Raw genomic sequence first — 288,358 nt, 5'->3', positions numbered from 1 at the left:
GGACAGTAGAGCCCTTAAAAAGAATTAATCAGAAAACAGACAAGGAGTGACATAGATAAAACTTTTGCCCTTCATTTCCCTTACTACATGTGTGCAGTTTATTTTCAGAAACAGTGCTTTTCAGAAATCACTTCCTCAGTACCCCTCTGTGTTATACATCATCTGTTTACCTTCATCAGCCAAACAAAATAGGAGTTTCAGTCTGAGTGAACAAGTAACTGTGCCACCTGACCATAAAAAGACTGTCTGGAGAATCCTTCTTATACCTGTAGCACACCAGTCAGGCCAAATCACATGAACAGAACAAGAGCAAAACTCCTCTCCATCAGACTGCATATGGTGAATTCAGCTGAGAATTTGTTGCAAATTTATCAAATCTTCCCCTAGAAAAATCAGACACTTGTATATATGCCAAGTTTCTACTTTTAAATATGTTCTGAGTTTCATCAATTCCACAAGCATTTGCTAAGCCCCTCTGTGCCTGGGAAAACCAAGATGAATAAAAGAATGTTGATCATTGTCAGATTCTCCAGGAGGATACCCTGAGACAGGATTCCCGCGCATATGATTCTTAAGGAAATGTTCCTAGGAAAAAAACACTAAAGTCAGTAGAAGAAACAGAAAAGGGAAGGAAGGAAGTCAAGCAAGGATGTGATTTCAGGCAAAGTCCCAGAGAAGATGGCTACACCCTGATACTGCAGAGCCCTGGAATATAATTTAAAAGCTGGTCCCAATTCAGGGCAAGGGAGTTGGTGTTTCATACTCTTCAACAAGTCAGTCATTGACAAGGGACTGTATACTCCCAGCGACTTCAGTCTCTCTGTGCTGCATACAAACCAGCTCCAATAACCTAGGGTCTCAGTGTAGGTCCTTAGAAGCAAAGACAAATAAGCTGGGGCAGAGAAACAGAGAGAGTAAAAATGGTCTGAGCAGATCTGGGCAGAGTAGCAACAGGGTCTTCTAGCACCATCAAAGAACTCATAGTCTAGACAGACATGATCAGAGAGGTGTAATTATGAGTTTTGGAAACTGTGAATAAAAATGAGTTTCCTATACAACTGGAGCAAAGAATGAAGTGATCAGTTTTCCTTGGGGGTTTGAGGAAAGCATTCGTTGTGGTGGAGACGTTTGTTTGCTCTCTGTTCCACTACATTTTATCTTTCCATGTTTCTGCTCTATGAAACTTAATTACTTTATTAACTACTTCTTCTAGTTTACAATCACTCATACTACAAAGGAACTCCTGGCATTTGGGTGATCTGTGATGAATGTGACGATCAGGTATTAGTTATCTGACACCTTTCTTCACGTGGTAGAGCCTTCCTGTCACCAAAAACCTTCAGATGCTGCAAATAGCAAATGGTCATAAGCATCCAGGTCTATCTACAAAGCTACTTTGAGTAGCGCAACTACAAATAAAAAAATCATAATTTGCAGTAGGACTAGGGTCTTTTCTTTATCTTTGTTTCATATGTTTATTGATGCCAAATTCAATTTACTGATCAGAACTAAAATAAATCCTTATCGACTCTCACCAGTTTATGGGTCTGCTTTCAGCCTATCTAGAATTTCTTACCATCACAGTATAGCACATGGCTAAGAATAAAACACTAGTTTACATGTTTAGTAAGAACAACAGTAATGCTATTTTCTTTCCCAATCAATTGATTCTATCCCAAATGGAACAAGAGGAGATTAAATGACTCTCCATAAAATTGTACCTATTGTAATTGTCCATTTTTTGACTTAAAAATCATCTCATCCCTGAAAGACATAAAATTGTATCAAATTTACTTATCACATATCTAAGAACACAAGAAATTGCAGTCCTTTAGAATCTTTAGAAAATTTGAGTGAAAAATTTAGACTAATATTTGTTCCAATGAATATTTAATGTATCTTCAGAAAATATCATTCCTTCACATGATGGCTTCTCACGGACCAAAATAAACATTAGTTTTGTGCTTATCTCTATGCCCACAAATCTCCAGAACTGTTTTTTGGCAACTTATAAGATAGTTTAAGAGTTGACAGTATTGCAAACATTAAAGGTAGAGATAAAGAAAGTTGGCAAACAAGGGCAGGGACAAAGTGAAGCTGGTAAAAGCACAACATAGCATATTATAATGTTCTACATATCTATTGGGGTAAAACTAACCATAAACCATATTAGCTTGTGTGAGTTAGAATATTTTTTCAGGAAAATACAGACTGATCAGAGGAAAACACGGTTTCTGCAAAAGCAATAAAAGAAAAAAAATGGTGTCTATAAGAGAAAATTAACATCTGATTATATATTTTTTATCGTACAAGTATAATATTACTTGCACACACTTGGAAGAAAATCAAATTCTATTAAAGTCAATGCTGAGTAAGGATTAACTGACAACTCCAAAGTACTTATCTTAAAAAGACATGGAATTATTTTTTTTTAAGGATGAAATAGGCAGTTTTGTGGAACCCTGCGAAGGTGGCATAAACCACCCCAAGGAAAGCTGAGAGGAGCTAAAAGAGGGACCAAAAAAAAAAAGAAAAACTTGTTTAGGATTGGAAACTAATACACTTATTTTAGCATGAGTGATTGAAATCTTTGGTGGCACTGTCCTGCTTCTCTCATGGCCCCTAGGTAGGTCAGAGTGTCAAAGAATTACATTATTGAAAACACCCACACAAGGATGGGCTTTATAATGAGTAAGCTTTGTTGAACGGGAAAAGATGGAGCCTCATGTTCCTGAAACTTTGGAAGAATTTCCTCCATAAGTAAAACCTACTGTGGATGAATTAGAAATTTAGCTTGAAGTTTTTTGGCAAGCAACACAAAAATAGAAAACTTATCTATACGAGATTCGAAGTATTCATGAAATTAAAAAAAAAAAAAAGAAAGAAAGGAAGGAAAAAAATCTTGTGATATGATGAATACAGTGACCTGTACAACTTCCTTACTATATATCCCACTAAGGTGTCAGAAGGTTATTTCTTATAATATCAAAATAGTCTGAACAGATATTATAGCAAGATCAAGTTCAGTTAAAAAAAAATTATCCTTCTAGGCAAGATCTTGGAAAAAGTTCTTCAATTATTCTATGTGATCCAGGTATATATTTAAGGATAGCTGAAAGAGAGGACAGACTAATGTATCTCAATCCTCCCTGGATACCATTCTTCTCGGCTCATCTTTGTGCAAACGTGGAGTAGCAATCAGCTTGGTACAGTTTCTTCCTGTGAGATGCCTTGAGTTCAACTTGCCCATGTTTTCTGTAGCATACAGAACCCTGTGCCTGAAAGACCAGCAGATCAAAGGAAGGGAAATAAGCACTTATGAGAATTGAGGAGACATATTAGAACAAGTGTCTGAATGCAAGCCTGCCCCATTTCCAACCAGAAGAGAGGTGAGGAAGAATTAGCCTGGAGGCGGCATTCTCACTGAAGATTATTTCCAGTCTGCTCATGAAGACCACATGACTAGCTAAGTAAGGCCCTGCATTGCTGAAAAAAGACAGCCTAAGTAGATACCCACCTAACACAAAAACAAACATATTTTTTTTCAAACATATTTAAAAAAATTTTTTTATATTATTTATTTATTTTTGGCTGTGTTGGGTCTTCATCACTGCACGTGGGCTTTCTCTAGTTGCGGTGAGCCGGGGCTACTGTTCCTTGCGGTGCGTGGGCTTCTCATTGTGGTGAGAAGAGCACGCGTTCTAGGCATGCGGGCTTCAGTAGTTGCAGCACGCAGGCTCAGTAGCTGTGGCTCATGGGCGTAGTTGCTCCGCGACATGTGGGATCTTACCGGACCAGGGCTCTAACCTGTGTCCCTTGCAGTGGCAGGTGGATTCTTTACCACTGCACCACCAACGAATCCCCTAAATTGTATTTTTATACAATTTTTAAAGCTTACTTTCCCTTAAAGTTATTACAAAATATTGACTATATTTCTCATGTTATACAATACATCCTTGAGCCTTACACCCAATAGTTTGTACCTCCTGCTCCCCCACCCCTATATTACCCCTGTACTCCAAGTGGCAACCACTAGTGTATTCTCTATATCTGTGATTCTATTTATTTTATGTTATATTCACTAGTTTGTTGTCTTTTTGCATTCCACATATAAACAATATCATACTGTATTTATCTTTCTCCATCTGACTTACTTCACTTAACATAACATCTATCCATGTTGCTGCAAAAGGCAAAATTTTGTTCTTTTTTATGGCTGAGTAATATTCCATTGTATATATATATATATATATATATATATATATATATATATATACCACATCTTCTTTATCCTTTCATCTGTTGATGGACTCTTAGATTATTTCTATGTCTTGGAAATCAAACAAACAAATTTTTAAAACACTTTAAGCACAAGTTAGATATATTTCGGTTATCCTAATTTCTAAAGGACTGTCCAAAATAGACTATTTAGGAGAAATACAAACAGGTAACTCCATAAAGCAATTTGTTGAAGAGAATTATAATGTATAAGCAATGTAAAATGACTATCCTGCATCTCCACACTAATTTACATTCCCACCAGCAGTGAGTGATAGTGTCTAATTAGTCCACACCCTTGCCAGTACTTCTAGGATAATTGTGCCATACCTTCTGAAAATAAAATGGATTTTTCTGTTTACTCAATAATGCCATTTCTAGGAATTTACATATATACATGCAAACGTGATGAAATGTACCAACTGAAATATCTGCTTCTGCAGAAAGGTGGAAATAATTCTGTCCACTGAAGACTGACTAAAGTTTATTCATACAGTGAATTCTACACTACTATCAGAGGGGATACATTTATATGGACTGATGGGGAAATATTTATTAGATAAGGTGCACAAGTGTGAATGGTATAACAATTGGTTGTATGTGTACCTGTCTGTGTGTGTACGTGTTGAAAACCTACCATAGCAAACTATAAATAGACTGAGAGTATGGGTAAATGAAAAACCAGACTCAGCCCACCAGGCCTCTCACCACTAATATCTGTGCTCTTTCGACCACATGAGAGAGTAGATATGTTTGGCTTCCATTTCAAACCACTCAGCTAGTAAATGGTACAAAGACACTTGTCAAATGGCAAACCCCATGGTCTTTTTTCCCACACATTGTTTCCTGTACAATCATTGCTGTATCTTAGAGGTTTGTTTGTTTGTTTTTTAATTGCCATAGAATCAAATCTCCTAAGGGGTAGGATCTTCATTTCAAAGAGACATTGTCCCAACCTCTTTTAAGTCATGCTTTTCTGGCAAAGAGCCTCATTTGTTGTTATTATTGCCTTAGTTCAAGATTTATCACCACACTCAGGGAAAGCACAACTGTTCAGTAAGAGTGCCCTCCTGTTGGATGGATGGTCTGGCCTTTGATCTTAACTTGACCATCCCACTGCTGCCCTGGTCCATCTTCAGCAACGCCCCCATTTTCTCACAGCATCATTTGCAAACCCAGACAAATGTTCTCACAAACACCCAGTAAGCCTGATTATTCACATTGGGTTTGCATTCAATAAGGCTTTCACTCACTGATATCAAGCTTGTCCATTTTGTAGCACTGCCTTATGAGGCTATTAACTTATCATATAATACTTGTGTTTTTGTAGGGATTATGTAGTAAAAATCACTGAATAAGGAAGTTCCTTAAAAAACTAAAAATAGAACTACCATATGATCTAGCAATCTCACTCCTGGGCATATACCCTGAGAAAACCATAAATCAAAAATACTCATGTACCCCAGTGTTCATTGCAACACTATTTACAATAGCCAGGACATGGAAGCAATGTAAATGTCCAATGACAGATAAATGGATAAAGAAGATGTGGTACATATACACAATGGAATATTACTCAGACATGAAAGGAACAAAACTGGGTCATTTGTAGAAATGTGGATGGACCTAGAGACTGTCATACAGAGTGAAGTCAGAAAGAGAAAAACAAATATATATTAACTCATAGATGTGGAATCTAGAAAAATGGTATAGATGAACCTACTTGCAGGCAGCGATAGAGACACAGATACAGAGAATGAACTGGTGGACACAGGAGAAGAAGGGGAGGGTGGGATGAATTGGGAGATTAGGATTAACATATATACACTACCATGTGTAAAATAGGTAGCTAGTGGGAACCTGCTGTATAGCACAGGAAGCTCAGCTTGATAACCTAGATAGGTGGGATGGGGGGCAGGTGGGAGGGAGGTCCAAGAGGGAGGGGATATATGTATACATATAGCTGATTCACTTCATTGTACAGCAGAAACTAACACAACATTGTACAGAAATTATACTCCAATAAAGGAAAAAGAAGAAAATCAAAGATGGTTCCAATGACCCTGAACAAGTACCCAAGCACAAGGTAAGGTAGTAGCCAACTTTAAGGTATGTTTTTACAAAATGATAATAAGAAGAATATCTTAGAATTATACTTATTATAGTGAATTAGTCACACTGTAAGAGGAATGAGGGAAACTACTGACTGAAGGATGAGCAAATTCACTTAGGTGGATTTTCAATTGTTCTTCAAAAGCCCGAACATTTCTAAAATTCAATTGAGCAGCAAAGAGCAACACTCTTTCCACTTTGATGCTAAAGTCTCTTTTATACTCAACATCCACTTGTCCCCCAAACAAGGCTGTAGTCTATTTACTCTAAATGTAGTATTTATTTTTATATAAATTTTAATAATCAGAACTTCTATCTGATAAGTAGATGTCTGCGTCAGACTGACTGAAATAACAAAGTGCAATAAAATGGGTAGCTTATGAACAACAGAAATTTATTCTTCACAGTTCTGGAGGCTGGAAGTTCCAGATCAGAGTGCCAGCACCAGGTCAAGTTCTGGTCAGGGCCCTCTTCTGGGTTTCGGATGGCCATTTTCTCACTGTATCTTCCCATGTTGGAATGAAGCTGAGACAGCTCTCTGAGGTCCCTTTTATAAGGGCGTTAATCCCTTTCATGATGGTTCTACCATCATGAATTAATCACCTCCAAAAGATCCCATTTCCTAGTAACATCACATTTAGGATGTATCAACATGTGAATTTTGGGAGAACACAACATTACATCAATTGCAGTAGAATATTTAAACTTGTTTGGGTGCAATTATGATTATATGTGCCCAATGAGAGCTCTATACTTATAGTCACTCCATAGATTTCTTTTTCCTTTTTTTCTTCTTCCAGTTTTATTGAAATATAATTGACATACAGCACTGAATAAGCTTAAGGTGTACAGCATAATAATTTGACTTACATACATCATGAAATGATTATCATGATTATCTTTTAGTGAATATCCATCATCTCATATAGATACAAAATTAAAGAGATTAAAAATTATTTTTCTTGTGATGAGAACTTAAGATTTACTCTCTTAACAAGTTTCATATATAACATACAGCAGAGTTCATTATATTTATCATGTTGCACATTACATCTTTAGTGTTTATATCTTATAACTGGAAGTTTGTTTTGACTTTTGACTGCCTTCATCCAATTTCCCATCTCCCTAGCCTCACCTCTGATAACCACAAATATGATCTCTTTTTCTTTGAGTTTTGTTTGATTGTTTGTTTTTGATAACTAATTGACCAGCAACACTACGTTAGTTCCTATGTTAGTTACACAACATAATGATTCAATACTTCTATACATTTTAAAATTATCACTGTGATAAGTCTAGTTATGATATGTCACCATACAAAGATATTACTTAGTTATTGAATATACACTCCTCATACTGTACATTACATACCCGTGACTCATTTATTTTGCAACTGAAAGTTTGTACCTCTTAATCTCCCCCTCACTTGTTTCTCTTCCCCCTGACCACCATCTCTTCTGGCAACCACATGTTTGTTCTCTGTATCGATGATTCCGTTTCTGTTTTGTTATATTTGTTCATTTGTTTTGTTTTTAGATTCTGCATATAAGTGAAGTCATACAATATTCATCTTTCTCTGTCTGACTTAATTCACTAAGCAAAATACCCTCTAGGTCCATCCATGTTGTCACAAATGGCAAGATTTCATCATTTTTTATGGCTGATCCATACAGAGATTTCTTAATCCACCAAGAATATCACATACGCATGATGATATGTTCCATCAATATTTATATTCATATTATTACCACAAATATAATTTTTCTTTTAACTGTATTTTCAGTAGCACTTATATTAATGTCAGATGTGTCATATTTGACAGAATGAAATTCCCAAAGCTTCACCCTCACTGAATAAAAAATCAATTGACCAATTTTGGGGATGATCTTAACTGACTTTTGGTTTACTTGAAAGATCAGATAATATCATTTAACTGTTGGCAAAGACTTTTTTTGTCTTCTAATGTAGCCAACATATTAGCAGCTATGCTTTTTTTGGTACATACAAAAAAAAAAAACAAAGAAAATAAATTTAGAAAAATACTCTGTTGATCTAAACAAAAAGCCATGTTTCACACCATCTGTGCTTGGAAGTGTTAATTTGTCACATCTATGCAGAATCTGCAGTCAGTGATATCACTATGTCCTTCTTGGTGGATGGTTAAATATCAACAAATATTTTGAGCAAGTTTCACAATTATTATTAACTTTCCAAAGAAATTTAAATCTACTGCTTAATTTCTCATCAAACATGTACTTTTGCTTTTTGAGGTCATTGCTGGCAAAAAAATAAAAAAGTGTATTGCAAAACAAACAAAAAGAAAATTTCAAACAATAAAATAAATAAGGTTAAAGATTTACACCACAAAACACACGACAAAGCCACTGTAACAAGGGAGTGAAACTACTCTCTACGTGTTCTGCCTTTGTGCTGTTCAGTAGCTACAACCTGAAGGTATTGAAGGAACACATAGCCTATAATTTCCCATGTTCCCCACTGATGACTGCTGGCTGGCAAACCAAGTGGCTGGCAAGAGAGCAACAAATACTTCTCTCACCTCCACTGGAGAGCAGAACAAATTAGCCGTCTTTACTAGTATTCACATTCAAACATTTCATTTCACTATAAAGTGCCCTGCATGCTCTCCTTGAAAAGCAGGTGTTATTTTGAAACTGGAGAGGATCTAGAGAAAGGAGACAGGTTATCACTGGTTGTTCTTCAAATTTAACCACATGTTAAGGAGAGAACTCTGTTTACTGCATGTAGTATTAGACGTCATGGCAGAAAATGTATTTTTTTACATAAACCCAGCATAATTACCTGGAGGTTCACAGAGTGCCTGATATACTGACATATGACCTTTTTTTTGGACCAATAAACCCCTTTTTAATGGGATGTATCTGTGGGCACAAGATCCTTTGGTCCTTTCACAGAAGATGCTAACCTGATGGAATGATGGTATAGCTTCTTAAAGATGGAGCTAATGTACCAGCTTAGAGATGATACCCTGAAAAGATGTATCATGTACCTTAAATCAACAGTATATGATGTAATGTTCTCCAATAGGTAGAATATGCAGGTCTAGGAACCTAGGTGTGGAAGGAGTGGTCTTATTATCAGCATTCCCCATGACACGCTTGGGAAATTTACTCTTCCTCTCCTCATTAATCTTGGCTCTATGAGTGTAGTGTTTCTTGTCCCAGAAGGGGAAGACTTTCAAGGGACACACAGGAAATATCCTACAACTTAAAGTTTCTAGTTACCTTGGGTTCCTCATGCCTGTACATAGCAGGCAAAGAGAGGAATTTCCATTCTGGTAGATGTAATGGACCCTGATAGTCCTAAGTAGGTAGAATTGCTGCTACATAGAAGAATAAGGAGAAAAAATTAGGTGACTCACTGGTATCCCCATGCCCAGTTTTATTATAACTGGGAAAATAGACAATCAGGACTAAAAACTCAGAGCAAGGGCAGGGAAGGAATGAATAATTGTGAACTAATAATACCATCTATCACAGCAAATTAAACCAAAAATAATTTTGATTTGATCTGGCTTGGAACGAATTTCCTCCAGGTTCTACTTTGGGCTATTAATTACTTTCCATTATCATTAATATTTGCCTTACCAGAAGCATTAATTTCCAATTTATCCTCTTATAATACTAGGACAATGCCACATAATGCTGCCCAGGCTCAACATAACATTGTAGAAGGAGATTAGAATGCTGCATAGATTATTTTTTTTTACAGAATTACTTTCAAGACAAATTGAATTTCATTGCCTAAGATGAATTTTTATGCTTTTGCAGAGAGGGGACAAATAGGTGTCAGCCATTACAAAGTACATGGTAATGACATAATTGAAAGAAATCAAACAGATTTTTATACATGAGATTTAATGCTGTCTTTGAATGAGCTTAAGGAGGTTTCTGTCAAGTTCCAAACACATGATTCATCACTGCAGAATACAAGTGACAAAATTAAGATTACTGTATTTCAATGGAGAGATAAAGAGGCTAATTCTCATCATCACAGCTATTTTTCAAACTCAAATACCAAGACAGCCTTGGAGTGAAGGGAATTGAGACTTCTCCAACAATTATTCCTCCCTAAAATCTATATGGTTCCAACATTTTTTTATTACCAATATTAAACAGAGTTTCATTTAAAAGTGCAACAGAATTGATGAAGAAATACGTCATAGAACACAGGAGGTGTCTTTTCACTATAGAACAAGTCCTATTATGCTGGATTAGTCCTCTCTGGGATGTAACCTTCTACAACCTGAGGGCCACCAAGAATGGTTGGATGCTTCTCATTAGGACAATCCGACTCTCTCAGTGTTGAATTGGAGGAGGATTCATTGTGGATGATGAAGAAAAAAGAATTGAGAATTTCTCCCAGGTTTTTGGCGTGAGCTACTGAATGGATATGATACCATTTGCTGAGATAAAAGGGGCTAGGGAAGAAAAGAAACCATAAATCCATTGTAAATATACCTTCCTACTTCTTAAGCTATTGAGAGCTAGAAGTTTTGCTTTATTCATGAGGTTTTGATGATGGACTGTTTGAAAAGGAATTACTTGTCTTTCTCTTCTGCAATTCCTTTGATAGGACTCTCCATCTGAAACACTCCAGACAATGATTCTGAAGCTTGTTCTCCCTCTTCTCTGCATTCACCAGTATCACTCAGACTATTTTCGTGGGGTTTTAATTCTTTTTTTTTTCCTTCGAAGAAGTTTGTAGTGATATTGTTGTCTCATTCAATTTCAACTACCTCCTCAAGCTGAAATGTGTGCATAAATTTGCAAGATGGTATTTCAAAGGCCAGACTCACTGATGGAAAACAGCACAAAACAGAAGGTTTCTTTTTATACAAGAGAAGTTATATGACTAGAGATAACATATTTAGACATATCTAGGATCAGAAGTAACCTTATTTATGGTCAAGAAAAGATAATGTAATTTGAAAAAAATTACAACATCTGATTTCTGGAGTTTTTAATTTTTTTTTTGTTGAAGTATAGTTTATTTAGAATGTTGTGTTAGTTTCAGATGTACAGAGACAAATATCATGTGACATTGCTTACTTGTGGAATCTAAAAAAAAAAATTAAATGATACAAATGAACTTATATACAAAACAGCAATAGACTCACAGACATAGGAAACAAACTTATGGTTACCAAAGGGGAAATGGGGGGAGATATAAATTAGGAGTTTGGGATTAACACAACATCTGATTTTTGTTCCCAAATATCAATTCTATTGCCTGCCCTTCATTCATTTCAGTTTTTTTTTTTTTTTCCTTTAGATCTTGAAAGCTGCTCTTCAGTTAATAGTATTTTCCCTTGCTTGGTAACCTCTAATCTCTTCAAAGACTATGGTCCAGGAAACTAAATGTACTGTCTTTGAGCATAAAGTCAGACCAGAGTTAGGATCTAACCTTTCCTTCTTATTACCTAAAACAGTGCCAGGAAATTGAACCACTCAGAGTGAAGGCAAGAAGCAAGATCAAGCAAACAAGTGCTGTGACCTGACCATGAAGATATTATTGACATTGGCCTTAAGAGACTTCACTCTTCTCAGGAATTGGCAGCCCTTCATATTCTTCTAACTATTGGCAGCACTTCAAGAATAAAAAAGAGAGAAGAAAGAAATATTACAATATTCTAACAATGCAACTGAAGGCTACTGTGGTTCATGAATTTATATATGTTAACTTGTTTAAACTTGGCAACAACCCTTTGAGTAAGGTGTTCAGGAGAGTTAGAGGAGATTGCAGAGGCTATAAAAGTTACACACTTAGTAGTCAGGTAGGTAAGATTAAGACCCAGATCTGTATATCATGTTCCTATCACTCTCTCAAGAGGAGAGATAAATGAGCTGTATGCCTTGGTCTTAAATGTTTTAAAGAGTATTGAACTACAACTATTTTCAGAGGAGGAGGTAAATTTACCACAAATTTAAGAACTACCAAAAAGTTGAGAGTGTATTAATCAGGAATTTTCCAAAGAAATAGAACCAATAGGAGATAGATAGATAGATAGATAGATAGATAGATAGATGATAGATAGATACATTGATTTATGATAAGAAATTAGCTGACAGTATTATGGAGACTAGCAAGTCCAAAATCTACAGTGGGGGCCAGGCTCAAGACCCAGGAGATCCAGTGGTACAGATAAAGTCTGAAAGCCATCTGTTGGAGAATTCTATCTCGCTCAGGGAGGTTGTATTTTTGTTGTTGTTGCTGTTGTTCTTCTATTCATGCCTTCAACTGATTGGATAAGGCCCACCCACATTATGGAAGGCAGTCTGCTTTATTCAAGTCCACTGATTTAAATTTTAATTTCATCCAAAAATACTCTCGTAGAAAAGCCCAGAATAATAACTGGTCAACTATCTGTGAGTCCTGGGAAAGTAGTAGTGGTACAGGAAAGTTGGCATATAGAATTAACCATCACAGGTGATTACAATAAAAACTGGCTCAATAAAAACTAGCTAAGGGAACCCTCTTGCACTGTTGGTGGGAGTGTAAATTGATACAGCCACTATGGAGAACAGTATGGACATTCCTTAAAAAACTAAAAATAGAACTACCATAAGACCCAGCAATCCCACTACCTGGCTTATACTCTGAGAAAACCATAATTCAAAAAGAGTCATGTATGACAATGTTCACTGCAGCTCTATTTACAATAGCCAGGACATGGAAGCAACCTAAGGTCCATCGAAAGATGAATGGAATATGCAATGGAATATTACTCAGCCATAAAAAGAAACAAATTGAGTTATTTGTAGTGAGGTGAATGGACCTCCAGTTTGTCATACAGAGTGAAGTAAGTCAGAAAGAGAAAAACAAATACCGTATGCTAACACACATATATATATATATGGAATCTAAAAAACAAACAAACAAAAATGGTCATGAAGAACCTAGTTGCAGGACGGGAATAAAGATACAGACCTATTAGAGAATGGACTTGAGGACACGGGGAGGGGGAAGGGGAAGCTGGGATAAAGTGAGAGCATGTCATGTACATACATACACTACCAAATGTAAAACTGATAGCTAGTGGGAAGCAGCCGTATAGCACAGGGAGATCAGCTCGGTGCTTCATGACCACCTAAAGGGGTGGGATAGGGAGGATGGGAGGGAGGGAGATGCAAGAGGGAAGAGATATGGGGATATATGTATATGTATAGCTGATTCCCTTTGTTATAAAGCAGAAACTAATACATCATTGTAAAGCAATTACACTCCAATAAAGATGTTTAAAAAAATAACAACAGTGTGCTACTAGTATAAAGACAGACATATAGACCAATGGGATAGACTACAGTGTCCAGAAATAAAACCTTGAATATATGGTCAAATTATTTTCAACAAGGGAGGCCAAGACTGTTCAATGAGGAAAAGACAGTCTTTTCAGGAAATGATGCTGGGAAAACTGGATATCACATAAAAAAGAATGAGTTTGGACCCTTTTCTAATACCATGTCCAAAAACTACTCCAAAATTGACCAATGACCTAAATATAAGACATGAAATTATAGTACTTTTAGAAGAAAACAAATCAAAATCTTCATGACATTGGATTTGATTTTTTGAACATGACAACAAAATACAAGCAATAAAATTAAAAAATAGACAAATTGGACTTCATGAAAATTAAAAGATTTTGTTCATCAGAAGATACTATAAACAGAGTATAAAGGCAACCCATAGAATGGGAGAAGATATTTGCAAATCATATATCTGATAAGAAATTAATATCTGGAAGATACAGAGAACTCCTAAAACTAAAAATAATAATAATAATAACAAACAACCTGATTTTAAAATGGACAAATGATTTGAAGTGACATTTTTCCAAGGAAGATATACAAATGTCCAATAAGCATATGAAATGAAGTTCAGCATCACTAATCATTAGTAAATGCAGATCAAAGTTATAGAGAAATACCACCTCACATCCACTAGGGTGGCTACTATCCAAAAAAGAAAATAACAAGTATTGGTGAGGAGTGGAGAAATTGAAGCCCTTGTGCACTGTTGATGGGAATGTAGAAAGGTATAGCCAACGTGGGAAATAATATGGAAGTTCCTCAAACAATTAAAAATAGAATTACCATATGACAGTAATTCTACTTCTGGGTATATACTCAAAAGAATTGAAAGCAGGGACTCAAAAAATATTTTTACACCCATATTCATAGCAGCATTTTTCACAATAACTAAAATGTAGAAACAACTCAAGTGTCCATTGACAGATAAATGAATAAAAATTATATATTTGTATATATATATATATATATGTGTGTGTGTGTGTGTGTGTGTGTGTGTGTGTGTACATAGATATATTCACACACACACGATGGAATATTATTTATAATATTCCTTATAAAGAAAGGAATGTCTGATACATGCTACAACATGGATAAACCTTGAGGACATTATGTTAAATGAAACAGGCAGTCATCAAAAGACAAATACTGTACGATTCCACTTTTATGAAGTACTTAGAGTACTCAGAATCAAGAAAGAAAGTAGAAGGGTGGTAACCAAGGGCTGAGGGAGGAGAAGAATGAGGTGCTATTATATATTGGGTAGAGAGTTTCAGTTTTGCAAAATGAAAAGAGTTTTGGATGTGAATGATGATGATGGCTGCACAAAAATGTGAATTCACACTATATTGCTGAACTATGCACTTAAAAACATTCTTTAAAAAACAAAATTTAATAGTGTATATATATCAATCCCAATGTCCCAATTTACACACTACTTTATATAAAATAGATAACTAATAAGGACCTACTGTATGGCACAAGGAACTCTACTCAGTACTCTGTAATGACCTATATGAAAAAAGAATCAAAAAAGAGTGGATATATGTATATATATATAACTGATTCACTTTGCTATACAGCAGAAACTAACACAACATTGTAAATCAGCTATACTCCAATAAAAATTAATTAATTTATTTTTTTTAAAGCACTGAAGTTTGCAGACCTGAGGGCTGTTATGAATAGCTAAAGTAAATTTCCCAGTTGAATCATCCAAAATGACTCTTACTCAGTTGTTCGTAAAATACTTATTGAGGTTCTGGAACAACACTGGAGATGCAAAGAAGAGATACCTTCAGGGGTCTCATGGCCCTGTGGGTAAACCCAGAAATCACAGAATAAAGAAAACAAAAATAGAAGTATGTACAGAGTACAAACAGAGCAAGACATGAGGGAAAATTCTGATTTAAAGATGAGTAAATGGGTTCAAGAAAGCCCTCATGGAAGACTGCAATAGCTGGAGCTGGTCCAAAATGAACCTAGGGACTTCTCTGTTGGTCCAGTGGTAAAAAATCCTCCTTCCTATGCAGGCAACCTGGGTTCAATCCCTGGTTGGGGAATTAAAATCCCACATGCTGCGGGACAACTAAGCCCATGTGGCACAGCTACTGAGATCGTGCTCCTCAACAAGAGGGCTCGAGTGCCACAAACTACAGAGCCCATGCACTCTGGAGTCTGTGCACCACAACTAGAGAGAGAAAACCCACACACCACAACTAGAGAGAAGCCCTCCACAATGAAGACCGACGCAGCCAAAAACAAAAAAGAAAATAAATTTAAGAAAAATAAAATTAACCTATAATTTAATGAAGAGGAATAAGTAAAAGGAGCACTCCAGGCAGAGAGAAGATTCAAGGCTAAGGACTAAAACATCAAAGGACAATTTTAGCTATGCACCACATAGGGAGAAGTCTAGTGTGGGAAAAACCCAAGTAATTCCACCTTGAGTGTTGACTGTGTATTGTAGGGTGAGCCACTAAATCTTTCTAAAATTCACCCTCCCCATCAGTAAAATAAGGATAACAGTACCTACCTTATAAGGATATTGTGATAATTAAATGTGCTTAGGGGTGTTTATAGTGAGGTACAGATGCTGTCACGTGGGAAATGCCCACTCAATTATAGCTTATGACTATATATTCCTCAGAGAATACATGCCAGACAAGCCTCCTGACTGAGCTTCACAACCTGTCCATTTGGACCTTAGGACTGCAGCTGACATGGAAAATGCTGAAATGTCCTGTCAAAGAAGCTGATCCCTGAGCTTTCCAGGTGAAAGTCTAGTGAAGGCTGCAGAAGGCCAGCAATCTGTGAAGGAGAGACTCACTCTCTGTGCAGACTCCTTCAGAGATATAAATCAACTCCCTCAGAGCTATAAATCAACTCCTTCCACTCCAACCTTGATAACTTTATATTTAGGAGCCTGGGCTGCTTTTCTTTCTCCAAACCAGGACATGGCAATAAGTTACTGATTCCAACTGGTGCAGGGCCAGGTCAGATGACCTTTCACACAGCATAGGGCACTGACCTAGAGGAGAATGTGCATTCATTTGAGAAATTCTTAAACATGACACAGAAAGTGAGCTTAAAAAAAACAAAACCAAAAACAAGATCTCCAGAGTCCATGTTTCTCCTTCGGGATGGAAATTCCTCCCAATACCAGCAACGTTAGCCTAGTCTTGATCTAAACCTTGTAATCTTCCTGACCCCATCCCCTACTTCTCTCACACCAACCTTTTGAAACTACTTCCAGGTCCTCATATATTAACTTCTATTTCAATTCTCCAAACATTTGCAGGCGAGAATCCCTTGGCCTGAAGCACTTCTCCACCCTCTTTCAGCTAGTTAATTTGTATGTACCCTTCCAAAAACACTCAGTTCAAGCTGAATCTCTCTTCTAAGAAGTTTTCTTGGTCATCTCCTTCCCACTCAGATTCTGAGGTCCCACCTCTGAGCTGCATCACCCATCAACTGACAATCCCAACATTTTCATGGTATTCTGTGCATGTTAACTGTCAAATAATATCATGTTGTTTTATAATAATTTATTTCCCTTCCTTTCCCATTTGAAGAAGTTTTCCTTAATGACAGGAACCAAGTTTCATTCATCTCAGTTTCCTCAGTGCCTAGTATAATGCATTCAATATGTATATGTTTTCCTTCAAGTTTTATTGATATTTAATTGACATACATCTCTGTATAAGTTTAAGGTATACAGCATAATGATATGACTTACATGCATCATTAAATGATTATCACAATAAGTTTAGTGAACATTTATCACCTCATATAGATATAAAACTAAAGAAATAGAAAACAATTTTTGTGATGATAATTCTTAGGATTTACTCTTAACAACTTTCATCTATACATACAGCAGTGTTCATTATATTTGTTATGTGTACCTTACAACCCTAGTAAGTATTTATCTATCTTATAACCAATAGTTTTTACCTTTTGATTGCTTTTATCCAATCCCCCCCAACAGACACATACCTCTGGTAACCACAGATCTGATCTCTTTTTCTATGAGTTTGTTTGTATGTTTGCTTGTTTGTTTTTGAAGTATAATTGACCTACAACACATGTTAGTTCATGTTACACAACATAGTGATTTTTTCCTATACATTTCAAAATGATCACCATGATTAATCTAGTTATAATATGTCACCATGCAAAGATATTACTTTCAAAGGAAACAAAAACACTAATTAGAAAATATATATGCACCCCTATGGTCATTGCAGCATTACTTACAATAAGTGCCCAGCAACAGATGAATGGATAAAGAAGATGTGGTATACATATGCAATGGAATACTACTTAGCCATAAAAAGAATGAAATCTTGCCATTTGTGCCAATGTGGATGGACCTTGAGGGTATTATGCTAAGTGAAATAAATCAGAGAAAGACAAATATTGTATTTCACTTATATGTGGAATCTAAAAAACTAATGAACATACATTAAAGAAAAAAGTTATAGATACAGATGACAACCAAGTGGTTACCAGAGGAGAGGAGGATGGAGGGAAAGAAATAGGTAAGGAAGATTAAGAGGTACAAACTTCCAGTTGCAAAATAAATGAGTCGTTCTGAGCTTGAACCCACAGAGATGAAGTAAGGCCCCAGAGCTTCCCTCTGAGGGGAGGTGTCAGGGACGGGCAGCCGGGGGTGACCTACCAGGGCTGAGGGGTGGGAGAGGCAGGGAGACTAGAAAATTAGTCCCCCAGTTTTGCTCTCCTTTACCTCAGGCCAGGCCGCGCTTACTTGAGCGCTTTTCCGCTCCCTGTGCAGCCCTTTAACTAAAGTTAAGCTGATCAACGAGCTGAATGAGTGTGAGGTCCGGCTGGCGGTAGCGGAAAAGGTGTCTTGGCACTCCGAGTACAAGGACAGCACCTGGATCTTCTTGGGAGGGCTTCCTTATGAGCTGACTGAAGGGGACATCATCTGTGTGTTCTCACATTGGATCTGAGGGATGCTCGTCAACACCACTAAAAGTAAAAGGCCCAACTCAAACTTCACTGCTTTTGAGAATTCTTCCTTGAATGCGCCAGCTTATGCCACCCCCTCCATTCTTGGGATTCTTCTGAAAGTGCCACCCGGTTGAGCATTTAGGTTCAGATGTCGAGCCACTTGCTCCAGGTTCTAACCAGCATTATCTAGAGAAGTTTGATGTACTGATGAAGAATGTCCGATAATGTGACTAGAAGCCATGTGAAGTATTTTTAATACAGCATCTACAATATCTTGAGCTACCGTATGGATTTCTGACACAGAGAACATCTGGTCCATCCATTCTTGATGTGACAGATCTTGTGGTTTTCCTGAGATGATTTTGACGGTGCCACTGTTTGCCCTATTGGCTTGTCAGCTGCCTCTGCACAGGGCTCTGCCTGAACCATCTTAATTGTTTAATACAGAAATGTTTCATGGCATGTGCTACAGCAACTCTCACTATCAGAAGAGAGGGTAGAGTCATCAGGCATTGGAGCTGACTTTAGGCTGGAGGTGGCAGCCTCAGCCTCAATCCCATTCCTGGACACTGAGATATGGCCCTAAGAGTTCCTGCAAGGCGGCAGACGTGGCTGTTGGCCAACTGGATCATGGAGTAGAAGTTGCTGGCGCTGCAACGGTTCACCTCTCCTCACTCAATCCAGCCATGAGATTGAATGAGCTCATCAACGGTATGAGTACAGAGAAGAGGTCCAAGGATTGAGTCATGGGGCTCTCCAATGGTAAGAAGTCAGCAAGAACAGAAGGTTATCAGCAAAGGAGACAGAAGGAATGACCAGTGTGAGAAGGAAAACCAATAGTGTGGCATCCTGAAAGCCAAGTGAAAAAGTATATCAGTGAATAAGGAGTAATCAACTGTGTCATACATGGCTGTTAGGTCAGTTACGAAGAGAAGTGAGAATTGACCACTGGATTTAGTACTGTGAGGTCATTAGTGTTCTTTTTTTAAAAAAAAAAAAAGTATGAGAAAGTTTATAGCAACTAGTAACATAAAATAAATACATATTATAATGTGGTATCATAAAATACATAAATAAATAAATGAGTCATGGGTAAGAAATGAACAGTGTGTGGAATATAGTCAATAACTAAGTAATATCTCTGTATGGTTGTATATTGCATTCAATATATTTTTAATGCATGGATGAAGGGATAGACGAATAGAAGGAGGGAGGAACAAAAAGAGGAAAGAAGGTAAAGAGGAAGTATGAGTCTCTCAAATCTCCCCTCCTTCCCACTACCTACCACCACAGTGGACAGACCTATGTTCCCAGCCAGTTTCCTCTTATTGAAGTGATCTACACCTTGCTTATTGGTGCCATTCCACTGAAAATTTTCTCAAGCCTATAATTTGCTCTAAACAATCACCTCTTTGGACATCTTTTGATATGATATTGCAGAAAAAGCATGTGTTTTGGACTCCTTCAGACATCTGTTTAATCCCTCTCTGCTACTTAAAATCTCTCTGATGTTAGGAAAGTTATTTCACATTTTTGTCTCATTTTCCTCATGTGTAAAAACATTATTTATTACACCCGCCTTGAAAATAAGAGTAAAAGGACATGAGGAATGTTTGAGTTGTGGGGACTTTTATAAGGACCTAAAGCAATCAGCAGGGGATCTCTCAGCCCTTGGAGTTATTATGAGGTTTTCCTGTGTCATTCAGTTTTTGAAACCCCAAGGAAGTTTTGTAAGTAAACATTGTAAAAACGTCTTCTGCTTCTTGGAATCACACACCTAGTGAACTAATAAAATTAGACCTCCTCTTGGCTTAACTCATGACTCCCTTAGCTTAAATATTTCCTGCTAAATGGATCTTTTAAAAGTCCTTGGGGAAAAATATTTGCATTAAATATGCCAAGAAAATAAATACATACCAACATAAAATTCAAATTAGTGAGAAAAAAAATCAAGTTCACAATAAATAAATAGGCATTGCATATGCATACCTGCTAGAGGCAAGTAATCGGCAGTGAGGTCCAACAGAGCAAAGTTCCAAATTTGGTTCCATCATCACATACTCTGACTTACACAAAGTTAGTTAATTTCTCTCAGCCTCAGTTATCCCATCCATAAAATAGAATCAAAACAATATCTTTGTAAGAAAGGTAAGGTGAAGATTAAATGAAAATTCCCTCATATTTAAAGATAGGTAAATTTAAATACTAATGAGATGCAATTTATACCTACTATATTAACAAAATTTTTTAAAGTGGTAATACCCACTGCTGGCAGTGTAGTTGGGAAACTAATCTGTTTGTACTTTTCTGGAAGCAAGGCAAAGAATTTCAATGCTTTAAAAAAATACACAGGGGAGAGTCGTATAGTGATTTCATGAAATATTTACAGATTTTCAAAAATTCTATCCCTGGTTATTTATTCTAAAATAGGAATTTTCAGCTGTTTTGAAGAACCCTGGGACTACCTCTCAGAGCTAGGGGAGGGTGGCAAGTAAGCTTTTTTTTTGCTTATTATATATATTGCAAGTCTGCAATATTTGAGAGAGGGGAAACATTTTTACTTAAAAAAAATTTATCCTTTGGAAACAGTTGTTCAAAGGCAATAATCCAAAAGGTAAAACTTTATAAACACAATAAATTTAATTAAGCAATAACTTATATAAGATTGAAAATAATGTGAGTTGACTAAATATCCAACAGAGTGTAATTTTTTTAAATGATTGTTCACTTCATAAAATGCTTTGCAATTTAAAAAAGTAATCACTATGAAGAATATATTCTAACACAATAATAGGAATAGATGCAGGAGGAGGAGTGGAAGGAAAGCTAACATTTTAACAGTTATTACTGATTATATGCCAGACACGGAGCTAAGCACATGTACAGAATGTGGGGAAAGCCTATGGTATCCATTATGTGAAAACAACAGAATTCAATACACTATATATCCATCATCATTATAACTTAACCAAGTATTTATTTGAAGTTCTCTTATAGTTCCCGACCTCTATGCTCTTGGTCGGGAACTATAAGAGAAATTAAAATAAGTACTTGATTTTCTAAGATGGAGAGGTGAATTGTTTTCTTTCTTCTGTTTCCCTTCTGTTTCTTTAATATTGGTTTTGTAATAAAAGAAAATTATACTCTAATCTGAGAAGAAATTTAAAATGAAAAGCCATAATTTCCAGTTTGAAAGAGAACAACTGAAAGGTTTTCCAGTTTTCCAAAAATGCCTGATAAACAGATTGTTGAAAATAAACCCTTTATAATAAAAAATATTTTGTTGTTGTTATTTTTTTTAATTAATAGAAGCACACCAATTCCGAGACTCCAAATAGAAACTGAGAATTACAATAGCCTCCCAGCTTCCATATCTGTCCTCCTCCACTCAATTCCACTCAGCAACCAGAGTGATCTTTTTAAAATCAGATTGTACCACTCCCCTGATAAAAATTTCCAAAAGCTTCCCCTTGCACTTATAAAATAATCTAACCTCCTTACCATGACCCATGGGGCCCTACCTGACTTAGTCCTCATCTCTCTCTTTAGATTTCTCCTTCCCATCCTGCCTTGTGTTCTCCATATTCTAGCCACATTGATCCTCATTCTTCTTTCTCAAGATGAATCTACCTCAGGGCCTTTGCATTTGCTCTTCCATTGTCTTGAAAATTTTTCCTCCTAAGATTTTCTCCAGATGAGGTCCTTTTCATTTCTTAGATCTCCTATCAATAATCACTGAACTGTTGGACTCTTACAATGTACCAGGCTCTGTATTCAGTGCTAGTGGTCAGCAGCTTACAGGACCAGACCCAGCACTTAAGGAGATCAGGACTTTGTGGAGCACCCAGGAGGTAAACTTGCAAGCACAATTCACTGTGATATATGCAGTGGGTGCTGAGAAAACAGAGGAGACAAGGCAGGGAGTTGGAGTTGCAGAACTAAGGCTTGCAGGATCAGGAAAACAAATTCCAAAAGAAGTTATATCTAAGCTGAAGGATGAGCAAGAGAAAGCAAGAGAAGTAGTAAATAAATTGTCCCAGCCACAGGGACCAAGGGAAAGGGTGTCTCATTCAGGAACTGTGAGTACTTTGCTTGAGACTCTAGAGCCTAGTGGGTTCACCCAGAACTCTGCATACACAGGTAGAGGAGTTCTTAGTCATCTTACTTATGAGGTAGGAATTTTTGGATCTCAATCAATTCACCCAAGGGTCAATTGCCAAAAAAATAGAAATGATGTGCTGCTGTCCTCATAGCTCTACAAATTCCCAGTGCTGACCTGACTTTCCTCCCATTCAGGAGTGGTGGTTGATCCTAAGTTTTCTGGATGGGATCCTAACAGCCTCCTTTCTCCTTCTAGATTAATCAAGGGTATCTGGGTCAGTCTGCTCACCCAAACTGTCTCAGACATAAGAAAGCCCAGAAGCCCCAAGGAGATTAGATTTTATGCTTAACACCCAGGACGCCGCCAAGGGAAAAGAGCACAAAGGCTTGACCATGGACTTTGAAAGGCACTTCATCCCACCATGCTCAGCTGCATCTTCTGAGCTGTGTGTGGATGGGAACTATAAAGAAGGACTGAATGTGTTTTTTCTTGTTTTCTCACCAGTATAGACTAAATACTAAAATAAGGGGCAGATTGGGGTGAAGTGGAGAACAGAAATAACCCATATCCCAACAATAAACAACCCTTGGGAAGAGTCTGAAATGCCAATAACGTGGTTCCTACCCTTCTATTATATCTGAAACTGCTATAACAAAATACCGTAGACTGGAAGTCTTAAAACAACAGACATTTATTTCTCACAGCTTTGGAGGCTGGAAAGTCTGTGATCAGGGTGTCAGCGTGGTCAGGCCCTGATGAGAGCTCTCTTCTTAGCTTGCAGACAGCTGCCTTCTTGCTTTATCTTCACATGACTTAGAGAGGGGGAGTACACTCTTTGGTCTCTTCTTTTAGGGCACTAATCCCATCCTATGGACCCCATCCTCATGATCTCATCTAAACCTGTGTATCTCCTAATGGTCCCATCTCAAAATACATCACCTTGGGGGATTAGACCTGCAACATATGAATTTTGGGGACACACAATTCAGTCCATAGCACCTACTGACTCTGACTTTCTTGAGAGTTCTCTGTTTCTTCCCTTTTCTGTTCTTTCCATCCCCTCCCCCTGTCAAATAAACAGTACAACACAAAGAACAGCTACTTATAGTTATAAAACACAGTATGCCAGATACCATTCTAGAAGCTTGATGTGTATTAACTCTTTTAATCCATGCATAAGCCAAAGAGGTCAGAACCACTATTATCCTAGTTTTACAGATTATAAAACTGAGAGAGAGGTTAAGAAACTCCAACAAGGTCAACCAAACAACCCTAACACAGAAGGAATCCTAAAGATGTAAGGGACAGCTGGATTTGAGAGATCCAGACTGAAATGAGGAGGGTGTTGCAGGCACGGGGAGAGGTGGTGAGCGGGGGTGTGGCCATAGGGAGTCACAAAGCGGGTTCAGAGGAGCATGAGGATGCACTAAGCACTCTGGACCACACCTCCTCTGACTGTGCATCCCTTCACAGTGCTTTGCATGGGCTCAGCCCACAGCACTCAAATGATTAGGACATCCGTTATGGAATCCAAACTCTACATTTTCAGAGCTCCTTCAGGAGGTCCATATTTCCATGTCCTGAAAATAATTTTTGATTCCTGTCACTTTTAAAGAATCTGAAAAGAGAAACCTATTAATAAAATAGATAAGGAGGAAGCCAGGTCAACTTGAAGCTAATATCTAAGGAAGTTTATTCATTCAGCTTTTGGAGAGGGTATATCCATATTTGTGGAAAGGAAATATGATGGCAGCAGTCCTGGGAATTGTTTTCTAAAACATAATTGACAAAGGAGCATTTTGTGAATGCTGCTCTACACAGAATTGTCAGGGGAGGATCCCCTACAATTATGGCCACTGTAGATGAAGGATCTATATTCAAAGGCATCATTGTGAAGATGCAGGCGAAGGGGTAGAATTAGTGAAATAATAGAAGTTAATTTCTATTTTCCTCTATCTGAGTGAATGAGGCATATAATTAACTCAAATCACCTTCACCCACTTACACGTATGCTGAGCACGTGTGCACATGCACACACACCCACACAGAGCCTCTTGTGTCTATATTCACAGCCACTCACACAAGAGGAGCATCAACACAAAAATAATCAGTTTTCTGTAAAAAGAACCACACCTTTTTTTCATACCACACTCACTGCCATTTTGTGGCTTGACCTGTTCCTTTATTAGGAACCCATTCATTGTTACCTTGTGGTAACAATGATGATTGTTAAATCACTCCTGATGATTTAGATAGCAGATGTTGATTTCAGTCCCCACTACATCAAAAGGAACTGTATAAGCTTATCCTGGTCCTCAATTCCCTCACCATACACCTGCAATGATAATATGGAAAGGGGCAGTGTTTTGGGTTTTTTTTTACCTAAAAGATGCAGATTTTCCTGATAAAGAACCTGAGAGCTAATGTAAATGAAGACACCATATGTCCTTGCTGCAGAATTGCCTAGATTAAAACACCTTCCCCATGGGAAAAATTTCTTTCTTGTCTGCACATTTGTCCAGCTGGACATTCAGTCCCTGCACATTCCTGAACCAAAACATCTGGCAAAGCTTCCAGATACCAAGCCCCAAGTGGTTGATGAAGATCATGAGCTCTGCCAAGGGCAACTCAAGCTCCTGTCCTTCCCAGGTCTGGCACTAGAGTGAGGCAAGTGAGGCACGTTGGGGGGCAACATTTAAGGAGATGCCTGCCTACTGTCAGGTCATCCAAGTGCCAGGTCCTTACATTTTGTACGCCAGGTACCTCACTTACCTTACCCTTGTCTCAGTCCTGGTCTTTCTCCAGGTTTTGAAACTTCCAAGCCTTGAGTCATACTTCTCACTGTGACATCCCTAGTGCTTTGGGAGAGCATGCTACTAGTTCACCATTTCCCTCTACAATGTCCCTCATCCTTCCCAAAAGATTTGACTAACTTCCAGCAAATTAATCCACATCTTAGACAGGTCCTTCTTCTCTTAAAAGACACTGTTTGTTGGATATAAGCACCTTCCTTTCTCTTTTTTGCTGACCTCACATCTTTCTGGGGAAAGAACCAAACTGCACACTTGTGGTCCCTGGAGGACACACATCTTACTCAAGATTAGTATTAGGACAGTGTTTATCAGCCTTTTAAAATTATTACCATCATCTTCTGGGCCAGCTCCCTAACACACACATTTTCAATAGGGGAAATACAACTTCCCCCAGGAGCTTTTTAGACATTTTTTTGTCCTGCTTGATCCTCCCCTCATAGAATTTTAATAGTACAGGTATACTAAATACCTGTTTATATTGTCAAGTAGAGTTCAGCTTTGGAGGGCAACAAACTCTTGTGTTACTTAAGATTTTTTCACCCTCATCACCCTAAGGATGGCCCTTAGGGGTGATATTGTGCCCATTGAGAGTGAAAGTATTTGGGAGTTGGCCCAGGAAGATGGTAGCCAGATTCTCCTTATGTGCTATTCATCTCTTACAAGGGATCACAGTGTAACCCTTATTCTCACAGTGTAATCCCTGGTTGATTACAGACTTAGTGGTTAAGCTCCATAGGTTAAGAGAACTAAATTTTCAGGAAAGTTTTAGGCAATGGGGGCCTTCACTTTTCCATATTTTCTCCCAATCTTGTGGTTTCATGTGGGTGTTTCCCTGGTTTTTCTCCCCAGCTGGTAGAGAAGATCAGGAGGGTTTAGTAGCCACTGGTCCACATATATTTCTTGGTGTAGCTAATCTATTAAGAATCTACGAGCTTCTCTGGTGGCGCAGTGGTTGAGAGTCCGCCTGCCGATGCAGTGGACACGGGTTCGTGCCCTGGTCCGGGAAAATCCCACATGCCGCGGAGCAGCTGGACCCGTGAGCCATGGCCACTGAGCCTGAGCGTCCGGAGCCTGTGTTCCGCAATGGGAGAGGCCACAACAGTGAGAGGCCCACGTACCCCCCCAAAAAAAAGAATCTACAAGTCTTGGGGGTTCATTCTCCCATTTTCTTTCTACCCAGATCTGGCATAAGGTGATGATCCTGCATAGCTGTGTCTGTCTGGCGGACCTAAACTTTCCTTCGAGAAATCGTCCTAAAGTCTAGACTTGAGGTAGAGTAAATGAGCATGCTCATTTGGCCACAGTTCTAAAGCCACATTCTCCAATTATTCACTGGTAGTAAAGCTAATCATTTGACCTCCATCTTTTCCATGCCTTATTGTCTTAATGCTCATTAGGTTCTAAATTCAGGAAGGAAAAAAAAAGAGGTGTTATTTGTATGTTTCCTAACACCCTAACACATAACTTCCTCATGTAGGCTGTAGGATTTCAAGAGTACAAATCATGAGTTATATTCCATCCACTGTCCTGGTATCTAATATAATATATTGAAGATAGTATGTTTCATTAAATATGTTTGGATAATTGACCATTTGATGAATAAAGTATTTCTTTGAACTTTGAACTGGTGCTCAGAAATATTTGTTTCAGTCTTGATTCTGAGATAAATAGGCTGTGTGCTCCTGAATAAGTCACTTTTGTGGTCCTCAGTTTCTCCACATGAGAAATGAAGATCAGTGCTCTGTGTATCTTCAGCTCTGCTTTTCTAGGCTGCTGTGGCACAAATGCATAGATATGACATAAGCTAAAAATTTAAGGGGATGGGATATCAGGCAAGGAATGAAATCCCATGGGATGTCCATAGTCCTAAACTATAATTGTTTAGTAGGACTATATTGCTTCTTCTCAATTTCTCAAGACCTGGGTAAGAGCTACTCAATCTTTCCCAGGAATCCTGGAGCAACTAGGAAAGGAGAACAAGGTGGGAGGAAAGGGATGAATGAGAGAGGGAAGGAAGGAGAGAGAATGAGGTAGAGACCAGATAGATGGTCAGAGAGACAGAGCCAGAGGGGGAACCACAGAGAGGCAGAGAGAAAGAAACATAGAGGGAAATGGAGACAGAATCAGAATCAAAGGAAGAGAGAGAATCAGAGAATCTGAGAGATAAATATTGATAAACAAAGACACATACAGAAACAGGCAGGGGAGAGAAAAAAGCAAGAAAGAGACCAAAAGACAGCCTCAGAAAGAGATAGAAGCACAGAGAGAGTCACAGAAAGAAGCAGGGAAAGAGACAGAGGAAGAGATTGAGATAGAGACAGAAAGAGAGAGCGAGCTCAGGACCTGCTGGTGAGACATAGCCACTGAGAGATTTCCAGGGACAAAAAGGAAAAAAAGAAAAAAGCCATTTTATAAACTTTTCAAATGATCACCATTACTGAGATTTTTCCTTGCAGGTACCCTGGGAGGGGGTGGGAGCCTTGGCTCTCTCTTTCTCCAATGCTTTGCTTATGCACAAAAGACAAAGTTACTTGAGTCCTGGGTGCTGTTAAATGCTCTCTTGCCTTCATTTACAATGTGCGAGAACATGATGTTCCTCGGGAGATCTCATGTAGGAGAAAAGTCCCCATAGCCAAGAAAAGCAGGGGCCTCCAGCCTTCCTCCCCAACCACGGCACCGCCAAGAGCGGGAGCGTGTTCACACTTCAACTTCATGAGTTTGCAACCTCAGTTTAATAGGCCCAGCAGTACCAACACCAAACAAATCCCTCCCTGGCCCAGAAGCAGCCCCATTCCCAGGCTGAGCACCTAAGAAAGCACTTGCTTAAAGTAGGAAGCTGCAATTCTGGTAAGGAGTCCACTTGCTGCTGGGACTTGTTGATTCATGTGTTCCCTCCAAGGAACCTGTGAATTCTTGATTCATCTCTGCTTTTCTGGACTTAAGGGGCTGTCAGCTTTAATGGTACCTTCAGTCATTTGTCTCAATTTGTGTTCAAGCATCAATAGCAGTCCACACATGACTCCGCTCTTCTGTTTGCCTTTTTAGCCCCATCTTACTTGTCAATCTTTCCTTTCTCTTCTGGATCCATTCTGCGGATTAGTGGAGATTAGGAAAAACCAAAAACAAACTGAAAAACCACCCTCCGTGCATTGACTTTTATCCATGTGCCCCCATGAGCACAGACTGTATTATTCTGCAGGGGCTGTCACATTTCTACTTAAGTGATACTGTGCTATACATTGTGCTCATTGCATGTCTATAGTAAAAGAACCTAGCATGGTGCCTGCCATTTAGTAGGTGCTCCAAAAATATTTTGAATAAAGTAATGAGCTTTGATAACCATTTTATCATTCTTCCTTACAATAACACATGGTCAATGAGTGAGGTTCACACTGAAGCAGGGCTTCAGTGGGCTTCCTACAGGAAGTAGGAGGGTTTTAATTCCCTTCTGACTTCCTGGATGTGTCAAAGAGGAGTTGAATCATCTGGGACCACCAGGGTACAATGTAAAGGCCATGGGAATTGGAATATGGAGAGGTGGGATATCCTCCTTGTGCTACACATTTTTTACTTGATGGATATCAATTCCTTTATTTCTAAAATATGGGTAACAAAACCTACCTTGCTTACCTTTCATGAGGGTCTAAGGTTTGTGTAAATGGTAAGAACTTAATCTCCTGCCCTTGTGTTAGGTTGTCTCCAGTGTCATTAACTCAAGGCCAATAAAAATGCGTTCATTTTAAGTTCCATAGAGAATAGTGCCTGGCTACGTAGTAGGCACTTAATCAGTATGTATTGAATAGGTCCCCAATACATACTTAATCAGTATGTATTGAATAGGTCCCCTCCCTCAACTCTCTTAGTCCCCTCCCTCAACTCTCTTTCAGTCTGTCCATTCTATACCTACCTGACTTCTGGATGTACAGCTTTCTCTTCCTTTTCAATCCAGACCCTTGTGTCCTTGGACTAAAGGGTAAAAGAATTTCCTCACTTCTCATGATCTTCAATGTTCCACTGGACATGGACAATATTTACCCTCTGATCTCATCAACACCACTATCTCTAGAACTCATGTTCTTTGGGGGATTTTGACCATATTATCTTCCTCACTTCAAACTCACATTTCATATCAAATCAATAGCCAATAAAAATAACCTCTCTCTGTGTGAAACAGACCATGAGAGAGGAAGGAATTTCTAACCCACATTGGTATCAGAGATTTAAAGGGAAACACTCTGCCCCTGGAGTCTTAGAGAAGTGGGAGGAAAAGGAGTTAGAGGGCTGGCCCCAAAAGGAAGGGGTAGAATTGAAGTTACTTGATCAATCACCCATTCTACTTAATAGTATCCCTCTCAGTCCTTTTAAACTCAGATCTGGGTCTCAGAGGTCAGTCTCTTATACTCTCCAAGGAGAACAGCAATGCCCCACCTGTGAGGATGAAGAGGCTTTCTAAATATCTGGAAAATTTCTAAGGAGAAGCAGCACTGCTTTTGTGCTCTCTGACCACTTCCCCAGGCATAACCCGCTAATAAAAACAGCCTCAAAATTCAGGCTACATCTGAGTCCAAATTTTCAAGCCTTCACTGTTAATCCTTTTTTAATTGACATGGAATGTATCCCCAACTATTAATGGAAAATGTACTTTCTGGAGTCTAATTAAATGCTCTAATCACATTTCTACCATTAAAAATGGTTTTAGGTTTTGTTGGCTTTTTTTTTTTTTTTCTGATGAGCTGTTTACTCTGCTGATAACTACAGTGTGGATGAAAGGGGAAGATTCAAAAACAGCTCCAAAAACTCAAAAAGAAATAGCTTTGCTATTGATAAAATTAATAATGTCCTGGAAAGCAGGGGGTGGTAAGAAATCCTAAATTTATTGCTGCTGTATTGAATGTACAAATGTCACTTCCTTAAAGAGAGAAAATTAGTTTTTAAGCCTGGTTTAGCAGCCAGAATCTCGGGCTGTCTGCATAATATTGGATTTTCCAAGGTTTCTATGATGCCCCAACATGGGGTGTTTTGCATGCAAATTCCACATTATATAATGCTAAAGATGTTATATAAGGAAAAAATGAAGACTGTTTTCATTCCTTTTTTTTTTCAGTCTCCTCTTCAACCTTTCTTGTCCTTTGACTCCAGCTGACATTTATTGAGCACTTACTGTGTCTTAGGTGCTCTTACATCATTTAAAACTTGTGACAATTATTTGAAAGAGTTAGAATTATTCCTTTTTGGTGGATGAAAAAACTGAGGCTCAGAGAGTTTAAATGATTAAGCCATCCCCTAAGGAAGAGGTATTGCTCATTCTCTACACTAGAGCTTTTCAAATTTGGGCATGTATGAAAATCCTCCAAAAACACAGTTTCCTGGACCCCAACCCCTGAGCTTATGATTCAGTAAGTCTGGAGTGGAGCCCAAAATGTGCATTTCCAACAAGTTCCCAGGTGATGCTGATGCTTCTGGTCAGGGGATCCACTTTGAAAAGCACTGCTCTCCAACATGCTACCTCTTCCTCAGGTACATTGACCTTGTAGCAAGAAGGGATTCCAAGAGGTCATTCAATCCATGTCTCTGCTTTAGATAGGTAAAATATTAATTAGACCTGTTTTATAAATGTGTCATTAGAGAATTGTTGAGAGCAGAAAAGAATGTCCTATGCAGAGTCAGCCAGGTAGTAAGAACCAAGTTACTAACATTTATCATTAGGTTAACATTTAGCAGATAGGACATTTTTAAAGTAGGCAGTCATCTAATAAACTAATTCCCCATTCTACCCCTTATCCTGTGAGTCAAACCCCAGTGAGAAGTCAGTAGGCTGGTTAGAACCAGTTCCTTCCAGACACCGTGATCCAAGCCTATCACCCATGATGGGGGCGTGGGGAGTGAATGAGGCTAGGGGTGGTAGGCAAGAAGGGTCCCTTAGTCCAGGCCTGGACCTCAACTTCTCCAAGGCCTTCATCCATTCCAGAAGGTGCTGTTCAAGTCCCTCACACAGTCCCAGTGATAGACTGGGAGGTTGAAGGAAAACATTCATCATTTTATCTTAAACTTGTATATGCCCCCTGTAATACACTATGAACTAGTTTTTTAGTAATGTCTTAACTATTTTCTCTTAAGCTGTTTGTACTCTTGCACTTGCAAAAAGTTTAATTGAAAAAAGGGCTTAAATGTTTCAATATAAACATTTAAATAAGGTACAATTTTTGTAACCCTATTATATTTCTTCAAAAAAGAGTGAGCTGGGCCTCTCTCTCATTGTTGAAGAGATTCCAATCACGGTACCTGTGGGTGTACAGCAATCACACTTCACAAAGCAGCATTTATCAATGTCTAAAGGAGAGAAGAATTGCAGAAAAATCCTGGGTATGTGTGCAAGCCCACAACTCTCAGGACAGCCCCCGCCTGCCCTGGTGAAGTAGGAGGAGCATGGCCTCGTACGTTGCCTGGCTATGAGATCAGGGAAATCTCTGTCTGCAGAGCCTCCAATGTCTCCCCCCATCCTCCCGAAACCTATGCTCCACACTGCACCAGGGTTGCTGCAGTAAAAATCGGGTCTGAGCACTGCATTCCCCTTTGGCACCCTCGATGCGGACATTGGTGTAGGACAAAGCCCTCATCCCTGAGCACAGGTTTCTCCTCTAATCATCAGTGATTGAGAGTGACAGCTTTGTTTGCAAGCCATCTCAAGGTTTTCATGAAAATAATTAGTGTATAAAATCACAGTCAAGAAAAACAGATATTACCATTTAGGGTTTCACTTCTGTTTGGATATAACTGCAATGAAGAAGGGAAAGTTCAAATTTAATCACTATATAAACATAAATACCTTTGCCTCTCCATATCCCTGGGTTCTAAATTTGCAGATTCAACTAGCAGTGGACCAAACATATTTGAAATAAAAATTCTAGAAAGTTCCCAAAAGGAAAACTTGGATTTGCCCCATACTTACATAGCATTGGAATAGTACTAGGTATTATATGCAATTTAGAAATGATTTAAAGTACATGGAGGTTGTGTATAGGTTATATGCAAATACACACCATTTTCTTTTCTTTTTTTAAAAATAAATCTTTATTGGAGTATAATTGCTTTACAATGGTGTGTTAGTTTCTGCTTTATAACAAAGTGAATCAGCTATATATATACATATATCCCCATATCTCCTCCTTCTTGCATCTCCCTCCCTCCCACCCTCCCTATCCCACCTCTCTAGGTGGTCACAAAGCCCCAAGCTGATCTCCCTGTGCTATGCAGCTGCTTCCCACTAGCTATCTATTTTACATTTAGTAGTGTATATATGTCCATGCCACTCTCTCACTTTGTGCCAGCTTACCCTTTCCCCTCCCGATATCCTCAAGTCCATTCTCTAACAGCTACTATGGAGAACAGTACGGAGGTTCCTTAAAAAACTAAAAATAGAACTACCATAAGACCCAGCAATCCCACTACTGGGCATATACCCTAAGAAAACCATAATTCAAAAGGAGTCATGTACCACAATGTTCATTTCAGCTCTATTTACAATAGCCAGGACATGGAAGCAACCTAAGTGTCCATCAACAGATGAATGGATAAAGAAGATGTGGCACACATATACAATGGATTATTACTCATCCATAAAAATAAATGAAATTGAGTTATCTGTAGTGAGGTGGACGGACCTAGAGTCTGTCATACAGAGTGAAGTAAGTCGAAAGAGAAAAACAAATACCGTATGCTAACACATACATATGGAATCTAAAAAATAAACAAACAAAAAATAGTCATGAAGAAACTAGGGACAAGATGGAAATAAAGAAGCAGACCTACTAGAGAATGGACCTGAGCACACCATTTTCTATAAAGGACTTGAGCATCCATGGATTTGGGTATGGAAGAGTTGGTCCTAGAACCAATTCCCCATGGATACTGAGTAATGACTATAATTTTTTCTTCATCTTACTTTTTAAATACAGTCCCAGTACTCCTCCCTTTGTGTTCATTGAATTTGAACTGGTACCTTTAAATGTCAGTATCTCTAGGACTGTTAATGCTGAATCCAGAGATGTGAGTGATCCAGAAAATGGGGGAGTAGAGGCACTTACCGGAAGACATTCATGTGGAAAGGTACAGAATTGAGACCTGCCCCCATCCCTTTCATTTCAGCTTGTGCTCTTGATTCCCATGCCACATGTCTGCACCAGGCGGGACAAGGAAAAGTTATATCAAGGCAGATCCTGGGACAAGGCCCCCACTATTCACAAATCCAGTGTGTTAAGCTCACTGCACAAACCTGGTCAATCTCTTTGTCCATTTTGGGGCCTCAAACTCTTTATCCCTTAGTTTCCTTCCAGCTCTGAAATTCTGAATCAATAAAAAAAACATTTGTCTTTCTTCATCCTTACAGATTTCATAGTCAAGAGGTAAAGAAAATGAATGTTTTTTTTAAATTCTTGCAGATCTAAAATACAACTTAATTTCTTTAATGTCATAGCTGTTCCCTCCCATTCTCTTTTTCTGTCCTTTCTTATTTCTCTTTTCTCCATTCTTGTCCCCTCTGCTTTCCATTTTCTCCCCTTTGCCTTCTGTGGGTGGCTAGCATCTTCCACCCCTCATTGCCCCTCAGGTTGCAAAGTGGACAAAACTACTCGGTCAAATCTCACAAGTTTGCTGGGTGATCTAGGACAAGCTATGTACCTTTCTGGGAATCCCCATCTATAAACTGGGAGGTTTGGACCAAATAATCTTTTTGATTCTTTTGTCTATATAATAAGTTTAGAATATTTCTCCCTCCATATGAGGATAGAAGAATTGATGGCACTCTTGTGCTCCTTCCCACCTTCTCCAATGTCACTATCTCTTTTACCTTCCATCTTGCTCTGTAGATGTGAGATTTCCCAGGAATGCTGAGTGCCCCAACTCTACCTGGAAGGAGAGTACATGAAGGTCTCAGACACTTCTTGGCAAGTGAGCAGAGCAGCTAAATGGTGCCACCGGTGACTGATGAGCAAGTTGCAATTCAGCAACCAGAGGAGTTTAAGGACACCTCAATAGACCTCAGACAACAGACTCAAGAGAAATGAGCAGTATGAATCTGTTAATGACAAACCTTGTCGTGGAAAATGGATGAGCCTTGGGATGAGCTTTATAAATGAGGGCATGAAAGGGACAGAGTGGCTTTGATGTTGTATAACTGAGGGACCCTTCTGGCCAAGACTAATGAAATCATGGGATTGGCAGGCAACAGCTTAAAGGAGAACACAGTTCAGATAAAGACATAGTTGTGAAAAGAATACAAATTAACCATAAGCTCAGAAGCACTGCAGGCTATAGTCTATATTACTGCTTTAATATTGAATGATTTTTGGTAACCATGTTCCCTATCCTCAGAGTCTTGGTAAGTTCTTTGCTCAACAACAACTCCATTCATGGTGCAAAGAGTAGGCAGTGGTTGTTCTGATTCAGCCTGGGTATGCTATGAGATGCAAAGCCTCAGATCACAACATGAACCCCTCTTTGTCTGGTCTTTGCTTTCTCCTCAGACCTAATCTCTATACAGGGCAAATATTAAGCTGATATGCACTGATTCATACATTCCAGTTGGAAGAAAATTGAAATGTTTCCTACTATTTGCTAGTCATGGCCTGAGCTCCCAGAATGTCTCTAACACTTGCCTGGTCTTCCCCTTAGTAGTCCCCAGAATTTTCCAAGATCCATTAACTAGAGTGATTGCCTGATTCTGCTGTGTATCTCCTGTTCCTGTGTTATGTCTGCCTTCTGCTCCAATTGGTTGGAGTTTGTGGCAGACAGAGATGGACTGCCCAAATCCTCTTTCAGTGAAGCACTTACTATTTCTTTGCAAGAAATCTCTCCAGGACTTGCTTTGGCTGCCGAGAACAGGGGCCATGCTCTTCCATATCAAATAAATAAGCAAGATGTGGTTTAAGGGCCTGGACATTTCAGCTCAGTGGGGAGCCTTCTGATACACAACATTTTCTCTAGACCTCCCTGTGGGATTGGCCAAATTTTTGTTGGACTTGGATCTTGGTGCAACATCTCTCCCTGTCCAATCTCCCTTCTTCCTTCTTCCTGTCACAATGAACACATAATAAACATTTGGCACAACTAATTTTGTTTCAGTATCTGCTTCCAGAGAACCCAGTCAACCACAACATAGGGTTTTATGGGTTTTTGAATATTTTTACTACCAGCCCTGTTAATGTAAACTAAGTTGTTTTTGGTTCCTAAGCCACTTCATAGTCTCTCTTGCTTCTAAACCTTAGCATTTGCTATTCCTTCATTTTAATATATGCTTCCTGCCATCATTCCTCACCTGAATTATTCTACTCATTCTTTCAGAACTCATTCTCATAGTTGGAAGGTACCAGTCCTGGGAAGACCCTCAAGACGGTATTAGAGTTCACTTGCTTTGTAACAAACTATTACACACATAGCAGTGTAAATGAATAACTTGACTGTATGAGTTGCTTATGGGCATCAGTTAGCTGGGTAGTCTGCTCATAATCTCACAGAGCTGAAATCAAGGTGCTGACCATGACTGAAATCTCATCCAAGGCTTAAGGTTCTCTTCTAAGCTCATTCAAGTTCTGTGGTAGAATTCAGCTCCTTATGATTAAGTGATCAATGTCTTCATTAGCTGTTTGCTTTCTTTCAGGCCAGCAGGGAAGTGCCTCTCTAAGGCTTTACCTTCTTTGAAAGAGCTCACCTGATTAGGCCAGACCCACCCAGGATAAACTCTCTTTTGATTAACTCAAAGTAGACTGATTAGTAATGTAATCAAAGGAGATGTAAGGCTTTACCTTCTTTGAAAGAGCTCACCTCTCTAAGGCTTTACCTTCTTTGAAAGAGCTCACCTGATTTACCTCTCTAAGGCTTTACCTTCTTTGAAAGAGCTCACCTGATTAGGCCAGACCCACCCAGGATAAACTCTCTTTTGATTAACTCAAAGTAGACTGATTAGTAATGTAATCAAAGGAGTCATATCCCATTATATTCACAGGTTTTATTCACACTCAAGGGGAGCAGACTACATCCAGCAGAGCCAGCCACTGTGGCAGCGGAAATATATAAAGCTTTGTACTAATAATGAAATGTTCTCACATGGAGTGATACAAGCACTTTTGTTCACAACTCATGGCCAGAACTAGCCACATGACTAACCCAACCACACAGCAGCCAGGAAGTGCCCAGAAGGGGGACAACTGGAAAAGTTTTAACAGTCAGTCACTAAAAACTATCACAGAGGGTAAAGATGTTGTCTTCTATTTCTGGATCCCTAGTAACTACCCAGTGAATGAAACATGCCAGCAAATATGGATGTCAAGACAGAATTTTACCAAGATATCTTTATGGACGTTCTTTCCTTCTCTTCTTCTACCATCTTTAAACTCAGAAAATGACAATTCATTCAACTGTGTTTTCATGACTGTTTTGTATTTATTATTGTCTTGATAAAAGTTTTACTATTGAAATTAAGACAAACAAAATCCATATTTTAGACATAGAAGGACATAAAAACACTTCAAGGTTTTTTTTGTTTTGTTTTGTTTGTTTGTTTTTGTGGTACACAGGACTCTCACTGTTGTGGCCTCTCCCATTGCGGAGCACAGGCTCCAGATGCGCAGGTTCAGCGGCCATGGCTCACGGGCCCAGCCGCTACGCGGCATGTGTGATCTTCCCAGACCGGGGCACGAACCCCGTCCCCTGCATCGGCAGGTGGACTCTCAACCACTGCATCACCAGGGAAGCCCCAAAGGTATTATTTTTAAGTGAAATATGGATCTTTAATAAGTATATGATCCTTATCAAATTTTGGTCCTTAGGAGTCTTCAAGGGACTGCTTCCTTGCCCATGTGTCAAGGGTAGCTATTCCCTCTACAATCCTGAAAAACAGATGTTAAAATATGGTTGGAAATTAGGTGTGGTGTGAGTTAAATATTCATAGCCAGCATTTTCATTATCCTTATAAGAAAATGTCCTTGAAGAAGCAAATTCAGAACATTCCCTACATTGTGGTATTTTTTAATCTTGTTATCAGTATGATACAGATAAACCTCAGAGCAGTGATGCACAAAGGTTCATTCACAGAGCCAGGGCATTGGAATGATGCATTTAGAAGGAACAATGAGCAGACTGAGGATCAATCAGCCTTCCCCCAAACCACTGGTTTAAAATAGAACACTGCAGTTAGTACAACGTTTTGTCTGCATAAAATATGTCTAAAGAATCATCATCACTTTGATTCTTCTTGTACAGTTGAAGATTTTAGACATAATTATCAAGTTAATGCATTTTAACATCCTGTACAATGGACAAAATAGAGTAGCAGATAAGTAGATATGGAAAAGGTGGTCCTTCTGATATTAATATCCAAGAGTCCCAGTCTGTCAACACACAAGTCCAATTCTTGTCCTGTAAAAGGAATACCAGTCATGGGGATGAGAGCAAGAGTTAGGAGGTCTGTCAAAAAACCTGTCTGCCTAGTGCCCATCCCTTGGTATTGAGTCAACAGAAAGAGATGTTATTACCCAAAGTTCCAGTCACGGGAGTAAAAGATCCTTAAGTATTCAGATTCTAAAAGTTAGACATCTCAGATCCAGTCTGAGGAGGTCAGGGAGAGATGAGTCAAGCCAGTCAGCACAGAACGTCTGAGTGAATAACACAAACCCAGGCTTGTAGGAGCTACACTCCATGTAGTAAGACCAAACCATGTGCAGGCAGGCTAAAGCAACAGAGCTGGACAGATGTGGGCAAATAAAACAGACCATAGGGACAAGAATACACCAGTTTGGGGCCAGGGCTCAGTGACTATTCCAGGAAAGAGAAGCTTATCAAAAATTAAGTGGAAAGAAGAGAAAAGAGAAAGAAGAGAAATATAAATGGTGTAAAAGACACAGGATTAATGCTAAAAGGAATGATAAACAGGTATGCCAGGTATGCCATAGGACCTAGGATTCAGGTGGAAATCATGTCAGTTTCCTGCAAAAGCACATTTTTCTCTGGTTCCCTTTTTGAAGATTCAGGGATTATTTGCCCTTTTTTTGCCTTAAAGCTAAAGATCATTTCCAAATTTTATGCAGGAAGCAATGAACAGGTATAATAATCACCATAGAGTCTGAGGTTAGACCACTGTAATTACATGGGAACAAGTGAGCATGGTGTCAATAATAACAAGTTGGAAGAGTGAGGACACCTGAGTAGGGCAGGCCCTCCTTGCATGCTGTTAACAATATTTTTGAGCATCACTTTTGGGTCATGCTCTGTGTGACAAAAAGATAGATTTAAGGCAAACAGTAAGCATGTGCTCAATGAATACTTTTTTAATGAAAACAAAGCCTATCTTTGCCCTCAAGGAACTCAAAAACCAATAGAACAGAAAATTGAGCATAACTATGTAGCATTTCATTGGGGTTCTCTCAGCTTCCTTGGTGAGTGGCAGTAGCCTCTTGACAATTGTCCACAAGATCCGTAACCCTGTTGTAATGATGGGAAGATTTCTGACAGAAGTATAGAAGTTTCTATGTATTGTCGGTGTGACACTGAGGAAGCTTTAGGGAGGTACCTGAGATTGCACATCGTAAAGAGTGTCACCGCATCTGCAGCCCCAATAAATTTCACAAGGGGAAACCCCCAGAGCAGTAGCAACCACCTGATTCAACAGAATGATGGAGGCACTGTGGTCCACCCAGCAAAAATTTGAGCAAATAGTCAAATGGGCTGTACATATCTGGTGGGCTGTTTAACAGAAGCTTATTTTAAGAAAAGGAGATCCCTGAACTTGAGAAGAAAGGCCCTCCTTCCACTCCTCTTCCTTTGAAAAGAAATCCAGTTATTACTCCAAACAGGCTACACAAGGCTTCCTTTGTCCCCAGTTTTCAAACGATCCAAGGGGCTTTATGGGGACTTGTTAATCATCAACACTAACAGAAGATTTCACAGCTTCATCTGATACTGTCCATTTGATCCCAAATTCAAGTCACCTTCACTTTGCTGATTGTTAATATAGAAGCAAAACCCAACCATTACCAAAGACCCCCTGAAGTCAAGACTCTATTCTTGGGGCCCCAGACCATATAACGTGAACTGTGGTGCATGCTGGGAGCTCTGGAATAAGATGAAGAGGGAATAAGATGAAATCCAGGATGAGAGAATCTGAGTGGTAGGAAAGTCAATCATTCAAATCATCAGGTCCTAGAGAGGTAAAGCAGCCTCAGGTCCCATCTGAACCAGGGTTTGGTACCTTAGGGGAATTATCTAAGAGTGAGGTCTGGGGTGAAGGAGAATTACTTTTCATAATAGTGGCTCTCAACATTAAGATGAGGGTGGAGGACCAGACACCACGCAGTGGTCAGTAAACAGCCAAACTCATAACTCCAAGAGTTGATGCAAGTGGAAAACACAGAAGCTCAAGGAGTTAGGAAAACAACAGTGTTGTCTTTAATACCCATAATAGGCTGTTTGCAGTTAAAATCTGGAACAGTAAAATACCTTTCCCAAAGCTGGTGCTATAGGTAAGTAGAAAAGCAATGTTGGCTATAATCCCTTTGTAGTCTGATTCTTGTCTAAGGAGACCAAATCTAAGGAATATTGGGCCACAGGTGTCCCTTGTATGGTGATGCACTTGACCTATATTTCTTGCCTCTTCCCCAGGCACTCTGTACCTGACTTAGGCTTTGGCCAAAAGGAACTTACCTGATGAATAAACAATTCTCTTGCTCCCAGGTTCCTTTGCTTATGCTGCCCTTGATTTTTTTGAATGCCTGTACCTGGATTACTCCTGATTATCCTTCAAAATTCAGCCTGAAAGTTTTCTCCTCTATTTACACTTCCCCAATCCTCCAGAATGTTAGCATATCCCTTCTCTGTTTTCCAGAGCATCTTGGGCTTACTCTGCATACATTTCTATTCCTTTGTTACTGATATATGCTTGTCTGTGCCACTAAGCTGTGAGCTCCTCAAGTCTGAACTGTGACCTCTATCTTAAAGCCACAGCATTAAGATTAATGCCTGAAACATTAGTAGCTGCTGAATAAATATTTGTTGTGTAAATAAATAATAAATAAATAAATAAAAGAATAAATGAAAAATTACAGGGGCTGAGATCTTTGAAACATTATGAAATTTTTTTAACATCTTTATTGGAGTATAATTGCTTTACAATGTTGTGTTAGTTTCTGCTGTATAACAAACTGAATCAGCTATACATATACATATATCCCCATAGTTCCTCCTTCTTGCATCTCCCTCACACCCTCCCTATCCCACCACTCTAGGTGGTCACAAAGCATCAAACAGATCTACCTGTGCTATGCAGCTGCTTCCACTAGCTATTTTATATTTGGTGGTATATATAAGTCCATGCCACTCTTCCACTTCGTCCCAGCTTACCCTTCCCCCTCCCCATGTCCTCAAGTCCGTTCTCTACGTCTGTGTCTTTATTCCTGTCCTGCCCCTAGGTTCTTCAGAACCATTTTTATTTATTTTTTAGATTCCATATATATGTGTTAGAATAAGGTATTTCATTTACTCTTTCTGACTTACTTCACTCTGTATGACCATCTCTAACTCCATCCACCTCACTACAAATAACACAATTTCACTTGTTTTTATGGCTGAGTAATATTCCATTGTATATATGTGCCACATCTTATTTATCCATTCATCTGTCGATGGACACAGGTTGCTTCCATGTCCTGGCTATCATGAATACTGCTGCAATGAACATCGTGGTACATGACTCCTTTTGATTTATGGTTTTCTCAACATATATGCCCAGTAGTGGGATTGCTGGGTCGTATGGCAGTTCTATTTTTAGTTTTCTAAGGAATCTCCATACTTTTCTCCATAGCAGCTGTATCAATTTACATTCCCAACTCAGTGCAAGAGGATTCCTTTTTCTCCACACCTTATCCAGCATTTATTGTTTGTAAATTTTTGATGATGGCCATTCTGACCAGGATGAGGTGATACCTCACTGTAGTTTTGATTTGCATTTCTCTAGTGATTAGTGATGGTGAGCATCCTTTCATGTGCTTGTTGGCAATCTGTATATCTTGTTTGTAGAAATATCTATTGAGGCCTTCTACACATTTTTGGATTGGGTTGTGTGTTTTTTTGATATTGAGCTGCATGAGCTCTTTGTAAATTTTGGAGATTAATCATTTGCCAGTTCTTCATTTTCAAATATTTTCTCCCATTCTGAGGATTGTCTCTTTCATCTTGTTTAAGGTTTCCTTTGCTGTGCAAAAGCTTTTAAGTTTCATTAGGTCCCATTTGTTTATTTTTGGTTTTATTTCTATTTCTCTAGGAGGTGGGTCAAAAAGGATCTGGCTGTGATTTATGTCATAGAGTGTTCTACCTATGTTTTCCTCTAAGAGTTTTATAGTGTCTGGCCTTACATTGAGATCTTTAATCCATTTTGAGTTTATTTTTGTGTATGGGGTTAAGGAGTGTTCTAATTTCATTCTTTTACATGTAGCTGTCCAGTTTTCACAGTACCACTTATTGAAGAGGTTGTCTTTTCCCCACTGTATATTCTTGCCTCTTATATCAAAAATAAGGTGACAATATGTTTGTCAGTTTATCTATAGTCTTTTGACCCTGTTCCATTGATCTATATTTCTGTTTTTGTGCCAATACCATGCTGTCGTGATTACTGTAGCTTTGTAGTATAATCTGAAGACAGAAAGCCTGATTCCTCCAGCTCTGTTTTTCTTTCTAAAGATTGCTTTGGCTATTAGTGGTCTTTTGTGTTTCCATACAAATTGTGAAATTTTTTGTTCTAATTCTGTGAAAAATTCCATTGGTAGTTTGATGGGGATTGCATTGAATCTGTAGTTTGCTATGTGTAGTATAATCATTTTCACAATGATGATTCTTCCAATCCAAGAACATTGTATATCTTTCCATCTATTTGTATCATCTTTAATTTCTTTCATCTGTGTCATATAGTTTTTTGCATACAGGTCATTTGTCTCCTTAGGTAGGTTTATTCCTAGGTATTTTATTCTTTTTGTTGCAGTGGTAAATGGGAGTGTTTCCTTAATTTCTCTTTCAGATTTTTCATCATTAATGTATAGGAATGCAAGACATTTCTGTGCATTAATTTTGTATCCTGCTACTTTACCAAATTAATTAACTCATACTAATTTGTTGATTAGTAGTGTTTTGGTAGCCTCTTTAGCATTCTCTATGTATAGCAACATGTCATCTGCAAAGAGTGACAGTTTTACTTCTTCTTTTCTGATTTGAATTTGTTTTATTTATTTTTCTACTCTGATTGCTGTGGCTAAAACTTCCAAAATAATGTTGAATAATAGTGGTGAAAGTGGACAACCTTGTCTTTTTCCTGATCTTAGAGGGAATGGTTTCAGTTTTTCGCCATTGAGAACAATGTTGGCTGTGGGTTTTTCATATATGGCCTTTATTATGTAGAGGTAGGTTCCCTCTATAAATATTTTCTGGAGGGTTTTTATCATAAATTGGTGTTAAATTTTGACAAAAGTTTTTCTGAATCTATTGAGATGATCATATGTTTTTTTTTCCTTCAATTTGTTATTATGGTTTATCACACTGATTTGCATATATTGAAGAATCCTTGCACTCCTGGGATAAGCCCCACTTGATCATGGTGTACGATCCTTTTAATATGCTGTTGGATTCTGTTTACTAGTATCTTGAGGATTTTTGCGTCTCTGTTCATCAGTGATATTGACCTTAAGTTTCTTTTTTTGTGACATCTCTGATGTTGGTATCAGGGTGATAGTGGCCTCATAGAAGGAGTTTGGGAGTGTTCCTCCCTCTGCTATATTTCGGAAGAGTTTGAGAAGGATACGTGTTAGCTCTTCTGTAAATGTTGGATAGAATTCACCTGTGAATCCATCTGGTCCTGGGTTTTTGTTTGTTTGAATATTTTTAGTCACAGTTTCAATTCCAGTGCTTATGATTGGTCTGTTTATATTTTCTGTTTCTTCCTGGTTCAGTCTCAGAAGGTTGTGCTTTTCTAAGAATTTGTCCATTTCCTCCAGGATGTCCATTTTCCTGGCATATAGTTGCCTGTAGTAAACTCTCATGATCTTTTGTTTTTCTGCAGTGTCAGTTGTTACTTCTCCCTTTTCATTTCTAATTCTATTGATTTGAGTCTTCTCCCTTTTTTCTTGTTGAGGCTGGCTAATGGTTTATCAATTTTATCTTCTCAATGAACCAGCTTTTAGTTTTATTGATCTTTGCTTTTGTTTCCTTCATTTCTTTTTCATTTATTTCTGATCTTATCTTTATGATTTCTTTCTTTCTGCTAACTTTGAGGGTTTTTTGTTTTCCTTTCTCTACTTGCTTTAGGTGTATGTTTAGGTTGTTTATTTGAGATGTTTCTTGTTTCTTGAGGTAGGATTGTATTGCTATAAACTTCCCTCTTAGAACTGCTTTTGCTGCATCCCATAGGTTTTGGGACATTGTGTTTTCATTGCCATTGTTTCTAGGTATTTTTTAATTTCCTCATTGATTTCTTCAGTGATGTCTTGGTAATTTAGTAGTGTATTGTTTAGCCTCCATGGGTTTTTTATTACTTACAGATTTGTTTCCTGTAATTGATATCTAGTCTCATAGCATTGTGGCTGGAAAAATACTTGATACAATTTCAATTTTCTTAAATTTACCAAGGCTTGTTTTGTGACCCAAGATATGACCTATCCTGGAGAATGTTCCATGAGCACTTGAGAAGAAAGTGTATTCTGTGTTTTAGATGAAATATCCTATAAATGCCAATTAAGTCCATCTTGTTTTATGTATCATTTAAAGCTTGTGTTTCCTTATTTAATTTCATTTTGGATGATCTGTCCATTGGTCAAAGTGGGTGTTAAAGTCCTTTACTGTGATTGTGTTACTGTTAATCTCCCCTTTTATGGCTGTTAGCATTTGCCTTATGTATTGAGATGCTCTTATTTTGGGTGCATCAATATTAACAATTGTTATATCTTCCTCTTGGATTGATCCCTTGATCAATATGTAGTGTCCTTCTTTGTCTCTTGTAATAATCTTTTTTTAAAGTGTATTTAGTCTGATATGAAAATTGCTACTTCAGCTTTCTTTTGATATCCATTTGCATGGAATATCTTTTTTCATACCCTCTGTTTCAGTCTCTATGTGTCCCTAGGTCTGAAGTGGGTCTCTTGTAGACAGCATATATACAGGTCTTGTTTTTGTATCCATTCAGCCAGACTATGTCTTTTGGTTGGAGCATTTAATCCATTTACATTTAAGGTAATTATTGGTATGTATGTTCCTATTACCATTTTCTTAATTATTTTGGGTTTGTTATTGTATTTGTATTTGTTATTTGTTATTTTTCTCTTGTTTTTCCTGCCTAAAGAAGTTCCTTTAGCATTTGTTGTAAAGCTGGTTTGGTGGTGCTGAACTCTCTCAGCTTTTGCTTGTCTGTAAAGGTTTTAATTTATCCATCAAATCTGAATGAGATCCTTGCTGGGTAGAGTAATCTTGGTTGTAGGTTTTTCCCTTTCATCACTGTAAATATGTCTTGCCGCTCCCTTCTGGCTTGCAGAGTTTCTGCTGAAAGAACAGCTGTTAACCTTATGGGGATTCCCTTGTATGTTATTTGTTGCTTTTCCCTTGCTGTTTTAAATATTTTTTTCTTTTTACTTAATTTTTGATTGTTTGATTAATATGTGTCTTGGCATGTTTCTCCTTGGATTTATCCTTTATGGGACTCTCTGCAGTTTCTGGATTTGATTGACTATTTCCTTTCCCATATTAGGGAAGTTTTCAACTATTATCTCTTCAAATATTTTCTCAGTCTTTTTTTTATTCTCTTCTTCTTCTGGCACCCCTATAATTCGCATGATTTTTGCATTCAATGTTGTACCAGAGGTCTCTGAGACTGTCCTCAATTCTTTTCATCCTTTTTTCTTTACTCTGCTCTGCAGTAGTTATTTCCACTATTTTATCTTTCCAGGTCATTTATTCGTTCTTCTGCCTCAGTTAGTCTACTATTGCTTCCATCTAGATTTTTAATTTTTAATTTCTAAATTTTTAATTTTTAATTTCATTTATTGTGTTGTCCATCATTGTTTTTTGCTCTTATATCTTCTAGGTCCTTGTTAATCATATCTTATATTTGCTCCATTCTATTTCCAAGATTTTGGATCATCTTTACTATCATTACTCTGAATTCTTTTTCAGGTAGACTGCCTATTTCCTCTTCTTTTGTTTGGTCTGGTGGGTTTTTACCTTGCTCCTTCCTCTGTTGTGTATTTCTTTGTCTTCTCATCTTGCTTAACTTACTTTGTGTGGGGTCTCCTTTTTGCAGGCTGCAGGTTCTTAGTTGCCTTTGTTTTTGGTATCTGCCCCCAGTGGGTAAGTTTGGTTCAGTTGGTTGTGTAGGCTTCCTGCTGGAGGGGACTGGTGCCTGTGTTCTGGTGGATGAGGCTAGATCTTGTCTTTCTGGTGGGCAAGACTACATCTGGTGGTGTGTTTTGGGGTGTCTGTGAAGTTATTATGATTTTAAGCAGCCTGTCTGCTAATGTGTAGGGTTGTGTTCCTGTCTTGCTAGTTGTTTGTCATAGGGTATCCAGCACTGTACCTTGCTGGTCATTGAGTGGAGCTGAGTCTTATCATTGAGATGGAGATCTCTGGAAGAGCTACTGCCCTTTGATATTACATGCGGTCGGGAGGTCTCTGGTTGACCAGTGTCCTGAACTTGGCTCTCCCACCTCTGAGGCTCAGGCCTGGCACCTGGCCAGAGCACCAAACCCTGTCAGCCACATGGCTCAGAAGAAAAGGGAGGGGAAAAAAAGAAAGAAAGAAAAAATAAAATAATATAAATAAATTTATTAAAATAAAAAATATATTAATAAAAATCAAAAATTTTAAAGTAACAAAGATTTAAAGAAAGAAGAGAGCAACCAAACCAATAAACAAATCTACCAATGATAACAAGGGCTAAAAAGTATACAAAAATTAAAAATCAAAACAAACAAACAAAAAAAATGGACAGACAGAAATCTAGTTAAATGGTAAAAGCAAAGCTATACAGACAAAATCACACAAAGAACTATACACCAATACACTCACAAAAAGAGAAAAAGAAGGGGCTTCCCTAGTGGCGCAGTGGTTGAGAATCTGCCTGCTAATGCAGGGAACACGGGTTCGAGCCCTGGTCTGGGAGGATCCCACATGCCGCGGAGCAACTAGGCCCATGAGCCACAACTGCTGAGCCTGCACATCTGGAGTCTGTGCTCTGCAACAAGAGAGGCCGCGATAGTGAGAGGCCCACGCACCACGATGAAGAGTGGCCCCCGCTTGCTACAACTAGAGAAAGCCCTCGCACAGAAATGAAGATGCAACACAGCAAAAATAAATTAATTAATTAATAAACTCCTACCCCCAACATCTTCTTTCAAAAAAAAAAAAAAAAGAGAAAAAGAAAAAAATATATATATATATAAAAGGAAGAGAGCAACCAAATCAATGAAGAAATCTACCAGTGATAATAAGCTCTAAATACTAAACTAAGATCAACGTAAAGCCAGAAACAAGTTAGATACAGAAAGCAAACCCCAAGTCTATAGTTGCTCCCAATGTCCACATCCTTAATTTTGGGATGATTCATTGTCTATTCAGGTATTCCACAGACTCAGGGTACATCAAGTTGACTGTGGAGATATAATCCCCTGCTCCTGAGGCTGCTGGGAGAAATTTCCCTTTCTCTTCTTTGTTCACACAGCTCCTGAGGTTCAGCTTTGGATTTTGCCCCACCTCTGCATGTAGGTCTCCTGAGGGAATCTCTTCCCCACCCAGTCAGGACGGGGTTAAAGTAGCAGCTGATTAGGGAGCTCTGGCTCACTCAGGCCAGACACAATATGAAATTTTGAATCAGAAAAAAATTTTTAAATTCTTCATTTTACAGCTGTGGGACAAGTTTCTGATAATCTTAAGAAATTTTTTTATAATCCGTGTATTTCAGATGTGAATGCAGTTCATCCAAGTTGTTTTCACTGATGTAAGACCTGTTTCTCAGCAGCAACCACTTGGAAAACTACATTGATTTGGATGCTATGTTTGCTGAAACCAGGTTCTTTATTTAGACACTTTCTTCTCTGTGAGTTTTTTTAGTTTCAACTACTATACAAGTAGTGAATAAACTGTGTGATCTCCAAAATTATATAACCACAGGTCTATTGGTGGTTTTGTTGGACCCTGATAAGAAGAGGAAGGGACTTCTTTTCCTACAGCCAAGGATATAGACCTAAGAGATAGATGTATCTCATCATTATTTTTGTGTTGTTATTTACTTTTAACTTTCTAAAGTGATGTATAAGCAACATAGAGGAGAAAAAATGGTGTGGATACCATGCTCTATATAACTTCTATAAATCTCTTTCAACCATTTCCTCATCAAGAGTCCATTACATTTTGGGTCTAGCCAATCTTGCAGACTCCCCAGGAGACATAAGTTTCATCATGGAAAGGGTCAGCAATATGTCCCAAGGTTCAGAACCTCAATTTTTACCCAAGGTCCCAGGAACAATTTTTTGTGACTCCCATGACTTCCATTTACTTGTGACTTGGGAATCAGAGAACCAAGTTCAAGCTCTTTCTAGACTTATCCTGTCAGAATATTTTCCTGACAGATGCAGATCTGAAGTCCAAAATCTTTCTTTAAAATAATTTATTCCTTCTAACGTTAAATTTCAAAACTTGAAAAACTATTTCCTAATTAGCCATGTTATTAGAAGGATACAATTAAGAAAATAATATAAAAGAGCAGAAAACTCCAAAACAACTTTATTTTTCTTCATCCCTAGCAACCAATCTTCATGTTTTTGTTTGACTAACACTTATAGGATAGGGAGCTTGTATTTAGTGACTGCATGCTACCCTGGGGCAGGAGAGTAGGAAAGAGGTTCTAAAATATATTCATAAAGATAATGATGATGCAGTATGTTTAAGTAGATTTCAGAATTCATAACATGTTTTCATTTTCTTTAACTTTCACAACTGCCCTGTAAGGTTTGGCGAGGTGGATAAGCAAGACTTTTTTCCTGCTTATAAAAGTTATAAAATTAGAAAATCTAGCCTCCAATTCCAGCAGTACCATTCATTAGCTCTGTGATCTTCATCTGGTGGCTTGTTCTATCCCAGCATATTTCTTTATAGCTAAGATAATGATACCAATCTCACACCTACATCATTTACTCAAATAAGCACTTACTGAATGTCTATCTATCATGTTCCAGGTGTCTGTATAAGTTTGGGGATGCAATGATGAAAGGTTACATTCATAAAAATTTTTAAAGAGGAGTAACTTAACTAACCAACATGAAGTGCCTTGCATATGACAGATGCTTGTTAAATATGGTGTTCCCCTACAATTCTATTTTATAGGTAAAGATATTAAGTTCAGAATAGTTACATGATTTGTCCTTGGTTACACTTGGTAAGTGACCAAAAGCAGCTCTTAAGACAACATATAATTCAAGGTTCTGGCAGGAAACCAAACCTTCAACTGGGAATTTGGAAGAGATTTTATAAGGCTGTAAGTTTTCACAGAATTTTTTGTCAGATAAGGTCCCAAAAGCAACATTGAGCCCCCCAGAGACTAACATCAGCTGGAGGTCCTTAATAGCCCCTAGTACTAAATGGGAAGGGGAGAGGGGTGTAAAACAGAATGTCCACCTGTAGAGCTGTAGCTATGGAAGAACACTGACACCACCAAAACCATTGTGCAGTAGGGAGGGAGCAGAAAGAATAAAGCCTTAGTGTTGCTCACCTCCTGCTCTCTGGTCTCATAGTGGCACCTCCCACTGGCCAAACTTAAGGAAAATCATAGGACAAAGAATCCCTTGTACTGCTGCCTGCAGAGCTCAGCCTTGTGATGCACAGAGAAGTACAGAGAAAGGAAGCATTTGCCCTTTTGCCCCACTGATTCAAACCCCCTAACATACAAACTACACCTATCCTCTCTCAAGGACAGCCCCCAAATCCCATCAGTCCATGATCTCATGCTCTGTCTTAAGTACTGATGTGGATGAGGATACCTGGGGCCAGACCCTTGTGTGAAGGTCCTCTTGAACTAGAGATCTATAAACTAAAATAGCAAGTTACCTTTTCCCCAAACACCCAACATGCAAAAGTGAGACAGTGTCTTAGTCCATTTGGGCTTCTATAACCAAAATATTGGGTTGGCCAAAAAGTTTGTTTGGGTTTTTCCTTAAAATGTTACAGAAAAAAAACCCTAATGAACTTTTTAACCAATGCAATATTATAAACTGGGTGGCTTACTAACAACATCAATTTATTTCTCACAGTTCTGGAGGCTGTAAAGTCCAAGATCAAGGCACTAGCAGATTTCAGTGTCTGGTGATAGCCCACTTTCTAGATGTCTGTTTTTTTGCTGTAACCTGACATGATGGAATGGACAAAGAATCTCTCCAGGGTCTCTTATATAAAGGTGCTAATGCCATTTATGAGGACTCTGCCCTCATGACCTAATCTCCTCCCAAAAGTTCCACCTCAAAGTAACTCTCACATTGGAGATTAGGTTGCAATGTATAAATTTTGGGTTAAACACAAATATTCAGTCTACAGCAAATAAGAACAAAATAATAGCAATATACAGATTAAAAGGGAGGAACAGGAGATTTATAGCAGTTTTTGGTCCATAGCAATTCTGAAATTCAGCTAGGAACATGTCAAGCCCTCTGTTCCAAGGCCAGGGAATTTTCTTTAATTAGAAGATCAGCTTTGTAACCTGAGAGTGATTCCCTAGGTCATTGTTCTTTTCAACTCTTGGCTCCACCCTTTTCAATAAATGAAAATGAGAGTGGTTTATCTCACTATAACTTTCAAAGAGCCAGTAAAAATTGTGTCCTCCTGTGCCACCATCTTGAGCTCAGCTGTTCTTAGTTCTCTATGGATAATGCTTCTATCGGGGAATACAACTATAATACCATTAAACAAGAAGAAGAAAAACTATTGCCTGGCCATTTGGGGTTCCTCATACCATTAAAACTATAGGCAAAAGGGAAAGAATACTGAACAGACTGAGGTTACTGATTCTAACTATCAAAGAGATAATAATTCGTAGTAACCCAGGAGTCAGGGAGGAGTATGTCTGGAATACAGGAACTCCTCTGGGGTACTTTTGGTACTCCTGTGTGTTGTGATAAAAGTTAATGGAAAACTACAACAACCCAATATAGACAGAACAGCAAATAGTACAAATCCTCCTGAATGAAGGTTTGAAGAAAGAACACAAGGAGTCACGATCACTTGAGGTGATTACTGAGAGCAAAAGGAATGAGAAATGAGTAATGGAAAAAGTTGTAAATACCAGGTATGATCATGTCACCATTTGCAGATCTGAGGACTGTGCAGTTTCTTCCTTGTTTTGGTATATTTATTAATATTTTATGTATAATAAGTAATTATTTTGCCCTTTTTCTTTTTCCCTATCATTACCCTACTATCTGATATAAAGTGTTTTTATAGTAGTTAACTTTATATCTCATTATTTAACATACTAGAGACTAAAGGGAGAGTGTGATTCAGCTAAGAAGAATGAGCACCACAAAAAGGAGAATAAAGTGACATAGAAGAATTTTGCATCTTATTTTGGGGCTAGACAACATATTTTTAGTTATAAAAGGGATAGATGTTACTATGTAAAATTGGAATATGATTTTGCTATTACTTAATTTAAAAGTTCATTATTACAAAAAAAAAGAAAAGAAAAGAAAAAGAGGGTTGTATGCACTATTTCATAGTTTACATGTAGTCATGCCAAAAGGCAGAAGGATGATATGACATTTAGAGACATCTTTTCTGAGCTATGTCTAGTCCTCATACAAGTTTCTCATATGTGTGCTAAGTAGCATACACTAGTTAAGGTTTGTTAAAGCAACTAATTTGATAAACCATACATGTAACACTGGCAGAATAATATATTGTTAAAATAGCAAGTGTGATTTTTTGACTTTCTAAATGATTTACGACAGTTTGCTATACATGTATAAACAAATTTGACTGTACATTGTGATCATTTGCTTAATATGCTATGTTTTAATAAAAATGGGAAATTTTTTTAGAAAAAGAAAGAAAAGAAAAAGAGAGTTGTATGGATGTCGCACTGACAAGGGGTGGACTCTGCTACCTTTTGCTGCTCCATCAGCTAAGCTAGGAACTGTATTTCCTTAAATCACCTTCCCGTTGTGGTACTATGTTAGAATTGGCTAAAAGAGGAGCTTGTATGGGATTTGGGAGGCCTCTGCTTTTTAAATTCTTTGTGACCAGACACAGTGACAAACAAATGCAGAGAAAGTTGGTGGATTCCATGTTGTCCTCACCCTCTGCTCCTCCACATCTCGCTCCTCTTCCTGTTTGTTGGCCTAAGTAAGAGTCAACACTAACTGCCAGATATCCCAGGCCATCGCAGATCATCCAGCACAAATCAAGCATCCAGATGACCGCTACCTCATGAGGGCCCCAGATGAGACCAGCAGAAGAACCATCCATATAAGCCCAAACAGAATTGCAGACCCACCAGGTTTGTAAGTAAATAAAATGCTTGTTTTTGTTTTAATGTTTAAACCACTAAGCTTTGGCGGGAGTGTTGTTATATAGCAATAGATAAATAATACATTTGGTATTCATAATGGCAGATGTCATTAAATAGATATTTTAAGCAGATAAAAGAAATATTTAAATACAGGTTTGAAATGTGCTTCTGAGCCAGTGATGTAAGTAACTAAATTTATTAATGGACACTATAAAACCCAAAAGGATCTTTTTTCCACCAGCTCAGTGAAAATGTTCTTTACATGACCCTGCAAATGTTTATTTCTCTTCTTTCCTTTTCCCTTTCCCAGAGGTTTGAGACTTAACCAAAGCAGAGACTTGCATGCTGCTGAAGAGAAAGTGGGGCTCTCTCCAAAACATCCATTTCTAGGGCAAATGGCTAGTTTAAATACTTGGCCTGTGCCTCAGTGTGCTCATCTGCAGAGTGAGGGTTCTAGAAGACCTAGAGCATCAGATGGTTCTGGATGAATTTGATTGGGAGGAACACCACAGAACTAGAGATGCAGCAGAATAATGCAGAAACCGAGCTCTGGTCACGTCACTCCTCTGTTCCAAACTCCTCAGGGTCCCCTCATTGGGGAAGGGCAGAGGACAAATTCCTTAAAGCCTGCCTTCTAATGACTTCTGCAATCTAGAAAAGACACATGGTCAGCCCAAGCTCGTCCCAAACACTACATTCTTCCTCAGTACCAGAATACCTACTATTTTCTCAGTGTGCTCTGGACTTCCAATTTTTCAGGTCTTAGCGAATGTCTTACTTTACTCCTGAAGACTTTTCCCTGAGATTTTTCTCCTGTGGGAAATCTCATATTGAAGTCTTCATGATACCCCAGTTAAAAGGTTGTGAGTCCCTCCTATTTATTCCCATTATACCTAGTTTGTGCCACCATACTAATACTAATTAAATTCTATCAGGGATTAAAGTACAAAGGAAGCTTCTCCTCTACTTGCCCATTTATTTTTTGAGAGGGGGTGATATCTTACTCATTTATTTTTTCTTACTCATTTTTGACATTCCTTATTGCAGTTAGTGTTATTGCCTTGCACATATTATATGTTAAATAAATATTTCTCTCTGAAAAGATAAATAAATCAATGGGTTTGAAGAGAGATCTCACATATAAGGAATAGTTGTGTTTGGGAAGAAAAATGTTGTCATAAGCAATTTCAAAACTTGCTTTAAAAGGGTTAAAGTCTAGAACTTAATCCAGTTACAGAAAAATGGATACAATAGAAAATGATAAAACAAGGGCTTTAATTTTGTTTTCAGATTGTCTGGTTACAACTTGACCATTATGGACAAATAAACAATTACTGTCAGGCTTGGTAAATTGTAAATGCTAACTAAACAGTAATTTGAATGGGATTGCACTATGTAAATAATATTGATTTTTTTGTGTGTTTGTATTAGAGTAAATCACTGTTAGAAAATAGCTTTCCTAGTCGATCATTCTAATTTAAACCTAATTATTTTAAGGATTCCCCAGAGCAATCACATTATATTCTATCCACATATTCCAGGAGAGTATACTGAGCATATGTACATATACACACACACTGGAATTCAGACAGTTTGCAATTCATCCTCTTTCATTGTATAAACTCTTCTTAGGTCAAACCCCACCCCTTCTTTAAAACCCCACTGTTCATGCCCACTCAAGTTCTCTTGTAGAACACTTCCTGTCACTACCACAGGTTGGACCCAGTATCTGTATTTGCATCATCATTTGATTCCTGTGAACTAATCCCTGGTTCAAGTAAAGGTGAGAAAATGTGATGGTGATGGGCCTGGGAAACTTGTTCTATGTACTGGGGCAGGGGGGTCTAACTTGAGGACAGATGGCATATATATATGTATATATACAAATATACATATATATATATACACATATATATGTAGAAGGGACTGCACACATATATATGGATGGATGGATATATACGTATATGTGTGTGTGTGTGTGTGTATATATATATATATATATATATATATATATATATATATACACACACACACACACACACAAAAGAGTGGGACAACAAAAAGCAACCCCTATGAACAAAACTAGGAAAATATTTTTGCATATGCATTTGGGGGGTGGTTCAAGAACAGGAGGGAATGCTCTTTTCAGTTATTCAGCCACCAGCCCCATGGATTTGTGGCAGCCCTGAAGAGAGAGGCTGTTTTCACTTAGCCTTGAGATGCAGGGACACAGCATCACTGCTTCAGTGTCTAGTGGAAATGATGTTGGGGAGTGAGGCTTCCACAAGGAGCTCAAAGTGCTCTGATGTTCTGAGGTGAGAGCAAATGCCCCATGGACCCCACAATGCTGACAGCTTCTGGAGAAGCAGCAGCCTTGGCAGAGACTTCAATGTTCTATACCCAGCTGTGGCAGAAGAAAGTGCAGCCCTCAGTGCTTTCTCCACAGTGGATACTGACAAAGGAGAACTAGAGCAGATGAATAACCAAAGGAAGAGCTGGAGAACTCATGTGACACAAAATATTTTTAAAATTATTTTTATTGAAGTATAGTTGATTTACAAAGTTATGTTAGTTCCAAGTGTATGGCAAAGTGACTCATATATATATATATATATATATATATATATATATATATATATATATTCTTTTTCAGATTATTTTCCATTATACGTTATTGCAAGTTATTGAGTATAGTCCATTGTGCTATACAGTAAGTAGGTCCTTTTTGTTTATGTATTTTATATATAACCGTGTGTATCTGTTAATCCCAAACTCCTAATTTATCCCTCCCCTTTCCTTCCCCCTTGGTAACCATAGGATTATTTTCTATGTCTGTGAGTCTATTTCTATTTTGTAAATAAGTTCATTTGTATCTTTTTGTTTTAGATTCCACATATAAGTGATGTCATATGATATTTGTCTTTGTCTGGCTTACTATACTTAGTAAGATAATCTCTAGGCCAATCCATGTTGCTGCAAATGGCATTATTTCATTATTTTTTATGGCTGAGTAGTATTCCATTGTGTACATATACCACATCTTCTTTATCCATTCTTCTGTCAATGGACACTTAGGTTGCTCTATACTTGGCTATTGTAAATAGTGCTGCTATGAACATTGTGGTGCAGCAATCCTTTCTAATTAGAGTTTTCATCTAATTTTGTCAAAAATTCTTAAGGTCTCCAAGAATGCAGGCATAGGGTTAAACAAGAGAAACTGTCATTACATGGCTTTATTTGGACAGGCCAAATGATAAATCCTGGAGAAATTCTTCACATAAGAAACAGTTGAAAGAACCATTGACCTCGGGAAAAGAATAATGATTTTATTACTTTATTTATTTTATTATATTTTATTATCTTAATGCCCATTTGCAGAAGGGGAATTGGAATTTTAAGCAACTCTAGGGAAGTCACTGGTGCAAGTACAAGGAAAGGCCAGTCAGTTTGGCTGCAGCATTGACCGACATCAGCATTGACCAACAATCAGAAAAACTGCCTCAGGAAGTAGTGAGCTCACTCCCATTGGAAGTTTGTAAGCAAGGAGAAAAATCCCATGAACAATGTAGAGTTAATTCTTTTTTTTTTTAACATCTTTATTGGAGTATAATTGCTTTACAATTGTGTGTTAGTTTCTGCTTTATAACAAAGTGAATCAGCTATATATATATATATATATATATATATATATACCCAGATCTCCTCCCTCTTGCATCTCCCTCCCACTCTCCCTATCCCACCCCTCTAGGTGGTCACAAAGCACTGAGCTGATCTCCCTGTGCTATGCAGCCACTTCCCACTAGCTATCTATTTTACATTTGTTAGTATATATAAGTCCATGCCACTCTTCCACTTCGTCCCAGCTTACCCTTCCCCCTACCCATGTCCTCAAGTCCATTCTTATAGAGCTAATTCTTGAGCCATGTGGAAGAGTAGCTGTCATATGGAAGTAAAAGAGACTCATTCAGCATGATTCGAGAGAGGAGGGAAAGGGCTGGTCAGTTGAAGCTACAAGGAAATAGATTTTAGCTCATTAGCAAGAGCTTATTACCAACAAACAGGCAGCCTTACAAGTTGGTGCAATAGCTCTTTATCACCAGGCATGTTCAAGCAGAGTTTAGCTGACTACATAACAAGGTTGCTTTGTTCTGGATAAAATTAGAAAAATACCAGAGTATCTTTGTAAAGTATTTTCTTAACAGCTAACCCCTCTCATCAGATGAAGTGATGTGTAGATGATGATGTGATGTAGACATTATTAATAATAACAGAAAAGACTTCATAGCCCTTATCATATGCCTTCCACCATTCTAAGCATTTTAAATGTACTCACACATTCAATTCTCACACAATTCTATGAAGTAAGCATTTTTTTAATTATTATTTCTGCCTTACAGATGAGTACTTGAGGCACACAGAGGTTAAGTAACTTGTTCGAGGTCTCATAGCTAATAACCAGGATCACACCTAGAAAACCCAGCTCTACTATCCACCCTCTTAACTAACATGCTATGTTAGCTAAAGTGGGATTGGAAGACTAAGAGACCCACCAATCAGCCTCAGCAACCCTGAGGTACCTCCAATAATCTAGTTCACTTTAGAGCACAATTTGGACAATCACTGAACTAAAAAGACTATTAGTGCTCTTCTGATTCTAATTTCTATATGAAGGGATTCACAAATGCAAAGCTCAGAAGACTTGGACTCTGTAGAGCAAAATGAAGTTTTTTCCCTCTTTACCTGGACCAAGTTCCCCAGAAGGGGTCATCCCTCAGCAGAGAGAAGACTCTGAGCCAGCTACAGAGAAAACTACATTGCCTGTGACCTCTGTTTTTTCCAAGTTTCCGGTAGATAGAACATGTCTCATAGAAAAAATTTATCTTCATCTTGGGGTCACAGGTTAGCAAAAAGGAGAGGGAAGGAAGGAAGGAAGGAAGGAAGGGAAGGGAAGAAGGGAGGAAGGGAGGAAGGGAGGGAGGGAAGGAAGGAAAGAAGGGAAGGAGTGATGGAAGGAGGGAGGGAGGACACAAAGGAGGAAGGCTCAAGAAAGATACAATGACAGAGAGATACAAAGAACAGGAAGTGAAGCATGATTCTGAATGCTAAATGTCAACATCCTCAGAGGGTGGAGAAAAGCAGACTTCACTTATGTAATACCCCTAACTAGAATAGTCTCCTAATTCTACTCTCTCTTGTGTTATTTGCTAGAACTGGGAAGGCACATGAGCCAAGGAACTTAACAAGAATCCACACTTTATTTCAAAGCTACCATATGCTAGGCTTGAAACCAAACTCTCTAGCATATGTGCCCAAGTGCAACTGAATGCTAACAATTACACTGAAACATCAAGCACAGAATGGCTTTATGCATTTGTCTTCAGGAATTCCCAGAGCCTTTCTGAGCATTGTAAATCCTGCCAGCTTACTTTGGTCCTCTTTGGGGCACTACTCAATTCATAGACCCTGGGGCTATAAATGCTTTAAACTCTCTAGGAATTCCTCATAAATTAATACAACCCACCAGCTTTACCAACATTAAGCAAACACATGAGAGAGAATAGGGTAGGATATGAGAGCTGAAAGGGATGAATTTAAGAGATCATTAAATATAACTATCATTTTTCAGATGAGCCTTAAGGATAAAAAGATACTAGGGCAGAAACTTGAATTTCTGGTCTCTATTCTAGCATTTAGGTTTGAGGTTTTTTTCCCCTGTCATTATTCCACATGATATATGTCTTTCCAGAGCATTGCATGCTTCCTTTTACTTTAATCCTTCCCTAATCTACAGGCTTACAGAGGATATTCAGTCAATGTTGCTGATCAGTCCTATGTTCCATCTATTTTGAAATAAGACAAAATCTACAAGAGGTCTATTTGGCCAGAGATAAATTTCATCACAGAGGAATCCTCAATTCTTGCTCATTTTTTTGTATGTTATAAGTTTGCTGAAAGTCTAAGAATGATTTCTCAGGATAACAGGTATTGACTCCAGAATAGCATAGATGGTCTCTGGTGCCTACTTCTATTCAGTAAGTAGTTCTAGACAAAGCTGACCCTGTTCTCTCTCCTTCCTAGTTCCATGTGGCCTCTTAATACTCTCATTCTCTCTCTCTCTTCCTCCCTCCCAACCTCCCTCCTTCATGTTCTTATCCTCTGTGCTTTATCTCAGTATCCACAAGCTGACCTGAATATGCTGATACAAGTATTTTGATATAGTGGAGGACAAGACTCAGCTTAGACCTTGAGCTTAAATTGTCCCTCCAGTCATCTTTCCCCATTCTCTTTCTAATGCAGTCAGGGCAACTGTGAAGAAAGTGCTGCTTATACAGATAAATAATGGTATTACTGGATTTTTACCCATAGAAATGTAAAAGTATCTATGAATTTTACTGATATAATAATGTCAAGTATTAAATAAATACATAGATAAATAAATGCATACATACATACATAAATGGATAGCTCTTTCTCACAGTACAATTCCAATTAATAAGTGTAGAAGGGAAGGTGGAAATCTAGACTCACCAGTAAGCAAGCAGTAAAAAGTATTACAGACAAGATCCACGAGTTAGAGGGTGAGAGTTTGAGGAGAAATAGGATTTGCATAATCTCAAATATCTCAACTAAGATGTTTTTCAACAACAAAAGAAAATATAATAATTTTTACAGTGGGAAAACTTGGCAGATGCTACGTTAACCAAGTGATCAAGGTAATCATCACCCATGATAAGATATATCAACATCATGAACCCCTCGATATGGTGCATGGAGGACACCACAACATTTTTGTGGCATTCTTGGCAAAAATACATAACCATTCCAATGTCAAGAAAACATTGCACAAATTCACAGTGAGGGACATTCTACAAAATAATTCATCAGTACTCTTTAGAAGTGCCAAGGTCATGAAAAACAACGAAAGAATGAGGAACTGCTACAGATTGGATGGGGCTAAGGAGATATAACAACTAATTTCAATGTGATCTTGAATTGGATCTTAAAGGGGAAGAATGATATTGGAAAATTTGGTGAATTTTGAAAAAGCTCTGTAATTTAGTTAATAATATTGTACCCGTGTTAACACTCTGGTTTTGATAATTGTCCTATAGTTATATAAGATGTTAACATTGTTAACATTTATAAGGAAACTCTTGTTTTGTTTTTTTTGCAACTTTCCTCTAAGTCTAAAATTAGGTCAAATTAAAATGTTTTAAAAAAAAAGAGCATGCTACTTTGATTTTCATTCTGCTCTTGTACCTTGCATGTGTCTTCCAGAAGTATGACTGTCCCTGGTCATGATACTAACAAAATAGCAATCAATCCCAACATTGATTCCTTGGAGAGCTCATAAGAAAATTGACGGGAAGGTTTGATTCTAATTCTTCAACCCAAACTACTATTTATAGATGCCATGAAGGGAGATGAAACAAGTAATGGGATTTATACTTGCCTCCTTAAGGCTCAGTTTTTTATGACTGTGGTAACAGCAACGTTTACAAAGGGAAGAGAAAGAATTTAATCTTGACAAATCAGTTGTTCTTTGGAGTTAGATGTCCTCTATAACATTTATTTGCTTTTAAAATACATGTAATGTTATTTTATTGTTTATCCCTTAAACCCATAGTTTTTGTTATATCTTGATTTCACTAGCAACAATCTTTACCAACAATAACATTTTCCAGGAATGTAATCCCTATGATTGGCAAGAGTTATTATTTCTAGAAAGATGGACCAACACGTGCAGATGAGCTGTTTCTACAATAAGCTACCTTTAGGATCATATTGTAAAATAGAGGTTTTATGTATGCATAATGGGAACTCAACTGCCATTTCTTAGAAAAAAATACAATAATGTCCTACAAGGACAGACAAACTTATGATAAGTACTGTTCATTGAGTGTCTTCTGGATCCCAGAGACATGCTTGATACTTGACCTACATTATCATAGTTAATCTCATCTTGGACTTTCAAGATAGCTATTATTATACCCATTTTAAAAAGTGAGAAAATTTCACCAAGAGGGGAAAGTGGGGGTGGGGTGGGGGAGAGGTGGTGTGATGAATTGGGAGATTGGGATTGACATATATACACCAATATGTATAAAATAGATAACTAATAAGAAACTCCTGTATAAAAAAATAATAAAATAAAATTCAGAAAATGAGAAAATTGAGATTCAGTTTTCACACAGCTAATAGGTAGTGGAAACCAAGAGCCAAATCCTGATTCCTCTGCCTCCAAACCACACAAGTCTCTTCCTCATAACAGGAAGTCTAAGACATCAAAAGTCTATAATCTTTAGCAGTAGGGTCAAGATGATTTAGCCAAGTGAATGCCTTAAAAATATACAGTGACTTTTTGTCTGAGAGTATTGATGACGCTGTTTGTGCTGGCTGTGTCAGAATTATCTGAGCACTTGCTGTTCCCTAGCTGATGTCACAGGGAACAGTTCTGCATCCTGTCCAAGGAATCCTGAGAGCATCAAGAAGGGAAACTTAACCAGTGCTCCACTGGCACCTTCCAGAGAAGGTGACATTTAAGCTTAGTCTTGAGAAATGAGTCATACAGCCAGACAAGTGTGGGAACTGGATTCCAAGCAGAGAAAACCACACTCACAAATGTACAAAGGCATAAACTGGGAAGAACTGCACATAGACAGGTGTAGATAGAGTAGAGGGACTTCACATGGTGCCTATGTGCATGTAAGAAACACAGAGAGAGTTCAATCACTATTGGTACCTTTATAAAACTTGCAATCTCGCCAGGGAAACCCAATTTCTATACAAGAAGCTGGTGAATTTTCAAATGAGCAGTAAAAACTCATCTCTTAATACCCTGCAAAATGTCTCTCAAACATCTGACCTTCTCCTCACTCTTTTCTACCTCTACCTGTACAGTACAGCTTAATTTGAAAAACAGAAAGCTGTCTACTTCTCAACATTTATTAGGTCAAAAACTTAATGGTATATTTTATTTATTTATTTATTTATTTAGTGAAGATAGCATATAAAGCTGTTATTCTTGCCAATCAACTTCCTTGATATAGGAGCCTGATTCAGGTGAATGGATTTGCCAATTTGCTCTGAAAACACTACTAGGGCACCTTACTCATGTGTTATGCCACCTTAAGCAATGACAGAACAAATACCAAGCAGTGGGAAACAGGATTGCTATTTATCATCAGCTGCTGTGTCTTAAGCATTGAACATAGTCAGTGAACATTTATTGAATGCTCACTCTGTGTCAGAGTTTACTGCTTCACAGGGATCTTCTTGTTTAATCTTCACAATCACTCCAAGAGGAAGGTTCTAGATTTATTGTCCTCAGTTTAGAAAAAGAAAGTGAGGCAATAAATGGTTAAGAAAACTGTCCAAGAGCACCAATAAGTAAGTAGCAGAACCAAGAATTTACGTGAACTGTTTGTGACAACATAGAGCCTCACGTGATCTATCTGAAAGTGGTACAATTTACTGAATGATTATCCTGGGGCAGAGGTGTGACCCTGCACTCCCCAGACCTCGCTAGTTATAGGTAAAGTTGAGGATGACTGTTATAAATCTACTATGCTCTAGACCCCATCCAATTTTTATTATGGGTACTCTAACTTCCTTTATGAAGAAATGTGACCAGTCAGAAGCAGCCATGGGTACTTGAAGCTTTCATAAAAAGAGAACTAGGTACTCTAATGGCACATCTTCCCAACATAAAGAGGCCATCTGGCTGGTTGCACAAATCCTCTAGGACTCAGGCATCTCTACATGCTGGGAAAGAAAGCTAGATCTCATGTCTCCCAAGGATATCACAGGAGGAACACTGTGTTCCTCACAGGAGGAACAAACTGAATGTAGGGCAAACAAAACATTTCAAGTGAAATGCATTAATTCTATTTGTCTTCTACTGAGTGTCCAACTTTATACTCCTGCACTCCAGTTGTGCTATCTAAGACTTAAAGAGTTTGAATAACTTGCCCAGGATACACATAGTTGATAAGTAGCAGAACAAATGCTCCGAAAAGCCTTCTATTTCCCTGTCTGTTGTTCTAATGTCAGAATTGTGCTGCTTTTCATTTGATGCTTGCAACCTTACGAGAAAAATGAGAGGGATGGTCAGAAGTCACCCTGCCGTGAGAAAGTTCTATCATGCTCCAAACCTCATTTTCTCTCCTCTTTTCCCTCTCATGATAGGGGCATATTCTCTCCTTCTAAAGGGTTTGAGGAGATTAAATGAGGTGATATATCTATTAGCATGACAAACAACACAGGGCAAGTTCAGGGCAAAAGAGGCTCAAACTGATGTTTAGATTCTAATAGAGCCTCATTTGTCTTCATCTTGGAAAAAGGACAAGAGTGTTAATAAAAAGATAAGGAAGAAGAAGAGGATAGAAGGTAAGGAAAATAACAAGGAAAGAAGGAAGGAGAAAAAGTAAGTGCATTGACCAAGGAACTTCCAACCAGCTGAAGCTCTCCCAAGACCTGTGATTCTCCTTCTTCATATCTTTACACCCTCTTCTTCTCTCTGAGGTGAATCTAAAACCAGTTCTCTAGAGAGTTTCAAGCCATCTTTAAAGCCATCTTTAAAGCCAGTTTAAAGCCATCTTTACTAATTGCATGAAATAGTTAAATAAAGCATTGTTGAGATAATGGTTTAGCAAAAGTTTGGAAAGTATGGGTTATACTTTGACAATCTATGGTTTTTAAAAAGGAGAATGGGCCAGAACTAAGGTTACTTGAAGCCAGACTATGTAGTAACACTGTGAAGCTACTTGCAGCTGACACTGGTGAAATACTATGATGATCAGAGTTCTCACGTACAAAGAGCAGAACCCGACTCTGGTCAATTAAAGTAGAAAATGAACTTATTAAAAAGCTATTGGGGGAGATCAGCTCGGTGCTTTGTGACCACCTAGAGGGGTGGGGTAGGGAGGGTGGGAGGGAGGGAGACGTAAGAGGGAACTGATATGGTGATATATGTATAGCTGATTCACTTTGTTATAAAGCAGAAACTAACACACCATTGTAAAGCAATTATACTCCAATAAAGATGTTAAATAAACAAACAAACAAATAAATAATTGGGAAGATCACAGACTCGTCAGGAGTCTGGACAACCAAGGTTTGAAAATGGACAAGAACAAAAGATTGTAACTCTCATCACTGCCATCGGAAGTCTGGTGAGTGAGAATCTTGCTGCCTAAGAAGCCAAGTGGGCTTGGCAAGAGATTTAAAGATCAGCAAAAGTAGAATATCAAATTCAGACCATTCTCATCTCCTTTGGCATAGGTTGGAACCAAAAATGGCAGCTCCCACTAGTGTGACCTCTTTCATGTTCTAAAGGACAGATCACAAAGCTCCAGCTGTGGAATCAGAAACCCTAAGTTTCAGCTGCATTGTGGCCACTAACCAGATGGGTGGTGACCTTTGGAATCACATAACTTTCCTCCAGTCCAAGTTCTGCATTTTCCAGGTGGTGATAGTAACCCCCAACTTGTTCCTGCACAGGGCTGCTGTGAGAAGTAAATGGGAAGGGAGATATAAATGGTCCTGAAAACTCTTAAGTCCCTGCAAAATGCTAAGAATCTTCCTCTTGATCATTAATTTTTAATTATTCCTAGAAGGTGATATAGCACATGTCAAAAGCAGTCCCCAGGGACAGTCACCCCAGGGTCAAACTCTGGCTCCACCTCTTACCACCTTAGTGGCCTTAGAAAAGTCTAGTTGACTTTCTGAGCCTCAGTTTCCTCATTTAGAAATGGGAATAAGATTGACTATTTCACAGAATTAGTGTAAAGATCAAAAGAGATATTACATGTGATGCAGAGTGCCTGGGGCTCAAAAAAAGTGGTAGATAGTAACATTAGTAATAGTAATAGGAATAGATCAAGCCTCATTTTCCCCTGATTGCTACTAACCCTCTCATCACCTATAGCAATTAATCATGTATGATTTTATAACATCTTTGAATTACTGTTTGGAACTAATAAATAAATTTTTATTTATATTTTGTTGCTGTTGTTGTCACTAACTTTCCATCTATTAGAGGTCTGTTTGATTGGACTGATTTTCTCCCCAACCAAGAAAGATAAAAAGCCTTCAAGAATCCCTGCCTTTCTTCTGTATCAATCACAGCAAATAAGGGGTTACTGGGGATTTGGAGCACTTGCTAAAACATAAGGCATCTAACCTTGTCAGGAACCCTCGGGCTTTTGCCAGTACTTCTGCTCTTCTCTGCACACAGCCCTCTGTGGAAAAGTACTGCCCAGACTCTGTGAATTATTAATCTCATCATGACATCAAATACCCACTAGATAAAAGGAACCAGTGGCCTCTACAATGAGAATCTCAGAGAAAACCAAGAGTCAGTGATACCCTTTTGACCACAATCAAGATTTTTTTCTTCTCCCCTCTGGGGTGGAGGACAACCTCACTTATTCTCAGCTCCTTCATACACATAGGTTGAGGGTGTTATAAAATACAACTGATTCCTTTTGGGGGCTGATCTGGAGGAAAAGGCTTTAAGTGACCCTCCCTTCAGTTGATGATGCCACACTAACCTTAAATGTTTCAGTTTTGAGTTCATGAGAACTGGAGAATAAGTAGGGACTTGACGTCTTTTCAATTGTCTGTTTTCCCTTCAAGGACCAGTTGCTGGATCTAACCAGATAAAAATCACCAGAGAATAGAAACTTATTGACACATGGAAAATTCCAGTAGTAAAAGGTAATACATCTGTCATATTCCACATTACTTGACAAGGCTTTGAGCCAAGTTCTTAGTACGGCTAACCTTTGAAAGAATGCATTTATTTTTAAGTCAGAGAGAGAAAATGTCAGGACAGAAAGATCACGGCTCAAGAGATTTGGACTCTGTAGCTTTGAGCTTTCTTTCAAAAGCATTTACTGAGCACAGGTACTCTGGAGTATACAGACATGTCCATCAGTGAAAACTATCTACCACTTATACAACACCAAGTGTATTTCAGACTCTACCAGGTGGTTTAGTCATAGCATCTAATTTACCCTCACGACAACCAAAGGATATAGGGTTTGTGACCCTTTTGCTTAAGAAATTGATGCTTAATAAGACATGCACTGACTAGGGTCAGCTGAAATTTAAGCCTAGATTCATCTGGATCTAGAAATCCTTAATAAACATAATTTAGCAGGAGAGCCTGATGAGTAAACAGCTAGTGCCAGAGAAATACATAATTAGCAAGACAGAATTAAATCTGTAACAGCTAGAGAGGATCAAAAGCTGTAGGGAGGTGGTAGAATGAACAACTACCCTGGTTTGTCCAGGACTGAGGGGTTTCACAGGATGCAAACTTTCAGTGCTAAAGCTGGGGCCATCTTGGATAAACTAATACAGTTAATCACCTCAGAGGTAGGGGGCCAGGTACTAAAGGACAATTTGTACCCAGCTGAGGAGTTTGACCTTTGTCCTATAAAGAACAAGATGACTGATACGGGTACGTGACTGTTTTAAAAGAGGAGGGGACAGAGAGAACTCTGGCTGCTGGGTGTATAATGAATTAGAGATGGTGAGGCTTGTAGAGCTTGAATAAAGAGGGAAGACTGGGAGAGGGGCATAAGGAGGAAGGAAGTGAAATAAATGACATATTTCCTTTTTGCTTGAACACTGTAATTCTAAGATTAGATTTCTCAAATGATGAAATTTAATCTAATCAAAACAGAAGTCTATATGATATACTGACTAAATAGACTAGAATATTTTTAGCATATAATTCACTACTTATTGTTATGGGTTGTATTGTGTTCTCCACCATCCCCCTCCCATACAAATATATATTGAAGTCCTAACCCCTAGTACGTCAGTATGTGACCTTATTTGGAAATAGGATCAATTCATTGCACATATAATTAGTTAAGATAAGGTCAAAGAAGCATAGAGTGGACCCCTAATCCAATATGACTAGGGTCTTTATAATAAGACTGCTATGTGAGGACAGAGAGACACAGGGAAAGTGTCATGTGATGACAAAGTAAACATTGGAATTATGCAGCTGAAAGCCAAGGAAAGCCAAAGACTGTCAACAAACCACCAAAAGCTAAGAAGAGGCAAGGAAGGATTCCCTTACAGGTTCCAAAGGGAACAAGGCCCTGCTGACACCTTGATTTAGAACTTCTGGCCTCTAGAACTGTGAGACAATACATTTCTGTTCTTTTAAGGCACCCATTTTGTGGTAATTTGGTATGGCTGCCCTAGGAAACTAATACACTAGCCCAAATATGTACAAACTTTGTTTTACCAAAAAGGGATAGAATGGAGATAGGGCAGAATATCAATAATCTAATAAGAAGCGTATAGGAAGCAGGCACCAAGCTGAATGCTTTCTTGGGACTTTTTCAGTGAATCATGTTAACAGTCCTATAAAAATCCAGACACAGGTGGAAAACAGACTCAGAAAGAGGTTGCAGCTCATCCACAAGTACATAGCTAGGAAGCGGCAGACCCAGGGTTTGAACTCATCTATCTGACTTCAAATTCCTTCCTTGAATTTCCTAAAAGGAGTGACAGGGAAGCCAAGGCAGTGAGCCAGATGGCTCTGAGAATCTGGCAGAGCTCTAAGCAATTTACAAAACATGAGAAAACACAGTTTTGAGGGTACTGGGATTGGGGTTGGGGGAGGGAAAGCAGGAGTAGGACTTCTTGCCCCACAGCTCTGGAACACCAAAACATGACGACATCCTTATCATCAGGACTTGCCTTTCATCTTCCCATTGGGCTCTGGAGCACAGAGGGAGGCAAAGACAAAGCATGTTAAGAGAGAGTTGAGAATAAAGAAGTCTTTTTAGAAGCCCTGGGCCTTACAAGGAAAACACTTTCTTAATTACTTTCTGGATGAACATCTGATTAGAAATATCATTTGCAAGCCCCACCTGCCGTGATGTCTCCTGTTTTTAAAGTTGATGTTCAGAGAATGTTAAAATCCTAATATATAACTTCACTTCCCATGGAAAACAGAACAGTGATTATTTTGGGCCTTGGGAAGTTAGGATCCAGTCACGGAATTCATCATTACCCTTATATAATCTAGGAGAGCAGTGAACAGAGCCGATGAGAAATCTCAAAGGAAAACATGCCGCCTGCAGAATTAGCCTGAGTCATTGCTCAAAGTAAGAAGCTGTGTTTAAATCAGGAATTATTTTTAAATTTCAACCAATGACCCCTTCACCCTGACAATGAGGCTGTCATCTTTGGAAATGAGCCAGTATATTTTTGTCTGTGTGTTAAAGATGTTCTTGCTACAATATTCATAATATAGAGGAAAGGCCCAGGGCCCAAGGCCAGGAAACAGAATTCCAGTCCCCCCTGTGCAACTTAGTACATCATGTTCCTCTCTGTGTCTCAGTTTCCTCATCTATAAAAGTTTTGATTCCAACATGTTTCTCTCTCTCCTGGTTCCACTTCCCTGTCACACCCTCCTTCATCTCATCTCCTTTCCTTCTCAACCTACACTTTACCATTGCCATGATGAAGAGAGAATGTAAGTTGAAGGTTTAGTGACAAGACACAGGAAGGGCCCATATAATTAATTAATTCATTCATTCATTTCACTGACCACCCACTACATGTCTCAGTCAAGTACTAGGCTTGGGACTAAGAGAATAGAACATCATCCCTGGCCACTAGGATCTTACAGTCCTGTTGAGGAGAGAGAGAGAGAAATAAATAGTTAATTATAAATGAGTGATATAGGTAAGAAAACACTCTAATGCTATGGAAGCAGGTATTACAGGGCTTTAGCCAGTCCATTTGGGGCATGGAAAACTTTCCAGAGGAAGAAAATCTGGGGGAGAGAGTGAGAAAGATAATATTCTAGAAATAAGGAGCACTGAGAATAAGAAAAAAATCAGGAAGTTCAGTATATCTGCAGTTTTAGGGCATGTGGCTAAAGCAGAGAATAAATGGTCAAATGACAAAATGCCTTATGGGCCTTGTTAAGGAAAACAATTGACTTACCACATAATCACTTTGCTGGTGCTGGCATTTCCAGCAGTGAGTCCAGAACTGTCAGATCCCTGAGCATGAAGGACGTCGCTTAGAAGAGTGATAAGAACTATTGTGTAATGTTCCAAAGGACTAGAAATGAAGAATAGAAACTAAAGAAAAGCAGGAGTTTTAAACAATCAATGCTATTACATTGGAAAAGGATGCCTAGCAAAACAATAAATTCTCCTTCAATGACTGGTCTATCACTCACTAGAAATGTATCATAGTTGGACAACATAAGCTTTAAAATCTCTTCCAAACCAGTGAAGCTTATTTTGTGTCCATTTTTCCTCCCAGTGGACATCCACTGAATCATTTATAAAAGAGAACACAGACCAAATTGGTTATATTTCTGAGAGTTTTCACCAACAAATTTTTAAATAAATTCTTTCTTCCTCACTTCCCCAATATGGCCCCAATCTTCAGAAGCTTTCTATCTATTAGACAAATTGTATTTATCAAGCAGTTAATTAACTTTATGTTTCAGTAGTACAAACCCAACAACAGTATCGTGATTTAACTAGAGATTTCTGAGTATTGAAACTAGCTTGAAGTCTAACCAACTGGGGACTCAAGATTGGAAAACTCCAAGGTTCCCTCCAGCAATGACAGTATATGACTCTAGAGATTAGAGTGAGAGAGGAGTGAGAAATTGGATCCCCTCGAGGTTTTGGAGACATGTTCTGAGAAGAGAAAGGAAAAGTGAGTATGTATGTACCTCAGTGAGGAGGGAAAGCCATTGGTAGGGAAGATGTCAAGAACAGTCTAGAGTAGCAGGGAATCATGGAATACTGTGGATAGAGCATGGGGTGAATGGATTTGCAGATCTGGCTATGGGTTGGCTACTTATTGACTCATTAGAGGCAAGTATTTCACCACTCTGTCATTTCCTCTTTTGTGTATCGGGCCAATGATTCTTAGCTTGAAAGTGTCATTTCAAAGATTAAACAAAATACTGTATGTAAAACAACTAACTATCCTCAGCACACAGTAGGTTTTGAAAGGACAGTAGTCATCATAAGACAATGATTCTTTAATCAAGAAGTTTAGACACCAAGGAGCAGCTTAATTTGTTTACTGTGCAGAAAGATGAGAATCTTTATTGCTCTAATGACAGTTAGATGCCTTTAGAAGCTGCCTAGGGATACTGTGCAGTTGTCATTCTGATAATAAAAGCAGAAATGAGAGGAGAATTAATGAGGAAACCAGACAAATCCAAAATGCTGGGCCATCATCTGTCTGGATCGCATCAATGCAGGGGAGGGAAGGGATGACGTAAGTGTTTATTTCTAACTCTCCCTCTCTGAGAATGCTGAGTGTTTTCAGTCTGGCTTCTGCATTTAGAGCTCCCAACACACCTTGACTCCAAACTGCATTCCTTTTTGAATCTTTTGCTGCTGTTTTTGTTGGCCTGGATCCCTAAAGCACCTGTGTGCATGATTATATTCCTGGTACGTGGGTAGGAAGGTAATAAAGATATGCTCCCCAAGAACTAGGAAATATGGCAAAGAGATTTTCCCCCTAAGAGTTAAACCAAAAGGTCAGTACTGTTAAAATGAGATATGCAAAATCATATCCCAAAGACGAGCCAGCAGGATGGCGGATAAACTCAATGAATATATTAAGGTGTCTACAGAAAAATTATTTGGTCAGAAGGAAACTGACTAGCATGGAAACAGAGAACCACAGAAGCAATGGGTGCAGTGTGATCCTCTCCCTGTCCGAGGTCTTGCCACTTATCAAATGTATTGGAATCTCATGGACGCCAATCACCTTGAGGACAAACCCCCAAATTCCTTACATGGCTCATGAGATCCTATATCATTTAGTCCCAACACATCTCCCCCGTCTCACTTGTCTTCACTCAGTTCACTCTCTCCCTGGCCTTCTTGTTGCTTATGCAATGTATGTTCTCTTGCCAGGGGATTCTTTTATTCCCAAACTTTGCATGGCTCCCCTGACCCCTCACTTCATTCCTCAAATTTAACTCCACCTATACTTCCTGACCACCTATCTAAAATCCAGCCCACAAAGAGCCGGGGTCCCACAACATGTCTGTAGCTGGTGAAATGGCCAGACATTGTCCTGAGACCTATGAAAGCAGTGCAAAGAGAAAAAAATTCAAGTGCAAACGCCAACAGATATCATGCCAGGAAGAGCTGGTTTAAAAGTTGAAAGAGAGGTTCACTCTGCACAACAGAAAGCTGGTGAAATATTCAGTCTCACAGATTGTGAAACTGCAGCAATATTTCCTGAACAGGGAAGACAGTCATCCAGAAGAAGCTTATTTATTGGAGCAGGGTTTCATAGTTATGAATATGGCTCCCTAAAGCAAGTGAATGTCTTCTAGAATACTTATTCACTGTGTCATTTAAATATATTTAGTAAGTTTTTAAAATTGTTTTTCCCCAATCCCTCATTTTCTGAGACTTTAATTTTACCAAATGAGGTCTGTGAAATCATGGGTCTTTAAGAAATGGAAAGTGATAACTCAGTTTCATTCCAATTTGTCAAAAGCATCCCAAATGGGAGTTGGAGATATCAGACGATCCTATGACTTTCAAATCCAATAAATGCCCTTTGTTCTGATTGTATTCTCACTAAGAAATGTTCTGATTATGACTTGGCTGTTCCCATGGCTCTGCTAGGGAAAGAAAGATCTAGTAATTTGGACCTGAACTTTCTATCTTCCTATGTCAATTGTGTTTCTCACTGTTAATCAATATATATCCCAAATGCCCTACTGAGTAGTTAACTTGTGCTTTTGTATTTGTTTGTTTGTGTCTGTAATATTGTAGCAAGAAGTTTACTTGAGCACTCTGATGGGGATGAAAAGGATAAGCCTGTGGACCTTTACATCTGGGAAAAATTGAAGGAGAGGGGAAGACAAGGACTTTTTGGTTACCAGCTTCTGAGCTCCTCCTAATTACCATCTAGTTCTATGTGGACCATCTGCGGAAACATAAAGAATGTGGGATGTGTGTGTGTGTGTGTGTGTGTGTGTGTGTGTGTGTATTACTGTTCCAAAATATTATTTGGGAAGCCAGAGGTAGGAGGAAACTATGGTTGGAATTCTGGTGGATCCCATTAGACTTAGAGAAGAAAAAGAGCAGTCCATATTCCAGTATGGTTCCTCTGAGGAACTGAGGTTTGGAGAAGAATGGTTCTGAGAACCAGACTTCTGGGATCCAAAGTCCAGGGCACCCATGGTCAAGCTTGGTACAGGGGGAATAAAGACATCCTCCTCTAAAGGACCCTGAGAGACTGAACAGGAACCTGGACAAGTGAAACAATCCAGTAGGAGAAGCTTGAGTCAATTCTAATAATTCAAAGGTCAAAAATGAATGGTGATGTGAATATCTGAGAATATAAAAATCTTTACATTTGTTACAAATGAATCGGCATCTCACATGCCCTTCTCTGCTCTCACTCAGCATGCAGACCAATGAGGATTCTGACTCTGCACACTGAATGTCACATAATGCTACTTTCCCTTGCCAAAAAACACAGTGACCTGGGAAAATTATAATGGTGGAGTCATTTTTGTTTCTTCAGTATTAGGACCCTGCCCTCCTTTCTTTCAACCCATATTTATTGAGCATGTACTATATGCAAGGATATTTCAGGAATTTTATAGAAATAAAAATAAGAGACTCCTGCTGTAAAGTGAATTCACATAAGTAGAAGGAATGCATCATGACTGGATGATGATAAGAATTCAGTCTATGTTCAAAAGCAATCTCCTAACAGAACTATAATGTTATGCACCCCAACCCTCCCAGTTGTGGTGTGCACACGAGTGCATGCATGCACACACACACACACACACACACACACACACACACTTTCCCCTTCCTTTACAGATCAGGCAAGAGTATAAAGATACACAGAAGAGAATTTTGTTGGCTGATAGATAGATGGAAGATGCTGTCTCTAAAAATGACCTTCAGGGAAGCAGAAGAAAAAAGATCCAGACTGATATTTGTAAGGAGGATACATTTGCATAATAGCGAAATGGTATAGATACCTTCTTAATCTTACGGAATGCAATATCCTTGGTGTTTGGCTATCTTGTCTTTCATCATGTTTTGGTTTGGCAGAGGCCATGGGCTTCAGAACATACTAGTAAGCTTGTTAAAATGCAGATCCCTGGGCCCCAGACCAGACCTCCACTGAATTAGAACAGCTACAGTGCCCAGGATTCTTTCATTTCAGCCAGACTTTCCAGGGGATTCTCATCCAGGTCATAATTTGAGAACCACTATTGGAACTTTTGTTTTGGTAGATTGGTCAGAGCTAATAACATACCAGGAACTTTGTTCTGATTCTCTGTTCATGGGTAAGAGTGTTTATTTTACTAAAATAAAATGAATTATTAAAAAAAATAAAAGAATTCAGTCCATGTTTAATTCTATATAGAAGAGTTTTATAAGGGGGGAAAAGCATAAGGGCAAGTTTCAGGAGGAAGAGGTAAGAGAAGATGATGTACAACTTCAGGAATAAAAACAGAATGTCGAGTCCTTGGGACTTCTGGCAACATCCCAGAATAAGGACAGGATCTAAAGTCAACAACCAAACTCTAAGAAATCTAAAATTCTCAAACTTCAGTTGCTTCTCTAATGTTGGGAGTCTCAATATTTCCACCAGTTTCCTTGTAGGAAGTGAAATTAAAATCCTTAATTCAAAAGAGATCCTGTGGGCTCATCCTTAGCAGCACAAAAATGGGGAGCTGAATAGATTTTTTTAACTGATTCAGAGAACAAACTGGTACATGGCAGTGAACATTTTGAAGAAGATCAAAAAGAAACTGTCTCTTGGACCTGTGATAAGACACCAACATGAGCACAGGAAGTAGCACTGGCTTGAGAGGAAGCCCTGGGGACGAACAGTGGATAAGTCCAGGGGCTCCTGGATAAATAAAAATAACTCCTACTGAGTCCACTCCTAGGGCCACTATAGAGCCCCAAAGAAATACTAGGAGTGAAATGACTACCCCTGTGTTCTGATGATGTTCTCTGCTAGGCTCTGGACCAAGCACTTGGGAATCCTGCCGTGAAACCCCTACCTCTGAACGTTCATGCTTTGTTTTCTCCAACATTTTTAAAGAATTTCATCTGTATTTCTGGACTCAACTTATGGGCCGTAGCAGAGCCTCGTTGGCTGTTTAATGACAGTCTAATGAGGTCTCCGAGTGTCCGAAAGGAATAATTCTGTCCTGCAGCTTTCCCTTTAAGGAGGGGCTTTTGAATCTAGGTCTGCATTAAGTGTGAATCAAGCTTTCTGTCTGTGTCTGGTGCACATACGAGTGAAATCCACCTCCATATCACTTGTTCCTGGAGGGGATTTTCTCTCTGCATTACACCTGCAGAATGCTATCCTCTTTTCTCTGGCAAGCTTGGATACATGATTAATATTTTAAGCCTCCCAGGTCCCACTTTCCCTAGTTTCAAAAGTGCCTGAATGTTGGGCTTTTAAAAAATATATTTATCTCCTTATCCAGACTGTTGAGGAGGAATTGCAAAGAGAAGGCACAGCCACAGGGGCCAAAGCAAATCCGGGCAAATCTTTAAATTGCTTCTGCAGTCATCTGGGTTTTCTTTCATTACCATCGCAGATGCTACTTCTCTCCCCTGCTGACCTTCATTTTGGAAAGGAAGAGAGAACAGTTTTAAGAAGGCATTAGATCTTTTCCTTCCAAACAGACTTGAAATATATGGTGAGTGTTGTCAGTTCAGAGAGAACTCTGTCTGGCTTCCCCTCCTGACCTGGGCACCACCATCCTCCCCAGCTCAGCTCCCAGGAGATACCTCTAATTTATCCCTCCTTCTCTCCAGGAAGCACTGCTGAAATTTCCCCCACAAGGCTTCTTGCATTCACCTCACGGATGGCTGCAGGCACCTGGTTATCTCCCAATCCGCAGTCTCCTTACAGCATGGCTCTTTTTGCTCAAGAAGCAGAAAAAAACCTTAGATACAGAGGCAGGAAGGGCTGGCCACACACCACAGAATCCAGGATATGAGTGTTTATGTTCATATTCAGCTCGGACCCTTACTCCTAAACTGGGGCACATAGGCTGATCATGTTACGTTTCAATTTATTTACCTGTAAGATTGAAGGTGGCAATAAAGGAAATAAATAATAAAGAGTAAATAAATAATAAATGACGATACAGGCAAGACTCAAATGTTACAAAATTTGTACAATCTACTACACAGATCCATTGTTTGTATCTGCAGTACAGGTGAATGGAGTTTGGGAAACTGGTCTGGAAAGATGCTTGCTAAACTCCCCTCCCTCTCTAAATTTGTAAGGGTTGACCCACATAATAGGTAACTATTTCTTGAGGTACCATGTCTTTGTTGGATAGTAGAGATACAAAGGAAAATGAGGGACAGTGTTTGCTTTTGTGATGTTCATAGTCTAGTGAGTCAGACAAAGCTACAAACAGCTACAGGAGAAGCTCTGGCCGCTGCCCTCCACTTAGCCAAGTAGCCAGGACAATGGAAAGTGTCCCTTCACTAGGCAAAGTATACTGACTCATTCCCAGAACATGCTGAATGTTTGCAAACAATAGAGTCCTCTCTATTACACAGTTACACTGTGTGCTTCTGCCCCCACCAGCTTTTGATTGAACACCACTTGTCCTGATTGCACCAAATCAAAGATCTCTATGTATTGACAATATATTATGATAAGCTGGAATGAAAACAGGTGCAAAGTAGCAGAGGCACCTGCCTTCAAAGAGCAGTGCTGCAGAGCAAGGCAATGACAGGACTTGAAGCTAAGGACACAGCACCAGCTGTGGCTCTCCCTGGTACTGTGACTTTGGGCAATGCACTTGACCATTTGAGCCTGTGTCCCCACTTGTAAGATGGAGATGAGTCTACCTGCCTGTCAACAGTGTTGTGAGAAATAAATGAGGTAATACATGTGAAAATATTTTTTAGATTGTCAACCTTCTTACAGTGTTATTTTCAGAACCTGGCATAAAGAAGAAGCTAAAGAAAATTCATGGAAGGAATAATGGAAAGACGTGAGGGAGGAAGGGAAGGAGGAAATAGATAAGATACACAAATGGCATTTTTAAAAACTATAAAATAGAGAAACACGTGCCAAGGACTGATAGGTTATAGGAATTCAGAGCAGGAAGAGATGACAGAAGAGTAATAGGATCATGTTTGCATTTTAGTATTAATTTAAAATTATTTTAGTAACATTAAATACGATAGATTTGTGAGGAGCAATACCAGAGATAAGGAGACCAGTTGAAAAACAGCTGGAATAGTCACTAATAATAAATTGAGGCAGTGTCAACTGGGGTGAACTCAATATATTGAAGCCAGTCTAAGGCAGAAGACATTTCAAGATGCAGCGAGGAAGGTGTTAGAAATAATTTCCAGATTTCTCACTGGGGTAGGTGGCTGGATGAGTGTTTCATTTAACTGGGACAGGGAATATCTGAGAGAAAGAAGGTTTGGGCAGGAAATGGTGAATTCAGTTATAGACATGTTGAATTGAAGTTGCTATAGGACAGCCATCCTAAGACAGCAGATAGCTGGATATAGAGAGCTGAAGCTTATATTCACAGATGTGGGACTGATGCAAAGAAAATGACTGAGATCATCCCCTGATAACTGTGTAGGGTGAGAATAACAAAAGTGGGCTCAAGAGAGTACCCTGAGAGCTCCATATTTATAAGGTTTAAAAATTTGTTGTCAAGGTTAGACAATTTGTATGCAATGGTCGATGATAGTTTAAAAGCACCGAATCTGGAGTCAGACTAAATGGTCTCCAATCCCAGCTCCATCACTTACTGACCTGGGTAAGTCAGTTCAACTCTCTGAACTTTGGTTTTCCTGTAAGCAAAATGGGAATACAAGTGGAATCACCTGTTGGGAGAACTAAACAAGATAATGTGGGTAAAGTGTTTATCTCAGCACCTAATTCATAAATACATACATATATTTAAAATGTTAGATGTTTTAAGGGACTTTGGAGAAAATAATTTTATTTGTTTGTGTTTTTAGATTTTTTTCTAGTTTCTGAATGAGAGTTGTTTTCCATGCCACCAGTGTAGGCAAAGACCTGAAAGATCTGTCATTTTTTTCTCAATTGGCCATTGAGCAGCCTCCAGCATCCCTGATTCCCTTTCCCTCCCCTCGGCAACCTTAAACCCCACCTCAGGCATCAACACTTTTTCTCCTTGCTCTCAGAATGCATGACCTCTGTGCATGTTGGTCTTGAAGGCCCATGGCTGTGCCACTGGGGGCCCCAGGCTGGAGTATCTGCAGCCCACCATGCAGCCCACCAGTTGCCAAAACCCCCATCATCACAGACTCCGGTCCCAGAGAGCCATACTCTTCACCCACCCTGTCCAGGCTACTCTGCCACTTCCTGCTGCTGTTGCTTCATCTCTGCCCCAGATGCTACTTCTTGCAAGCAGTTGCCTTGTTACCATTGCCTCTGTCTCCCAACACCCCTGGGATTTGGGGATTCATTCATTCATTCATTTATTCATTCAAGAAATAATTATTGAGTTCCCACTATGATCCAGACACTGAGCTAGGCATTGGAAATACTGAGGTAAATAATACCTGTCCTCTTGGAGGTTATCACCTGGGAAAAATATAATAATCAATCAAACACATAAATCAAACAATAAGATAATTTCAAATAGTGATGAATGTGATAAAGAAAATAAACAGAGAGATATGATAGGAATAGGGTAGGTTTGAGATGGATTTTGGTAGCGACATTTAATTGAAACCTGGACCCTAAAAATATTGTGAATATGAATGTGAGTGGACGCATGGAGGGGAGAGCTTAGAGACTAGATTTTCTTATTTGAGAAATTATTAAAGCCAGGCACGTTGCTGAATATCTTCTTAAATTTGCATTTGCAACTTTCTTTCTCCTTCTCGAAGCAAGCCCAACAAAAGAAATGCTCTCCACATGCTTTCCAATGAGCTACAGAGAGGAGGATGCTTTGAATTAGGTGGTAGATTTTTCTGTTCCTGCCACTCTAGGTGCCTCCATATTTTAAGGTGTTTGATGAGTGAGAACATGAGGTTCAAAGATGTTACCACATAGAACATGTACTAGAAGAATTTCTTTCCACCAACTAAAATCTACAGGAGATCCAACCAGTTGGAAATAACCACCTCTCAAACCTGTGCAGGGCTTAATAGTTTGCAAAGTACTTTTATAGACTTGATTATATTTAAGATCTACAGCCAGCATGTGAAATAGTATTTTTTTTCTAATTTACAGATGAGGAAACTGAGGCGTGGAGAAACCATGTGACTCTAAAAATATGCCACTTGTAAGTGATGAAGCTGAGATTTAAAGCTGTCACCCAAGGGTCTGTGGGTATATTTTCTACCACTGTTATTCCAGGGCCTCTGAAATAGTCTTAGGTCAATTTATGACATTGGGTCTGTCCAATTTGGCTTGTATTCAGCCATAATGTACGTTGTCCATGTTTCCTGAGGTTTTTCTGTTGTGAGGGTGAAAATAGACACCACTGTTTTTCTGGCTCATTTAAAGCTCCCATGGACACTTTATTCTTGCTTCCCATACCCAAAAGCTAGCTCCATCTGACTCTTCCCCTGCTGGTCCAAAGAATGCAGCAGCTGGGAGGTGAGGGCACCGCCACCTCTATTGGCACCATCTATCAGACCCTCCCCTCCTTGTCCACCTCAGATCCCAAAGCATCAATGCAAGTTACCCTGGGGTGAATCGGATTCTGCTCCTCCTTACATCACTTCATTTAGGCCTTTCAGCTGCAATCTGGTGTGGTGTTACTCTGAGCGTCTCTCTGTTACAGGTGAGGAAGCCAAAACACAGCAAGGTTGAGCCATTTGTTCAAATCCACATGGGTAGTAAGTGGTAGAAGGGGTATTAACCCCTATTCTCCCCTTTCTCCCTAAGAGAAAGCACTCAGCCTCAGAGAACAGATGCAATCACACAAGCTTTGTCTAGCAACAGTGCCTCTGCCATCTAATAAGGTACATCACTCAGAGTTGCCCCTTATCCGTCCTCATGGACTCAGGTCAAAATGCCTGAGATAAAGATGTTGCAGATTAAAAAATCAAAAGAAGCAAGCAAACAGTGCTTGGTCATCAAAATACGATGAATCTCTCTTCACACACACACCAGTGGGTTGTTTGGAGCATTTTACCTGTCTGCCCCAGCTGCCCAATAATTTGATAGTGTGTCTAAGGAGCCAGCATCTCTCCAGCTCCTAGCTCAGTGTATGGTACATAGTAGTCACTCAAAACTTTTTTTTGGTGAATGAACAGAACATGGAGTGTCTAGATATTAGTGATTTCTTATTGAAGCTTTTGAACTAATTATTTTAGATCACATATATTTTAATAAAGGAGCAAAGTTACAAAGGCAAGAGCCAAGTTTAGCATAGACCTGGGTTTAATTGTGACCTTTTATAAACTATTTTGTTTTCTGAATAGCAGCATACCAAACTGCAGTAAAGGGCTGGTAATGTGATGAGGATTATGAATGTATTGATAGCTAAGTCCCTCAGCACAGTGCTCCCTGGGCACAGCGGACACTGGGTAAATGCTCGTTCCCTTCCTTCAATTTCTTTATTGGTAAGTTCAACCCTCAGTGACTGCTTCTTATCTGACCCTTAAAGGTGTGAACAAAGAGAAATGGTCTTAGGAATCAGGATAGCTAATCATCATTCTGAATCTCTGGAAGTCAAACTATTCAGACCTGCCTCATCTCACATTCCTAATCAAAGAATAGGTATCTTAACATGTATTTGTGAGGAGGAAATTGGACAACACCTTGAAAAGGAGGTACAACAAATCACTTTTATCAACCTCAGCACTATTGACATTTTGGGCTGAACAGTTCTTTGTTTTGGGGGCTGACCTGTGTGTTGCAGGATGTTTAGCAGAAACCCTGGCCTTTACCCACTGGATACCAGTAGCACTTCCCCTCGCAGTTGTACCAACCAAAAATGTCCCTAGATATTGCTACATGTCCCAAGGGGGAGGGGAAGTAGACAGATGGTGGGTGTTATTATTGGTATTTTTCCAGAATAGAATTAGAATAAGAGGTGTGTGACTGTCAGTGTGGAAATAAGTAAAACTCCTGCTTGGACACGCTTTCTCTTCAAGCTGCTCACCCCATTACAGGTGGGGTTTAAGACAGGAATGCTTTACTTATTTTTTTTTCTCTATTTTTTTAATTGAAGTATAGTTGATTTAAAATGTTGTGCTAATTTCTGCTGGACAAAACTATAATTCAAAGAGATACATGCATCCCTATGTTCATAGCAGCAATATTCACAATAGCTAAGACATGGAAACAACCTAAATGTCCATCAACAGATGAATGGTTAAAGAAGATGTGGTACAAATATACAACGGAATGCCTTACTTCTAATATGTGTGTGATAGACTCTTGTTTTCAGTGAACCATATATGTCTTGGCTCTTCCCCTCTTTGTGTTAAACAAAAGATCTTCTATCAATACATCTTTAACCTTACCTTTCACATACAAGCAAATGTACACTCCATTTAGAATAAAAATTAAAAGCAAAGCACACTCCTGGGTACAAATTGAGTCCTCACTACCTTTGATTCCCTTTCCATCTGAGAATAGGTAAGAATCTTCTCCCTCCTACTCTTACACCCACCCAAAGCTCCAGGCTCATTCCATAGTCTCTGGCAGCTCTTCAGTGATGTGAATCTCATTGCCTCCCGTATAACTTTGTTTGTCACAGTTCAAAAGCTCAGTCCTGTCTCTCACCCTCTGGAAAGGCAGCTTTTCAATCCTACCCGCCCCAGAAGACATCCTTACTCTGCAGACCTGTAGATTTCTGATCTCTGACTTCTGTTTAATTTCCTTAACAATATCAGGATTTCCTTTGTCAAAACTAAGAAGTCCTGATCCAGCATTTCCACTTCTGGATATATACCCAAAAGAACTGAAAGAAAGGTCTCCAAAAGACATTTGCACACCCATGTTTATAGCAGCGTTATTCACAACAGCCAAAAGATGGAAGCAACCCAAATGCTCATTGTCAGGTAAATTAATAAACAATGGAATGTTATTCAGCCTTAAAAAGGAAGAGAATTCTGACACATGCTATAACATGTATAAACTCTGAGGACATTATGCTAAGCAAAATAAGCCAGTTAGATATAGGTATAGATATAGACATAGACATAGATATAGATGAGAGAGAGAATGATTCTGCTTATATGAGGTGCCTAGAGTAATCAAATTCACAGAGGCAGAAAGTAGAATGGTGGTTGTCAGGATCTGAGGAAAGGGGGAATGGGAATTTAGTATTTAATGGGTACAGAATTTCAGCTTTGCAAGATAAAAATTTTCTAGAGATTAGCTGCACAACAGTGGGACTATACGGGACAGTAGTGAATTCTGCACTTAAAAAATGTTTAAGATGGTAAATTGCATGTTTTGTGTACTTTGTGACAATTAAAAATAAAATTAGAACAAGCAAAAAAACCTGAGGGACCTATGTCCCTTCCTCATCTCTGCAGCATGGATTCCATTACCTCAATGGTTTCATGTGTCTATATCTTTTCTTCCTCTTTTCATGATCCTTCCTTGGCCCTTTAGGAGAGTTCATCCTCTCCATGTCCTTCTATCCAGTTCTTACCAGGAAGCAAGACTGACTTACTAGAGAGTTAAGGCAATGAGTCTCTCCTCCTCTTCTCCCTCTCTTTTCTGACACCTCATGCTCTATTTCCGTCTTCATTGGGATCACACTTGCTCTATTTCCTACATCTTGCCTCATGGAATATGATTTTTCCAGGCCCCACATTGGGTAGTTTAGCTCATTTCAGCCACTGGAGTTAAGCTCCATTGTCCAATTCAAGTTTTACCTGCAATGAATCTGACTTCTTTTTAATCAGCTATTTTTCCATTGGTTCAGAGCCCACAGAGGAGGGGCTGTGATTAATTAGTGCCCTCAACTTGATCTAAATGTCCATAGACTCCTAGAGAAATATTTTTTTTTGTTTTGTGTCAACCTTGAACTACATGAAATGGACCAAACTTGATCCCCAAATTATATAATATATTCCACTATATAAGGCCCTTACTCAACAATTTTGCAGGTGGTTGCCCATTTTCTTAGCATCATTTGAAGTTAGTACCTCACTGAGAACATTGTAGGCCCCCTTCACAGCTCTGAACTCTGTGTCAGGTGCTGAGTGGAGCTCCTGCCTGTTTGCTGATTGGCTGAGTGTTGTTACAACACAAGAGAGAAATGACTCTAAACACTGACTGTTTGGGTCATTCTTGACTTGGACAGATATTATTCTCAGTAGTTTGCAGCATGATAGGGCAAAAAGAATGGGTGACTGAGGATAAAAAATGTCTTATCTTACTGATTTAGATAAAACGTCTAAATTTGATGAATTTAGGCAACAAATATCTTGCCCTTTTGAGTCTCCATTCCCTTGTCTATAAAATTAGGGCCTTTTCATTGATTTCTAAGCTCTCTTCTATTTCAAACACACTCTTAACTCTATAGTTCAATTGTAGATTTAGCCCAGTATTAACATATTAAGGCAGAAATGCTCCACCCTTCGCTCCCCACTGACTCTGGCCTGCAGAAGCGTCCAGCAAGCATTTTTTTTTCCCTGCGGGCACTGCAGGATCCAGCAGGCTGTTGAACCATACTATCAAACTCCAGTCAGATGATCCCCCACTGGGTTTTTAAATCCACATGGAGTGGTTCTGGCCCAGTGTGAGGGTGGCTGAAATTAACAATCCAAAGGTGGGTGTGGGAGATGTCCCAAGGAGCACTCTTGATAATCAAAACGAACAAAGCTGTTACTTTCATCAAGGTATTAAAAATAAATCTAAACCATAGGTTGTTTTTGTAGGAACACCATCCAACGCTAATATTATTCATCCCTACATTCCACTCTTCTTCCCACCCTGGCTTGGAAGCTTGCCATAGGGGGGAAGTGAGCTGTTAGACTCTGCATTTAAATATTACACACCCAGCTCAGTTCAATGTACAGGTCAGCCCATAGGATTAAGTTAAGTACACTGGGAAATACATTATCTTTTGGGTCACTGGGATCTAATTCAGTGAACAGCAACAGGATTTCCTGGTTGATATATGATTTCACAAGAGGTATAGCTTGTCTGCCCTATAAATAATAGTAAAAATCCCCTACATTCATATTCCACTATGGAGTTTGTGAAGGATTTTTTACATCCATTACTGACTAGGACATTCTCGGTAGAGTCAGCCCAGCCCAGGAGAGAGTTAGATACAGGCTCAAGTGCCTGTTTCCCACTTTCCAAGATGTGTTACCTTGAGTTAGTCACATCATCTCTCAGAGCCTCAATTCTCTTACTATAATTAGGAAATGCCAATAATATCTGCCTTGTAGGGGAATCAAGGAGATCGAATGAGGTGATGTTTGTGCATAGCATATGTTTCTTTTAATTATGTCACAGAAAAGAACCTGTTAGATATGCTCCTTAGAAGCAAAATTAATAATCATGAAAATAGGTCCCAATTTACCTTCTAAAGCCTTAAAAACATAAACACAGTAGACCTAAAATAGTTTTTAAATGGTCTTCTCTATTTTTCTTTTGATTGTCATTCATTCATTAGGTACATTAGCACAATAGTTGTAAAACTCAATCTCTGCCTTCCAGGCACTTGTAAAATTAAGACATATACAGATATAGCTACTGCTATGACTTTAGGTAGAGAACAGAAATGGAGAAGTGAGGTCAGTCTAGCAAAGGCTAGAAGTCAATGACTGCAAGTGATATGATGCCATTAATGGATTCCCAAGGAAAGAGATTACACTGGGTCATGGTATTGATATAAAAGCATTATCAACTGTCTTATTTTTAAATAAGAAAAATAATTTAAAAATCCATCTTCTATGTGACTAGACATCACAGCATGTGAGTAATTAGGCTTTTTTTTAACCTACAAATGTAAAGTCAATGTGTCGGAAGTAAACTGTCAAATTTAAATTACATATGAAATTTGGAAGAACTTTAATAGAAAGTACCTAAAAAATGAGGAAAGTGCTGGTCCTGCTTTTCCCTGTGCTGGCCAGACTTTACTTCAACTTAGTACAACATTTAGTTAAGCATATGCTACATGTCAAATCCTTGGAGTAATGTACACAGATTTTAAAAGAGATCCAGCACACAATATCCTGGAATAGAAAAAAGATTATGAATGGGTTTGAAAAACATGACATATGGGAAATTGTTAAAAGGATGGGGTCATCTGGACTGAATTCACAGAATTAGGTACATATAATTGTATGCAACTCTTGTTGAGGCAGAGCCCTCCTCCGGAAAAGGAGAGAAAATTTCCAGCAAATATATTGTAGCTTTTGGAAGAGAAGTCTTTGAGACCAGGACAACAGAGTGACTTGGGCACAGCTAGTTTTGCCATTAGCTAGAACATCAACTGTGCTGTATCTTTCACAAAAGAACCACAAGGAACCTTGTCTTTGGAATGGGAAGATTAAAAACTCTTGCCTAATATCTCCACCATTTTCCAAGGAGTGAGTTTTCTTCTAAACTAGAACGAGAAGAGAGAATATAAAGGACGAATGTGGACAAAACACATACTCAAGCCTCTCCATGTGGTCTGGGCTTCCTCACAGCATCGCAGCTCGGTCCATAGGCAAGAGTCCCAAGAGACAGCCAGGTGGAACTACATAGCCTTTTATGATCTAATATTGGAAGACATGGAGGGTCACTGCTTCCACGTTGTATTCATTGGAATGGAGTCACTAAGGCCAGCCCATATCCAAGGAAAGAGGAATCAGAATCCACCCCTCAATGAGAAAAATGTCAAAGAATTTGCACACTGTTGGGAAGAAAAACACCACAGTACAGCCTCTAACTGCAAGTGTTTAAATTCCTCACATATGAAAATTACCTTCATCCTCTCCTCAGACATCTCCCACTTCAAGCAGTTTCATTTATCATTGCATTAGGCTGAAGCTCCAGGCCTGGAATCTAATCACCAAATTTCTATGTAATGGAAATTATACCCTCTCCAACAACATAACATGACTATAATAAGGATCACATTAAAAATATGTGTACAAACACACATGTACACACACACCATTCATACACGCACATAAAATCATATTTTTCAAAATAAAAACTTAATTATACAGAAATCACCTCCATTCATGCAACTTTTATGACTTCCTCCAGGTAATTAATTTTATGTAAATTTATAATCCTTGTCCTCCTGCTTGCACCCCTCCCCACACACACAGAACCCCTAGTACTTTTGGGAATATTGGGCAACCACTCTCACTAAGATATTATATTAAGAAGTCAAATTACCATTAAACATTGTATGACTCATGCATCAAACAGGATATTGTTTTAGACACTGAGATTTTCTAGGCAACCTCCAAATGCTAATATGTTTTACCTCAACCATTGATTTCTTGTTCTGAGATGGCACTTAAGACACTGAGATATACCTCCTTCTGAATTCACCCTTCCAGCACTTATGGAATTTCACTGTTTTTTTGCTGAGTTTGGGCAGTAGCCAGAAAAATGTCTCCTATGAGACAAAGATGGCTTGTTATTTCTCCAGTATCTATTCTGCTCTTCTCCTGAATAATAAACATTTTAGCTGGGCACGTGGTCATCTAGATAAAGAGTTCATTTCCCAATTTCCCTTGAAGGTAGCTATAGCCACGTGACTATATTCTGGTCAACATTATGTGGGTTCAAGTGCTGAGTTGTAACTTCTGGGTCAGGCCCTTAACATATAATGAGCATAGTCTTCCTTTCTCTTTTCTATTTCTGTTGACTGGAATGTACATGTGATAGCAGAGCTACAGCAGCCATCTTAGACCACAAGGTGAAAGCTACATGTTGAGGTTGGCAGGGTAATAAAAAAGTCCACATCAGCTTAACCTGATACGGCTGACTGCTTATACTCAGACAGGTACCTAAGAGAGAAAGAGCTTTTATCTTGCTTGACAACATTATAGCAGGAAAAGAGAATGTTAACTGGTAGACGCACTCAGACTACAATCATTTTCCAGATATGACCAGCATTGGCCCTACCCCATTCTTTACATTATGATGTCCTATCTTCCTGCCCTCCAGGAAGTCATAGGCCACCCAGTGACTGTTTCCTGCCTGACCTACACTCTACCTGACCCACATTTGCCACTAAAACTCTCTCAGAATCCCCAGAGGGAAGGAGCTTAGAAACTCTGCTGATCAACACTTTGCTTGTAGTCTTTTCATGTGTCTAACAGGTCCTCCAAAGTACTGTTGACAGACATAAGAGTGAAAATACAACTAGAAAGTTGCAGGCAATGAGCAATTAGAATGGACACCACTCACAAGCAATCACTTAGGCCACTGCCCTGGGCAGTAGCATGGCCATCAAATACATGCCTGCTGATTTCTACAAGATGATCTCTCCTGCCTCCAGGCCTGCTCAGTTCTTCAGCATCCATCCCTCTGCATAGTATAACACTGTTGTAGAGACTTGTTACAAACAACAACAAAAAAAGACATTTCAATTAGAAGATAGATGTCATCCATGATTAAAAATTAAAAGGCGTGTGACCTTAAAATGGGCTACAAGACAGAATATATCTTCTGGGTTTTCATTTATACCTATGGAGTCCCCAGACAAGTATTAACATTCGCATAAACTCAGACTTGCCCCAGCCCACAAACTATAGCCCTTGCACTCTTGGTTTTAAATTGTTACTGGCATATCAAGAAACAGCACACTGACCACAAGTAATCCTGCAATTAGCAAAATATTTCAACATTCAAGTGGGAGTACAGTGTTTGCACAAATGAGGCACATTGATATTCCAAGCAGCAACTGTCACAGCAAAACAAGAGACCAGCATCATAAGGAATGGGTATTTCAGTCTTAATTACATGATAGCTGTTTTGAGTACCTCAATTTAATCCAACTAAATATTCACCAAGTGCTTCTCTGTACCAGGCGCTGATTCCATCAGGTGTTGAGGAAACAAGGTGATGAAGACAGGGTCCCAACTCTCAAATGAACAAATTGATAAACAAAAATCCTGTAATTTTCTGTAGGTATCATAATAGGTAATGTGTAGAAAATGTTATGGGAACACAGATGAGACAGCAATCACCTCTACCTGGCATCAGGCTGCCTAGAAATGTTCAGAAAGGTCACACTTGAGTCAGGCTATAAGGAGTGAATTGGTACTCAGAAAGACAAAGAAAGAAGAACATAGCTGCTAGTGGGAATGAGAGAGGCAAATGCTGTGCAGACAGGAAAAGGTACAATGTGATGGAGAGGGCACCAGCAGAGTAGGTGATGAAGCTGCGAGATGTAGTTCTCAAATATTGGTGCAATTAGAACCCCAGGAAGCTTATAGGAACCACCATGCCAGCATCAATCAAGACTATTAAATCAGCATTTCCATCCCTAGGCATCAGGATTTTGTAAAAGCTCCCCAAGGGATGCAAGCACACAGTCAAAGTTAAAAACCATTGCCCTGGTTCTGACCAAGAAGGTCAGAATGTCGTCCTGAATAACTACCCTGCCCTCCAGGCTATGGGAATCCTAAGTACTCCTGTCTACAGCATCTTCAGATTTTAGATGACCCATATAAGGTTGTGCACTCTCATATCACTAGGTGAGGGGCAGCTGATAGGTGGCCAAAGAATTCATTTCCTGGAGGAAATCCAAGTATCTCAGTTATAGACAGAGTCAAGTTCCCCTAAGAGAGATGAATGCTCCATCCCAGTCCTGTGAAACTGTCCTACTTCTATCAGAGTAGAGTCTACATCCCTTAGATTGACCTAAAACACACATATCTTTCCTGTATCTTAGTCAATTACTTACCTTCTCCTAAAAAGATGGAGAATTCTTTGTGGAACCATTAAAATAAATAGCTAGCTCTTTGATGGTGTTTACTCTGTACTGGAAGGAGCTGAAGGAAAAAGTAACTCTAATTCTCATAACCTCAGGAGGTAGATACTAGAGTTAATTCCATATTCTAGATAAGGCATTTGAAATAAAGACAGGTCTGGAACTAGAGTGCCTCACTCACCTCACCTTAGTCCCAGCCCTACTGAGGGAAGGACTGAGAGCAGGAAGGAGGAGGAAGCAAGAGTCAAGCCAGGGAACTGAACTCAGAACTTCCACTCATAACAACCCACCATTAGTCTTTCTTGTGGACCCTCATCCTAGAGTTGCAGAGAGGAACTGTGAGCACCTGGGAGTTCAGTGTCCCAAGACCACCCTCAGGTTCAATAATTCACTGGAAGGATTTACAGAACCCAACAAAGCTGTTGTACACAGGTTATGGTTTATTACAACAGAAGGACAGAGATTAAAATCAGGAACAGAAAGAAGCACATAGAGCCGGGTCCAGGAGAGTTCCAGACACAAACCTCCAGCTGTCCTCTCCTAGTGGAGTCGCGGCCAGAGCTACTTCTCCTAGCAACAATATGAGGCAACACACGTGGAGTATTACCAACCAGGGAAGCTTCCCCGAGCCTTAGTGTCTAAGAATTTTACTGGGAGTTTGTCACATAGACATGGCTGGCTGCCCCCATGGCTGAACTTAGTCTTCAGCCTCTCCAAAAGGTCAAGCTGAAACTGCCTGGCCCAAGACCCCCATGATAAATCACACCATTATCATAGACTACGTGGTGTGGCCCAAGACCTCAGGTAAACAGAGAGGGTATTCCAAGGGCTTAGAGGTTACATCCCAGGAGCAATCAAGGGTCAAACTTTTCTACGGGCAAGGTTAATCCTTTACTGCCCAGAACCAGTCCCATCTTGGAGTTCCATAAAGAGGATTTACATCCAACTGCTATCACTTCCTGGCTGAGTGGCCCGTGGAAGATTCCTCAAGCTCTCTGAGCCTTTTATGTTTCACTTGTAAAGTGACTATAACATCTCAGGTGACTGTTGAAAGGCTAATATGAGGTTAAGTATAACCAGGATGTTAGAAACTATAAAAGTAATGAAAATTAATTATATCCTGCCTTAACCTAAAGTGAACCAGAGGTTATTCTTGGGAGAAAGTCCTAGAAGTTGCAATACTTGGGACATGGGCCTCAACTAAGAGAAATTCCATTTCTACAGGAATATAATCATCATTTCATTCAACAGGCATTTCTGGGGTATCTATGGGCCAAGTCCTGGAGATGCAAGGATGAGGAGGCTACATTTCTAAGCAAGCTGTTGTGATTTGGAAAGTAATGAATGGAAGGGAGTTAGTTAGCATGTAGATTAGCCCAGGTCCAAGGAGATAAGAAGCAACACGCCTCCCTGAACTTCTCAAACTCCCACAGTCAGCTCTTCTCACCAGCACACCATACTGTTGGGCCCAGTGTGCTGGAACAATCTATGAGATATTAATACTTTTTTCTCCTTAACTGTAGCTTTTTAAAAAATACCCTAAATAAGATACTAGCAGCACATACACACCCTCTTTTCTGATACACTGAGGACTCAGCTGTCAGTATACTGCAACACTTGGCATCAGGCAACTCGGAGGAGGTGTTTTAAATACCTTATGCTCCCTTGCAGATGTTTTGAAAGCTGCTGGATTCTAAAATTTTAAAGAAGCATAGTTTTCTTTGATGTTTTATATTTTATTGAACTTAAAATTTTCTAGTCCTCAAGACTTAAAGCCTATAGAGTTCAGCAGTATTAACTCACCGATCCAACCAATTTTTATCAAGCACCTACTATGTGTCATCAGTGTTGTAGGCACATAGGAAAGAAATCAATGAGAAAACAAGGCTTTTTTTTTTTTTTTTTAATATCTCTGCCTCTGTGGAACTTACATCCTTGTAGACTCTGACAGAATATCAGCTTTGGAAAGTTATGAACTGAGCACAAATCACTTATCTGCTGAGGGACCCTGGACACCTGACCAAACCCACCTGAGTCTGTTTCATCATCTTGAAATGGAACTAATCAATACCAACTTTCTAGGGTTGTTGTGAAAATAAATTAAACAACCACGGCAAAGCACCTAGGACAATTTTGTCTCATAGAAGCTATGTATATATGTTAGGTCTCCTTTCCTTTCTACTTTTTTTTTTTCCCAGGACCCCATACAATCTCAGTTATAAAACCAAGGGAAGAGAAGGCACTATTAGGTAATAGGTTAACTAGAAGCACTAAATGATCATCACTGGAAAAACTCAGAAATAAAATCCAAGTCTGGTATTTTAATCAGATTGCCTGCTACTTCACCCTTCCCTGTACAAATTTAAAGAAGACAGTATGAGGTAGGGGGAAATACTCCAGGCCAGCTTAAGAGACCTGGTTTTAATTCTAGCTTCTCCAACAATAGCTGTGTGTCTTTGGACAACTCACTTTCCCTCTCTGAGTCTCCATTCCCTGAGTTGCAAAATGAGGTGCTGCACTAGATCCGTGCTCTCTATCCAAGCTACACTTCAGAATCCCCTGGGGAGCTTTTACAACATCCATGTGCCCAGAAAATTAAGCCAGAATACCTGAAGGGATTTTTTTTAACTTCCCTGTTATGAAGCCAGGACTGAGAACTTCTGGGCTCCTCTTTCAGCTCTGACACCCAAGACAGAGCTTTCAAACTCAAATACCTGCAGAGACCAAGCAGGTAATGTAAGTGCATGAAACCAGGCAGGCACACCTGCCACATATAAGAATAGTGGGGCTGTGTTGACAGGTAGACACACTGTGGTAAGGGCAGCAGGTGATCCCTGCCAGACCATTGTTTCCCTGTGGGTGCTGGAGGTGGTGATCAGGCTAGAGGTCCAGGGCTGCCAAATATTCTATTTTGCAAGAGAAGCTGGCTATCTTGTGTGTGTGTGTGTGTGTGTGTGTGTGTGTGTGTGTGTGTACACATGCATGCACACATGCAAAATCTCCAAAATTTAAAATGGTGACTCAGCTTGGACTGTTTTCAATTCCTTCTTAATGTTGTTTAAGCAAAAACAAAACAAACAAACAAAATCAAAAAGTCATTGTGTATCCTGATAGTGCTAAGGTCTACCAGTTGCTGACTCATTCTCTAAGACTTTGGACAGACTCAATTCTTGGAATATGGAGGCCATGATGAAAATTTGGGGCTTAGAGATTCCTTTTCTTCCTTTCTTTATATTCTCTCATACCATTTTTTTCATTATTTCTCTGCCTCCAGAAGCCATATTTGACATTTTTCTCCCTAATCACACTTCCCATTAAATTTCAATACTTATGTACTTCAGTACTTATGCTCTGCTTATGTACTCCATGTGCTTATATATAAAAAGAGTATGATTTCTTCACCGCTGCTTCCAAGAATCAATTTTTGCAAGGTGCCCCCATTGAGAATGCATGCTTTTTATAAGTGAATTGAGACATCTTGACCTGTCTGCAGGTAACTAAAGTCTGGGTTTGGTCTTGTGTTCTCTATTGTGTCCACCCTCCCCCCACATATCGCACCCCTTACCCTTCTAAGAGAGAGACTGACTAAAACAGGAGAGCTGAGATGTGGGTTTGCAAGCACAGGGGATCAGTTAGGTGTTCAGCCTTCAGTAAGCTTCTTACCTTCTGCAAGACACTTCTCACACCCACACTGATGTCACAGAATTGTTTTAAGTGTGAAGTGAAACCAAGGCTGGGGCGGAGACTGGGGGTTGCTGAACACTGTGCTCTGCCATCCAGACTCTCCTTCTGTGTACACATTGTTGCTGGGAGTGGACAGCCTTCAGCTGTCTGCCCCTTGAGGGATGGCTTCAGGTTGCCCACCTCCAGTGATCAATGAGGGAGTATAAAGGCCTGATCATCTCAGCCCAACAGTGAACAACCCTGAAATGCCACTCTAGCTAGATCCAGGGTGTCGCTTGGGTCAGGCCAAAGTTGTTCCTGGGCCATCATCTCAACTCATCTCCCTCTGCCTACTCCTGCTTTATTCTGCCTCTTCTACAAATCTGGGGTCCAAGGATGCACCTATACAAATATCCTACACACAAGACTCCATTTCAGAATCTGCTTACCAGGGAAATTAAACTGCCACAAGTGGTAATATAAAGGCAATGCAATAATGCTACTGTTGACATTGCTCATGAATATAACTTCTGAAGCTTCAAGTATTTGCACACAAAACTGTCAACTGAATTTGCAGCTGGAATTTTGCAGTCCAATCTGGACATGCTTAACACCGGGCTTCCTGGCATCAGAGATGCTGTGAAACATGAAAATGACCACAGCAAAAAGCTCACAATTCTGAGCTAACCAGAGACTTGAACTCAGTAGAGTAGAGGGCCTTGTTTAGTGTACTTTCTTCATTTATTATTTTTATTTTTTGGTGATCTATCCAGCCCTTTTTATTCCTGTTCCGGGAGACCTGCATAACTTCCATCTAAGTGATGTGTCTCTCCCTTGACAGGCAAGTAAATAAATTCATCTTCATTTTGGATCACTGTTTGATATCTTTGTTCTTGCTATTGAACATCACAAGTCACTGGGGGAGGGAGGGCTCACTGGCTTCACATCCCATTACCTCATGCCAGGAGGCCAGCATCCTGAGGAAGATGCTGAGATGGACAATCACACAAAGGGCAGTGCATGCTGAGATGGGGGTGCTGAGTCATCAGACTGAAGTCACTCTTGGTCCAGAACTGAGGGGAAATGCCCAGTCCAGGGAGAGGACTAGGCCTACAGTTCTGAATTTGGGATGATTTTATGTCTCCATCTCAGAATCCAGCAGTTCTCAGCTAAGGGGGCCCTGGGTCCTGTGCAAGAGACTGTCCCTCTGCCCTGGCCAGCCCCACATTGGAACTGGAGCCTCCTATCCAGGGCTGGTGGGGAGGAAATCCACCCCATTCTCAGAGGAACCCCATTAGAGTGAGGCACTGAACATGAGTCACTTTCCTTTAATATTTAGTGTTCCTCAATGCCAAACCCACTACTTTTTGACTGAAGTTTCTCAGACTTGAACTTTTCATTTTTAAGACACCCAGTATGTCAACATTCATTATTTTATTCCAACTGTGCCTACCAAGGGCTTTTTAAAAAGCCAGCATGAAGGACCAAATAATAGGTTTAACTTTGCAAAGTGTTATGTAAGTGGCCCATTGACACATCTCCGGAGCCTGGCAAAGCTGGTGGCCAAGCTCCAGCAGAGCCTGAAAATGAATGTCCCTGTACTCTGGTTCCAGGGCTGCAAGACTCAATTTCCCCCCCTTGGCAGTCAAATGACTCCCTAAGCCTACCCCCTTTCTTTCTACACCAATTCCCTCATCTGGAGGATAAGGAAGGAAAGGTAACATTTCAACCTTTGGCTTTCTCCAGGTGTGATTATGGATAGGATTCTTGTCCTAGATTTACTAACACGGACAGCCCATTTGTCACTTGCTCACTATACGTAAGCTCTTACGGCATGCAGTAACTGAAAGTGAGAATGAACTTTGTGATCACACAGATCTCTCATTTTCACTTTTGCTGGGTGTCCTTAGCAAATTTCTTGACTTCTCAAGATGTTCATTTTTCCTCTATATGTTGAAATATTAAGAAAAACTGCTTTTTGTGTGTATCATTGAAAAGATTAAATAAGTTAACATGTGAGAAGTGTCTAGAAGCTTCACATGGACTGATAGCTGCTGGGAGAGGAGGTGCTGGTGCTGGTATTAAAATAACAATGGAGGGACTTCCTTGGCAGTCCAGTGGTAAGGCTCCGTGATTCCACTGCAAGGGGCATGAGTTCGATCCCTAGTCAGGGAACTAAGATCCTGCATTCCGTGCAGCATGGCCAAAAAATAAAAATTAAAAAAATTTAATTAAAAAAATAAAATAACAATGGACACAATCATGTGTGGGAGTTCATTTCTCCCTTAGACAGAGAGTCTACCCTAAATCTCTGATCTTTTCTGACCCTGGGAGCTAGGTTAGCCTAAAAGGAAACATTTGTTTGCTAGTTCTCCCTCTTGAGATTAGAGTTTTCCTTTTGACTCAGTCTTGAGCACCTGGTTCCCTGTTCCCTCTTGCCTGAGAGGTCCCTATAAAATTACAGGAAGTTCCCAAGAAGCAAGTACTCCAAACAGCATGCAGAGATTTAACCCAAAAGCCTGCCACAATGAACCTGAAACTACCTTCCAAAATGTGTCACACACACAAAAAAAATCAACAAAAAATAAACTCCACTTCTTTCTGGCTCCGGGGGAGAGTTCTGCCTCTGCTTTGGGGGGTGGGAGTGGAGGTGGCCCCTCTATCTCCTCTGAATACCATCAACATTGCTTTGAACTTGTCTGAAAGCAAGAAATAAAACATTAATTGAGAACTTGTCACTTACTTCTTGTTTAATCCACATGAACAGCATATGAGCTGAGGATCATTATTCTCATCCTAATTTCCATACTGAAAAAACTAAAGCTCGGAGCAACAAAGTAAGTACCCCCAAAGCGGTGTCAAAATGTGTATTCCAATCCCCACCCCTAATTTAAATTTCAGTACTCTTTCTGTGATGTCACATTGCCTTTCAATGGTGTTTCTCTCAAGTCTATTTAACACTGATTTAACAGGGCTTGAAAGTGGAGAGGCTTGCCTTGTGCAAGAGGCTGGATTTTGTCATGGACTGGATGGGGAATTTCATGTTAGGTATTGTGACACCTGCCTGAAAATACCTAGGGGTTTTGTTTTTGTCTTTGTTTTTAAGACACTGCAGGCCCAAAGTTCACAAAGGAAAAACTAAAACATGTCAATGAAAAGGCAGATGAGTTTTAGTCCCTCACCAGAATACAGCTTAACCTCCTCCCAGTCCATCGGCCTCACATCTTTGGCCAACACTTGATTTCCTACTTCATTCCTTTCATTGTACATCTCTCTTCTCCTCCCTCTCTGAGCCTTAATTGGCTTTGAATTGCAAGTGTCAGATACCCAACTCAGAGTAGTTGAAGTGAAAAGGGAATTCCTTGGCTCACATGACTAGGAAGTCCATGGATAGGTCCTGGGATCTGTCTTTCACTCCATGTATCTACCTTGGTTGGCTTTGCTGAAAGGTTCTCATATGCTTACTCCCATCTCTAAACCCACATCTTCTTAGTTTGGCAATGCCAATGGAAAAAGAACTCAACTCCCAAATCCCACATATCAATCCTGGGAAAGATGCTGGCTGACCCTGCTTGGGCCATGCATACCTAGATGTAGGCAGTCATTCTACCCAGGGGGGATGGGGTGCTCTGCCTAGTCAGGGTCAAATGTCCCCTCTTTAACCTGGGGTAGAGCAGAATGATTTCCACACACTAACAAGACCACACAGATTGAGGGAGGGGTTTTCCAAAGGGATCAAAAGAAAAGAGATTGGAAACAAACAAACAAACAAAAAATGTGACTACAACTATCTGATATAGCAATAAAGAGAACAATTTTAAGATCTTTACAACTTAGATACCTGCACCCCAATGTTCATTGCCACACTGTTTACAATAGCCAAGTCCTTCCTGCCCTGCAGCCTCCCTGCTATCTATGAACATTTGGAAACCTGGGAACAGTCCAATTCCTTCTTCCCACAGTCCCCTGAGCCAGGTGCTACCAGGTATTATTCCTTATTGTGTCTGCCTCATCCTGTGGCCCAATGTCAAGCTATAAGGTATGGGTTTTATATGATGTTGCTGCTTACTCATGAAGCTTCTATTGAGGGCTTTCTGGTTGGTGATAAACAATAAAGCATTTCTGCTATGCCCCTATTTCATTTTCTGCTCTAAAATAATCACAAAATGTAGATCTGCAATCTTTTGCCCAAAATAAGTTGAGTTGATGCTGAATGATAAAGTGTAAAAATCAGCGTGGCGTTACTGTATAAAACCCACTCCTTTAGAGTTGCTTCTGGTGAGAATTATTTTAATATGAGTCATGATGAGCAGGATGCGAGAAATGAAGTGAGGTGATGAAGAAAGTCCAATTACTGTGAAGAGTACTGAGGGAAGAGTCAGTCCTATTATTCCAAGAAGGCAGTGATTAATGAAACTGTACAAAAGAAGCATCCAGCCCACTGCTATTGTAATAGAAAGAACAACATTTCAACCCAAGCTTCTCAGGGACTTCATATTTGTTATCATAAAATATGATGCCCAGGTAACATGAAAGATAACATGAATGCAGATTCAGTTACACTGTTATACTTGATCTGTCAAACTTAGTTTTTCAAATACATATTGAAAGTCCCAGTGAAAGCACCATTCCTCAATAGATGGTGCTAACACTAAAGAGTCCCAGAACTAGTCAAGGAAAACTGAATTTTTCATTGTCTCCTTCTTTGCTTTGGCTACCAGGGGCCAAAATTTTGCCCTCAATTTTTCAAACTTTACATGCAACTGCTTTTACATTCATCATGTCAATCTTCATCACAGATATAAGGTGTCTGTTCTTATCCAGAATGTATAGATGTAGAACTGAGAGACTCAGAGGGATGAAGATCCTTTGGTAGCAGATCCACAGCTAGACTCCAGTCTGGTAAAGTCCAATTTCAGTGCCCTTTTCCTGAAACCTCTATTCTGAGCCCAATGTGAGTTGGCCTCTGCCCTGGCCTCCCCCAGATTGGTAGACATGCTACATACAGTAGGCTACAACATGGATGAATACCAATGGGTCACCACATTAAGTCCATATTTTTAGAGGTTTTTAACAACACTGATGTACTTAGTTGTTTAAGTATTAAGCATGTCTTCTAATGTTATAAAGGCTCTATGCTTCAATTCTATTCAACCTTCCAAACATTTATTGCATCTGGGTAAATAAGCCAAACTTATGTTTTTCTGGAACATGAGTTTTACGTTACTAATATTGGAGGCTCAGAGGCAGCTCCGATTTTAATGCTGAGGGTACATCAAAGAAATAACTCTTTGGACACTGTGCCAGTTGCATGCTCATTATCATACTAAGGTTGCCCCTGCAAATCTTTCAGTGACATCCTCAGATATATGTAAATATGCATTGGGAAAAATGGAAATGTATGTAAATGACACAGAGGTTATACTGGACTATTAACATCACAAATCCCCTTTACAGCCCACTTTTAATTTAAATGATCTTTCTATTAGGAGGACCACTTATAAAGTTAATCTGGAACGGAATCGCAGCATGTCAATTAAAATGGTGTGACAGTGAGACTACCATCAATTGGTAACTCTTAGCAGATGTCTTAATTAAGCTTCTCAGTGGCAGGTTGACCGAAGACACTCTGTGAAAGTCATTTTCAAATTTGCATCCGAGGTCTCTCTTCTCCTTCAAACTTTTCCTCTTTTTCTTCTTTCTGTTTAAATCTTAGCTATTATGAAGTTATCCCTTAGTGCATTTTTTCCCAAAGACGTGATTATTTTTCTCATTTCTTCTTACTGTGAGTAAGAATATTCCAGAGAGAATATTTCACCCCCAGGGGCTGAGGCACTACAAGCTTTATTTTATTTGAAGTATTTTGTTTTATCTTAAATTTTCATATGACATTTGCATTTTCTTTCTTAAAATATCCAGGCTTATTTTAATATAAAAATTTGCTTCAAATCGTATACTGTCTAGTAAAATTAAAGCCATGTAACTCTGTATTTCTGTATATTCTTGCCTCATACTAATGCTACTTGGGGAGTATTAAGGGTAGGACTGCACATCTCTCAATTTGGAAAGCACAAGTTTCATGTAAAGGGAGTTTTGGAACCATTCAGATTTGAGTTTAAAACCTGGCACTGCTATTTATTAAGTGTATGACTTGGGAAATGTTATTCAATCCAGACTGACCTCTCCCAGGCTAGGAATTCTTTTATTTTTTTCTTCCTCAGCTTTACTGAAATATAATTGATGTATAACATTATGTGGTTATCAGGTGTATGATGTGTTGAATTGCTGCACTTATATATTGCAAAATGATTATCACCATGTCTTTAGCTAACAGCTGCATCAGGTCAATTTAAGATCTACTCTCTTAGAAGTTTTCAAGTATATAATACAGTATTGTTAACTATAATCACCATGCTGTACATTTGACTCTCAGAACTTATTCATCGTATAACTAGAAGTTTATACCCTTTGATCAATATCTCATTCTCCCCAATCCTTAGTCCCTGGTAAACATCATTCTACTCTGTTTTTATGAGTTCAAATTTTTCAGATTCCACTTATAAATGAGATCATACAGTATTTATCTTTCTCTGTCTGACTAATTTATCATGCTCTGAAGTTTTATCCGTGTTGTCACAAATGGCAGGATGTCCTTCTTTCTCATGGTTGAATAACATTCCATTATATATACATCATTTTTATCCATTCATCAGCTGACAGACACTTAGGTTGTTTCTGTATCTTGGCTATTCTGAATAATGCTGCAATGAACATGGGAGTGCAGAGATCTCTGAGATCCTGATTTCATTTCCTTTGGATATATAACCAGAAGTGGGATTGCTGGATCATATGGTAGTACTATTTTTCATTTTTTGAGGAATCTCCATACTGGCTGCACCAATTTACATCCCCACCAACAGTGCACAAATATCTCTTTTCTCCACATCCTTGCCAACACTTGTTATTTCTCGTCTTTTTGATGATAGCCATTCTAACAAGTGAGAGGTGATATCTCATTGTGGTTTTGGTTTGTATTTCCCTGATGTTTAGAAGTGTTGAGCATCTTTTCATGAACCCATTGACCATTTGTATGTCTTCTTTGGAAAAATGACTGTTCAGTTCCTCTGCTCATTTTTAACTTGAATTGTTTGGGTTTTTTTGTTTTTGTTTTTTTGTGTGTGCGCTGTTAAGTCATATGAGTTCTTCATGTATTTTAGATATTAACCCCTTTTGGATATATGATTTACAAATATTTTCTCTCATCCTGTAGGTTGACTTTTCTTTTTGTTGATTTTTTTTTGCTGTACAAAAGCTTTTCAGTTTGATATAGTCCCACTGATTAATGTTTTTCTTCTGTTGCTTGTCCTTTGTGGGTCATATCCAAAAAAATATTGCCAAGACAAATGTCAAGGAGATTTTTCCCCTATGTTTTCTTCTGGGAGTTTTACTGTTTTAGGTCTTACATTTAAGTTTTTAATCCATTTCAGGTCTTTTTGAAAGTTGTGTAAGATAGAGCTACAATTTCATTCTTCTGCATGTAGTTGCCCACTTTTCCCAGCACAATTTATTGAAGAGACTGTTCTTTCCCAGTGAGTATTCTTGGCTCCCTTATCAAATATCAGTTGACCATATATGCAAGTGTTTATTTCCGGGTTCTCAATTTTGTTCCATTGGTCTGTGTGTCTATTTTTATGCCAGTACAATGTTGTTTTGATTACTTTAGGGAGTCTGTCTCCCCTGCTTCCCTTCCATCCCTAACACCTAGCTGAGGACCTGATATCATAACAGGCACCCAGATTTTTTTTTGGAAAAATGAATGCTGTCTCTATGCCTAAATATGTTTTCTTTCTAAAATGGAGAAAAGAACTACATCACAGTGTTTTGGTGAGCACTTTAAAGAAATGTTCCCCTTCTTAAAAAAAATAATTTCCCTGTAGAAGTAAATAAGTATTTTGTGATGAGGAAATGCCTAAGCAAATTAAGATACTATCAGATAAGACAAATGTTTTGTGGTTTCTCTTGAGAAAGACAGGATGAAATGGCATATGTAGGACCTAATTAGAAAGGTAAGATTGAAGTAGCTCCTGTTGTCATAGACCAGGAGTCAGCAAACATTTACTGAAAAGGATCAGGTAGTAAATATTTTTAGCTTTGCAGGCCATACTGTCTTTGCTGCAACTACCCAACTCTGCCATATATTGCAAAAACAGCCAGAGGAACTATTAAAATAATAGGTGTGGGTAGCTATGTTTCAAGAAAATGTTATTTACAAAGATAGGTGGTGATTTGGTTTTGGCCTCAAACCCTATAGACTGCATAGACCCCTGTATAGATTATGCAAATATTTTGACCTTGAAATTGTATTAGACATGTATAAATTGTTGTTTGTAATTTTAAAAATAAAGATAGCAGATAAGTTTTAAAATGAATGTAAAACATAAAATACAATTCAGAACACATGATAGGTTATCTGTAATACTACTGACCATATTTTTCATCTATAAGACATGGTATATTCATCCTTCCTTCTTTAAATAAACTTGATCCTAGAACATTTTGCATTGACTTTAGCAATGTCTAGTGTGAAGTTGCAGTACTGTTTCTACACAGATTTGAAGCCCTAATCAAAAATGGTTTCAGGGTTTGGGATTGTTGTCTAATGGTGAGGAGAGACAGCCAGATCAGGCAAAGGCTTGGCCCTTTGGTGACCTTGTTTAAGTCACTAATCCATTGCCCCAAAGATGGTAACAAAGATGGAATAAAAAATGTTTCTCTTGGGCATTCAGAAAGCCAGGGTAGAAAGTGTTTTGTCAAGAGAAAAAGCAATGGCCTTAATTTCCCTGCAGTGATGTAGTGTTTCAACATAAACCACAGGTAGCAATTTAGTGGAATAGAAAAAACATGGGCTTTGCAGACAAAGATCCAATTTCAGATCTTACTTTTGTCTCTTAGCTTGTGATGAGGACAAAGTTCTTTAATCTCTCTAAGCCTCAGTTTCTTCATGTACAAAGTACAGATGATAAAACCTGTCCTTAAATGGTGTGGTTTGTTGGGAGATTTCAATGAGCTGGATGTATGAGCTAATATTTGTTCTTCACACAGTTGATGTTGTATAGTGTAAGCTCCATAAAAGTTCATTTCTTTGCGTTCCCACCTCCTTTCCCCAACAACGCATAATATAAGACCTTTCCACTGCTCTCAACCAGACCATCTATTTCCCCTCCTAATAAATGAGTTTTATCACTCTTTCCCAGATGTGGAATTATACTATTGATATCATTCCTACTGTATCTTAATCCCTTTGCTAATGTACCATTTTACCTTGAACTGTTACACAGTGCTTTGCCCCTCCTACTCCTCTCCTAGCTTACTACAAAGTCATGAGTCAATTCTTTTCAAATATTATTGTTCTAATAATAGCACTCTCACAAACCGTATCAATTATCCTCATCTCATCATATTGTACAATTCTTAAATCATGTAGTTATCTGCTTCTAATTGTTCATTTTCCTTATATAGTTGTAGCAATCCATGTAAAATCCTCAGTTCAGTGTGTGTGTGCATACACACACAGGTATACCTTTATATATATATATATCTTCTTATATATATATATATCTTCTTTATACATATCCATATATTTCTTTCCTCTACTCTTTTGAGTCTTTGTTTTGGCAAATAAATTATTAGCAAATGAGATTTGAGAGAAATGCTTTAATATATGTAAGAAATTACTAGCTTTTAAGGCATTGTTAAAATTGTGCTTTAGCTGCAACATCTGCATCCTCTTGATGCTTTAAATTCCAATTGTTTCTTATCTATTCATTAAAGCAGATCACATAAGACTTGATTTTAACAAATTCTAACTTTCCTACTTCCTTTACAGCATACAATAAAAGCTTAATATCTAAGGATTTCACCTTCAATGTTGGTATCACATACAAGCATAAATTTGAAACAATTGGGCTAAAGGTCTGATATGCAAAAGAGAATCCTTCAGCTGGAATATGAGATTAGTTGAGTGAAAATTCAATTTTGAATATATTTAAGTACTCACACAAGTGGACAGAAATATCTGGAGTGTGTGTCAAGAGTCCACTGAATTCTTAGAAATGGTAATTATCCCAAGAATGACTAAATGAGTTTGGAGATGAGCAGACCTCAACAAAATGTTTATCTCGGAAAAAAACAATTTTCATTTAGCTTCTACTTTTCACATTACAATTGAATGAGATTAGAGGCAATCTAGGATGAGAGATTTCTTGTTTAACAGTGAGGTCCAATGTGGACAGCTTAGGGAACATTTCTACACTCAAATTGCTTAAATGCAGCAAAATGGATGCAAAAACATGTATGTCTTGCAATATCTCCTCCTCCTGGAAACATCAGCTTGGAGAATGGCAGAATCATTGACCTGGTCATTCAAACCAGAAATGGGGAAGAGGGGCAGGGGCATTCTGAAGTCCCTCTTCTCTCTCACCTCCCTCATTCAACCTCTTCTCAATCTTTGCCAAGTGATGTTAGTGCCATCTCTCCATCTCTCTACTGCTGCTTAAATCAGGTGCCCATCTGGTCCTGCTGCTTCTGGTTCTGTTCTTCTGTCATACAGTATTCTCACTGTGACCAGAATTAGCTTTACAAATTTCAAACCCTATCTTGTTTCCTTGCATAACATATTTCAATGGTTCTCTATTACATGCAGCAAGACATTCAGATTTTTAAAGATGATTTATAAAATTTTACAGCCCCTGCCTATATTTATAACCCCATTTCCTAATATTCCTTATGCATAGGTTTGCCAGACATAGCAAAAAGGGGGAAAAATTTGTATATGTATGCCCCATGAAATATTTGGATGTACTTACACTAGAAAATTATTGTTTATCTGAAATTCAAATTTGACTAGTTGCTCTGCATTTCATCTGGCAACCTCATGTACATAGATACCAAAATCAACCGAACTGAAATACTTTTGCATTTTTTTAAACGTACTCTTCTTTCTCACTCAACTCTAAGTTTTGTGAGGGCAGGATCATGCACTCAATCCCACATGCTTGACATATGATTGATATAGACACTCAAATGTGTGTTAAAGGAAGGAAGACAAGGAAGGAAAGAAGGAAAGAAAGAGATAAAGGGAGAGAGAGAAGGGTAGGGTGAGAAAAAAATATCTTTAATATGACAGACATATTCTCTTTAAAGTAAAAACCTTGTACTTCTAAGTTCCTCTGGAAATCCTTTCCTAACTCCTCTTGATGGAGGTAAATGTCTCTTCTTCTGAGCTTCTGTAGCATCATGGACATACAGCTGTAAAAGCATTCACTATAACCCTGCTATTATTATTTAGGCATCAAGGATTCTGAGTAGACCATGAGTTCATAAAGTAGCAGAGAGTACATTTTCCTTATTATTTACTCATCCCATGGTGCTTAGAACATTGTAGGCATTCAACATGCTTGGTTAAATGCCTGGTTAAATGAAAAGTATGTAAAAATAACTAGCAAAACCTGTGATTTAAAAGAAAAATAGGTTCAGAAAAATCTCAGGCCATTTTTGAAAAGAATCCAGGAACAATTGAGAGAGTTTTCTTAGTTCTTCAAAGATCCTTCAAAGTCAAAAGAGAGCATTGATAAAGCCTTCCTGGTCCTACTCCATGGGAAAACAAGTACTCTAGGAGATTCAGGGCAAGGAGCCTGCCAAGGGTGGCACTACTTTGAGTGTTTCTCCATAATGGATCAATTCAAGGCCACCAGACACCATTAGTGGCTGATGCCTTCTTGTCAACAGCATCCAGGTGTGCTGCATGGAATGAAGCCAAGATGACATGGAGACTGCCCTCTGGAAATACAAGTACCTCTCATAGATTTTCCCATGACAGATTTCCTCTGCGGGCAAAAACCTCTTCTTGAGGTGTTGTGAGTGATCCAATTCCTGAGGCTTTTTCTCCTTTGGACTACTCTGCACATCTAGTTTATGGACATCTAGAGTCCCAAGTCCAGTGTCATTGGCCCTGGCCTGAAGCTGAGGATTGCCTGTATCTATATGCGCAAGAGAGATTGCACCAACAAGTCCTAAATAAGCATCTGCCAGACTGGTCCTATTAACATGTGATTCTGATATTATCACTCTTTTGCTCAACACCATTTGTGGATCTCCATCTTACTGTTACCAAGCTCAGATCCAGCTGCTTGTTGCTCAAAAGCCAATATTCAAGAGGCAAGTGTTGGTAGAAAGGAAAGGTTGCTTTATTCAGAAGGTCTGCAACCAGGGGAGAAGGTGGACTTATGTTCAAAGGCCATCTCCCCACTGTTGATCAGTGGGCAAGAGCTTTTAAAGGAGAATGTCAGGGGTGTATTGGTGAAGGGAGGGGGCTACATACAGAACAGCACAGTTAGCTCTGACAATTACCTTGAAATTAGTCATGCAGTGGTCTGATCAGTGTCATCTTGATTGTTTTAAGTGCAGTCAATCTTTAGTTCCAGGGTTGATTTGTTCCCATTTCCTTGAGGTCAGTTCTCGGAATTGTGGCAGCTTATGTCATGGCTACAATCTGGTCATTGTGTAGTTAACTTCTTCCACTTTGTGGGGGTTTCTGTATCTACAAGACAGCTCAAACAATGTGGATCATAATATTATCTATAGCTCTTGAAGAGGAACAGAAAGTCCTTGACTTTGTTTAATGTGTCAACTATTATTATTTTGTCTTGTTTGACTGCTTTCCTTTGCTTCTGCATTTTCTCACTTACTTGATTAAATTTAATTTTTGTCTAAAGTTTTTCTACAGACAAAATGCAGGAAGAGGACATGGGGAGTGGGTGTGTCTGTCCTGGGAAGGATCCATCAGGTCTTGCTTCATTTCACTACCCAGAATAAAACCAAAGTACCAAAAGGACATACATGACTGACACTTTGCCACCTCTCCACATCCTGCTCTCACACTGTTCCAACCACAGTGGCTTCCTACTCTTCCTGAAACTCTGCAGCACCGCCAGCACATGTCCCTCTCAGGGCTCTTGAACTGGCTGTCCCCTGGGCCTAAGACATTCCTTCCCAAGAAATCCACATGGTTGGCTCCCTTACCTCTGTCAGGTCTTTCCTCAGTGTCACCTTCTCAGCCAAGCCCCTCCCTGTACTCCAAACCTCTTCATAGACATTACCACTTCCTATCTTACTATATTATATTATAATATATTTTGTGCGTTGTCTTCTTTTAGAATGTAAGCTCTATGAGGGTGAGATTTTTGTCAGCTATATTTATATTCCCAGAGCCTAGAAAAATTCCTGGTCATAAGCTCACTTAATATTTGTTGAATGAAAAAGCACCTGCATTTATTTTGCCTATTGGTTTTAACCAACAACAGCAAAAGTATGGAAAAGTAAAAAAGGTTGATAGGTATCAAAATTCAGAGAAAGATCAGGTCAGCTTGGCTTTTCCTCTCGTGTTGGGTGCCCAGAGCCTTTGTGAGTCTCAATTTCTTCCTCAGTGAAATGGAAACATTTCCTGATTTACCTAACTTAATTGTAGTTCTGCCTTCCCAGCCCATCAAAGCTGTAGGTTATAGATGGTTCTCCAATCTAGATTCTGAAGCAGCTCTGAATCTTGGAGTGGGGTCTTCCCTGCAGTGGAGTCTACACTTTGTCTGGCAGCTGTCAGCACAGTGACTAATGTGGCTGAGGTGAGTTGCTGGAAACCACCAGGCTGAAGAATCTCAGTGGCCCTTTTGAACACACTCAGTTTGTAGGATTTGGCATTAGTCACAGTGAATAGATCTGAAACCCATCCCAGCTCAAGTCCTAAAATCCTGCTCAGATATGTCAAGTTCTTCTCTCTAGAAACTAAACCCTAACCCTAAAAATATATATACTGGACAAACTCAATCACAAAGAGACCAGGATGCCTTTCTACTCCTGGGAAGGGGTGAAACATGAGGTAGAGTCAGCCACACTTCAGCTCAAGCCTTTCCCTCTTCATCTGCCATCAGGATCATCCTGAGCAAGTCACCCCCCTAGGTCTTTGTTTCCTCAGTTGTTAATGGAAGTATTATCCAGATCTCAGGGGGATTACAAGGATTAACTAAGGTACTACAAGAAAATTTCTCAACACAGTGTGAGCATGGAGCAGGCATTCAGCAAATATGAGGTCTTTTCTCCTACTTGTAGGAAAGGCAAGCTATTCTTCCCTGTCCCTCCTCCTCTACCACCTCCTGGTTTACCCTTGGTCATCAATCCCAGCCTTCTTGCTCTGTACAAAGTTCAACATGCCTCACTCAAACCTCAGACTGAGCCTGCTGGTTGCCCCTCTTGAGAACACAATTTGTGTCCTACTGAGCTGTCATTTGATCTTCGTGAGACCTCCTTACATGCTCCCGATACCTGAAACATTTTGTGAGAAATATAGGGTACATGAGATTGAGTTGAAAACTGAAGTACTGCACCAAATATGATGGACAATCATTTTTTTATGCAAACTTTTAACCTTGCAGATAAAGACAAAAAGAGGAGAAATATCCATGTATCAGGAACCTCTACAAAGTTATTGTGATATGCACTTTCTCACACTATCCTTGATTCACAATGACTTAGCCAGTTCAATACTAATCTCCACATTTTAAAAATGGGACAACTGAGACGTGGATAATTTAATGCCTGGGTTTATATGGCAAACCTGGAGTAAAGAAGGATTCAAACCTAAATAGGTCTGACTTTGGGAATTCCCAAAGTATATATATATATACACACACACATATATATATACTTACTTAACATAAAAAAGTATTTTCTTTTATATTTAATCAAATTATATAAAGTTTTTTACATTGTTTGCAACATAAAAAAGTATTTTCTTTTATATTTAATCAAAATATATAAAGTTGTTTACTTTGTTTGCTTTTCTACCTGATTCCTTTATCATGTAACAAAAGAAGTATTAACTTTATATCATAATATTTAAGTATTGTTAATTTTACATCATAGTACTTAAGTTATGAGATATCAAGGAAAAGAGTAAACATTACTCAAGGACTTTACTTCTTTTTTGGAAAAGTTAGTACATTTTTGGTTGTACTCAGGATAGTTGTTTCATGCTGGGCAGAATTATGACCTTGCTATTGTCTTTATTTGGAAATTAAGTATGGTTTAAGGAGATGCATGTGGGTGCCAAGTTGATAAGGGTTGGATTTGTCATGGTTAATCTTATGTGCCAAATTGACTGGACCATGGAGTGCACAGATTAAACACTATCTCTGGGTTTATCTGTGATGGTATTCCACATGAGATTGTACTTGAATGAGTAAACTGAGTAAAGCAAATTGTCCTCCCCAATGTAGGTGGGTATTGTCCAAAGTGTTGAGGACCTGAATAGGAAAAAAAAAAAGACAGAGGAATGGGGAACTGGCTCTCTCTGTCTGATTCTTTGAGCTGGGACGTGGGTCTTGTCCAGTCCTTGATTGGGACATAAACATTTAGACCTCCAGTTTTCAGCACAACATACTGGACACCATGGGCTTCCCTGGATCTCCTGTTGCACATAGCAGATCAAGGGAATTCTCAGCCTCCATATCATGTTAGACAATCCTTATAATAAATCATATATATATATATATATATATATATATATATATATATATATATATATATATATCCTATTGGTTCTGTTTGTCTGGAGAATCCTATTATAGTGCACAGTATCTTTTTCCACTTAAAAATGTGCAGATGAAATTCTATTAAAAGATACTTTGGGGGGGGGACCTTCATGATGGTGGAGGAGTAAGATGTTGAGATCAACTTCCTCCCCACAGATACATCAAAAATACATCTACATGTGGAACAACTCCTACAGAACACCTACTGAATGCTGGCAGAAGACCTCAGACTTCCCAAAAGGCAAGAAAATCCCCATGTGCCTGGGTAGGGCAAAAGAAAAAAGGAAAAACAGAGACAAAAAAATAGTGATGGGACTAGCACCTCAGGGAGTGAGCAGTGAAGAAGGAAAAGTTGCCACACCATAGGAAGCCCCGTCACTGGTGCACACGGTGGGTGGGCGGGGAGGGAGCTTCAGAGCCACGAGGAGAGTGCAGCAACAGGGATGCAGAGGGCAAAGTGGAGAGATTCCCGCACAGAGGATCAGTGCTGACCAGCACTCACCAGCCTAAGAGGCTTGTCTGCTCACCTGCCGGGGCAGGTCGGGGCTGAGAGCTGAGGCTCAGGCTTCGAAGTTCAGATCCCAGGGAGAGGACTGGGGTCGGCTGCATGAAAAGAGTCTGAAGGGGGATAGTGTGCCACAAATAGCTGGGAGGGAGTCTGGTAAAAAGTCTGGAACTGCCTAAGAGGCAAGAGACCATTGTTTTGGGGTGTGTGAGGAGAGGGAATACAGAATACCACCTAAACGAGCTCCAGAGATGGGCATGAGCCACGGCTATCAGCACAGACCCCAGAGACGGGCATGAGATGCTAAGGCTGCTACTGCAGGAACAAAGAAGCCTGTGTGCAAGCACAAGTCACTATCTACACCTCCCATACTGGGAGCATATCCAGCTCACCACTGCCAGTGTCCCATGATCCAGGGACATATTCCCTGGGAGAACAAATGGCACACCTCAGGCTGATGTAATATCATGCCAGCCTCTGTCACCGCAGGCTTGCCCCACATTCTGTACCCCTGCCTCCCCCTGGCCTGAGTGAGCCAAAGCCCCCTAATCAGCTGCTACTTTAACCCCATCCTGTTAAGGTGAGCAACAGATGCCCTCAGGTGACCTATCAGCAGAGGCAGAGCCAAATACAAAGGTAAATTCCAGGAGCTGTGCCAACAAAGAAGAGAAAGGGAAATTTCTCCCAGCAACATCAGGAGCAGTGGATTAAACCTTCAAAATCATCTTGATGTACCCTGCATGTCTGGAATACCTGAATAAACAATGAATCATCCCAAAATTAAGGCAGTGAACTTTCAGAGCAAATGTAGGCTTGAGGTTGGCTTTCTGCATCTAATTTGTTTCTGATTTTATGTATATCTTAGTTTAGTATTTAGAGCTTATTATCATTGGTAGATCTGTTTATTGATTTGGTTGCTCTTTTCCTTTTTTTATGTATATATTTTTTTTCCTTTTTCTCTTTTTGTGAGTGTGTATGTTTATGCTTTTTTTGCGTGATTTTGTCTCTATAGCTTCGCTTTTACCATTTGTCTTAGTGTTCTGTCTGTCCTTTTTCTTTTTTTTAGTATCATTTTTAGCATTTATTATAATTGGCGGATTTTTTCTTTGATGTGGTCTCTTCTTTCTTTCTTTTTTTTTACTTTTTTATTTTTCTATTTTTAATAATTTATTTTTATTTGTTATTTAATAACTATTTTATTTATTTTTTTCCTTTCTTTCTTTTTCTCCCTTTTCTTCTGAGCTGTGTGCCTCACAGGGTCATGGTGTCCCGGCCAGGTGTCAAGACTGAGCCTCTGATGTGGGAGAGCCGAGTTTAGGACATTGGTCCACCATACACCTCCCAGCCACACATAATATCAAACAGCGAAAGCTGTCCCAGAGATCTTCATCTCAACGCTAAGACCCAGCTCCACTCAAAGAACAGCAAGCTACAGTGCTGGATACCCTATGCCAAACAACTAGCATGACAGGAATACAACTTCACACATTAGCAGAGAGTCTGCCTAAAATCATAATGAGGTCACAGACACCCCAAAACACACGACTGGATACAGTCCTGCCCACCAGAAAGACAAGATCCAGCCTCATCCACCATACCACAGGCACCAGTCCCCTCCCCCAAGAAGCCAACACAACCCACTGAACCAACCTTAGCCACTGGGGGGAGACAATAAAAACAATGGGAACTATGAATCTGCAGCCTGCAAAAAGGAGACCCCAAAAACATTAAGTTAAGCAAAATGAGGAGACAGAGAAACACACAGCAGATGAAGGATCAAGGTAAAAACCCAAGACACCAAAAAACAAAGAGGAAATAGGATGTCTACTTGAAAAAAAATTCAGAGTAATGATAGTAAAGATGATACAAAATCGTAGAAATAGAATGGAGAAAATACAAGAAACATTTAACAAAGACCTAGAAGAATTAAAGAGCAAACAAACAATGATGAACAGCACAATAAATGAAATTAAAAATTCTCTAGAAGGAATCAATAGCAGAATAACTGAGGCAGAAGAACGGATAAGTGACCTGGAAGATAAAATAGTGGAAATAGGGCTTCCCTGGTGGCGCAGTGGTTGAGAGTCTGCCTGCCGACGCAGGGGACGTGGGTTCATGCCCCGGTCCAGGAAGATCCCACATGCCGCGGAGTGGCTGGGCCCGTGAGCCATGGCCGCTGAGCCTGCGCATCCGGAGCCTGTGCTCTGCAATGGGAGAGGCCACAACAGTGAGAGGCCCGCGTACCACAAAAAAAAAAAAAAAAATATATATATATAGTGGAAATAATGACCACAGAGCTGAATAAAGAAAAAAATGAAAAGAATTGAGGACAGTCTCAGACACCTCTGGGACAACATTAAATGCACCAACATTTGAATTATAGGGATCGCAGAAGAAGAAGAGAAAAGAAAAAAAAAAAAAGGAACTGAGAAAATATTTGAACAAATTATAGTTGAAAATCTCCCTAATATGGGAAAGGAAATAATCAAGTGCACAAAGTGCAGAATCTCATACAGGATAAATCCAAGGAGAAACATGTTAAGACACATATTAATCAAACTATCCAAAACTAAATACAAAGAAAAAATATTAAAAGCAGTAAGGGGAAAACAACAAATAACATTCAAGGGAATCCCCATAAGGTTAATAGCTGATCTTTCAGCAGAAACTCTGCAAGCCAGAAGGGAATGGCAGGACATATTTAAAGTGATGAAAGGGAAAAACCTACAACCAAGATTACTCTACACAGAAAGGATCTCATTCAGATTTGAGGGATAAATTAAAACCTTTACAGACAAGCAAAAGCTAAGAGAATTTAGCACCACTAAACCAGCTTTACAATAAACACTAAAGGAACTTCTCTAGGCAGGAAACACAAGAGAAGGAAAAGACATAGAGTAACAAACTAAAACAAGAAAATGGTAATATGAACATACATATTGATAATCACCTTTAATGTAAATAGATTAAATGCTCTAACCAAAAGACATAGACTGGCTGAATAGATACAAAAACAAGACCTGTATATATGCTGTCTACAAGAGACCCACTTCAGGCCTAGGGACACTTACGGACTGAAAATGAGGGGAATGAAAAAGATATTCCATGCAAATGGAAATCAAAAGAAAGTTGCAGTAACAATTTTCATATTGGACAAAATAGACTTTAAAATGAAGACTATTACAAGAGACAAAGCAAGACACTACACAATGAACAAGGGATCAATTCAAGAAGAAGATATAAAAACTGTAAATATATATGCACCCAACATAGGAGCATCTCAATACAGAAGGCAAATTCTAACAGCCATAAAAGGGGAAATTGACAGCAACACAATCATAGTAGGGGACTTTAACACCTCACTTTCACCAACAGACAGATCATCCAAAATGAAAATAAATAAGGAAACACAAGCTTTAAATGACATATTAAACAAGATGTACTTAATTGATATTTATAAGACATTCTATCCAAAAACAGCAGAATACATTTTCTTCTGAAGTGCTCATGGAACATTCTCCAGGATAGATCATATCTTGGGTCACAAATCAAGCCTTGGTAAATTTAAGTAAATTGAAATCATATCAAGCACATTTTCTGACACAATGCTATGATACTACATATCAATTACAGAAAAAAAAAAACTTTGAAAAATACAAACACATGGAGGCTAAACAATATACTACAAAGTAACCAAGACATCACTGAAGAAATCAAAGAGGAAATCAAAAAATACTTAGAAACAAATGACAATGGAAACACGATGACCCAAAACCTATGGAAAGCAGCAAAAGCAGTTCTAAGAGGGAAGTTTATAGCAATGCAATCCTACCTCAAGAAACAAGAAATAACTCAAACTTACACCTAAATGAATTAGAGAAAGAAGAACAAAAAATCCTCACAGTTAACAGATGAAAGAAATCATAAAGATCAGATCAGTAATAAATGAAAAAGAAATGAAGGAAATAATAACAAAGATCAATAAAACTAAAAGATGGTTCTTTGAGAAGATAAACAAAATTGTTAAACCATTAGACAGACTCATCAAGAAAAAAAGGGAAAAGATTCAAATCAATAAAATTAGAAATGAAAAAGGAGTAGTAACAACTGCAGAAATACAAAGGATCATGAGACATTACTACAAGCGACTATACGCCAATAAAATGGACAACCTGGAAGAAATGGACAAATCCTTAGAAAAGCACAACTTCTGAGACTGAACCAGGAAGAAATAGAAAATATAAACAGACCAATCACAAGCACTGAAATAGAAACAGTGACTTAAAATTTTCCAACAAACAAAAGCCCAGGACCAGATGGTTTCACTGGTGAATTCTATCAAACATTTAGAAAAGAGCTAACACCTATTCTTCTCAAACTCTTCCAAAATATGGCAGAGAGAGGAACACTCTCAAATTTATTCTATGAGGCCACCATCATCCTGATACCAAAACCAGACAAAGAAGTCACAAAAAAAGAAAACTACAGACCAATATCACTGATGAACAGACATTCAAAAATCCTCAGCAAAATACTAGTAAACAGAATCCAACAGCACATTAAAAGGATCATACACCATGATCAAGTTGGGTTTATCCCAGGAATGCAAGGATTCTTCAATATATGCAAATCAATCAATGTGATAAACCATATTAGCAAACGGAATTGTAAAAATCATATGATAATCTCAATGGTTGCAGAAAAAGCTTTCAACAAAATTCAACATCCATTTTTGATACCAAAAAACTCTCCAGAAAGTGGGAATAGGGCACCTACCTCAACACAATAAAGGCCTCATATGACAAACCCACAGCCAGCATCATTCTCAACGCTGCAAAATTGAAACCATTTCCCCTACGATCAGGAACAAGAAAAGGTTGCTCACTCTCACCATTATTATTCAACATAGTTTTGGAAGTTTTAGCCACAGCAATCAGAGAAGAAAAATAAATAATAGGAATCCAAATTGGAAAAGAAAAAGTAAAGCTATCACTGTTTGCAGATGACATACTATACATAGAGAATGCTAAAGATGCTTCCAGAAAACTACTAGAGCTAATCAATGAATTTAGTAAAGTGCAGGATACAAAATTAATGCACAGAAATCGCTTCTATACCTATACAATAATGATGAAAAATCTGAAAGAGAAATTAAGGAAACACTGCCATTTACCATTGCAACAAAAAGAATAAAATATCTAGGTATAAATCTACCTAAGGAGACAAAAGGCCTATATGCAGAAAACAATGACACTGATGAAAAAATTAAAGATGATACAAACAGATGTAGTGATATACCATGTTCTTGGATTGGAAGAATCAGCATTGTGAAAATGACTATACTACCCAAAGCAATCTACAGATTCAGTTCAATCTGTATCAAAATACCAATGACATTTTTCACAGAACTAGAACAAAAAATTTCACAATCGTATGGAAACACAAAAGAACCCGAATAGCCAAAGCAATCTTGAGAACAAAAAATAGGGCTAGAAGAATCAGGCTCCTGGACTTCAGACTATACAACAAAGCTACAGTAATCAAGACAGTATGGTACTTGCACAAAAACAGAAATATAGATCAATGGAACAGGATAGAAATCCCAGAGATAAACCCACAAACATATGGTCACCGAATCTATGACAAACTAGGCAAGAATATACAGGAGAAAAGATAGCCTCTTCAATAAGTGGTGCTGGTAAAACTGGACAGCTACATGTAAAAGAATGAAAATAGAACACTCCCTAACACCATACACAAAAATAAATTCATAATGGATTAAAGACATAAATGTAAGGTCAGACAGTATAAAACTCAGAGGAAAACATAGGCCGAACACTCTATGACATAAATCACAGCAAGGTCCTTTTTGACCCAACTCCTAGAGAAATGGAAATAAGAACAAAAATAATCAAATGGGACCTAATGAAACTTAAAAGCTTTTGCACAGCAAAGGAAACCATAAACAAGATGAAAAGACAACACTCAGAATGGGAGAAATAATTGCAAATGAAGCAACTGACAAAGAATTAATCTCCAAAATATACAAGCAGCTCATGCAGCTCAATATCAGAAAATCAAACAACCCATTCCAAAACTGGGCTGAAGATCTAAATGGACATTTCTCCAAAGAATATATACAGATTGCCAACAGACACATGGAAGGATGCTCAACATCACTAATCATTAGAGAAATGTAAATCACAACTACAATGAGGTATCAACTCACACCAGTCTGAATGCATCATCAAAAAATCTACAAACAATAAATGCTGGAGAGGGTGTGGAGAAAAGGGAACACTCTTGCACTGTTGGTGGGAATGTAAATTGATACAGCCACTATGGAGAACAGCATGGAGGTTCCTTAAAAAACTAAAAATAGAACTACCATATGACCCAGCAATCCTACTACCGAGCATATACCCTGAGAAAACCATAATTCAAATGTAGTCATGTGCCACAATGTTTACTGCAGCTCTGTTTACAATAGCCAAGACATGGAAGCAACCTAAGTGTCCATTGACAGATGAATGGATAGAGAAGATGTGGCACATATATACAATGGAATATTACTCAGCCATAAAAGAAACACAATTGAATTATTTGTAGTGAGGTGGATAGACCTAGACTCTGTCACACAGAGTGAAGTAAGTTAGAAAGAGAAAAACAAATACCATATGCTAACACATATATATGGAATCTAAAAAAAAAAAAATGGTTCTGAAGAACCTAGGGGCAGGACGGGAATAAAGATGCTGACGCAGAGAATAGACTTGAGGACACGGAGAGGGGGGAGATTAAGTTGGGACAAAGTGAGAGAGTCGATGGACATATATACACTACCAAATGTAAAATAAATAGGTAGTGGGAAGCAGCTGCATAGCACAGGGAGATCAGCTTGGTGCTTTATGTCCACCTAGAGTGGTGGGATCGGGAGAGTGGGAGGGAGATGCAAGAGGGAGGAGATATGGGGATATATATATATACATATAGCTGATTCACTTTGTTATACAGCAGAAATTAACACACAATTGTAAAGCAACTGTACTCCAATAAAGTTGTTAAAAAAAAAAGATGGACTTAACTGGTATTTATAGGGCATTCCATCCAAAAAAAATAAGACACTTTGATATTCAATACTCCAGAATTTCTAAATTTTGTCTCTCATAACACAATATAATTTTCTGTAACCTCAGTTACGTTTTTAACTGCTTCTTAATGCTCACTGTACCTCTACAGTTGACTTTTAGTTTCCTAGAATTTCTTCCTCATCTCATCCAGCTCCTTTTCTATGTCATTTTGTTTTCTTTATGATATCTGCCCTATTTTTACGAAGTGATCATTTCTTGCATCTCATCTAATGTTGCCAAAAAGTCTCCTAAAAAAAGAAATTCCATTTCCTGCAGTAGATCTTTGTCAAAGGTTGTTTTTCCTTTGTGTTTTCATGATAATCTTTGATAATCATTGTTCAAAGTTCCTGCACTATGATTGTTGTCATTGTTGGGGTTCATATTCTTTGTTTTGTGGTTTTTTCATCTTGAAATAAAAGAAGATATATCAAAGCCCACTATTTACCAGAAGACCTCAAGGATGAATGCTTCCTGACCTCACTTCCTTCTGGTCAATTCTTCTTTTCCAAAGTACAGCTACCCATTAGTTGAATGGTCACTTCCAAGATAAATTCCACCTTCCAGCAGGCTTTATTAACTGTGGCTCCATGAGGCTGAAATGGAATTCTGTTCACATTCCTTCTGGATTCCTGGTAAATCCAACAGTTATTGAATATGTAAATAATCATCAGCTCCCCCGCCACATGTACTGCTATTAAGGTCTTCCTAGTTCTCCTCCCCACCAAAGGGGAAGGAATTATATTCTTCCACCTCAGGTGGCTCTGTGTCACTGCCATTCAAGCTCTCCTTTTCTTCTATCTTTGGAGATTGGCAATCTGTGAAGTAGTAAAATGAATAATTGGAGAGGAGAGAGACCAGAATTTGCTTCAAAAAAACTGGAAGAGCCACACAGGAAAAGGATAGTTACCAAGAACAGACAGGAGGCAGCAAACCAGCCGCCCATGGGAGAAATCTGACACTCAGACACATTAAAAAGGGTTAGCACCATTTTTAAAGTAAATATTGGTGCAATACGAAAAATAAATAAATAAGAGCATACAAATAAAATCTAGATTTCCAGCTTCTCTTGAACTATGGGAAGATGTGGCAAATTTGTTTCTGTGTTCTTGCAAGACAACAGTTGGTTGTCTTTACATAAAGCATATCTTCTCCAGTTTGCCAGTCTTTACCCCGGTCAACTCATTCATTTTTGTTACCTTAGGTGTTTGAATTTTCAGCTACTGATATAAAGTGAGTTTTCCAGTATGTATTAGTTTCCCAGGACTGCCTTAACAGATTACCACAAATTTGGAGGCTTAAAATAACAGAAATTTATTCTCTCACAGTTGTGGAGGTCAGAAGTCCACATCAAGATGTCAGCAGGGCCAAGCTGCCTCTAGGGGCTCCAGAGGAGAAAGCTTTCTTGCTTCCTCCAGTTTATGATGCCTTCTGGCATTCTTGGCTTGTCACCATATCACCCCAATCTCTGCCTTAGTCTTCACATAGCCAACTTCTCTCTGTATGGCTCTGTGTGTCCTTTTCTGTACCCATAAGAGCACTTTAATTGGGTTTAGAACCTACCTGAATCCAGATGATCTCATCTGGATCCTTATCTTAATTATATCTGCAGAGACCCTATTTCCAAATAAGGTCACATTCTAAGATTATAGGTAGACATAAATTTTCACCTGGGAATCCATTCAGGGATATATAAAATGGGGGATACACAACAGAGAAGGATAATCATCCTATCCACCCTTTTTTCTATAGAGTAACCACCCAAAAGTATACCCAAGCCATGGACTGTGCTCTTCTCTCCAGTTCCATTGACCTTAAAGGTGGCAAAAAAAAAAAAAAAAAAATCCTCCTGGATCCAACTTTTAGTTAATTTTCAGTCCAAGTTTATGGCTGTGTTTTGAGTTTACATTTTCTTCTAAACCTTATTGCACATTACAGAGAAACTCTGCCAGGAGCTGTTGGCAGATACCATTTTAAACCAGCCGTCTGTGAATCAACTTTATAAGCTGCAATTTAGAAAATAAGAAAAGGATGAAGCATTTTTCCCCTCCAAGTAGTCTTCATTTTCTCCACACTCTCGCACCTCCTAATTCTTCTCCTCAAATGCATCAATCACATGGGTGACTTTCAAGTAATATAGGAAGAGGGATACATTAATTGCCATCTGAGTATACAGTAAAAGACTAGATGAGACTGAGTGAGACATTGTGACACAACTTCTAAGATCTTTAAATTCTGAGCTCTGAAGCTTTCATTTGTTAATGTTGATTAAATAATGCACACAATTCCAGGTTAGGAAAATGTTAGTAATCAGCTCTGCACAATAGCTATTTTCACTAATTTGTATATTTAATGAAAAAACTAAGTACTGTATATTCATTTTTTTTATTTTGGTTAATATACCATAGCAAATGTGGAAAAATGAAAGCCTTTAAGAACAAGAAAAATGTCTTACTCTTAGGAAGACTAAAGGAAAAAAAAAACATTAAAAAAAAAGAACAAGTACCTTTCCTGTTCTATAGCTCAGCTCTATAAACTGAGGTCTAGAGTGGTAAAAAGACTTGCCCTAAGTCACCCAGCTAATTGGCAATGAAGCTGGAACCATAGTCCAGGCCTCCTGCCATCCAGGTTACTGTTCTCTACAGAAATAGTACAGTTAAATCATTTAAAGCAATCTAAGAATATATCATTTTCTATACTAATTCCATTCATTCATATATTACTTTGCAGTTTCCAAATGCTTTTACAAAGGACATTGTGGATATAAGAACAGTAAGTATTACCATTCTAGTCTATAGGTAAGGGGATTTATATTTCTTCTCTTACCCACTTGGTGAACAAAGAGTAGATGTTCACCAAGTGGATAAGAGAAGAAATCCATTCCAGTTGGAATGAGAGAATTACAGTGGGTGAGAGACATGGGTGTACAACACGGTACATCCTTTTAGATGGCTTCTGGGAAGGGCATGTTTTAGGAAAGAGATCCCCAGAAAGATTGAGATCAGGTTATGAAGACCTTTCAATGCTAGTGTGAAGAGTTTGAACTTAATATGCCAGATAAGCAGGCTGGTGAAGGTTTTGAAAGCAAGAGTGTGACGTGATCAGAATTGTGTTTTAGAAAAGTACATATGTAAAGTAATAACTTAAAATTCAAATACTCCCCCCACCACCACCCCAGGTTCAGGCAGGTAACAAAAGAGTAGAGTATAAAATAATAGTAAGGCAGAAAGATTATGACAAACTGGAGAGAAATATGATGCTCGAGCTAAAAGGAACGGCCACTATTCAGCTTCACCCAGCTGCCGCTCTATGTGGACCAGTGAGGTAAGATCGTGTGAGTCTTCAAGAGACACTGGAAATGTGGATGTTTATATAAAATCATCTGATTTTTCAATTTTGACCTCTTATTCCAAAAAGTGTTTTGGACAAAAGAGAAAAATAAAATGCATCGGTGAGCTGCCTTTATCCAGCAAGTCATCATTTTGTAACTTGACCTGTGTACCGTATGGGAGAGTGGTTTGAAATCTATTTCAAAAGTATAAACCTAAGGCAGGTCCAGTGTGGAATGAAAAGAAAGGGAACGGCTGACTGTCAGAATATAGAATCCAGAAGAAAGCTACTAGGTGATAGATGAAGCAATCTGACCAGTTGTTTGGACTCTGTGATTTTAGTTCTTGGTGTCATTGCTGTGATTGCAGATACAGGTTTTACTTCTCTGTTGTTACTGTTAACACAGAAGGGAGTAGCCAAGAATGGGTTCTGTAAAACAAGCCTCCAGTACTACCCAAAACTGACTTCCCCTGAGCCCTCCAAGTTCAAAATGGTGCACAGCGGTTCCAGTTTGGATTCAGAGCCAAGTTGAGAAGGAAGACAATTGTTCTCTCTGTTTCTTTGCTTCAGCCTCTGAGGCATTCAGTTAATCTTCTCTGCCATAAAAAAATAAATGGTTGGTCTCCTTTCCCTAACAGCTCTCTCTGATTTAAGTACTTTTCACCTGTGAATGTCCTTGGTTACTTCTGAACTGTATTCTGTCCTATAAAAGGCACTAAATTAAAGACTGCTTTGGCTCTATGTTTTAGTGAAGTGATTTTTGGAAAGTGCTATAACACTGCTCCTCCCTTCAGGAAGCCAGTGCAATTCACCTTAAATGCCACCTTCTTTCTGCAACTTGACCCAAAACCCCACCCCTTTAATACTCAGCTCAGATGACTTCTACCCCACAAAGCCTTTTCTCACCACACCAGCACCACCTTGCAACCCCCAATAGGCTCAGTGCACCTAGACTGCATAAATCACCATCATATGTCACCATCTAATTCACTTCCACTCTTGAAAACCTATACACCATGCTCCATGCAGCAACTAAAGCAGTCTTCTTAAAATATGAGCTCAGATCATATCACTGCCCAACTTAATTCTCCACTGGCTTTCCTTTGAAGTTAGAATAAAATCTAAACAACTCTTTAAAATGATTGGAAAAATCCTGGATTAACATCCTGTCTACAACTTCAGCCCCTCTTCTCTTTCTGATAACATTCCAGTCACACTGGCCTTCGAGGACCCTTGGATACCACCATAGGGCCTTTGCACAACTGTTTCTCTATTTAAATGCTTTCCCCAGACTTTTCACATAGCTGGATCTTTCTTATTCTTCTGGTCTTAGGTTAAATATCATCTCCCCAGAGAGACCATCCATCTCTGATCATCTAAATGCTCACTTTCCCAGGTTATTGTCTCTCAGCATCTGGATGGCTTACTTCATTGTTGTGACAGCTATAATAATCGCCTTACAGACCTCCAAATGCTGGAGTACAATTGTCCAAGGGCCCCCACTGTTGCTTTCTGAAATCCACCCATACACATTCTCTGATGCCACACTTCCCATGGGCTGCTCTCAGCCAACAGCTGAGCAGGACAGGGCCACTAAGGCAGTGTGTTTCTGGGAGACATGGGACTCCTCTGACCAGTGACTTTGGTTTGGGGACTCCCATTGGTTTGCTGAAACTTTCTTAGACTCCATGGCAGTCTGAGGCTTTCCCTACCTGACCAAATTTTCTTCCTTATTTCCTTCCTTTTTCTTTCTTTCTTCCTTTCTTCCTGTCTTTTTTTCCCCTTCCTTCCTTCCTTCCTTCCTTCCTTCCTTCCTTCCTTCCTTCCTTCCTTCCTTCCTTCCTTCCTTCCTTCCTTCCTTTCTTTCTTTCTTTCTTTCTTTCTTTCTTTCTTTCTTTCTTTCTTTCTTTCTTTCTTTCTTTCTTTCTTTCTTTCCTTTCTTTCATCTTTCCTTATTGAGTTTCTCCAATAAAACACTATCTCCTTGAAGGAAAGGCTCTCAGTGGACTCACTCACTACCATGTCTGCAGTACTAACACCACCCTGGCATAGAATAGGTGATGTTCAAAATTTGTCCAGTTTTGTACATAGGTCTTTCAACACATTGACACTTACATTGAAATTATCTATGTGCCCACCTTCATCGCTCACTAGATTGTAGAATTTCTTGAAACTATTCTACGATGGGGGTTTGTTCCCAGCAGATAGCCCAGAGTCTAAGGCACAGTAGCAGCTCAATGTTTGTTGAATTGATTCAACATTTCCTCCTTCCTCACTCACTCCCTCCTGCCTAACGCTCCTCACACACCCCAGGCAACACACTCTGAATCCCTATCTGTCTTCCATAATGCAGTCTACTTTACCCCAAGCAGTTCCTCCTACTCTGTCCTATATCTCTTTGAATGTCCCCACTGTTATGTCAGGTTTCCATGAATTCTTCTGCATCGCTGGCCTTCTACCTCCCCCCAGCATCTCAGGTTATCCAAACAATTACTAAGTCCCATCTTTTTACCTCCTAAGTAATTTCTCATTTAATGACCTTCCCTCCATTTCTACTGCAACCACCTGTGTCCATCATCTCTTCCCTTGACCAATACAAACACTGCCTTAATAGGCTCCTCTTCCTCCACATTTGCATCCTTACTATACAACCCTTATCCACCATGAAAGAATGTTCTTCCTAAAAGGTAAATTTGACCAGGCCACACCCTGCTTAGAGTCCTTCAAGTTGTACCAGTATGTTGAAGAGGCCTCTCAGGGCCTGCTGTACAGTTCACTCATCCCTGCCTCGCCTTTACCCTCACCCTACACATGTCTCACCCAGTCCCCCAGTCACACAGAGCACTTTGCTATGCCCCAAGCCTGTCTCCCTCCTTCTTGGAGAGCTGTCTTCCTCTAATGCATCCCCACCTTCATTGTGTTAATTTTGCTCATGTCACTTTTTCTAAGAAGTCTTCAGTAGACAGGTTCAGTCTGGATAAAGCAGTTTTCCTTTAAATTCCTATAGGAACCCAACTACTACTCCATCACAGTACTTGTCTTAGTCAAATTGGGCTGCTATAACAAAAATACCATAAACTGGATGTCTATAACAACAAATATTTACTTCTCACAGATCTAGAGATCATAAAGTCCAAGATCAAGATGCAGGCAGATTGGATGTCTGGTGAGGGTCCTCTTCCTGCTTCATAGATGGTGTCTTCTTGCTGTGTCCTCATGTGGCAGAGAGAGAGAAAGAAGGTCCTCTGGGGTCCTAATTGTATAAGGACACTAATCTCACCTATTCATGAGAGCTCTACCCTCATGACCTAATTAATGATACTTCCCAAAGGCTCCACTTCCTAACACTATCACATTGGGGTTAGGATTTCAACATAGTAATTTGGAAGAGGACACAAAGATTCAGTTCATAAGAGTACTTATTACATGGGCTTGTTTAATTATCTGTGCCCCAATGAAACCATGTGAACCTTGTTTCTAAAACAAATATTTGACGAAGTCATCCCGTTTCATCAAATCCTTGAAAGATTTCCTCATATCCTCCAGGTGTGAGCATGACCAGCTACCTCTCTAGCCTCACCTCTTTTCATTCCCCAAATCTCTCACCATTCCCAGTTAATAACAGAGCCTCACCCATGCAGCACTAGCTCACAAATCTTTGCATATATTGCTTCTTTTGCCTGGTCTACCTTTCCTCATCTTCCTTCTGGTCAATTAGTCTCCATCCTCCAATGCCCATCTTGAATATTCTCTCTTCCATGAAGTCTTTCAGACCACTCTGTCCTCTAGGTAGGTTTGACCACTTCTTCAACCATTGCCTCATGTTATTCATACAAATTTCTATTACTTATCTCCTGGAATTTCTTGGGTTATAATTCAAAATCTGTGTCTGCACTTGACTACAAACTTTTCAAGGGTACTGACAAGGTCTTATTCAGCTTTCTTTCCTCAGTGCCTGCTACATATAAAGAAGGTGTTCAATACATATTTATTGAATGAACAATGAAAGACTCCATGCATTCTTCAGGGTTCTACAACTGTCGCCTCTCCAAGTTATTCTGTCTCCCATGAACTACAATCGATCAGATTGACCTATTTTCTGAGCTTTGTACATGCATAGCCATACGATCTTTTTTAGTAGATTCTGAGTATCTAAAGAGCAGGGACAAAGCTTTAGTCTCTTTGTCTCTACCTCTAAGCCTTGCAGATAGAATAACTCAATATTCTTTCGCTAATTGATTGTTATTGTTCAATCCACTGTGTGTTTTTGATTCAGCAACTTACTGAAAAAATTTTAAAAGAGAGCCTTCTCAGAAATCAAACAACTAAAATCACAAAATGTTCTTTTCTAAAAATAACATATCCCCAAAACACTCAAGGCAGAAACTCTTTCTCCTCTCCCATTAATGAGAGAAAGATGCAACTTCCTCCATTTTTATTTTATCTGTGTCATATCTGTGTTGCCTGGAGATTTGTGGCTGTTGTTTCAAAAAAGATCAAATGACAACAGGAGAAGGATCATCTTCTTGATTAAAAAGTGGCACTCGGAAACATCATCTTACTCAAATTCAATGAGGAGAGAGTTATTTCACAGCTAGTGCCTCCTTCAGAGACAAGAATCCTCGGGAGCACCTGAGGCTGGCCGCAGCCCATTCAGATCTGCTCACACAAATCTCAAGGGCTTAGAATTTACCAGTGATTAACTAAAGATCATCTTTTGAGAGATGAAACAATTGGTATTGCATAGTCAGAACAACCTGCTTTCAAATCCGTCTCTGACAGTTACTTGTAGCCTTGCTAAGCTTTGATTTTATCATGTGGAGAATGGGGGTGATAATAACTTACCAGTGGAGGTGATGGTGTGGTTGAATGAGATAACACAAAGTGTTTATTCGGTTCCTTAGTGATCATTAATGGTAACCACTATCATTAAGTAGCCAGAAGTCCATCGGTCATGATAGCTACCAATGTTGAACGCTTACTGGGTGCTATATACTATGCTAGTTGTTTTTATATTGATTTTTTTTAATTATAAATCTCATAACAGCTCTTTAAGTAGATATCCTCATTTTTTAGTTAGAGAAGCTAAATTTTTAGGAGGCTAACTAACTTATCCAATATCACCCAACTATTGAGGTGGTCTTTTTAGCAAAATAATTTGTCCCTTTTTCCATTGTCCCATGCCTCTGTTTTCTATCCTAAAGAGGGTAAGATGTGGTCAGAACCTCAAATCCCATCCATATCCCACAACTTCCAGAGGGATTTGTGACAAAGGGGCAGGCTTGCCCAGTGAATTCTCATTAATACCACTAATTTAGGTTTTAACCCCTAATTTCTCTTACTCTGGACCCACATAGGAGCTTCAATAGCCCCTCTAATCACTTTAGCTCAAGAGCACTGTTCCTCAGATCTTCCTACTCCAATAGAGGAAAAAGAACAGAACTGAAAATCCCCCCACAACATCACCACCAACCTAGAAGAGAACTCAGCTGTCCCCTCCTCACCCCTTTTCCCATGTACAGCATCCTGCTCATAGGTTTCCAAGGACAAAACTGTCTGCCAAGTAGGAAAGATCCCTAGGTCCTGTCTTGTCCCCATTGGACTCATAGATAAAGAGTGAACCACTAGCCTTTATCCCCTCAACAAAACCTAAGTCCTCCTTTTTTCTTCCCACTAAATATTCCCATCCACCTAGCACTGTGGCTTTTTGTTTTCATCATTTAATCCTTACTCCATCAGGCAAACGTTGTGGGAGATGGAAACAGGTTTTGAGCTCCCTCTAGAGGTTTCAATGCAACCAATATACAGGACACTGCAAGGGAAATGGCCAGGGGCAATGTCACATTCATCTGTGTGTGCCAAGAGCCCAAAAGGAGTGTATTCAAACCGGCATACTCTCCCCTGGAAAAGTGAACTGGGGCCAAAGTAGAAAACCCAACAATCCCCTCCAAGTGAGCAGATACAGAGACAATTGCCCTCTCCAATGAGAAGACAGATGACTTCAGCCCCTGGAGCCTCCTGCATCACAGCAGAAAGAAAAATGGGAAGCAATAGATGGGCTAGCCAGGCCCCAGGTCTGAGCTCTGAGGCCCTACCTGGCCTCCAGAGACAGGAAAGGAGAGAGAGCTCCTTCCTCCTGGCACCAAAGGCTGACTAGTGAGATGTACCCAAGGGAACAGCTTGCCCAGAGCCAAGCCCTGGAGGTGGACTGAGGCTGCCTGCCTGAGATTAAAAAAACAAACCAACAAAAACAACAAAAAAACAGCTACAGAATAAAGCAAGCTGGTATCTTGAGAATCACTGGCTGCATTTCCTGCCCCTGTGCTCAGTCCATGCATGGAAAACATTTTGTGCTTGGTAAATTCATTTTGGAATAATGCTGAATGAATACACACCTAACATCTGTCTAGGGTCTGCCTAACTAGGGGCTGCTCTCTCTATCTAGCATTTGTTGTGGTTAGAAACATATACCCCAAGAGAGATATATTCCATTCTTAACTCCTAGTACCTATGAATGTGACCTCATTTGGAAATAGGGTCTTTGTAGATATAACCAAGTTAAGAGGAGGTCATACTGGATTAAGGTGGACATTAATCCAAAGACAGGTATCCTTCTAAGAAAAGGAAAATTTAGACACAAATACACAGAGACACATGGGAGAACACCCATTTGTGACTACAGGAGCAAAGATTGGAGTGATGTGTCTAAAAGCCTAGGCACACCAAGAATTTCTGGCAACCATCAGAAGAGGGGAGAAAGGCAAGAAAGGAGCCTTCCCTAGAGTCTTTGGAGGGACATGGCCCTGCAGACATCTTAGATGCAGACTTCTAGCTTCCGTTACTGTGAGAGAATAAATTCCTGTTCATTTAAATCATCCAGCTTATGATAATTTGATATGGCAGCCCTAGCAAACTAATACAACACTTCACTCTTTTTTTAGCACAGTGAAATAAAAATTTCAGGGCACTAAGAGAGAGGAATTTTTACCCATTTTTTTTCCCAAAAAGCCAAATGACACCCAGTTATTTCACAGCTTCCAGTCCTCTGCCCGAAGATAAAACTTTTCAAGCATGTAATGGTTCTGGGACTCAGAATTCAAGAGCACACCATGGAGGGGCTGCTGGTAACTTCTGCTAAGCTCTGCAGGCCCCACAGGGTTTCTGTTCTAAGCAGTAGGTGAGAGGGAAGAAAGCAGACATTATGGGCAAACCTCAATTGCTTCATGTAGGACACTGAGCAGTGTTTTCTCTCTAATCTTTTTGTAAAAGTGTATTTTGAAAAAGCAGGCATATTTTCCAACACCATGACACCATGACACCAGTATAGGTCACTTTAGACATTACATGCTCTCTTACCTAGTTGTGAAATAGCTTATCCTGTGCTTGAGGACAATAAAAATCATCAAGATTAATCTCATCTGCATCCCAGGAGAAGGGAAAGTCATCACATGGAAGTGACAGAGGGTCTCAACACACCCCCCAAAGGGATTATCCTTAAGGGCTTCCCTACAAAGGACCCTGGAGCTTCAAGAGAGAGGAACAGTCTGTTTTTGTCTTTAAATCCATGATATCCAGCAGCAGGCCAGCATCTTGCAGGTTCTCTGAGAAAGTCTGGGGATGGGAGGGATGGAGATGGAAAGTGTCCTCTCAGTTGGCAGGATCTGAACCCTGAAAAGTCTCCTGTTCCATGCCCTTCTTACCAAAGTCTGTAAAGAGAACCTTTCATCTGAATTTTCTTTATCAGTCAGCATTAATTCAGGGTTAAATCCTCTATAAAACCCCATTCATACAATGACTGGGCTTCAGTCAAGCCAGCTGTACAGCCCAAGACCACATGTTTGAAAAATTCTTTCTGTTTAAGGGGACAAGGTAAGGTGAACACAGCATTCTTAAATCTACCCAGATCCAGGAAAGTCACTGCTAATCAGCTGACTCCTAGCAATCTCTTCTGTCAGCACTGACCTTGGGTCTCTGCATCTGCTGACTCTCTAGACTGCCTGATATGTTTTCTTCCCAACAGGGCTCCTGGAAAGCCCCCATTTGGTCCAAGTTCCAAATTCCCTCTGATCAGCTCTCTCAGCACTCAACCTTCTGAGTATAACATCTGCTGAGTGGGATGGCTACCCCACTCCCCACCCTGATTCTGGAAACTGAAGTCTCTACTTTGACTCAGGAGGGAAGGAGTCCCAGGAGAACAGCTCTCCCTAACTTATGGCTTCTCCAAAGGTCCTCCTTGGATGGAGTCTTTGACCAGCAAAACAAGCAGTGACACTCAGGTAACTCTCCAGAAATGTTCTTCTTTCATTGCATCATTTAGGTTTTCAAAGGAATATGAGCCTTTAGGAGACCTAACTGGGCCAGACTACAACAGAAATGTTTTATATGATCTTGGATAAACTTGGTGATGGCTAGAAGAAGACAATCAGAATGAAAAAAGAAAAAAGAGGGAAAACAGGTGGGAATGTAGGATTAACTGCTTTTGCAAATCAGCCTGTGGAAAGAGTGAAGAATTGCATTTTCTATCTGTTGGGGAGATGGATTTCTGATTACAGTGGGGAGAGGGGTAGGTGGTAGCAGGTCCAAGTATCCTGAAGTGCTCTCATGGAGCGTGAATAAAGATCTACATGCACACATAAATGCACACACACACATGCACACACACATTCCCTAGCTTAAGCATCCAGGTTCTTTGGATCTCTGGGTTCTAGAAGATAGAAGCCAGCCTAACAACCTGGAAAGGAGGCAGACCTGAGGTTACTGGTAGGAGCACAGTGGAGCAATCGAAGATGGAATTGGTGAAGACAGTTTGTGAGGGCAAGTGAGAGGGTCACCAGAATTCATCAACAGTGTACATCAATCATCCTATTACCATGATGATGACATCGAGGTCCCAGGAGGATCCAGGAGGAGGCTGTTTCTGAACCTAATGCAATTCACTTGCAAAACGAGTTGATAATGACAGCTTTCTGTCTACTGAGAGGCACTTGGCAGGATTACATAAGACAATGCTTGTTAGGAAGCTTTGAAAAGTACTAATTCCAAAGAAGTAGAGAAGCTTATAAAATTCTCATGACAAATTCCTCCTCACCGGCTGAAGGCATAAAGCTTGCTTATGGGGGGAAATGGAGCATTACAAATTTGAGGTGTGGTCTGGGTTAACCAAGGTGCTTACAGAGTGAAACACCTCACAATCAGATAACCTCGTTATACACTTTCAGGTGAAACTGTATTTGGTGACATCAGTAGAATGTCCCTTGAATCATGGGACTGTCAGCAAGAAAAGCACACAGTGAAAGCTCAGTTAGAGTGCAATCAGGTGAAGAGCCATCAACGGAGAGTCAGGAGAAATGAATTATCATACCAGGTGTGGCAAAGCATGGGCCTGTGTGGACCGTCACTGTGCCTGTTTGCTCCCCTGAGATAAAAGTGGCATCTCTTAGTCTCCTCCACTTGTGGCATTTCGTGTGTGCATGTGGGTATGTGTTATAATGTTTATGGGAGAGGCAGGGCCTAACTCGTGCTACACCCTAGATTTTGTTTTACTCTTTCCCAACAGCAACACGTTTTCATGAAATTCTTAGTGTGTTGTCTTCACTTTTGAGTTTACAAGAGCAGGCTCCAGCCAAATGAAGAGCAACTCTACAAGCCTTCATTCAAGTGCTCATGTATTCATTGAACATGTGCTGATTGATTATTCCTCTGACCTTATCCAAGTCCACTTGCAGTTGTACATTCTCTGACCAATCAGAAGAGAATGTATATTTGAAGTTCAAGGACTTGCATTGGGGGAAAAGTGTGGGTCTCCATTTAGTTTCCAGCAACCTGTACATGGCTAAGGAGAGACCAATGCTGAGAGCTGTAGGAATGGGCCTGTTCTCTCCCTGGAGGATGTGTATTAGGCAGGGGTGGGGGGGATGTCACGTGGAGGGAAGGCCATGAAGACGCAGAAGTTATTAAGAAAACATTTAGGCTTAGGGTCTTTACTAGTTCAAAAATAAGCCCATAGTGGATTGGGAGGGAAATGGATTCAAGTAGACATGATGGGATAACTCAAAACACTTTTAGAACACAAACTTGCTTATTTCTTTACAGAAAATTTTTTCCAGAAAACTTTTGTAGTCAGATTCCTCAGCAAAGGCAACAAGAAATAAGATAAACCATAGAGGGCCTTTGTGTGTGTGTGTGTGTGTGTGCGCGTGTGTGTGTATGTGTGTGTGTGTACAAGGTCCTGCGAACGTCAGTGTGACAACCTGGAAAAGACTAATTTTCCTTCCACAGCATATACTCTGACCCTCATTCAACTCACCAATCTCTGCAGTTCATGCAAAGGGATGTGAAGTATGGAGATATCATCCTGATTGCCCAAGGAAATGCATCTCTTCCGCCATACTCCCCACCAGTATGGACTGTGTAAACTTGGCTAAGTTACCTACCCTCTCTGGGCCTCAGTTTCTTCATTTGTAAAACAAAGATGGCAATTGTATGTAGTCTACAGGAGTAGGATGAGAATTCAATAAGATACTTCATGTAAATCATTTAGTACAGTGCCTGAATTTTAGAAAAGGTGAAAACAATGTTATCTCAGCAATAAATAGTATCACTATTATTATTTTTGCTATTAAAACTTTTATAGTGTTTTATACCCCCCACATCAATACACATCCCACCAAATTATTTACAGTTTGTATATACTTGTGAATTTCTTGTGTATTTACTTGTTGGGAATCTCCCACTAAATGGAGAACTCCATGAAGGCAAGGACCGGGCCTGTCTCCTTCATCACCCTATTCCCAGTTCTTTGCTGAGTACCTGGCTTACAACAGGTGACTGGTACACATCCTACTGGATGAATGAAGGGTTTGAAGCAGTGGTTCTCAACCCTATTTCCCACCAGAGTCATCTGGATAGCTTTAAAAATCATGACCTCCAGCCCCAGCTCCTGAAATTCTGATTTAATTGATCAAGATTGAGGTCCTGACATGAACAGTTTTTAAAAGCTCCCAGGGATTCTCCTAGGCGGCTTGAGTTGAGGCCACTTCAGTCTCAAAGATCATCCAGGCCAGTGATTTCCAAACTTTCAATTTCATTTTACAGTAAAAATATTTTTTTTCACTATAACCCCTTAGGTTGAAACCTAATGCATAAAAGAGAATGAAGCAGGGTGCCCCGGTAGAGCTGGGGAAGGTGGACCCTGAGGCTCTCCCTCTAGCCACTTGGCTCTGAGGTGGTTCACAAAGCCAGCAAGCACCTAGGGACACAACTTGCTGGCATTCAAAGCATCCTGCTCTGAATTCTACACGGTATCTTCCCACCACACAGCACTGCTGGCCGCACTGCAGCCCCGTGGAACATAAGGCAGTCGTCACCCTAAAACTTGTCCTAAGACAAACTGCAACTGTTTTCCTCTTATAGCCAAATCCAGGCACTCTCAGCCCTACATGAAAATCATATGCAGGCCTTGCAGAATAGGAGAGGGAAAATAACACCTAAAATATGTAAATAATTCAAGGCTGAGTTTATTCATGATGTTGTGTTTTCTCCAGGCAGTGGTTTGTATAATCTCTCTTACACTACCAGTCGGGCTGCCTCCATAGCATTTATTACTGCAGACAACCCGTTAGAAGCTGTTTTGATGCACCTACATTCTATTATGGAGGTAAGTTTTTGTAGCACACAGCGGTTTCTGCTGTTGACATCATAGGAGGAGGGTGGGGGAAAAAGACAGTTGAGAAAAGAATTGGGAACAGTCAGTCTGCCAGTCTAAGGAGGGCAAGAGAAATGCACCTATATACCTGTATAAAACATTCAGTTAGTTATCTGATAAACATACACACTCACACACATGCCTGCATAAGACAGAAAATGTTTATGGAACATCTACTAAGTTCCAGCTTACTCTTCTTGGTGATGGGGACATATTGGTGAATTAACTAAACAGAATCCCTGCCCTTATATAACATATTCTTGTTCCTGCCAACATGCTCCTGGTGAAATGATGTTACCACCACCTTTGTCTCCCCAAACAATGTTTAGCACAGTGTTGACAGAAGGTAGATACTCCTTATCTATTGAATGAATGAGTGAATCCAAAGTGAGGAATAAAATGAATTTATGTTGCAAGGTCACTTTTCAGTTACCTCTCTTCACAGTAATGCTACATAAGAAAAACTACACAAAGCCTCATACAATCATAAGTATTTATTGCTCATGTCTCTAGGATGTTAGGCTGGATGGCTCTGTTCATCTTTGCTTGGCTCACTTAAAGAGTTTGGCGATGGCTGGCTATCCACTAACCAGGTCAACCTCTTCTGGGACAAATGGGGTGATTCAGCTCTGCTCCATGGTCTCTCTTCAACCAGTAATCTACAGGATGTCCTTATGGGCATGTCAGGAAAAACAGAGAGTAAGTAGAAACTCACAGGCCTCTTGAAGTCTAGGCTTGAACCTGGGGAACCATTACTTCTAACGGATTTTATTGGCAAAAACAAGTCACAAGGCCAGCACAAATTCAAGGTGTAAACAATTCCATCTCTAGTGAGAGGATCTGCAAAATGACATTGTAAAGGACAAGGCTAAAAGGGTGAAGAATTGAAATCACCATTTCAACCTGCCATAGGCACCCAACAAATTAGCAAAAGCTATGCCTGAAACCAACCTCCTAAGAAAAGTCTACTGTCCTTTCCAGTAGTGCCCAGATACATTCTGACCCAGGCCCTGAACCAGGCTCCCTGGTAAGTTTAGGAAGAAAGTATGTATGCGTCGGAAAACAGTCCAATGTGTCCTGAGTATCCCCCCACCTTTGTCACTAGTCTCTTCACCTGGGCCCCACCTAGGTTTGGCACCAGCCTCTGATGCCCTCTCCTTAACCCCACTTATTCTTCTTGCACCCTTCTTAACCCATCACCTGAGGAGATAGGATGTGCTTATAGTAAAATAATGAGACAGAATTTTAGCTACAATGTATTGAGGGCTTACCAAGTCCCAGGTAAGAACTTTGCACATATTAGCTCATTTAATCCTTACAAAGACTCTATGAATTAGTTATAATTATCCCTTGTTTTACCATTAAAAAAAAGAAAAAATACTAAGAGAGATAAAGTCATTGTCCAAGGTTTTACAGCTAGTAAATAATCAAGTAAGATTTCAAATCTAGTTTGTCTGAATCAGAGCTCATGTTTCTAACCACTAGTATGCACCCCGTTCCTTAAACCCAGAGGGTCTCCATCACTAAACCATGATACCCTGGCAATAATAACTACTTTCTTAAAACAAAAAAACATTATCTTCTGTCCTGCATCTTCTCATCAGACACTGGAAAGGAAGGATCCAAGTTCATATAGCTTCTTGGGTTATTTTCCTCTGGGGACAAGGGGTTTAGGGATGTGGGGACAGGTTGTTGAACTTTCCATCCTGTATAATTTCCACCAGCCCCCACTGGAATATCCCAGGCTTTGTTAGAGTGACTCTAAATGAGACCATAGATTTCATTCTTTGGGCCAGTTAGATTCCATGTAATGCATGGTGTAATTTGCTCGCTCACACTGGCACCAATAAGTCTTTGTGTAATTCCCTATAGCTGGTCAGAAAAAAAGGCTGGTTGTGAACCAGAGAGAAGGTATGAGAATCCCATCTATATTACTACAAAAGTATTGAGTTCCTACAGAAGTACCTTGATGTGGATCAATGGGTGTGTGTGGCCAGGGGCATGAATGGCAGCTCATTCCAAAGTCGAGCTATGGAAAGACACTGAGTTCCCCTAAATAGACTTTCTGTCCAATATCTACCTTCTTTAGGGTGTGTCCGGCAGCCTCCCTTCTCACCTCAATTTGACATTTACACACAAAGGGCAATGGACAAATGGAAACCTACCTCTGGAGCCATAGGTCTCCAGGTTTGTGATTGTTCTAATGCAGAACTCAAGTGAAAGCTGGATTCAAGATCATGGCTTAGATTGGAAGCCCTGAGAGGAGCATGCTCAGGGATGCTAGAGAAGAAAGGAATATATACAACTGGTCAACAAAAAGACTTGATGCATTTAGCCAGCCGACAGTGTAGGTGAGAAAAACAGGCCTGCCTCACTCCACTGCTCAAAGAAGAGAATTCAGTGGGCACAGCTTGCATTGGGGAGGAAAGATAATCCTTAATAGGGGTTGCTTACTACATTAGAGAAAAATGTGGACGAGGGCATATTATGCCCCAGCACAAGGAAGAGTGGAGATTGAAACCCTGTCTTTAAGGCACAGTGACCTCGTCCACTAGTAAACATGCTTAGACAAGTCACACTGGCCATTTCTCTACCTGTGGGATAAAGTGAGTGAGGGATTAGGGAGAGGATTAGGGAAAGGATTAGGGAGAGAGGCATATTCCCACTTCTTAGTGTTCCTCACATGGGAAAATGGACAGAAGTCACTTAACCTTTGAAAAAGTATAAAGAAATGGGCATCAGCATACCTTCTCTCTGTGGCCGAGTAGAGAGAGGCTAACTTTGAGGACTGGTCAAGAAAACAGCAGGGAATGTGAGAACATGGTCAGAGAGAAGCTAGAAAGATTGAGGGACAGCCAGTTCATTGTGGCCTTTGCCTCCTGGGAAGTCAACCTGTCTCTTAGGCACAGCTGTGGTGTGTGGATCAGAGTTGGGTCCATGAGAGAATACAGAGGTATTACCAGAGGAGCAGATGCTAAGTGGTTCTTAGAATGAGTCAGGAGCTGAGGTGTGAGCCAAGTGGGAGGCAGGGGACCATAAAAAGGAGGGAGGAGACCACCAGAGAGGACAAAAAGAAGGTGGTGGGAACTCACTCTGGACATGACCGCCTTCCCTTGCAGGCAGACTACTACCTCCCCCAGAGGGCTCAGACTAGGGTAGGATGGACAGTGTCCAAGGGAGGCTTAATGACATCTTCATTTTGGTTTCTTTGTTCTATAAAGGCTTGTACAACTGCATTAGTATGCTCAGGAAATGGCCTCCTTTTGTTGTGGCAGGTGCTGTAGGAATTCAGAGCAGCTGATGTTTTATCAAATCATGAGCCTGCAGGGAGCCCCGGGAGGTCAGAAAGCCCAGGCCCCTGCCCCTCACATCTGCTTCATCAGTTGAACGGTGCTGCAGCTCAGAAATATTTTTAAAATCCTGTTTACTGTATTTCATCTTCTTATTTCAAGAGTGATATAACTTCACTGGAGAAAATGGGGAGCATGGCAGTAAAGCACAGAGGGGAAAAACAATATAATTATCTCTAATCTGACCACCACCCAGTGGGAGCTGCTGTTAACATTTTGGTGGAGAACTTACTGCTCTCTTGCTCACTCTGTCTTGATCTCTCACCTGTGGGGTACAGGTATCCATGTATGTCTGTATGTGTGTTGTAAATATATAAAAAGTAAGTGGGACTTTTCTTATTACTCCAGAATTAGCAAATAAAAATGTGAACAGAGAAATAGTAAGTGCCACATAGTCTAAATAGAGCCAAACACCTCTCTCAAGACTTACCAAGAAGTGGCTAAATTGGCATTGCTCCCATTAGCCATCACCTAACACCATCAGCACCTCCCTTCCCATCAATAAAGGAAGCCTGAAGAGAAAGGGGCAATATGACTGCTGAGTGGAAATGTTGGGCTCTAGCATATTCAAGAGCTAAATGGGGAGTCTGCGAGATATAGAAGGGACTTTCTAAGGAAATAACTCATAAATATTGAGAACACTTGCAAGAAGGGTCTACTAACACCACATTCCTTGGTTGGCCAACTCATGAGACAGCAGCTTTGTTGATTTGTTCTGTTCCTGTCTAAGTAGAAAAACAGAATAGTGAGAGAGCAGGGCAGAGAGAGGACATCTGTGGAGCAGCCCATTCCTCCAGTTGTCACAGCAAAGATGCATCAACTTTCTGAAGGTCAAATGGACACTATAAAATATAGCTTTGACTCAACTTTCTAGCCCTCCACCCAGAAGAATGGGTTGCCAAGAAAGAGGACCTGAGAAGCAGGAGGCTGAGGGTGGACCTCCAAGGGGGGCATCTAAGAGAGAGTCGGAAGTTGTCAACTGGCATTAGGTTCTCAGAGGAACCTGAGAACATTGACAATGCACCCACCAGTAGTGAGCCATGAAGAGGGGACTCTGCCATGGAGAGGGCCCCTAGGTCCCATTAGTGTGAACCAAAGAAACCATAATAACCAACAGAGTGAACTGCAATAGCAGACAGCTCAGTACTCAGTGTTTGTCCTTGCCCTCTTTTTCCACCACTCCCTCCATACCAGCTGACCTGTTCCCTATCTGAAGGAGCAAAGAGAACTCTTCTCAGGGAAATGAAGGAGGAAGAGTAAAGAGAAATCAGACAAGAAAAAGAAAAAAGGATCCAAACTGGAAAGGAAGAAGGAAAACTATCACTGATTGCAGATGACATGATACTGTATATAGAAAACCTAAAGACTCCACCAAAAAACTATTAGAACTAATAAATGAATTCAATAAAGTTGCAGGATACAAAATTAATGTGTTGAATTTCTATACACTAATAACTATCAGAAAGAAAAATTTGAAAACCAGTCCCCTTTACAATTACATCAAAAAGAAAGAAAAAAAATACACAGGAATAAACCTAACCAAGAAGGTGAAAGACCTGTACTCTGAAAACTATAAGAAATTGATGAAACAAATTGAAGATTACACAGATTGAAAGATATATTGTCCTTGTGGATCGAAATAATTAATATTGTTAAAATGTCCATACTATCCAAGGCAATCTACAGATTCAACACCATTTCTATGAAAATACCAATGGCCTTTTTCACAGAACAAGTAATCCTAAAATTTCTATGGAACCACAAAAGAGTCCAAATAGCCAAAGCAATCTTAAGAAAGAAAAAGTAATCTGGTGGTAACATGCGTCCTGATTTCAAACTATATTACAAAGCTACAGTTATCAAAAGAGTATGGTTCTGGCACTAAAAGAGACACATATATAAATGGAACAAAGTAGAAAGTCCAGAAGTAAACCCATATTTATATGGTCAGTTAATCTATAACAAAGGAAGCAAGAATATACAATGGGGGGAAAAATCCTCTTTAATAAATGGTGTTGGGAAAACAGGACAGCTACATGCAAAATAATGAACTAGACCAGTTTCTCATACCATATACAAAAAATAAACTCAGAATGGATAAAGTCTTAAATGTAAGACGTGAAACCATAAATTTCTGGAAGGAAATATAGGCAGTATGTTTTTTGATGTTGATCTTAGCGATATTTTTTGGATCTGTCTTCTCTGTCAAGGGCAACAAAAGCAAAAATAAACAAATGGGACTACATCAAACTAAAAAGCTTTTGCACAGTGAAGGAAACCATCAACAAAATGAAAAGGCAGTCGAATGAATAAGAGAATATATTTGCAATTGACATGTCCAATAAGGCATTAATACCCAAAATATATAAAGAACTTATATACTTTTGACATAAATTGCAGCAATTTTTGATCCATCTCCTAAAGCAAAGGAAACAAAAGTAAAAATAAACAAATGAGATATAATTAAGCTTAAAAACTTTTGCACAGCAAAGGAAACCATCAACAAAATGAAAAGACAACCTACTGCATGGGAGAAGATATTTGCAAGTGATATGACCAATAGGGGTTAATATACATACATAACATACATACATAAATAACTTATACAACTCAGCATCAAAAATGAAATAAAAGCAACCTTATTAAAAAGAACTGAATAGCTATTTTTTCCAAAGAGGAAATACAGATAGTCAACAGGCGCATGAAAAATGCTTAACTTTGTTAATCATCAGGGAAATGCAAATCAAAACTACAATGAAATATCACCTCACATCTGTCAGAATGGCTATCATTGGAAAGATAAGAAATAACAAGTGTTGGTGAAGATGTGGAGGAAAGGGAACTCTCATACACTGTTGACGGGATTGTAAATTGATACAGCCGCTATGGAAAACAGTACGGAGGCTCCTCAAAAAATTAAAAATAGAACTACCATATGATCCAGCAATTTCAACTCTGGGTACTTACCTGAGGAAAACAAAAACACTAATTTGAAAAAATATATGCACTCTTATGTTCATTGCAGCATTGTTTACAATAGCCAAGGTATGGAAACAACCTAAGTGTCGATGGCTGAATGGATAAAGAAGATGTGGTATATGTATACAAAGAATACTACTCAGCCATTAAAAAAAGAAGGAAATTTTGCCATTTATAAAAACATGCATGGAACTTGAGGGCATTATGCTAAGTAAAATAAGTCAGACCGAGAAAGACAAATACTATATGTTATCACTTACATGTGGAATCTAAAAATTTAAACAAACAAATAAATATAACAAAACAGAAACAGACTCACGGATACAGAGAACAAACTAGTGGTTATCAGTGAGGAAAGGGAAAAGGGGAGGGGCAAGATATGGGTAGAGGATTAAGAGGTACAAAATACTATGAATAAAATAAATAAAATAAGGATACACTACAGGGATATTGACAGGGGATAGAGTCAATATTTTATAATAACTTTAGAGCATAATCTATAAAAATATTGAATCATGATGTTGTACACCTGAAACTAATATAACATTGTAAGTCAACTATACAACTCTCTCTCTTAAATTAATTAATTTTAAAAAAGAGCAGGCTAGGTCCTTCCACTCACACTGCCCCAAGTCTCAAGCCTGGATAGCACTGAAGGAAGAAGAGAAGATGAGGATGATTCTTTAAACTAGAAAAACTCATTATAACAAAAGGGAATAGGAAATTATGGAATCTGCTACCCATTGGATAAGAGAGATTTGACACACATCATTGGGAAGCATAACTGAGGGCACAGTGGCTAGAGGGAAAATCCTTTGATGTTTGTAACGCAGCAAGTTGGTATGCTTCCATAAACCTAAAACACAGGCACATACACATGTATATCTATATATATATAGTATATATAATATATATATTATATATATGAAATATATATATCGTATATATAATATATATTATATATATGAAATATATATAGTATATATAATATATATATTATATATATGAAATATATATATAATGGATATATATATGAAATATATATATAATATATATAATGGATATATATATATATATATATATATATATATATACACACACACATACATAATCTGGACAAAGCAAAATACAGCAAAAAGCAACTTAATTTTTTCAACACCCCCTACCATTTTTCCCTGATCTTGTGACCCTCCCTTCCCAACACCTGTGAAATCTCATGCAGTTTTCATCATTTCTCTACTCACTTTCACATGTAACAAAATTCAGTCTAGCCTCATACAATGTTTCATGTAATTTAAAGTTTCTCTCCTCCCTGCAGCTCACACCTGCCTCCAGCTGGGAAACCTGGATGAGGAAGGACATAGTGGTTACAAGGTCAGTTTCTTCACTCTGACTTGCTACCTTGATCTCATTCTCTCTCACTTTCTAACTGCTGTTTAGGACCCTATAAAGAGATTAGAGGGTTGGTGGCTTTATTTGTCAACTTAGCTAAGTGGAAAGCCAATTTCCAAAATTCGTGTGAGGTTGGAGAGCTATAAGAGAAACGTACATGAGATATATTGGTTTGGCCAAAAGTTCATTCAGGTTTTTCCATAACATCATAAGGAAAACCCAGACAAACTTTTTGGCCAACCCAATAAAAGGCTGCAGTGAAGCATCGACCAATTTTGTTCCTTGAAGTTTGGGCACAGAGGACTATGGGAGCTTGCACACATTGTCACTGCAGCTCACCTTGTTGGTGTGAAGCAGAACCAGGGCCTGCAGCTCCTCTAGCTCCCTGGATTTCTTCCTTCAGCTTGTCTAAGTCCTGAATAAGAAGAATTCACAACTCCATGGCAAATTTTCTCCAAATGTTCTATGTCCCTATCTTTGTCTTTGGTTTTCTCCAAACATGCTGAGTTCTTCAGGTTGAAGGGTGTCTACATGAAAACACAATGCTATTCTCAAAGGATTTTTTAAACCTACGTATAATTGGCCATAAAGCATCCCAGAGCCCTCCGGAATAAATGTTAATAAGCATAATGTAAATAGAATTGATGGCCTCGAGTGTGTACCTTTCTACACTAATCTTTAGGAATGATAGTGGGGAAGCACAAACCTCCTTCAACAGTTACCACACAATCATGATTAATGTTAACAATAACAGCTATCAATGATTGATCAATTATTCAAGCTAGACATGGTTTTACCATTTAACTCTTACTACCAACAGCATTCTGTGAGAGGTGCTTTTAATATCTGCACCCTACAGATGAAGAAACAGGATCAGGACAGTTTAATGACTTTCCCAAGAGTCCCCAGATGGTAAATGATGGATCCTGCTCTTGCCCTGACTCCAGAATCCACACTCTTATCTGCATTTTATGCCTCAAACCCCATCTCGCTGGCAGACAAGAGTAAAAACAGTATTGGCTATCATTCATTAAATCCTGCTGATTACGCCTTATCATCCTTGGTGCTTATAGATGTGTGCAATGATAATTTATATCACACTAGCATACAAGAAATACCATATCATTTTGTTTGTCTAAATCAAGTGAAGCCTACCTGGGAGCCCCCAATGGACAGAGTGGCAGGAAGCTCAACAGCAGTTATTATTGGGGAGCCCTCCTCTTCTCTAATGCTGTACATGTGCCTTATCATACTTCTTGGTCTAGAACATTTGGGGATGGGCCCTCTAGTCTTCACTCTGTCTGTGTCATCCCTAAACTGTGCTGACCTCCCTAGGGGCCATTTCCAAGCCTCTGCCATTTCCAGAAGCCCCAAAATCCTTTTCTTCTCCAAGTCAGAGAAATACCCAGTGCCAGTGTATAAGCCAGTGTTTAGAATCATCCTTCTGGGGCTAGTGCTTAAGAACAATAACTTTCCACTTTAAGGATCTCTGAGAGAAGCTTTAGGAGGTTGGACACACCAAGGGACTCTTCAGTCAACCATGGATAGAGAAAGGAAAAAAATATGTGTTGAGCAGCTACACTGTGCCAGACACTTTGCCATATCTTGGTCTATTTCCCCTACAACTGCAAGGTAGAAATTATTATAATTGGTTTTTAAGATGAAAAAACAAATGATCAGAGAAAAGTCCCCAAATCATACAGCTATTTCATTCTTGGGAGATGGCCTGGGGAAATCCTGTAGCTCGTCTTAATAATAATTACCATTTCTTGAGCTCTCACTCTGTACCAAGGCATTGCACCAAGCACTTTATATCCACCGGTTCCCATAACAACTCTATAACTTATTTCTTTATCTCAACCTAAGTTATAAGAATCACTGGAGCTGAGAGAGGCCAAGTTGTTTGCCCAAGGTTGTCACACATCTGGGGCATGTTGGAGCCTGGATGTGAAGTTGCTGTATTAAATCCAAAGTCTGAGTTTCCCCAGTGCACATCACAGCTTTCCTGAGGCCTTTAACATGGAGGTGCAGCCCCAGTGGGGCTGGGGCATTGTGGGAAGGGTGAATGGATAAAGTAAGCAGGGAGGAAGAGCAAGGAGAACTGACTGGTGTCCTGATGCTCGCTCGGCCTTCCCACTGAGTATCTCACAGGAGTGAATCACAGAGCAAAAGGGCAGAGGTGTTGCTTACATGTTTCACAAACCACACACTACAGAAGGAGAAAAATTATTAGTCATCTGTGAGCTTTGTGATGCTGGTGGCTTAGTCATTCAATAAGTATTCTAGATCACATATTCCTAATCCTCTAAGTAGAGCCTCAAGCCACCTATAGAATCCTTAAACAAGCACCAACTTCTCAGATTCCCCTGGGGCAGGGGGTGGCTGCAGACACACTCTGCAGAAGCTGTGAATTCTTCTTATTAAAAGATGAAAACATTTTGGTCAATAACATTGTGAGAAGTTGCTCAGCAGAATGCACAGGATTTCCTTCCCTGTTTTCAACAAAGTTCCTTTCCAGCAAGACAGATACTCCAATCAGTTTTAAGTCTCCCTTAGGGCACAGTGATTTCAATCTCAGCTATGTTTACTTGAGATTTATGAGAGATCCTATATATGTGAAAGAGATAGGAAAAGAAAATACAACAGGCATATAAATGGGTAAGGATACCCAAAAAAGCACTGGAGTTGATGTGAGACAGAAAAGCACATATAGCCTTTAATCTGGTAGCACCACTCCTGGAAATTCATCCTATAGATATCATTTAAACTGTATGAAAAACTTTAAGCACATAGATACTAATCAAAATGTTACTTATCAACATCAAAACCTGCATATGAAACTCCAACACCTGCATATGAAACTCCAAGGTCTTGTTTAGGTAAAGTGTGCTATGTCCAATCAGTGGGTTATAGCCTTTAAAGGGTATGTTTTTAAAGGCCTTATAAAATGTAAAAAAAAAAAAAAAAAAAAAAGTTACTGAACAACCCCATCTTTTGAAGGGAAGGAAAAAAAGACTGAAAGGAAATAGACCCAATGTGCACAGTAGTTGCTTTGGAAAGTGACTCAAAGGTCAACTCTTTTTCTTTCTATTTTTGGGCATTTTCCAAAATGTTTATAAAGAGCACATAGTGCTCTTACAATGGAGAAAAACAATGAAAAAAACACTGATGTATTATTTGATTATTCTTATTAACTCAGTTCTACCTATAATTAATCCATATTACAGTTGGTGACAGCAATAATGCAAGTGTTTAAGAATGAACCCTGTTGGCATAGCTTGGTATTCCAAGCCTCACTTCATCTTATCAAGTCTACCTACCAATCCAAACTTCTCTCTTGTTATGCACAATGACACAGTAGTCTTTGCAGAACCTGACCTGGCCTTTCTGTCTCCCTGTTTTGGTTGTACCAATTCCTCTTCCCAATGTGCCTCGCCTCCTTTACTCCATCTCTCTCTCTGGCAGCTAATATCAAAGAGCTCAGCCCAAACATCATGCCTTCATGAGTGACCTAAAGCATCTAATTGTGCCAGCTAGCTCAGTGCCTGGCACATAGAAATCACTTGGTTATTGGATTAAAACAGGTACTATTTGGGATGATAGCAGACTATGACAGATAAGAACCCATTGCTATATGATTTTAGATAACTTGTCTCCATAAGAAAACACAAATTAAGAAGGTAGTCAAAAAAAGAAAACATTCTTCCTACATAGGAGAAGAGCTTTATCAACTTTGATCAGAAAGAGGCTTTGGAAAACCACCTGCAGGCAACACTGGAAATCTTCCCATACAGAGCAAAGAATAGCAGAAAATAATATGGACATTTTCCTCATCCTCTCCCTCCCCTATTTCAAAAGGAGGATTTGGCTGTGTTTTTAAATAGGCTTTTGCAGTTTTTCAAGAATCAGCTAGATACCAGTGCATCTCCACAGCTGAATAAGCACAATTACGATGAAAGATATATCCTGGGGGCAGCATAAACTGTGATCCAGCTGCCCCTCAAGTTGTGTAACTTCTCTTGTTTGCTGACAACAGAGGAGGGAGCAGAATGCCCCTGTATCCTACATCATGCAGGGTTAGCAGCCTCAAAGTTCATTTTAAAAGGAGAGCCACGATGCCTAGGAACCTTCCTGAATTTCATCTGGATCTTGTTTACTCAGAAAATCCATGATTCTAATGATAGCAAAGATTCTTTGGCTCAGCTTTTATAGAGAAACCAGCCTGATCCACAGGCAAACAAAGAAATCCTTTTCTTTCAATCTGCAAAACTAGATGCAACTCTTTAGCATAAAGTAGTCACTCAGACAAACAAAATAAAATATTATACCTGCTGTATCATCTTATTGTTAGATGGTTCTAAGGGAAGGGTGCTTAATGGAATAATGTTTCGAGGAGAGACCCAGGAGAAGGTTGAGCATAGCATTTGCAGAATATCTTTTGGTTCAGTGAAAAGCAGGATGCTTGACAAATTTTCTTCCAAATCTATTAAATTATACATTCATTTAGCAAACACTCAACAGTAAACTACTTTTCATTTGCTTTTTCATTTATTCATTCAATAAACATTCACTGAGCACAGAATGGATACCATGTATTGTCCTGTGTGTTATGAAGAATATAAATAGTAAATGGGAACATTTGTTGAGTGATTACAATATGCCAGGAAGAGCTAAGATCACACAGCTGGTCAGTAGAAACTCTCAGTTTGTATCTAGGATCCTGACCTACAACCCATACCCCCTGACCATATGCTATATTGCCTTCCAAAGATGTTAGATATCCAGATGTTAAGATGCAAGTCTTGACCTCAAGAAGCTTAGATTTTAGGAAAGCTGAGTCCTATAAGTACTTTAAGAGAGACTCAGGAACAACTACCAAGAACATGTGGAGAAAGAAGAAACTACTTCTTTACTGGAGAAAGAGAGAAGTCTCCTTAGAAATAGTGGAATTTGAGGTTACTCTTAATGGACAAGTAGAATTTGAATAAGCAACACTGGGAAAAGGTATTCTAAGCTAAGGGAACATCAGCAAATTACAAAGGAAGGAAAACAGGAGATGTGGAAGAGGGCTCGTTGCTCAGTTTGCTTGGAGCATCAATGTCTGTGAAGAGCAATATGTGGGGAAAGAACAGGAGGTTAAGGCAAGTGTGTATGTGAAATTTGCCTTTTCTGGGTATCTTCCCAGATAACATTCATTCTGCTAAAATATATTCTGCAAGCAGTTATTGACCCCTACTGACGGTATTTGCTTCTTTAGGATGAGTAATAAGGTATTACTCTAAAAATTCCATGAGAAAGTTTTCCATTTTAAAAGTTAGCTAACAGACTCAAGCAAGACAGTTATGCTGGAGTTTCTAAGTCCTTCTGTCCATCCTGGGAACCTGTTAATATGATAACAGTTCTGCAAGTCTGGACAAGAAATTTGAAGAAAGGCTCCTTTTTCACTGAAAAATTTGCCTACAGGGTCTGACCTAGTGGAAGTAACTGTTGGGTTCCTTCTCAGAACAGAGAAGGAAAATTGTGCTGTCCACGCCTAATATCCAGCCTACTGCCTCTTGCTTTGTGCTCATCAAGCAACGTTCAGAGACCAATTTGACCCTCCTGGAACATCTGTGTTGGACAGGGGAAACATGCTCAGAGAATCAGTGTTTTATTTATCAATACACATGAGAGAATTGTCCTTTGAGTTTGTTCAGCATGGGTCAGTCCCCTCCTGGCACCATTCTATCCAATCTTTGCTCCAACTTAAAGGGAGGGAAGCAGACTTTATATGGGGAAAGAATGCACATCGAGTTATATGATCAATAATTATGTTCACTCTGTATAAGAGAAGACTAAAGAGGGGAGGGGGCAAGAGGTAACTTCAAATGTTTAAAATATGATGATATGTAAAGAAGGAGTCCATGTGACTCTAAGAGACAGAACTTCAGATAATAGGTGGACTGAAATTTGGATGGTTATGTACTAGGCATTGATAAATAATTATATATGCAATCTTATCTAATTATTACAAAAACTCTACACTATTATGGGTATTAATATTCTCATTTTTTTCAACTAAAACTTCACATTATTCAGGAGTCTCAGAAAGATTGAGAAACTCACTTGAAGTCCCACAGATAACAAGTGATGGAGTTGGAACTCAAACCCATATCAGCCTAACTCTGTCCTCCAGCTCCCCAGGTTGTGCCCTCACTATAACATGCCTTAAGGCTTTTTTCTGTAAATAACAATAGGGAATAAACAGGAAGGAACTACAGAGAGGAAAATTTTAGATCAACATAAGTAACTCTGTCACACTTAACTGAATGCCTTTGGGCAGGAATATGTCCGCTCTCTAGATCTCAGATTCCCCTTCCAATAACCAGAGTAGTACACATGAGCCCATTACATCGTTTCTTGCAGTAGCTCTTCATAATCTATAATATGCTCTTGAATAGAGACCTACCTTCCTAGTAGTTCTCCATGATCTATAAACATACCCTACTGGATAAATAGAGAAGACTTGAGTAGCTCTCCATATCTGCAAGACCCTACTGGGATAAACAGAATCCTCTCTACAAGGCATTCAAACATCTTCATGATCCAGCTCCTACCCATCTCTCCTCACTCACCTTCCACCCATTCTGGACACTTGTCTTCTCTTCCAGCTCCCCCAGATCACTCACTAGTCTCTAAATGCAGGGCCACACCTCTCAGGCTTCAGACATCTTACTCCTTCCACTTGGATAAAACTAGGCAGTTGGCCTTCCTACAAGCTGATATTCCTTTTTTTTTTTTCCTTTAAATATTTTCAGGTGAAGTTTTATTTTTTCTTAATTTATTTATTTTTGGCTGTGTTGGGTCTTCGTTGCTGCGCGGGCTTTCTCTAGTTGTGGTGAGCAGGGACTACTCTTTGTTGCAGTGCGCGGGCTTCTCATTGTGGTGGCTTCTCTTGTTACAGAGCACAGGCTTTAGGCGCATGGGCTTCAGTAGTTGTGGCATGCGGGCTCGGTAGTTGTTGCACAGGGGCTTAGCTTCTCCGCAGCATGTGGGATCTTCCCAGACAAGGGTCTGAACCCATGTCCCCTGCATTGGCAGGCAGATTCTTAACTACTGCACCACCAGGGAAGCCCCAAGCTGATATTCTTAAACATTTTTCAATATTTATTGGCATCGGTGGAGAGAAAATACTTTTCTATCAGTTAAGATGTAAAGTACATTCTTCTTTAGGTCAGTTAATAATGTATCATTTACCATTTCACCTTCTTCTTTAAACTCCTTTAAAACAAAATGCCACTCTTGTAAGTATATGAGTGAGTGACCAAGGTGAATCTACTCAATATTTCATAGAGAAGAGGGAGGAGGGCATTTATATCGCACAGAACATAGCATGTTATGGGAAACAGCACCATGCTACAAGTCTTGGCTTAGAGGCATCTTTTCTTAGCCACAGTAGGACTGGGTCTTCTCCCAGCTCTTCCCCGTCCCCATTCCCAATACAACAGCTCCCCAAATCACGTACCCCCTCTACAACAATGATGAAAATTATGTTTATAAGTAGCAAAGAGGAACTCTAAATTTTTTATAATATATTAAATTCAAAATAAGGGTTTTATTATAAAGAGGGAGACCAAGTTACTTTCCTCCAAACACAGCAGGAACCACATGTAGAAATATAAGTCAATCGGCACCTTATTCCAATTTCTTCTACATAGAGTAGGACCCTGCTTAGTTGCCCTGTATCTTTATCCAGATCCGTGCTAGCAAACTCCTGCACACTACAAGATTTAGCTGAATGAAGCATTGCCTCTCTGTGAAGCCTGGCCTGACTCTACCCATCCTTAACCACCCTCCAGTCTCCGTTTGATGTTCTCCCAATTTCATGGAGGTTTCAGTACCACAGTCATTTATAGCACTTACCAATATTGAGGCATTTATCAATTTATTGGTCTGTCTGCCTCAGCTAGACTGTGAAATCCTAGGACAAAGATTTTGTCTAATTCAGCTATGATTCTGCATAGTCCTAAAATAGAGAATAAAATAGGGTTTGTTTTAAAAAAATGTTTCTTATATTAAATTGAACAATTAACTCTCTGCCAACTGCTATTTACATAGATGTATACATACATACATGCACAAATATATACATGTATATATACATACATATATGTGTATACACACACACACACACACACACACACACACAATCTTGATTCTAGGCCAAGTTGACAGCAAATTGACTTTGACGGCAAAGCCTGACCAGTATTTCCCTCTTTTAACCCAGGAAAAAAGAAGCAGTTTTGACCCAGTCCCAAGAAAAGAATTCTCTGTAGGTGGGAGAAATATGATGGCGAGAAAACAGGAGGTGATTTGTAAGGGAAAATGAAGCACACGGCAAGTTAGATTCCCCAAGGTTCCTAAACTGGTAGTTAATTGAATCCAGTGTTCCAAGACCTTAATTTCAAACAAGGTCTTTGGGAAAAACAGTCAGTTGTTCTCCCTCAGGCAAAATGAAAGAGCTTTTCCTTAACTCTGAGACCTAACAAAGCTCCCAACTCCTGCCTTAGTCCTTGTGCACCCGGCATAAGGCTGCACCTTCGGGAACTTTCGAAGGCAAGCCCTGAGCTTCACTTCCTCTTGCTGCTCCTGCACCCCAGCTTATCTGAAAACCCCTATAAGTATTATTTAATTCAAAGCTCTCTGCATAAAAACAACAAACTTCCAGGTTGCGAGTCCTTGCCAACCTGGCCCAGGCCATATGTAGCTCTGAGATCTTGATCTGGAGCCAAGGTCCAGACTGAATCTCTCCATCTCTATAGCAATTTGCTTTGTCCTTTATTATCATTCCCTTGTTCCCTCTTGCATTAGACTGACCTCATTCATTCATTCGTTCCTTTGAAAGTAAATATTTATTGAATGTTTACTATGTGTTAGGGCTGAAGAGACACAGAATAATAATAACAGCTGACATGTATTGAATTTATTATGCCCTGTAACAAAAAATAGGTAAAAAGAAAACACGATCACTATTATTCTCCATCTCATTTAATTCTCACAAAAATCCTGTGGGGTAGGGACTAGTAGCCTTGCTACTTTAGAAATGAGGAAACAAGGAACAGAGAGAGTGAATGACTTGCTAAATCAGTTTAGAATAATTTTATCTGAAAGTAACAGAAAAATCAACTCGGTGTATTTTAAACAATGAGGGAACCATATTATCTAACACAACAGGAAAAACAGAATGGAGCAACTCCAAGACTGGTGAATTCTGTAACTTCATACCTGGGTTATTTGTAACCTTTCACTGTGCCAGCCCCTTAATCATCAGGTAGGGTCTCCTCAGAGCTGCAGCGAAGTTTCAATGATTCATCCAGACACAATAATCCAGTGATGATACTGAGAGCACATCTTTTCTTAGCTTCTGTTAGTTTCCTGGAGCTGCTATAACTAAGTACCACATACCAGGTAACTTAAAACAACAGAAATATATTTTCTCACTGTTCTGGAACCAAGAGTCTGAAATCAAGGTGTCAGCAGGGCCATGCTTTCTCAGAAGGCTCTAGAAAAGGATATTTTCTTGCCTCTTCCTGACTTCTGGTGGTTGCCAGCAATCCTTGGTTCTCATTGGCTTGTAGACACATCACTCTAATCTTTGCCTCTGAGAGACCGTTTTCCCTGTGTGTGTGTTCCTCTGTCTCTTTTCCCCTTCTTATAAGGATGCTAGTCATGTTGGATTTAGGGTCCATCCCACTCAGTATGACCTCTTCTTAACTTGATTATATCTGCAAAAACCCTATTTCCAAATAAGGTCACATTCTCAGGTATGGGGGCTAGTAGGACAAAATCCAACCCACAACAGCGTCTTATTTTAAGAGCTAGAAAAACTTTCTGAAAGCCCATTTGTCAACTTCTTATATCTCATTGCTCAGAATTGCTTCATATGCCCAAGCCTAAGCCAATCACTACCAAAGGGAGTGGGCACCACCATGATCAGCTTAGACCCATCAGGACCTACCCTAGAGTATGGGAAAGGGACCAATCTCCCCCAAGGCAGCATGTGGCTAGAAGAGGAGAGTGAATACCTGAACATCACTGAGGAAGAAACAAGTGAAAATTGAGGAAGTTGATGTCTCTAGGAAAAACAACCAGCAGTGTCTGCTATACTTGCCCATGGCTCCACATGAATATCTGATCCCAGAACCTAAAGTCTATGAGCTTTCAAACCTCCATTTGAACACCTGCTATAGCACCATTCCTTACATTCTGCAAGGCTCTGTGCTGTGGGGTTTATAGATATCTTCTCCTTTAACCCATATCATTATCCAATGAGGTATACACCATCATTATCCCTATTTTAGAGATGATAAACTGAGTCATCAAGCCCAAGGATGCACAGCCCTTGGTAGTAGATGTTTATGAAATGCAGCAGTCCATGAGAAATTCAAAGCCCAAAACCACATTTAATTCATTTTTGTAAACCCCTCACCCAGTACCATGCCTGATATAGAAAAAAATGTTTGGTAAATGTTTGTTGCATGAAGATCTGGCCGTTCCCTCCCAGAAAATCCTTTGTTAATTTTGAAGAGGATATTTGAATTTTAATTTCTGCAAAGCATTCATTTCTCATTCATCTGGTCCACCATGATACCTAAGAAACTCTTATTTGCACACCTAAATGGAACGTTGTTCTTTTGATCAGTGGAAATTAATGTTTGAGTTGAGGTCCTTTGCTCCTCCTGACTTGTTTGAGCCTTTAAAAATGTCCCCTGCCTCATAGATGTGCAGTCAGTTGTTTTTCTTGGGGAAGGAATGGCCACTGTGTAATTCATCTCCGAAATTCCTTATGATGAGTGCTGTAACTGGAAAGCCATGTATTCCATGATCAGGGATGAGGCAGGAAACCATAGAGGGTAAAACCTGAAAGGAAAGCTTCAGATGATTCTTTTGTCAAGGAAGTTGAGAGAATGGGCACTGGTCTTAGACAGACTGGATCATTTCATAGTTCAGCAGCTAATTAGCCTGACTCGTGACCTTGGGAAAGTCACTTTCTTCTTCAGGACTCAGTTCCCTCATTCTACAAAATGAAGGGGTTAAACTAGATTATGTTTAAGTTCTATTTAGCCATGACATTCAAAGCTTGGAAATCATATCTCCCTAGGTTTACTGTGAGCATTTCAAATCTGCTTCTCCCTCTGCCTTTCTTCCTAGGTCTATTTGTTGATTCATGGATCTGTATGGTGGCAATGATGTGAAGGATAATAAGTTAAAATTATGTTTCCACCGAACAGCTTGGTTTAAAATTGCTTTCATGTTCACTATCTTGATTCTTTGTTATGATAGTCCTGTGAAGGTACTGATTTTCCCATTTTTAAAAATCAATAAACTGGAAAATAATAGGGCTTGCCAAAAGTTACTCAGCTAATAAGTAACAAACCCAGACCTGCAGTCATGTGTTTAGCTACCAGTTAGTACCCTAGAGTATGACTCCTCAGCACACAGAATCTCACTGCACACGGGACACCCCTGCCTCACCAATGCTGGGAAAACCCTGACTCAACATTTATCCTGAGGAGATAAAACAGTGCACATAAAATCACTAACTTAGATCACAAATACTTTTGCTATTTTAGAATTAAGCTGTAACTCATACACAAGGAATCCAGTACAAGGAAAAACTGTCTAAAAGCAAAGTTGTCTAAAAGACAATGAGTTGCTTTGTGAGATAGTAAGCTGCCTATCACAGACAATATTTAAGCATAGGATAAATAAACTCCTGATGGGACTATAGGAATCAGACTTTGGTTAAAAAATTGTATTCAATCTTCTGTGAGATGTCATTTGTACTGAGATGATTTGGAGACTTGTTCTGAGCCTGTCTGGAGATTTTTTTCTGATAAAAGTAAATAAATCTATATACAAGCAATGAACAGTTGGAATTTGAAACTGAAAGCACAACACCATTTACATTAACACCAAAAATATATTGAATTCTTAAGTACACATCCAACAAAGTATGTATAAGATCTATATGAGGAAAACCACAAAACTCTGATAAAAGAAATCATGAGAATCTAAATAGATGGAGAGATATTTTATATTCATGGATAGGAGGACTCAATATTGTCAATATGTCAGTTCTTCCCAACTTGATCTACAGATTCAACAAAATCCAATCAAACTCTCAACAAGTTATTTTATGGGTATCAACAAACTGATTCTAAAATTTATGTGGAAAGGTAGAAGATTCAGAATAGCCACCTTTGTTCTTCTTCAATAAGAAATTTTAGAGCAGTGAAACTACTCTATATATGACACTAAAATAGTGGATACATGACAATAAGTATTTATCAAAACCCATAGAATGTACAACATCAAGAATAAATCCTAATGTAAACTCTGGACTTGAGTTAATAATAAATTATCAATATTGGTTCCTTAATTTTAACAAATGCACCACGCTAATGCAAGATAATTCTAGGGGAAACTGAATAGAGCCAGGAGAGGGAGAAGGTACTTCATGTATGCTGGGATGTTCTAGCTGAAACTGCATGCAAACATGTTGTGAAATCTTGACAGTTAGAAACATGTCTCTGACATTTGAAAACTGCCAGTAATTCTTCTGCTTCTTTGGAAATGGAGGCTCAAATTCTCCATGAGGGAAGATAATGTCTTTGTTTAGGGAAAAATACAGGGCATTTTAATCAGACAAAGGTAAAGTAAGATCCTCTTCTGAAATAAAAATGAGAAAACAGTTACATCTGTGAAACATGTTTTGGGGCCAAAGTTTTAGAAGGAGGCTTGGTGATTCTCCCTCAAGGCCTCCAGATGGTTGAGGGTGGGGCTCAGGTTAGGAGAAATCCATCTATTCAGGGTTCTCCCTTTCAAGGCTCAGGAGAGCACAGCAGTGCAGGGCTCCTCTACGGAGAAACCCGGGCTTAGGTCGTACCTCATAATATTCACCTGTATTGTAATTTCTTTCTTATTTCACAAGCTTTCAGTTAATATTCTATAACTTGCACTCTAGAGAATGAAAAGACAGACCTAAATTGTGTTTACAGAAAAGCAATATTGAGGGAGTCTCAGCTTCAAGGAAAGGCAGACTTGTGTAAATCAGAGGCAACCTGAAAATATTCACAATCCCAGGAAGACAGGGCAGTTTGTGTTTGATTAAAGGCACAGACAATAAGGGTTTTGAGGGTCCTGAAAAGGAAGAGAATGCTGCATGATGGAAGGATCAAGGAAGACAGACTGGTTGCACACTGAAATATGTACGATTGGGAAGCTGGGGGTAGAGAAGGCTTTCCTGGCAGAGGCCCCATGTGAGCAAAAGTGTCACAGTGACCCATTTCATAAAAAGTAACTTCCTTCTGAAAACATCATTTGATACATTTTTCCTGCCAATTTGGTAGCAAAGATACTGCCTCCTTGTGAAAATTTTGGAACCAGTTTGTCAGCCAGATGACCACTCCCACACCACACACACACACACACACACACACACACACACACACACACACACGCATGCTGAGTAGTCACTCAAGGAGTCACGGAGTATGTCCACCTCACTCTGAAGTTATTTTTTCTTCACAGGCTTGAACGCAAAATTGTGCTTTCATATTTCTTTCAATCCAGGTCCTGTGGATCTGCTTAATAAGGTTCAGATTTTCATTTTTTCCATCTTGGAAACTGAAGAAAGCGAAGTCTCCAGGGGTTGGCCCTGCTTGAATTCTCAGCAGACTTGACAATGGAAAAGTTCAAACTTTATTGCCTCCAGTCATTTTCTAAAACAAACACAACCAAAGCAAGCCTCCTAGGTTCTTTCTTGACTTACATGACTAAAATCCTCTCCCTCTCATTTTCCCTGGTTTAATTTTTCTTTTCCTCCCTCCTCCACATATTCTTCAAAAACATGTGATTCATGCAAACACTTGGAACTCGACTGACAATTCCCCATTTATCAGTGTGAAATGTCAGTAAGCAAATTAAGCAAAAGTTCTGGCTGGAGAGATAACTGGAGGTGACGAGCTGCAGGAGCTGCTTTTTCAGATCTAGTTTCTCAGGGGAGAGAGGACAGGAAGGAGACTGAGACCAGAGAGAGAGGCAATTGTCAAGGACAAAACTCATGGCTAAGGCTGGCCAGAAGACAACATGAGGAGAGGCAGGAAGTTACAGCAAAGCCAAAGCTGTCAGCACTCCCATGAGGCATGCAAGACCTTGGTGGTGGAAGGAAGAGAGTGGATGAGATGAGACAGGCAGCCACCCTGGGGACTGATCCAGAAAAGGTGTTGCCCTGTGCAGTCTTTGCAATGCAGTTAACCAACCTCTACACACCTACAACCTCTTCCCCAAGCACCCCCGTCACTTCCTTGCCTTAACTGAGAACCAGCTTTCCCCAGGTAACATGATTTCCTTGCAGTCATCTCAGATGGAACCTGCCCATTCTTAACATGTCCCTACACATTCCTCAGAGTTGTGGTCAGCATGCTGGCTCCCAGTGCTACCACCAGCTGCATAAGCACTTATGCCAAAGTCCCCCCTCCTCTTGAAGCTCAGGTCTTCCAGCTACCTCAGCCTCTGCTCCCACCGTGCTGTCCCTAACCACCACTCATTCGCCAGTGCTCTAAATGATGTTCTGATGGTGATGGTGGTATCCAGCCTATAGACTCCCCTTCATCCCACATCATCCCAGGACACTTCCACATTCACAATGATCAGCCTGTATGATCACCAGACTTCTCAGGTCCATGGCTCCCTCATCTCAAAGTCTCTCCTCCCCTCTCCATGCAGCACTCACTTCCATTCATCATTCCACAAACAATAACCAGCATCTACCATTCACTGTGCACTGGGCATAGTGTTGAGAATACCGAAATGAATACAGTCCCTGCCTTCAAGGAGCTTATGAGGAGAGAATCACATAGGAGAAGGACACATAGGAACTCAATCTGGTAGGAGGGATGCAGCAACAGGGCCCCTCTCCATGGAAGGGCAGGACTTACGGTGTTGAGATGGAAGATAACTCACCTGGGCTCTAGCAAGAACCCATCAGTGGACCCCATCAGAGGAGTCCAACTCCAGTAGAAGTTGGGGGAGATTAGCATTAGCTACAGAGAGTCTCACAAACACTGTTCAGGTTAAGTTTTCAAATAAGGATAAAAGCTGAAATCAATGCAGAAGCCCAATCATAAGCACAGGATCTTATTTATCTGTATAATCTGGTATCAAATACCATGCTAGCTCATGGCAGGTGTTCAATAAATGTTTTTGAGACAGAACTCATCTATGATGAACATTATAAGCATGATAAGAGCTTAAGAGGAAAGCTACAGGACAATCTACAGAGCACCAAGCAGACAGACTAGATACCTAAGCAAGACCAGTTCTAGATACTACTTACCTTTGTGTATGGGACTCCTAAAGTATTCCAGAACTTGGTTTTCATCCTGGTTGAGACTACAGGTGGGAAGTGGTCAGCATCAGAAGCTGAATGGGCTCAGGACCATAAGGTCTAACTCAGAGTCACCCTAGCTCAGAAGCAGTATGTGGCACCAAGAGGAACCCAAAACAGAAGCAAATCCACCTTCTGACTGAAGCCTCTTCTATGCTTTTTGTTGTAGTGGGAACGAGCCAGCTGGAATATGGACCACCAGACTCTAGAGCAGGAACTCCCAACCTGGGTCCCCAGCAGAGTCCCCTGACCCACAGGAGTCTTCAAAGTGACCAGGGGATTCACAGGGCATTTCTATTATCCTTAGAATCTTAATAGAATTTAAAGCTGTACAGGTTAATCAAAGTATCCTTGTTTTTCACTGAACTTAGCACCAACTCAGTGTGCCAATACGAGGTATGTAGATCAGAAACTATGATTAGAGGTTATATATGCATTGGATTAAATTTAAATGGGGAAGTGAATTAAATATTTATTATTAAGTGCAGTTTGCTTCACAAAATCTTTCTAAACATGTTATATTTTGCAGGGAGTTAATAAAAGAGACCTCTTTGGTATAGAAAGTTTGAAAATCATTTGATAAGAAACAAGAAAAAGTTGTATATTTCATCAGCTCATTACATGGAGCCAGAGCATCTCATTCCCTGTGTGAGGAGATGCTGAAAATATGTGTTAAATCCTGGGCTCTTCTTCAGAGAACTGCATGGATTTAGACAGGGGGAGACTGGTTTACAAATCAAGCATATATCCTGCCTTTTCTGTACAAAGCATATCTGAGGGTAATCAAAGAATCAATGAGGGTGTCCTCTTCATAGAAGTATTCAGCTGTATTCCTTGCTCATGGTTATACACATCACTTCATAAGAGACCACAAGCATCTAGATATTAACAAATCTGGATTTGAAACCCAGCTCTCCCACTTATTACATACATGACTTTATACAAACGCATCATGGAAGACATGCAGCTGAAAATACAGAAAATGCCAATAAATACTGGCTAAAAAAACTGGGGATTACCCTCAGAATGGGAGAAAAATATTTGCAAATGAAGCAACTGACAAAGGATTAATCTCCAAAATTTACAAGCAGCTCATGCAGCTCAATAACAAAAAAACCAAACAACTCAATACAAAAATGGGCAGAAGACCTAAATAGACATTTCTCCAAAGAAGATATACAGATTGCCAACAAACACATGAAAGAATGCTCAACATTATTAATCATTAGAGAAATGCAAATCAAAAGTACAATGAGATATCATCTCACAACAGTCAGAATGGCCATCATCAAAAAATCTAGAAACAATAAACGCTGGAGAGGGTGTGGAGAAAAGAGAACACTCTTGCACTGTTGGTGGGAATGCAAATTGGTTCAGACACTATGGAGAACAGTATGGAGGTTCCTTAAAAAACTGAAAATAGAATTGCCATATGACCCAGCAATCCCACTACTGGGCATATACCCTGAGAAAACCATAATTCAGAAAGAGTCATGCACCACAATGTTCATTGCAGCTCTATTTACAATAGCCAGGACATGGAAGCAACCTAAGTGTCCACTGACAGATGAATGGATAAAGAAGATGTGGCACATATATACAATGGAATATTACTCAGCCATAAAAAGAAACAAAATTGAGTTATTTGTAGTGAGGTGGATGGACCTAGAGTCTGTCATACAGAGTGAAGTAAGTCAGAAAGAGAAAAAACAAATACTGTATGCTAACACATATATACGGAATCTAAAAAAAAAGGTCATGAAGAACCTAGGGGTAAGACAGGAATAAAAACAGAGACCTACTAGAGAATGGACTTGAGGATATGGGGAGGGGAAAGGGTAAGCTGTGACAAAGTGAGAGAATGGCATGGACATATATACACTACCAAATGTAAAATAGATAGCTCGTGGGAAGCAGCTGCATAGCACAGGGAGATTAGCTCGGTGGTTTGTGATCACCTAGAGGGGTGGAATAGGGAGGGTGGGAGGGAGGGAGACACAAGAGGGAAGAGATATGGGAACATATATATATGTATAACTGATTCACTTTGTTATAAAGCAGAAAGTAACACACCATTGTAAAGCAATTATACTTCAATAAAGATGTTAAAAAAGAAAAAAACTGGAGATTGTTTTCCTCGTTTAAAAATGAGTCAGGGGCTTCCCTGGTGGCACAGTGGTTGAGAGTTCGTCTGCCAATGCAGGGGACACAGGTTCGTGCCCCAGTCTGGGAAGATCCCACATGCCTCGGAGCGGCTGGGCCCGTGAGACATGGATGCTGAGCCTGTGCGTCCGGAGACTGTGCTCCACAACAGGAGAGGCCACAACAGTGAGAGGCCCACGTATCGCCAAAAGATAAATAAATAAATAAAAAAGGAGTCAGGAACAATAATCTCAGAATGGAGCAATTCTGTGAGAAAATCATCAAGGTAACTGGGTACCAATTCTTTTTTTGCTTCTACCTGAGTATGTATGTAAATGTTCATCCTCTCTGTGGCATGATCACTGCTACCCCTCCAGTCATTGCATCCACATCCCAGGTCAGAAGAAGAGGGAAGGGAGAAAGGCAGAAATTATACACTAACTAAATCTGTCTATTTTATCAGGAAAATATTAGCTTATTTGGAAGCCTCATTTAGCGGATTTCTGCTTATGTATCTTCATTGGCGTACTGCAGGGGGAGTGGAGATAATAACCAAATGACAAAGAATTGACATTTAAAGAAAATACATAAATATAGTGATTTCCTTCAAATAGAAATAAAGCCTCTAAAAAGTAACAAATCCCATTGAAACCTATCAAATGTGCTAAAGTTAGTTAAGGTGTTTTAGTTATAAAATAGTTAAAAATATGTTTAAAAGAGTTAATAATGGGCAAGAAGGGAGGAAGGAAAAGGAGGGTGAAGAAGGAATAAAAGAATGAATGGGATTAAAAAACTAAAAATAAAACTACCATACGACCCAGCAATCCCACTCCTGGGCATGTACCCTGAGAAAACCATAATTCAAAAAGAGTCATGTACCACAATGTTCAGTGCAGCTCTATTTACAATAGCCAGAACATGGAAGCAACCTAAATGTTCATCGACAGATGAGTGGATAAAGAAGATGTGGCACATATATACAATGAAATATTACTCAACCATATAAAGAAACAAAATTGAGTTATTTGTAGTGAGGTGAATAGACCTAGAGTCTGTCATACAGAGTGAAGTAAGTCAGAAAGAGAAAAACAAATACCATATGCTAACACATGTATATGGAATCTAAAAAAAAAAAAAGGTTATGAAGAACCTAGGGGCAGGACAGGAATAAAGACGCAGACGTAGAGAATGGACTTGAGGCCATGGGGAGGGGGAAGGGTAAGCTGGGACGAAGTGGGAGAGTGACATGGACTTATATATACTACCAAATGTAAAATAGATAGCTAGTGGGAAGCAGCCACATAGCACAGGGAGATCAGCTTGGTGCTTTATGAACACCTAGAGGGGTGGGATAGGGAGTGGGGAGGGTGGGAGGGAGAAGCAAGAGGGAGGATATATGGGGATATATGTATATATATAGCTGATTCACTTTGTTATAAAGCAGAAACTAACACACCATTGTAAAGCAATTAAACTCCAATAAAGATTAAAAAAAAAAGAATGAAGGGGAAAATCTCATTGATCACTTGTTGTTTGGAAAATTTGGTAAGTAGAAGTAAAAGTAACCAAGACTTTTCTGTACAAACATATCTGAGAGTATTCAAAGTCTTAATGAAAGGATTCTCTTTAAAGCAGTATTCCAGCTTAAAATAAAAATGAAAAATAGTAAAATTAGAAACCCGCATATTGTGAACCCTAAAGAAATAATGGATCTAGAAAGTGATCTGAATGGCTGCTAACACCACAAAGAGAGAATCCATTAGACACGATGGAAAAATATACCATCATCTAAAGATAGTAGTGTTCTTGCCAAAAACTCCAATCTGAATCTATCAAGCTTCAAGATCTAACTACCAATTTACAGGAAATAGAGGGGCAGAGGAACATGTGAAATGAAGTTACAGGGATTCAATCAGCAAAATCCAGAAAACAAGAAAGGTTACAGATCAAACAGGTAGCTTTTCAACAAATAAATTACAAGGGGGAAAAAAGACTACAGGGAGAGAAAAGAGATTTAAAAAGACTCGAGGCATATCTAACAATTGCAATGTATGAAACTGATTTGACTACTGATAGAAAAACTATAAAAATAATAGAAAATAATTAGAAACATTTGAACACTGAGTCAATATTTCATTACTCAAAGTAATTGTTTTTAATTACTCAGAGTAAAAATAGTATTGGCATCATGTTTCTTTAAAGAGTACTTACCTATTGAATACATGCTAAAATCTGTGTATTTTAAATTATATAATGTCTGGGATTCACTCCAAAATAATTCAGGGGGAAGGGGGAAGTAGTTAGAGGGACAGACAAAATAATATTGGCCATGAGTTGATAATTGCTAAGTTGCATTATGGGTACATGGGGTTAATTTATTATACTATGCTCTCTACTCTTTCATGTGTTTGAAATTTCTATAATAATTTTAAAATACTAACCAACCTCAGAATGAATAGCATTAGATAAAAATACCATTGGACTTCACCCAAAGTGAAGAAGAAACCATTCTGAGTCAATCATTTCCCTCATGGAACAGGCAGAGTTCTCCCCAGTGCCCTAGTGAGATGAGCCTGAAGTTGATATCAGAACCAGAGGGTCCTTATGCAGAAAGTAACAGTCTAACAGAGTGTATGATTTCCACGAAAGCATTTTCCTTGTATCATCTTCACAAAGTTCTGAGTTAAAAAGATCTCTTCAGATTTTACTATAAATAGCTACACAGTATGATCCCACGTTACCACAAAAATCAATGTATGACTGTCCCAAATGATCAAAAGCAGGTAAATAGCCCCTTGGTAGAGTATTTTGACCTAGCAAAGATTCTTTTTTTTTTTCCTCTCCCCAGGTATGTTTCAAGTTACACATTCACATATATTTTCACATAATTAGAGATTTTAAGGAAAATAAAATGTGACCATAGAGAAATAAGATAATCTTCAAGATATCCCAAATTAAATTTGTCCGTTCACTTAGTCAACAATTATTGAGTGTCTCTTCTCCATTGGACATTGTCCTGGGTTCTAAGAGAGAGTGTCAAGGGAAAACAAAAGGTGCGTTTTTACCTGGTGCAGCTCACAGCATGGGGAGACCTGAGGAGACAGAGCACACACCAAACACATCCACGAATACCTGTAAATGAAAAATGAAGTTCATAGCAGAATTATTCTCAGATGCTGAAAAGTGGAAGCAACCCAAGTGTCTGATAGAAGAATGTATAAACAAAATGTGATAAATACATACAATGGAATATTACTCAACCTTAAAAAGGAAGAACAAGAACATTCTGACACATGCTACAACATGGTTGAACCTTTTGGATATTATGCTAAGGGAAATAAACCAGTCACAAAAGGACAACTACTGTATGAGTCCACTTATATGAAGAATCTAGAATAGTCAAGTTCATAAAGACAGAAAGTAGTACGGTGATTGTGAGGTGCTGGAGAAGGGAGAAATGGGGACTTACTGTTTAACATACACAGAGTTTCAATTTTGTAAGATGCAAAGAGTTCTGTGGATGGATGTTGGTGGTGATGATAGCACAACAATATGAATGTACCCAATGCCACCCACACGTGCACTTAAAAATAGTTAAGATAAAAAAGAGTAAGATGTAAATTTTATGTTATGTGTATTTTGCCACAATTAGAAAAAAATGTTTTAAATTACAAACTAGGGTAAATACTAACAAGGAGAGTTATACAGTTTAAGTGGACACAGTTAGCTGCCACTCAGTATCTATTCCCCACTCTCTCCTTCATAATATAACCCATATTTGTTTAGGGGTCCATTTCTCCCCCACATAGTCAGATGACTCAGGAGATACTAATAACTTTTCTACTTTTATCTGTGGATCCTGATTAGTCCAAGACAATCACATCATGATAGCACTCTGACAACTATTATTGGTCTGAGGAGTGCTTTTGTACATGAACTGTTTTGGGTCAGTCACATTGAACTAAAGCTTTTATATTACATGGTTGGAAGAAATGGAAAAAAGGAGAAGGCTGGCTCCATTGCTGCTGGCAGCCATTTTGTGAACATGAGGAGAACCTCATGTTTTAAACTGAAAGCAATGCAGGGAACAAATCATGGAAAAACTCAAAGAACGTGGTCACAGAGAGGTCATTGCTATTGCTGAGCTACCAAAAACAACCAACTCTGTAGGCTTTTCTACCTCTGGACTTATTGTTATATGAGATAATGCATATCCTTATAATATAAGGCATTTTAAAGTGTCTTTCTGATAGTTCAGCCCAAGTCATCCTATCTGAAGTAATAATACCAAAGAAGCAATTGATAGGAGTAACTGTCCTAGTTGTAGCATTCCTGACAAGTAGCATCCAGGCTGAGGCAACAGCAAAGGTCTGTGGCAAAGGGAATAGAGTTCTCATCCAGGAAGCGAAAGAAATCCTGTCCAGCAGATGCTCAGAAAGGGGAAAAGTGACCTATGTTACAAGATAAGGTTGAGAGATAGGAGGAGCCAATCCTATATATAGGTCCTACTAAGACTTAGGTTTTAGTCTTAATGTCAGAAACCATTGGAATGTTTTATAATATCATGAGGACATGATCAGATTTGATTTCCAGTAGATACTACAATGCAGAGAGCTGATTGGAGGGAAGTCAAAATGGAGGCAGAGAAATGAGCATTTTAGGCAAAAGATGATGGTAACTTAGACTAAGGCTGTGGTTGTGGAGATGGAGAATAGATATGTGAGGTTTTAAAAAGCAATATCAGGGCTTCCCTGGTGGGTCAGTGGTTAAGAATCCGTCTGCCAATGCAGGGGACATGGGTTCCAACCCTGGTCTGGGAAGACCTAACATGCCGCGGAGCAACTAAGCCCTTGAGTCACAACTACTGAGCCTGCGTGCCACAACTACTGAAGCCCACAAGCCTAGAGCATGTGCTCCTCAACAAGAGAAGCCACTACAATGAGAAGCCTGCACACCACAATGAAGAGTAGCCCCCACTCACTGCAACAAGAGAAAGTCTGCATGCAGCAACAAAGACCCAACACAGCCAAAAATAAATAAATAAAAATTAAAAATAGCCATATCAATGGAACTTGGTGTTAAGTCAAATATATGTTGTGGAAGAAGAGGGAGGTGTCAGGGATGATTTCTAAGTGTCTGGATGTTACAGGATGAACAATGAGCCTTTATACTCAAAGACACTGAAAGAAAACCAGATTTCAGGAGAAAGATCTTGAACTGTAAGCAAGGATAGAACTCATACCTAACTTAAGCTTGATTTAGATAGCATTCAATTATAATTAATAGAATAGTAATAGTTACCATTTACTAAGTTTTTATTATGTTACAGAATCTATGCAACGCACTGCAGTTTATATTCACCATTGCTGCAGACTTTATTTTCCCAAGAGCTTCATAACATCTCATACTCTTTTACAATGCCACCTCACCACCTCTCCCATCAAGAAATTGTGTCAACTATTAGTGGGAATGCAAAGTGGTGAAGCCACTATGGAAAACAGTATGGAGGTTCCTGAAAAAACTAAAAATAAAGTTACATATGATCCAGCAATCTCACTCCTGGACATATATCCAGAAGAGATGAAAACTCTAATTTGAAAAGATACATGTACCCCAATGTCCACAGCAGCACTATATACAATAGCCAAGGTATGGAAGCAACTTAAATGTCCATCAACAGATGAATCAGAAGGGAGTCAAGGTCAAGATGGTGGAATAGGATGACCTGTGTTCACCTATCCCACAAGTACATCAAGAATACATCTACAAGTGGAAAAATTCACAGCTGAGCTCCACACTCCTGTCCCTTCAGGCTGTCTCCATGCAGCCTACAGCAGCCTTCTCCCTGGGTTTGTTCTCTTAACACCATGCTTTAGCACCCAGACCCAGCCCACATCAGCAGACACCAGTCTCAGGCTGGGGCATGCAGGGCTGTGGTACAGACAGTCTATGCAAGTCTCACTCTGTCCTGCTTGCCGTGGACCGGCCTCTGTACTTTCTTCTGCTAGCCCCCAAAGCCCACCCTCTATTTGAGCATATCTCGCTGCCAGTGAGGGGGTGTCTCCAGCTGTGGTAACCTCTCCTTCCTTCAGCTACCCTCAGGGGTATGGATCCCATCCCATTTCCTATTTTCTTCCCTTTCTCTCTTTCATCCTACTTGGTTACACTGGGATCTTTTCTTGCCCTTTTAGGTGTCTGAGGTCCTCGGCTAATGTTCAGCAGGTGCTCAGTGGGAGAAACTATGACCCTGCAGCCTGCAGAAAGGAGACCACAAACACAGTAAGTTAGACAAAATGAGATGACAGAGAAATATGTTACAGATGAAGGAGAAAGGTAAAAACCCACAAGATCATATAAATTAAGAGGAAATAGGCAATCTACCTCAAAAAGAGTTCAGAGTAATGATTGTAAAGATGATCCAGGATCTCAGAAAAAGAATGGAGGCATGGATCAAAATGACACAAGAAATGTTTAACAAGAACCTTGAAGAATTAAGAACAAAAAAAAGTTATGAACATAAAATAACTGAAATGAAAAATACACCACAAAGAATCAATAGCAGAATAAGTGAGGCAGAAGAATGGATAAGTGAGCTGGAATTTAGAATTGTGGAAATAACTGCTGCAGAACAGAATAAAGACAAAAGAATGAAAAGAAATGAGGACTGTCTCAGAGACCATTGGGACAACATTAAATGCACCAACATTTGAATTATAGGGGTCCCAAAAGAAAAGGAGAAAGAGAAAGGGTCTGAGAAAATATTTGAAGAGATTATAGTTGAAAACTTCCCTAACATGGGAAAGGAAAGAGTCAATCAAATACAGGAAGCACACAGAGTCCCATAAGGGATAAACTCAAGGAGAAACACACCAAGACACATATTAATCAAACTAAGAAAAATTAAATACAGAGAAAAATATTAAAAGCAGCAAGGGAAAAGCAACAAATAACATACAAGGGTCTCCCCATAAGATTATCAGCTGATTTTTCAGAAGAAACTCTGCAGGCCAGAAGGGAGTCGCATGATATATTTAAAGTAATGAAAGGAAAAAACCTACAAACAAGATTACTCTACTTAACATGGATTTCATTCAGATTCAGCAGAGAAATCAAAAGCCTTACAGACAAGCAAAAGCTAAGAGAATTCAGCACCACCAAACCAGCTTTACAACAAGTGCTAAAGGAACTTCTCTAGGCAGAAAACACAAGAGAAGAAAAATACCCACAAAAAGTAACCCAAAACAATTAAGAAAATGGCAATAGGAACATGCATATCAACAGTTACCTTAAATGTAAATAGATAAAATGCTCCAACCAAAAGACACAGACTGGCTGAATGGATACAAAAACAAGACCCATATATATGCTTTCTACAAGAGACCCCCCTTCAGACCTAGGGACACATTCAGACTGAAAATGAGGGGTAGGAAAAGAAATTCCGTGCAAATGGAAATCAAAAGAAACCATGAATAACAATACTCAGACAAAATAGACTAAAATAAAGACTGCTATGAGAAAGGAAGGACACTACATAATGATCAAGGGATCAACTGAAGAAGAAGACATACAATTGTAAATATATATGCATTCAACATAGATGCATCTCAATATATAAGGCAGATGCTGACAGCCATAAAAGGGGAAGTCAACAGTAACACAATAATATTGGGAGACTTTAACACCCCAATTGCACCAATGGATAAGTAATGCAGACAGAAAATTAATAAGGAAACACAAGCCTTAAATGACACATTAGACCACATAGATTTAATTGATATTTATAGGATGTTCCATCCAAAGGCATCAGAATACACTTTCTTCTCAAGTGCACATGGAACATTCTCCAGGATAGACCACATATTGGTCCACAAATCAAGCTTCAATAAATTTAAGAAAATTGAAATCATATCAAGCATCTTTTCCAACCACAATGTTGTGAGATTAGAAATCAATTACAAGGAAAAAACTATAAAAAACACAAACACGTGGAGGGTAAACAAAATGTCACTAAATAATCAATAGATCACTGATGAAATCAAAGGGGAAGTCAAAAAATTCCTAGAGACAAATAATAATGAAAACATGACAATCCAAAACCTGTGGGAAAGAGCAAAAGCAGTTCTAAGAGGGAAGTTTATAGCAATACAATCCTACCTCAAGAAACAAGAAACATCTCAAATAAACTACCTATCCTTACACCTAAAGCAACTAGAGAAAGAAGACCAAGCAAAACCCAAAGTTAGTAGAAGGAAAGAAATCATAAAGATCAGAGCAGAAATAAATGAAATAGAAACAAAGAAATCAAAGCACAGATCAAGGAAACTAAAAGGTGATTCTTTGAGAAGATAAACAAAATTGACAAAACTTTAGCTAGACTCATCAAGAAAAAAAGGGGAGAAGATTCAAATCAATAAAATTAGAAATGAAAAAGGAGAAGTTACAAAGGACACCACAGAAATAAAAAGGATCATAAGAGATTACTACAAGCAACTATACACCAATGAAATGGACAACCTCGAAGAAATGGACAAATTCTTAGAAAGATACAACCTTCCAAGACTGAACCAGGAAGATATAACAAGTATGAACAGACCAATCACAAGTACTGAAATTGAAACTGTGATTTAAAATCTTCCAACAAACAAAAGCTGAGGGCAAGATGGCTTCACAGTTGAATTCTATCAAATATTGAGAGAAGAGTTAACACCTAGCCTCTGAAACTCTTCCAAAAAAATGCAGAAGGAACACTCCCAATCTCATTCTATGAGGCCACCATCACCCTACTGCCAAAACCAGACAAAGATATCACCTAAAAAAAAGAAAATTACAGACCAATATCACTGATGAACATAGATGCAAAAATCCTCAACAAAATACTAGCAAAGAGAATCCAACAACACATTAAAAGGATCATACACCATGATCAAGTGGGATTTATCCCAGGAATGTAAGGAATCTTCAATATATGGAAATCAATCAATGTGATTCACCACATTAACAAATTGAAGAATAAAAACCATATGATCATCTCAATAGATGCAAAAAACAAGTTTTGACAAAGAGAGAAAATGATTTATGATTTAAAAGCTCTCCAGAAAGTGGGGCTAGAGGGACCCTACCTTACCATAATAAAACCCATATATGATAAACCTACAGCTAATATCATACTCAATGGTGAAAAGCTGAAAGAATTTCCTCTAAGATCAGGAATAAGACAAGGATGTCCACTCTGGCCACTTTTACTCAACATAGTTTAGGAAGTTGTAACCAAGGTTATCAGAGAGGAGAAAGAAATAAAAGGAATCCAAATTGGAAAAGAAGGAGTAAAATTGTTACTATTTGCAGATGACATGATACTATACATAGAAAATCCTAAATATGCTACCAGAAAAGTACTAGAGCTCATCAATAAATTTGGTAAAGTTGCAGGATACAAAATTAATACACAGAAATTACTTGCATTCCTATAGGCTAATAATGAAATATCAGAAAGAGAGATTAAGGAAACCATTCCATGTACCATTGTATCAAAAATAATAAAATACCTAGGAATAAACCTACCTAAGGAGACAAAAGACCTGTACTCAGAAAACTGTAAGATACTGATGAAAGACATCAAAGACAACACAAACAGATGGAGAGATACACCATGTTCTTGGATTTGAAGAATGAATATTGTGAAAATAACCATACTACCCAAAGCAATCCACAGATTCAATGCAATCCCTATCAAATTACCAATGACATTTTTCACAGAATTAGAACTAAAAATTTCATAATTTGTACGGAAACACAAAAGACCCCAAATAGCCAAAGCAATCTTTAGAAAGAAAAACGGAGCTGGAAGAATCAGGCTCCCTGACTTCAGACTACACTACAAAGCTACAGTAATCAAGATAGCATAATACTGGCACAAAAACAGAAATATAGATCAATGGAACAGGATAGAAAGCCCAGAGATAAACCCATGCACATATGGTCAACTAATCTATGACAAAGGAGTCAAGAATATACAATGGAGAAAAGACAGTCTCTTCAATAAGTGGTGCTGGGAAAACTGGACAGCTACATGTAAAAGAATGAAATTAGTACACTCCTTAATGCCATACACAAAAAGAAACTCAAAATGGATTAAAGACCTAAAGGTAAGACCAGACACTATAAAACTCTTAGAGGAAAACACAGGCAGAACACTCTATGACATAAATCACAGCAAGATCTTTATTGACCCACCTCCTAGAGTAATGAAAATAAAAACAAAAATAAACAAATGAGACCTAATTAAACTTAAAATCTTTTGCACAGCAAAGGAAACCACAAACAAGATGAAAATACAACCCTCAGAATGGAAGAAAATGTTTGCAGATGAAGCAACTGACAAGGGACTAATCAAAATATATAAACAGCTCATGCAGCTCAGTATCAAAAAAACAAACAACACAATCAAAAGTGGGCAGAAGGCCTAAATAGACATTTCTCCAAAGAAGACATACAGATGGCCAACAAACACATGAAAAGAAGGCTTCCCTGGTGGCACAATGGTTGAGAGTCTGCCTGCCGATGCAGAGAACACAGGTTCGTGCCCCGGTCCAGGAGGATCCCACATGCCGCGAAGCGGTTGGGCCTGTGAGCCATGGCCACTGGGCCTGCACATCTGGAGCCTGTGCTCCGCAGTGGGAGAGGCCACAACAGAAAGGCCTGCGTACCACAAAAAAAAAAAGAAAAAAAAAAAAAACCATGAAGAGATGCTCAACATCACTAATTATTAGAGAAACGCAAATCAAAACTATACTGAGGTATCACCTCACACCAGTCAGAATGGCCATCATCAAAAAATCTAGAAACAGTAACTGTTGAAGAGGGTGTGGAGTAAAGGGCACCCTCCAACACTGTTGGTGGGAATGTAAATTGGTACAGCCACTATGGAGAACAGTGTGGAGGTTCCTTAAGAAACTAAAAATAGAGCTACCATATAACTCAGCCATCCCACTCCTAGGCATATATCGAAGAAAACCATAATTTGAAATATGACCCGATATTCATTGCAGCTCTATTTACAATAACCAGGACATGGAAGCAACCTGAATGTCCATCAACAGAGGAATGGATAAATAAGATGTGGTACATATATACAATGGAATATTACTCAACCATAAAATAGAACGAAATAGTGCCATTTGCAGAGGTGTGGATGGACCTAGAGACTGTCATACAGAGTGAAGTAAGTCAGAAAGAGAAAAACAAATATTGTATAATATCACTTATATGTGGAATCTGGAAGAATGATACAGATTAACTTATTTACAAAGCAGAAATAGAGTCATAGACGTAGAGAACAAACTTATGGTTACCAAGGGGGGTAAGGAGGGATGGGACAAATTGTGAGAGTGGAATTGACATATAGACACCACTATGTATAAAATAGATAACTGATGATAACCTACTGTATAGCATAGGGAACTCTACTCAGTGATCTGTGGTAACCTAACTGGGAAGGAAATCTAAAAAATAGTGGATATATGTATACATATAACTGATTCACTTTGCTGTGTAGCATAAACTAACACAACATTGTAAAGCAACTATACTCCAATAAAAATTAATTTAGAAAAACAGATGAATGTATAAAGAAGATGTGGTATATGTGTGTGTGTGTGTGTATATATATATATATATATATATATATATATATACATACAGTGGAATATTAGTCATAAAAAAGAATGAAATAATGTCATTTGCAGCCACATGGATGGACCCAGAGATTATCATACTAAGTTGAAGTAAGTCAGAGAAAGACAAATATCGTATGATATCACTTATATGTGGAATCTTTTAAAAAATGATACCCATGAACTTATTTACAAAACAGAAACAGGCTCACAGATATAGAAAACAAACTTACGGTTACCAAAGGGGAAAGGGGTGGGGAGGAGAGGGATAAATTAAGAATTTGGGTTAACAGATATGTACTACCGTATATAAAATAGAGAGACAGCAAGGACCTACTGTATAGCACAGGGAACTATGTTCAATATCTTGTAATACTCTATAATGGAAAAGAAACTTAAAAAGTATATAAATATGTGCATATATACATATATATATGAATCTCTTTGCTGTACACCTGAATCACTGTAAATCAACTATTTTTCAATAAACAAAATAAAAGTAAAGAAAAAGAAGTGGTGTCTATGTCCCCACCTTAAATTTGGGCAGGTTTGCAACTGCTTCAAACAGTAGAATATGTCAGAAGTGACGCTATTTGTTTTCTGAGGTTAAGTCATAAAAAGCCACACAGCTCTGACTAGTTATATTGGGACATTCATTCTGGGGGAAGTCTGACCGTGAACAGTCCAGCTCTTCTGAGACCACCACACTGGGAAGCCACATATAGGCACTCTAGTTGTCAAACTTAGTTGTCAGAGCTCCTAGCCAACTGTCAGTGCCAAATTACCAGCCAGGTGAATGGACCACCTTGGAAAAGCATCCTCCAACTCCAGTCTGTTCACTGCAGCTGCAGCCATGAGAAGCAGAAAGAAGCCGTCCCCACTGAGCCCTGACTAAAAGAAAAAAATAACTGATTGTTGTTGATCTTTTATGGCACTAAATCTGGGGGGGGGTGATATGTTACACTCTCCCCACCAATGTATAGGTGAACTGATGAAGACTGACAGAGATTAATATAACTTGCCCAGGATTACAGAGCTGGGAAGTACAGGAGCCAGAATTCAAGCAAAATCTCCAGTCCAGAACCTGTGCTGTTTCTTCAGTCTCATTGCTTCTACCTTTTTGGTCACACCCCAAAATTAAATGGCAATTTCTAATCAAAATCTTGCACCTTATCCCACAACATGTCTTCAACTGCTAACCCCAAACACATACATTTTGAAAGTAATCTATTCCACTTAAAAACTGCAACCCACCAGTAGAACATGGACAATTGCAAGTGCTGAAAAAAGGTTTTTGTATGTGTGTCTCCCATCCCTCTGCCCAGGCAGTCGGGAATTGATACGAAATTAAAACAGACAACTTCCATTTTCTTTCAAGAGAGATTTATGACCACTGTCTACAGAATTTCAAGCTGTGAAGAGAACTGTAAAACAAAATGTTTTAAAATATGTTTAAAGCAAAGTAGTGTTATATACAATTAATGTAAAAATGATCAGAAGTGATGGTTGCTAAGTAAAAATAAAAATAGAGAAATATGAGCTATAAGGGTAACAGCATTTCATGAAGCATGAATCTATCAGCAAGAAGCAAAAATCCAGAGAATAATCATGTATACTAATAATTTCAGAGTAACCTTCTCTTACTAATCAGACATCTTAAAGTGGAACTTGATCCCTTGGCCACTGCCTTAGTCCAGGCCCTTACTATTTCGACCCTATACCCCTGCAGCCTTTCTTCATTGCTCATCCCACACCCCAGCCTCACCCCCAGTGTCACACCAACATCCCATTTCCCATCCCACCTCCTCTTTTCCACTCTATTTAATATTTAAATAGAGTGACTCATGTCCCCATCCTGCATATTTCTGCAGGAAAGGCAGGCCTCTCCTGAACGTGTCTGTGGACTGGACTGGGGAGAAGGAATTTCTGATGTGTGTGGCCTCTCACTTCCCATTCCAAATGCCTCCAGCCTTGTAGTCATCTCATTTTAGCTTCTGCTGGTTGACTACTATTCTCTCTATGTATTTCTTCACCCCAATCATGGATGAAGCTGTTTCTCTTTGATTCCCCAAAGCCCACACACACAATGCTGCTCTGTGAGACAGATTTTCCTGAAAGCTTCAGGATTTGCAGCATGAGATAGGAAAGAAATTTGCTTTCAGTCATCACTGTTTCTAAAGTTTATCAATCAGTCCCTCCCAGGCCATTTCTCTCCTGGGTATATACCTCCTACCCAGTCACTGGGACCTGCATTCTCACAAAAGATCATCTCTCCCATCACCTGCTCCCAACTCAATAACCAGTTGACAACCATCATCCTCATCTAATTCACTGTCTCCCATCCTCCAAGTCTATAATCTCCAGGAAGAACCTTAAAAATCCTATTATTGTATTATATAGGACAATTTTAGATCCCTTTGATCTATCTCTCCATTCTAAAGTAGGCTCAGGGGACTTATCTTTTATAGCCTAAAGACTCATTAAATAATAATAAAAATCATGAATTCTGCCATTGACCCCTATATACCCAGAATGTAGAAATGACTGCAGCCTGATTTTATATAGAAATTCTTCCCTCACACTACAAAGAGTAAGTTCTTAATACATATCAGTTTCTCATTTACAGATGGGGACACTAAAGCTGGAGAGGTTAGTTGATTTTCCAGAGATGTTCAGTTGAACAAACACGCAGTATCCACCTACCTAGAGCAAAGCTCAGGCAGGTGGCTCACCTAGATCAGAGCCCAGGCCTAATGACCCAGCATCACTCTAGCTGTGTGTGCCTAAAAACGCCTAAGGGACACTTTCCAACACGGCAAAGTGTTGTTAGCATTTTGGAGAAACTGCAGTCCCAAGTAAATATCTCATCCTGGTTTTGATATGCCCATTCAGATGACAAACTCCCACTTTAGTCTGCCACATCAAGCTTTGTCCTTCTCAGATTTGTCTTCGAGCTGACCTTACCGCTCATTACTGCGTAATGTATTCATCAGAGTTCTTAGATGCCAGTAACAGAAAGAGACAACTGGTCACTTTAGACAGAAAAGGGATGTAGGAAACGATATTGACAACTAACAGAATCTTAAGGAGCACTGGAGAACCAGGCTTGGAGCTACACATCCCAAAAACTACACCCAAAAAATAGACCCTTAAGGAAACCTGGATTTATTTGATCAAATATGGTGCAGGGTGGAACTAATGGAGAAGGGAATACTACCAGAAACCCAAGGGTCTGGTGTGAAAGTCCAAGCAAAAATGATGAAGGTCTGAACTAGGGCAGGCGTTATAGAGGTAGAGTGAGTAGACAGAAATAGTGGAAGGATATTGATAATACCTGCAGACTTCTGAGATGGGAGTGAGGGAGTACAGAATACTAGGACCACCCCCTAGTTGCTCTTTGGGTAATAAGGCTGATGGCAGTGCCACTGACAGCATAGGGAATGCAGTTGGGGAAGTGGGAAGGGGGATGGATGGCAGAGGGAGGGGATGAGAGCAGTCTGGGACACGCTGAGGTAGAGATAACTGTGTATGTCTCGGTGAGTATGCCCGTCAGCAGATGGACTGAAGTTAAGGGGAGCTGTTGGAAAGAACACACAGAATGGGTGAAGAATTGGAAGTCAGTGGAATGAATACATGAGACTTTCCAAGGAGAGATTATAGAGAATAAAAATGGATCAATGCCAGAACTGGGGTAGCCAGCTCACCGCAGAGTGCTTGAAATTTTCTGGGCTGAAAGTTCCACATCATGGAAAACTCCTCAGACCCAGGCAAGTTAAAACCCACTATGTAAGGAAAAAGAAATAACAGACAAGGGAGATGATTTGCCCAGTTGGCTGGAATACCGGTAGGTTGCAAAACCATGACTAGAACCCAGACTTCCTAAGTCTCAGGCACTTTCTTCCTCTTCTGACAGACAAGAACTAAATTGAATTAAATGAATAGGAAAGATAAGTCCTAGGGTCCAAATCCTAGATTCCTGACTCACTTTGCAAAGAACCTCAAGTAAACCTGTTATTCTCTCTGAACCTCACTTCCCTTATCTAAAGAACAAAGGAAATATATGTATACTCCCTAATTCCAGGAAGAAATGTAAATCAAGTAAAAGCATAGAGGTGTTGAGAAGTGAAGATTCTGCCCGCAAGCTGCCGAGAAAGGGAAAGAACCAGGAACACATGGACCGCTCCCTGATTTTGGAATCCAACCCCAAGGATGATGGATCACTCATGGCCCAGCCTTCACATTGGTTTGAAAAGTTTAACCCTCGCTAAAGCGCCCTCACCACTCCTTTAAAAACTATGGTCCCCCTACTAAAACTGTCAGAAGTAAAATGTATTTCCCGTTGAAAATGCTAGTGGATTTATCACAACTGGGCCATTCATCTGTTAAAAAGCAGAATGGCATTTATTGCCAATTGCTCCCTTTATGGGAGAGAAGAAACCGGGAGCCTAATAAGCTTGGTTAAGTTTTTTTCTTTTATGGCTCCAGCAACTGCACTAAATATTCCGTCTGCTTTTCTTACACTGTTTGGAGACAGCTCTGAACTTCGGAAGTGTTACAGGAGGATTCCAGCAGAACCACGTGCTGCTGCTGTGGGAGGAGATGAGTAGAAAAGAGGCTCTGAGAACCAGGATAGAAAAGAGGCTCTGAGAATCACCCCCAGGAAATGTCCCTGGGTCATTCACATGATCACTGATCAGTTTCCAACATCAAGAATGTAACTTACAATCCAGCAGTCAATGGGCAAGTTACCTGTAATGATTGGGCAGAACGATTTTGAAATACACTGGGTGTTTAAGTCAGCTAGAGAAGCAGAGCAGGTTTTTGAAGAGAAGGGCTATGGAGTTGTACCCAGGTCTAAGCCCTGACACTGTTTAATGGTGTGAACTTGGGTACTATCTGGTGACATCCAGAAGCCTACTTTTAAGTGCTCACCCCTCACCATCCCACAACACTCACATTTCCACCGTGGTACTCCTGCTAATCTCATTCATCCTACTTAAGCAGTTTGAGAGCATCTGCTGTAGATCTCACGTGACTTTCTCTGAAGTGCAACACTGCACAAAGAACATCAAAGGTCTGGTTTTCCAATCCCAGTTCTACCATTCAAATGACCTTCCAGGCCAGCACTATCCAAAAGGACTTCTGAAATGATGGGGATATTCTAATATGCACTGTCCAATATAGCAGCCACTAGCCATATGTGGCTAACGAGCTCCTGAAATGTGCCTAGGGCAATGAAGAACTGGATTTTTACGTGTACTGAATTTTAATTTTCATAAATGTAAATCTAAATTGCCACAGCTTAGATCCAGCCTGCTTGAGCCACAGCTCCTGCATCTGTAAAATGGCAGCTATAAAGTACATTCTAAGCAAGGTTGCTTTGAGGATTGAATGTTATAAGGCATGGAAAACCCCAAGGCTTGTGCCCAGCATGGAGGCAAGGCTTGATAAGATGATGAAGTGGGACCCCTCATGGATCTGTCTTCATTTGGCCCTGGAATCAGTACTTCCAGGCTTGATGTTAACTGGGGGTGTCAGGCAGCATAAAGATTCTGACCAGCAGTTTTCATAAGGGCAAAGGAAAGCAATCTATCTTTTAGCAAACTTTTCCATTGGTGGCCAAGAATGTTCTGCATGAGGAAATCTATTAACTGCCTCATGTGTGTGAATATTTACAGGAAGTTAGAAAATGCTGACTTTAGCTAAAGAAAATGCCCCTCTGTGGAGTTTCATGGCCGATTAATGCTCTGGAATTTCATTGAAGGGATTTATAGATAAAGGTTACTAACTAACTACCCTAGTGTATTTTTAAACACACTCACAAACGGGAGGTTATATTGAAGGTGTAGCACTGGGTTTCCAATGGGCAAAGGAGAGCTTTTTATACAGTCCTGAATAAAAACAAACCTATAATGTTCCAAGGTTGTCAGCCATGGGCAGCATTTCACAAAGGCTTAGACTTTCAGCCTCAGAAGAACCTTAACGATCATCTCATCCCAGCCCACCTAGAATGCTTAAATCCTCCCAACACATTACCTTCAGTTTAAATGACTCCTGTGATAGGGGTCTCCCTGTGTCCTAAGGCAATCACCGCCTTGTTGGACATATGATATTGTTAGCAAGAGCTTCCTGTGGTGAACAAAAACCCAGAGAAGGAACACTGTGCCTTATAAGAGTTTTGAGCTCTGCCATTTTCAACTCTGTAAGCCTCAGAATCTTCAGACATAAAAGGGAGATAAGAAAACAGTAGTGTAGCGTTGCTGGGAAGGCTAAGCTAGATAGACTTGCAAGGTGGTGTGTTCCATTCCATTTCCTTTCACTGGCTCTCTTCTTTGGCTGTAGAAGTAAGCTGAAGACTGTTAAATTTTCACAGTGCCTGTATTCACAGGTGTAATAGCAGTAGTAACAGAAGTAGATGTACAACCATTGTTATAGCATTATTTTTATTAATATTCTGAATTCCTCTTCCACAAACTTGAAAATACCTGGACATGTGCCATCTCCCTTCCCCAGGCTCAGCTACCTAATTTCCTTTTATGTCTCTTCTGTGCTAGAGTTTCAAGGGCTTCATGGTCTTAATAATTCAACAGGCATGGATTGATGTGCTGGTGCCTGGCTGACACAAGGAACTGCAGCATGAGTAACATCTAGAACTTGTCCATCACTCCAGCCTCACTTCCTTGATGGTGATGATAAATATAGTAATGGTGATGGTGGTGATCATACGACAAGTAATAGTGATAATATTGATTTTTGAGGATGGCTATGAGTCAGGTACTATGAGAAGGACTTAGCATAGATAATTGTACTTAATCTTCATAACAATCTACAGATAAGAAAATGAAGCAAGGCAAGTTAACTAACTTCCCCAAGAATATATAGTTGACACTGGACATTAATCTGGACAAACCAGACTAATTAAGAGATCTCCACTCTTTCCCATCACATAGTAGACATGTTAAGAGTACAAGCTCTGAAGCCAGCCAGGAGAGGCTCCCATCTCAAAGGTAAAGAGACTGGCAATAGATTATTACACAGTAACAGTTTCAAAGACAAAGTGATCTTGACCTGAAAGTGGAGAAAGAGAGAATCAGATGGATGGAAATGCTTTTGGAACATAAGATCCACAGAACTTGTGGCTTGATTGGTTAGAGATGGTGAAACCTTTCTCTTAGGGTGGGAATGGTAGATGGATAGCAAGGCCAGTGTCCACTAGGAGTAACAATAAAGTCCCTGCGAATCTGCAACATGCTGGAAAAGCTGGCCATTGGACAAGAAAAATGATTTTAAAAAGAAAGGATACAAAACTAAACACATTCTTAACATGTGATCCAACAATCATCCTCTTTGGCATTTACCCAAGAAGTTAAAAACTTAAGTTCACACAAAAACCTGCACACAGAGCTTCATAGCAGCTTAATTCATAATTGCCAAAACTTGGAAGCAACCAAGATATCCTTTAGTAGGTGAATGGATAAGTAAACTGTGATACATTCATACAATGGTATGAATTCAATGCTAAACAGAAATGCACTATCAAGCCATGAAAAGACATGGAATCTTAAGCACATATTACTAAGTGAAACTTAAATGTATATTACTGAAAAGGCTACATATGAATGATTGAAACTATATTATACTCTGGAAAAGGCAAAACCGTTGAGAAAATAAAAAGATTAGTGGGAGGGAAGGAGGGAAGGGAATAGGTAGAGCATAGAGAACTTTTAGGGAGTGAAAATACTCTGCATGATTTTATAATGATGGATATATGTCATTATACTTTTGTCCAAACCCATAGACTATATGGCAGCAAGAGTGAACCTTAAGGTAGACTATGGACTTTGGGTGATTACAATGTGTCAACATAGGTTCATCCTTGGTAAAAAAGTACCATTCTGGTGAGTGATGTTGACAACAGGGTAGGCTATGCATGTGTGAGGGCGGGGGGTTTATGGGAAATCTCTGTATCTTCTTCTCAATTTTGTTGTAAACCTAAAAGTACTCTAAAAAAAGTGTCTCTAACTTTTTTTAAAAGGACAGTTTCATGAAAATAAATTCGTCCATTGGGATCATCAGAATGAGTAGTGTGGAGATCATTCTTCCTTGAAACCTGGTTCCCAGGCTCCAACATCTTGAGCCATTTTTCACTTGTTAGCTTTCCCTCTGCCCTTTAACTACGCTCATCTCCCAAGTAAAGCTGCAACCTCTTCTAGTGTTCCAGAGACCTCCTTTTTGACCCCAGAATCTGGTTCTGTCCTCAGCTCAGTTCTAATTCAGACTTCAGTGTCTGATTTGGATTAATTGAAACCACGGGTACAGATCAGATTTCTACATTTTGTGTGTAACTATGTTCCAAACTTCTTAACCAGCTGGAATCAGCTGGCATCTACTGAGCATCTACTACGAGCCAGGCATTGCTCTAGCACTTTACATTTACTAACTTAAATTTACTCCTTGCCTGACCCTGTGAGATGAGTGCTATCATCATCCCAAATGGGGATGTGGAAGCAGATCAAGCAACTTGCCAACTAATAGTTAAGTCAGAATTTGAACACCAGCCACCTTATGCCAGATCCTGTGATTTAAAGCAATTAGTATATTTTTACTTCAGTTCGTCAAGTCTTTATTGAGCTCCAAGCATGTGCCTTTCAATGTGTGAGGGTCTACACCTTCCACTTTAAATAAACAAAGAATCAAACATCATAGAAAAGCAGAGTTCAGGTCAGCTAATCCAGATCCCAAATCAGATAGGAAATCAATACCCAAGAAAGAACAGTGATTTATCTAAGGTGACTTCATCATGACAAAGCCTGGATTCAAATCTTGGTCTTTCGTTTCACTGCTCTGTCAATGATACAATGCAGTACATGAAAGTACTTTGAAAAAAAATATCTGCTCTACAAGTTTATGATGTATTTATTATTGTTAGCATCATACCTCTCCCACCAGGCAAAATGTTTTTCACACAATAGGTGGCTGACAGACATGTTTAGGCTATAAAATGTGGACTTAGGAATATAATTTAAAATTCAAGGTCTTCGATAAAAAGGCCTTTTTAGAAATATATATGAGGCATTTTTGCAGGGCCAACATTCCATTAATACTTCAAATCATTAATCGTATTTTGTGCTTCAAGTCAACACGATTCCTTTGCCTGTAAACTTCTAACAGATTGGAAACAGGTGACTGGTTTCCTGGACTCTCCTTCATGAGGGAAGCACTTGGGAAAAACTGCATTGGTTAGCAACTCAGGTCCAGGCTAATGAGGGCCTGGACTGCCAATGAAACTGAACTGTGGAATAGGCTGAGGTATCACGGGAGCTCATGGATCCGATTGAAGAAGTCGGTCGAGGAAACAAGATGACCAGTTTACAGAGCAGGAGACCAAGGTTCCCCATGGGCTGTGTGCACAGTGACTGAACTAGGAGCTGATGGAAATGAAAACTAAACTCACATCTTACAACTCCAAAATTCTAGAGCATTAATCAAATATTTTCACCCTAAAGTTATAATTCTATTATGGAGGGGAAGTAATCAATAGCTAATTGAAACATATCTATTGAGCAAATGCCTTTTGCCTAAAACTAGACTGACTTGGAATTTCATGTGAACTGTTTGACATGATTTCAACCCCTCAGAGTGTCTGTAGCAACAACTGACATTAGAAATGTTTGGAAGAATTCTCTAAGGATCTGTTCCATTTTTGCATGATTCTGTTTGATCCTAAAGCCACATGACAAAGTGGCTAAGAGCATGGACCCAGAGCCAAGTTATCAAATCTCTTTTAAGCCTCAGTTCCCCCCTCTGCAAAGTGGGACAATATTAGTACCTATTCCATAGGACTGTTGTAAAGGTTAAATGAGTTAGCATCAAAAAACCCTATGTCATGATTGAGCATATAGTAAGAATTCTTTGAATATTCATTATGTCTCTATAGATAGGAAAGTCAGGGCTGACAAAGTGTCAAAGTCCCTAAAGGCAGTGCAGGCAACAGTGACAATATAAGAGTCGAAGTTGAAGGTCTGTTGCTATGATGACACACGAGGTGTGAGGCAAAGGCAATTGTTGAGCTACCCTGACAGTACTGGAAATTGACAATTCTACTCAAACTGCTTGGTGTAGGTACTTATTTGGATGTAATAATCTGTTTTTAATCTTGTGTATAAATGAATACAGAGGTTAGTTGGTGGGTGCATATTAATCTAAAATAAATGAATATGTTTGAATTAATCAGATCTTCAGTCTATGTAAATTGATGATTTATAATGATATTAGCACAAATTGCAATGATAAATCATTTTAAAATTAGATTTAGGGCTCCTTAAAGCTGCAAGGACTCTGGAGATTTGAATATAACTTGAGACAACTTTAAGTTGTAGATTGGTCTTTCTGTAGCTTCATGGCAGAAGCAGAGGACAGGGAGACCAGAGGGCAATGTTAAACCACATTCTATGAAGGGGAGATGGTAACAGGACCTGCAAGGTCATGAAAATAAGAAAAGAACAAGAAAAAGTCAATGAAACAGAAATATTTTGAGTTTCACAGTTCATCTTCTGGCTTGGGACAGAAACCCTTAAGACTTTGATTCAACTCAATGCAACAAGGATGAATTAAATTGAGACAGTTTGAAGAGGAAAGGTTTCTGCTGGTTCCTCCACTTGTTGATGACCTTGGGGCAACTGACTTTGCTCAGGCTGGTGATTTCACCTCAAAAATGGGTTTTATCATCCCAATTTTAAAGTATTGTTATGAAAATTATATAATGTTGGATGTAAAGTGAAATTCCCAGTTCATGCAGAACAGAGTAGTAATTAAAAGAATAAAGTTGGACTGCCTGGGTACAAATCCTAGCATTGTCATTTCCCAGTTGTAAGACATTGGGAAACTTACACAGCCTTTCTGAGTCTCAGTTTTCTCAATTATAAAATAGGGATAATTTTAGGGCCAATCTCTTAGGATTGGTGTGAGAATTAAATGTAAACATGCAGGTCCTGTAACTAAGGAGTCACTTGGCAAATATTATCAGCATAAGTGATTGTCATTGATGTTACCATGACTCCTGAGTAGGGATACTGTGAAATTGACTTAAGAAGAAAGAAAGGAGAGACAGAACTGTGATGAATATACCAATGGTAGAGAGACTATGTGGCCAGAGAGGCAAGAAGAAAAGGAAGAAGATAACTGTGTAGGGAAGCTAACATATGGCAGCTGATCTCGATTCCTTTCCCTCATGCAAGAAATACTGCTAATCACATACATCTTCCCTGGACTTAACCTGATCATTTTTTTTTTCATATGTATGAGGTTGGAGAACTACCTGCAGAAACAATCACCTGAAGTTAAGAAACTGAGCAGGATAAAGAATAAAGGGTCAGGATTGCTCTGGGCTTCCTCTCCTGAGAATAAGCACTGTGTAAAGAATAATGATGATCTGTGAAAAGCCTATGATTAGGTAAGCAAATTTGCCCTGGTGTCTGTGATTCTTACCTCTAACTGTTTAGACATAGAAATATCAAAGCCCTGAGATCCTGTCAGAATTTATGAACCAACTGGCAATAACATCATTTTGGCATCTTAAGAAGGAAATCCCAAGATGGCTATAGAACACTGCTCCATAGCTATCTTGGGTGAGAGAAGAGAATGTATAAAAGAATAACTGCAGCAAGAAATCATCAACTACAAGTTTGTGACCCACAAAGAAAATCTTTGTGCACATGTTATGAAAGGAAGTACCATTCTCCTAAGAGCTTGGAATGAAGATGAGGTAACCATTTTTTATGGACTGAATATTTGTGTCTCTCCAAAATTCATATTTTGAAGTCCTAATTCCCAATATGATGGTACTTGGAGATAGGGTCTTTGGGAAATAATTAGATTTAAATGAGGTCATGAGGATGAGGCCCTCATGATAGAATTAGTTCCCTAATAAGAAGAAAATGTTTTAAGTGTCCTTATAAGAAATATCTACCAGAGTTCTCTCTCTACCATGTGAGAACACAGTGAGAAGTGGCCTCCCTCAAGCCAGGAATATGCTCATCAGGAACTGAATCAGCCAGCGCCTTAATCTTAGACTTCCCAGCCTTCCAAATTTTGAGAAGTAAATATCTGTTATTGAAGCCTCCCTGTCTATGGTATTTTGTTAGAGCAGCCTGAGCTGACTAATACATACTTATTCTATGATTAGCACTTGCCAGAGTTGGGAAAGAAACTTGTCAGGGTTGGGGAATATGATACCTCATATTTAAATAAAAATTATTCTATGTGTGTAAGCACACCTTCATGCAGACACATACATGTGTATGCACACACATGCACACAAATGCACACACAAACACACATGCTCATATTTAAAACACACAAACAACTTGACCATAAGTTGCAAAATCACAACATTAACTGTATTCATTCTCCCTAAAAATCTTACTTTCTGAATTATCTTATAACTTATAAAGAAAAATAGAATGTTTTCCTCTAGACAGAAATAAATGGTGGTCATTTGACAGCCAGCCTATTTACCAGCAAATTCTTCCTCATCATCACCTAGTGCATAATTGCTATAGCTTTTGGACATTAGTCCTAAATTAACAAACCATCACTAAATTAACTATTTCTAGGAGAGTCAAATCAAATATGTAAAGGGACATGGGAATTTTCAGAGACACACAGATCTGTTGAAGGATATCCTCCCTAGAGAAACACTCTCACAGGGGTCCAAAGAGTCATGCACTATACACAAGGATGCTTATTATATCATCATCTGAAACAATAACTAAAGTTAGGAAGCAATCTAATGTCCATCAATAGGGAAATGTATAAGCAGAAGTGTTTTGCCTTGTTTTGTTTCAATGAAGTAACTCTATAAATATTAGATCTCTAAAAAGTATTGTTGACTTAAAAAAAAAAAAAACACTTCAGGGGCTTCCCTGGTGGCACAGTGGTTGAGAGTCTGCCTGCCAATGCAGGGGACATGGGTTTGTGCCCCGTGTCCAGGAATATCCCCGTGGGATCCGGGAAGATCCCACATGCCGCGGAGCGGCTGGGCCCGTGAGCCGTGGCCGCTGAGCCTGTGCGTCCGGAGCCTGTGCTCCGCAACGGGAGAGGCCACAACAGTGAGAGGCCCGTGTACCGCAAAAAAAAAAAAAACTTGAGGTAGACATAGAGGGGTGGGATAGGGAAGATGGGAGGGAGGCTCAAGAAGGAGGGGATATGAGGACATGTGTATGCATATGGCTGATTTGCTTTGTTGTGCCACAGAAAGTAACATTATACTCCCATAAAGATCTATAAAAAAAAAACCATATACTAGGATGTGTGCTAAGTAGTTTACATACATTAATATATATTAATACATTAATATACAACAGTGTTATTAGGATTTTGTGAATTTACACAACATAAATAACTTGCTGAAAATCCCACAGCTATTGAGAGGCAAAATTTGAGTTTCAATCCAAAACTGTCTGACTCAAGATCCTAAGTTATTACCCCCAAATTATGGAGCCCTTATCAATCCCCAATACTTTGATAAGGCTAAGAAGGTAGGCAGAAACCACAATCACATGATGTTGGAGTGCCCAAGGGCTGTGTTGTAGTATAACTCTCCATGGGGCAGGATACTGTTAACATTCCCCTCATTATTTGGTCCTTTTTATCCAGACTGCCTGGTTTTGAATTCCAGTTTTACAGCTTATTAAATGTGGGTAGGTTGGATGATTTACCTGATATTTTTTTCTTACTTTCCTCACCTGTAAAAGGGGAATAAATTAAAATATCTACCTTAAGGGGTGTTATATTAAATTAAATAATTAAATAATGGGATAATTAATAATTATGTATAGTAAGTCTACCTAACATTTATATTTATATAGGGTTTACTATGTGCCAGCCACTATTCAAACTACTTTTCATAAATTATCTCATTTAATCCTCACAGGGACCTTTAGACATAGTACTGTTACTCTTCTAAGTTTATATACAAAGAAAATGAGACAGGGATAGTTTAAGCAATGTTCCTCAGGTCACAGAGTTAATAAATAGCAGAAATGGAATCCTAGCTGGGCAATTTGCTTCTTGATATCTATTTTCAAAGCAAGACTAGTCTGATTGCCTACAACAGCAGTGATTTTTTTTTTTATTGTGGTTGATGTGTTATTTAAGAGAATGTACTCAGGGATTATGCCCACACTAGGGTCCTACCACTGGGCTCATTTACCCCCTGCCTGTGAAAGGACAACCTAATGACTGGAACAGAACCAGATAATGTACAGAAGACTCTTAACAGACCTCTCCTCTGACCCAGGCTGTTCCTCTCACTGCAGATTAAAAACAAATAACTCTCAAGAGACCCACTTATGAAGGCTTAAACTAGATTTTCTAGCAAGGAAGCTGAGAAGGCACTTAACACTTAAAGTTGTGTCCCTGACGTGTTTGCTGCTTTTAGGATGATTGATCTAAGTGGTTCCAAATAAATAACAATGAGCTGGAGGTGAAGGTGTCCTCAGCTTCCAGGCTTGAGACGTTGGATGCAAGCACCACATACACACAATCACCTACAGCTGCCTTATTGCTCAGACTCCTGTCTTTCCCAAAGGCAAACCTTGTCCTTTCTGCTGATTATTTTAAAATGGAGACTGGTGGATCACAATAACAGGGTTTCAGTTTCATCCCATCATCAGAACTAGGAACAGAAAAGCACAAAAAGATTGACTAGCTCACCCAAGGTCATATTGCTGGATGTAGAAGAAGCAATGCCCATCCCATATTTTCCTGTCTCCCTTGTCTCTGCCCTTGTAGCTACAGTAGTGTTTGGGAAGAGCTTTTTACCAAACCAGGTTCTTTTGCCCCACGCACAGCAAGCCAAATGCTGAGATGCTGAGGTTTGCAGCAGAGAAAGGGTTTATTCACAAGGCAGCCAAGCAAGGAGATGGAAAAACAAATCTCAAATCCACCTCCCTGAAGATGAGGGCCTTGGGATATTTACGGGATAAAGAAGCGGGGTGATCTGAGGCATGGGGAAAGGTGGTTGGAGGTAAGAAAAAAGTAAAGTAATCAGTGTTATGTGCAGGTGTATCTGAGTTACATGCTTCTACATAGAAACCATGTTCAGAAAATGATGGCATTAGCATGATCTGAGGTTGGAGATTTTGGCCCTCTGATGTCAAAAGATCATCCATCAGACACTCATGCAGGCCCAGTTGAATGGTCAGTGGCCTCTACCAGTTTGAACTGGACAAGACTAGCTCCATGATCCTGAGAAACAACTTAAGCAACCTTTATTATAGTGACCCATACATCAGAGGTGTTATCCATAGGGGACAGTTAAAGGAGTCTTGTAATATATTGTTTAAGCTACATGAAGCTTGGAATGTATGTAATTTGCAGGAACATTTAAGGTTAGCTTGACTGGCAAAAGCAAGTTAGAGGGTATTATTTATTAAGCAAGTTGTAATTTAAGGAATCTAACTGATGACTGCCCTCGATTTCAAGTTTGCCTTAGTTAAGTGTGATCATCTCTATGTAACCGTGAACCAGAGCCCCTTTGAACCCTTTCCATCATCTATAGAAAGAAAAAAAAAAGTATCACAGTAAGATGATAAGAGAACTAGATTCAGAAATTCAAAGCAAAACTGTCCTCTATTGAATTTCTATTAATACATTTGTAAGAAGTCACAAATTAATCCTCTAAGCAAAAGGTAGACCCTAAAAGATTTTAATTTATTGGTGAGTCTTGCTCAGTGGTATTTAAGGCTATCAAGTCAAGTGATAATGTAGTATATGGATTATAGAAGAGTCTAGACTTAGAAAGACAAGTTAGGAAGTAGTAGTAAAGACAATTCTGTGTCGGCCACAACATTTCCTCTTCCTGTACATAAAAAAAAAAAAAATCTGAAGTTCCCAGTTTACCCTGCAATTTGGCTGAAGACATGAAGCTGAGTTCTGGCCAAAAAATGATGGGCAAAGTGATATAAGCCATGTCTAGTCATTCACTATCAGCAATTTATCCTTAAGAAATTCTTGTACTGTTGCATGAAATTATATTACAAATATGTTCATGCAGCATTATTCATAATAGTGAAAACTTAGAAAGAAACCAGAAATCCAACAGGGTACTACTAAATAATTAATTGGCATATCCAAAACTTGGAACTGTATACAGCCTCCAAAATGAATAAAATAGTCTCTATTACGAGTAGCTTGTGACATACTAATCCTCCTGTTGAGAACATACTAAAAGCTGGATTAAACACATTTTAAAAAGACACTATTTGAAGGCATCAGAGAGCAACCAATGCAGATGAGAATCAAGGAGTTAGAACAGCAAAGAGAAAGTAAAGTACTAAGATGAGATTTACTCCATCGTTGATTTTTTCCTTTGGGGCTTTGCCAATCTGCAGCAAAGGGTACAAAGGATAAACAGAAAGTAGTGGCAGAGTGTTTGCAGTAGTTTCATTGAATGAGGAAGACAAAAATTAGAAATAAGGGTGATTAAGGTAGCCAGGACTAGAGGGGCCCAGATCACATAGTAAAGAGCTGCACAGAAAACTGAGCTCAAAATTACTCATGCAATGTCCCCCAAATTACTCCCTGATCCTAAACTGTACATTTATGGAGCTAGATAATGAAATTGATAGCAGAAATCAACTGCTAAGAGGTTAAAATATAAGCAAGGATTCAAGCAGTCTTATGGTGATGGGGAGCAATAAATTGGAGTCCAGAGTCCATCATGGAAGAAGGCCCTGTAGAAACCTAAGCTTTCAGTTGAGAGCATTACAAACTACGTTCAAAAAGTAAGGGAACACATAAAAAAGATAAGCCCTAATAAAACCAGAAACTCAGGCTTAATTGGATCAATTCCCATACTTTACATAGCTGCCAAAAAAAAAGTAAATCCTCTCTCCAGGAAATCAATGTCATCCAGAGACTCTAAAATTTTCCATACACAATGTTGGGTATTTAATAAGAAATTAAAATCATGCCAGGACAAAATAACAAATGACAAGAATCAAAAGAAAAAAAACTAGACAATAGAAACTTTCCCAAATGTGATCTCACAATTGAATTTTCAGACCAACTTTAAAGAAATTATGATTAATTAATTCAATAAAATATAGGATAACGTAGAGAGTTTTACCATTTGTAAACTGATATCTATAAAAATAGCCAAATACAAATTCTAAAATTGAAAATTATAATAATTGAAATTAGAATAAAAAGTCAGATTAAAGAAAACAAAAGTGAGAATTAATGAACTGAAACAGATCAGTAAAAATAATGTCCATATTGATGCACAGAGTAGAAAGATAAGTATAGAGAAAAAAGTGAAGTTTTATGTAACATGGAGGAAATGTCTAATATATGTGTAAGAAGAGGAAAGAGCAGAGAAGAGAAAAGAAAATTGATCAGAAAAGTATTTGAAGACAGAATGGCTGAGATTTTCTAAAACTGGTGAAACAAACTAAAGATTCAAGAACATCTTGGAACCCAAACAACATGAATATAAGGAAATAAATCAGAAAAGAAACATCATAAAAAAATTGTTGAAAAACAGAAACAAAGTCAAAATCTTAAAAGAAGAAAGAGAAAAAAAAAGAAAGAACAACAACTCATCATTCTTAGCAAGAATTATGGAAGCCAAAGACAATATAATGAATTTTAAACTGCTGCCAAAAACAAACAAACTAACAAACAAAGAAAAAAAAACTTACCAAGCTAGAATGTTTTCTCTAATAAAATAAATATATCTTTTTAAATGAAGGCCAAGTACATTTTCAGAAAAATAAAAAATGGAATTTGTGATCAGCAGATCTATAAGAAAGGAAATACTAAATGCAATTCTTTAGGCAGAAAAGTAATCCCAGATAGAAGCATATTAACATAAAAAGAAATGAAATACAATAGTAAAGGAAAATATGTAGAATGAAAACTGAATATTTACTACATAAAACAAAATAATAAAACATTTTGGTGTTTAAAATATAGAGAGAATCAAAATACACAATAGCAATAGTACATGAGTTGGTAGAGAGCTAAAATGAATTAAAATATTCTTAGGCCCTTGTATTATCCATAAAATGGTAAACATACTAACTTGCATTAGACTTTAATAAGTCAAGGATGCATATTGCAATCTCTAGGGTAATCACAAAAATAATAATAACACTTTATTGTGTATTATATGCATGTGTGTGTGTGTGTATATATATACATATATATGAAATAAACTAATAGAGGAAAATATAATTTGTGAAATATGCTTAATCCTACAGGAAAGAAAATAATAGAAGTGAATAAGACAAATAGACTAAGCAAGTAATAAGAAGGCAAAATTCATTTAAATAAACAAACAACTTATGTTAAATGTAAATAGACTAAATCTTTCCATTAAGAACAAAGATTGTCACACTGGGATAGTCAGGAAACATATCTTAAATATAGGTACAAAAATGTTTGAAAAATCAAAGAATAGAGAAATATACCAGGCAAAAAATTAATTGAAAGAAAACTAATATGGGGCTTCCCTGGTGGTGCAGTGCTTAAGAATCCGCCTGCCAATGCAGGGGACACATGTTCAATCCCTGGTCCGGGAAGATCCCACATGCCACAGAACAACTAAGCCCGTGTGCCACAACTACTGAGGCTGCACTCTAGAGCTGTGCACCACAACTACTGAAGACCACATGCCACAACTACTGAAGCCTGTGCACCTAGAGCCTGTGCTCTATAACAAGAGAAGCCACCATGTTGAGAAGCCCGTGCACCACACCAAAGAGTAGACCCTGCGTGCCAAAGCTAGAGAAAGCCCGCATGCAGTAACGAAGACCCAATGCAGCCAAAAATATAAATAAATAAATAAATGAAAACGAATATATCTATATTGACCTTATATATAACTTTAAGGTAAGAAGTATTACTAAAAATAGTTTTTATAATGATAAAGGAGTAAATCAAAAAAAGATATAAAAATTCTAAATTTCCATACATTGAAAAATGCAGTATCAACATATTTATGCCAAAAATTGACAAAAAGAAAAATCTATAAGTGTAGTTAGAGGTTTTAACACAGTTTTCTCAGTGACTGGTACAACAAACAGCCCCCCAAAAATCAGTAAGGATGTCACAGATTTGAATATCAGGATTAACCAATTTAACTAAATGATCCTGTATACAGTATGGCATCCAACAACTGCAGAATAACATGTTTTTCAAATATACATGGAATATTTACCAAATGATCTTATGCTGATCTATAAAGCATATCAGCAAATTTCAAAGAATAATTATGACAAAATATGTTCTGTGACATCAATGGTATTAAGCTAGAAATCAATAACAAAAACAAAACTAGAAAGATCCACAAGTGTTTGGGATTTAAGAAATCAAGCAATGCCCTTGTAAGCAACACCAGGGTAAAAAGAAAAAAAGCACAATGAAAAAATTTTTTAACATTTTGAACTGAATTATAATAAAACTACATTATTCCAAAGTTTGTGACAGATGGATAAATCAGTGTTTAGACCCTTATCTTATTCCTCACCTTTCACTGTGATATTTTGCTGCAAGTTTCATATAGATATACTTTATTAAGTTAAAAGATCCCTATTTCTAACATTCTAAGAATTTTTATATAAATGACTTTCTCAAAAAAAAAAGAAAAAAGAAAAATGTATAGCTTTAAATGTTTATATTGTTTCCCCTGATCTCATTAACCTCAACATTTATTAGTGTAAATTTTAAACAGTAAATAATCGAGTGTGTTAATTGCCATGTGAGGATAGAATTTCAGCCTGTCATAAGAGCATATAGTAGAGGTGCTAACCCAGTCAGGGATTCAAGGAAATCTTCATGGTTGTAATGACTTCTGAATTGGTATGAGGGGGAATCAGGTAGATAGGGAGAGAAAGGGTACTCTAGGTAGAGTGAATATTATTCCTAAAGACCCAGGACTGAGTCAGCATGGGACATATTTGGGGACATGAGACAGGTGGAAAATGTATGATAAAATATGTCTGGTAGAATGGAAGGCAAACTCCTTCCACACCTAATTCAGCACCCCTGCAAATTTCTAATTATTAAATTCCTTGCAAATTCAATTTTTCTAACCTCACTGACAACACTCAGTCCAGCTAATTTGCCTCTCATCTGGATTCCTTAATCATCTTCCAAGTAGTCACACTCTATCTTAGTTTGCTACCTGCCCCCACTTTACAAACCACTCTCTAGAGCATAAAACCCATCAGCTTTTCATTAACCTAGCTAAATTCTCAAGTTTATGTTACTTTATAAACCTCTCTACACCCTTCATGATGTGGTCTTTGTATACCTGTCTACCTTCCTAATGTGAACATCCTCTTTCCTTCAGTTACCACAACTGCATAGGGCTTCCCTGGTGGTGCAGTGGTTGAGAGTCCGCCTGCCGATGCAGGGGACACGAGTTCATGCCCCGGTCCGGGAGGATCCCACATGCCGCGGAGCAGCTAGGCCTGTGGGCCATGGCCGCTGATCCTGCACGTCCGGAGCCTGTGCTCCGCAACGGGAGAGGCCTGCGTACCGCAGAAATAAATAAATAAATAAATAATAAGGGCTAAAGATTTATGATTCAAACATTTATCTGAAGTAGCATGAAAAAGAACAGTAAATAAAACTCAAGGAAGTAGAAAAAGGAAAATCATAAATATAAAAGAAAAATCAGTAAAATAAAAACAGTATAAAAAATCAGTAAAGTAAAAATTTGGTTATTTTTAAAGACTACTAAAATTTATAAACTTCTTGTAATTCTACGGTAAAAAAATGAAAGGGCACAAATAACATATATCAAAAAGAATAAAAGAACATTATCACTGCTTGCACAGTGATTAAAAAGATAATAGAAAGATAATATTAACAACTTCTGCCAATAAGCTTGAAAGCTTAGAATAAATAGACAAATTCCTTAAAAGCACAGTTTACCAAAACTGACATAGAATAAATAAGAGATCTGAATATTCCTGCATCTCTTAGGAATTTAATCCATAAGTAAAAGTCCTACCACAGAGAAAACTTCAGTCCAAGATAGCTTAACCAGGGAATTCTTTTGAATATAGAAATAAGAAATCATGCCAAACTTACATCAATTCTTCCCAGGAATGAAAAAAAAAAAAAAAGTGTGGTATCTCTTGTTATGATATTGGCACAACCTCAACCCCAAAATCTGTCAATGAAATTACAAAACAAAATATTACAGATCAATCCTAATGAACACACACATACACACAAGTGTCTGAAACAAAGTAATAGCAAATCAAATGCAGTGATACCTTAAAGGACAATGTCTTGTAACAATGTAGGGTTTATTCCAGCAGTGCCAAGTTGGTTTAATATTTTTAAAAGTTAATCAGTGTTGTTCACCACATTAACAGAATGAATAAGAACTCCACACGAACATCTAAATTAGTACAGAGGAAGCATTTGATAAAATTCATCATGCATTCATGATTCTAAAAAATGTACTCTAGAAAAGAAAAAAAATAGAAGGAAATTTTCTAATCTGATAAAGACTATCTGGTTTAAAACAAAAAAGAGAAACCTACAGTAAGCATAATATTTGTGATGGAATATTAGAAACTTTTCCCCTACGATTGGGAATGAAACAAGAATATCTGCAGACTGAGATTTTCTCTGCCGCCAAACTTTTAGTCAAGATCCTCTGAGCCTTCTGCTCAACTAGCCCAAACTGTGACCTTCCATGTCTATCCTTGTAGAGTCTAGGTTTAGCAAGAATCCTGCTATCAGTTTAGTCAGAATCCCCACCCTCAAAATCTTATTACCCTGATATTTGATCAAAGTCCTCATCTCCCACCATCTCCCAGGTAATATCTGATCACCCTGCCTCCTTCAGCAAGAATCCTATTAGGTCAATTTAGCAAAGAATTACCCTACCCTTAGAGTAATTTTTCATTCATCAACACCACCTCCCCTTGATCCTTGGCTATAAATCTTGACTTTCCTTGTTGTATTCTTAGTCAAGCTGAATCTCTATCCTGTATTGTAAAATCCTATGACAGTCCCTACATCTATCATGATTATCCTTTACTATTTCAACAAAAGTCATGAATAATTATTTTCATTAACACTGCTATCACCTCTTCTATTCATTATTGCTATAGAGGGTCTAATGAGTGCAATAAGATACAAAAAGAAAGTAAATAAAGTTAAAAATTAAAGGAAGAAATAAGTAGTATTATTCATAGAACATGACAATATAAATATAAAATGCAAAAAAAATCTACAAATAAATTCTGAAAATAAATAAGTAAATTTTACAAGATTTCTAATTACAAAGTCAATATAAAAAATGATTGTATTTCTACATTCTAGAAACAATTAGAAAGGAAATTTACAGATTTTAGTATACCTACCCTTAAAATACCTCAATACCTAGGAATAAATCTAATTTTTAAAATGGGCAAGATTGCTACACAGAAAAACACAAATATTACTAAAAGAAAATTAAAGGATTAAATAAATGGAGGCTTACACCATGTTCATGGATTACAAGACTCAATATTCTAAAGGTATCAGTTCTTCTCAAATTAATGTATAGTTTGCTTCCAACAAAAATTTCATGGAAATTGATTAGATGATTATAAAATGAATATAAAAATGAAAAGGGTTAAGAATAGTGAATATGATTCTAAAGAAGACTAAAGCTTAATGACTTACATAACAAGATACCAAATCTTATAAAACTACAATTTTAAGTGTGGTAGTAGTGATAGGATATACAATAAAACAAAGAAATAGAAGAGACTCCAGAAACAGCTCCAATCATATACAGACTTCTGATTTATCACAAAGTTTGACCATGAAATGCAGTGAAAGAAGCATGGTCTTTTCAATAATTTATGCTAAATCAAATAACTTTACCCCTTTCCTCACACCATATACAAAAACAAATTTTAGGTGCATCATAGATCTAATTGTGATAGATGAAACAGTAACACAGGAGATAAGATAACAGCTTCATTTGGGGTAGGCAAAACATTCCTAAATAGAAAACAGGAAACACTAAAAATAATACAAGAAAATACAAATAAATCAACTTCATTAAAAGATGACTTAAAGAGCAAAAAAGCAAAACACAGAGTGGGAGAAGATATTTGCAACACATGCATCCAAATTACATTCAGAATTTATAAAAAACTCCTATAAATCAGTAAGAAAGAGGAAAACAACCCAATAAAATAAAGGCAAAAGACTTGTCCAGCCACTTAGCAAAAGAAATTGACCAACTGTTTCATAAGGTGTTCAACCCTTAGTCATAAGGTTTTCAACCTTTAGTCATAAGGGAAATGTGAAATAGACACAATAAATTACCACTAGAAAGCTACAAAATTGGCTGAAAGCTAAATTAAAAAAAAAAATGACCAAAGTGTTGGCAAAGATGTAGAGCAACTAGAATCCTAATGCAATGCCTATGGAAATAAAAATTCTTATAGTCACTTTGGAAAAACTGTTGGCAGTAGCAGCTAATGCTAAATATGCACATGACTTATGCCATAGCAATTTCACTTCTAGGTATGTGCCCAGGAAAAATGTATGTATATTCATCAAAAGACATGTATAGGTATAAAGATAGGCATAAAGGTATTCACAGTAGCCCTAAAACAACACAATCTAAAAGTCAATCAAAGCACAACAAATAGACTATATTACAGTCATACTATACAATACTCTGCAGCAATAAAAATGAACTAACTACTACTCCATGCATTAGTGGAAAAATTTCACAACCATACAAGCAAAGGAATCCAGACTCAAAAAAGTTAATGCTAAATGATTCAATTTATATTAATCTTAAGATAAAGGAAAACTAATCTATGGTGATAGAATTCAGAAGAGTGATTACATTCAGTAATGTTGAATAAAGTGACTGGGAGGGATAAGAAAGATAATTCAGGGATAGTGGTTATATTCTATATCTTAATTTAAGTGGTGACTATATGGATACATTTATTTAGGAAAATCATAAAGACCTACACTAAAATTCTGTGCATTTTACAGTATACCTTAATTTTTAAAAAGTTTACAAAACCACAAAGAGACATCACCTCACACCTGTCAGAATGGCTATCATCAAAAAGTCTACAAATAACAAATGTTGGTGAGAATGTAGAGAAAAAGGAGCCCTAGTACACTGTTGGTGGGAATGTAAATTGGTGCAGCCACTATGGAAAACAGTATGGAGCCTCCTCAAAAAACTAACAAATAGAACTGCCATATAATCAAGCAATGCCACCCCTGGGTATATATCCAAAGAAAATGAATATACTAATTTGAAAAGATACATGCTCCCCAGTGTTCATAGCAGCACTATTTAGAATAGCCAAGATATGGAAGTAACCTAAGTGTCCATCAAAGATGAATGAATAAAGAAGATGTGATATAGATAGATAGATAGATAGATTATACAATATATGTTTATGTATACACAATGGAATATTATTTAACCATAAAACAGAATGAAATTCTGCCATTTGCAACAGCATGGATGGACCTAGAGTGTATTATGCTTAATGAAATAAGTCAGACAGAGAAAGACAAATACTGTATGTTATCACTTATATGTGGAATCTAAAAAATAAAACAGATGAATAAATACAACAAAACAGAAATCAGCTCACAGATACAGAGAACAAACTAGTGGTTACCAGGGGGGAGAAGGGAGGGAGGGAGGGCAAGATAGGGGTAGGGGATTCAGAAGTACAAACTACCATATATAAAATAAATAAGCTACAAGGATATATTGTACAGCAGAGGAAAATATATTCATTATTTTATAGTAACTTGAAATGGAGTATAATCTACAAAAATATTGACTCAATATGTTTCACACCTGAAACTAATATAATATTGTAAATCAACTACACTTCAATTTAAAGTAATTAAATTAATAAATGTTTAAGTTTAGATCTGCATGTATAGACATAGAAAGATGCCCAAGCTATAATATTAGATGAAAACAGCAAGTTGTAGGACAATCCCTATTGTATGAGCCTACGTTGGAAAAGTAAACTTACAAAGCATAATGTGTGCAGATCTGAAAGAATACACTACCTACAGTGAAGGCTATGTGTGATAATGAGACTTCCCTCCAAATCTATATTCTTTATTATTTTAGTTTTTTCACAACAAACACAATTACTTTGCTGATTGGGATTTTTTTAAGCTTCTGAAAAGCTATTAGGAAAGTAATGGCTGGAAGTGAACTGAAATAAACACATGGCATCAAGAAACTTTTAATATTAAAAAATAATTTGAATTTGATTCTTTTGCCCTGAAGCATGCCTGAACACATGAAGTGAGAAAGGACTCTACATGTCTGCAATGTTTTAAGCAGGGACCATAACACCAGTATCAAAATTACATATTTTAACCCAATGCCAAAAATTAAAGGATATATTCAGGTCTTCTATCTCCCTTCTCCACCTTTCTTCCAACCCTTTTCTATATGCTATATTTTCACCAACTTCATTTCCCTCCAAAGTCCTCCATATTTTCCCCCTCAGGAATAGAATGTATTCTGCCATATTACTTTCAATTACCGTTTAATAATTTATGAAATTACTCAGCATCATACCTGCAGTATTTCAGTCAGGCCCCATTACATTGTAATGAGGTTTGATTTAACATGGTCATTATAAATGCTGCTAAAGGTTAATAGGGGAAAAAAGTTTCAATCCAATGCATTTTATTTCACTCATTTAGGAATAAAATAAGCATCTGTCACTAAGCATAGGACTTCCTTTTCCTGTAAGCAGCAGGGTATGATTACTCTGCTCACAAAAGTTCAGCAGAATATAAAGGACTACCATCTGGCAGAAAGCCAACTTGTGGGAGGCACAGTGTAAAACTGCCTTTTCCAAGGATTGTGCTATAGAGTTTGGAGGCAGGAAAATTATTTATTGTGCAGGACTGTCTTTCCCACGGCAGAACATTCAGCATTCCTGACCTTTGTCCATTAAGTACCTATAGCATACCATTACTGTTACAGCCAAAAATAGCCTCATGAATTTCCAAATGCCCTCTGGGGGGCAGCACTTCTCACAGTTTGGTACCACTGGTTTAAAATGTTGAGCACTAGTTTTTAAAGTCTAGAAAGTCTAGTTTTGAAAGTCTAATTTATGCTAAACAGTTCATTTGAATGTAGTAAGAGAAAAAAAGTAACTGTTTATGATCTCAACCATCCTTTAAGGAGGGTGGAGCCTTTGTTTTGTGAGCCACTACCGTGACTGGAAGGGTCAGCTTATACCTCCAAGAGCTGGACATGTGCATCTTTTTCCAACTCTACCTTCAATGACTTCACCTTGGAACTTTGAAATCAGCCATGGTGGGAATTTTTGGAGATCCAGTTGTTAAACATTCACCAGTATACCAATGTTCTTAGGGGATGTGACTAAATGCATGAACCAAGCAGATCTGAATTATTACGCATAATGGAGAGAAAAGAATCTGCAGCTCCTAGAGAAAAGTTACTTCAGTACATGGCTAGAGAAAAGGAACAAAGCAGAAAGTTGCAGCCTTGCTATGTTGTGGCCATCAATCTTCAGTAAATTCTTCTCAACTTAAAAAGTGCTTGAAGAAAGGGAGCAACCAAGACAGATGCTGAGTTTTGCCTGAATGTGGGTCTATTCATTCACTCAACAAATATTTAGTGAGCACCTATCAAGTGCCAAGGATTGTTCTAGGCACTAATCTGACATAGCCATTCAAAGGCAACCCACATAACTGCAGAAACAGGAAACAGGAGAATCATGAAAAAGTATGTAGAAACTTTATGGAGGATTTTGAACATTTCATTGGAATCAGTGAAGTGCCAAGCAAATTATATCTGAATGTGAAAGAAGCAAGGAACTGAATTTCATATGGAAAATGGGAATTTAATAGAGGTTTAGCTGGAATGAAGCATCCAATTTCCTGGCATCCAAGACTGAATTGCTTCCCTTCCCCCAACCCTGAAAGTAGTATCCCTCAGCCATTCACCGAACTCTAGTACTTGGGAGAGGCTGAAATCAAGGGGACACCAGAATGGTGTGGAGTCTGGAGGCCACATAATATGAAGACACCAGTCTTAGAGAAGCTCGGGGGCAGGGATGGGGGGAACATGAAATCTGTCTCCAAATGCCTGAGGGCCATCGGTTTAGAGAGAAATTACATGTTTCCTCACTAGCTCTAAGGGCAGGAGTAAAATCAATTTGACAGAGTAGGTGGGCAGATTTAATCTCAAAAAGAGAAGAAAAAACATAAATATACAACTACCTTACATAAAATAGGTAAACAGGGCTTCACTGGTGGCGCAGTGGTTGAGAGTCCACCTGCTGATGCAGGGGACACGGGTTCCTGTCCCAGTCCAGGAGGACCCCGCATGCCGCGGAGGGGCTGGGCCTGTGAGCCATGGCCACTGGGCTTTCGCGCGTCCAGAGCCTGTGCTCCGCAGCGGGAGAGGCCACAGCAGTGAGAGGACCAAGTACCGAAAAAAAAAAAAAAAAGGTAAACAACAAGGACCTACTGTATAGCACAGGGAACCAAACTCAATATCTTGTAATAACCTATAATTGAATCACTTTTCTGTATACTTGAAACTAATACAACATTGTAAATTAACTATACTTCGATTAAAAAAAAGAGAGAGAGAAAAAACTTCTAGCAGTCACAGCTGACTGGCACTGGAGTGACTGTATCTCAACCTTACTCCATGTCAACAGGATAAAGTTCCAGTCCTTCCTGACAAATAAAGTTGTATTTCCCAGAAGAGGGTAATTATTTATGAAATGTCCTTAACAGAATGTCCATTGTTTAGAATCGCTTGTGGCAAACAAACCTAGAATCTATGGATTTAATGATTTCCCAGGGCACCTAACCTAAGTTGTACAATTATCTGGAGTATAAAATAGAGATAACCCAAACACTCTCCTCTGTGTACAGTAACCTGCAAAGCCTCATGATAAGTAGAGACTTTACCTATCATGGTTGGCCAGAGATTTCATATCTGATGCAGGAAGAAAAGACCTGGGGAGCCATACAGAATGTCCAAGACCTCTCCTTGTTTCGCCTATGCCACTTGATTGCTTTTATCCCTGAAATTACTAGTAAATCTTGGTATGGGGTAAGATCTTTGAATATGTAAGTCAGATTGGACAATCCAGTCCTCTGTGTTAGCCCACTAGCATAGTGACTGCCTCAATAAATATTGGTTAAACCAAATACCCAAATAGAATGTGCCTTATTATAAGTCGGTTCTCATTTGTAGAATTACTACAACTGAAGCTGAAAGAATATTTCAAATATACCATCTAGTGGGGTTCTGTGTTTGATGACAGCTTGTACTAGATTAAACTTTAAAGTCCTCCAATGTTAACATTCCATAATATAATGATCCACCTTTGAAAGCTTGAGTCTCATGCACTCAATCTCACCTCAGACCTCAGTTAAATAATAAGGAAACCTGCAACAGCATAAAGTTCAACTTAATGGCTCCTGAATGACTTGAGAGACAAAGCCAAGAATGACTGACTTTTATCAAAGCCATTAAAAAAATCTTGAAAGAATTTTGATACATTATTTCTATGATCTTGGTAAGAACCTTGTAAGGTTATAAGGAGTAAAAGATACTCTTCTCTCTGATTAGGAAGTAGACTCACAGAGGAAAGTGATTTTTCCAAACTTACACAGCTAATATTTACCAGAGTTGGTATCCTCAAATACAAGTCTTTGACCTTCAGAGCCAATGCTCTTCCCTTAATGTTACACGTAATGCCTTATTCTTACCAACTGTGGACAAAGAAGTAGCCACTAACCTCTCTGAATCTCAATTCTCTTTTTTGCAAAATGGCGACAACAATAAACCCTACCTCACATACAACACTGCAAATGTTTTATGATAGCAAATGTGTGTTCAGTAATCTGAAAAAAATCAGAGTACTGATGGAATATCATAATAATGATTCTATGTCTCCACCAAATTTTGTAATATCATATTCCTTTAACATTCATTATCACTTACTTCTCCCAACCATCTTGCAAGATGTACAGGGTAGATATTTTCCTTTTCTTTATGGAAAGGAAAGCATGAGTTAAAAGGTTAAATGAACTGGCTAACCACACAGAACTGAGACTAAAACCTCTTCCTGTCCAATTCTAAAACTCTATGCTAGATGTTACAAAGATTTTATAAAACAGCAAGAAATTTTACTTCCTCTCCTCTTGAGAAACTTACAGCATGATGAACATGTAGGGCTATTTAATATGTGATGTATGTTATCTAGAAAATGTGACCCATCTTGAAAATAAGATATGTAACTATGGTTTCAAATAGTATTCAGATATCAAAAGTAAAGGTAATTTTATTGTTCATTCATATATGAAGAAATCACTCTTCAGTCAGAAAGCTAGTAGAACTATGACCACCACTGGATTCCAAGTATATAGAGATAGTGAACTAGGCACATTGTAGATATTCTATAAATCCTTGGTTTTATGAATAATTAACTTTGGGGCTGGAATATAAATAGAGAGATGATAAAATGATCTTGAAATTTTCCCAGATCCATGCATTGGTAGTCAAAATTTTCTCAAAGAATACACTTAACAAGAGTTTCACTGACTTCTTCAGTAAAATAGAAATTATAGAGTACCTGTAAGACTTGCTACAAAAAGAATTCCAACTGTCCAGTAAATCTCTTCTTCCTTTCTTCCTTAGTACAGAACTAAATTGCATTTTCCATTTAGTCACATGATGGGGTAATGCAATTTAGTCATGTGATGGGGTCTGATCCAATGGGATGTGAGTAGAAGTGATGTGTGCCTTGTCAAGATCTTGGCCACAAAAACTCCCAGACTCTTCCGTGTTCTTCTTCTTTGTGTGGCCAGAGACCAAGAAGGTCATTGGGATAGCAGTGGAAGTCATGTGTTGAAGATGGCAGAGCCACTACCAACCTGAGTCCCTGAAAGACTGCATGGAGCAGAAATTGTCTCCCCCACACCAACCACCTCTGCTGACATGGGATATCTCTGCTCAACTCTTAGGAGAGAAGAAATCAAGCCTTCATCATGTTTGAGCTGCTACATTTTTAGCTTCTTTCTTGCAGCAATTTAGCTCACATAAACTAATACAAATTATAATGTACTCTGCAACTGGAAAGGATTCTTTGTCTTCAGTATTATTATTCTAAGCTCAGCTCTCTACCAGTTTAATTTTTATGACATATGCCAACCTGCTCATTTTAATAATATGTTCACCATAATGAAAATATATCTGTGTTGCCATTCTACAGTTTCTATTAAACTGTAGCTTTTATCATGGCAATTCTAAGTCAAGAAAATTCAGTGGTTCCTAACACGAATTATCTATCCAAGCTTGGAATGATCTGATGCAAGAAACAAGCTAGTCACACCCTGTGAAAGAGGCAGTTTATGAAATAGGTAATTCTCATTTACAACCAAGGAAACAAACCCAGAGAGCTAAGTAATACGGCATGATTTAGGAGCACCAGGGAAGCCCTTCTCTTTTAGCCTGTCTGTCATTTACAGAGCATCGCTGGTAAAGGTTTCTAGTCTCTCCTACTTGATCCATCCAAATATCACTTTCAATTGGGCTTTGTAAGGCACTACTTTATTCTTTTGTTCCCAAACTCAAAAACTTATAATGACTCCTTAATTGTATTTTACCCTGGCTTTCAAAACTCCCCTGCAGAATCTGGCCCTACTTTGCCCTCAACCTTATTTCCCACCAGACAGACAAAGATCTTTCCATGGAGTGAACCCCCAGGCATGGTCCACAGGAAGTACCTCCAATCCAGGGACCACACATTCTCACCTAGGAGAGGGTGAGGGGAGGCTGCAAATGTTCCTATGTTCCTACTCCCCTGTGATTGCAGGAGACAGGAAAAGAGTTCACTTGCAATGGTAAGATTTAATCTGCTGTGGCATCTAGCACAGCAGAGAGTCCTCCTAAGCTCTTGAAACCATCAAGCCATCCACATGCCCCACATATAAATGGGGCTCCATTACCACCCATGACTCTCTGATCTGGCCCGGAATGACTTACAGGATTCTCCTTTACAGACTATGTCCCCACCTGCCTGATTCTGTTATCATCCAAATGATGGTCTTACCCTTCTGGGTTCTATGTTCCTAACTCAAGGTTAATGCCTCTTCCTGAATACAGTTGAGTCCTTGCTCCAGCTCTGCCACCCCAGTCACCTCAGAAAATGCTCCTCTCCCAGTCCCAGCCCTCTCAGTTTTTACAAATTTTGCCCATCACCCTGTCCCATACCTGTAATAGGACACCAGGGTTCAAACCAGAACATGTAGGAGGAGCTCAGCAAAGATCTGCTGATCTCATCATTTTGAACAGTTGAGCTGAGATATATATCAGTCTTTATACCCCTCTTATTTTAATTCCTAATAATAATAATACAATCATTTATTAACTGAGCCCACCCTCAAATTTCCCCACTCAGTTGTCTGGGGTGGGGCCCGAGAATTAATATTTCTAACAAGTTTCCAGTTGATGCTGCTGATGGCTGGAGGACCACATTTTGAGAACGACCATCCTCTGCTTACCCTTGCCCTAAACCAAGTGTCTCAGGTATACTCACAAGGTCATCTCCCTTAAGTGTCAAGAAGGACAACAGTGTGGGCTGGATTTCCACCCCTATCAGCCATCCCAGGAACACCACAAACAAAGAAACAAAAGGAATGTGAGGAAACTGTCCTTTCTTTCTCAGAGAAGCTATTTGTGCCCTGTCCCAAGCTCCTGATGGGTTAATGTGAGGGTAGGGGTGCCAGGCTGAGAAGCCCTGGTGAGGGCTGAGCTCAAAGGTGGATGAGACTTACAGGTCAAATTACAGCAGCCACCAAACAGACAGGCGATGGGAGTCATGGCAGCAATATCTGAGAAACAACATTATGACAGAACGGATCCCAAGGCCATTGACAGCTAGCTCTGAGACAGGCCCTCTTATCCACCAGAACAAAAGTACATGGTGTGCTCTGGGTAAACCTCCAGGGAATGCTTTAGCCCAGATCTCCTGACTGACTAATAGGAGTTTTTCCTTTTCATGGCAAGGGAGCCATTCTTTCTTGATGTCTTTCTGAGTATGTCTGTGGCTGATAACAAACTAATTTCCCTCAGAAAATGCCCTTTCCTTCTCTCCCTCTCTCTTTCACCATTCTGTTCCTAAAGGAGAGAAAGGGGGAGAGAGAGAGAGAGAGAGAGAGAGAGAATGAATGAATAGCAATTTTTCAGTGTTCCTTAAGTCATCTCATGCTGATGGGTCCAGAAAAAGAAAGTCAAGGCCAGGGTACAGCCTCACACCTGCCCAAGTCGTGGAGGTGAGACTGCCTTCCCTGGCGAAGTGGGCACCTGGACAACCTCATACACTCCCTTGTGGGTACCGAGCTGCCATCATCACGTGGTCAATCCCTCCTTCCTCTGGGTTATCTGGTTAGGTTATCAGGAGCCAGTGGGGCTGCTGCTAAATGCCCCTAGGTCACCTGATAGCTGTGGCTTCCCCTGGAATCTCTGTGGGAAAGGGGAAGGGGAGGGGCCATTCACCCAGGATGCTTTTTGATTTCTGCCTTTAGAGTTCTCCCGGATATCCCACTACCCACCTTGCCTGGAACTGTCTGGGCTCCTCAGATATGCAAGTGATTCATTTTCCATCCATCAGAGATGAGACTTAAATAAATAAAAAGGTACTTCGTGGGGCGGCTGGGCCTAATGATAAGCAATTATAGGAAGCCAGATGAAGGCAGTGCTTTGTGCGGGGCCTGTGAAATTGGTTAAGCAAAAAGAATAATGGCCCGTTTCGGTGATTCATCCCTTTGCTCATTTCAGAGGGGGCATTATCTCAGTTAAGTGATGCAATTAATATGAAAATGAGGGAATCATTGTTTAAGGAGATGAGAGGAAAGCGGAGTGGGGGTCTGATGCCACAGTGGGAAGAATAAGGGCCACTGAGATGGAAATTTGCATAGGTCAGTAGCAATGTGACGCCTCTAGCACGTATTCAAAGCTTAGCTTGCATTGTAATACGTAGCCATTAAATTCTCATTACAGTGACCTGTGTCCAATACAATTCAATTTTTCTGAATCTTAATGATAAAAAGTTAATTATGTTAAGGTGAAAACCTTTTGTACTGAGCCCTAAAATAAAACACAGAAAGGGCATTGTGAGTACCTCAGGACACTGCAGGTAGAGCCAGGGGGGCTTAAATTACTGTTTTATTAACCATAACATGATTTGCAAGTTGACTTTTTTGTGAGCTTTGCAGATCTTTTGTAATGAAGTCAAGAGTGATAAATAAGGTATTTGCCTCTCCTCTTCACTTTTCTTTTTTCCTTCCCTGGTTCTCTGATGGTATTTTTCCACTCAGTAGCTGGAAGACCATATTCCAGGGACTGGTTCACATCTTTGGACATAGAAAAGGAAGAGAAGAGGGATCGGAGTGGAGCGTGTGGCAGAGAGCTCAGAGGGTCAGGAGTCATTGGACTCGGATCTGGTGCAGGGCTGCCACCAGCTCACTCTGTGCTTTGGGCATAGCATTTCACACCGAAAGGGCTCCAAGCAGAGAAGGAGAAAAGAGCATGACCTGTTTTTTACAGCAGAGGATAACTTGTAGCTTCTGCCACTTATCTGCTCTGTGTCCTTGAGCCAGTTACCTAACCTCTCAGAGTTTCATCATCCTCTTGGCAGCAAAAGATAATGTTACCTTTCTTGAAGGAACTGCTATGAGGATTTGGAATCAAGAATATACCATGTTTCATGCCAGGTAGGGGGAAGAGAAAGGAAGATCATCATCATCTTCTTCATTGTGATGTTAGACCCTACACCTCACATGCTACAGGAATGCAATAAGCATCAGCTCCACTCCCACGGTGAGCTTCCATTTCTTCCTTTATAAAACCAGAGGGCAAATCATGATTTTTATATCTTGACAAGATAGAAAAGTAGAAAAGATTGCTGTCTCCCTTCACATAATCTAACACTGGGAACTCCCAAAACAGACAAAGAGAAGTTGACAGATCTATTAAACTAGCATAAGAACTGTGTGAACCCAAGAGAAGGTGGTTGGATCCCTTGGGAGGGGTGGTGGTGGAGGGTGTAGGAAAGACAACAACCCAGAGGAGAAGACGTCCAGGGTAGACCACTGCAAGGCAATGGCAACAGGGTACCTAACATCAGGTTGGCATATCGGCCAGCTGAAGTGGAAGCAGCTAACAACGTATGCAAGCCAACTAAAATCTTCCTCCTCCCACACCTCCGTACCCAAAATCCAGGCATTTTCAACAGAAGGAGAAGAAAATCTTAAAGAGCATCAATGTCAGGGAAGTGGTAGGGTTGTAACTGTAAAATTTCTCTGTCTTGAGATGTAATACTCCTTTCCTTCCTCCCTATACTCACCAAGAGAAGCTGCAGCCAAGACATGCAGCTCAGCCTTCAGTGCTAACAGAACCAGGAAAATATCTGCTCCAAAGGGGAAATAACACAATATTTGATCAGTTAAATGACTCTAGTAATACTAGCAAAAGCTTACCAACACTAAGTGTGTGTGAGACATGGTACTATATGCTACAAATATCAGTCTATTCAATCCTCACAACTTCTCTGTTAACCCAATTTTAAGTATCAAAAAGGAAGCACAGAGAGGTTAAGTTATTTGCCCATGATTACACAGCTGGGCATTGGCAGACCTGGGTTTTGAATGTAGACAGTCTGGCTCCCACTGAAGAACAAAATTCAACTGAGTAAATTTGAAGATCTAACTGGCTTTATTCAACAATTCATGAATCAGGCAGTGTCCCATCTAGCAGACAGAAAGGAGCTCCAAAGACCTATACAAAATGGAAGACTTTTATAGGCAGAAGGGGTTGGGACAAAGAAGTTATTAGCAAGGGGACTGTTTGTGGCAAGGTCTCCTTCCTCTAGGAGATGACAGGGGTCTATCAGGCAGATTACCTCACTAGTGCTGAAGCTGAATCTGGCCTCTGTACACCAACACTGAATTAAATCTCAGAGACAGAGTTTTGAGTGAAGTAGAAACTAATAGCTTTATTGCTTTGCCAGGCAAAGGGGGCCACAGTAAGCTAATGCCCTCAAAACTGTTTGTCCCAACCTGGAGAGGGTAGTGAGAGTTTTATAGTAATGGTTCAAAGAGGGTGTGATCAGCTTGTGGACATTCTTCTGATTGGTTAGTGGTGAGGTAATTGGGAGTCAGCATCATCAACCTTCTGGTTCCAACTGGTCTGTGCTTGTGGGAAGTACACAGTTAACTTCTCCCACCTGGTGGGGGTTTCAGTATCTACAAAACAGCTCAAAGATTTTGTTATGTATATGCCTTGAGGGGGAACCAGCTCCCTGCCCCAAGGCTGCACTATTGCTTCTCTGACGGTTCCTCCCTTGATTCCACATCCCCTCCTTTCCCTAATTAGCAACTGTTTGATCCTGGCCTTGGAACTCAGGGAAAGTCATGGAGGCTGAATAAGCTTATTTCCTATAATCAAGAAAAGGAGGACACAGAAAGGCTTTTGTGCCCAGGTGCCCCACAGGGTCCTGCTGGGTATCAGTGATGACCAGGTAATTCCAGATTGACTGATTGAAGATTCTACTCCTCAGAGAGGTTAAAACTATAATTAAGTATTAAGTCTTGGTTTGGTGAATGGGCTTAGAACAGGTGACTCTATTGTGGGTCTGTTGTCTCTTTTTTAACACTCCAAAGCTTATGCTTTTACCAGTACACTTTACTGCCCTTCTGGCAAAAATATGACAAACTGAATTATCTGCACCAGATAAAGAAAATTAATTGATCAGATAAAACATAAGTTAAAGATCAAATTATTAAATATCCCCAAAGAAATAAGGAGAATATCAGAAACATAAAGAAGGAACATAAAGAACAAAATAGACACTATGTTATGAAAAACATGATACTTATAGAATCCAATAAATGGATTGAAAATGAATATAGCTGCAAAACAAATCAATGACCTGAAAGATTAGATTGGAAATGCTATGAATGGCATTAAAAAGGGATAACTGATGAAAAGTATGAAAAAAGAAAATCTAGAAGATAGAATTATAAGCACCAATATATGCATAGTAAGACTCAGAGAAAAAATAGAGAAAAATACCTATACAAGTAAATGACTAATTTCTCAAATTAGAAAAATATTGAAAAGCTTTATAGAATACAAACATATAAGAAACCACCCATATTTTAACTCACTTTAGAGAAATGTATTAACATTAAAAACAAAGAGAAAAATAACATCAATAAACATTTTAAAAATTCTTTAAAAAATCCAAAGAAGAAAGTCACTTACAATGAAATAAGGTCCAGTTGATATCTGATTTCTCAGCAGCAAAAATAACATGCAAAAAACTTTGAAACTAAAATTTTATATCCATCAAAACTATTATTTGGACACAAAAGTCTTTTTAGGTACACAAGATTTCACTTGGACAACCAGACAAAACTCTCTTTAAAATGTAATTGGAGAAGTATTTCTAAATGAAAATAAAATAAAATTTTATAAGATATGACTACAGTAAATTTAAAAACAAAACAAAAAAACAGGAAACATGGCCAAAGATGTTTAAAAACATATAATGACTATATTAAATATTAAGAAATTAAACTCATATCTCAAAAGGCAGAGACTCATGGGTTGGATCAAAACAAGATCCAATAATTAGTTGTATACAACAGGCCCACATAAAGGACACTAAAAATGTTGAAAATAAATATGTCAGGAAAATATGAACCAAGAGAAAGTGAGAATAATAATGTAATACCACACAAAATAGAGTAGAAGGCAAAAAAATAAAAAATCAGGAGGGACAAAGAAAAATGTTGTATGCTACTAAAATAAACAATAAATCAAAAAGCTATAAAAGACATGAGTGTATCTGTACCCAAGAATATAGCATTTAAAAAATCTACTGATTTGAATGTTATATATTTTTGTTCCTGCAGTCCTGAAAAGAGTAATAAGACCCCCAAGTACCTCCACACTCCATGTTGTTTTCTTAGTCTTGCCCATACTTCTGTAAGTTATTCTTTCATTAAAGCATCTTCAACTGAATCATCCAAGTTGAATTCTGTACCTTACACACAACTTTATAATAATAATAAAAAAAAAAACCTAGAAACAAAATTCTATATTTATATGGAGAATAGGAAGGAAAGGGGGCAGTATATGGATTCTGGAGTTAGACAGACCAAGTTTGAGTCTTAGCTCCACTGTTTACCATTTGTATGACCCTACACAAGATGCTCAAAGTCCTTGAGTTATGGTTTCCACAAATATAAACATTATGTAGTAATACCTGCCTCGTAGTTCTTTGTGAGTATTCCCAACATTGTAATCAATCAATAAATTTTGGTGGTGATAGGAATACTAGAATATTAGGAGTGGTAATATAAATACTAACACTGATGCCAATACTACTAATAAAAAAATATGAATGTTAAAATTATTATTGGGCTTTTTACAGTGCAAATGATCCTTCATGGTCAATCATACTATGTACATAAAAGCAAAGGATATATTCTTTCTTCAATAGCAAGAAAACCCAATTTATAATTCTGGTATCTTGATGAGCATGCAAAGCACTCATATATACCTACTCTGATGAATTACTTAACCTACCTTGGAGGTAAAATATCTAATATTATGAAGCAACACTCTCAGCAGATCTTACTCTGAATACATTCAGTTGAGGTTTCATAGAGTCACCTACTCTGTATTTGGATGTCAGGAAAAATACCAGGACTTGAGTAACAATGGATCAAAAAGAGAAGACAGAAATATGCACCAGAGTGGAAAAAAAAAAGGGGGTTCGTTGTAGAAAAGGAAGGAGATATGTTCATCAGACTAGCTGTTCAGTGACATTTTGAGGGTGATAAAGAAATGTACAAACATGACAGGCAGTGAAAAATCAACAAGACACAGGAAATCAAAAGGATGAGGTATCAGAAAATAAATTTAGGGACTTCCCTGGTGGTGCAGTGGTTAAGAATCCACCTGCCAATGCAGGGGACATGGGTTCAATCCCTGGTCCAGGAAGATCTCACATATCATGGAGCAACTAAGCCTGTGCACCACAACTACTGAACCTGCACTCTAGAGCCCATGAGCCACAACTACTGAGCCCACATGCCACAGCTATTGAAGCCTGCACACCTAGAGCCCCTGCTCCACAACAAGAGAAGCCACCGCAACGAGAAGCCCGTGCACCACAACGAAGAGTAGCCCCTGCTCACCGCAACTACAGAGAGCCCGTGCACAGCAACAAAGACCAAACGCAGCCAATAAATAAATAAATAAATTTATTAAAAAGAAAGAAAGAAAGAAAGAAATTAAGTCAAATTTGCAATAAGACTGAAATCAAAGCATTCTTCTGCCCCTGTCAATAAGCCATTTATATTCTTCCTGCTGGGACACAGAACACTCCAGAATCCATTTGTAAGCCTCAAGGATTCGTGACTAAGGAAAGTATTCAAAAATATTAGTCCCAGTCTCATGAACATATTTAGCGTATCTTCAGCTAACTTGACTCATTTTATGGATCAAGGCATTCCTAAAGATTCATGACATTCTACATCAGTAATTCCTAAGCACGGTTTAGCATACAGTCAACTGAACCATCTGGTAAAGCACATATTCCCAAATGGAAAGCTCTGGAATAAGAGCCCAGGAAGCGGTATTTTCAACAAGCAATCCAGATCATTTTTATGCAGCCAGACAGGAAGATAAGTATAGGACACAAGCAATTTGTGGAACCACTCTTTTGTAGAGCCCTAAATAGACCATTTTTCTACAAGTCCAATACTAAATATCTCTCCTTGCTTATTGACTTTCCTGGGATATTGGCATGTCCTATTAACAAATTTATTCATTAGTGTTTACTGAGTATCTACTATGGCATGAGTTAAGAATGAGGCAATTCCTGACCTCCCTCAAAGAATTCAAAGTGCAGAGAAGTTCAGGTCTGGGCACTATGAACCTAACACAAAGTAAAGTAAAACAAGTGCTGTAAGGAAGTACAACAACAGAGAAGAAAGGGGATATGGGTCTTGACCAGGGTGATCAGAGAGTATTCCTTAAAAGAGGTGGCATTTGAACTGAACCTTAAACAAACAGCAAGATTTGAGTTACAGACAAAAGAAAGAAAAGTGTTTTGTGCTGAAGGAATAGTACAAGCAAATGCTTGGAAAGGTAAGAAGGTAGAAGGCATATTTGGCTAATAATGAATAGTTCAATATTGCTAGAATATCTAGGGTATGTCACCTGGGGCCACATTAACAAAGGACTTGAGCACCTTGAAAGGATAGTGAACCTTTGTTGGTAAGCTGTGGGGAGACATTAAATGTTTTTAAAGATGAAAAAAAAAACAAGAAGGAGAAATTACAACTGACACCACCAAAATACAAAGCATCGTAAGAGACTACTACAAGCAACTATATGCCAATAAAATGGACAACCTGGAAGAAATGGACAAATTCTTAGAAAAGTACAACCTTCCAAGACTGAACCAGGAAGAAATAGAAAATATGGATGGACCAATCACAAGTAATAAAACTGAAACTGTGATTAAAAATCTTCCAACAAACAAAAGTCCAGGACCAGATGGCTTCACAGATGAATTCTATCAAACATGCAGAGAAGAGTTAACACCTACACTTCTGAAACTCTTCCAAAAATGTGCAGAGGGAGGAACACTCCCAAGCTCATTCTATGAGGCCACCATCACCCTGATAGCAAAACCAGACAAAGATATCACCAAAGAAAAGAGAAAATTACAGGCCAATATCACAATGAACATAGACACAAGAATCCAATAACAAATTAAAAGGATCATACACTATGTTCAAGTGAGATTTATCTCAGGGATGCAAGGATTCTTCAGTACACTCAAATCAACGAATGTGATACACCATATTAACAAATTTAAGAATAAAACTATATGATCATCTCAAAAAATGTAGAAAAATCTTTCAACACAATTCTATACCAATCTATGATAAAATATCTCCAGAAAGTGGGGATAAAGGGAACTTACTTCAACATAATAAAGGCCATATATGACAAACTCACAGAAAACATTATTCTCAATGGTGAAAAACTGAAAGAATTTCTTCAAAGATGAGGAATAAGACAAGAGTGTCCACTCTCACCACTATTATTCAATATCATTTTGGAAGTCCTAGCCATGGCAATCAGAGAAGGAAAAGAAGAAGTAAAACTGTCACCATTTGCAAATGACATGATACTATACATAGATAATCCTAAAGATGCCACCAGAAAACTTCTACAGCTAATCAATGAATTCAGTAAAATTTCAGGATACAAAATTAATACACAGAAATCTTTTACATTCCCATACACTAACAACAAAAGATCAGAAAGAGAATTAAGGAAACAATCCCATTTATCATTGCAACAAAAAGAATAAAATACCTAATAATAAACCTACCTAAGGACGTAAAAGACCTGTACTCAGAAAACTATATGATATCGATGAAAGACATCAACAATGACACAAAGCAATGGTGAGATATACCATGTTCTTGGATTGGAAGAATTAATATTGTGAAAATGAATATACTACACAAAGCAATCTACAGATTCAATGCAATCTCTATCAAACTACCAATGGCATCTTTCACAGAATTAGAACAAAAAATTCCACAACTTGTATGGAAACACAAAAGACCCCAAAGAGCCAAAGCAATCTTGAGAAAGAAAAATGGAGCTGGAGGAATCAGTCTCCCTGACTTCAGACTATACGACAAAAGTACAGTAATCAAGACAGTATAGTACTGGCACAAAAACAGAAATATAGATCAATGGAACAGGATAGAAAGCCCAGAGATAAACCCACGTACCTATGGTCACCTAATCTATGACAAACGAGGCAAGAATATACAATGGAGAAAAAACATCCTCTTCAATAAGTGGTGCTAGGAAATTTGGATAGCTACATGTAAAAGAATGAAATTAGAACACTCCCCAACACTATACACAAAAATAAACTCAAAATGATTAAAGACCTAAATGTAAGGCCAGACACTATAGAACTCTTAGAGGAAAACATAGGCAGAATACTCTATGACATAAATCACAGCAAGATCCTTTTTGACCCACATCTTGGAGAAATGGAAATAAAAACAAAAATAAACAAATGGGACCTATCTAACTTTAAAGTTTTGCACAGCAAAGGAAGACATAAACAAAATGAAAAGACAACCTCAGAATGGGAGAAAATATTGTGCAAACAAAGCAACTGACAAGGGATTAATCTCCAAAATATACAAACAGCTCATGCAGCTCAATATCAAAAAAAACAAACAACCCAATCAAAAAACAGGTGGAAGACCTAAATAGACATTTCTCCAAAGAGGACATACAGATGGCCAACAAACACATGAAAAGATGCTCAACATCATTATTTATTAGAGAAATGCAAATCAAAACTACAGTAAGATATCATCTCATACCAGTCAGAATGACCATCATCAAAAAATCTACAAATAAATGCTGGAGAGGGTGTGGAGAAAAGGGAACCCTCTTGCACTGTTGGTGGGAATGTAAATTGATACAGCTACTATGGAGAACAGTATGGAGGTTCCTTTAAAAACCAAAAATAGAACTACCATCGACCCAGCAATCCCACTACTAGGCATATACCCTGAGAAAACCATAATTCAAAAAGAGTCATGTACCATAATATTCATTTCAGCTCTATTTACAATAGCCAGGACATGGAAGCAACCTAAGCGTCCATCAACAGATGAATGGATAAAGAAGATGTGGCACATATATGCAATGGAATATTATGCAGCCATAAAAAGAAATGAAATTGAGTTATTTGTAGTGAGGTGGATGGACCCAGAGTCTGTCATACAGAATGAAGTAAGTCAGAAAGAGAAAAACAAATACCGTATGCTAACACGTATATATGGAATCTAAAAAAAAAAAAAAAAAAAAAAAATGGTTATGAAGAATGTAGGGCCAGGACAGGAATAAAGATGAGGATGTAGAGAATAGGCTTGAGGACACAGGGAGGGGGAAGGGTAAGCTGGGATGAAGTGAGATAGTAGCACTGACATGTATACACTACCAAATGTAAAATAGATAGCTCGTGGGAAGCAGCTGCATAACACAGGGAGATCAGCTCAGTGCTTTGTGACCACCTAGAGGGGTGACATAGGGAGGGTGGGAGGGAGATGCATGAGGGAGGAGATATGGGGATATATGTATATATATAGCTGATTGACTTTGGTATAAAGCAGAAATTAACATACCAGTGTAAAGCAATTATACTCCAGTTAATATGTTTATAAGTAAATAAATAAATAAATCCTTAAAAAACTAAAAATAGAACTACCATATGACCCAGCAATTCCACTACTAGGTATATACCCAGAGAAAACCATAATTCAAAAAGACACATGCACCCCAATGTTCATTGCAGCATTATTTTCAATAGCCAGGACATGGAAGCAACCTAAATGTCCATCAACAGAGGAATGTATAGGGAAGATGTGGTATATATATACACTGGAATATTACTCAGCCATAAAAAGGAATGAAATTGGGTCATTTGTAGGGATGTGGATGGACCTAGAGACTATCATACAGAGTGAAGTAAGTCAGAAAGACAAAAACAAATATATATTAACACATATATGTGGAATCTAGAAAAACGGTATAGATGATCTTATTTGCAAAGCAGAAATAGAGACACAGACATAGAGAATAAATGTATGGTTACCAAGGGGGAAAAGGGGGGGTGGTGGGTTGAATTGGGAGGTTGGGACTGACATATATATACTATTGATACTATGTATAAAATAGATAACTAATGAGAACATACTGTATAGCACAGGGAACTCTATTCAGTGCTCTGTGGTGACCTAAATGAGAAGAAAATCCAAAAAAGAGGGGATATCTGTATACATAGAGCTGATTCACTTTGCTGTACAGTAGAAACTAACACAACATTGTAAGGCAAATATACTCCAATAAAAATTAGTTTTAAAAAGACAGATAAAGAAAACAAACATGATTTGAGCCTTGTTATGGGAAGATGACTCTACTGCAGCGTAAATCAAAGAGGCAAATGACTAGAAGTGGGGACATCAATTTACTAGCTATTATAATGGTCCAAATTAGAAATAACGAGGCTTGAATGAGAACAATAGCACTAGATGTGGAAAGGAGGGGGTATGACAACTGTAATCAGAGCTTTGCCACTTACTCCATGCATGTCCTTGGGCAAAGAAGTTAACCTCTCTGGGTCTGTTTCCCCCCTTTAAAAGGAGATTAATGATTACCTGCTAGGTCTCCTTCCCAGGATTATCATGGGATATGTAATCACAGAAATCACATAAAGTGCTTTCCAAGTATAAGGAGTTATTAACATTAATGATGATGATAAAGTCTCTACCTACTGAAGGGAAGGCACTCAGAGACAATTGTGAGACCAGAAGCACTGGAGGAGAGAAGGCTGACCTTGCCCTTTTCTTTTAAAACACTTTCATCTTTAAACCGTCTGAAGCTCTTATTAACTCCCCTAACACTCAACTCAGACAAATTCTAAATAAACCACCCCACCTTTATTTTACTAATTTTGGACTATAAGCTACCCTTTTATGACACTCATGCATCTTAGCTCACATATTTTCCAAATGGGCACACAAGTTCCAACAGCTGGGCATATTGAGAAAGTAATGGGAAAACCTACGTCTTACCTGAAGCTTAATGTCTTTAGGCAAATGAGAGAATGGTTTCCTTATTAAGCAAATGAGCTGTCTTTCGTGCCAGGAGGAAAGGAGATAATATAAAATGTAGGTCTTTGGAGACAAGACTTGGGCTATTATCGTGAATGTGTGTTTCATTATTTCTGGCAGACAAAGGTATATGTAGGAGGTGACACTGTTCAGCCTTTTCAATGATGTATTTGGCTTCAGTGTGAGACCCTAAGGAGCCTTAAGCAGAAGTCTCCGTGAAGTTTTCCACTTGCCTTCCATTCATCTTTTCTCCCTCATCTGCTTCAAGATCCCTACCAAATCTCTCTCCCAGGGTACAGTGCTGATTGTCCATAGCACAGAAATATCACAAAGAAAGGATATATCTCAGGTTCTGAACGCCCCCAAACCATGATTTTTGGTCTCCAAATCTGCTCCTCCCCCTTTGTTTCCTCTCCAAAAAGCCCATTGAAACCCACTTTCCCAGGTCAGAGTCAATTTCCATTCCTCCTTGTTCTTACTCCCAAATTCCACCTGGTCTTCAGGTCCTGTCAGTTCTCAAGCTGTCCCCAAGCTCACATGGGACTCAGCCAGGATGGAGGGGGCCTGACTCACACCCCATTGCTCTTTATCTACCACACAAGGGAATCCCTTGACTAACCTCAGCATGAAGACAGCCACTATAGAGAACAGTATGGAGGTTCCTTAAAAAACTAAAAATAGAACAACCATATGACTCAGCAATCTTACTACTGGGCATATACCCAGAGAAAACCATAATTCAAAAAGAGTCATGTACCACAATGCTCATTGCAGCACCATTTACAATAGCCAGGACATGGAAGCAACCTGAGTGTCCATCGACAGATGAATGGATAAAGAAGATGTGGCACATATATACAATGGAATATTACTCAGCCATCAAAAGAAATGAAATTGACTTATTTGTAGTGAGGTGGATGGACCTCGAGTCTGTCATACAGAGTGAAGTAAGTCAGAAAGGGAAAAACAAATACCGTATGCTAACACATATATATGGAATCTAAAAACAAATAATTGATTCTGATGAACCTAGGGGCAGGACAGGAATAAGGACACAGACATAGAGAATGGACTTGAGGACACGGGGAGGGGGAAGGGTAAGCTGGGATGAAGTGAGAGAGTAGCATTGACATATATACACTACGAAATATAAAACAGATAGCTAGTGGGAAGCAGCTGCATAGCACAGAGAGATCAGCTCGGTGCTTTGTGACCACTTAGAGGTGTGGGATAGGGAGGGTGGGAGGGAGGCACAAGAGGGAGGGGTATGGGGATATATGTATACATTTAGCTGATTCACTTTGTTATAAGGCAGAAAAGAACACAATATTGTAAAGAAATTGTACTCCAATAAAGATGTTAAAAAAAAAGAAAGAAAGAAAGAACAAAGTAGGCTCCATCTACCCCTGAATCAGCCCTGACACTAAAACTGGGAATGCAAAGGAGCTGGAGATGGCCTCCTGATTTATGGAGAGACCAGAAAACCAGGATATTAATTAGGGTCATTATATTCCTTAATAACGAGATTCAATTGACTTATAACCAGTTATAAGCTCACTGTCTCGCACTACATTTTTAATTGTACTTACTCAATTTTACAGTTGCTAAATTATGAGATGTGCTATATAGTTGTGAAAGAAAAGGAAGGATTTATGCATGTTCTATGCTAGGCTGTGTAGTTGAAAGCGAAACTTAAGTGTTGAAAGAGTTCTTCAGAAAGCCAATGTTAGTCTTCCTCACTCAGAGTCCCCAGCTTTCCAGAGAAGAGATCGTCGACAAAGAAGAAAGCCTGGACTGCCATTTCATTCTGCAGCCACTGTGACCTGACTTCAGTTTGTGGGCCAGGTTTCCTGGAGCAGTTTGTGATTCCAGTATTGGTTGAAAATTTGTTTCACAACCACTTGCCAGGAATCCCAGGGCTTCTTAGTTACTCAAACTCTAGGATGAGAGAACTGTCTTCAAAGACCAAAATTATCACCTTCATCATCATATCATTATTTTTCTCCAAAATGCTTTGTGACCTTGATCAGGTTACTTATATCCTTGAGCCTTATTTTCTGGTGTGTAACGTGAGTCAAAGTAGCTTCTTCCTCCATAATCCAGGGTTTCACACACACAAAGTGCTCAAGTCCTATTTACTGCTAGTGGTATTAATTACAATAGTATGTCAAGCCAAAAATTACCCATATTCAAGTCTACTGCCTGACCAAAGGACCTCGCACTATAGTGTGGTTTCTGTCTTTCAAACAAGCCTCACTTATTTGGTTTAGGAGAGGAGGTTGAAACAAGCAACCATGTTACTCCCCATAACGGTCCCCACTACACGCAGGAAAGTAGCCCTACTTCACCAGCCCCAAGTGGATGATAGACTGCCTTTTGTTGATCATAGTCTTATACGCATATACATATAGCATTATACACAGAGACACTGACATTGGAGAAAGATTATCTTAGCTGCTATTACAGGAATCTCCCTAGTGAAAGACCCTGAATTTTTGTTTGAGAATAAATAGTAGACAAGACATTTCAGCTAAGGGATGAGGCCCCAAGGAACATGCCCAACCAAAAATAGATGCTTACCTTGCTGCTTTCTAAAGAAGATAGATTTTTCTGGCTGAGGGAACTTTGTTTTGTTAAACTCCTAGTTGTCTTTGCTCTATAAATCTAGGAACGTGACCTGGGAAGGAAGAACTTGCTCTGCTTAATATAAATAGATAAAGTATTTGGAGTTCCCCAAAAGTAACCTTTGAAGGGATGGAGCCTTCACCTTGGATGGAGAAGAGAGAGGAGGAAATCCCAGAAGTGATGGGACTTCAGTGGATAAAACTTTCTCTAGCATTTAGATATCAACTAGGGAAGTCACAGCTTCTATCTGCCTGCAGCTTGAAGCAGGATGAAAAAAAGTAGACCTAAGGGACTAAGGTAAAATGTACAAGATACATAGTGGAGCCAAATTAAAATAAGTTTAGTGAGGTCTTTTCACAGCTTAAGTAATCAACAACAATTTATGTGGATTAAGTTGTGGATCCATAAAGTATAGCTTACCCATTCTAAGATGCACATATTTTTTCATATTTTAATCTCTCTGCAGTCAGGTTTCATCTTACAGTTGATGATGTGTTAATATTACTTGGCAATATTTTTCTTTTTCTTTCTTTCTTAGAGGTAAGGAGAAGAATGGTGGATCTTACAATCAGTGACATTTCAGATTTTTTTGAAATATGGCGGTGGCTTCAATAGATGTGTCAATAACTTCAACTCTCCAAACCATGTTTCACAAATACTGGTATTAACTCAGTCCTTAGGGTTGCAGGGTTAGATTCCATGCCCACAAAAACAAGTTCTTTTTATTTTTTTTTATTCAATTGACATCTCTCAGAGTTCAGATGGTTCTTATCTGAGTTCTAACATGAGACAGAGCACAGAGCAGAGGCAAATTTAATTTCACCTGACACCTTTGCCCCAAGCTGATTAGCCAGCTAACAACATGCTTTGATTAACTCACTGCGTCCTAAGTATTTTGAATCTTTCTGCTTTCTTATCAAGACAATGAAGGGCAATTCAGAGCACTGCACCTCCATAAACAATTAAGTCCAATTAGGCTATGTCCTCTCTCTGCAAGACTCATTGGCCATTCCCATTCGGTGAAAGAAACTTACCTGATTCTTATTCCACATTTTTCTTCTCAAAGAAGAGACCTGAGCTTTCTAAATCTATCTTAGCCCAATGAGACTCTGGAGACCAAAAGCCCAATACAATGTCTTTAACAGAAGGATGAGCACAGCACAATGAGACTCTTCCTCAATGAAGCTACAGATCTTTAATAAGAACAAACAAATGCAGAACACACACACACACACACACACACACACACAAACATACACACACACACACACACACACACACACACGATGCTTGGCATACTTGAATTTCTTGTTAAGGCCATAAGTTTTGGATCTAGATAGAGATAGGGACAAAACAGTCAGCATGTGTGATTGAGGAAACAGCTGGCACCTGTAACAAGCATTAACTAGAGTCATCCATGTCCAAAGATTTTAAAAGATGTGACAAACAGAAAAAGGAGGCTACACGAATTTTTGGTGGACCTTGTTGTTTGGGTGACCAAGACAAGATCAGCAATAGTTAGACTCCACAGATCACTCACTATGTCCCAGACACTCATACACAATATCACTAACACCCGTGACGATACTGTAGAGGAGGTTCCATTGTCTGAGGCTATGTAATGAGCCTGAAGTCACAGAATCAGCAAACACTGGGGCTGAGATTCAAACTCAGGACCCTCTCCTGCCAAACTTCTTGCTGTCTCTCTTCTGCCAAGTCACCTGTCATTTTCAGGCTTTGTCTCGTTTTCCAGCCCTCAAAAGAATTCCCCATGCTTCTCCGAATGAAATTACAGCTGCATCTCCAGGTGGTGGGTGACCTTCTCACTTTGCGTATAACCTTGTGTTTCCCATTCAGGGCTGACAGGTAGCCATGGCCCTTCCTTTTTGAAAATGTCAGTGAGCCATCTTCAAGGGAAAAAGGCGATGCTGACATTCTACTTTTCCTGTGACTCCCTGGAGAACGTTTAATCCCCTTGACCTTACGGCTATTTAAAAAGAGTCAATCCCCAGACCTTGTCAGCTGGTGACAGCCAGCATTTTGTTTAATGGGCCCGAGGGTGGGCACGGTTTGCAAAGGGGAAGGGTAACATCTGGCTAGTGTTTAAAAATCAAATGGGGTTTCTCAATGATTATTATTCATCAACAGTATTCAAAAGCATGTTTTGCCTGTAGTGTTGTTTGTAGGCAAAACCAAATCCCAAGCACATACTCAAATTCTACATTGCGTTTATGATGAGGTAGCAAGATGCAGCCTTCTGCTGGAGAAGCAAAGATGCCTAATTTGATTTTTATGTCACCAAAAATTGAATATTACAGGATTATTAAGAAATATTAAAACATAATATCTATGGGCATTAATAACTATCACTTATGAAGCCAGACAATGACTTTAGTAATTTACATTATGCACTTGTGTCCTCATAATGACTCTCCCATATGTATTTCCCATTTTACAGATGAAAAACTGAGACTAAGTCAGAGACACAGGACTGTGGCTGCTCTGAGAAATATTTGTCATTTGCTTATGACAATATTAGTATAGAAATTGAGAGTGTTGGCCTTCCCTGGTGGCGTAGTGGTTGAGAGTCTGCCTGCTGATGCAGGGGACACGGGTTCGTGCCCCGGTCCGGGAAGATCCCACATGCCGCGGAGAGGCTGGGCCCGTGAACTATGGCCGCTGAGCCTGCGCGTCCGGAGCCTGTGCTCCGCAACGGGAGAGGCCACAACAGTGAGAGGCCCGCGTACCGCAAAAAACAAAAAACAAACAAACAACAACAAAAAAAAAAAAGAAAAAGAAATTGAGAGTGTTTAGGAACTTTTACAGGCATTTGACACCACCATGACAACCAAGCAACCTCTCATTTTGCTAGTGATTTATTTTTACTTTTTGTATTTTCCAAAAGTATCACAAATGGATTGGAAATTAAAAACCAATTTGTCTTTTACCACAGATGGTTTTAGAAACACTGTTCCAAAAAAACTCTTCCTCTGGACTGATGGTCAAAATGTAGGAAAAATTAGATTCAAATAATTCTAACTTGCCATTTAATGATTTGTCATCTTCATCAAAGTGGCTAAGCTGTCAGAGTGGCTGATGGGGTCCAGGCATCTATATTATTTAAAGCTCTACAAAAGATGTAATGTCTGGGAGGGTAACATCTTTAGTCTGTCTAATATATCTCAAAGGAATGGATATAACCCAAAGGAACAGTGTCTGGTACTAAGGAGATGCTTATTGTTAAATATGTGAAAAGATGAACAACTTCTGATGGACAGATGTGCTTGAGAACCATTCTTTTCCACACTCTCATCCACTCTTGAGATTTTACCTATGTCGACATGCTAAAGGTTCCCATGAGCTTACATCCACACACTAACCTCAAAACCTGTGAATATGTTAGGTTACATGGCTAATGAGAAATAAGGCTGAAGATGGAATTAGGGCTGCTAATCAGTTGACCTTAAGATAGATTCACCTGGGATATCTAGGTAGTCCCAGTATAATCACAAGGGTCCTTAAAAGTGGAGAAAGGAGGCAGAAGAGGAGAGTCTGAGAAAAATGTGACTACACAAGAATGGCCAGAGATGCAATGTTGCTGGCTTTGAAGATGGAAGAAAGGAGTCATGAGTGGGTTCTATAAGCTGGAAAGGGCAAGGAAATGGATTCTTGCTTAGAAAAAGGAGCACAGACCCACCAATACCTTGATTGTAGCCCAATGAGACCCATGTTGAACTTCCATGGGTCTACTGTAAGATAATAAATTTGTATTATTTTCAGCAAGTTTGTAGAGATTTGGTACAGCAGCCATAGGAAATTAATACACTGATTGACAATATAAAAGGTAAGTAGAGAAGGCACTTTGAGGGGCCTAATGAAGTTACGACAGTCCAGGGAAACATAAAAAATAAAAGTCAGCCATAAAAACAGCTGAGGGAAGATTCCAGAGGGAAGAATTGAGTATTGAGTCCCAGAGGGAGGACTCACCTTGGCATATTCCAGGAGCAGAATGGAGGACTGAGGGGCTGAGCTGAGGGAGTGAGAGGGAGTGTGAATGGGATAGAGCTGGACAGGTGGGCAGAGGTCCCATTCAGGGCTTGCAGGGCCACGGCAGGGAGACTGAGGTTTACTCTAAGAGCAGTAGACTGCTGTCAAGGTTTCAGCAAGGAGATAATACAATATACCAATGATTTTGTGGTTATAATCTCCTGGGTACTTCACAAGCAGCCCAGACTGAACCAAATTCAAGGCTGGTCAGTAGTACTGAGATTGACCAAGTCACCCAACCCAGAGGCCTGAGAGGCATCCTAGACCTACCTCTCCTTCCCAACCCAGGCTCACTCATTTCCCCCCCTAACCCGCTCTCCATACACATATCCTGTACTACATTCATGCGTCAAGAGAGAAGCTCTCACAACTACCTCCCAGATGGGTCCCTGCCTCTGGCATTGCCCATCATCGCTAACCATCCTCCACACTGCAGCAAAGCCACATGCCCAGTAGGCAAACCTGACCATCTCCTGCTTTAAACACTTCAAAGGTTTCCTATAGAAATCAAGATAAATTCCATCTCCCAAGGCCTGCACTAGGGTGAGACAAGTGAGGTACTTTCCCCCTAGGACAAGATTTAAGGAGGTGCCAAAACACTCAGTAATCAAAATGAATAACATATTAACTTTATTGTGATTTAATTTACATACCAAAAAGTTCATCTGTTTGAAGTGTGCAATTCAATGGTTTGGTATATTTACAAAGTTGTGCAATCATTACCATATTCTAATTTTATAGCAGTTTTTAAATTTTTTTACTGGAGTATAGTTGATTTACAACTAATTTTATAACAGTTTTATCACCCCAAAAGTAACCTTGTACCTATTAATAGTCACTCTTCAGCAATCTTGCCACTCCCTCTAGCCCTAAGCAATCACCTAAACTACATTATATCTCTCTATATTTCCTTATTCTGGACATTTCATAGAAATGGGATCATATAATATGTAGTCTTTTGTGACTGGCTTCTTTCACTTAGCTTATGCTTTCAGGGGTCATCTATGTTTAACATGTATCAGTATGTCGTTCTTTTTTCATGGCCAAATATTATTCCATTGTATGGATATGCCTCCTTTGTTGATCCATTCAACAAAATGGGAGGATATTTGGGCTGTTTCTATCTTTTGGTTACTATGAATAATGCTGCTATCAACATGCATGTACAAGTTTTGTGTGGACAGATGTTTTCATTTCTCTTGGGAGAATACCTAAGAATGGAATTGCTAGGTCATATGCCATCTCTCTGACTCTTTGAGGGACTGCCAAGCTGTTTTCCAAAGCTGCTGCACACTATTTTACATTACCATGAGCCATGTAGGAGAGTTCTAATTTTTCCATATCCTTCTCAGTATTTATCATACTCTGTCTTTTTTATTATAGTCATTCTACTGAATGTGAAATATTATCTCATTGTGGCTTTGATTTCCATTTTGCTAATGACTAAGGATGTTGAGCAACTTTTCATATGCTTATTATAGCCATTCATATATCTTCTTTTAAGAAATGTCTACTCAAATCCTTTGCTCAGTTTTTTAATTGGGTATTTGTTCTTTTATTATTGAGTTGTAAGCATTCCTTATATATTCTCGATACAAGTCCCTTAACAAATATATGATTTGCACATATTTTGTCCCTGTCCTTGAGCTGTCTTTTCAATTTCTTGATGGTACCCTTAGGAGCACAAAAGTTTTTAAGCGTGGTGAAGTCCAACTTATCCATCTTTTATTTTATCACTTGTGGTTTTGTTGTCATATCTAAGAAATTATTAATTAACTCATGATCATGAAGATTTATTCCCCGTGTTTCCTTCTGGGAGTTTTATAGTTTTAGCTGTTACATTTAGGGCTATGATGTACTTTCAGCTAATCTTTGTGTATGATATGAGGCATGGGTCCAACTTCATTCTTTTGCATGTGGATATACATTTGTTTGGGCAACATCTGTTGAAGAGACAAATATGCTTTAATGCAATAAAGACAAGATCAGTAACAGTGTCATGCTGAGCCCTACTGGATCCTGAGGCAAAAGAAAAAAATCAGTGATACTGATCCATCCTTATTTAAAATTTTGATATTTTTATCTTGATTGCTAAGTTTTTGGAACCTCTTTAAATGTGACATTTGAAGCACATGCCTCACTCACCTCACCCTAGTCACAGTCCTGATAACACCTAAGCTTAGCATACTAAGTCTTCCAAATCCTCACTCCTACCTGCCCTTCCAACCACCTGCATCTCAGCCCATCATACCTCAGCTTTATCACTAATAGTACAGATTTGTTCATATTTCCTGCACACATCATGCTGTGTCAGGCATCTGCCATTTTGATCATAGTCTTCACTTGGCTTGGAACACATTTCTCACTTTCCATTGCCTAGCTCATTGCCATCATACAAGGTCAGGTGCCAACCCCTCCAGAAGACTTCCTGGAATCTCCAGGTTGGATGAGATGTTTTTCATCTGTGCTCCCACACTGCTCTGTTTTCCTGTAACATCCCCTATCACACTGTGTAATAATGATCAATTGCTTGTCTTCTCTCCCTCTGGACTGCAACTCTTTGTCCTTATGTCCAACTATGTCATATCCACCCAGACAGTGCCTAGAACATGACAGACGAGGAAATCGATGTTTGTTTAACAGTTCATATAAATGGGAGTATGTCAGGGAGAAAGCAATTTCATCTGCCTAGAGTGAGCAGAAAAGTTTTCCTCAAGGAACCTTCCTGGTAGGAAGACAGGAGCTAAGCATCTGTCACAGAAAGCCTGCCTGCTGAAAAGAGAGAGAGCAGAGGCTATGCCTGAGGCAAGAGCTGCTTTTCAGCACTCCAGTGATGAAACAAAAAACCATACTAGAGAGGCAGCCCCAGGTACAGGAGGGTGATACAGAAATTCAACAGCAGAAACTGGTCCTAGGGGCCTGTAAGTGAGACAGGGGAGAGGTTGCCTCCAGAGACTGCAGCAGTGAGCTAAAAATAAGTGCAAGTCCCCACTGAGCTCACTGATCTCATTCATTCATTCATTGATTCACTCACTAGTCATCCCACAAACACTTATGGAGCATCTTTTGGGCACTGGTTGAGCCCTGGAATATAGGAGTCAAAGATCAGACTCTCACCCTAGAGAACGTCATAGTCAAATAAACTATAGCAAAACTACTATGTGCAGGATGGGATACCAAGAAAATAAGGATGTTCATAACAAAGTCTGGCTTTCAGTGATTTGTTGGATTATTTCATTTGCCCCTCTAAATCTACTCTCCACTTTTATCCACTCTGCTATACCCTGGGAAGCTGAATTCCTCAGAGAACACCATTGAGCTCCTTTGCCCACTGACTTGCAACAGAGTTTGGCCAGTGTTGCACACCAACATGAGAAGGAAGAGAGAGAAGCAGTTAAGAGTGTGGCATTTTTTACCATTGCTGTGGGGTTGCCGTGGGCTAGTTTTGCCCAAGGTCAAGGATCTTGTTGAAAGGTCCATTTCACACAGGCCTCTCTGTCTCCTGATTCTCTTTCCTCTCTCCACTACTTCGCACATATGATGGCCAATAGATTTCATAGCCCTGTAGTACTGGGCTATTCTTTGTGGTTTCCCTAAACCCTGCCTCAGCTTTGTAAATAGTCCTTTATTAAATTCCTCCCAGATTACCCTAATGTGAGTGTGCCATCTGCTTCTCACTGGGATGTCCTAAGGGAGACATGACAAGAATATCAATAAACAGAAGATGGGAGGAGGAATCCCTTTGGACAGGTAAATGAATGCAATATGGCCACGCACGGGGAACTAAGAGCATGGGGAAGAGTCAAAATCAATGCCTTGGGATTGTTTGCATTTGTGCCCAGGAGGCTGGAATAGTGCAGGGCAATGACTGAGTGTATCTGGGAGTCTGCCCCTAAAGGATAGCAGATTTGGAGGGCAGGGAATTTTTTTTTTTCTCCAGAGAAATGCCCAGGGGTAGACAGCAATGAAGGCTTAATGAGCTTAAACCTTCAAGGTCAGTCCTTCTTCCTAGGTCACCCTGGGACCTCAGAGCAAAAGAAAGGGCAAGCTGATGCACCTCAAGGTCTAGAGAAAAAAAGAAATATGGTTGTTTCCTAAGACCTATATATCAACAATAGAAGGACAAAACAGAACTCTGTCAAGTTATCTTAAAGGACAAAATGATTTCCAAGGCCTATAAAAGTTGCCTGCAACCTGACATATCTAGAGGCTCTCGATGTTTCCAGCGTGGAAACATCCACATTAGAAAGAAGCATTCATCAGGCTCTTTTAACACGATGTCAGCAAGCATTCAAATCACACTACTCACATCCCTCTTCTCAATTCCATCTCCCTCAAAAAGCCTTAGGAGTATTATTTGTCTCCTTAATTGTTTTCCTGCAAAGGGGGAAAAATATATATATATATATCAGATATAGAGTACCTAACAAAAATATTTCATGTTGAAAGTCAATGTATTTGGCATCAGTTATTATTATTCCTCAGTCTTCTGTAAGTATTGTTAGCATGGGTCCACATCCCCAAGTCCAGTAGGCTCTGGAATACTTGGAGTATGTGAATCCCCAAAGCTGAGGAAAAGTCACGAACATCAATACTGGCCAGAGGTCCCTTGGCAGCCACCACTCATTTGCCCCTGGACACACTAAGACACAATAGTACCTCAGCAGACCCTCTTTCCCTCATCCCCTTCTTGACTAGTTGATTGCTTGACCAAAATTCAGGACCTTACCTTAATCTATTTTCAGTTTCATAGGATGACTTTTGTCCATTGTTCTTCTTGACTGATTCTGTCAGTCACAGTATCTGCTGACTCTGTCAGACTAGAGTAATCCACAAATTTGACAAGCAGACATGACCCAAGTGATTGATAAAAATGTTAAACAGACAGGCAGAGGGGCTCTTCAATCATACCCTGGTTGCTCTTCTTTTAAGACTGGTCTATCTTTTTCCCTTGAAGTACAGAGCCCAGAACCGAAATCAAGGTTACAGGTGCGGTCTAATCTGTGCATAACAGAGCATGACCCTCACCTCCCTCACCAATTTTGTGCTCCTACTGACCACGGTGAAGAACAAAATATCTCCCAACTCCATCATGACTCAAGTTGCTGCCAATGAAACACCTCAATGATTCTGCTGGTATTAAGTCACATCAGTCTATCTTGTTGGTTTTCTTTGGGATTCAAATGTAGGCTATTTGATTATTGTTCATTTCTGTCTTATTATCCTCAGACTGCTGCTTCAACCTGTTGAGATCTATTGGGAAACTGGGACAATGTATCAGACACTTGGTACCTCTCATTCCTCTGCTTTGCTCTAACTCCCTAGCACCATCCTATCCCTACTTTCGTCTCTGTATTTTAGTTCTAAACGAAAGAAGCATAAACTGCTCTGCAATGCCCTCTAGACTGTATATGCTGCAAACTCTTCAATACAGAAACAGTCTCAGATTAACACAAAAGTACACATCCCAGGCTCTGACCCACTCCCCTCAAGCACTGGCCCATGCCACAGAAGATCCAGTAGCAAAAGGATATGGGAAGTCTCCAAAACATGTGGCCAGGAGGCTAAGGTCTACCTCACTCTCCACACTTAGAAGGCTATCACAGGGTGGTGAGCAGCATATGGTACAGCAGACTGAGGATACACCGGGAGTCTTTCTGCTACTCTCCAGCTGTAGCAGAAGTTGTTCTTTGCTCTACAACATCATTCCCTTCTTCTCTAAAGAACAAAACTCCATTTTTAGCAAAGCACATATTACCATCTGGAATCAAAACATTTCCAGCTCCTTTACAGTTGACAGTGGTCATGAGACAAAGTTCTGACCAATGAGATGCAAAAGATTGTGTCATAAGGGACTCTGAGGAAGGTTTCTTAAAGGGGTGGGTTGGGAGGAGTGATCTTTTGTCCTTACCTGCTGATGCTTGCTGCTTTCCTGGAATGTGAATGTGGTGATTGGCCTTCCATCCAAGGGCTTTTCCTGCAACCATCTTGGGACCATGCAATAAACCTGAAGGTAGAAGTGGGCTGTAGAGGATTATGGAGGAGAAAGATTGAAGCCTGGTCTCAAGGCCATCAGTCCAGACCTAGATTACCTCAACACCAACTTCTTTTATAGAAGTAGCAAATAAACCTCCATTAACTTAAGCCAGCCTGGGACTTCCCTGGTGGCGCAGTGGTTAAGAATCCACCTGTCAATGCAGGGGACATGGGTTTAAGCCCTGGTCCAGGAAGATCGCACATGCCATGGAGCAACTGAACTCATGTGCCACAACTACTGAGCCTGTGCTCTAGAGCCCGCAAGCCACAACTACTGAAGCCCATGCACCTAGAGCCTGTGGTCCACAACAAAGAGAAGCCGCCACAATGAGAAGCCTGCACACCACAACAAAGAGTAGCCCCCGCTCACCGCAGCTAGAGAAAGCCCATGTGCAGCAACGAAGACCCAATGCAGCCAAAAAATAAATAAATAAAAATTATTTAATTAAAAGAAAAAAAAAAAACTTAAGCCACCTTCCAGGATCCGCTTTCTGCTGTATTCAAGTAAAGTTATCCCTAGCTGCTTGACTTTGGAAAAGGCTCTTGCTGTCTAACCCTGTTTCTCCAGCTGCAAATTGAGACTAACAATGTGATATGGAGGGAAAAAACACACTGGATACCCCTCTCTTCCTTATTCACTTAGCACACTTTTACTCAGCACCTGTCATAGGTCAAGCATTACAAGATGCTAAGAATATGACAGCAAAGATACAAGGAATTCAGTCTGCAGGTTTTGTTTTATGACCATTTTTCATTTCTTTATTTCTCTCTTTCTTCCTTTCTTTCATTCCTTCCTTCTTTCAACAAAAACTTATTAAGTATCAACAGAGGTGCCAGCACTGGGACAAGCCCTGGGACTAGGGCTACCATATTTAGCAAATAAAAAGACAACAAATAACTTTTTCAGTATAAGCCTGCCCTTTGCAATTGTTTTATACTAACAGTGTATTTGTTGTTTAACTGAAATTCAAACTTAAATTCAACTTGTCCTATATTTTATCTGACAGTCTTCCCTTAGGCTACCATGGTAAGTAAGACTAAAAGATTTGGTCTTCAAAGAGCTCCCTTCCTAGTGGAGGGGACAGCTAGTAAACCAGTGGGGAGCTGAGCATCATCACTGAAGGTAGGGATGAGCAACATGAAGAAAATAAACCAGCTATGGTGACAGGAGAGGCTGCTTTTCCAGATATCTGGATGTTGACATGGAGCCAACCAAGCCAGAGGAGGCCAAGTCCAGGCAGAGGAGGCAGCAAGAGCAAAAGCAAAAGCCCTCAGGTGGGAACATGTTTGGAGTGTCCTGAAATTCCAAGGCCAGTGTGGTCAGTATCAAGGAGGAAAAGGTAGACCCAAGTCAAGTCACGTAGAGTCTGTAGGTGAAAGAAAGGCAATGGACTTTATTTTAAGAGTAAGGGGCAGCCATTAGAGGGTTATTATCAGGGGAGTGGCAAGATCCAATTTATTTATTTTTATTTAGTTTTTTAAATTGTGGTAAGAACATTTAACATAAGATCTGCCCTTTTAATAGATTTTTAAGTGCACGATACAGTGTTGTTACCTAAAACGCACAATGTACAGCAGATCTGTAGCACTGATTCATCTTTCACAACTGAAACTTTACACCTGTTAATTAGCAACTCCCCACTTCTCCCCTTCCCCAGATCCTGGCAGCCACCTTTCTATTCTTCACTTCTATGAATTTCTTATTTTAAATACCTCATGTAAATGAAATCATGCAGTGTTTTTCCTTCTGTGACTGGCTTATTTCGCATAGCATAATGTCCTCCAGATTCATCCATGTTGTCACAAACGGCAGGATTTCCTTTTAGTTTTAAAAGACCTTCCTGACTGCTGGGTGGGGATGATATAGAGCTGGAGGGGTGAAGGCAGCAGCAGGGAAAAGAATGAGGAGGCTTTTCAATAACTCAACTGAACTGATGGAGGCTTCAGCTGGGGAATAATAGAGTTGCTGGTGAGGATGATCCAATAGGGGATGCATTTTGGAGGTTGAATAGAAAGGGCTAGTAAATAGAGTAACAATGGAACTGCAGGAGAGATGGGAATCATATATGACTTCTAGGACTTAGTCCTGAGTAGCTGAGAAAAGGGGTTCTCATTTCCCACGATGGGGAACACCACTCCAGTGGGTGGGGTGGAGTAGGACATCAAGGAGTCTGTCTTGGCCAGGTAACTTCCATTAAATATTCAAATAGAGATATTAACTATTCAAAGTTCTTTTTATTACCCCTAATTTATAAAAGAAAACTGATGTCCAGAAAAGTTTAAAAAGCAAAATTCACACCCAAATCTGTCCAGATCCAGCTTATTTCACTAGACCACATTATTTCAACCCCCACCCCATGCAGAAATAAGCTGAGTACCAAATGAGGTGATAGATTTTCAACTATAATGACTATGAATGTGGGATGCTGTCTGAAGATGAACCAGGACATGGAACCCACAGGACTGAAGGAACAGGTGAAATATGCCCAGCTCTGCCTGGAAGTTGGGTCCACCATATGCCAGAGTCAATCACACTTCCCAAGACAGGCTGTTCCAAAGCCAGGAACACCATCACACCATCACCTGTGAATCATTTACACTGCCTTCACTAAATAGTTGACCTCCGCACAGCAAAATGGGTCCACAAGCTCCCCAAACATCATGGGGATGGTGCATAATTTGCCGAGCAATGCTCGACCTTTCCATGCAGGGAGAATGAAGCTTGGACAGCTGCCAAAGTTGACAAGGGCATCAGCTGGAATGGAGAGGAGCAGCAGCTCCAAGGAAGATTGTGTCTGAGAAGCAAAAGCAACTACTGAATCCTAGATTCCCAAGGCAAAAGCAAGGCAGGGAAATATGAGAGTCAGACTACCTCTGTGCAGGAGTGCGAGCCAGGAAGGGGGAGCACATTGTTAGCATGTGTTTTGGAAGTCTAGGGAAATATTATTGATGCCACACTCTTCCTGATTGCTGAGAATCTGAGACCCAATCAATCAATCCTGTCCTTTGCAAATCATCATTGCCTCTGGCAAGAAGCATATTTAGTAAATAACCAAGCATTTTGAGATGATGGGATATAACAATGTGGGTTTGGGGAAAGAATATTGGAAGTGCGGTTTTCTGTACCTGGAATACTTTCTGCTCTCCCCCTTACACACTTGAAAAATTCCTGCTTCTTTTTCAAGAATCATCTCAAGGATCACTTCCTCCAAGAAGCTTTCCTTCACACACTCAGGCAGACCAAATTTCCCTTCTCATGAACAACTACATTTTGTAAATGTTGGTCTCCTACAGTGGACTGCAAGATTCTTGGTGACAGGGAACATGCTGAAATCTGTAGTCATAATAAACAATAGATGGTATATGGATAAATGTTTGTAGAACAAATGAATGAAACAAACAAGACAAATACTGTGACTTACAAGATATTTTCCCAGCCATTGCATAGAGTATTGCTGCTTTAAGGATCAACAGTAATATCAGAAGAGCATGTCAAAATGAGTATGAAAGAAGCAAACACACAGTTTACTCGACATTTTCAAGAATCTTTCTGCACCTTGATCCATATGAACGAGTACTTGCCATTTCTGACCCCATGTCGGCTTCAGCCCTTTGAGTTTGGCATCTGGTTGATGTTATAATGACCTGACTCTTAATTGGGTGATTGAATTCTTGAATCGACACACATATTTTCAGAGTGAGTTTCCAGCCCTGTCACTTGGATGCTGTGTGACCTCAGTTTAGTAAGTTAACTTCTCTGAACTTCAGCATTCTTATTTGTAAAACTAGCACATTACTAGTATATTATCAATATACCTACCTCTTTGTGATGCTGTGAATATTAAATGAGATAGTGCATGTAAAGATCTTAGCATAAGTATCTAGCACTTAGTAAGCATTGAATAAATGTTGGTTATTACTATGTTTTTGCTTTACTCCAAGAGGTATGGTTTACTCTGTCTCTGTACTTGCCTTCTATTTTCTCCACCAGCACCACACATCTTCAGCTTGGCTCTGGGACTTGCTGTCTGAATACACAATACCCAGTGGGCAGTCCCAGAATGTGTTTGACAACCACAGGCTCCATCCTTTTAATGGTAACCTATTTCCATTCTCTGGACACTTCTAAAGATCAGAATTAAAGAACTGAATGATCTTAAGTTATTTTTAAGTTAGCAGTCTGTGCTACTTTGAAAGCAACTCCCCACAAAGACTGGGTCATATAAAGCTCTGGCTTACATTTGGGTTACTTGATCTTAAAGCTATAGTAACAGGTAAAATTTAAATAGCATGAACTATATGCTTGGCACTTTTCAAAGTATTTTAAATTTTTCTTATGATAAATTGAGGCACAGAAAAGTATCCTGTGTATGAAGATAGGGCTTGTTATACTATGTTTAGGAGAGCTTGCTCTTTGGGGGTAGATAATAAGTTCATATACCTGTGGAAATAAATACATTATCACTACTAAAGTGTCCAATATTTCCCAGTTTTAGACATCAAGGAAGAGACAGTTTCTGGTACAGAAAATCAAGCCTTGTAAGGTGTAGATGGGCAAGAAAATGGATGCTCATCTTCTTCTGAACCCACTCTCTTTAGCTAAGATTTTTACGTATCTAAACATACGTGAAGGAAGGTGGGAGAAGTTGGCAATAGCCTCAGAAAAGTGTGTGAATGGGGGCAAAGCTGGGAGACAGCCTGTGAAGAGCCCAAGGCTGCTGTTAGATAGCAAGTATCCTATAAACCAAAATATCAGGTGGTGCACTGCTCCCTGGGGTTAAGTCTCCTCTGTGACCTCAGAGCCCTGCTGGTCATTCTTGACTGATTCTGTTGTACCATGGAAAATGAAGGAATGGATTTAGGTCTACCTTGGATGCATGTGAAAGTAAGTCTCTGAAAATAGCTTTGCTGGCAGCAACAATAATAAGAGGCCAAAGGGATGAGTGTGTCTCTGGGATGAGAAAGAACCCTCCCCTACTATGGGGAGCTTTCACATCCATTGTTGTCCAAGGTGGATGAGGATTAAATTTTATTAAAGGTTCTGGTACATTTCTTTACCTGTCCAAAGGTGAGCGAAACCCATAGGAGAATGAAAAAGGAGGCTTCTTTCAGCCAAATCTGGAGGCTGCTCTAAGTCAGGTAATTGGGGTCCCAGGGAAAGAAAGAAAAGTAAATTAAATTCCTTCATCTGGAAAATAAATACCAAATGGAAAGTTAGTGTATGCACTGCATGAGTGAGTAAGGGAGGTTTAATTCTCTAATCATTGCCTCTAGTTTTCCCATGGAGATAAGCAGCAAGTTGGTGGGGAGAGATAATCAGGGCATAAATACTGTGCCTTCCTGGCTTCTCTTACCTAATTACATAATAAAAATATTTCCCCTTAACTACTTAGTTCTGTTTTTAAAAAAATTTTAAGACAATATTTTAATCTTATGCTTGACTTGAAACAAAACCACAGATTTACTTAGCAAACTCCAATGACACTGAATTCAGTGTTGGGACTTCAATATGATAGGATCTCAATATGATGAGCTCCCCCAGAAAGCATCACTTCTGACGCCCCTGGACACTTCTCACAACACACTTCCACACACTTCTATGACATTTTAGATCTCAAATGGTGTTTTTTCACCATTTCAGCATCCATTTACAAAATTCACCACCAAGAGTCTATTATTTCACTAATATTCACCTATGTTCTTTTGAAATGTTGTTGTCTATTAAGCAAACTATATATATAAAGTAATAATTAGTTTGTTTCTCCCATTTTGTATTTAAATTTTCCAAAAAGTGTTTCTTTCAAGTGATCGACTTGAAATTGATCAATAGAATCCCAGCCAAAATTCATTCAAAGATCATGAATAGAGTGAGTGCCTACTATGTGCCAGGTATTGTTTGGGATATTTGGAATAAGACAGTGAACAAAATGTTTTTAAAAATTCCAGGTCCTTGATTAGCACAAATTCTAGTGGAAAAGTAAAGTCAAGACAAATTTACAAGAAAATAATAAGTAAATTATATTGTGTACTATAAGGTCATAAGTGCTATTAGAAAAAGGAAAGCAAGGTCAGTGCAATATCCATGAATATGTATGGGGTGACATGACGAACATTGGTGGGGATGGTTAGGGGGTAACTTAAAATAGACTGGTCAGCCCAGAATTCATGGAGAAAGTGCTGGTTAAAGGAAGTAAGAGTGAGCCATATGTATATCAGGGGGGTGAGTATTCTAAGCAAAGCCAGGAACATCAAAACATGCTTAGTGTCAGGGGCACAGCCGTCCCTGGTACAGCTGGGCAGAATCCAAGGAAAGAGTTGTAGATGACACAGAGATAGCTGAAGAAGACATGGTGGAGAGCTGCATTGGACATTGGAAAGACAATGCCTTCACTCCAAGGAATGGAGAGCCTTGGAGGATTTTAAAGCAAGGAATGACATGGTAAGAAAAGTATCATTTTTCCTAGGCTGTGCACTTCTATTTCATCTACCTATAAGATATCCAGCAGGCTTCCTGGAGTATTGAAAATACCTAAAGCATCTTCCAGGACCACCTCTGGTCTACAGGAAAAGTCCAAGAACCCAGGATTGCTGCCAATATTTGTGTTACAGAGGAGAAAATGGAAACTCAAAATGGGCAGTGGACTAGCCTATGGTCAGCCCCTGAGCTGAGACTTAAACTCACAAGTTTTAGAAAAAATTCTAGTGAGGAAGTAAGCTCATTATATAATATTTGTCAGACTAAAATCAATCAAGTACCTTCCAGCTGATGGGAAAGATAGCTTTTCAAGAAAAAGAACTTGTCTTTCAATGCTCAGACCAAGGCAATCCCTTCTAAGAAGCTTTCTCTACTCCCATCCCCAAGTGGGAAATGAGTGAATGCTGCCAGTTCCAGACCTCCATAGCTGTTGGTGCACATTCATGACAACTGTCCTGTATGGAGCCTTTACGATGGGCCAGGCATTTAACCTCCATAATCTCTAAACTTCTCAGCAACCTCTGACGCAGGTACAATTATCTTTATTTTACAAATGAATACATGGAGCCTCAAGGAAGTTCAGTAATTTTCTCAGAATCACACAGCTAGCAAGTTGCAGAGGTCTACTGCACACAGCCTTGGAAACCCATCCTGTTGCAGATTTGGATTCAAGTCCATTTTCAGCTGTGTATAAGTGCCGGCGAAGGCTGGGAGCTCATCTCTTTCAGTCACACTGGATCCCCGGCAGCTAGAGTAGTACTGGGCCCAAAGGGGTTGCTCAGTAGATATTTGCTGAATGATGTTCTCACTGAGGCTCAAATTCCTAATATATAAAATTCTGATTCCGTATAAAAATTGAACTAGATAATAAAGGAGAAAGTGTTTTATAACTCACAAAGACCTATATAATGGTTATTCCAAACCTGAGATGCTATGATTTGACCTTTAGTTGCTGTTATGTATGTACATTTCCTCTCTTAATAGCCTGTAAATAAGCTACGATATATGATGGAACATTGTGCCACCATGTAGTCTGATGAATAAATAATCAGGAAGAGACTTTGTTTGGGGGATGATACAAAAGGCATACAAGAATTAAATCAAAATAACTATGCATCCCTCAAACTGTACCTGTGCACTGTATCCTATAGGACCTGGCCCTTTAAAAAGCAACAACCAAAGTTGTCACTCTCAGGAGTCTGAACTCCTCTCTCAAGTTCAGGACTTCTGACTTGCGGGTCATTCTCCTTCAGTGCCTATATCAACTTGCATAAACAACTACAGAAATCAATGGATGCTGCAGCTGGATGGGGAGAGACTGCAAAACAGATGATTTTCCTCCCTAAGGAAGAGAAGAGGTAAAGGGGAATAGGGGAATTGACTGAAGGTGTCAGGCCAGTCCTTTCTTGGGGCGGGGGGGGGGAGGTGGTGCTTAGAGCTCTTAGGAGGGCAGGTTGCCACTCTAGCAGCACAGAGATGCCTTCTTTTGACAGATAAGGCTGACAGAACTGCTTAGGGGGCCCTAACTGGCTTCCTGTTACTCTCCAAGAACTTGGCCTGGTTTCCTCTCCAAAGTCGTACTGCCAGCCTCCTTTCTCTCTGAGTTATTGCCCTAAAAACCTGCCTGTGGAGAGGGACCCTGGATTCTCAGCCACAACCCGCCCACCCCTTATTGCTGTCAGAAAAGATGTGCACAAGGGCCCTATGTGCCTCCTGTGGAGAAACACAGATGTCCACAGCAGTCATGGCTCTATACAGGGCTGACTCACAGCCTAGGTGTCTGGTTCATCGTGCCAGGTTCTGTCTATAGAGCTTCCCAGTGGCCCAGTGGTCTCTGACTATCTTCTCTCATCCCTGTCATATCAGGGATCTGATCCCTGATCATCCCTGCAGCCTCCCCTCTCACCAAATCTGCTCTCCCCTCAGACCCCATCCTTTCTGAATTCCAGGCATTCCCCAACCCCTCTTTTCTAATGGGTGCCCAGGATTTTTTTTTTCCAGATATGGCAAAACACACCAACACAGAAATGACTGTCATGAGGGAGGAAGTTTACTCACCATTCTCATGCACCCACAGAGAACCATGCAGGGAAGCACCACAGCGAATCAGGAGGCAGAGGGGAGAGAGGGACTGTGGCAAGTGCCTCTATTGTGCTTTCCACAGGAAAGAACAAGTGAGGCAGAGTGAGTAGGTTTAGGACTGGCTAGTTTGAATAATTCCAGTGGGTTCTGGGGCATGGGAGCTCTCTGTAGTAATCTGGTACCTGATCTGGGGTGATTAGGACAGGGAAAGTGGCCTGGAGTGTGAGATCCAGATAAAGGGGATGGTTGGTGGTCTAGCCTGTGGATTGGCTGGTTTGCATAGGAAAGACTCACTCACAGGCTAGTTATCTCCAGGAATTAGCTATCTCTGGGAGGGGCAGTCCCTCAAGAGTCGGCAGAGCCACAGGATGTCAAAACATCAAACATATAGAACAAATATATAAAATTGCATTTGTTAATTACTTCTCAACGAAGTTGGAAAAAATATAGAATGAAAAGACATGATTATTACACCCCCCACACTCTCCCAGGTATCCTAGAAGGGCTGGTTTCATACCTATGGGCACCCGGAGGGAGGAGGCTAATTGTTTGGCATCCCTAGGTATTGGGGGACCCATCACTCCTAATTCCCAGCTCACCTCAATCAGTAGTCAAGGAGAACTCATGATTGAACCAGCTCACTGAACCAAGTGCTCCACTGTGCTTTGAAAGAGGGATCTGGGAGTGAGAAAGATAAATCCCTGCCCCTAAGGAATGTCCCTTAACTGTTTAGTCAACATCTCTAGAGGACCATGAGTCAGCCACTGTGCAAGGCTTTGGGGGATAAACATAGTGAAATGGACACAGCCTTTCTGTGTTAGCTTCCTGGGGCTGCCATTAAACTGTACCACAAACTGGGAGACTTTAAAAAACAGAAATTTATTATCTCCATTCTGGAGGCTAGACATCTTGAAATCAAGGTGTTGGAGGGACATGCTTCTCTGAAGTCTCTGGGGAAGAAACCTTCTTGCTTCTTCCACCTTCTGGTGTTGCTGGCAAACCTTGGTGTTTCTGGGCTTCAGGTTGCATTACTCTGATCTCTGGCCCCATCTTCACATGGTTGTCTTCCAGCTGTGTCTGTGTCTCTGTCTTCACATTGTATTCTCCTCTCTGAATGTCTGTATCCAAATTTCTCTCTTCTTATAAGGACACCAGTCATTGGGTTATGTACAGCCCACCCTACTCCAATATGACCTCATCTTAATTACATCTACAAAGACCTTATTTCCAAATAAGATCACATTCACAGATATTAGGTGTTTGGGGAGGCATAATTTAACCACAATACTCCCCATGATGTATTCTCCACATAGCCAGAAGAGAAAGACGCATCCAGAAATGACCTGTGATATTTTGTGGGGGAGGTATTTTGAAAAGATCCCAACACTTGTATATTGAAAACATGTAAAGTTCTTTATTCACTCTATCTATATCCTTACTTCCCTCTCAAAATCCTCTCTTATGGCAGATGTAATTTTTGTCATGACTAGACAGCACCTCTGTGTCCTCAAAGAATGCCAATCCAGGTCACTTCAGAATCCAAGGCAAAGAAAACCTGATCACATCTCACTTCTTGCCAATGCTGCCCTGAGAGAGTATCAGTGAATTTTGTGTATTGGGAAAGTATATGTCTTAGTCTGTCAGGTGCTTTAACAAAATACCAGACACTGGATGGTTTAAAATAAGAGAAATTCATTTCTTATGGTTCTGGTGACTAAGTCCAGTATCAAGGTGCTAGCACATTCAGCGTCTTCCAGGTTGCAGACTGCTAACATCTGGTTATGTCCTCACATGGAAGGGGAAGGGGCAAGGAAGCTCTGTGGGGTCTCTTTTAAAAGAACACTTACCCATGGCAGAGGAATAAGATATGGAGATCACGTTCCTCCACACAGATACGTCAGAACTACATCTACATGTGGAACAACTCCTACAGAACACCTACTGAATGCTGGCAGAAGACCTCAGACTTCCCAAAAGGCAAGAAACTGCTCACGTACCTGGGTAGGGCAAAACAAAATAGAAAAAGCAGAGATAAAAGAATAGGGATGGGACTTGAACCTCTGGGAGGGAGCTGTGAAGGAGGAAAAGTTTCCACACACTAGGAAGCTCCTTCACTGGCAGAGACAGAGGGTGGCAGGGGGAAGCTTTGGAGCCACAGAGGAGAGCGCAGCAACAGGGGTGCAGGGGGCAAAGTGAAGAGATTCCCACACAGAGGATCAGTGCCAACCAGCACTCACCACCCTGGAAAGCTTGTATGCTCACCCGCTGGGGCAGGTGGGGGCTAGGAGCTGAGGCTTGGGCTTCAGAGGTCAGATCGCAGGGAGAGGACTGGGGTTGGCTGCGTGAACACAGCCTGAAGGCGGCTAGTGCCCCACAGCCAGCTGGGAAGGAGTCCAGGAAAAACTCTGGACCTGCCTAAGAGGCAAGAAACCATTGTTTCAGGGTGCGCAAGGAGAGCAGATTCAGAGCACTGCCTAAATGAGCTCCAGAGATGGGTACGAGCCACGGCTATCACCGTGGACCCCAGAGACAGGCATGAAACACTAAGGCTGCTGCTACAGCCACCAAGAGGCCTGTGTGCAAGCACAAGTCACTATCCACACCTCCCCTCCTGGGAGCCTGTGCAGCCTGCCACCGCCAGGGTCCCGTGATCCAGGGAAAAGTTCGGCGCACCTCAGGCTGTTGCAACATCATGCCAGCCTCTGGCCCCATGGGGTCACCCCGCATTCCGTACCCCTCCCTCCCCCAGCCTGAGTGAGCCAGAGCACCCTAATCAGCTGCTACTTTAACCCCATCCTGTCTGAGTGAAGAACAGATGCCCTCAGGTGACGTAAATGCAGAGGCAGGGACAAATCCAAAGCTGAACCCCAGGAGCCGTGCGAACAAAGAAGAGAAAGGGAAATTACTCCCAGCAGTAACGTCTCCACAATCAACTTGATGTACCCTGCATCTGTGGAACACCTGATAGACAACGAATCATCCCAAAATCGAGGCGGTGGACTTTGAGGGCAACTGTAGATTTGGAGATTGCTTTCTGCATCTAATTTGTTGCTGGCTTTATGTTTATCTTAGTTTAGTATTTACAGTTTATTATCACGGGTAGATTTGTTAATTGATATGTTAGTTCTCTTCCTCCTTTCTTTTTTTTATATATAGATATATATTTATTTTCCTTTTCCTCTCTTTGTGTGTATATGTATGTTTCCTTTTGTGATTTTGTCTGTATACATTTGCTTTTACCATTTGACCTAGGGTTCTGACTGGTCTTTTTGTTTGTTTTTTGTTTTGTTTATTTTTTTAGTATAGTTTTTAATGCTTGCTATCATTGGTAGATTTGGTTTTTGGTTTGGTAGCTCTCTTCTTTCTTTCTTTTGCTTTTTTTATACTTTTTAATTTTTTCAATTTAATAATTATGTTTTATTTTTTATTTTAATAACTTTATTTTATTTTTTCTTTCTTCCTTTCTTTTTTTTCCCCCCCCTTTTCTTCTGAGCCGTGGGGCTGACAGGGTCTTGGTGCTCTGACCGGGTGTCAGGACTGTGCCTCTGAGATGGAGGAGCCAAGTTCAGGACATTGGTCCACCAGAGACCATCCAGCTGCATGTAATAACAAACAGCAAATGATCTCGCAGAGATATCCATCTCAATGCTAAGACCCAGCTCCACTCAATGACCAGTGCTGGACACTCTATGCCAAACAAAAAGCAAAACCGGAACACAACCCCACCCATTAGCAGAGAAGCTGCCTAAAATCATAATAAGGCCACAGACACTCCAAACACACCATCAGATGTGGTCTTGCCACCAGAAAGACAAGATCCAGCCTCATCCACCAGAACACAGGAACCAGTTCCCTCCACCAAGAAGCCTACACAACCCACTGAAGCGACCTTAGCCACTGGGGGCAGACACCAAAAACAGTGGGAACTGTGAACCTGCAGCCTATGAAAAGGAGACCTCAAACACAGTAAGTTAAGCAAAATGACAAGACAGAGAAACACACAGCAGATGAGAGAGCAAGGTAAAAACCAACAAAACCTAACAAATGAAGAGGAAATAAGCAGTCTACCTGAAAAATAATTCAGAGTAATGATAGTAAAGATGATCCAAAAGCTTGGAAATACAATGCAGAAACTACAAGAAACTTTTAACAAGGACCTAGAAGAACTAAAGAGCAAAAGAAAATAATGAACAACACAATAAATGAAATTTAAAATTCTCTACAAAGAATCAATAGCAGAATAACTGAGGCAGAAGAACAGATAAGTGACCTGGAAGATAAAAGAGTGGAAATAACTAGCACAGAGCAGACTAAAGAAAAAAGAATGGCAAGAAGTGAGGACAGTCTCAGAGACCTCTGGGATAACATTAAATGCACCAACATTCAAATTATAGGCATCCCAGTAAAAGAAGAGAAAAAGAAAGGGACTGAGAAAATATTTGAAGAAACTATAGTTCAAAGTTTTCCTAATATGGGAAAGGAAATAGTCAATCAAGTCCAGGAAATGTAGAAAATCCCATACAGGATAAATCCAAGGAGAAACATGTCAAGACACATATTAATCAAACTATCAAAAATTAAATACAAAGAAAAAATATTAAAAGCAGCAGGGAAAAACAACAAATAACATACAAGGGAATCCCCATAAGGTTAACAGCTGATCTTTCAGCAGAAATTCTGCAAGCCAGAAGGGAGGGGCAAGACATATTTAAAGTGATGAAAGGGAAAAAAACTACAACAAAGATTACTCTACCCAGCAAGGATATCATTCAGATTTGATGGAGAAATTAAAACCTTTACAGACAAGCAAAAGCTAAGAGAATTCAGCACCAAAAAACCAGCTTTACAACAAATGCTAAAGGAACTTCTCTAGGAGGGAAACACAGGAGAAGGAAAAGAACTACAGTAAAAAAAACAAAACAACTAAGAAACTGGTAATAGGAACACACATATCAATAATTACCTCAAGTGTAAATGATCTAAATATTCTAACCAAAAGACACACACTGGCTGAATGGATACAAAAGCAAGACCTACATATATATATGCCATCTACAAGAGACACACTTCAGACCTAGGGGCATGAACAGACTGAAAGTGTGGGGATGGAAAAAGATATTCCATGCAAATGGAAATCAAAAGAAAGCTGGAGTAACAATTCTCATATCAGACAAAATAGACTTTAAAATAAAGACTGTTACAAGAGACAAAGAGGAAACTACATAATGATCAAGGGATCAATTCAAGAAGAAGATGTAACTATTGCAAATATTTATGCACCCAAATAGAAGCACCTCAATACATAAGAAAAATGCTAACAGGCATAAAAGGGGAAACTGACAGTAACACACTCATAGTAGGGGACTTTAACACCCCATTTTCACAAATGGACACATCATCCAAAATCAAAATAAATAAGGAAAAAAAAACCTTTAAATGATACAATAAACAAGATGAACTTAATTGATATTTATAGGACATTCCATCCAAAAACAATAGAATACACGTTCTTCTTAAGTGCTCATGGAACATTCTCCAGGATACAACATATCTTGGGTCACAAATCAAGCCTTGGTAAATTTAAGAAAGTTGAAAGCTTATCAAGTATATTTTCTGACCACAACGCTATGAGACTTGATATCAATTAGAGGGAAAAATCTGTAAAAAATACAAACACATGGAGACTAAACAATACACTATTAAATAAGCAAGAGATGACTGAAGAAATCAGAGAGGAAATCAAAAAATACCTGGAAATAAATGATAATGAAAATATGACAACCCAAAACCTATGGGATGCAGCAAAAGCAGTTCTAAGAGGGAAGTTTATACCAATGCAATCCCACCTCAAGAAACAAGAAACAGCTCAAATAAACAATCTAACCTTACACCTAAACCATTAGAGAAAGAAGGGAAAATAACCCTCAAAGTTAGCAGAAGGAAAGAAATCATAAAGATCAGATCAGAAATAAATGAAAAAGAAATGAAGGAAACAATAGCAAAGGGCAATAAAACTGAAAGATGGTTCTTTGAGAAGATAAACAAAATTCATAAATCATTAGCAAGACCTATCAAGAAAAAAAGGGAGAAGACTCAAATCAGTAGAATTAGAAATGAAAAAGGAGAAATAAAAACAGACACTAGAGAAATACAAAGGATCATGAGTGATCACTACAAGCAACTCTATGCCAATAAAATGTACAACCTGGAAGAAATGGACAAATTCTTAGAAAAGCACAACTTGCCAAGACTGAATCAGGAAGAAATAGAAAATATGAACAGACCAATCACAAGCACTGAAATTGATACTGTGATTAAAAATCTTCCAACAAACAAAAACCCAGGACCAGATGGCTTCACATGCGAATTCTATCAAACATTTAGAGAAGAGCTAACACCTGCCTTTCTCAAACTCTTCCAAAATATAGCAGAGGGAGGAATGCTCCCAAACCCATTCTATAAGGCCACCATCACCCTGATACCAAAACCAGACAAGGATGCCACAAAGAAAGAAAACTACAGGCCAATAGCAATGATGAACATAGATGCAAAAATCCTCAACAAAATACTAGCAAACAGAATCCAACAGCACATTAAAAGGATCATACACCATGATCAAGTGGGGTTTATTCCAGGAATGCAAGGATTCTTCAATATACAAAAATCAATCAACGTGGTACACCATACTAACAAATTGAAGGAGAAAAACCATATGATCATCTCAATAGATGCAGAGAAAACTTTTGACAAAATTCAACACCCATTTATGATAAAAACCCTGCAGAAAGTAGGCATAGAGGGAACTTTCCTTAACATAATAGAGGCCATATATGACAAACCCACAGCCAACGTAGTCCTCAATGGTGAAAAACTGAAAGCATTTCCACTAAGATCAGGAACAGGACAATGTTGCCCACTCTCACCACTGTTATTCAACATAGTTTTGGAAGTTTTAGCCACAGCAATCAGAGAAGACATAGAAATAAAAGGAATCCAAATTGGAAGACAAGAAGTAAAGCTGTCACTGTTTGCAGATGACATGATACTGTGCATAGAGAATCCTAAAGATGCTACCAGAAAACTACTAGAGTTAATCATGAATTTGGTAAAGTAGCAGGATACAAAATTAATGTACAGAAATCTCTGGCATTCCTATACACTAATGATGAAAAATCTGAAAGTGAAATCAAGAAAACACTCCCATTTACCATTGCAACAAAAAGAATAAAATATCTAGGAATAAACCTACCTAAGGAGACAAAAGACCCGTATGCAGAAAGATATAAGACACTGATGAAAGAAATTAAAGATGACATAAACAGATGGAGAGATATACCATATTCTTGGAGTGGAAGAATCAACATTGTGAAAATGGTTCAACTACCCAAAGCAATCTACAGATTCAATGCAATCGCTATCAACTACCAGTGACATTTTTTACAGAACTAGAACAAAAAAATTCACAATTTGTATGGAAATATAAAAGACCCCAAATAGCCAAAGCAATCTTGAGAATGAAAATCGGAGCTGGAGGAATCAGGCTCCCTGACTTCAGACTATACAACAAATCTTCAGTAATCAACACAGTATGGTACTGGCACAAAAACAGAAATATAGATCAATGGAACAGGATAGAAAGCCCAGAGATAAACCCATGCACATATGGTCACCTTATCTTTGATAAAGAAGGCAAGAATATACAATGGAGGAAAGACAGCCTCTTCAATAGTGGTGCTGGGAAAACTGGACAGCTACATGTTAAAGAATGAAATTAGAACACTCCCTAACACCATACACAAAAATAAACTCAAAATGGATTAAAGACCTCAATGTAAGGCCAGACACTATAAAACTCTTAGAGGAAAACATAGGCAGAACACTCTATGACATAAATCAGAGGAAGATCCTTTATGACCCACCTCCCAGAGAAATGGAAATAAAAATAAACAAATGGGACCTAAAGAAACTTCAAAGCTTTTGCACAGCAAATGAAACCATAAACAAAACCAAAAGACAGCCCTCAGAATGGGAGAAAATATTTGCAAATGAAGCAACTGACAAAGGATTAATCTCCAAAATTTACAAGCAGTTCATGCAGTTCAATAACAAAAAAAGAAACAACCAATCCAAAAATGGGCAGAAGATCTAAATAGACGTTTCTCCAAAGAAGATATACACTTTGGCAACAAACACATGAAAGAATGCTCAACATCATTAATCATTAGAGAAATGCAAATCAAAACTACAATGAGATATCATCTCACACCAGTCAGAATGGCCATCATCAAAAAATCTAGAAACAATAAATGCTGGAGAGGGTGTGGAGAAAAGGGAACACTCTTGCACTGCTGGTGGGAATGTGAATTGGTACAGTCACTATGGAGAACAGTATTGAGGTTCCTTAAAAAACTACAAATAGAACTACCATATGACCCAGCAATTCCACTACTGGGCATATACCCTGAGAAAGCCATAATTCAAAAAGAGTCATGTACCAAAATGTTCATTGCAGCTCTATTTACAATAGCCAGGAGTTGGAAACAATCTAAACATCCAGCATCAGATGAATTAATAAAGATGTGGCACATATATACAATGGAATATTACTCAGCCATAAAAAGAAATGAAATTGAGCTATTTGTGATGAGGTGGATGGACCTAGAGTCTGTCATACAGAGTGAAGTAAGTCAGAAAGAGAAAGACAAATACCGTATGCTAACACATATATATGGAATTTAAGAAAAAAAATGTCATGAAGAACCTAGGGGTAAGAGAGGAATAAAGACACAGACCTACTAGAGAATGGACTTGAGGACATGGGGAGGGGAAAGGGTAAGCTGTGACAAAGTGAGAGAGTGGCATGGACATATATACACTACCAAACGTAAAATAGATAGCTAGTGGGAAGCAGCTGCATAGCACACGGAGATCAGCTCGGTGCTTTGTGTGCTAGAGGGGTGGGATAGGGAGGTTGGGAGGGAGGGAGATGCAAGAGGGAAGAGATATGGGAGCATATGTATATGTATAACTGATTCACTGTGTTATAAAGCAGAAACTAGCACACCATTGTAAAGCAATTATACTCCAATAAAGATGTAAAAATAAATAAATAAATAAATAAAATCTTCCAACAAACAAAAGCCCAGGGCCATATAACTTCAGAGGCTAATTCTATCAAACATTTAGAGAAGAGCTAACACCTATCCTTCTGAAATTCTTCCAAAATAGAGCAGAGAGAGGAACACTCCCATACTCATTCTATGAGGCCACCATCAACCTGATATCAAAACTTAATACCTCTTAAAGAAAGAAAACTACAGGCCAATATCACTGATGAATATAGATGCTGAAGTCCTCAACAAAATACTAGTAAACAGAATCCAACAGCACATTAAAAGGATCATACACAATAACCAAGTTGGGTTTATCCTAGGAATGCAAGGATTCTTCAATATATGCAAATCAATCAATGTGATACCCCATATTAAAAAAAACTGAAGAATAAACACCATATGATCATCTCAATAGATGCAGGAAAATCTTTTGACAAAATTCAACACACATTTATGATAAAAACTCTCCAGAAAGTAGGCATAGAGGGAACATACCTCAACATAACAAAGGCCATATATGACAAACACATAGCCAACATCGTCCACAATGGTGAAACACTGAAACCATTTCCACTAAGATCAGGAAGAAGACAAGGTTTCCCACTCTCACTGCGATTATTCAACATTGTTTTGGAAGTTTAAGCCACAGCAGTCAGAGAAGAAAAAGAAATAACAGGAATCCAAATTGGAAAAGAAGAGGTAAAACTGTCACTGCAGTTGACATTATACTATACATAGAGAATCCTAAAGATGCTACCAGAAAACTACTAGAGCTAATCAATGAATTTGGTAAAGTAGCAGGATACAAAATTAAGGCACAGAAATCTCTTGCCTTCCTATACACTAATTATGAAAAATCTGAAAGAGAAATTAAGGAAACACTCCCATTTACCATTGCAACAAAAAGAATAAAATATCTAGGAATAAACCTACCTAAGGAGACAAAAGACTTGTATGCAGAAAATTATAAGACAGTGATGAAAGAAATTAAGATGATACAAACAGATGGAGAGATATACCATGTTCTTGGGTTGGAAGAATCAACAATGTGAAAATGACTATACTACTCAAAGCAATCTACAGATTCATTGAAATCCCTATCAAACTATCAATGGCATTTTTCACAGAATTAGAAAAAAAATTTCACAATTTGTATGGAAACACAAAAGACCCCAAATAGCCAAAGGAATCATGAGAATGAAAAATGGAGCTGGAGGGATCAGGCTCCCTGACTTCGGACTATACTACAAAGCTACAGTAATCAAGACAGTATGGTACTGGCACAAAAACAAAAATATAGATCAGTGGAACAGGATAGAAAGCCCACAGTTAAATGTGCACACATATGATCATCTAATCTATGACAAAGGAGGCAAGAATATACCATAGAGAAAAGACACCCTCTTCAATAAGTGGTGCTGGGAAAACTGGACAGCTACAGTGAAAGAATGAAATTAGAACACTCCTTAACACCATACACAACAATAAACTCAAAATGGATTAAAGTCCTAAATGTGAGGCCAGACACCATAAAACTGTTAGAGGAAAACATAGGCAGAACACTCTATAACATACATCGCAGCAAGATTCTTTTAGACCCACCTCCCAGAGAAATGAAAATAAAAACAAAAATAAACAAATGGGACCTAATGAAACTTAAAAGTTTTGGACGACAAAGGAAACCATAAACAAGACAAAAAGGCAACCCTCAGAATGGGAGAAAATATTTGCAAATGAAGCAACTGACAAAGGATTAACCTCCAAAACTTACAAGCAGTTCATGCAACTCAATATCAAAAAAACAAACAACCCAATCAAAAATGGGCAGAAGACTTAAATAGACATTTCTCTCAAGAAGATATACAGATCACCAATGAATGCTCAACATCACTAATCATTAGAGAAATGCAAATTAAAACTACAATGAGGTATCAACTCACACCAGTCAGAGTGGCCATCACCAAAAAATCTACAAACATTAATTGCTGGAGAGGATGTGAAGAAAAGGGGACCTTATTGCACTGTTGGTGGGAATGTAAATTGATACAGCCACTGTGGAGAACAGTATGGAGGTTCCTTAAAAAACTACAAATAGAACTACCATATGACCCAGCAATTCCACTATTGGGGATATACCCTGAGAAAACCATAATTCAAAACAAATCATGTACCACAATGTTCATTGCAGCTCTATTTACAATATCCAGGACATGGAAGCAACCTAAGTGTCCATCAACAGAGGAATGGATAAAGGAGATTTGGTGTATATATATATACACATATACATATATATATATATATATATGTATATGTGTATATATATATATATACATATATATATATATATACACATATACATATATATATATACATATATACAATGGAATATTATTCAGCCATAAAAAGGAACAAAATTGAATTATTTGTAATGAGGTGGATGGACCTAGAGCCTGTCATACAGAGTGAAGTAAGTCAGAAATAGAAAAAACAATACCATATGCTAACACATATATATGGAATCTAAAAAAAAGAACCTAGGGGCAGAACAGGAATAAAGACACAGCCATAGAGAATGGACTTGAGGACATGGGGAGGGGTAAGGGTAAGCTGGGACGAAGTGAGAGAGTGGCCTGGATTTATATACACTACCAAATGTAAAATAGATAGCTAGTGGGAAGCAGCCGCATAGCACAGGGAGATCAGCTCGTTGCTTTGTGACCAACTAGAGGGGTGGGCTAGGGAGGGTCAGAGGGAGACACAAGAGGGAGGGGATATGAGGATGTATGCATGTATAGCTGATTCACTTTGTTATAAAGCAGAAACTAACACACCATTGTAAAGCAATTATACTCCAATAAAGATGTTTAAAAAAAAAAAAGAACACTTACCCCATTCTTGAGCATGAAACCGAACAGGACCCCATGGGGCTCCTCAACATGAAAGGCTTTCTGTGTCCCCCATTTCTTGACCTTCCCTGAGTTCCAAAGCACAGGTTCAAACAGTTTTTGATCTGGGAACAGAGAGGATGTAGAGACAAAGGAAGAGCAGTCAAGAGACAACAGTCCAGCCTTGGGACAGGATCCTGGTTCCACCTCAAGAGATACACATGACAGTATCTTTGAACTCTTCTGAAGAACTAAAACCCCCAACAAATGGAAGATGAACTACTTGGTGAGACGTTCTTCATTCCAGAGAGAAGGTCATAGTTTGATAACATTGAGTACCACAGCTCATCAAGAGACCACCTGAGGGCTTCCCTGGTGGCGTAGTGGTTGAGAGTCCGCCTGCCACTGCAGGGAACACGGGTTCGTGCCCAGTCCGGGAAGATCCCACATGCCGCGGAGCGGCTGGGCCCATGAGCAATGGCCGCCGAGCCTGCGCGTCCGGAGCCTGTGTTACGCAATGGGAGAGGCCACAACAGTGAGGGGCCCGCCTACCGGGGGGAAAAAAAAAAAAAAAAAGACCACCTGAGGCTAGATTAAAGGAATGCAGGCCCTGCACTCATCCTGATCCTTATTAGCAGCCCCACCCTTGAACCATTGCTATAAAACTCCTCACCATATCCCTCCGGGTGGGGACACACAGTTTCCAAAGGCACAAGTTCACAATGTACCCCTTTGCCTGGCAAAGCAATAGAGTTTCCTTTCTACTTTACCCAAAACTCTGTCTCCAAGATTCAATTCGGCACCAGTGCACAGAGACCAGGTTTTCGGCATCAAGGGCTCCACCCTCATGTTCTAAGAACCTCCCAAAGGCCCCAAGTCCTAATACCATCACATGGGGAATTAGGGTTTCAACATATAAATTTTGAAGGGACACATTCAGACCATAGCAGCAGTGATGCCGAAAGCTCAGCTTCTCTGTGCACCAGTGCTGAGTCGAATCTCAGAGAATTTGGGGTGAAGTAGAAAAGGATAGCTTTATTGCTTTGCCAAGCAAAGGGGGACATAGCAGGCTCCTGCCTTGAAAAACAATGTTTCCCAACCTGGGATGCTTTGAAGAGGAGTTTTATAGCAATAGTTCAAGGATAAGGTTGCTGATAAGATTAGGGTGTGCACAGAGTCTAGGTTGGTCAGTCTCCTAATCTTGATGAGTTTCTTTGGTCCCTTTAATCTTGCCTCATGTGGTTTCTTGGTTGCTCTTCCCTTGATTAGCAACTGTTTAAATCTGCCCTTTGGAACTCAGGGAAGGTCATGAAGGCTGGAGTCTTGCCTACAAGAAATGAGAGACAAGAATGCTTCCATGCCCAGGAGCCCCACAGAGTCCTCCTTGGTTTCATAAGGAAGAAGGTGAGCCCTAAGTAACTGCTGGGGCACAGGGACCCCATACTTGTAGATAGAGACCTACATTAGGTTGTGACAGCAGTGAGATAAGAACCTCTGAGAGCTAAGCCACTGAGATAGGGGGACTGCTTTGTTCATAGATAAGCATGCCCTAAACAAGTGTGCAGTTCACAGAAAAGTCAGTGGTGTCAGCTGAAATCAAAGGATGAAGTTAACTAGAGTCGACAAGACCAGCATTGTAGAGTTCGGATTTACATAATCACACAGGAGAAGGCAAAGAGCCTGTACTCAGGCTGGGGCAGCACCTGCAAATGTGGTGAGACTGGAAAGTTGAAAGCATATGTCAGGGAATAAAAGGGGGAAAGGGTTCAATCAAATGGGGAGGTGGTCAAGGTGGAGTGCGTGTGGGTGAATAGTGGTAAGTATCCTTAGCTAGTTAAGGTCTGGGCAACTTTGAGTCTCAGGAGATTGGGAAAGAGGGCAGAGAAGTCAGGGCTAATGAAACAGATGAAGGGAAACATTAAAGATGATTGAATAGATAAACAACTTGATAAAAGCAGTGTGCTCGGAAGACGGCAGGGCAGACCATGTGCCAGATAGATTTGAGGCAGGTGGAGGCAAGGAACCGAGCTAAGAGGCTATTGCAACAGTACAGGTGAGGGATGAGGAGGGCTTCACCTGAGGCAGGAGTGCGGGGGTGAAGAGGAAGGCACAGGGGAGGTTACAGCGATAACAGTTTTGTTTTGGGGGCACCTGCTTTGTGCCAGGTGATTTATATACATCATACAATTTTTTTTAAATCAGAAAACTTTTGTAGCTTTTATTCAAATAATATATTTAATTGAAGTATGGTTGATTTACAGTATTGTGTTAGTTTCAGGTGTATAGCAAAGCAATTCAGTTATATATTTTTTTCAGATTGTTTTTCGTTACAGGTTATTACAAGGTACTGAACATTGTTCCCTGTGCTATATGGTAAATACTTGTTGCTTCTTTATTTTATGTATAGTAGTTTGTATTTGTTCATCCCATACTCCTAATTTATCCCTCTCCCCACCCCTGTCCTCTTTGGTAACCATAAGTTTGTCTTCTATGTCTGTGAGTCTATTTCTGTTTTATTAATAAGTTCATTTGTGTCATATTTTAGATTCCACATATAAGTGATATCATATGATATTTGTCTTTGCCTGACTTACTTCACTTAGTATGATAATCTCTAGGTCCATCCATGTTGCTGCAAATGGCAATATTTCACTCATTTTTATGGCTTATGTATCATATCATTTAATCCTCAAAATTGTATGTGGCAGGGCTATGGCTCCATTTAACAGTTGAGGAAACTGAGTCACAAATAAGTTCCAAGGTTACTAAGTCAGTAAATGCCTGAACTGGGGCTTAAACTTGGGTATATGACTCCAGAGTCTTCTCTCTTAACTACCATGTGGGGATAAAGGTAGTTTGAAAGGAAGAAACTCAGGTAACTGATAAGCTGATCTCACTTAAACACTTCCCAGCCCACCACCCACCTATACCCTCCTTCCCACTCCCGAAGAACAATGTGAGCTTGAATGACAAATTCTGGATCATTTTTATTTTCTTCTAAGCATCTGCCCATGATTACATAATACATCCTTTTCAAGAAAAGGTGAAAATGCAGTAAAAATATAAATTCTTTCCTGGCCAGGCTGCTCAAGGTCATAAAACCAGGTGCACCATTAACTCCAAGTAGTGCTTGGACAGGAGCAAGGATTCCATGTACAAAGCTGACCAAAGGAATGAGCTGCTCTCAATTTAGAGAGAAGAGGACAGCCCTGCGCCTCTGGCTAGATATGGAGCAAATAAGCTAGAAACTTTGTGACGTTATCCCTAAGGTGGTGTTTCTCAGCCCTAGCAGCACAGCAAAACTATCTGAAGAGATCTTAAGAAAAATACTGACACTCTGGGCTCACAGCAGAATAGCTTCATCAGAATTTCTGGAGTTGAGGCCCAGGCACTGTATTCTTTTTTTTTTTTTTTTCTTTTATTGAAGTATAGTTGATTTACAATGTTGTGTTAATGTCTGCTGCACAACAAAGTGATTCAGTTTTATATATATATATATATACACACACACACACACACACATTCTTTTTTTTTTTTAACATCTTTATTGGAGTAAAGTCAGAAAGAGAAAAAAAGTACCGTATGCTAACACACACACACACACACACACACACACACACACATACATACATACATATATATACATATATATATATATATATATATATATATATATATATATATATATATGGAATCTAAAAATAAAATGGTTCTGATGAACCTAGGGGCCGGAGAGGAATAAAGAGGCAGACATAGAGAACGGACCTGAGGACACAGGGAGGGAGGAAGGATAAGCTGGGATAAAGTGAGAGAGTAGCATTGATATATATACACTACCAGGCACTGTATTCTTGAAACTCTCCCAGGTGCTTCTCAGGCAGGAGGAGGATTGCAGGGGAGGGGCACCACCCTCGGGTAATGTTGAGCAAAGCAGCTGTTCATGTACCATTTGGAGACCCTCATTCAAGATCACTCATTTGCTCCAAAGTGTATTTATCTGGCATCCCTTTATGCTGGAGATGCAGAGGTGAATGACATGATCTTGTCTGCAAGGATTTTACCATAAAGTGAGGGAATGGTGAGGTTGGCTAAGTGTTAGAACAGAGCTGGGCACAGAACACAGTGGAGGAACAAAAGGGGATTCAGTCTTGGGGGTCAGAAAGGACCTTGAATAGGAGTCAACACCCAAATTGAATGTTATAAGAGGAATGAAAATAAGCCAGGGGAATACAAGAGTGGGGAATGTATTCACAGTTTGTGCAAAAGAAGACAGGTAGGAGGAACAGCACGGAGCACTGTGGGACTTAAAGAAATTCAGACCAGAGGAAGTGGGGCTGGAGAACATGAAAGAAAGGGTAGACCCTACAGGGGCTGGTAGGCCATGCAAAAAGTGCCAGACTTTTGCTGGAGGGCAGGTAGCACATTTGAGAAGATGTCTGGGATCAAAGAATGAAAGTATGAAAAAACTGTTGAGACACATAAATGCAAAATATTTATCTTGGTAATAGGTGCATATACATTGTACCAGTAGCTAGCATTTACTGCATACTTACCATGCGTCAGGCCCAGCTCTAAGCATTCACTGTTATTCATTCAATCATTCAACAAATATTTTTTGACCATCTCCTGCTGTGGGCCAAGCAGCATTGGAGGTGCAGGGAATACAACAGCAAACAGTCAAATATCTCTCCTTGTGGGGGTTACATTTTGGTAGGGGAGGAAGACAACTGGTAAAATAGTGAATTAGATGCTGACGTGCTATGGCAAAAAAACAAAAGAGAGAAAGAGAATAGGGAGTATTTGAGGTGTGATTGTCCTTTGATATGTCAGCTTGTCTAGGCCACACCCACCTTATTGCATCAAGCACTAATCTAGATGTCACTGGGAAGATATGTGTATCTTGTATTGTATTGTATCTTGTATTGTATATGTGATTAGAGTCCATAATCAGTTGCTTTTAATTAAGAGAGATTGTCCTAGATAGTCTGGGTAGGCCTGATTCAAACAGTTGAAAGGCCCTAAGAGCAGAGCTGAGGTTTTCTGAAGAAGTTCTACCTGAGGACTGCAACATCAGTTCTGCCCGAGAGCCCCAGCCTGCCCTCCCTGATGGCCTTATGGATTTCAGACTTGCCTAGCCTGCCCACAATTACATAAACCCATTACTTGTGATACATCTTTAATATATATCTCCTACTGCTTCTGCTTCTCTGGTTGAGCCCTGATTGACATAGGTGAAGTTGTCATTTTAAGTAGGGGAGTTCAGACCTCACTATGAAGGTAATATCTAAGAAAAAACCTAAAGATCGTGAGTGAACGAGTGAGCAAATATCACATGGCAATCAGGGATGGGGGAAGGAGCATTCCAGAAAAAGTAACAGCAAGTACAAAGGTGTTATTCCATTTAATCCTCGTAATGACATTATGGAGTAGGAATTAATAATATTATCGAGAACTGTAAAGAGTCTGAGTTTTTCCCTGCTTGCCAGCTAACAAGGCAACCTGTCACATGTAGATGCTGTCAGAAGATATGAGACTCCTGGCTCAGCACCTAAGGATGTTATTACTCACAGCACTTCAGGTGGCATGATCTTCATGTGTGTGTCAGTTACCCTTGTTCCCCCAAGTCCCACAGGGGTGAGGCGGGTGGATCCATGTGGCTGCTGTGTACACTGGGGCCCTGTATGACATTTATAGAACCAGAGCTTAGGAAACCCTCAATCTTATAATGAGGGCACTGTCAAACCTGCCTAAATTTTGCCTCAGAGGGAGACATTATTTTTCTTATAGTCGTCAGGAAAGAACTCTGTCCTCTCCACAAAGGAAGATGCTATTCCTTCCAAGACTGTCTGCTACACAGGTATACTTGAAAACTTGGTCAAAAACAAAGGCTGTTAGCAAAAGGTACAAAAACATGAGAGATGCATGGAGAATTCTCTCTCATCTTGCATATCAGGAAGTTGAGGCACAGACAGGTTAAATAATTTGCCCAAAATCACACAGCTAGTAAATGGAAGAACAGAGATGTGTGATCATCTGTCTTCCCCCACTGGAATGAAGCACCACAAACCAGAGACTTTATTAAATGACCAGATACTCAGAGCTTAGAAAAGTGTTTGGCACTTAAATGAACACCCCAAAAATAAATATAGCATGAATAGACACATATTTGTAGGTGCTCACATACAACAGAGAACAGAGCAAGAATGGTTCTTGCTTACATAAAGCTTAGAGTTCAGATAGAAAGTCAGGCATTAGTCGTCTATTTAAATAAATTACTATATAATTACAATTATGATAAGTGCTCCAGTGGAACGTGTATGCTATAGACTGAATATTTGCTTTCCCCCTAAAATTCATATGTTAAAACCTAACCCCCAAGGTGATGGTATTAGGAGGTGGGGCCTTTGGGAGGTGATCAAGACAAGAAGGTGGAGCCCTCATGAATACAATTAATGCCCTTATAAAAGAGACTTCAGAGAACTCCCTACTCTTTCTGCCATAGGAGGCTACTGTGAGAAGATGCCCATCTATGAGATAGTGGGTCCTCACCAGACACTGAATCTGATGGTGTGTTGATCTTGGATTTCCTGGCCTCAGAACTGTGAGCAGTAAATTTGTATTGTTTATAAGCCACTCAGCCTCTAGTACTTGGTTATAGCAGCCCAAACAGACTAAGATCACACATGTGTTTACATGTTTGTGTGTGTGTACGTGCAGGTGTGTGTCTATACATGCATATTCCTCAGGGCCCTCACTTACAGGGAAGAGATATAATTAGCTATATAATTTGACCAAGGAAGCAAGATAGCAAAACGGGCAAAATAAAAGATTTTTGGTGCCATCAATTATATTTCTTACTTATTTTTCACCATATTTTGTAGCATAGACACACTTATAAGATGAACATAATCTTTGTTCCACATATGGGGAAACTGAGGCTTAGGGAAAAAACATCCTGATTCTTTGCATTCACCACCAGCTTGATACTTGGATATCCTGTGAATGATAGGATTTTAGGTACAAGAGGAAAAGGCTTCTGGATTCCTCTAACTGGAAAGTGTATTCCTTCACTATGCCTAAAGTTTCTTAAAGAAAGAAATTTTCTTTTATTTTCACTGAAGAATGAGATTTAAACTGTAAGTGGTGTTTTTACAATACCCTTCCTTATACTTATTCAGAGGAGCACACAAGTGACAGTTTTTTCCATGATAAGAGCAGTGAAGCATTTGAAGACCAAAAGATAACTTTAGCATAAGAAAGGTAAATTTGGTCCACTCAAAGTTATACCTAATACAAAAGTTATTTACATTATATGAAACTTAACAAGCTCTGTGATCTCATGAAGTCATTTCACTTCTCTGAACCTCTGTCTCTTCATCTTCCAAAGCAAGATGTTGAATTAGATGATCTCTAGGCTCCCTCCCAGCTCTATTTTATCACAAATGAAAAGAAGCCCTTGAAAATCTCATTTGTCAATGTTTGTTAAATGTTCTCCTTTCTCCCCAAATCTTCTTGCGATCCACATATAAAAATACTTTCTACAAAAGTTAAAAGAAAAGACACTTCTTACTTTCTGGCATCACAACTCTGAATCCTTTATACTGCTTTGGCCTTGGCCACACAGGAAAATTTTACGCTCTAGACTTCCAAGGCAAAAATGATTGGCAGTGAATAAGACAATCAGTGATGAGTGAGCTGAGGTTAGAGGGAGACAGGCAAAGGTCAGATCATGTAGAACCTTGCAGATTGTCATAAAAATGTTGGATATCCTAGTAAGCACCATTGGAAACCCCATTAAAGGATTTTAATTGGAGAATGGCATAAAAACTGCTTTTTTGGAATATAATTTTTTTTAATATCTCCACTCATTGCCGTGTGAAGAATAGAATCAAGGACAACAGAAAAAGTGGGGAAAACTGTGTGGAAATCAGCACCCTAGTGCAGGTGAGAAATGATGGAGACTTTAACTAGACTGACATCAGTAGGCCAACTCAAAAGTGTTTTAAAGATGAATTAACAGAACTAGGTATTGAATTTAATGTGAGCAGTGAAGCAGAGGAGGTATCAAGAATAACTCCCAGGTTTCAGAAATGAGCAACTGGTCATTTATGGAGCTGGAGAAGCTTGAGAGAAAAGTATATCTGGAAGAAAACCACAGGTTCCATTTTGAACATATTCATTTTAAGATGTCTGGGTGATATTCAAGTAGAATTGCTGAGATGGCATGGAAATGTGAGCCTGGATGAGAGAGAGGCTGGAAGAGGGATGAACTGGAAAGCGTTTGGTACATAGAAGGTTTCTCATGCCTGGAGGGGAGTATGGACAGAGAAGAGAAGAGTCCCAGCACTGTTACCAAAGATATTCCAACATACAGAGTTCGGTAGGAAGAGAATAAGCCATCCAAAAAGGAGCTTCTAGAGAGCTAGCAAAAACACCTGGAGAGTTTGAAATCACAGAAGCCCCAACAAAAGGGTATTTCAAGAAGGAAGGGGTGACCGATAGTGTGGATTGCAAAAAAGTCACATTAGATGAGACCAAAAACTGTCCATTGGACTCTGACCTATGGAGACCATTTGGCGAACTTGGGAAAGACAATTTTTAGGGGGGTGGTAGAAGAGTGGGAAGTGGTAGTAGCCATGTTAGAATGGGTTGAGAAGAGTTTTAGAGGTGAATACATGAAGGCAGTTTGTGTATATGTATTTTTCAAGCATCCTAAATATGGAATGGTGCCCAGAGACAACTAGAAGGTCAAAGGATATTTAAAGTCTCCTAAAAAGGATCTAAAACTGAACAACCAATTGAAAGCATAGAGAAGAGCAGAAATAAACAATAGAGTGAAAACCAACAGAAGGAGATGGAATCTAGGCATGAGATCTAGAGCAATGTGGAAAGATTTACCTGTGGTCAAAGGAGCAACACAGGCCAATTAAGGGAGAGGATGAGTAACACGGAGTTAAGGATTGTGTATCACCATTAGGGAAGTAGGGGTTAACAATCTTCACATTTGCATCACCCTTTACAGCTTCAGAATTGTTCACATTCACCACCTTAATTAATCCTACACTGTGAGGCCTGGAATCCTTATTCCTGTTATACATATGAGGAAACTGAGGATCAGACTCATCCAAGTGATTTGCTAGACATTTTATAAGATGTTAATAGCAGAACCAGAATTCAAACCCAAGTCTTTAATCTTTAAATACAGCCCCCACTCCCCTCTACCCCTCTCCTCTCCTCTTTTCCCTCCCTCTCTCTCCCTCCTTCTCTCTCTCCTTCCCTTCCTCATCTCTGTAACTCTCTCAATCTCTATCCTTCTGACTCTCTCTCTCTCTCTCTCTCTCTCTCTCTCTCTCTCTCTCGCTCTCGCTCTCGCTCTCGCTCTCGCTCTCGCTCTCGCTCTCTCGCTCGCTCGCTCATTCTCCCTCCTGCCTTACTTTTCTTCTTTGAATGCCAGTCAGCTCCTTTAGCAAAATCATTCTTGGAATTACTGCCCTGAAACCCTTAGGCACAGTCTTCTCAGCCTGGGTTTTACATGTTATCAGAAGATAGATTGGTCAGCAGAGTAAAGCTGTTTGAAGTCTTCTTGAGTTTTATGCCTCAGTTGTTTAGAGCTACGGATCTCTCAAGTTCTGGATTTTAAATTACACTTTCTTTTTTTTCTTTTCAATTTTGTTGACAATTTCCATTAGAGCCGTGTTATCCCTCTGGATTTCTCCGATATAACTGCTTTAGAGGTTAAAGAATGCATTTGCCAAGGTTGGAAGCCGACTAGAGCCTCCCGAGTTCAATGCTTCACCCTAAATTCCAAACTTCTTTATACTCCAAATTCATTTACACTTGGCATCAAAATCAACACATTCTGTTTTAAAAAGATAATTCAAATGGCCTTTAAAGAAGAACATAAGCAGTGGACATTAAATAATTCAATCAGACAGCTTTTATGAGAGCAAATGTGTAAATGAATAAGAATCATATAGGTTATATTTTATTTGAAACCCACTAGAAAATAAATAAAATGTTTGGAAGCTCATCTGAAAGTTCATAAACCTTAAATACATTGAGTTCCAACCACCTCATTAATATAAAATAATACATTAGCCCAAGTCACTTCATGTGCTCAAGTGGAAAACTTTGGTACAAATAAATTATTTGTATGAAAAGATATCTGCTTCATTGCGCTAAATGGTACCCTTGTGGCCCAAAGTGTTAATGATGCTCCCAGTTGCCTCTAATGACATGCACTAAAATCACACTGTTGTTTAAATAAAGATAGAGGGCTATTACCAGTGCTGGGAATCACACAGCAGAAGGGAAAGAGAGTGGATAAATTTAGAGTTAGATGTGGGTTCCAATCCTGGATCTGCCATATTTTAGCTGTGTGTTTTGTGCACATTGTTTGACCTCAATGAATCCCTGTTTCCTTGTTTTATAAATAAGGATGGCAAAAATAATTTAAAACCTTCTCTTAGGCTTGTTGTAAGCATTACTTATGTGAAAGTGGCCAGCATGGTGATTGGCATCTGGTAAGCACTAGATGCTATTTTCTGGAACCCTTGGCTTCTCAGCACCCCTATGTCGCTGCTCAATCAACATTGGACTCCTGACTGGTTTGCAGAGTGAAGCAGCTGGCTCAGCAAGGCAGCTATTCCATTGTCAACCCTTTACCGGTTCCCCACTTCCTTCTCCAAGTACCTACATCCTACATCTGAAGTAAGGGTCTTATACTGCATGGAGAGAAATCAGAGATCATACTGTCTTCCCTCTTTTCTTTACAGATGAGCAAACTTGTTTCCAAATAAAGGAAGTAACTAGCGCCATGTCCCATAGCTAATTAACATAATTTCTTAACACTATATTTCCCTGACCAAATATGAGGTGAAGGGGACATGTGAAATGCATAGCACGCCCTCTCCAATTTAGACAAGTTCTCAGGGACAGACCAGGAAATGGTTAGAGAGCTCATTTTGTGGAAGTCAACCAATATCTGATCATCATTCAATGCTTATTAAATTTCCCTCCAGCACAAACCGCTGCTGGAGTTGCTGAACAGAGGGGCTTAAAATAAACACAGGCATATAGTCTGGGAGATCTGACAAATATCTAATTACTAAAATGCCAACGATGATATATGACACAGCAAAGTCAACATGACCTACCTGAAGAACAAAATTAGAATGTTACTATAAATTGCATGTACTTATTTTCTCCTAAAAAGGGAGGTCATTTTAATAATCAACAAAACAAGTATTTATGTATACCTAATTCTATATGGGGTATTGTAGGAAAATAAAAAGAAAAATATAGTTATAGTAACACTACAGGTGACTTCAAGGACTTTATGACTAACTGAAAAGATAAAACACAGCCTTGAAATCTAGTTAACAATACGAAGCAGAAAACTGAAGTGAACTGAAGGGGATGCTGCATGGGTTACTCCATCAACAAAAAATATATTTTTTAGCAGCTATAGTATGCAAGTAACTGTATTAAGCCCTGGAAAAATAAAGAATTGAAAAGCATTACCTTTGTCTTTAAGATGACCATACTTTGTTTGGGAGATGACAAATAAATGGATAATTGTAATAGAACACAGGGCTACAAATAGGACTGTTGGCAAGGCATTGTGAGAGTACAGAGAAGAGAGATAAGCAAAGGTTTCATGGTAGAGGTAACATACTAAATGCTGAGCATTAATATTTTGAGAGATGTCAGCCAGGAGCAAAAGCCCTCTATATTTCATGAGCCTCATGGGGAGGGGACAGAGTTGAAAACACAGAGTCAAATTCTTAGATTTGAAAAGTCACCCTTCCAGGGAGAAAACTTTGAGGATTTGGTTGGCTGATTGTGTTCAAGGGAGTTTCAAAAACTTGCCTGTTCATTTCTAGAGAATAACTGAATGATGCAAAGTAGACGTTATACCATAATCCAGAGAGTAGGAAAGAACGAATAATGACAGAACAGCTTTTCACCCCAAAGAAGATAAAAGTCCAACCAGCTGGGGAGAGGAGAAAGGTGTGTCATGTGTAGACCCTGGAATCAAGAGCAGGATCACAGACAGCAACAGATGCAGCCTCAAAAGAAGGAAGCAGCCACCAAAAAGAAATGAGGCACAGGGTCCAGCAAATGGCTTCCTATGATGCCGAGGAGGTACATCATCCCCTTGGCAACTCCAATCACCCTGGAGGACAGGATAGGAGGAAGAGTCTTAAATTAACCACATTGGCATTCTGAGTTAACCATGTTTAAGTCCAGAAATGACTGAGTTGCTATAAAGTGGCAGGAAAATTTTTTCCACCATGAGCAGAAATGGGAATTTCTGAGTAAACTAGAAATAAGGAACCGGGGTTCATAAAGAACATAGAAAAAGGAGGAGAGTTGCATCCTTGCACATCTGAGTGGTGCAAGTTGAAATCACACTCCAGTCAGAGTTATCCAGGTGATTAAGAACCCAGGGCATGGGTACGGTGTGTGCCAAAAGCACTTTGGTGTTACTAGGACAGCAGGTCTTAGTTGAGGAGAATCAAGGAGGGCAGTCAGAGCTTGCAAGCTTTACTCTGTTTGGTGAGAAGCTCAGATTTTATCTTACAGATAATGGGAAGCTGCTGGAGAGTGCCAATCAGGGAAAGCCATATCAAATTTGCTTTTGGAACACCTCTTAGCTTGCTGTGTATGGTGGGTAGAGTTCAAGGGGATTAAAACCAGGCAGAGAGGTCCTTTGGGGAGGAAGTGAAACGTGCAAGGGGTATGAGAAATGAGCATAGGCATTGATGAAGGTGACTGGGAGAATGCAAGTAAAGGCACAGAGTGGGACTTCACACACAATGTCCCAGAGGGAAGGCAGACAGAAGATGACCACAGTTATGAACTCAAAGAAGGAAGTAAAGGACTCAGGGACACAGTGTTTGCCAAAAGTTTCCCTTTCCCCAGAACCCTGAATGCCAGAAAATTCAAATACCATATCTTCAGAGGCTTGCTTTGTTAAGATTCAGAACTGGAAAACTTCTGTTTCTGTAAATGAAGTTTTGTTAACAGAGCCACATTCAATCCATTTCTGTGTCATCTGTGGCTGACCTCTCTACAGGGGCAGAGTTGAGCAGCTACAACAGAGACTCAATGGCCTGCAAAGCTGAAAATACTTACAATCCATCCCTTTATAGAAAAAGTTGGAAAACTCCTGCTTTAGATCTGCAATTTTGATTATCACATATCAACTTTGTTACCAGATCATCAGGTCATTTAAAGCATGTGGTATCTTTCAACCATGAAATGGAAACCCAGCATTGGGAGACTAGAATCCTGGGAACCTATGCATACAGGTGAGCAGATTTGGGCTAGAGTTCCACATCACTTATTAGCTGTGTGATATTGGGCACCTCTCTGAACCTCAGTCTTCTCATCTGTACAATGGGTAGAATAATAGTATTTACCGTATAGGCTGTTGTGAGGAGGAAATGAGGTAACATATGAGGTTACATAACCTCTTTAGTGAAGTGTGTGACACATGGTGATTGTTCTTCTTCTTTCTCTCTGTCTCTATCTGGACATGATCATGGAAGAATGTAATGACCTTAAAGGGAGCCAGCTATGAAAAAAACAAAAAAGAAATAAATGAAAAACACCATCACACACAAGGAGGGAAAAACTAAGAGAATCACAGAGAAGAGACAGATGCCTCACATTCCATGCCCAAGACCCACCCTAACCCTGACCTTCCTGTCTAAATGATATAATCTTTTGTTGTTTAAGCCATGTTGAGTTGGAGTTTCTGTAATTAGAGCCATGAGCACTCAACTTGGCACACAGATTTCCAATAAACCTCTGTCATGTAAACAAATGTCATTAGACGTTGCTAAAATCTGTCCTCAGACAGAGATCTTCTGAGGATCCCCTGGGACAGAGATTCCTATGGAATGTGCTTTCATCATAACCAATACCTCATTCCTGTCCAGAGCTCATTTTCTGAAGTTCTAAGAGGAGCTATGTTGGTAGATTAAGTGCATACTTGGTATGAGCCAAAAGGAGCCAAAATCATCTTTTCTCCCAACTGAAAATACCTCCTTTATTGACCTGGAAATTCCCACATGACACATTTCAATCAAACTAAAGAATGTTTCTGTGAAAAGAGCAATGCAAACACTCACCAGTCACGAAGAGGCACAATGACCTGGGGCATTTCCAACCCCCTCATAGAGGGTTGGGCTGACCTGTTACTGTTCCCCACCTCACTCCACACTAGTTCCAAGATGAAGTGAGAGCCAGGATGCCAGGAGATGGGGTGGGGCTTGATAGAGGAAAGGGGCAAGAATCCAGACTACTTCCATTTGAAAGATAATCCATGTTTCAGGGTCAGAGTGGCAGTGTGGCAAAATCTGTGCTCACACAACCAGCAGACCTTTTTGTCCTGAGCCTCAGCTGGGGGCTTTGCCTTGGCTGGATCTCTGCTGAGGGAGGAAGAGGAGGAGAAAAGCAAGTCTAGAGGAGCGACCATGATAAGGAGCCTTTGGAAGTCTTGGGAATGGAGTCCCCCAAATCAGGGGCAAAGACCCAGGGAAGGAGAGAATTACCATAAAGGGCAGCCCTGTTGTAGGGGAAAGAGAGCTGTCCTTAGGTTCAGAACATTTAACTCTAAATTCTGGACCTGCCGTTTAGTAGCCTTGCGATCTTGGACAAGTGTACTTAACCATTTCTCTAAGCCTCAGTTTCCTACTCTGTAAACACCATAGGGTTATTCTTGGGATTTAATGATGCATGTGATTTTTCTTAGTGATTTAAGGCATGCTATGTAAATATTACAGATTCAATGCAAAACCAGCCATTTGCCCAATCTTTCCTGGGCCTGAGGGCAGCCAGGTAAGATGTGACACCCGGGATCTTTATTTTTTTCAAGTTTTAAAGGCCCTTCTCCAGCTTTCAGAACAGATCTCAAGCTAGGAAACACTGCTTTCCAAGAAGCACTGCACCTATCCCAGCAGGCCTTGAGCCCCATGAATTGTCTGAACCAATAAATACAGCAGGTGTCCTCTCTAGTGTGTAGGTCAGGTAGTAAATTCACTTCTCTGTACTAGAGACACTTGGCTGCATGGTAAAATAATGCAATGCTGTGATTCCCACACCTGCACATGAGGTTGGTCCAATAACTTCTGCTCAATTCCAGGTGGCTTGTGCTCAGTGGGAGTGCTGTCTGTTCAGGCTCCCCAGCTGACTGCTTGGATGGCTGGAGCCACCTAGACCTGGACGGAAGGAGGTATAATGGTGAGGGGCGTGGACTCTGGAGCCAAATTCTGCGCTGATCTAGGTGAGTCTAGGCAAAGCATTTTAAGTTCTCTGTGCTTCTGCCCCTGTATTAGTTTCCTACAACTCCCATAAACTGGGTGACTCAAAACAAAAATAATAATTTTCTCACAGTTCTAGAAGCTAGAGGTCTGAAATCAAGGTGTCAGAGAGCTGCCTTCCCTCCCAAGACTGGTAATGAATCCTTACTTTCCCCTTCCAGCTTCTAGTAGCTCCTGGTGTTCCTTGGCTGCATAGCTATAATCTTTGCTTCCATATTTTCTCACAGCCTTTTTCCTGTGTGTGTCTCTGTGTCTTCTCTTCTTTTCATAAGGATACCAGTCATTGGATTTAGGGTCTACCCAAAATCAAGTATGATTTCATCTCCAGGTCCTTAACTAAATACATCTACAAAAACCCTTATTTTCAAGTAAAGTCACATTCTGAAGTTCTGGATGGACCTGAATTTAGAGAGCCCACTATGGTCCCCTCATTTGTAAAATGGAAAAAAAAAAAAAACTCTAGGCACCTACCTTACCAGATGTTGTAATAAATGAGACAATACACATAAGAGAGTGTTTACTGTAGTGCCCAGCATACAGAAAGCACTCAATCAACATGACCTATTGACAGTATTAGGGCTAGATCTACCAATAACTCACTTTCTTACTTTGGTTAAGTCATGTCACCTCTCATTTTTCCATTTCCTCATTAGTTAAAAGGGAATGCTGATGCTTCAACAGTCCTGGGGTCCAGAGTTCTAGTCCAGGACTTAGACAACATTTTTTTGTAGATGGCCAAGTAGTAAATATTTTAGGTTTCATGGACCATATATGGTCCTGGAGACCACTATTAACCAAGTCCAAGCTCTCTCTGCTCGCCACACGACAGGCCAGTGAATTGGAGACAAGGTGTTGAGGCAAGAAATAAGACTTTATTCGGAAAGCTGGCAAGCCGAGAAGATGGCAGACTAAAGTCTCAAAATAACCATCTTATCGGGATTTGGATGCCAGTTTCTTTTATAGCACAGAGACGGGGAGGAGATGAGGAAGTAAAGTAAAAAGGCTATCCCCTGGAATAGCCAGACTCGGGGAGGGGGTGTGTTAATTACTTCTTTCTTGCAGCCATCCGCAGGTGGAACAGGGTCCGGATGTGTCCCTGAACAAATGCACTTTGGTTTAGCATTCAGGCAGAGGGGCAGTGTTCCCCAAGGCAGGCCTTTATGTATAGACAGTATCCTTTTAGTGAACAAAAGTGGCAGAAAGCAACAGTTAAAGTAAAAGAAACAGATCCAACATGTAGGCAGATTTGGCTCTTCCCTGTTACACAACTACTTGATTCTTCCGTCACAGTGAGAAAGCAGCCATGGACAATACATAAGCCAAAGAGCATGACAGTAACATTTTATTTACAAAAACAAATGGTGGGCTGGATTTGGCCCCTCTTCCAGTCTCTCTCCCCTCCAGCTAGCCCTCCCAGACCTTCACAGAACATCATCTCTCAGTGTTTTTTGCCTCTCCCTTGCATCTGAACTTGTCACACTTAAGTTAGTCCCTTTATTAGGACACCAACCACTTTCTAACTTACTATTTATGAATATATGTTATCTCCTATCCTAGACTGTGAGCTCCCTGAGGGAGGCCCATGTGTGATCCACCCTGAATCATCCACATGCTTTGCACACTGTGGGTTCTTGTTAATGAACTTGGACAATGGTAAGGCTCCAAGGGCTGCCTTTCCTCTGTTGGCTTCCAGAACTTACCTTGAGAGAATATTGAACTTCAACTTTATTTAAGGAGTTTGAATATTATTCCAGGAGCAATAAGGAGCAATGGCAGGTATCAGAAATGAGAAGAACACATCCATGTTTGGAGTCCTAATGAGTAAATACCCAGAAGATTAAACTTAGCCTAAGGAAACTCAGAGTTGCTTTAGTTACCAAATGGTCATATTTCCAGCAATCAATAACTGTCCAAAAAGTCACTTCTTCTGGTACCCTTATACTTTTATCTCCCACTGAGATGAAAAAGTCTTAGGGAAGCAGTTAATCAAGTGGTTTGGGTTCTAATATCAGAGCTGATCTAATATCTAATATCCACGTCAGGTAGTATCATTATTAGCAGTATCACTTCTATAACTATTAATAATGCCAGACAGCAGATTTTCTACAGAGCCTTTAATGTTTAATTAGCAGTTTTACCTTTCTCCCCCAGTCTCCTGCCTGCAGGATTCTCCCAGGAATCACTGTGTGTGCGTCGTCACCTCTGCTAATGATACTGAATCTACACATAGTTTCCCAGCCTCCTATGACACCGAGGTCAGCTGTGGATTTCATTAATGTATCAGGCAGACATTTTCTCCTCAACCCATAGTAACTTCCTGAATCAAAATTAGAATAAGCCTGAGGTCTTCTGACCCAGAGTTGATGGCGACTGCCCCCTTTCCAGATTTCATTTTCTTAGGGTCATTTCTGCATAGTTTTTGCTTTTTTGATCAAATTATGAGCACAAGGACAATAACAATCACCCAACATCTTTATCCCAAAGTGATATAAAGGCCTTCAAGTCCATCTGCCTATTCAGTGAATTTTCCATCCTTAATAAAAACAAGTTTCAGGCACCAACTTCAAACCCTGATGCAGGTGAACCTGCCTCTCGGGGAGCAGGTGCACTACATGCATATTAATGTGCAAAACTCAGAATGGGGAGGCAGGGCAGAAACTTCAAAGGCACGGGATGTAGAGCAGGAAGATAAGGATTCTCTTTAGAGATTTCTGACTTTGGGCAAGTCATTTAACCTCAGAGTCTCAGTTGCCTTGTATGTAAAAATGGGGATAATGCTTATGCCTCACCCATATCACAGTTTGTTGCAAGAAATATGTGAGGCTATCACCACGGAAATGATGGGTGGATGGTATGCTTTCATCATTACTTCTCAAAGGGGTCATTCTATCCAAATGTTAGGCCCCTCTAAATAAACTAGGGGTTTGCCTCAAAATGTTTCAAAGGTCCCTTCTACTCTAACGAAAAAGCAGAAGGAAAAACTGTTTCTTGTATATTCACTAGGTAGTAATATTAACTGACATTGAGTACTTGCTAAGTTCCACATGCTATTCTAAGAGAACTTATATAACCTCAGAACAGTCCTATGAAATAGGCAGTATTGTTAACTCTATTTTACAGATGACATAACTGAGGCACAAACGCCTCAGTTAATACCTTTGCCCATGTTTACTCAGGAGAGGAAGAGCCTATTTTCCTTTTTTTTTAAATTTTTATTGGAGTATAGTTGATTTACAATGTTATGTTAGTTTCAGGTGTACAACAAAGTGAACTAGATATATATGTGTATATGTATGTATATATATATATTTCTCCATTCTTTTTCAGACTATTTTCCCACATAGATTATTACAGAAGTTTGAGTAGAGTTCCCTGTGCTCTACAGTAGGTCCTTGTTAGTTATCTATTTTATATATAGTAGTGTATATATGTTTATCCCAATCTCCTATTTTATCACTTCCCCCCCTAGATTGCCCTTTGATCAATAGTTTTCAATATTTGTCCAGTGACCCCCCCAGAGATACTTTCAAGGGAGTCTGTGAGATCAAAACTATTTTCATAATAATACTAAAACATTATTTGACATTTTCACTCTCATTCTCTCACAGTGTATAATGGAGTTTTCCACCAGACCCTACATGTCATGTGATATGACATGTATGATTGAGCTGTGAATTAGTACCAGATATCTTATGAGACAAATAAGCCTCTATTTATTTAAGTTGCACTTAGTCCATTCTTCAGTTACTTGAAGCTAAATGCATTTCTAACTGATACAAAGAGCAAACTGCAGAGATATTTCTATGCACAAGAATTTCTTTGCCAATAAAATTAGATCCAGAAATGACATAGATAATGAAGGCATTTTAAACTTATATTTATATATGAGAATTTACAAGAAAACATGAAAATGATGAGAAGAGAAATAGGAGAAATATAAAAGAACCAATGGGGCCTTCTAGACCTGAAAAATACAATATCTGCAATGAAAAACTCACTTCATGGTATTAACAACTGATTAGACATCAATAGGGGAAAAAAAATCAGTATGATCTGAAAACATAGCAATCGGAACTATTCAAACTTAAGCACAAAGAGAAAAAAGAGGCAGAAAAAATTAACAGAACCCCAATAACAATAAGGGGTGATATAAAGAAGTCTAATATAAATGCAACTGTAATCTGAAAAAAAGAAAAAAAATTACAAATATAATGGCTGGAATTTTATGCAAATTTGATGAAAACTATAAACACACACAGTTGAAAGTTTCAACAAGCTCCAAGCAAAATAAAAACAAAGAAATCCACACCAAGCCTCCTCATAATCAAATTGCTATGCACCAGTGATAAAGAAAAAAATCTTCAAAGAATCCATAAGTAAGAATGACACATTACATTCAGAAAAACAAAGATAAGAGTGACTACAGATTTCATATCACAAACAATAAAAGACAGAGGACAATAAAACATTTTTAATGTGCTGAAAGGGAGAAAAATGTCATTCTAAATCCAGTGAAACACCTTTCAAAAGTGAAGAGTGATTTTAAATATTTTCAGATAAGTTAAAACTAGAAGAATCTACTGAGGATATCTCCACTACAAGTAATGTTAAAGAAATTCTTGGGGCAAAAAGAAAATCATACCATATAGAAACGTGGATCTATTCAAAGGAATTCAGAACAGTTTAAATGATAACTGTCTGTATAAAATAAAAATTTCCCTCAGGTTTTAATTCTTTAAAAGGAAATTGTTTAAAGAAAAAAGTAAAAACAATGCATAGCATAGAATTTATAACATGTAGAAGTAAATTGTATCATAATAATAGTATAGTGCCTGGGGAGAACAGAAGTAGACTGTTACAAGGGTCTTACATTATAAAATTAAAAGGATACAAAATGATACACACTGGAAACACTGATAATAAGAAAACTGAATATCTATGTTAACATTAGACAAAGTAGGCTTTAGGACAAAAAACAGTGATAAAGAGGGGCATTTCAATATAATGAAAGGTTTAATTTATCAAGAAGACTTCACAATCCTAAATGTGTGGGTACGTAAGTAACAAAGTTTCAAAATACGTGAAGTAAAAACTGATATAACCAAAGGAGAAACGAATAGACTTCAATTATATTTTGAGATTTCAACACTCTTCTTCCAGTAGTTGATAGATAAATTAAATTGAATAGCCTCTAATAGAAGACAAACAACATTTACCTCCAACTTGATCTAATTGACATGTATAGCACAAGTAACCAAACAACAGATTACAGATACTTTTCAAGTGTACATGGAAAATTCACTGAGATTATATCACATGCAGGGCCATTAAAAAGTCTCAATACATTTTAAAGGATGGAAATCATAAAATCTATTTTCTCTGACTACAAGAAAATTAAGCTAAAATTAAAAAATGAAAAAATATCAGGAAAATCCCAAATATCTGGGAAAACAATCACTTCAAAATAACCCATTTTTCAAAGAAAAACTGAAGCAAGGAATATTAGAAAATATTACAAAATGAATGAAACATACTATATCAAAATTTGTGAGATGGGGACTTCCCTGGTGGCACAGTGGTTAAGAATCCCCCTGCCAATGCAAGGGACACAGGTTCGAGCCCTGGTCTGGGAAGATCCCACATGCCACGGAGCAACTAAGCCCGTGAGCCACAACTACTGAGCCCGTGTGCCACAACTACTGAAGCCCACATGCTGAGAGCCCGTGCTCCACAACAAGAGAAGCCACTGCAATGAGAAGCCCACACACCGCAACAAAGAGTAGCCCCTGCTCTCCACAACTAGAGAAAGCCTGTGCACAGCAACAAAGACCCAATGCAGTCAAAAATAAATAAATAAATATACTTATTAAAAAAAAAATTTGTGAGATGCAAACAAAGCAGTGCTTACACAAACGTGTATAGCTTCAAACGCTTATATTGTCAAATTTTTACATGTCCAAGATCAGTTATCTTAACTAATAAATAAAAAATAAGAACTGAAATACAAAGTACAAGAAAGGAAGTAATAAAAAGTTTAAATCAGTGAAACTAAAAAACGAAAAATCAAGGAAACCATAGGCTGCTTGTTTAAAAAGATCAATATAAATGATAAACCTCTAGCTAAACTGATCAAGAAAAAAAGACAAAACAAATTACATCAAAAATATAATAGGATGTCAACATCCTATTGACATTTCAAGAGCATTCTCTTGAAATTAAACAAATGATATTAGAATGTTATGAACAACTCTATGCCAACAAATTTGACAACTTGAGTGAAATGGACAAATTTATTGAAAGACACAAATTACCAAACCTGACATAAGAAGAAGAGAAAATTAAAACATCTGTATAGCTCCTAAAGGCATTAAATTTTTAATTAAAAACCTTTACAGGAAAAAAAAAATCTCCAAATTCAGATGACTGCTTTCACAGAGATGCAACAGTTCTTTATAAAACAGGAACATATTAAATCTAACAATAATCAGAAAGGATAATTCAACATGAACAAATGGGATTTATCTTATGAAGAAAGATTGGTATAACACTCAAAACTCAATAAGTGTAATTCCCCATACACACAGAATAAAGACAGAAAATGATCAACTCAATACCTATAGAAAACATACAAATAGGTTGAATGTTTAAAAAGTGGGAGAAAAAAGATATACCATGCATGCAGTAACCAAAAGAGCATTGTAGTGACTATGCTGAGATCAGACAAAACAGACCATAAGACAAATATTTTTATTAGAGATAAAAAAGAATATTTTATAATAATAAAAATGTTCAACTCATAAGGAAGGCAAACAATTTGTCATCATATATGCACCTAACAAGAGAATTACAAAGCAAATGAAGGAAAAACTGACAGAATTAAGTAGAGAATAGACCATTCAAAAAACAGGTAATGGTGGCATAGTGGTTAAGAATCCACCTGCCAATGCAGGGGACACAGTTTCGAGCCTTGGTCCAGGAAGATCCCACATGCTGTGGAGCAACTAAGCCCGTGCACCACAGCTACTGAGCCTCCACTCGAGAGCTCACAAACCACAACTACTGAGCCCACGTGCCACAACTACTGAAACCCATGTGCCTACAGCCCATGCTCCACAACAAGAGAAGCCACCTCAATGAGAAGCCCACGCACCGCAACGAAGAGTAGCCCCTGCTCACTGCAAATAGAGAAAGCCCACGCGCAGCAACAAAGCCCCAAGGCAGCCAAAAATATATGAATAAATTAATTAATTAAAAAAAGAAACAGGTAAGGCCTTTAATACTTCAGTTTCAATAATGGATAGAACAAATAGGCAGAAGATCAGGGAAATAGAAAACTTGAACAGCTCCAACTACACCTAACAGACATCTGAAGAGTGCTCCACCCAACAACATCAAAATACATATTCCTGTCAAGCATACAGTGAAACATTCTCCAGAATAGACCATAAGCCAATCTACAAAACAAGCCTCAATAAATTTGAAATTATAAAAAGTATGATTCCTGAACACAATGGAGTGAAACTAGAAATCAATCACAAAAACACTCCTGATGAATTCACAAATATGTGGAAATTAATCAACACATTCCAAATAACCATGGGTCAAAGAAGAAATCACAAGGGATATTAGAAAGTACTTTAAGATGAATGTAAACAAAAACACAACATATCAAAATTTATTTTTCTAAATGCTTAGAGAAAGATTAATAGCTGTGAATACCTATACTTTTAAAAAATATATATTTCAAATAGGTAAACCAAATTTCCATCATAAGAAACAAAAAAAGAAGAGCAAACTGAAACCAAAGCAAACAGGGGAAGGAAATAGTAAAGACTAGAGAGAAAATAAAGGAAATAGAGATTGGGAAAATAATAGAGAAAATCAGCAAAAGCAAAAATTGTTTCTTTAAAAAGACCAACAAAATTGACAAAACTTTAGTTAGACTGACAAAAAGAGACAGAGGAGACTCAAATTACTAATATCAGGAATGAAAGATGGGACATCACTACCTACCTTACAAAAATAGAAAAAGATCATAAGGGAATATAATATGAACAACTATGCCAACAAAGTAGAAAATCAAGATGAATTGGACAAAATCCTAAAAATATACAAACTACTAAAGCTGATTCAAGAAGAAAATAATAGATTTATAACAAATTAAGAGATTAAATTAGTTATTTTAAAACTTCCTACAAAAAAAATTTCTGCACCCAGAAGTCTTCTTGATCAATTTGACAAATGCTTAAATATGAATATCAACCCTCAATCTTTCACAAACTCTTTCAAAACATAGAAGATAAAACATTCCCCAACTTATTCTGTGAAGCCAATTTTATCCTATATTAGGATAAAATAACACACAAAACCAAAGGTATATCACAAGGTTATATCATAAAACTATGGGCCAATGTCTCTTATGGATGTAGATGCAAAAATACTCAACAAAGTACTAGCAAACTGAATCCAGCAACATATAAAAAGGATTATACATCATGACTTATCCCAGAAATGCAAAGTTTGTTCAATATAATACACCATATTAACAGAATAAGGACATAACCACATGACCACCTCAAAAGATAGGAAAAAATTATGACAACATTTAAATCTTTTCATGATTTTAAAAAAACTCAACAAACTATAAATAGAAGGAAATGTCCTCAACCTGATAAAGGCATCTATGAAAAACCCACAGCTAACATGACACTTAATGGTGAAAGACAAAGCTTTTTCCCTAAAAGGAGGAACAACACAAGGATGTCCACTCTTGCCACTTACATTTCAATATTGTACCAAAGGTTCTAGCCAGAGCATTGGGCAAGGAAAAGAAATAAAGGCATCCAGACTGGAAAAGAAGAAGTAAATTTATGTCTACTCACAAATAATTTAGCTGTGTGTATAGAAAATCCTAAGGAATCCACTAAAAACTATTCGAACTAATAAATGAGTTCAGCAACTTCGCATGACATAAAGACATTCATTAACAAGGCCTATGATACTTAGAAATATCATCTAACCTTAGTTAAATTATCCAATCTCATGGTGCCTTTGCGTCTTCATAGCAAAGGGGAAATAACCTTGCCCACTTTCCTGATTTAGATGGATTCAACAATGCATCTATGGATTGCATAGTCCCTAATATATACAGTGCCTGATACGATATATGCAGAAGTCCCTGATACTTAATACATGCTCAGAAATGCTAGGTTCTTGTTTCCTTCATCATTTAATTCACTATTTTGCCAGTTCAAGATGGTGGTTAATAGCAATACTTTTTTAACATCCTAGCATATTTGCATCACCTGACATTTATACATCAGAATAAACTAAGCTAACTCTAAAAGAGTTTGCCTCCTAATATCTAGCTGAGCTCAGCCAGGATTGGCATAGATATTATATTATCAGTTCTATCTTCTTTCTCCTACTCCTTCCTCCATGTGGTCCTTGTCACATTCTATTTCCAGAATCAATCATACCTGAGGACTAAACACCCTCAGCCCCTCCAGTTGAGGAGAACAAGGTGAAAGAGAAAGGATAAACATTAGAGTAAGAAGGAAAATTTAGACTTCTCATCTGCTCCCCATTAAATTATACTCACCACACTCTATTCCCTAAGAGAAGAATATGACTTCTTCCTTCCACTATACCTCCTCTTCCTCTACAAAAAAAAAAAAAAAAAAGAAAGAAGGAAGGAAGGAAGGAAGGAGGGAAGGAAGGAAGGAAGGGAGGGAGGGAGGGAGGGAGGGAGGGAGGAAGGAAGGAAAGAAAGAAGGGAGAGAGGGAGGGAGGGAGGGAGGGAAGGAGGGAAAGACCTAATTTTTAAAGAGAAAGCACTATGATATGGACCAAAAAGAATAAGGAGTTTCAAGCTCACACAAAGGGGACAGAAGACTAGAAGATGACATTGATGAGGAAAGATAGAAAAATTATACATAAAACTATCTCTGATCTTTTCCCTATGTTTTATCCCAGTGCTGCCAGATCCTAGTGGTCTTATGTTTTTTTCACTCACTAATACCCAAAGGGTAACACAGGACAAGAGGGAAGGTAGGTATAGGAAGGGACAAAGGGAACTGTTCAAGCTAGCCTCCCACGTCTTACATTCAAGGGGTACAGCAACCCATTGAGCTCACATGGTCCAGCCCAACCTACAAAGGAGTTTGGGACCAAAGGCCCAGCTAATTATGATTGTGTCTTTTGCTGGGATGCCCCCTGTGAATGTGACCTTATGTGGAAATAGGGTTTTGCCAATGATAAAGATAAAATGAGGTCATTAGGTTAGGCCTTAATCCAAAATGCTTGGTGTCCTTATAAAAAGGCAAAATTTGAACACAGAGACAGACATGCCCAAAGGGAGACCATCATGTGAAGATGAAGTCAGAGGTCAGGGTTATTACATAAGCCAAAGAACACCTAAGATCGCCAGCAAAGCACCAATAGCTAGGGGAAAGGCCTGGAACAGGTTCTCTCTTCTGACACTTTGATCTTGAACTTCCAGCCTCTACAACTGTGAAGCAATAAATTTCTGCTGTTTAAGTCACCCAGTGTACGGTACTTTGTTACAGCAGCCATAGCAAACTAATACACCCTATGCTGTAGGAAATGGGACAAGGATTCAGGGACTCAGGATCGTAGCCATGTCTTCCTTGGAAGGTATATAAACCAGAAATCCCTTGCTCAGCTTCAGCATATGTAACCAGAGACCTCTTCCTCTCCGTTCTGGCTCCACCTCTGGAAGAATGAGTAATTTTCTGATTCACCTTGTCCTGGTCTTTTAATTTAGGCCAGCCCTCCCAGATCCCAGCCCTAGAAGCATGTTCTGTTCCAACAGCAGTACAGACCTCAGCAGTTCTTATGTGAGCTCTGCGGTCAGACAGACTGAGTTCTCATCCTTGCTCTTCTACATTCAAGCTGTGTGACTTTGAACAAGTACCTCAACCACCTCTGCCTCCATTTCTGGGACGGTAGAGCGTGCCACCTGGGGTTGTTCTGAGAAGCACAGTGTCTGAGACATACCTAATGCCCATTAAATGTTAGTTTTACAAATAATACCTCAAAGGACAGCTACTGTTATGCACAATTACCCCCAGATTCCTCCCCCTATCCAAGAGTATAGCTCAATATCTCAGTTTGAGAGAAACATTTGGCCTGCTCTACTGATTTTGAGTTTTGGCCTTCCACACTCTTCCTCACTGAGGAATTCCTTCTATTCCTCCTGTTGCTCCTTCTGAGGTTTTGGTTTCTCCTATAGCCCAGACCCAACTTCAAAACTCCTCCTCCTGGGCCTATCCAGGGTCCTGCTTCAAAGGGGGAGATACTGATAACATAGATAAACCAACAAAACCTACTCTGGAAAGCCCTAGTCACCATGCAAAATGCCTTGAAGAGGGTGACATAAGCGTTGTCTGTGGAGGTGGGACCAGGAAATAAAAAGATGAATAGATATATATGCTGGTAGGCTTGCAGCAAATGGAATATGTAATCAATTTTACTATTCAGTCTAAGGTTCAGAACTTGTGATGCTGGTCAGAGCAAAACAGGCCTTGGATCAAAGTGTTCCAATTGTTATGCTTTGGCAAGCACAATGCAGAGATGTAATTGTGCATCAGGGAGGCTTTGATGAGTCTGATGCCACACCTCCCTCAAACACAGGAAGGGCCTCGTCAGAACATATGACCAACTAACTCCCACAGACAGGGGCTGTGAGAATCACCCTGGGGAAATCAAGACCTCAGCTGCTGAGATGAACAATTTCAAAGCTGAGAGTTTGCCAGAGACAATTTTGTGCACAGCAGAAGAATTTCTGCTGGCTTCTGCTCTGCTTGTTCTGAGCAGCAAACCAGTGCCTTGTGTGAGCTTGCTTACAACAGTGGTTCTCACCTAGAGGAGACTTTGCCTCTCTGGGGATGTTTAGAAATGTCAGGAGGCATTTTTGGTTTTCACAACGGGAGGAGAGAGTACCACTAGCATCTAGTGCATAGAGGCTAAGGATGCTTCTGAATGTCTCATAGTGCACAGAATAGCCCTACACAATGAGGAATTATTCAGGCTAAAGTATCAGTAGTGCCTTTCAGTTGAGAAGCTCTGTCCTACAAGGAAGGACCAGGATTACTTCCATGGCTTTCACAGAGCATTGTGCCATAATCAGGCCCTGATCTGGTTGACCAGCCTCACTGTTTATGATGGCCATTGGTGAAGAGCATAAACATCTGAGCTCAAATTCAAACTACCACACTTATAGCTTGAGCAAGATACTTCACTCTAAGTGTTCTGTTTCCTCATCTATAAAATAGGGATTTAAGTAAAATTTGTCTCACAGGGTTGTTTAAGGACTAAGTAAACTCTGTGAAATAATTCATGTAAAGTGCTTCATTAAGTACCTAGCAGTTAAGAAGCAGTATTAACTATGATTTTTCTTTACTACTGCTTTATTTTACTTATTGTTATTTTTGAGGACACTGTTTTTGTCATGCCACCAGCTAAGAAGCCCTTTGTCCTTCTACCATCCCACCTGTGATCATTCTTGTCCTTCCTCAAAGATAAGTTCAAATGTTTCCTCCCAGAAACCTTCTCAGACCTACACTAGGGATCAATCAGTTCCTGCTCTGAGCTCCCTGGCATGTTGTTTACTCCTGTGTTCACCCTGATTACCTACCATTTGCCAGCTCCTAAATGGCAGGGAACACATGCCACCACCCTGTGTATCCTGGTTCAAGCTACAATAAATATCCATTGAATTGAACCTCAATCTGCCTTTATCACAGTTGTCCTCATTTCTTTTGGCCCTTACCATCCTGAAAGTGCTTCCTTACTCACTCTTTTTTTTTTTTTTTTTTCGCTGTAAGCGGGCCTCTCACTGTTGTGGTCTCTCCCGTTGTGGGGCACAGGCTCCGGACGCGCAGGCTCAGCGGCCATGGCTCACGGGCCCAGCCGCTCCGCGGCATGTGGGATCTTCCCGGACCGGGACACGAACCCATGTCCTCTGCATTGGCAGGCGGACTCTTAACCACTGCACCACCAGGGAAGCCCCTGTTACTCACTCATTTTGCTGCATGAATAATGATATCTCCAGTCTCCACTGTCTCTTGGGAGCTGACTATATGGCTGAGGATTTGCAAGACTTTCTCTGAGATGTGATTGGGGGCAGAGAGGGTAGAGCTCTAACATAGACATTGATGAGGGGGAATGAAGGAGGAATGAAGACTCTCTCCCCTCTTCATAAACAGGGGACAGAAATAGTAGTCATTGCTCATGGTCAAGGATCTCTATTGGTTAGGCATTGTGTGAGTCGTTTCTATGAACTATCTTCTTAATTGTTCCCATGAGGGCGATATCAAAATTATCCTTATTGTTATAATTACTTGACCAATGTCACATGGCAAGGATGACTCCCAGGTAGGTCTGGCTGACCCAATGTTTGTGTTTCTAATCACTCTGATTTATTTATTTTTTTTAATTGGAGTTTAATTGCTTTACAATGTTGTGTTAGTTTCTGCTGAAGCTAACTAATGAAGCGAATCAGCTCTATGTATACATATATCCCCTCCCTCTTAGACCTCCCTCCCACACATCTAGGTCATCACAGAGCACTGAGCTAAGCTCCCTGTGCTATACAGCAGGTTCCCACCAGCTATCTATTTTACACATGGTAGTGTACTTATGTCAATCCTAATCTCCTGATTCATCCCACCCTTCCCTTCCCCCACTGTGTCCACAAGTCCATTCTCTACATCTGTATCTCTATTCCTGCCCTGGAAATAGGTTCATCTGTACCATTAACTCAATTGGCATCATTCCAAGGAGAGTACAAAAATCTGGTGACAAATTCATAAAACTCTTTAGACCCACAACAGCAGTTATTAATGACAGCTGGCTGTTTTTTCAATCTTTTGTTCCCCTAATAGCAGAAAACATTCTTCAAAAGAAAACCTAAAAACAAGTCTGTTTTGACTCACAGATATAGAAAACAAACTTGTGGTTACCAAAGGGGACAGGAAAGGGGGAAGGAACAAATTAGAGATATGGAATTAACAGATACAAACTAACCTATATAAAATAGATAAGCAAAAATGACATGCTGTATAGCACAGGGAATTATACCAATTATCTTGTAATAAACTATAATGGAATATAATCTGCAAAAATACTGAATCACTCTGTTGAACACCTGAAATTAACACAATATATTAAATCAACTATACCTCAAATTTTAAAAAACAAACGAAAAAACAAGTCTGTTTTGTAGAAGATAAAACACTGAACTGTTCTAGTTTGAAGGAGGTGGGGAGACTTCTCAAGCCACAACCACCTGTCACCCCCTCCCAGTTTAGGTGCTCTTAAAGGGGTTCTGAGGAACTAGCTGATCCCACCCTTACATTTTGAATTGAATTTATATATCTAGAGAATGTTTGGTTTTCTGAATTTTGATAGAAGACACTTCTATCAGTTTCTCCTTTTGTCCCTCAGCACTCTACTTTCTAAGATACTAGTTCTAATCTGTTTTTTGGATCAAAGTCTCTTTGGAATCTGATTAAAGTTACAGAAACTCTAGCTAGAAAAATGTGCATATGCACTGGCACAGTTTGGGACACAGTGTGATGGTCCCTGAAGTCATTCCATGGAAACCGTACATTTTACTCTGTATTAATAACTCCCATTTCTGGACCTCAAATATTCCCTATTTATTCTGTCCCTACGGAAAGGAAGAAGGAGTCTGCTATCCAATCTTACAAACACAGAATTAGCTTCTGTGCCAAACGATGAGAGTTTTGTTGTTGTTGTTTTTTTTAACAGATTTACTGAGGTATAATTTATATTTAAAAAACAGTGTAGGGGGCTTCCCTGGTGGCGCAGTGATTGAGAGTCCGCCTGCTGATGCAGGGGATGCGGGTTCGTGCCCCGGTCTGGGAAGATCCCACATGTCGCGGAGCGGCTGGGCCCGTGAGCCATGGCCGCTGAGCCTGCGCGTCCGGAGCCTGTACTCCGCAACGGGAGAGGCCACAACAGTGAGAGGCCCGCGTACCGCCAAAACAACAATAACAACAAAAAAACAAAACAGTGTAGGGAATTCCCTGGCGGTCCAGTGGTTAGGACTCCATGCTCTCACTGCAGAGGGTGCAGATTCAATCCCTGTTTGGGGAACTAAGATCCTGCAAGCCACATGGCACGGCCAAAACAAATTATTTTTAATTAAAAAGAAACTGTGCATAATTAATGTATATAATTTGATGAGTTTGGACATATGCAAACATCCATGAAACCATCACCACAACCAAGATAATAGACATATCCATCACCTCCAAAAGTTTGGGTGTATCTTTTTGTGTTTGTTTTGGTAGTAAGAACATTTAACATGAGATCTGCCCTCTTAATAAACTTTAAGTGTACGACACAGTATTATTATCTATAAACACAATGTTGTACAGCAGATCTGCAGCACTTATTCATCTTGCATAACTGAATTGTTATCCCTGTTAATTAGCAACTCCTCATTTTCCCCTCCCCCAGTCCCTAGTACACACTATTCTATTCTTTGCTTCTATTTGTTTGACTACTTTAAATACCTCATATAAGTGGAATCATGCAATATTTATCCTCTGGATATTTCACTTCTCATTATACCTTCAAATTCCATCCATGTTGTCACAAATGGCAGGATTTCTGTCCTTTTTTTTTTTTTTTTGCGGTACGCGGGCCTCTCACTGCTGTGGCCTCTCCCCTTGCGGAGCACAGGCTCCGGACGCGCAGGCTCAGCGGCCATGGCTCACAGGCCCAGCCGCTCCGCGGCATGTGGGATCTTCCCCGACCGGGGCACGAACCCGTGTCCCCTGCATCGGCAGGCGGACTCTCAACCACTGCGCCACCAGGGAAGCCCTTCTGTCCTTTTTAAGGCTGAATAATATTATATTGTATGTATATACCACATTTTCATTATCCATTTATCTGTTGATGGACATTGTGTTGTTTCCGTATCTCGGCTATTGTAAATAGTGCTGCAATGAATGTGAGAGTACAGATATCTCTTAAAGATCCTGATTTCAATTCTTTTGGAGAATTGAAATACATAAATCTATATAGATATAGATATAAATAAATAAATATCTCTAGAAGTGGAATTGCTGGATCATGTGGTATTTCTTTTTTTTAACTTTTTGAGGTACTTCCATACTCTTTTCCATAGTGGCTGCAGCATTTTTTATTCCCACTAAAGGATGGCACCTTTGGATGGAGGGGCAAAGGAATCAAAGTTCCATTCTGGCCAAGCTAACTGTTTCCCAGCCACCATTGTCATAACTAAAAGTTCTTAAATTTAAAAAATGAGAAATCCTAAAAATCAAAAAGCAAAATAAAGCAAGTAAAGCTAATTATGCTTAGAGTTAGTGGCTTAACCACTTAGAAAATAATTTCAACTGACTTTTAGAATACAGTAATTTGTACATCCATCTAAAGACAAAAACAACTATAAAGGAATATTAAACTCTTTTTGGTAATTATATTTTTAGTGGTAATATTGATATAGTTATTTTGAAACTGTAAGACCTCAGCCAAGTTATTGGAGATTTTCTTTGCCTGGGTTTCTGTTAGTTTTAAAGTAGAAAACCATAGAAGATGTTCTCATGAGTTGGGGAAAGACAGTGGGTATTCTGAATCTAGGCCAATCTTCCTATCAGCTTTGGCTCTGGCAAACATATATCACTGCAGCAATTATTAATCTTCTCCTGAAGAAAACAGACATCTCCAATGATAAAAAAAAAATTTCTCCACCCACATGACTTGGCCTGTACTCCTTTTAAGAAATGAAACCTTGATCTTATTATCAGTTGACTAACTTGTCCTGATTTGTCTGATATTTTCCTGTTTTTAGCTGGAAATTCAGTGTCCTGGGAGATCTCTCAGTCCTGGGCAAACTGGGACAGTCTGTCACCCTACTGTACAAATGATTCATTCACCTTTTCACTGGGCTGGCTTTCTTTTTAAAGCCCTCTGTATCAGCTGAGAATGACTCTGGCCAACCCCCCTAGAAAAGATGACACCATGCCAAATACCTCTTTTCCAACCCCCATATTTCTCTTTTGATAGAAGAGGGGACAGAGAGTTGGGGATGGGGTAGGATGGAGATGCTACCCCATGTGTGTATTATTCCCCCATGTGTTTCTTCCCTAGCACCTTATGTTCTTCAGTGCTCTTAAAAGTTCTACTTGCCTTCCCAAACATGTCATACCTCCACAGCTCCATTTTACTGGCTACATGGAAGGGAAGGAAAGGAAAGAAACAATTTCCAAACCCAGCTGAGTGGATACCTGGGGCAAAGGAGACAGTTGGGAACATAAGTTGCTGAAAGTTTGGGATCTATATATGTGTGAATGTATTTTGAGGCAAGGCAAGGCCTGGGATGAGGGTGGAGGCTGGCTTCCAAAAAAAGACAGAGAGAGAGCTTTCAGTGGCAAAAGGGAAATTAAAGTAAGCTTGTCCAATAGATAACTAATAAGAACCTACTGTATAGCACAGGGAACTCTACTCAATACTCTGTAATGATCTATATGGGGAAACAATCTAAAAAAGAGTGGATATAAGTACATGCATAACTGATTCACTTTGCTGTATAGCAGAAACTAACACAACATTGTAAATCAACTATACTTCAATACAAATTATTTTTTTTTAAAAAGTGAGTTTGTCCAAGTCATCTACCTTTAGGGCATGAATAGAGAGGACATGACCAGCAAATGGCAGGAAGGAGTAAAAGGGTTTAAGGAGGAGCTTGGGAAGCAGACTGTGGAGAAATTCAATGAAAAGAGAATATGGTCACAACTGCTTTTTTGTCTGGTTTTAAAATATTTATTAGGAAAAATTACAAACATACAAGAGTAGAGAGAAGAATATAATGACACCCCATGTATCCATTTCCAGCTTTCAACATTTATCAATTCATGGTAAATCTTATTTCATTTATATCTACCCCACTCTCTAACACCTGATAATTTCAAAGCATTTTTCAGATACTGTATTATTTCATCTAGAAATATTTTAGTATGTATCTCTCAAAAACAAGGCCTATTTTTCAATGTATGTTCACAATTCCATTATCATGTCTAAAAAAATAACACTAATGCCATAGTATCATCAGATTTCCAATCTGTTCACAATTCCTCCATTTCCTGATTACATTGATTAATACATACCTATGGGCTGTTTCTACCTCTTCTTTTTCCTTACAATTTATTTGTTGAAGTAATGTATAATTTTGCCAGTAGAGTTTCCCACATTCTAGATTTTGTCAAGTACATGCCTGTGGTGGTGTTTAATATGTTCCTCTATCCCCTATTTTTCCTGAAAACTATCAGTTACATTTAGAGGTTTGACCACATTCAGGTTCAATTTTATCACTTTTTATGGCATGATGAGGCTCCATCAGGGGGCATCTAATGTATCATTACCTCTGTTCACATGATGTTAAGATTGATCAGTGGGTTTCAGTGTCATCCTCCTGATCCATCTTCCATAATGTGTCACCTATTGATTTTAGTAGCCATTGATAATCATTATCTGTATTATTTCACTAGGAGTTGCAAAATAGTGATGCTCTAATTCTAATTTTCCTTCTTAATTTATTAACAGGAATATTTTTATAAAGAATAATCTTTCCCATACCAACTATTTAATTACATTGAGGTAAAGGAAATACAGAATAAATACTTCATATTTTCCTTCACTTTCCCTTATTTACCAATTTTCTCAATAGTTATGTGGGTCCCTAGAATCCTCCAAAAGTAACCAGTGACTTTTTTGTGTTTGTTTAAAATATCATTATAAGTTCACAGATTTCTAACATATTTGATGTATTTCAATATATTGCAGCTATTATTCTTTTCAATGTTTAAAGTTTCCATCTTTAGCCACTGGAACTACTTAGGAGCAACCTCACATTTCTCCTAAGTCATTTTAACATGGCCTCAAGGGCCTTTGATAGCTTCCATGCTTTCTGGCATGACAAGATATTCCAGACTCATCTAATGCATTTCCTGTCTCAAACCTGTAATCATCCATCTCTCCAAGAATTCCCAGTTCTTTAGTGATAAATCTTATTTGTAGACCTCAATTTGGATGTGAAGGATCCTTATTGTTACTGGGTTGATCATTCTTTCTAGGCTTTTTCAGTAGAGAGATCTAACAATTTTTTTAATAGAAAATATATCAGGATTAATTTTACTTATATCTCTTCTCTCTAATGAGGAGACCAGTTCCTAATGACACTGGAATTATTACTTATAGTACATATATGTGTATGTGTGTGTCTATGTCTTTATATGACAAAGAAGGAATCTGAGCAGAGTCTCCATTCTCACAACAGAGGGAGGGTGGTGGGACACCAGCAGGAGGGGTACTTAAAGTGGAGCTGCTGGAAGAGGATGAGAAAAGATGGAGAAAGAAAGAGCATCAGGGAGTGAGGGAGCCTTCATACAGAATATTCTCTGAAGGCAAAATTGCAAGGTCTTGTGCATAAGGTAAATGTTTATATATCAGCAGACAACTCCTAAGAGTAAGACAGTATGAAATCACATTCCTTGACCACCCCTACAATAATACCAAAACTTACATAGCATACCACGTGCTAAACATTGTTCTAAGTAATCACTATATAAACTCATTGAATCCCACAACATCAAGAGGTAGACATCATTGATATTATTACCATCTTATGAAAGAGAAAATTGAAGTACAGAGAGGTTAAATCACTTGTCGTAGGTGAAATTACTAGTCAGTAGCAAAGCCAAGATCCAACCCAGGCATTTTGACCTTAAGTACCATCATGATGCTATATGCCTCTCAAGATAGGGTATTAAGGACAAAAATACAAACACATGCAAATACTCATACACACATACACACATATATACATGACTTTGGAAGAGGAACACTAGCAAACCCAAGTTATAAACATCTCATTGTAAAATAGGATTTGGAAAACCGTGAGAGTTCTACACAATTCAGCACCACTCACAGGGGTAGGAGACCATAAGGGGATTGGAATTAAAATTCTCGATAGATAACAAACAGATTTATTGATCCATTTATTCATTCCTTCTTTGTTCACTAAATGAGGACACTAAGATTTAGGGAGATTAAATAAGAAACTTCCCAAAGTCCCTCATCTAGGAACTCTATGAATTCAGAATCATGTATTCCAAAGACTTTGCAATGCCTCTAGCTTTGAGAAACCCAGTGTGACAGAGGTGATGGGTGAATGGTCTTAAATACAGGACCTAGCCTGCCTCCTCTCAAGATACAGCACTAACAGCATCCGTAAGGCTTCCCTTCTGAAGAGAATTCAATCCAACTCTTCTTGCAATGAGCTAGAAATAGCCCATTTGTACCAAGTTGTCTCAACCTAATGGGTGAGAGGGGAAAATCACTAATGAAAGCCAGAGCAGATGCAGGAAGACATTCACCTCCTCTCTACATCCCAGAGGGCCAATCATCACAGCCTCACTGCCAAGGGGACTGAGAAGCAGGGCCTACAGCTGGGCTGCCCTCATGCCAAGAGTGTGTAAACCCAAAATGGAAGCTGGAAGGAGAAGGAAATCAGGCTTAGCCCATCATTTCTCTGGCTTGCTCGGAGTGGGAGCCAGAGCTGGGGACACCAGACGTAAAAACATCACCAGCTGGTGTGTTTCAGGGCAGGGACACCAGCCGCAGCCTTACCTACCCCCAGACATACACATGCAGCAAACAACTTCCATCTGTAGCCCCATTCTCTTTGTTTACCAGGCCTACAAGGCAGGAAAAGAGAACAAGCCAATGTTTCGGAGGCCCAACAGGACATGGGCTCTGCCTCCTGTGGAACAGGGTTGATGGATGGTAGGCTGGCAGTCAACAGATGAAGCCTCATTATACTTGTAAATCTAAGTACAAAATAAATGAGCACTCCTGGCACCACTGCTGCAGCGCCTGTCCTCCGCAGCTGCCTCGCCTGCCTGCCCTGCTCACACTTTCTGTCTCTCAGCAGTCCTGGCGGTTCCACTGGGCTGGAAGGAGAAGGAGAAAGCCCTTGGCCAGGGAACTCCAGGACAAGCCAGGGCCCACCTGGCAGGGTTGAGGGCAGAGTGGGAAAAGCCCACCCCTCTGTGCTTTGTCTTGTATACTTGTCTATCCAGTTGACGTTTTGGCCCCTCGTGTCTCATTGCAGAAACTGCAGCCTCTTATTTGTTATTTCCTGGAAGACCCAGAAATGGACAACAAGGAAGGAAGAATGAGGGAGAGTGGGTTTCCATGCCTGACTTCCAACATGATCTTTATGTAGAAAACAAACTTATGGTTACCAAGGGGGAAAGGGGGAGGCAGCGATAAGTTGGGAGATTGGGATTGACATATACACACTACTATATATAAAATAGATAACTAATAAGAACCCACTGTATAGCACAGGGAACTCTACTCAATGTTCTGTAATGATCTATATAGGAATAGAATCTAAAATAAAGAGTGGATATTTGTATATGTTTAACTGGTTCACTTTGCCATGCAGAAGAAACTAACACAACATTGTAAATCAACTATGCTCCAATAAAAATTAATTTTAAAAAAATTTATGTGTCCTCTCTTTGCTTCTCTCCCTTCATTTACCCACACACTGTCTGCCATTATGACAGCTGAAATAACCTTTTGGAAAGTTCTCTAAGAAGATTCCAAATAGACAGGTAAAAGCAGAATCACCAGGCTTATTCAATTCAGCAAGACTTTTCCAGCACCAACCTCACGTGCAAGATACAAGATGAAGAACAAGGAGCTCCCCATCCTCATGGGAATAACCTAAATCCAGCACAAACACAAATGAGAATTCAATGTATTCATCATCCATCCATTGCATAAACACTTATTGAGCACCTCTTATTAAAAAGAGAAATGCTGGGACTTCCCTGGTGGTCCAGTGGTTAAGGCTCTGTGATTCCAATGCAGGGGGCACGGGGTTCGATCCCTGGTTGGGGAAGTAAGTTCCCGCATGTGGCACAGTGCAACATAAATAAATAGATAAATAAATAAGTGAAATGTTTTTTTTAAGTAAACTGGACTGTCAATTATGACACCAGTGAAGGTAGGCAAAGTGCTTTCCTAGCATGAAGACTTGAATTGAAAGAATTTCAGACTGATGTGTAGCACAGTTGAACATTTGTCCAGTAGCTATTGTATGGGTGGTGCTGAGTGTTAGACCTTGTGAGGGATACAAAGATAATTAAGTCATGGATCCAGGTCTTTGGATGTAGAGAACCAAGTGAATCCAGAACTTAAAATGTATAAAATCAAGTGGAGAGATTAGCAGACCCAGACCTGGTAGAGTATCACTAACAGAATGCTTTGCAGTGGTCCACCATCTCAGCCCACCCTTCTTTCTTTTCTTCTTCCCTTCCTTCCTTTGTTCCTTCTTCCCTTCCTCCCTTTAAAAGCATATTTTTTTCTTGAGAAAAACAAATCCAATTGAATAATAAAGAGATTTTACAACAAACTCATCAAAAAAAAATATTGCTTCAGAACTAGATTTGATGGACTATCTTAACATGTGTTGAATTTGTTAATGATTGTGTCTAACTACCAAACATATAATAAATTAATTTAAAAGTTAAAATTAATTCCTTCAAATTCAGGTTTTAACAGCAAATGAATAATTAGCGGCTTCATATTACAAAAAGGAAGGGGTTTTGGTGTTGGTTTATGCTTACCCTTATTATTTGTTTGTTGTCTTCCTTTGGTAATCTCTAGCAAAATAGAAGTTCTTGTGAGTGTAAAGAAAAGGTGAAAATAGCCCAAATATTACTGAAAGGAGGCAGAGTCTGAGTGGTCAGTGCAGAGCATGACTTGCTGGCGGTTACCAGTGAAGCCCCCTAGTAGGCAGGATAATGAAAAAGTGCATGGGCTTTGGAGCCAGCAGGCCCATGAACTCCACCAAATTCTCTGATGCTGGCAAGTCACTTCTTTCTTGGTCTTATTGGGAAGGTGGGGACATTGCTCCACATCCTTCTTGCAGGATTTTTTAAATATTGAATAAGATGATTCATATAAATCCCTAGCACAGGGCTCAGAACATGATAGGTATTCAAAGATAGATCCCTCCTCCGCAGTCTCCCTCCCACATTCACTTGCCCTCTCTCCATAGGACTCTGCACACATCTCTGTTATAACACTCATATCACTGCATTTTAATTTTCTGGTTACTGGTCTATCTCTCCCATTAGATATGAGCATTTAAAGAATGCAAGCCATGTCTTACACAATTATCTCAGGTAACCAATAGAGTGAATAGTAGTTGCTCAGTTAACCATTTCTCACGTGATTCAGTTTGAAAGCTCTCAACTCAGAAACTTGAAAAAAAATGACTGCAAGTCAGTGCGTAATGTGTTGCTGAACCCTATGATGAAGGCTTGTCACAGATGTTGAAGTTCAGGGCAGAGGAGCCAGCATGATATAGGAGCCATCAGGATGAGTTTGATGAAGGAGGTGGGACTTGAGAGGATTGGGCAGCCCTAAGTAGAATGAAGGAAACCACTTTAGAAAGGATGAAAATGAGCAAAAGTATGGAGGCAAAATGAGCATGTCGCATTCAAGGGATAAGAGGAAGATGGGTGTGATATGCTTAGAACCAGGCAAGGGCATTTGCACTTGATGTGGTGAGAACAGGGAACTCTTGGGGGCATCTGAGGAGGAGTGTGACATGATGTTACTGATGTGTAAGCAAGGCCAACACACAATTCAAAAACTTCCTCATATCCAAAGGAGGAACATTCTTTGATAAGATTCAAGCCTTGCCTAGGATTGTTGGGGAAGAAAGTTCATGGAAAAGGAGTGAGAACCCAGAGCTTCCTACATGAGACATCAGTAGTGGTAGGTCTAGCCCCATGATACTGGTGCTTTGTTGACAGCAAGAAACCAACCTGAGGGTCATCAAGTGCTAGCCTTCCAGCCCAGCATCTCATGCAGAACTCAGCTACAAGGTTCTGATGAGGAGCCATCACTTCTCAGCTCCGTGGCGACCTCAGAAGGATGCTATCACAAACCAGCGTGCATTAGTCAGGATTCTCTGGAGAAGCAGAATAACTTGTGTATATATGTAGAAAGAGATTTATTCTAAGTAACTGGCTCACATAGGTAAGTCCAAAATCTGTAGTGTGGGACAGAGGCTAGAAACTCAGGAAAGAGCCAGTGCTGCAGTTCAAGTCTGAAGGCCTCTGATTAAGAATTCCCTCATGCTCAGGGGATGGCAGTCATTTGTTCTATTCAGGACTTCAAACTGATTACATGAGGCTCACCCACATTATGAAGGACAGTCTGCTCTACTCAAAGTCCACAGATTTAAATGTTAATCACATCCAAAAACACCTTTTAGAAACATCCAGTATAATGTTTGACCAAATATCTGGGCATCATGCCCAGACAAGTTGACACGTAAAATTAACCATCAAACAGCCCCAGGACTTTCAAAAATTTATGACAAAGAACAAGTTGAAATAAGTTTGGGGAAGGAACATCTTGTTGGAAATGGATGATAAGTTTCAAAAAAAGAGAGAGAGAGACATAAATGTGAAAAGACAATAATTAAGATAGTAAGGATCAATTTTGTGTGTAAAGTGAAAAGACAATAATTAAGACAGTAAGGATCAATTTTGTGTGTAAAGTACTTTTCACATACGGTTATATGTGTCATTCACTCAACAACTTTGTGAGGCAGGCCTTATTCCCATTTCACAGATGAAGAAAGTTAGGCTTATGAAATGACTCTCCCAAGATCACAAAGCCTCTAAATGGTGGAGCTGGCAGAGAACCACAGATGCTGTATTTCCTAAATCCACTGTGTGCTTCTTAGAAACAAAACCGCCTGTCTCTAGAGGAACTGAGATGCTCTGAGCACAGAGCATAACTCAGAGAAATAAAGGGGACAGAAAAGCAAACACTGCCACTCAAACTCACAGAAGCACCAGCATGTAAATCTCTGTGAATGGCCAGCTCAGAGTAAGCTGTGTCTTAGTTCTTTTGGGTAAGAAAAGCAAGATGTGCTTTCCAGTGCCCTTGCTGGCTGCAGCTTTACACAGGATACATTAGAAGGTCAAGAAAGATTTTGGATAGGTAGCTCCTTTAAGAATAGGTTAAAGTATCATAACTTCTCAGGTTTCTTGCAAATTGCCTGACCTACAGTCTTGTTTATTACCATTTCCAAATGACTAAAAAGCTTTTCCTTCCTTTGTGATGGTCTGAAAATTGAACAAAATAAGAGGACCCCATTCTCCACTTCTGATTGCAACCCACAACTGGGTTTTCTTACAAAGCACAAAGGAAGAAAGGGCATCTTTTCTTTCCAAAAGGGAAAATAAACTGTGAGCTGCTATGAAATTATGTTGTTACTATTTTAAGCTTAGGTATAAATCTCTGTATCTGCTGGGTTATCTTATAACTGGCATACACATAGTCAGTCTAAACTGAGAGCATCTTTCATTATTCTGTGTATCACTGGACAAGGAGCAAAAAGACCAGACTCAGCCAAGCCATGAATGAGCAGGGCAAGCTCGAGAGAGGGAATGTAAGCTTGCTGATCCCTGCCTTGTCTACTTCCCAGAAGTGTTGACGCATGGTCAAGTGTTTTACAATCCATTAGGCATCATATCAGTGTAAGCCATTATTATCACCATGGTTAAAACAACAACAGCACTTATTTTATCTCTAATTTGTAATTTTGTGCCATCATCCATCTGGGGTCTATTGTGGTCTGTAGCCTCTGGGACCTCCATAGTCAGTGCCAGTGAAGCTGGAGAAAGTCTGACACAGGCAGAGAGGACCTGGAGGGCCCCAAATTATTATGGAGCTTTTACTTATGTAATAGCACTGGTCAGGGTTTTTGCATCTGACAACAGTAATTCCTGCAATGGTGGAAAACACATAGAAATAAAACAAGAATAATCTTTAGAGTCAGACAGACCATGATTTAAAGCATGTCTCTGCTATGTAATAGCCAAGTAACATGGCTGGCTACATATCCTTTCTGGACCTCAGTTTTTCTCATCTTAAGAAACAGGCAATTAAAAGAATCATATTAACATACATATTTAAAGTATCTGCACAATCTTGCATGATAAATTCTAAACAAATGTTAATTTCCTAACACCTATGCTCTTTTCTTCATAATGCACCAAAATAGAAATTACATTGTTGTAATTGTGACCTATCGAAAAGGTCATACCTTCTCAAATTACCAGGGATTGTTTCTTTCAGATATTATTGCATACCTTGTATGTGCCAGAAATGATGCCGGACACCAGACATAAAAATGTGAAAAGAAATTATCTTCAGAATACATGATATTTGATGAATGGAATAAAGCTGAGTCCAAAATATTAAGTGAAGTATCAAGACATAGTCTATTGGAAAATGAACGTCCTTTGGGGGCTTTTTGGTAAAACCAAGGTTATGATGTCCATGAAGACAGAGCTTGGTCTCTCTTGGTGGCTATCACAGTTTTAGCACATAGAAGAGAGGACCTTCAACAAATGTTTTCTTGAGCAAATCTGTCTGTAACTAGGAAACAGCAGTGAGTAATTAACATAGTACCAAAGTGGCTACTTATAATGTGTTGGAAGATATACTCCTGCTGAGAGAATCTCCTTCCATACACATTCAAGATAGAAGAAAGAATCATCTCTTAGGCAAGAACTGCTTAGTGAGATTCTTGTGTTGCAGATGGTTGGAGAACTACATGGGAATCATCACCTGTTCAGTCCAAACCCCTTCTTCTCTAGATACTGACAAAAACCACATAGTTAGGTGGTAAAGGAACCAGGATCAAGCCCAGATATTCCAATGCCCACCAGAACTCTTTTTGTGGTATGTCTTTAGAACTACATTTGACTAAATGTCTACATAATCTTGAGGAGCTGAAATCTGCCCTCCCATAACCATAGACACCCTGAAATAAAAAGCCAGTTGAACTGCAAACAAGTTGTATGTAAAAAAAACACCCAGTGTTCCAAGTTTCAGAGAGGCACTCTGCCACTCAGGCAGCTCTGTTCACAGACCTGGCAGAAGGGAAAATGTGGTTTTGTTTCTAGTTTAGTAAAAGTGTCCATAATGTTTTGTGGCCAGTTCCAAGAATGAGTGTCTCACTCACTTGTGTTAACCAGGAAAAGAACAGTCTGAACTATTTACCCTTCATTCCCACTTTAAACCAGTTTTACCTGCTATACAATGCTAGTAGGAGGAAAATCTTTAAAAAAAAAATGATACAAATGAACTTATTAATAAAACAGAAATAGACTCACAGACATAGAAAACAAAGTTATGGTTACCAAAGGGTAAAGTGGGGGGGGGGGTGGGATTATAAATCAGGAGTTTGGGATTAAAATATATACACTACTATATGTACAATAGATAATCTACAAGGACCTACTGTATAGCACAGGGAACTACACTCAATATCTTGTAATAACCTATAATGGAAAAGAATCTAAAAAAGAATAGACTTTCATATATGTATAACTGAACTACTTTGCTCTACACCTGAAACTAACACAACATTGTAAATCAACTATATTTCAATAAAAAAAAATTAAAAAAAATAAAGTGGGAAGTTCTGGTGATCAATTCTATCTCCCATTATCTAGAATAGCTTTTGCAAACTAAGGGTCTTCATGAGAAAATTGAGGAACTCAATGTGATTATCTTTGACTTCCCACATATATAGGCAAACCTATATTTATTAATACAATCTGACCTCATGTTTATTGAGCTCTGTGCTAAGTGCCATCTGTATATCATCTAGTCTTCATAACAATCCTAAACATGTGTATTCATATCATCATTCCCATGTTATCAATGACAAAACTAACGTTTAAGGGGCTCTATCACTTGTAAACAGCAGAGCCTAATGTAAACCCAGACCATCTGGCTCTGAAGCCTGGCACTTAGACATCACATTATAATGTCCCCTTCTTTTGCCACTCTCAGGAAATGGTATGCTTCTTCTCCACCCTCCCAGCAAAGAGCATCCCCTGAACCCCTGTTTCCTCATTGACCCTGCCTCCTCAGTTGTATATGTATTTTTTTCCCTCCTCTTTCCTATATTTTCTCCCACTATTTCTCTATTAATTCCTTCCTCTAAGTATGGATCTCTCCCATTGGAAAAAAAAAAAAAAAGTTGCTCAATCCTTTATCTACTCCTAGTTCTGTATCTTCTGTATTTCATCTTATTTCCTTCAGAGCTGAGCTTCTTGAAAAATTTGTTTGCACTGTCTCCAACATCACTTCTCATTTGCTGTTCAACTCTATAAAATCAGGAGGCCTTATAATACCACCCTTGTGTAGATCTTCCAGGCAATGTCACAAATAAATCCAAGTATATATCTATGGACCACTCCACCCCAGTTCCAAACTTGTATATCCAAGTGCCTATTGACATCTCTGTTTGCATATTTCATAGGAATCACCAACTTGATCTTGACTCCCCTCGTTACACTCTAGCCTTCCCTATCTCAACTGGCACCACTACCACTCAGCTGCTCACTCTAAATGTCCTCCTTGATTTGTCCCTTTCTCTCAGCCTCCAATTAAATCCAGCTGAACAGCAAGTTCTGATGCATTTATCTCTAAAATATATTTCAAACCCATTCACTTATGTCCATCTCCACTGAATTCTCCAAGGTCCACGTGGCACCACCCCACATCTGGACCACTATAACAGCTATCTAACTGGTGTCTGCCATACATGTTTGCCTTCTCACAACCTCCGTTTTATCCAACTGCTAGAGAATCAAATTAAAATATAAATTAAAGTATGTCACTCCCCTGCTGAAAGCCTTTTGATGGCTTTTAATGGTTTCTGGAATAAAATCCCAGGTCCCCAAAATCCCTGCATGATTTGGCTCTTTTCTCACCTCTCCAAGTGATAAGAACATGGACACTGTTGTCAAAAGAATCTGTATAATTTTCCATGCAATTCTGGTCAAGTTATATGTAAAGACACTAATGTCTACTTCATGAGGTTTCATAAAGACTTTATAAATTAATCTTTTGTTAATTGAAATAATGGATTTCTAGAAATGTGATATATTCCAAAGTTAGTATTTCAGACTGTATGATATAATATGGACCATTCAAAAAATGGTGCTGGGACAATCAGTTATATGTTTTGAAAAAAATATATAATGGATGCCTACATCACATGATACACAAAAAATTATTCTAAATAGTTTACATATTTAAATATGAAAGACATCGAGGGGAAGATGTCGGAAGAGTAAGACGCGGAGATCACCTTCCTCCCCACAGATACATCAGAAATACATCTACACGTGGAACAACTCCTACAGAACACCTACTGAACGCTGGCAGAAGACCTCAGACCTCCCAAAAGGCAAGAAAGTCCCCACATACCTGGGTAGGGCAAAAGAAAAAAGATTAAAGAGAGACAAAAGAATAGGGACGGGACCTGCACCAGTGGGAGGGAGCTGTGAAGGAGGAAAGGTTTCCACACACTAGGAAGCCCCTTCGCAGGGAGAGACTGCGGAAGACGGAGGGGGGAAGCTTCAGAGCCGCGGAGGAGAGCACAGCCACAGGGGTGCGGAGAGCAAACCAGAGAGATTACCGTACAGAGGATCAGTGCCGACCAGCACTCACCAGCCCGAGAGGCTTGTGTGCTCACTCGCCGGGGCGGGCGGGGGCTGGGAGCTGAGGCTCAGGCTTCGGTCAGATCCCAGGGAGAGGACTGGGGTTGGCGGCGTGAACACAGCCTGAAGGGGTTCGTGCGCCACATCTAGCCGGGAGGGAGTCCGGGAAAAAGTCTGGAGCTGCCAAAGAGGCAAGAGACTTTTTCTTCCTTTTTTGTTTCCTGGTGCG

The sequence above is a fragment of the Tursiops truncatus genome, chromosome 5, assembly GCF_011762595.2.
Source record: "Tursiops truncatus isolate mTurTru1 chromosome 5, mTurTru1.mat.Y, whole genome shotgun sequence".
NCBI lineage: Eukaryota > Metazoa > Chordata > Mammalia > Artiodactyla > Delphinidae > Tursiops > Tursiops truncatus.
Note: the sequence above shows the minus strand (reverse complement) of the source record.